Source organism: Cupressus sempervirens, chromosome 10, assembly GCF_028749045.1.
Source record: "Cupressus sempervirens isolate cs-2001-9-10 chromosome 10, ASM2874904v1, whole genome shotgun sequence".
Lineage (NCBI taxonomy): Eukaryota > Viridiplantae > Streptophyta > Pinopsida > Cupressales > Cupressaceae > Cupressus > Cupressus sempervirens.
In genome coordinates, this window is record NC_143127.1 from 98,420,514 (window position 1) to 98,708,871 (window position 288,358).

The following is a 288,358-nucleotide window of genomic DNA, read 5'->3' on the forward strand; positions in this document are numbered from 1 at the left end:
AAGACTTTGTGTTCTAGTTTGCATATTTTAAGCCCAAAAATGATATTCCTAGATTGTTTTGATGCTTGAAAAAACTAAGAAACATTCAAGATTTTTCAACAAGACATTTGTTTGGAACAAATAACAAAGCTTTTAGGACAATTTTTGGCAACCATTTAGGACTCTTAGTTTTCATGAGATTTTTAAAAGAACTTTAAAATATTTGCAAATGAGATTCATTTTATCCTTAATTGATGCTTTGAGTTTGATTTAGATTTTAATGTGCACTTAGTGTTGATTTTGAACCTTTTGAAATGGAAACTTGAAGTTCTTTTTAAATTCCCAAAAATTAAGTGTTCCTAACTTTGCATGAATGCATCTAAAACCTTGATGTTGCAAGGATGCAAATGATTGGATTGGTTTAGTTTCACTTGTTAAAAGATTTTTTCTTTTTCGCAAATTTTTAATTTTTTAATGGATTTAAGTATGATTTGGGGGTTCATTTTAAGCACTAAAAAGAAGTGTGTATGATTTTGCTTCCTTAAAAAAAAAATGGCCAAGATCTCCCACAAGAAGAAGAAGAAGAAGTAGATGGAATAAGAAGAATATAGACAAGAAGAGGAAGAAGAATTCCAAGTTCTTTGTCCACCTATAAGCTTGAAAAATCTGCAAACACTTTGAGATATACTATGAGTTCCTTTGTCTTCTTCATGCTCATGTGGACCCACAAAACCAATTTATACAATCCTACCAATCACAAAAATAAGCAAAATTAGCCAAAATCAGCAAATTATATACAAAACTTGACTAAAAAAGCTAATGAAGATGACCCATGCGGTGTCCCACCGGGCATGCCAAAATGTATATGAGCAATGTTAGTATGCTAATAGAAACCAAATTTAAATAAAACTTTTACAAACTAAACAAAATTCATAAACTTCAAGATAGACTAAGATGAGCTCTCAATTAAGAATATGAGCCATTAATGGGCTCTCTCAATGAGAAGCTCTCTTGTTGACTAGCTTTGTCTAAATAGATAGGATGTATGCTCAAGCTTTATGCTTCAAAAAGGGTTTCAAATGGAGTTGGAATTTGGGTGTGAGTGTATGGTTTTGATGTAGAATGGCTTCTCAAAATGGCATTATGACTTTACTTCATGGATTGTGTTATTTTGAAAAGGGGAAGGATCCAATTTATAGGCAAGAGGCTTGAGGGATTGAGGGCTAAGATGCAAGGATGGGAAAAAGCTCATGGAGGGCTCAGATTGCATGAGAGGAGAGCACATAGATTGTGCTTCCTTACAGCCAATCAAGGAGTGACACATGTCACATGGTGAGAGGATGGAGGAAAGGGGAAGGATGAGTCAACAAAGGAGGCTCAAGGGATAAAATCTTCATAAAGACCCTCATAATGGCTTGTAAGAGCAATAAAAGGGCTTGGAAGAGTCATTTATGGCCTAGTGGACTTCATAAAGTTTTATGGTTGAGATATTTTGAGGGAGATGAGAGCAATTTCGACTTGGGCTTGATTAGGAGGGTTTTAAGCTTGCTTAGGCTTGTGCAAATGATTAGGGGATGGATTAGGATGGTTTAGGATTAGCTTAAGGATAGGCAAGTGGATGGCATTTAATGAGGGTGGGTGAAGGAGGAGATATTTGTTAACTTTGGATTGGGTTAGTAAGTCTTAACCCATTTTTAGGGAATGTGACAAGGTTAGGAGGGGATTAGGATTAGGTTTAAAGACATCTTCTAGAAGAGTCTAGACTTTGGATGAGGATAAAGACTTTCTAGAATAGTCTAGAATTTCCTAGGATGAGGATGAAGACTTTCTAGAAGAGTCTAGAACTTTTTAAGATGAGGATAAATTAGATTTTTAGGAAATAAATAAAGTTTTATTTATTTCAAGGGTTTGGGTTGAGGAGATATTTATTAAAAAAAATTTAATAAACATGAGGATTAATATTTAATCTTAATTAAATATTTTGAGTTGGGATTAGGGGTAGGAAATGATGGGATTAGCCTTTAATTAAAATTAAAGAAGGATTAGAAGATTTTGGAAGAGGTTAGTGGTCTTAAGAAAATTGGCCAAGTTTTGGGCAAAAAATAATTTTTTTATTTATTTTGGGTTTTTTGGTCAATTTATTAATTAAATAATTAATAAATAAAGAAATAATGTTTAAATAAGATTTAAACATTTTTGGGAGGGATTCCTTAATTAAATATTTTTAATTAAGATAAAAGGATTTAATGGCATAAAAATAAATTAATTAATTAATAAATGATGATGTCATCAGGACTTTTTCAAAAAATAAAAATACTTTATTTTCTAAAGGTTTTTAGGTGTCTACACTTGTAATGTGTTTTCAATTGCCTCTCTCTCTCACTTTGATATAATCAAGAAATTATTCGATTAGATGTTGCTTTTTGAACTTAGGTTTAGATCATTTTAACATGGAGAATCAACTTTTTAGATTTTCCTGGTATAACAACTTTCAAATCAGGTAGTGATTGTGGTAAGTATACCTTAGCTTTCGTTCAATAACCACTTTCTCGAAAACAAATTCTAGGGTTATTGCAAATGGACTGGCTAACAACCTTTCAGTGCTTAATGATAAAGATCTCAATAACAAGGTGCATGATGTGTGATGAGGATAAAAGGAATCATGATGGTTGATGGATGAATGGTCAATAAGTTTGTGGTTTACTCCTTTCCTAAAGATTAAATTGTTGACTTTGTTATCCCACTCAGTTTGTAATGTTGTTTTGACTCCTTTCTCAATTTGTAGCTCCTTCACAAGTCTAGGATTGGAGGGTGCTAGTTTTCAATGTGACGACTCTCTTTCTCTATATGCTAAGGATGCTTCAAGCTTGACCTTTGTAAACTTGGGCTTTGGTTGGTCAAACATGAGCACTTAACTTCTCTATTCACAAATAAATAATTGCAATAATAAATAGGTTAGTTAATCTTTCAAAAAGATAAAGCAATGATAAGATTTTATAATTTCAACCAAAATAATCCTAAGCTTATTGTGAATGAACTTGTTAACAACATGTCAGTACCCAAAGATAGATTTCTTAACAATAAATAAGATTCGTTAACAAATTGTCTCTCAAAGGATATATTAGCAACTTTGAGAGAGACAAGTACACAATCTTTTATGAAAAAAGAGTTTGGAAAATAGGACCAAGAACTATATATGTTCAACAAATGTTTTCATGAGGTCAAATCACAAAACAAGCACTTCAGAAACACATTATCCCTAAGGTCAAATTGGCTTTTTAGAATATGGATAAAAAGGTAGCTATTAAGTTGGTTCGTAATTAGATTCATGGAGTCCTCCCAAATGATGGTTACATGTGTGACCTATTTAAGAGTCTATTCTGACCATGCTAAAATTGTAGAAAAGTTTTCCTACCATCAGAAATGCATCGTCCAAACTTGCATGGATATAAAGAAATAATTTTTCTAACACTTTTTTTCTGTATCAACTGGGGAATTTTTTAGTATGAGGTCTTTCTCCGATGGGGTGATGCTTCCCAATGGACAAGCCTCTCTAGAAGTGCTCCCAGGGTGGTTGAGGGTGATCTTGCTAACAACCTTTCACTACACACATCACTTAATTTACCAAATTCTAAAATGAAAGAAATAAAATGATCCCACAAAAGTGTTGTAGTAGAAACATTCCTAGAAATACACCAAGAATTTTGTTCTTTACAAATTGAAGATTTTAAGTTGGCTATCTATGACAGAAGACACATGTGATTAAAATGCAATGTTCATCTTTTCAACTTGAAAATGCACGTGTTCAACTTAGTAAATTGATCATCAACTTAATAAATCATTTGAAGGGATCAACTTAATAAATCAAATCATGAAAGGTGGAAAGAGAAGGGAATAAGAGCATGTTAACCTTTGTCATTGAAGAATTATGCATTTGAGATTGTATGACTTCATTTTAGACCCAAATTGAAAATTTCATTGTTTGGTTCATTCTCTTAATCATTCAAGATTGTGTGTATGTGAGAGCGCATTATTCTTTTCAGTACCCAAAATGAAATGTGAGTTAAATTTTAAGATTAAAAAATCTAACCCACAAAGATTTGTTTAGATCTGATTTTTTTATTGTAGCCTCCTAACAGCATCTCCAACCTGCAAAAAAAAATCATCATGCAATGTCTTTAGCTCCCAAAAGATTTTTTATGAAAAATCATGAAAAAATTATAAATTGTGAATATTGGTCCAACAATCTAATTATTTTACTATAGGTTGCTGACATCGACATCAACTTGTAAAAAAAAATTATCAACTCATTCTTTAATTTTCTCGCAAAACATTTTTTTAATAAAAATTAAATATTGATAGAAATTGATTTTTAAACTCTAATTTTTTCACTATAGGCTACCGACATTGGTATCAACCTACAAAATAAATATCATTATCCAATTTTTTTTTTGCTTCAAAAAAAAAAATTATGAAAACTCAAGCAAAAAATATAAAACATTGCAAATTGCTCAAAAAAATTTGAATTTTATACTGTAGCTTGCATGCATCAACAACAACCTACAAAAAACATTTCATCACCTAATTCTTTTATTTTCTCCCAAAATAATATTTTGATAAAAAAAAATAATGAAAAAAATATAATTATTGCAAATTAATACCAAATTTCCATATTTTTTACTCTAGGTTGCGAACATCAACAACCTACAAAAAAATTCATTGTCCAATTCATTAATTTTCTAACAAAATAATTAAATCATGAAAAAATAATAGGTTATCAAAAATTCATCAAAAAATTCTAAAATTTTTACCATAGGCCACACACATCAACAACAACTTGCAAAAAAGCTTTCATCATTTAATTGTTTTATTTGCTTCCAAAATGATTTTTTATGAAAAAAATATTTTAAAAAATATAAATTGGTGAAAATTGATTCAGAAACTCTAGATTTTTATCGTAGGCTCCTGATATCAACCTTGACCGATGAAACCCAAGAAACCATATATGAGAACCACAAAAGCATAAAAATGTTAGATAATTCATTAGTCTTTTAACAAAGAAAAATGAATCTTGGATAACAAAATGACCCACTTGTGGGATCCCACCGGGCATGCCAAAATGTATGTGCTAAAATTAGTGTGCTAAGAATACAAAGAATAAACTAAGCATTCATAGACTAATAACAAAGCAAACAATAGATTGATGAAAAATGAAACCAAATAATAGAACATGCAAATCTTGTATCTCTGCAGCTTCCTTGATGTGTAGATTTGGTCGTGATTATGGATGTGTGCTCAATTGTATGCTTGATGCTTCAACAATGAATGATCATGGATGGATGCATTAAAATTTGAATATCACCAAATAATGCTTTGAAAGTAATTAGCTCTCAAAATGGTATAATAATTCTACTCAGAAGGTGGATGATTTATGAGGAGCAAATGGTTTAATTTATAATCAATCGGGCGAGGAGGAGATAAGAGTTCTTGATGGATAGTTAACTGAGTGAGGTGTGAGATAGGCTTCATCTGACTAAGATAGGTGGAGGAGATGGACTTATGCTTTTAGAGATGGATGAAGGAGATGTGGGATGAGAGTGGACTTGAGCTTGAGTTAGAGGGAATAAATTGTGTCTTAATTTATGCAAATGATTGGAGAGGGATTTTAGACATGGAAGAGGAGGTGATGTGTTTTAGTTAAGGTGTGTGAGGTGAATAAATTAACTGGAGAATGTGGGAGGTGGATAGATTTGTCAGAAAAAAGGTTGATAGGTGAACTTAATTAAATAAATGAATTATTAAATTAAAAGAGGAATTATTAGTACATGAGATTTAATTAAATAAATGAATTATTTAATTAAAAAAGGAATATTTGGTACATAAGGTTTAATTAAATAAATGAATTATTTAATCAAAAGATGAATTGTTGGTGCATGAGATTTAATTAAATAAATAAAAGAGAAATTATTGGAGCATGAGATTTAATTAGACTAGCTTATATATATATTATATATATATATATATAATAAACTGAGAGATATCCTTCTCGAGGCGTCTATTTTCATAATCCCATAATTTTCATCATCGCATATATATGTGAGCCTAAGAGGCGTGAGGAAATGATTCAAGACTCTTGATCTACCTCATTTTTACTTCCATTTCCTCTCTACAATTTTCACGATTTTAATTATAATTATATTTAGTCTATTTATATTTTGTTTTTTTGACATGTAAATGAACTTTAATTTTTTTTCAAAATGAAAAATGTTTACATTGAAGATTGTTGCCACTGTAGAAATCGGCTTAATAAATGAATTATTTAATTAAAAGAGACTTTATCTATTTTATTTATCATTATGAAAATTAAAATAAACAATAATATTGTATGAAATAATCGCAGAGTAGATAAAATTAATTGTATAAAACTTAAAACTTATGTGTTTTTTGCATATTATCAAGAGATTTTTGTTGGGGCATAAGAATATAGACTTTCTCATGATGCAAGAGCTTAAGGCTATTAATTTTCTTCTTAGCTCTTCTCTGGACTTTATCAGGAGGGATGCTATTAAAATTTTCACCAATCATTCCAAGGGGAAAGGTGGTGCTGCTCTATTAATCAATCCTTATTGGGGAAAGTATATTAATTCCTTTGGTAGCTCCCCTTGCAATCGTGTAGCTTGGGCCATAATTGATTTCAATGGCTCCTCTTTTGGGGTGTGCTCTATCTACGCTCCTAATGAGGTTAAAGATAGAATTATTCTTTGGAATTGGCTTTGTAACTTATCCAACATTCCTTGGATCTTGGCTGGAGATTTTAACATGGTCGAGAATCAAGAGGATAAACTTGGTGGTCTTCCCTTTGCCTGGAAGCATCAAGAGAAAATTTACTGGGACCAATGTAGACATAAACTTAATTTGTTTGATCCTTTGGAGGGACAAAGAAATGTTACCCCTAGCCTCTGGTTTACCTGGTGCAACTTTCAGCAAGGGCATAATAGGATTTATTCCAGGCTTGATAGGTTCTGTGTTAATTCTGATTTTTTCTCATTTTCTCCCAATCATCAGCAATCCCCTGTTTTTGCTTCATCTTCTACCCTTTCTGATCATCTTCCTATTATTGCCCTCATCAATGTTAGGAATGCTCTTCCTCCTAGCACCCATCATAATGATAAATTTATTCTTAACACTTCCTTACTTAATGATCAGGACACCATTATTGCTGTTAAGATGGTTAGAATGTTCAATCTTGTTAATAACTTCGCTTCCCATGTGGACCGTTGGAATAGGAATGTCTCCTCTTAGAGAGTTATATTCCAAACTTTAGGCCAACAAAAGGTTAAAAATTATAGGAGAGTTGAAAATGATTTGAATGCCCGCTTGCAATCTGATGAATTGGATGCTCAAGCTAATCCCACTTCAATCCCTATTGTTAAATGTGTCTCAGCTATCAGGGACTCCCTGAGGAGACATCAGCATGTTAAAACCATTGGAGCTGCTATTAGAGGGCGTCAACAATGGTTAAAATTTGGGGACAAGGGCTCTAAATTCTTTTTTAATTATCTCAAACTTAAACAGAGTAAGGAGAAAATTGATAGAATTGTCATTGATAATCAAGAACTCAATGACATCAATGACATTGTTGCTGCCTTTGAAAACTTTTATAAAAATTTATTTAGGTTTGAGGATAGTAGCATTGCCAAGGAGCTTAGGAATAAATGCAAGGCGCTTATTCCTAAAAAAAATTCTGAAAATGATGTTGCCACTCTTAGGGCTAGGATTTCTCTCCAGGAGATTATTGATGCTATATCTGCTCTTAAGAAGGATAAGGCTCCTAGGCCAGATGGTTTGCCTGCTAAATTTTATAAATCTAATATTGAATGGATTGCTAAGGATTTGCTTGAGCTTTACTCTGAGGCTTATGATCACGGCACTCTTGGTAGCTCTATTAATATGGGGATTATTAAACTTGTCCCCAAAGATGGAGATAAATCTCTCATCAAGAATTGGAGGCCTATAACTCTGATCAATGTTTCTTACAAAATTCTTGCCAAAGCCTTGGCCTCTAGGCTTGTCAGTGTTCTTCCTAATTTTATCTGCCCCACCCAAACTGGCTTCATCAAGGGGAGATATATTCTTGAAAATCTTGTTACTAGTTGGGAATCTATGGAGTGGGCTAAGTCATCTAATCAAAATGCTGCTATGTTTCTCCTTGATTTTGAGAAAGCTTATGATCGTATTGAGTGGGATTTCATCCTTTCTATTCTTCAGGCCTTTGGCTTTCCTGCTGAATTTGTTAGATTTGTTCAAGTTCTCCTTAAGGACTCCTCTGCTAGAATTGAAATCAATGGTCTTTTATCCAACCCTATTCCCCTGTCCCGATCTATCAGGCAAGGCTATCCTCTTGTTCCTGCTCTCTTTGTTATTGCCTCTGATGCTTTGTTCTATATTCTTAGAGATAATACTATTTCCCCCAAGGTTAATGGGATTTTTCTTCCTAACAATTCTGAGAGTCTTAACATCCAATTCGCAGATGATACCTCTCTTTTCCTTGAGTTATCTTGTATTAACATTCAACATCTTAATCAAAAGCTTGAACTCTTTGAGGCCATTTCTGATGCTCGCATATCTAAATCCAAATCTGTTATGCTTGATTGGAAAGAGAAACCTCCTGATTGGCTCCTTCAGTTTGGATATTCTTGGGGGGGGACCTAACAAGATTGTTAGATATTTGGGGGTTCCCTTTTCCATCTCCCCTTCACTCAAAGACATGTGGATTTGGGTTAAGGAAAGAATTTTCAAAAAGTTGTACAAATGGGATAACAGGGTTCTTTCCCTCGCCGATAGAGTGCAAGTTTGTCAAAAAATTCTATCTTCTTATAGTATTTATTATTCCTCAGTTTGGATGTTTAGCAGTTATCAAATTTTTGAAATTCAGAAGGCCATTAGGAGGTTCTTATGGTCTGATGGTAAAGGAAATAAGAAAAAACATGATGTTAGATGGAGCTGGTGTCACATTGATAAGAGGTTAGGAGGGCTAGGCCTCATAAACCTTAGGATTCAAGGGGTCTCTCTTGCAGCTAAATGGATATTTCAAGCTCTTCATGGGCAAGAACCTTGGAAAATTCTTTTGAGACATAATATTCAATCTGGTTTTCCTAAGCAGGCCAAGTATTGGAAGAATCTTCCTTTTGTTGATCTCGTTGCTGGGACGTTCTCTGTCTCTGTTCAAGGTTCTCTAGTTTTTAAGTCTATCTAGAAGGCTTGGGAACTAGTTAGAGGTTTCATTTATAATTCTAACTCTGACAATAATAATACCATTCATGGTGAACATTCCATCTGGTGGAATTTGAAGCACAAAGACAAGCCTCTCACCCTGACTCAAGGGTGTTCTGCTAAGCTATGGAATAGCCTTGGTATTAAATGTTTCATTGATATCCTTGAGAATGATAATCTTGCTAGTTGGCAGGATATCAAGCTTAAGTTTAATCTTCCTGATTCCCACAAACGTACTTATAATCTAATTTCTAATGCTTGCAATTCATTCAATCTTCCTTGTAGGTGTGATGTAGACTCTCACAAATTCTTATCCTTTCATTGGGATGATGGTTCTCTCTTGCATAAACTCAAGGCTAAGGATATTTATAAAGTCCTTAATAAAGATAATTCCATTCTCTCACATCTGAATTCTATTTGGTATATGAATCTTGATTTTTTTGAATGGCAAAAAATTCTTGATAGGTTCTGGAAATCTCATATTCCTCCCAAAATATTGCATTTCAAGTGGCAGCTTCTTCTTGATAGACTTCCTATTAAAGATCAATTTGGCATTACTAACTCTTGCTCTGTTTGCAGGACTCCTGAGAACTTAAGACATATTTTTCTTACTTGTCAGTTTGCTAAGATTATATGGAAATTTTTTGGAATTATTATTACAGATCATGTGTCTGTTATGGATATTATTCTTGGCAATATTACTGGTTTGAGAAAGGATGCTAATTTCTTTTGGAATATTCTATCCTCTCATATTCTTTGGTTTATCTGGAAAATTAGAAATGAGGACAAGTTCCAAGACATTGGTAGATCCCTTACTTTGTTTCAATTGAAACTCATACGATTTAAGATTGTTTCGTAGGTGTGTTGTATCATGAAGCTTGAGGAAAATAAATTGAAAAGATTCCTACATGATGGCCATGGGCTGGAACGGGCTAGAATTGTAGATGATCAGGCAACTTTCGAGACTGCCCTTAAGCATCTGCTGAAGGAAATTAGAGACACCAGAGGCCCTTCTGTTGATAGGCTGGATTTCTTTGCGCATATCTGTGAGAGCAAGAAAATAGCTTGGATGGAAGGAGAGCAAGGTTGGACTGCTTGGATTGAAGACCATGATCACATTCTGGATTAATTCTCATCTTTTTCTTTTGTATTCTCAAAAAAACTGATTCATATTGTGCGAGTTAGCTATTTTTTGGATCTCAATTGAACTAGATGGTTGAGCTTGGTGGTTGAGGCTTGCCTCCCCTACTCTGATTTTGTACTCATTTCTTTTTGGATGTTCGATTATTTAATTTTTTTTTTAAAAAACTTATGTTTGTTTGGGAAAAAAAGTTATGTATTAATAAAATAAAGTATTAAACTTACAAAATTTTATAATGGTAAAAAAAATCTCATTCTAATTAAAATAATATCCTTGAACAAAAAGTAGGAAAAAAAAGAATATTTTTATAATTAAAAAAATAAATTATAGTAATATTTGAAAAACTTTATAAACTAAGTTTAAGATTACTTTTTATATGAAATAAATAGTTTTTCAATATGTTACTTTTATAAAAAATAGCTATCATTTATTTAATTAATTTTTTAAAAAAAGATTTTTTATATTTAAAATTAAATAAATATGTTCTAATTTTTTCTCAATATATAAATTTTTTTCTCTATTTGTTAATAAATAAAATAATCAAAATAAAGTATTTTTTTTATTAAATGAAAATATCAAAATTAAAATAGACAATAATAAGACATCTAAATCTCTACAATACTAAATAAAATAGTTTTGTATGAAATAAAATAAATTTGTATTAATTGAAAAAATATTTTTAATTTTAATTTTGGTAATAAATTTTTTAAAATTTATCTTTTTTAATAATTAAAATAATGACTATAAATTATCAATTTTATTAAATAAAATTATAAAAATTAGAATAAATAATATAAGACTCGTAAATCTCTTTAAAATAATAAATAAAACAAAATATCATTTTTTTTTAAAAAAAAAATTTCCTAAAAACAATGCATAAATCTTGTCATGTGTTGAACTTCTATCTATAAATATAGGGTCAAAGTATTTCAAATAACCACAAATTGAAGAAGACTCACACACTAAAAGGTATTTGACATATTTATATGAATGAAGTTCAAATTGAATTTTCAATTGTCTATATGTTGGTAGTTGTCTATTTTGTATAGTGTTAAATATCAATTGTCCATTCAATATACTAATTACTATTGAAATGGAACAATTGTGCAAGCACTGGTATTCAGGGTTTGTGAGTTTGTGTTTCAAGACCCTTTGAATAGACCCAAGATATTTTGTCAAAGACAACTTGTCACCTTGTCATATCTACATGTGTTTTATATTGTAATATTTTTTGGGTTTACTGTGTGGTATGATTTTAGGTTCAAATTAGTCCTCTGATGAATCTTACAATTGTTTTGAATTCAAAATTAATAAGTAATTATTTTTTGGTTTACTGTGTGGTATGATTTTTGGTTCAAATTAGTCCTGTAATGAATCTTGCAATTTTTTTGAATAATAAGTAATTATTACATGGATGGTTTTTTGTTTTGGGTGTACTAACCTTTACTTTACTTTCTTTTCGAACCTACTGATCGTGATTTCATGGCTTTGCGTACAAAATGTTTCATTAGCATCTCTATGATTGATATCAAAAGTAGTATGTGATAGACACTTGGTTTATTTGAGCTATCTTCAATATGAATTATTTTCCTCCAAATGGGAGCTTTTAAGCATTATTACTTTGATTTTCTCTTCTTATTACATCTTCAAATTTGCAATTATGTGAAGAGATTCTAGTAATTGGCCATAAAAAAAAAAATCATACCTCCTTTGGGATGAATGGGAGTTCTATGTTCAAGATTGGATAGTAACATGTGGGAAGGGTTCACTCAACAATTCTCATAATATTAAACCATCAAGAAAGCAACTACAAAACATGAAAGGACACTTAGGGTTATGCTCTAATTTTTTTTGAACCCAATAGTTTGTCACTTCCAATCATCGGGTGTACTATTAACAAAGTAAAGAGTGTTGATGCTTTAAAAGGAAAATCACTATTGCCTCAATACAACCATGATAAATGGCAAGGGAGACAAGAAGGTTTTGTCTTAGAGGCATCCTTCAATGTCACAATGAAGGAGAATGGACTTGATGCTCCTTCTAAATTTGAGAAGCAAGATAGTGTATGTATGTTGGTCTTCCCTAAAAAATTTACTAGTCAAGTAGGTTGAGACACCTTTCCTTTTCCTGTTTCTTGAGTTATTGAGCCCATCTACCATGACAAGAATTTGTGGCAAGATAACCTATCCATTGGGAAACTTTGTTTTTCATACCATGACTACATGAGCCAAGAAAGCTATTTTATTGGGGCAAATGATGCATGTAATAGGAATTGCCTAGATAATCTATTAAATTTTACACAATTGGGCATATAAATAACTAAGTTAAAGCATGTACAAAATTTCTTATCAACTAGTCCCAAAAACTCAGAAACCCTCCAAGGTGAAGGTAAAATTGGGGTGGGGATGACGCCTACAAATCTTCACTAGTACAACAATAAAGTGTGGCCAATTATGGTTACAAATTTTTGATCACAAACTATGATCTACCCTATGAAAGGTCTACTATGTTAAAGGCTTACAAGACTATTAGGTCTTACCTTGATTAAAGGATTTAAACTCACAACTAAGAAAGCACTTTGTTAGGAGATTTATAAAAGTTTGTTAGAAGTTTGTTAGGACTACTCTAATAAGAGATTTTCCCCATATCACCTATCAAAATGATTCAATACCTGATCCTTTGGTTAGCACCCTTCTGATAGATATCAGATCTCCTCTTTACTGGTTATATCTTGATCCTATTGATCAAATCTCTCTTCTTTGACCCTTTACTGCTTTTCTTCTCAACTAGTTATGTTCTCATCAACTGGTTCTGCAATGTTGATCCTTCAGTTAAGCATCTACTTCATGCCTCCTTTTGCACATGATACTCCTCTTCATATTCATATCTCTATCATCGCTAAACTACCCCTTGGGGTTTACCTCTTTAAATAGGCACTTGGAGACAATCTTAGGTAATAATCAATGACTCTAGTTGATTATTATTGCCACTTAAGGCTTCCCTTTTTCTTATTGGTTACATGGGTTACCTTGGGATGTGTGATATGACTTTTTTCTTATCTCACAATATCACTAATAAAAAATTATGTCGAAAAAAAATGGTTTACCTAAAAGTTTGTGCCATTACAAACTTGTATGTCAATGACTAGTTCACTCAACTTCAATAGGCTTTTGATGCTTGGCCTAAACTGTGCTCTTTCTTGTTTGCTTGGCTCCTGAATTCCTTAGCTCTTAAATCACTCGGCATGTACTGATTGCTCAACATACACTATTTTCTCGACACCTGAGTGACTTAACACATACTGCTTGTCATATCACTTGACATGTACTATCTGAACACTTATGCTTGGCATATACTATTCCTTCGACTTGAGTAATAGCTCGATCACAATGATGACTGACTAACTTTGTTAGATAATGACTAAGTGTCTTGTCACTACTTTGTCAAAACCTCAATGAGATTAACAATCTCCGCCTTTGACATGAGTGACAAAAACACTTTGTCATGGCATATATTATCTTGTAGCATAAGTTAGACAATCTATACATTTTTGCTTGATCTCTATACAGAATTTCAAAATCTTCAAAATTTGCAAAAAATGTTCTCTCATTACCTTGTTATTCCTTCAGAGTAAATACTTCATCTAGTTTTGTAATGTTTGCTTCAAAAATATATTGTCCCTTCTATTTGCCTTGACAAAATCCTCAAAATTCACTGAATCCCCCTTTTTTGACACTTATGTCATTTTGGCAGTACACTTAAAGTGTATTTATCCAAAAATGGTTTGTGTATTTGCATAATGATTCTTAAAACAAAATGCTGATTATCTCTAGTTGCATCTAGAGATTGGATCTTAATTTCTAAATTTGTTGCCATGTCCACTAGGCCTTCTTGTGTAGAAAGATATGAATCTTTCTTCATCAATGTCTCTACAAAGGCTAGTACTTTTTGAAAAACTTCCATGTATGGGGTTAACATGGACTGTATGTTGATCAAAGTTGATCTAATGTTGGCATCCTTAGCTTACAACTCAACAAGCCTTCCTTGTGTTAGCAATAATCTCTGAAAATGTAATTGAGTGGTACCAAGAGATGACTTCAGTGAATTTCCAATAGACTTAAGATCTCCTTGCAACCTATCAATAATTTCCTAACTTTCTTGAGTAAAGAAATCAACATTGCATAATTTACTATATATAGAGTAAATGTTATTTAAAACTTTCTTCACACTATCCATCTTAGTTGATGAATCAACTTATCTTAGTTCAATAGCACTAGATATCTTATCCATGACCTTAGTGTGAAACCTCTTCTTAGACCATTCCAATAACTTTAAATTAGTCTTTATATCCTCATCTTTTATCCTATCAACTATATGTACAAGTTGTTCTATGATAAGCTTATTGGACAATGAATCTGAAATATCAAAAGCATCTACAAGAGTATCTTCAATCTCATGCAAAATTTGTTTTTTCTTATGCTCTCTACTGAGCTTTTCTTGCCTTGACTTCCTTTGTAGAGCTTCTTGAAGAACTTCCATCTATTCAAGAGTTATTTTTGTAGGATTGAACTGTGGCAACATAATCACTTCATCCAGACTAACATCCTCAAATGATGTAGTGTCAGAACTCTTGCATGTGTTGGTACTCAGTATTGATATTTGCAATGGAGTTGCTTGAGTACTTGGTCCTTGAAGAGTATAGCTGTTGAGAGGTGATGTAGTCACTGGCAAGGTAACCAGTGTCTGTATTTCTACTTGCTCCTCTGTCTCAGCAATCTTCTTATCCTCTTCTGCTTGTTCATCATCCTTTTGATTTTCAATAGATTTTGGTGAGGTGGGTTTAGGACTATCTTCCTTACCCTTATTTTCTTTACTTCCCTCTTTATCAATTACCACAATTGCTGGTATACCTGAGCCTTGTAAATTTGGCAGTGATATAGCTAATGTATCTGCCTCTTTCTCTTTCCTCTCAATGACATATGTTGGTATTGCAAATGGTACATTAGTAAGCTCATCTTTCTTCTCCAAAATTTTATCCTGACCTGTTGATTGTACTAGTGATTATTTTTCCTTATCTTCTGCAACAAGTAGGGGCACAATAGATGTATCTTGTTGTACTTGTTTCTTAGTGCATACAATCTCAACCTTATGAGATTCATCAATCCTAACCAATATAGGATTGGTGCATGGTATAATTGTATTCTTGTTGCAAATTATTTATGTCATCATCACTGAGTAGATTTACATTCTCTATGTTATTGTTAGTGATGTCCTCTATAGTTATAAAGTCTTGTTGACTCTCTTTCTCTCCCTGTGGAGGACTAGTGTTCGACACATTAACATCTATAGTCTCTTGAGTGTCACCCTTTTATGTTTCTTCCTTCTCTTCCACAACCTTTATGGTCAACCCATATATTTCTTTCCAAAGTAGTGTACTTTGGGTTACCACCTCTTCAACTTAATTCCTTAGAGAATGAAAAAGCTCTATATTTAGGAGAAAAACTCCCTTTGTACTTCTCTACAACCTTTTTAATCATCTACTTATCAAGAGCAGACATAACTTGAGCTAAAGTAGCCTCTCCAATCTATTTTTTAGTCATTATATTGAACTTCCATTTTTGCTCAACTCTATCATACAAACTTTTAGGTAATGAGTTAGCAATCTCTAAAGGAGTGGTTTTTAAAGTAGCCATCATATCATAAGTAACTTCTTCAATGTTATTCTTGTCTTCTTTATCTAACTTATCAAAATCAATATGTGGAAATCTTGACAAATCTGCATTATTCTTTACATTCTACCATAGATTATCTATATCAGATGAGGGATTGTGGCTTACCACTTTGAATTAGCTTATGTCATCTGATTTTGTCCTCTCTTCATTTGATTCATCTTGAGGTTTGTATTGCCTCCTTGGTTTCTTTGCAAGCTAGCTTGGATATGTAGTATCACTCTTCCTTTTGACTTTTGATTGTGTCTCTTTTGCTATTGCAGTGGTTTCTCTAGTGCTTGACCTTGTCAAAGGTGCAACAAGCTTCTATTCTTTCTTCTTTGTTGTCTTCTTGGGCATCTTCACTTTCTATTGTCTCTTTCTTTTCTTTCTAGTTTCCTTTGTCTCTTCCTTGGATTCCCCATCATTTCAACCTTGATCCTCGCCTAACCTTTGTGTCAACTGTAAAGGTCCTTGACCTTCTTCTTCTTCTTCTTCTTCTTCTTCATCATCACCAAATTGTTCCTTAAGTTTCTTTATCAATTTGTTCATCTTTCTATCAATGGTGGCAATTTACAAGTTGATACTAATCCTTGCCTTTGTCTCTTCATAACTGCCAAATGCCTTAGCATTCTTATAAATGTCCTCTGCAAACAATGCAGTGATGGTTGCAGATGCTTCATCAATATTCACCTCATAAGATAAATCTTTCAGCCATCTGACCCTTGGAATAACTGCTTGAACATATATATAGTCATCATCTACTAGGAAAAAAACATCATTATAATGTTTCTCCACTAGAGATACATGTATTCTTGGTCTCTTCTTCATTGACTTTTTGTAATCTTCAAAGGAACTAGTCATAACTAAATCAAAGTTCTCTCCTAGTTGATCAATGTATTCCCCTATCTGTTGAGTAATAGACTGGTTGGTCTTCCATACTACCTTTCCAAATGTAGGAAATGTTTTTTGTACATAGAAGAATATGAAACAATGAGTGAACCAAACTTACATGAAGAATTATTTGTTTTCCTGGTTGCTTCAAGGTTTTTTGATAGTTGTTGAAGTTGTAGCTCGGTTAGGTCATAATTATGATCCCTTTTAACAATCGTGTAACTGAGGTCTACTACAATACAGAACATATTGTTGAGTCGACTTGATTGAAAGATGTTAGAGTAAATAATTAATTAATTATTTATTATTTATTCTATTACTTAAGCTTACTTAGGTAAATGCATTTATTTAATATTTTGTATTTAATGCATGTAGTGGTTAGTTGTTGACAACACGAGAGTCTGTTCCCTTCTAGCATGTTCCACCTTTTGTGAATGTGTGTTGAGTTGTCATCCTTATCTTCTACCACCTTCCAGCTTGTTCTACAAGCTTCCTTGAAGTCTTTATAAGCGACCTCTCTCTCATTGTATAATATCACAACATCACATCACTTTTCATTGTAAATACATTTTCATTGTGTTTCAATATCTTGTGGTCTGTCATGTCCGTTTAGGATTTTTCCCTTGCTCCATGCTCTTCTCTCCTTGGCTTCTCTTTGACAAGTTTTCGCATGCAGGTGATCTTAGGCATCTTCAGAGTTGACTTTCATCAACTCCAACATGGTATCAGAGCCTTCCTATTGTAGCTTCGTTGAAAGATTTTTTAAGCTGTGATTTGAAGTCACAAACCCTAGTTTGTTTATGCATTTTTTCTTCATATTAGGAGATCAACAAATTTTTGGAGCACTTTTAGCCCAAATGGACATCACCATTGGATCTGGAATGTCGTTTGCAGTCAAGATTCATATAAAGCTTTTTGATTTTGGTGATAGAGCTGCACGCGGCAAATTTCTTTTTTACTCGTAGGGCTTCCGTACGGATGTATGGACGATTTCGATATTAAAAAATTTTAAAATATATATTTTCAAGCATTCTGCCATGGCCATCACAGGGCTGCCCGTGCTCAGCCAGAGCGCCACCTGCTCTCCATCTCCACCGGCGCATCTCCTAGTCCGCCGCTCAAACTCTGCGTTGCCCGCACGCCGCTCCTTCCAGCGGCGCCTCCAGACTGCACCACCTCCGCCTATTTTCGACTGCCACCAGGGAACTCCACTCCATCGCCTGTTGCAGCACCTCTGCTTCCACCAGATTTCGTCGCCCCTGCGCAGCTCCGCACTGCCAGCTCTGCGTTCCAGTCAACGTTTGCTGCGAGTGTCAGCAAGTGACACATGGCAGGGCTACCACATGGCACTTCGCCACGTGGCGCTTGCCATGTCAGCTGCCTACCATGTGGCATCCACATGGCACTACCACGTGGCATCTTTTTTACTACGACGGCTGACAGGCTGTCAATTTTAATGCACTGATTTGCTGACATCAGCATGATGTCAACGTTGCATCATCAAGCCTCTTGCACATCTCCTAGGGTCACTTTTGACCTACCTTCAATTTTTTGGCCATAACTTGAGCATATGAGGTATTTTTTCGATCTAAAAGAAGTGCCAGAAAGCTGGTTCCGAGACGAAGACATTAGTGCAGGTATTTTTAAGTTTTGATGCTTTTTTATTATCTTTTTTTTTGTCAAAATACTGAAGTTCCTTTTTTTTACTCTGGCAAGCATATCTTTTGTGTCCCATGCCCGGTTTTTGAAAACTTTATACTTTTGGAAAGCTGGTTCTATCACCTTTTCAGAAATGTAGTCCATTTTTTAGTTTTTGGCCTATGCTCTTTCTATCATAGTTTTGGCATTTTTACTATATGGTGGATATTTTGAGTATTTTAGGTTCGAGGATCATTTTCCTAGCATGGTTTCTCTTGTTTTAGGCTGTACTTTATTTTGTATCAACTTATTTTTAGTTTTGATCATTATAGCTATCATTTTGAAGCACTTTTATGTATCGCACTGAGATAAAGTGCCACTTTTGTATTTCGGGGGTCATGAACGTTGTTTTGAGTCAGTTGTACATGCACTATTTTTATAAAGCACCATGGGGGGATAGTTGTTTTCTATTTCAGGCCTTCTCCCTTTGTCAAGTGAGTGTCCCTTCCATGACATTAGCCCCATGCAGAGTAAGTTTGACTGTGTCTTTATAGGTGTATGTACCTCTCTTCCTCTTTCGTCGTTCTTGGTTTGTCTGCAGGAGACTTTGGCCCACCTTCTCAGTTGTCTGTCATCACGCCCCGTCTACATTAAGGGGGGGTTATGTTGTTGTTTAAATGCATCCATGGTTCGATGGTTCAATAGTGTGAACTATGTATTCAGTGGTTGATCCTATATACAAGGCAATTGCAGTGGTTGGCTACCTGTGCATTTCGGTGAGATGGATCATCTACCATATAGACATGCTCGATTCGTGCCTTCTTCTTCCATCGAGGTTTTTCAGATCAACAGTTTGACAGATTTGCAGCTCTTCATGCTTCAGTGATGCTTCTTTATGATCACTGCTTGTTCCTGTTTTAGGGGACATTTCCCTAGTTGGAGGCTTCTTCAGTTCTTCACTAGGTTACCTCTTTTTGGTGGAGGGTTTTTTCCACGTGATTTTCTCTCTTTCCCTGCTTTCAAAGGTTGCATTTTCTTGCATTGTACTTGGGTACCTAACATGGCCTCGTTGTCGGGACCCATTCTGCATTCATCTTAGTTTTGTGAGCTTAAGGCATTTCCCTAAGTTGCACTTAAGGGGGGGTGTTAGAGTAAATAATTAATGATTTATTCTATTACTTAAACTTACTTAGGTAAATGCATTTATTTAATATTTTGTATTTAATGCATGTAGTGGTTAGTTGTTGACAACACGGGAGTCTGTTCCCTTCTAGCATGTTCCATCTTTTGTGGATGTGTGCTGAGTTGTCATCCTTATCTTATACCACCTTCCAGCTTGTTCTACAAGCTTCCTTGAGGTCTTTATAAGTGACCTCTCTCTCATTGTATAATATTACAACATCACATCACTTCTCATTGTAAATACATTTTCATTGTGTTTCAATAACTTGTGGTCTCTCATGTCCATTTAGGGTTTTTTCCTTGCTCCATGCTCTTCTCTCCTTGGCTTCTCTTTGACAGGTTTTTGCATGCAGGTGATCTTGGGTGTCTTCAGAGTTGGCTTTCATCAACTCCAACAAAAGAGCTTGTGTGCAATCACATGTACTACAAATGCAATAATAGGGTCTTTTATTATGTCTAAGGACATTCCCCTATTGTTCTAGGTAGCTCTCGTAGCCTTTTTAATTGCTTCCTTAGCGTCGCTCCTCATGGTCTTGTGTCTGTCTAGGGTAGGATACCTTGTTACCCTACGTATGATTCTCTTTGTGATTTTGACAGTACCATCTTCCAACCACAAATGGTTATCATGGATTTAGATCAAAATTGTCTTAATCCATTCTGTTTTGAAAACCTATGGAAAATCTAGGGCACGAGTTAACCCTTTATGCTCAACAATCTTATTTTCCTCCTTCAAAAATCCATTATCTATTAGTTTGTGGTGACTGATCAGGGAAGTACTATACATACTCCATAAATTATTTGGGTTTCGAGCCATGGCTGACATTATGGCCGACATATAGCCAACATGTTGTAACCCTAAAGTGGCATAAAATACTTATATAAGAGTGCTTAGGGTTAGGGATTATTTTAAAGAGGTGTTGCAAAATTAGTTCTTGTGGTGGTATTGAGCTATAAGGGATTATGGATTGTAATCAGGTTGTAATCACTAGATTGTAAAATATTAGACTTGCTATTTGGTGGACTTAGCCTAGAGTTTGGGTAAACCATATTAAATCTTGGTGTCTTGTGTTCTTTTCTGTGTGATCTATTATTTTCTATTATTGGATATATTTGCATATAATTGTTATTTCTATTTGAGGTTTAATCCTAACAAGTGGTATTAGAGTGAAGTTATTTTTTAGTTATCCTCTGTAGGAAAGTCTTATGGTTGGGGGGAGTCTCACGGTCGAGTGGGAGCAATGGCAGATGAGGGTAAGCTGAGGGTTGACAGGTTTAATGGACAAAACTTTCAGTCATGGAAGATGCAAATGAAGACTACCTTTATTATTGTAGACACCTAAAAATCTTTTAGAAAATAAAGTATTTTTATTTTTTGAAAAAAAAAAAAATCCCTGAAGACATCATCATTTATTAATTTATTTATTTATTTATTTTTATGCCATTAAATCCCTTTATCTTAATTAAAAATATCTAATTAAGGAATTCATCCTAAAAATGTTTAAATCTTATTTAAACATTATTTTCTTATTTATTAATTATTTAATAAATAAATTGCACAAAAATTCTAAAATAAATAATTTATTTATTTTTTGCCCAAAATTTGGCCAATTTCCTTAAGACCGCTAACCTCTTCCAAAATCTTCTAATCCTTCTTTAATTTCGATTAAAGGTTAATCTCATCATTTCCTAACCCTAATCCCAACTCAAAATATTTAATTAAGATTAAATATTATTCCTCATGTTTATTAAAAATATTTTAATAAATATCTCCTCAACTCAAACCCTTGAAATAAATAAAACTTTATTTATTTCCTAAAAACCTTATTTATCCTCATCCTAGAAGCCTAGACTCTTCTAGAAGATGTCAATCCTTATCCTAATCCCCCCTCTAACCTTGTCGCATTCCTTAAACAAGGTTAGCCAACTCCTAAGCTAATCCTAATCCCTTTTCTAATCATGTGCACAATTTAAGCAAGGGTTAAGACTTGCTAACCCAAGCCAAAGTCAACAATCTCATCCTCTTCCCAACCATTTCTATTTATAACCCAAGCCAAAGTCAACAATCTCATCCTCCTCCCAACCATCTCTATTTATGACCCAACCATCTCTATTTGACCCAACCATCCCCATTTATGGCTCAACCTCCCTCATTATTCCTTTGACCAACCCATATCCTACCCTCTCACATCCAATCACCCTGTGACATGTGTCACCTCTTAATTGGCTTCAAACAAGCACAATCCATGTGCTTCCCTTTGAGTGCATCTTGACCCTCCCTCACCATCTTTCCATCCTTGCATCCTGATCATTCATCCTTCCACCCCTTGGCCTATAAATAGAAGCCTCTCCCTTCACTAAAATAATCCACTTTTGAAGCAAACTTATAATGCTATTTTAAGAGCCTAAAAACTACCAAAATACTATTATAATGTTGAAAACCCTCCATACCTTCATTGTTGAATCATTCATCCACATCATATTTGATTATCACTCATCCATTTGGAGCTTGAGCACATCGTGAGCATACATCTGCTATCCATTAGGGACATAGTTTCGTCATCATGAGAAGCACTTGAGGAGTTTACCATCTTTGGTCTACTTTCGTCAATTTTGTCTTCTTTGGTCCTATCTTAAGTATTAGATTGTTTAGTATTGTTAATGCTTTCATTTAATATTTAGTGTTCATTTTACTCTACTAAAATAGGTGATACATTTTGGCACACCCGGTGGGACCCACTTCACGAGTTTTTTGCAAACATGCTAATGCGATTTAGAGTGTTTTCAGATTTTTCAAGCTTATAGGTGGATGGAGCACTTTGAATTCTTCTTCCTCTTCTCGTCTATATTCTTCTTCTATTCCGTCTACTTCTTCTTGTGGGATCTTGGCCATTTTATTTATTTTTTAAAAATAAAAATTAAATTAAAAAAATCTCATCTTCTCTCTTCTTCAAATTTTTTAAATTAAAAAAAAAAAAAAAAACAAATTGGGTACACCTTTTTTTGTGAAAGTTTGGTAAAAATATGCATATTCATATATATGTGTTGTAATAAAAAAAGAAAAAAAAGTATAAAATACGTGCTTGTCTTTTTGGAGTGGCACAGATTTTGGCCCCCAAAATTTTTCAAATTTCTTGCAAGTACCATCTAAACCCATCCAGACTGACTTGGCAGCCACCACAATGCCATTTCTAGTCATAGCCCACGGCCTTTGAAGACCACCAACACCGTTGCTCTCATTCATTGGGTTCTAGCCATTGTAGTAAAGCATCATCATATTAAATCACTATATAATCATGCATAGTCCACGCCCATTGGATCTGCCATGTTAGCAAGTCTATTTTTTTATTTTATTTTATGCCTATGACAGCCATATGGCCATGAAATTTAAACTTGCACTTTTATGATGTCAGCATGACATCATTTCTACATGCCCTTTTAAACCTTGAGAAGCAACATTTGGTGTTTTGCTCATAACTTGAGCATCCGGACTCCCTTTTTAGAAAATGAAATACCGTCGAAAAGTTGGTTTCGAGCCCGTCATGCTGGTATTGGTTTTTATCATATTTTGCAACTTTTTAGATACATATTTTCACTATCAATGACTGAACTTTGATGATTTTTATAGGGATATTTGCTAACTCATGCATTATCGGTTGAAGACTTCTATGAAACCACTAATCATGTTTCTTGCAGGTTCTCCTTACATGGTTTAATGCTCTTGAAAAATGAACTTGAATATTTAAACACTTGTCTTTGAATACATGTTGCTCAAATCAAATCTTGAATGCCATGGATTAAAATATAACATTTTTATTGAAATGCATGATCAACACAATCTTGGATGCTAAAGGTTAAAAAGAATGAATGCGATGAACAATTTATTTTAAGGTGCAAATGAGCATTATGTTGGATACAATTGTTAATTGTGTATTGTCTTTGATGTTACAACAAATGTCATATCAGTCATTAGACAGAGTCTACCGAACTCAGATGATCTGCAAAGAAATTTACAGTGTCTACCGAACGTTTCTGAACATAACAAAGAAAAGCTAATGTTTACCGAGCTAACTCGGTTATCAAAGGAAAATTGGCAGAAAGTTAGCTTCTACCGAGCTCTCGAGGTTCACAAAGAAAAGCCAATGTTTACCGAGCTCACTCGGTTATCAAAGGAAAAGTGGCAGAGAGTTAGCTTCTACCAAGCTCCCAAAGTTAACAAAAAAAAGCTAATGTTTACCGAGCTCACTCAATTATCAAAGGATAGTTAATATCTACCGAGCTCGCAAGGTGAAAAAAGGAAAGTTAATGTTTACCAAGCTCCCAAGGTGAACAAAGAAAAGTTAATGTCTACCGAGCTCACAAGGTTAGCAAAGGAAAATTAGTGTTAACCGAGTTCACTCGATCTCAAAACGATTTTTGCAGGGTTTGCAGTGTTTACCGAGCTTCACTTGGTTAACAGTAGAAAACCATGTTGGAGCAGTTGTTACCAAGTTCGGTCGGCCAGTGAAAGATTTTATTATTTTAATATTAAGTTCAATTGTTCCATGCAGCTGACTAATGTAATGATTTTTTAGTTATTGTAACCTATATTTAAGCTAACTTGATAATCTGAAAGGTATATATATAGATGTTCAATTTGTGAATTGGTGTGAGAGTGAATATATGGATAAGGATGGAATAAGCGAATTGAGCAAATTCTGATGAAGGATTAGATATCCTGGAGGAGATGCAAAGTTATATTCGATCAGCTAGGATGCAATAAAAGCATAACAGAGATCTGTAATTAGCAAAAGATAAGTTGCATATCATTCAGGTCATCGCATTGTTGCTTTCTAATCATAGTAATAGTGAATCTAGAATCTCTTAACAGAGTTGATTTAATAGCCATTTTGTAAATCCTCTAACAAGGTGGCAGTTCAGTTGAATTGTTCTCAAGACCTCTAACCAGGCCACTCCTAACAGGGTGATTAAATCTTCTAAAAAGGTCACACATAACAGTGTGTTTTGTAACCTTTAACAGGGTTGGCTCCTAACAGGGCTCACTTCAGAAGAGTGAAAATTAGTGACTAGTTACTTGGTGGTTTTTCCCATATTGGGTTTCCACGTTAAATCTGGTGTCTCTTGTATTTATTTATTTTAATCTTTGCAAGCATATTAATGACTATGAATGCTAGATAATCAATAATTAGTTAATCTACCGAGTTACAGTATCCCTGCATTGTTTACCGAGTATCAGCAGAAAGTAAAGACATCTAAAGCATTTATTTTTGGAATTGAATTTTGTGGTAACGAATTCACCCCTCCCCTCTCAGTTACTTCATCTATATTTCCAACAATTGGTATCAGAGCTTTTGGTGCTTGCAAGACAAGATTTCAAAGATCTAAGCCAAAGATCAGGATGTCTTATAAAAAAAAAATTCCAAGACTTAATAGGGACAATTTCTCAGCATGGCAAGGGTTGATGAGACTTCATCTAGCTTCTATTGGAGATACTGGACTAAAATACCTTGATGAAAAATATGCAGAACCAACTGGTACACTATCCGTCAATGATATTGCTGAAAAGAACACCCACAACATTATGATGATAGATATAGCATCTACTCTGAGTTATGAAGAATTTGATGACATTAAGAACAACAAATCTACCTTTGAAATGTGGGAGAAGCTAAAAGAAATCTATCAAGGAGATGATAATGTAAGAAGAGCCAAAGTAGAAAGTCTGAGAGGACAATTTGATCAAATGAGAATGAGAGAGGATGAAAACATTGCAAAATATGTTGAAAGAGTCAAAGCATGTGTCAGTGCAATCAAAGCATCTGTAGGAGATATCAAGGAGGAGGAAGTAATAAGCAAAGTTCTTATAACTCTACTTCCTATTTATGCAATCAGAGTTTCTACAATTCAAGAAAGAAGATGTGAAGCAAATCACAAGATAAATCTAGAGGCCATAGTTGGAAGATTGACTGCATTTGAACTAGACAACTTTGACAACTATGTTCTAGCTTCAAAAAATATTGAATCAGCATTTAAAGCTAAGCTTTCACTTAAGGAGAAAAGCAAAAAGAAAAAGGAATCTCAGTCAGGAAGTGAAGATGAATCAGACCAAAGTTCAGACAGTGATCTTGAAGTGATTGAAGCTCTACTAGCAAGGAAATATTCTAGAGGCAGAGGTAAATTTAAAGGTAAACTTCCTCTAATCTGCTTTTCATGTGAAGAAGTTGGTCATATTGCTGCTAGGTGCCCAAACAAGCAGAACAAAGATGACAAGAAAGGTTACAAGTACAATGGCAAGAAAGACTTCAAATCATTCAAAGATAAATGTAAGGAAACATGTTTTATGGCTAAAGATTCTAATGATTCTAATGATGATGAAGAAGATGAAATTGTCTACATTACTGTGAAAGATGAATCTGATAATGATGAGGAAATGGCACTCATTTCTCATATGAGCAAAAATGATACATGGATCCTAGATAGTGATTGTTCTCATCACATGGCTGGTGATAAAACTTTCTCATATGAACAAAAATGATACATGGATCATAGATAGTGATTGTTCTCATCACATGGCTGGTGATAAAACTTTCTCATATGAGCAAAAATGATACATGGATCATAGATAGTGATTGTTCTCATCACATGGCTGGTGATAAAACTAAGTTTGAATACTTTGAAAATTATGATGGTGGCAGTGTAAGCTTTGGTAACAATGAACCTTGTTGTATAAAAAGAAGAGGAAGAATCTCTCTAACCAAAGAACTTATATGTGATAATACCTATTGGGTAGAAGGACTAAAGCATAATTTGTTGAGTGTGGCACAGCTACTCAATAATATATTCAAAGTAGATGTCATACATGGAAAAGCAAGACTGCTAGATGGCAAAGAAAAATTGATTGGATCAGGCGCTCAAACAAAAGGTAACTTATTTTATCTTGAACTTGGTGAATGTTCGTGTTTTATTGCTCAAGTTGAAGAAAGTTGGTTATGGCATAAAAGGTTGTGTCATGTAAATTTTGATAACTTGGTAAAAATAAGCAAATTCAAGAAAGTGAGAGGCATTCCTAACATAAAAAAACCTTAGGTCGGTCTATGTAAGAATTGTCAGATTGGTAAAATGGGAAAGACTAGTTTTAAAAGTAAAAACTATCAGTCTGAAGATATATTAGAAATTGTGCATACTGATTTATGTGGACCCATTGGAATTGAAAGCTATACTGGAGAAAAAAATTTCATTCTTTATGTCGATGATTAATCAAGAATGATGACTGTCATGTATCTAAGGAACAAATCCGAAGCATTTGAGAAATTCAAATGGTATTTGGCCAGAGTAGAAAAGGAAAAAGAAAAAATATTGAAATGCTTGAGGTCAGACAGAGGAGGAGAATTCATTTCACATGAGTTCAATAACTTTTGCATTGAAAGAGGAATCAAAAGACAGGTATCAGCCCCTGGAACTCTGAACAAAATGGAATAGCTGAAAGGAAGAACAGATCTATCATGGATTGTGCAAGAACCCTAATGATTGAAAAGAACATTGCTATCAAATACTGGAAGGAAGCTATCAGCACTGCAGTTCATACCTTGAATCGGGTACAGCTTAAAAAGGACTCATTCAAAACTCTCTATGAGATATCCTATGGCTACAAACCTAATGTAAGTTATCTAAAAGTATTTGGAAGTAAATGTTACATTTTGAAAGAATCTAGAAAAGGCAAATTTGATGTAAAAGGTGATGAAGGAATATTTTTGGGATACTCTTGCAAAAGTAAAGCATGTAGATGTTTGAACCTGTCTACTTACAAAGTCATAGAAAGTACACATGTGAAAGTTGATGAGTTTGTAGAAAGGACTGAAGAAGAAAGCAAAAGGGAACTAGAAAATTATAGAAGGTTTATTTTCACTGAACCTAATATAGTACCAGTCAATCATGAATCTTCTACTCCTGAGTCATCAATAACCGAGTTACAAGAAGTTCAAACCAAGCTACATCAACCCGAGTTACATTCAGATGCTATCGAGCAAGTGTCTATCAAGTCTGAAGGACCCGATCCAATATCTACCAACCCAAAACAGCCAGAAGCTGAAGTTGAAATGTAAGAAGATAAGAATGAAATTCTTTCAAAAGGCAAGGAACCTGTATTAGAAAAATATGTCAGGAGACATCATTCAGCATATAAGATCATTGGAGACAAATCTGAAGGAACCATGATAAGAAGTAAGTTGAAAGGTACTTGTTTACTTGTTGATTTTGAACTTAGAAATATCAATGATGCATTGGAAAATGATAGTTGGATTGAGGCTATGAATGAAGAAATAGAACAGATAGAGAAAAACAAGACATGGACTTTTGTACTTAGGCCTAAAGATAAAAATGTGATTGGAACTAAGTCGGTATTCAGAAACAAGTTGGATGAAGAAGGTAAGTTATCAAGAAACAAAGCAAGACTAGTATGCAAAGGTTATGCTCAAGAAGAAGGAATTGACTATGGAGAAACTTTTGCTCCTGTTGCAAGATTGGAAGGAGTTAGAACCTTACTTGCATATGCTGCTCACGAAAGATTCAAAGTTTATCAAATGGATATCAAGTCAGCATTCCTCAATGGTATGCTAGATGAAGAGGTCTACATTGAACAACCTAAAGGTTTTGTTGATCTAGATAAAAGGAACATGGTCTGCAAATTACACAAGGCATTGTATGGTCTAAAACAAGCCCCTAGAGCATGGTATGAAAGATTGCATAACTATCTTATTTAGATTGGTTTTCCAAGAACTAATGATAATAGTAGCTTGTATATAAAGGAAGGACCAGATAATAAGATTGTTTTGACAGAAATATTTGTAGATGATACTATTTTCATAGGGAATGATGATCTCTGCAAAGAATTTTCAGAGAAAATGAACAAGGAATTTGAAATGTCTATATTTGGTGAAATTAAATTGTTTGTTGGTCTTCAAATTCAGCAGAATAAAAATGGTATCTACATCACTCAATCAAAATACATCAAAGAGATATTGAAAAAGTTTGGTATGGAAGATTATAAATCAGTTGGGACTCCTACGTGTACTGGATTAAACTTACCAAGCAAGATGAATCAAAAGAAGTAGATCAAACATTGTACAGATCTATGATTGGAAAGTTGCAGTATGTAGTTCATACTAGGCCAGATATTGCCCTTGCAGTTGGTATTGTAGCAAGATTTTCAACAAAATCAAGAGAAAATCGCATGATGGCAATCAAAAGAATAATGAGATATTTGAAAAGAATTGAAGATTATGGTTTATGGTACAAACTTGGAGGCAATCTGGATTTGAAAGTGTTTATTGATGTTGATTGGGCAAGAAACTGTGACGACAAAAAAAGTACAAGTAGAGGAGCATTCTTTCTTGGAAAAATGTTGGTTTCTTAGACAAGTAAAAAGTAGAATTGTACATCTCAATCTACAACAGAGAGAGAGTATGTTGCTGCAGCAGTAAACTGTTCTAATATTGTTTCGTTTAAACAGTTGTTGGGAGGCATGAAGGTAGAAATCAAAGAACCAGTTGTTATGTTCTGTGATAATACAAGTGCAATCAACATATCTAAGAATCCAGTAATGCATTCCAAAACCAAGCACATTGCAATAAAATATCATTTTGTCAAAGAATTGGTGCAAGACAAGGAGATTAGATTGGAATATATTCATACAAAAGAGCAAATTGCTGACATATTCACAAAGCCATTACCTAAGGATGCATTCTTGTATCTAAGAGGTAAGTTAGGGGTCACTCTCCTATCTGAAGTTCACTAAAATGAAATTTTAGTAATGGATCAACGTATGCCAAGTTGAAGATCTATCAGTTGATGTAACATAATTAGGTAATATTGCATATGAATTAGTACTAAAGGTACATTCAAATCCATTTGACCTGTGTTGTCTTTGGCATGTGTTGTCAAAGAGGGAGAGTTTTACCGTCATATCTTTCTGAAACTTGTTTGAAAGGAAAAAGTTTGCTTTGAGAAGAATATGTTTTTCCTCACAAAAGGAGATTACTAAAAGAGGGAGATTTTTCTATCTAATAAAGAAAGTTGTTCTAACAGAAAAAGGCTTGTTACACTTGTTTTCAATTTTATTCTGCTATGACATGTTGTGTTGCCACCAATGCCAAAGAGGGAGATTGTTGGATACAATTGTTAATTGTGTATTGTCTTTGATGTTACAACAAATGTCATATTAGTCATTAGACAGAGTCTACCGAGCTTAGATGATCTGCAAAGTAATTTATAGTGTCTACCAAACATTCCTCAACATAACAAAGAAAAGCTAATGTTTACCGAGCTCACTCGGTTATCAAAGGAAAAGTGGTAGAAAGTTAGCTTCTACCGAGCTCCCAAGGTTAACAAAGAAAAGCTAATATTTACCGAGCTCACTTGGTTATCAAAAGAAAAGTGGCAGAGAGTTAGCTTCTACCGAGCTCCCAAGGTTAACAAAGAAAAGATAATGTTTACCGAGCTCGTTCGATTATCAAAGGACAGTTAATATCTACCGAGCTCGCAAGGTGAACAACGAAAAGGTAATGTTTACCGAGCTCCCAAGGTGAACAAAGGAAAGTTAATGTCTACCGAGCTCACAAGGTAAACAAAGGAAGATCAGTGCTAACTGAGTTCACTCGGTCTCTAAAGAATTTTTGCAGGGTTTGTAGTGTTTACTGAGCTTCACTTGGTTAACATAAGAAAACCATGCTAGAGCAGTGGTTATCGAGCTGGGTCGGCCAACGAAAGATTTTATTGATTTAATATTAAGTTCAATTGTTCCATGCAGCCGACTGATGTAATGATTTTTTAGTTATTGTAACTTATATTTAAGATGACTTGCTAATTTGAAAGGTATATATATAGATGTTTAAGTTGTGAATTGGTGTGAGAGTGAATATATGGATAAGGATGGAATAAGTGAATTGAGTGAATTCTGATGAAGGATTAGATATCCTAAAGAAGATGAAAAGTTGTATTCGATCAGCTAGGATCCTGTAAAAGTAGAATAGAGATCTGTAATCAGCAAAAGATAAGTTTCATATCATTTAGGTCATCTCATTGTTGCTTTCTAACCATAGTAACAGTGAATCTAGAATCTCTTAACAGAGTTGGTTTAACAGCCATTTTGTAAATCCTCTAATAAGGTGGCAGTTCAGTTGAATTGTTCTCAAGACCTCTAATTAGGCCACTCCTAACAGGGTGATTAAATCCTCTAAAAAGGTCACACTTAACAGTGTGTTTTGTAACCTTTAACAGGGTTGGCTCCTAACAGGGCTCACTTCAGAAGAGTGAAAATTGGTGACTAGTTACTTGGTGGTTTTTCCCATATTGGGTTTCCACGTTAAATATGGTGTCTCTTGTGTTCATTTATTTTAATCTTTGCAAGCATATTAATGATTATGAATGCTAGATAATCAGTAATTAGTTAATCTACCGAGTTACAGTATTCCCGCACTGTTTATCGAGTATCAGCAGAAAGTAAAGACATCTAAGGGATTTATTTTTGGAATTGAATTTTGTGGTAACTGCTTCACCCCTCCCCTCTAAGTTACTTCATCTATATTTTCAACAATTGGTATCAGAGCTTTTGGTGCTTGCAGGACAAGATTTCAAGGATCTAACCCAAAGATCAGGATGTCTTATAAGAGGGAAATTCAAAGACTTAACAGAGACAATTTCTCAGCATGGCAAGGGTTGATGAGAATTCATCTAGCTTCTATTGGAGATACAAGACTAAAATACCTTGATAAAAAATATGCAGAACCAATTGATACACTATCCATCAATGATATTGCTGAAAAGAAGATCCACAACATTATGATGATAGATATAGCATATGCTCTAAGTGATGAAGTATTTGATGACATTAAGGACTGCAAATTTTCCTTTGAAATGTGGGAGAAGTTAAAAGAAATCTATCAAGGAGATGATAATGTAAGAAGGGCCAAAGCAGAAAGTCTAAGAGGACAATTTGATCAAATGAGGATGAGAGAGGATGAAAACATTGCAAAATATGTTGAACGAGTCAAAGCATGTGTCAGTGCAATCAAAGCATTTGGAGGAGATATCAAGGAGGAGACAGTAATAAGTAAAGTTCTTAGAACTCTACTTCCCATTTATGCATTCAGAGTTTTTACAATTCAAGAAAGAAGATGTGAAGAAAATCACAAGATAAATCTAGAGGTCATAGTTGGAAGATTGACTGCATTTGTACTAGACAACTTTAACAACTATGTTCTAGCTTCCAAGAACATTGAATCAGCATTTGAAGCCAACCTTTCACTTAAGGAGAAAAGAAAAAAGAAAAAGGAATCTCAGTCAGGAAGTGAAGATGAATCAGACCAAAGTTCAGACAGTAATCTTGAAGTGATTGAAGCTCTACTAGCAAGGAAATATTCTAGAGGCAGAGGTAAATTTAAAGGTAAAGTTCCTCTAATCTACTTTTCATCTGAAGAAGTTGGTCATATTGTTGCTAGGTGCCCAAATAAGCAAAGCAAAGATGACAAGAAAGGTTACAAATACAATGGCAAGAAAGGTTACAAATACAATGGCAAGAAAGACTTCAAATCATTCAAAGATAAATGTAAGAAAACATGTTTTATGGCTAAAGATTCTAATGATTCTAATGATGAAGAAGAAGATGAAATTGTCTACATTGTTGTGAAAGATGAATTTGATAATGATGAGGAAATGGCACTCATTTCTCATATGAGCAAAAATGATACATGGATCATAGATAGTGGTTGTTCTCATCACATGATTGGTGATAAAACTAAGTTTGAATACTTTGAAAACTATGATGGTGGCAGTGTAAGCTTTGGTAACAATGAACCTTGTTGTATATAAAGAAGAGGAAGAATCTCTCTAACCAAAGAATTTATATGTGATAATGCCTATTGGGTAGAAGGACTAAAGCATAATTTGTTGAGTGTGGCACAGCTACTCAATAATAGATTCAAAGTAGAATTCATACATGGAAAAGCAAGACTGTTGGATGGCAAAGGAAAACTGATTGGATCAGGCACTCAAACAAAAGGTAACTTATTTTATCTTGAACTTGGTGAATGTTCGTGTTTTATTGCTCAAGTTGAAGAAAGTTGTTTATGGCATAAAAGGTTGTGTCATGTAAATTTTGATAACTTGGTAAAAGTAAGCAAATTCAAGAAAGTGAGAGGCATTCCTAACATAAAGAAACCTTAGGTCGGTCTATGTAAGAATTGTCAGATTGGTAAAATGGGAAAGACTAGTTTTAAAAGTAAAAACTATCAATCTGAAGATATATTAGAAATTGTGCATACTGATTTATGTAGACCCATTAGAATTGAAAGCTATACTGGAGAAAAATTCTTTATTCTTTATGTCAATGATTACTCAAGAATGATGACTGTCGTGTATCTAAGGAACAAATCCGAAGCATTTGAGAAATTCAAATGGTATTTGGCCAGAGTAGAAAAGGAAAAAGGAAAAAGATTGAAATGCTTGAGGTCAGACAGAGGAGGAGAATTCATTTCACATGAGTTCAATAACTTTTGCATTGAAAGAGGAATCAAAAGACAGGTATCAGCCCCTGGAACTCTGAACAAAATGGAATAGCTGAAAGGAGGAACAGATCTATCATGGATTGTGCAAGAACCCTAATTGTTGAAAAGAACATTGCTATCAAATATTGGAAGGAAGCTATCAGCACTGCAGTTCATACCTTGAATCGGGTACAGCTTAAAAAGGACTCATTCAAAACTCCCTATGAGCTATGGTATGGCTACAAACCTAATGTAAGTTATCTAAAACTATTTGGAAGTAAATGTTACATTTTGAAAGAATCTAGAAAAGACAAATTTGATGTAAAAGGTGATGAAGGAATATTTTTGGGATACTCTTGCAAAAGTAAAGCATGTAGATGTTTGAACCTGTCTACTTACAAAGTCATAGAAAGTACACATGTGAAAGTTGATGAGTTTGTAGAAAGGACTGAAGAAGAAAGCAAAAGGGAACCAGAAGATTATAGAAGGTTTGTTTTCACTGAACCTGATATAGTACCAGTCAATCATGAATCTTCTACTCCCGAGTCATCAATAACCAAGTTACAGGAAGTTCAAACCAAGCTACATCAACCCGAGTTACATTCAGATGCTATCGAGCAAGTGTCTATCAAGTCTGAAGGACCCGATCCAATATCTACCAACCCAAAATAGCCAAAAGCTGAAGTTGAAATGTAAGAAGATAAGAATGAAATTCTTTCAAAAGGCAAGGAACCTGTATTAGAAAAATATGTCAGGAGACATCATTCAACAGATCAGATCATTGGAGACAAATCTGAAGGAACCATGACAAGAAGTAAGTTGAAAGGTACTTGTTTACTTGCTGATTTTGAACTTAGAAATATCAATGATGCATTGGAAAATGATAATTGGATTGATGCTATGAATGAAGAAATAGAATAGATAGAGAAAAACAAGACATGGACTCTTATACCCAGGCCTAAAGATAAAAATGTGATTGGAACTAAGTGGGTATTCATAAACAAGTTGGATGAAGATGGTAAGGTATCAAGAAACAAAGCAAGACTAGTATGCAAAGGTTATGCTCAAGAAGAAAGAATAGACTATGGAGAAACTTTTTCTCCTGTTGCAAGATTGGAAGGAGTCAGAACCTTACTTGCATATGCTACTCATAAAGGATTCAAAGTTTATCAAATGGATGTCAAGTCAGCATTCCTCAATGGTATATTGAATGAAGAGGTCTACATTGAACAACCTAAAGGTTTTGTTGATCCAGATAAAAGGAACATGGTCTGCAAATTACACAAGGCATTGTATGGTCTGAAACAAGCCCCTAGAGCATGGTATGAAAGATTGCATAACTATCTTATTCATATTTGTTTTCAAAGAACTAATGATAACAGTAGCTTGTATATAAAGGAAGGACCAGATAATAAGATTGTTTTGACAGAAATATTTGTAGATGATACTATTTTCATAGGGAATGATGATCTATGCAAAGAATTTTCAGAGCAAATGAACAAGGAATTTGAAATGTCTATATTTGGTGAAATCAAATTTTTTGTTGGTCTTCAAATTCCGCTGAATAAAAATGGTATCTACATCACTTAATCAAAATACATCAAGGAGATATTGAAAAAGTTTGGTATGGAAGATTGTAAACAAATTGGGACTCCTGTGTGTATTGGATTAAAACTTACCAAGGAAGATGAATCAAAAGAAGTAGATCAAACATTGTACAGATCTATGATTGGTAAGTTGTAGTATGTAGTTCATACTAGGCCAGATATTGCCTTTGCAGTTGGTATTGTAGCAAGATTTTCAGCAAAACCAAGAGAAAATCACATGATGGCAATCAAAAGAATAATGAGATATTTGAAAGGAACTGAAGATTATGGTTTATTGTACAAACTTGGAGGCAATCTGGATTTGTAAGTGTTTACTGATGTTGATTGGGTAGGAAACCTTGACGACAGAAAAAGTACAAGTGGAGGAGCATTCTTTCTTGGAAAAATGTTGGTTTCTTGGACAAGCAAAAAGCAGAATTGTACATCTCAATCTACAGCAGAGGTAGAGTATGTTGCTGCAGCAATAAACTGTTCTAATATTGTTTGGTTTAAACAGTTGTTGGGAGGCATGAAGGTAGAAATCAAAGAACCAATTGTTATGTTCTGTGATAATACAAGTGCAATCAACATATCTAAGAATCTAGTGATGCATTCCAAAACCAAGCACATTGCAATAAAATATCATTTTGTCAGAGAATTGGTGCAAGACAAGGAGATCAGATTGGAATACATTCATACAAAAGAAGAAATTGCTGACATATTCACAAAGCCATTACCTAAGGATGCATTCTTGTATCTAAGAGGTAAGTTAGGGGTCACTCCCCTATCTTAAGTTCACTAAAATGAAGTTTTAGTGATGCATCAATGCATGCCAAGTTGAAGATCTATCAGTTGATGTAACATAATCAGGTAATATTGCATATGAATCAGTACTAAAGGTACATTCAAATCCATTTGACCTGTGTTGTCTTTAGCATGTGTTGTCAAAGAGGGAGATTTTTACTGTCATATCTTTCTGAAATTTGTTTGAAAGGAAGAAGTTTGCTTTGAGAAGAATATGTTTTTCCTCACAAAAGGAGATTACTGAGAGAGGGAGAGTTTTCTATCTAATAAAGAAAGTTGTTCTAATAGAAAAAGGCTTGTTAAACTTGTTTTCAATTTCATTCTGCTATGACATGTTGTGTTGCCATCAATGCCAAAGAGGGAGATTGTTGGATACAATTGTTAATTGTGTATTGTCTTTGATGTTACAAAAAATGTCATATCAGTCATTAGACAGAGTCTACCAAGCTCAGATGATCTGCAAAGCAATTTACAGTGTCTACCAAACGTTCCTGAACATAACAAAGAAAAGCTAATGTTTACTGAGATCACTTGGTTATCAAAGGAAAAGTGGCAAAAAGTTAGCTTCTACCGAGCTCCCAAGGTTAACAAAGAAAAGCTAATGTTTACTGAGCTCACTCGGTTATCAAAGGAAAAGTGGTAGAGAGTTAGCTTCTACCGAGCTCCCAAGGTTAACAAAGAAAAGCTAATGTTTACCGAGCTCACTTGGTTATCAAAGGAAAGTTAATATCTACCAAGGTCGCAAGGTGAACAAAGGAAAGTTAATGTTTACCGAGCTCCCAAGGTGAACAAAGGAAAGTTAATGTCTACCGAGCTCACAAGGTCAGTAAAGGAAGATCGGTGTTAATCGAGTTCACTCGATCTCCAAAGGATTTTTGCAGGGTTTGTAGTGTTTACCGAGCTTCACTTGGTTAACACTAGAAAACCATGCTGGAGCAGTGGTTACCAAGCTGGGTCGACTAGCGAAGGATTTTATTGTTTTAATATTAAGTTCAATTGTTCCATGCAGCCGACTGATGTAATGATTTTTTAGTTATTGTAACCTATATTTAAGCCGACTTGATAATTTGAAAGGTATATATATAGATGTTTAACTTGTGAATTGGTGTGAGAGTGAATATATGGATAAGGATGGAATAAGCGAATTGAGCGAATTCTGATGAAGGATTAGATATCTTTGAGGAGATGCAAAGTTGTATTCAATTAGCTAGGATCCAATAAAAGCATAACAGAGATATGTAATCAGCAAAAGATAAGTTGCATATTATTCAGGTCATCTCATTGTTGCTTTCTAACCATAGTAACAATGAATCTAGAATCTCTTAACAGTGTTGGTTTAACAACCATTTTGTAAATCCTCTAACAAGGTGGCAGTTCAATTGAATTATTCTCAAGACCTCTAACTAGGCCACTCCTAACAAGGTGATTAAATCCTCTAACAAGGTCACACCTAACAGTGTGTTTTGTAACCTTTAACAGGGTTGGCTCCTAATAGGGTTCACTTCAAAAGAGTGAAAATTGGTGACTAGTTACTTGGTGATTTTTCTCATATTAGGTTTCCACGTTAAATCTGGTGTCTCTTGTGTTCATTTATTTTAATCTTTGCAAGCATATTAATGACTATGAATGCTAGATAATTAGTAATTAGTTAATCTACCAAGTTACAGTATTCCTACATTGTTTACCGAGTATTAGCAGAAAGTAAAGACATCTAAGGGATTTATTTTTGGAATTGAATTTTGTGGTAACTGATTCACCCCTCCCCTCTCAGTTACTTCATCTATATTTCCAACACATTATATGCAAACACTTCTATTTTGGGGCTTAAAATAAATTCATCAAATCTCGAATGCTCTAAAGTGAAATGATCTTATTCCCTCCTTTTTAAAAGCTTTCATGAGCGCGATTTACTTATGTTGACGATCTCTCGATTTCCATTATGTTGACGATGCTTTCAAGTTGGAATGAACATTGTATGCCATAATCACAAGTGTCTTCAATCATAGCTTACAAAATCTAAATCATCAATTGGAATGAACGTGTGTCTTTTAAACCCAAGATCACGTATGTGGTCTTGTTTTATAGTTTTTAGGAGGCCTGCTTGGGGATTTCATCACCCCTTGGGACAACCTCAACTCTAGCATTCTGGTGGAGTATAAAAATTGGGAGGTGAATCAAAAGACACCTTTCTTGGAAACATAATCTTGTCACTCTTGGCTAAGCCCCAAAGAACTTTATACTTTTGGAAAGTGAAGGTGGAGATTTAGGTTACCGTCTCCTCCCGGTTGAGTGGCATTATTTTCTTTCATCTACAGATTTGGGCCTCATGTACCTTGCGTATATCGAGGACACCCCTAACTAATTTTGTATATCCTAACAAATATATTATAGGGCTATTGGTGTGTTTGATATGCTTGAATGTTCAAAATCCTCCCAATATTTCAAAAATAATCAAGACCATTTGCTAAAGAGATCACTTATACACCATTCGCAACGGTTGTTAGCAAGTTCATTTGCAACAACCCAACCATTGGTCAATCATTCAACCCAAATGAAGGGCATACTTAGCATAGTCACTGCCTCATCCAAGATTTAATCAAGCTTCCAAGCCTTCCTCTAGTACCATCATTCCTGAGGTCTTCCATAGAGTCTTCCTCTTCTCTCTGTGTCTTAAATAGTAACATCCCACCCCTATCCAACTCATCATCCAAATCCAAATCTGAGCTTCCCAACTTATCCTAATTTACATTTTCGTATTCATCCTTCATCCCCAAAACATCATGTCACAATCCTATTATGATGAGTTTTTTCATTCCACCTTTTCTCCCACCTCATCCTATTCCAATGATGATGATGATCTTGTTGACTATGATGGGTATATTGAAAGCCTTAGAGATATTCCTCCAAACATCCCCCAAAATCCAAACATTCCTCCAAACTGCTCCATCCTTCCTCCATGTATACCCATTAGTACTCCCTACCATACCTTTGACAAGGGAAATCCATTACTATCCTCATCTTTACAACCTTCCTATATTGTGCCCACATATTCCTCTTATACATCAGTCATATCTCCATCTTCCTCTACCTTCATCTCTCAGTCTCCGCCATTCCAAAACAATTCTAGTAGCTCCATCCCTAGTCCAAATCCACCATCCCAATATCCTTCAAACCCCTTTCCAAATCCTCCAATCAATCCTAGTCCTACGATGCATCACCCCAATCCCCTTACTCCTCCTAGTCCAACACACTTGTCTCCAAGGAATTTTACAAGGAAACCCAAAGCAAATCCATCTCCCACACCCATCAGTCCTCTTACATCATCCTATCACTACCATCCCTATCGCATCCACCCCACTTATCAAACCCCTTCCATCTCCTACCTCCCATCCATCGAATCCCTCCAAATCCTATCCACATCACCTCCTCCTAGAATTACCCAAATCCCATGTAACAAACCTACTAAGTCCATTCCCCATCAACCCATCTCCACTGAAGAACCTCCCACCCATCCATCTACCTCACTTAAAGAAACCATCCATACTTCTCCTATCATACCATCCACTCTCATCCATCCCTGTCAGGATCTTGTCCAAAAGCATGTTGAAATATCCTACAACACAAAAGAAGATCCCACCATCCCACTTATTCCCCTACATGATCCACCTTTACCATTTACTCCATCCAATGAGCAATCACCATCCCTTCCATATCCAAATCCTACCATCATACCTAATCCATCTCAAGATCCATTTCCATCCACTGATCCAAATCAAGATCCTCTCCTTCCATCCCCTTTGCTTCATGATTATACATCTCCTATACTTCCTGGTGATAGATCTGCAAAAGAAACACTTGCTATCATACCTAAAGCTTTGACTCCTTCAGCTAGTAATGGACTCACATCTTGTGTTCCAAATAATGAACATCATATTGAAGAAAGAAATATAGATGTTGGTATCCCTCCTACCCCTTCATTGTCACAAGTCCTTCCACCTTTACCCCAAAGTTCTCCTCCACCTTGTTCTTATCCTACTACTTCTTTTCAACCCTCCATTTTGGGTCCATATATCCCTTATCTAAATCCCCCAACCTTTCCATCCATTTTGGGTCCTTATATACCTAATATGAATCCTTTATCTCCTCCATCTATTTTGGGACCTACACCTTCCCCGTTTCCATCTACTTTGGGCCCATATCCTTCATTCCCTCCATCCATCTTGGGCAATTATATCCATCCATATCCTATGTTCCAACCTATCCTTTCATCCCCTCAAATCCACTAGCTAGATCATCAAAGGCACTCATCCTTGAATCCCTTCCAACCTTCAACCTCTATCTTTCCATCCACAATTCCTCCATCTCCTCCATGCTCTTGTTCCCATCCCATGGCTAATAGAAGCATATTGGATGCCAAAATAAAAAAGTATAAATCCAAAAATCCACAACAATCCAAGTCTCGACATGTCCCTTCTAAAATACATGTTCAAGAAGAGAAACATTTGATACAAATCAAAGAAAAAGTCAAGAGGCCACAAAGGCCCAAGCTGCAAAAGTCAAAAATCATGTGGATACCTAAGATGCTCATAAAAGAATTACATCTCAAAGAAAAATCTCAATTGACATCCATTCATGCTACTCAAAAAGCCTCATCCATTCATCCTTTATCCAAATCTCCATATAAACATCCTTCATCCCCCCAATCCACTCTTAGTCCATATGCTTCTTATCCTAAAATTCCCATCCTCCATCTTCTGACTCTACTTTTAGTCCTTATCTTTCTCTTCCTCCATTTTCTCCTCAACCTCGCTCAATACCATCTTTCCCACTATTTCATCACCTTTCAAGGTGTGTACCGATGATGATCTTTCCATTTTCCTCATTCATTCACCCACAAGCCTCATGTCTTTCCATCCCTTACCGGCCAACTGTCAACTATTGTTCTACTTGTATAATCCAATCCTTTTCAACTCCCTCCTTTCCTACCAACATCTATGAGTCAAAATGCAACAAAAAAGTCAAAAAAGTCAAAAAAGTCAAAAATAAAAAATAAAAATCATCCACTGGTGAAAACTTGGCAATTCAAGCACCATGGATAAGTACCATGATGAAAACTTGGCGAACAAGTGTCATGTGTAATCCCTTTATCCAAATGCTCTATACACTTGGGGGCATGTTCCATCACCCACCATACCCATCTCATCCCACCATACCCACCACATCTTATCCATTTCACCCACCATCCTCCTTCGGATCTTGATAAAAATAAAGTCTACCACTAGATACATGCTTTTGGTCATCCTTTTGACATCCATTCCCCATTGAAGTTTGTCTCCACCTATCCTTTCTCCACTTCCCCTTTCATCCATATAAATCCTCCCTCATCCTCATCCACTGAATATTATTATCCCCTATCTTCCTTGCTCCTTCACCTTTTCTATCCTAGCTTCCCTCTACACCATCCACCCCTCTATCCTATCACACCCCTCATAAAAAATTCCTCCTAGCTTCCATATATCTCCCTTATCCTCTTATTGACCAATCTTCCATCCTATCACTTCCCTCATAAACCCTCCCCTTGAATCATATAGACTGGAGGCACTATATTCCTTGGAGATCATGTCATCTTCATCCTTCTTTTCCCCCCATCCTATCCCTATTTTTTCTCTTGTCATTCCCAAAACCACTCGTTCCCTTTTCTTCTATCCTTGCACTTCTCACCATCTCTTCATCTTTCCCTCGCTTGGTACATCCCTTGTCATTGGTATCTAGCTCTCAGCTATCCCCATATACTCCAATGTCATCCATAAACTCCCTTCATTACCTCTTTAGGTACCTCACATGGTCTTGGTTACCTTCGTATTCCACCAAATCTCACTCACATCCTCCGTTTCACCCCCACAAACCCAAAAATCACTCAAAAATACCAAAAAAAAAAAAAATTGCCAAAAAAATAATCATAAACCTTCATAAATCATCCAAAAGAAAGAAAAGAAATAAAAAGGGGCTTCCTTCTCTCACAAACCCTTTCACACACGCCTTACTTTCCACAATAAAGGCCTTGACATGAGATAAAAACCTTTCACAGACCCTACACAACGAGAAACCAATAGAATTACAACCCTTTCACATAGACCTCTCAAAGAGAATCTTTTGGAGTTGTAACCGTTTGCAAGGCCCATGCCAGTTTCCTCACACCACAAAAGGAGAACCAACCCCATCACTCCTCTCCTGACCATCGAAACATCTAGAAAATGAAGCCAAACTCGCTCTTCAATGTCCTCCATTGGATCACTAGAGGATTATGCACAAACCACCCCAAAATCAAACCCATAAGGATGGAGGGAAAGACAACGTTGATAGCCGACACAGCTACCCAAACTACCGAAAAATACCAAAAATTTTCAAAAATAACCAAAAAATACCAAAAAAAATTCAAAAATCACCCAACAATACCAAAAAAATTCAAAAATCATCCAACAATACCAAAAAAATTCATAAACTACCCAAAAATACCAAAAAAAATCAAAACTTGCCCAAACAATATCAAAAAAATACAATAAAACTCCAAAACATTCAAAAAGGGGTCATAAATACCAAATATGGCCATAAAAGTTTGAAACATTAAAATACCACCCCCCATTTCCTCTCAAATTCTGATATTAAGAAATTGATATTAAGAAGAAGCGTGGTAATGTCCTAAAACATAATTCCAAGCTTAGGAAAATCCAGCACAACTCAGATAGCAAAAGAGATGTTGCAAAGCCGATTGTCGCCTTCTTTCCATGCAACCATTATTAATGTGAATCAAGAAGGATTTTTAGTCTTATTTAAGTTGCAGTGGCCACGTTTAGTCTACCCAATTTCAACAGATATATCAATACTGTCTCAAAAGCCCAAGTGTCCTTTTTGGACCATTCTAGCGCTTTTTTAGGCTTTTAATAATTTTTCAAAGCCCAAGTGTCCTTTTTGGACCATTCTAGCACCTTTTTAGGCCTTAAATAAATTTTCAAAGCCCAAGTGTCCTTTTTGGACCATTCTAGCGCCTTTTTCAAAGGCCCTATTTTGACCTTTCCAGGCTCCCGAAGTGCCTATATAGGCCCAAGCGCCCTTTTTCAGGCCCCCGAAATGCCTTTTTAGGCTCAAAGCGCCTTTTCCAAGGCCCTATTTTGGCCTTTTCAAGCCCCAAAAATGTCTTTATAGGCCCAAGCGCCTTTTTTAGGCCCCTGAACTACCTTTTTTAAGGCCCCATTTTGATCCTTTTACGCCTCCGAGACGCCTTTTTAGGCTTAGGCGCATTTTTCAAGCTCCTGAGACAAGTTTTTTTTGGCCCACATGCCTTTTTCAAAGTCCTCCTGTGGCCTGTTCAAGACCCTATTTGAACTCTTTTGGCCATCACAAGCCTTACATAGGTCCCAATGCCTTTTCCACGCCTCATAAACATCTGTCTCATTAACGCACCTAGAGAAATGTCCCCACATTTTTATCTTATTATTGTCTATCATACTTGCTAAATCTACACAGACATTCTTGCCTACGAGTCATGGTTACCCTTACTCTATAGATTGTATTGTTCCCACATTTCCAAGAGTCAAGTTATTTCATTTTTTATCCCAAAAACACAAAAATATTCAAATATATATCAAACATCCCAAAAACATTTAAATATTTGACAAAAAAACACAAAAACATCCATATATCTTCCATAAAATCCCAACAACAAAACATGATATTGCCTTACAAACAACATCTATTATCTCTTTGATTGCCACAACAAGCACAAACTTTCTATTCTCCTACGACAGCAACAACAACATTCCATTTAACTAATAATGTTTGGCAAATTTTTTATTCTAGCCTCCCTGGGGGAGGTGGCAAGATAGGGTGTCCAATCAATGGCATTCCTTCAGACCTAGTCCCAGATGATGATGCCCCTGGAGTCATCCTCACACCTGCCCAAAGTGTATCCATTGGGATCGAGATGTTACCACGCCTCAAGAGGTGTTTATCTGCTCCATAAAATGTTTCGTAGAGTATACAACTCCTCTCCTTTGCTCCAAAGGGACCGCTTGGTGATATAATCCCATCTAGTATGCCACCTCTCGTGCAACCCTCACTAATTGCTCCATGACATCTTTCATTTATGCCCGTAGTCTTTCTGCTCCTGGAATAGTTGTTGTCCTCTATGCAATATCGCGTTCTCTTTCATATCTATTCGCTAGCATTTTCATTGACTCCCTCTCATGTTTCACTGTATTCAACTGATTCTGGTACCATATAATGCGTGCATTACTTGCATTCAGCTACTCTTGTGCCCTCCGTGCTAAACTATTGGTCTGCACTGTTGACTCCCTAAATGCTTCTACTTGTGACTGCAAGAGCACTAATTCATTTTCACATCTCTCCATCGCTGCTCTCTCAGCTGCCAAAGTCGCCTCCACAGTCTCCACTCTTGTTTTCTCCATCGTTAACATCATCCCTAGGCACTCAGCTTCCGTTCGTGCACCATCCTCTCGCGCTCTTTCAATCAGGCCTTGAAAGAAATTTGCATCTTTCTTCGCCTAGTCAACCTATTCTTTTTCCATTGCCAATGCTTTCTCCATCACCACCACTACATCATGAGCTTCTTATATTGCAATATCAGATTGCAATGCTTGAAATGGCTAAAATGCAGACAACACTGGGTCACCCTTTTGTTCCCCAGAGCTCTGCATCATATCCCCTAAATTACTTTTTCCCTTCTTCCATTCGAGTGCTGTTGGTTGCGTCACGGATCTCTGTTCCCCTTCTAGAAGAGTCTCTTCTACAGATGGCTGATCTTCTACACTTGCTCCCTCTAACAACACTCCCACACTTGGTAAGTTTGTCTCCTCCTCTTTTTCCCTCACCTCTGTTTGTTGCATTGCACCTTCTGCTAATAGTTGTAGCAAGGTCGGATCTTCTTCTTCTTTTGGCTGATTTTGAGCTAGATTAATTTTGCTAGCCTCCACCACTCCCCGATCACAATGGTGTACACTTCGACGTGTCAAGGTTTCTCTTCCTTCTTGTTGGCTCCACTTCTGCCCCTGCAACCATTTCCTTTCTCCTTGGCTTTCATTTTCCTCTTCACTCCATCACCCCATTCCTCCTTCTCTCACCTCTAGCATTTTTTGCCTCTGCTCTTGTGAATCAGCCATGGGTATTCCACTCACAGCTTAATTCTTCGCTCACACTTTTCTTCTACTGTAGCTAACACTTCTTGTTGTTGGGCTTTCATCAAAATCACTCACCTTTTATAGAACCAACAACATTCTCCATCGCTTCCATTACACGTTATCCATATCTTCAGTAACAAGCTTCAATACTTGCCACCATAATAGTCAAGTCGACAACTACTTCCATCCTTTCCACACCTCAGCTCCCCTATCATAATAGTATGCTATATCCTATCTCTTTCCACTAGCTTCTCATCCCACACTTCTCATCGCACTATCTACTAATCTTCTCATCTTCATCTTTCTTGCCACTATCCTATCATGTTGAACTTTTGTATGGTAATCCCTTGTAAATACTCTGGTTTTTCCACTGTACCATCCTTTCATGTCAGTCCTTCACTTGGTATCCTTGTATATCTCTCCTCTCTTCGTGTTAGTTCATGCTTGATCATAACTTGTAGTTCTCTTGGTTAGGTGCTTTAGCAAATCCTCGTCTGAGATCCCTTGTCATCAAAATGTTGTCCTCAATAGTTCTGATTTCCCATTTTGATCCTAGTCCTCAATATTACCGATAGATCCTTGTAGGATGCATCCTTCCTCTCGTTTGATCTTGGACCCTCAGTATCCAGTCCTACCAATCTCTTTGGCAAAAGGTTACTTTTTCACGGATTTACATTTTCTTTCGATTTATTTTCTTTTTAGGATTTCACATTTGGTTCTTAAAGTATCTCTTCCAAGTGATTTGGGTTGTTCCCTCCTCATGGTCACCACGATCTTTTATATCATGGTGTGCTGTGAATGGAGCAAGTCAAGAGCAAGGTTTTGATCAGGTCTTTTTCTTTTTCTTTTCTGCTTGTGAGTCAGTCGGATATGACCCTTGCATAGTCCAAACATGTGATCACTTGTGGTTACATGGTGCACTTGGAAAATGTTTTTTGTTTGTGGGTTACCTAGTATCATTTCCACTCTGATTCTTTCGGGATTCATGTGTGATGCTGGGGCAATCCTTGCATGTTTGTTTCGTGTCAGTCCTATGTAATATTGGTAAAACAACCTTGATGTTCTTAGTAACCTTGGCATATTCCCAATATTCCTATATCAAAATAAGTGCTCAACTACATGGTGGTGCTCCCCTTTGGAAAACCCACATGCTCAAGCTTCAATGGATTACTTAATACTGCCATTTTATCAAAACATCCCATCCTATCCAAGCATCCCATCCAATTCGTCTTACAATTCTGATCTAACAGTTTTATCCATAGCCCAATCATATTTCCTATCAATCCCATGGTATCTAATCATGTATCAATCATAATCATACCTCCTCTATCCATCATAATCATAGCTCTTTCATCAATCATAATCTTCACTGCTTCATCAATCATAATCTTAGCTGCTTCATCAATCATAATCTTAGCTCCTTCATCAATCGTAATCTTAGGTGCTTCATCAAACATAATCTTAGCTCCTTCATCAATCATAATCATAGCTCCTACATCAATCATCATCATAGCTCCTGCATCAATCGTAATCTTAGTCATCACCAATCATAAATCCTTGAATCATAATCTCCCCAAATCTCCCATCTTCCAAATCACTTCCCTGGGTTCAATTTAGAAAACCAATCACCCTCTCCCCTCTCCCTCAAGCCTGTATTCTTACCCATTGGTTATCCTTGTGCACAAGGTTTTCCTTTGTATCATTCCCCCATAGATTCCTTGAAACACCTCTCTTAGCTACCCTCAATCCTCCTGCTCACCCTAGATTCTTGTACCTTTCAAGAAGCTATCGGGCCTCACCTTCTCTCCCTGCCATCTTCTTGAGGGGGCATCACACAGTCCACTCTCTTCATCACCACAGTCCACTCTCTCTTCTTCTATTCAAGACTGGGGCAATCATGTTGCTTTCAAAGTTTCCTTCGCGTCGTCTATCTTCAAACTTCTTTGAAATAGTATTGTTCCAAAACTATCTCAAAGAGGGGCAAAATGTAGACACCTAAAAATCCTTTAGAAAATAAAATATTTTTATTTTCTGAAAAAAAAAAATCCCTGATGACATCATCATTTATTAATTAATTAATTATTTAATTTATTTTTATGCCATTAAATCCCCTTATCTTAATTAAAAATATTTAGTTAAGGAATCCCTCCCAAAAATGTTTTAAATCTTATTTAAACATTATTTCTTTATTTATTAATTATTTAATTAATAAATTGACCAAAAATCCCAAAATAAATTATTTATTTATTTTTTGCCCAAAACTTGGCCAATTTCCTTAAGACCACTAAACTCTTCCAGAATCTTCTAATCCTTCTTTAATTTTGATTAAAGGCTAATCCCATCATTTCCTAACCCTAATCCCAACTCAAAATATTTAATTAAGATTAAATATTATTCCTCGTGTTTATTAAAAATATTTTAATAAATATCTCCTCAACTCAAACCCTTGAAATAAATAAAACTTTATTTATTTCCTAAAAACCTTATTTATCCTCATCCTAGAAGCCTAGACTCTTCTGGAAGATGTCAATCCTTATCCTAATCCCCCCTCTAACCTTGTCACATTCCCTAAACAAGGTTATCCAACTCCTAAGCTAATCCTAATCCCTCTTCTAATCATGTGCACAACTTAAGCAAGGGTTAAGACTTGCTAACCCAAGCCAAAGTCAACAATCTCATCCTCTTCCCAACCATCTCTATGTATAACCCAAGCCAAAGTCAACAATCTCATCCTCCTCCCAACCATCTCTATTTATGACCCAACCATCTCTATTTGACCCAACCATCCCCATTTATGGCTAAACCTTCCTCATTACTCCTTTGACCAACCCATATCCTACCCTCTCACATCTAATCACCCTGTGACATGTGTCACCTCCTAACTGGCTTCGAACAAACACAATCCATGTGCTTCCCTTTGAGTGCATCTTGACCCTCCCTCACCACCTTGCCATCCTTGCATCCTGACCATTCATCCTTCCACCCCTTGGCCTATAAATAGAAGCCTCTCCCTTCACTAAAATAATCCACTTTTGAAGCAAACTTATAATGCTATTTTGAGGGCCTAAAAACTACCAAAATACTATTATAACGCTGAAAACCCTCCATACCTTCATTGTTGAATCATTCATCCACAATCATATTTGATTATCACTCATCCATTTGGAGTTTGAGCACATTGTGAGCATACATCTGCTATCGATCAGGGACATAGCTTCGTCATCATGAGAAACACTTGAGGAGTTTACCATCTTTGGTCTACTTTCCTCAATTTTCTCTTCTTTGGTCCTATCTTAAGTGTTAGCTTACTTAGTATTGTTAATGCTTTCATTTAATAGTTAGTGTTCATTTTACTCTACTAAAATAGGTGATACAATTAGAAAGATTTATGGAAGCCATTGGAAGGCAAAACCAAGAATCAAGGATCTATGTCAAATGACAAATGGGATCTTTTAAACAAAAAGGCACTTGAAAGCATTCGATTATGCTTGGCACCATCGATGGCATTTAATATTACAAAAGTGAAGACAACAGAAGAGTTGATAAAAACCCTAGCAACACTGTATGAAAAGCCCTCTGCTTCAAACAAGGTATTTCTCATGAAGCATTTATTTAATATGAAAATGGCAAAAGGTGGATCTGTTGTAGATCATTTAAATGAGTTTAATACTATTACTAGTCAGTTATCTTCTATGGGTATCAATTTTGATGAAGAAATTAGGGCTCTCTTGATTTTGTGTTCTTTGCTTGAAAGCTGGAATGGCTTGGTAATGGCTGCGAGTAATTATGTTCCTAGATCTAGTACCCTAAAATATGATGATGTGATCAGTGTTATTTTGAGTGAGGAAACTTGTAGGAAATCCTCAGGTGGATCTACGTCTGGAAGTGCTTTGAATGCACAAAATTGAGGCCAAATGACTAAGAGAGGAAGTAATTCCAAAAATCATGGGAAATCAAGAGGAAAGTCAAAAGGAGGAGGTCTCAATTGAGAGAACTAAATAATTACTGGTATTGTGGGAAACCAAGGCATAAAAAGAAAGATTGTTGGAATCCAAAGAAAATTGAAGGAGATAAACTAGATGGAGACAAGGAGGCAAATATGGTTAGTAACAAATCCAAAGAGGATGCTTTGCTTTTATCTTAAGAAAATCTTAATGATTCATGGGTGTTAGATTATGGCGCTTCATTTCATGCTACACCTCATAGAGGTTATTTTATTGATTATGTCCAAGGGGATTTTGGGCTTGTTTATTTGGGGGATAATGAACCATGTTAGATTATTGGAAAGGGAAAAGTTAAGATTAAGTTGTAAAATGGGAATCATTGGCTACTACATGAGGTAAGACATGTTCCAAGGCAGAGTAGGAATTTAATTTCAAGAGGGCAACTCGATGATGAGGGTTGTGTAGTTACTTTTAATGATAAAAATTAGAAGGTTACAAAAGGTTCCCTTGTAGTAGCAAAAGGTGTGAAAGTAGGCACCTTATATCTTTGTACAGGTCATATTGTTCCTTCTAATTTAATTGTTTCTAAGAAAAATGAATGTTCGGGAATAGTTGTTGTAGTTGCGCAGGCAGAACAAATACCTGCTATAAATTCTGATATAGCGTTGTGGCATAACAGACTTGGGCACATGAGTGAGAAAGGTATGAAATTAATTCATTCAAAGAAAGTTCTACTAGGTCTGAAATGTGTTAATATGGATTTTTGTGAAAGTTGTGTGTATGACAGACAAAAGAGAGTGAGTTTTGTGAAGACTAGGAAGGAAAATAAAAAGAAGAAATTAGAGCTTGTGCATACCGATGTATGGGACTGGCTCAGGTATCTTCCCTTGGAGGCTCTCATTATTATGTTACATTTATTGATGATGCAACTAGAAAGGTATGGATTTATTTCTTTAGACATAAATCTGATGTATTTCAAACTTTTAAGAAATAGAAATGCTTGGTTGAAAATGAGACTAGTAAGAAATTAAAATATCTCAGATTTGATAATGGTGGTGAGTATTGCAGTCATGAATTTGAAGATTATTGCTCCACTAATGGCATTCATAAATAGAAAACTGTTCCAAGAACTCCATAGGAAAATAGAGTGTCTGAACGCATGAACGAGACTATAATGGAGCGTGCAAGGAGCATGAGGTTGCATGTTGGGTTGCCCTTAGGCATGTGGGTAAAGACTGTCAATATTATTATATATTTGATTAATAAAGGTCCCTCTGCTTCTTTGGGTTGTGGTATTCCAGAGGAAGCATGGACTAGTAAGAAGGTGAGTTATTTTTTTCTCAAAACCTTTGACTGTGAAGCATTTGCTCACATAGATTTTGAAAATAGAACCAAGCTGGAAGCTAAGTCAAAGAAATGTGTTGGATATGGTATTAATGAATTTGGTTATAAGCTTTGAAATTTTGAAAATCATATAATTGTAAGAAACAGGGATGTCATATTCAATGAGAAAGTGTTGTACAAAGATCTGTTGCAACAACATGAGAAGAAAGAAGATGATTATGTAGTGTTGGATGATACTCCAAAAGATGATGTTCCAACCATTCCTCATGATTTACAACAACAACAACAACAAATACCACACACGCCAGTGAATGTTAGATGGTTAACAAGGAAAACTAGACCTCCAGAAAGATTTTCTCCCTCTTTGTAATCTATTTTATTAATAAATGTTGGTGAAACTAATGGTATGATAAAGTTGTGCATGTGGATACTAAGATTCAGCGAGAGTCTGCAATGAAAGACGAAATGGACTCCTTGCTGAAGAATAAGACATGGAATCTATGCAAGTTGCCCGCAAGTAAAAGAGCTTTACAGAATAAGTGGGTTTATAGGTTAAAAGAAGAGGATGGAGGTAAGAAAAGATTTAAAGTTAGGTTAGTTGTAAAAGGATTTGCAAAGAAAAAATGAATTGATTTTGATGAGATATTTTCTCCTATTGTTAAGATGACTTCTATCTATATTTTTTTAAGTATTGTGGCTGCTGAAGATTTGCATTTGGAGCAGCTTGATGTTAAAACATCCTTCCTTCATGGTGATTTGGATGAAGAGATATATATTGCTCAACCATAGGGATTTGAGATCAAAGGTAAGGAGAACTTAGTGTACAAATTGAAGAAAAGTTTATATGGCTTGAAGCAAGCACCTTCGCAATGGTATCTAAAATTTGACAATTTTGTGCATGAGCATGGATACAATAAGTGTCATTCAGATCATTGTGTTTATTTTAAGAGGTTGGATGATGACAACTACATTATTTTATGTTTATATGTTGATGATATGCTTGTAGCTAGGTCTAACATGGATCATATTAAGGGGTTGAAACACCAGTTAGCACATATATTTGTTATGAAAGAGTTGGGGGCAACAAAACAAACCCTTGGTATGAAGATTTGTAAAGATAGGAAGAATAAGAAATTGTCCCTATCTCAGGCTAATTATGTTGAGAAGGTGTTGCAATGTTTCTCTGTGGAGAATGCTAAAGCTGTCAGCACACCTTTACCTAGTCATTTGAAGTTAACTAAAGAAATGTGTCCCAAGACACAAGAAGAGGAGGCTAAGATGTCAAAGGTACCCTATGCTTCAGCTCTAGGAAGCTTGATGTATGTTATGGTATGTAGAAGGCCAAATATTGCACATGCAGTGGGAGTCATTAGCAGGTATATGAGTCATCCAGAAATTGAGCATTGGAATGTAGTCAAATGGATTCTCAAATATTTGAGAGGAACATCCAATAAGTGTTTACACTTTAGGGGCTCTACTACTAATTTACAAGGCTATGTTGACTCAAATTTAGTAGGGGATGTTGATACCAAGAAGAGTACTACAAGTTATGTCTTTACTGTTGGTGGGGCAGCCGTGAGCTAGGTTTCTAGGTTACAGAAGGTTAATGCTTTATCCACTACAGAGGCAGAGTATGTTGTTGCTACAGAGGCAACCAAGGAAATGATATGGCTTCATTTCTTCTTAGAAGAATTGGGACATCCTTAGAAGGATAATTATTTTTTTTACAGATAGCTAGAGTGCCATTCATCTTGCCAAGAATTCAGCTTTGCATTCAAATATAAAACACATCCAGTTGTGGTACCATTTCATTCAATTCATTTTGGAGGATGGATATTTAAAGCTGGACAAGATACATACAGATGACAATCCAACATATATGTTTACAAAGGTAGTAACAAGGGAGAAGTTGAACTCCTCTTTGGCTTTGGTTGGTCTTCTAGATTGAACATGAATAAAAGAATTGTAGAGTCCAGGGTGGTTTGATCTAGTGGGAGCCCCATGTGGTAGCGGTATTGCTACAAGATCAGTCTCTAAGTGGGAGACTGTTGTCTAGTGTGGAGTTTGATCAGTCCCCAAGTGGGAGATTGTTAGTTTGTGGTGACTGATCAGGGAAGTATTGTACATACATCACCCCCAAAAACAAATTTGGGTCGTGGCCAACATATGGTCAACATGTTGTAACCCTAAAGTGGCATAAAATACTTGTATAAAAGGGCTCAAGGTTGGGGATTATTTTAAAGAGGTGATGCAAAATTGGTTCTTGTGATGGTATTGAGCTGTAAGGGATTACAAATTGTAATCACTGGATCGTAAAATATTGGACTTGTTATTTCGTGGACATAGCCCAGGGTTTGGGTGAATCACGTTAAATCTTGGTGTCTTGTGTTCTTTTCTGTGTGATCTATTATTTTATATTATTGGTTATGTTTGCATGTAATTGTTATTTATGTCTGAGGGCTTAGGGTTAGGGATTGTTTAAAAGAGGTGATGCGAAATTGGTTCTTGCGGCGGTATTGAGTTGTAAGGGATTATTGATTATAATTAAGTTGTAATCATTGGATTGTAAAAATATTGGACTTGCTATTTGGTGGACCTAGCCCAGGGTTTGGGTGAACCACATTAAATCTTGGTGCCTTGTGTTCTTTTCTATGTGATCTATTATTTTCTGTTATTGGTTATATTTGCATGTAATTGTTATTTTTGTCTGAGGTTTAATCCTAACATTATCACATAACTTTTCATATGTCTCTCTAATCTCTAGGTCTCCAACCTCTCCTAACTTGCACATGTAGAAAAATCTTACGTCATGCATCATTAAAACTTTTGTTAGAATTATTGACAGTGCCCCTAATGGATCTCTCTTATATGCTATCTCAAGTATGGCTCAAAATTTAGGAAGTTCTTGCACATTATTTCTAATCAGTTGAACATTAGTAACCTCTTTGCCTTCCTTCCTTTCTGCCATTTTGACTTGCTCAAGTGTTTGAAAATCGTGAAACAATGTAACTTGACACAAGTTAAATACCTTTTAATTTGATGAAAATTGTTGTGTAGCAGTTGAATCATCTTTGCACTTGTTGGGATCTTCTTTCACAAATTGCCTTCTTGCTCTTTGATCATATGGTAAGTGAAAATGACACAAAAATTTGACTATATAGCCTTAAAAACCTTGCAATTAATGCTTGGTGCATATATAATTGTAAGCTTGGTCACTATAAGTCTTTACAATGTGCTTGATCTATATATCTAACTAGACAACCATAGCAATTCCTTCCAATACTCAATAGTAACATAGAATATCTAATAATGATAAAATATCTCAACCTTCTAATCACTTCATTATATTGTAATTTATGCTAATAAATTATTTTCATACCTTAAATGCTTGGAAATGATGTTAAATATTTAATTTCAAATGTTAGTTCCATAAATACCTTTGATTGCCTAGTTGGGGGTGATGTGATCACTTGATCCATTGGATAAAGTTACCTCATCTTGGCTTGATGTGTTGCAATCTTCTTTCTTTCTCCATGTTCTATTCATCTAGATCTTTACCTTTTCAACACCTACCTTTCCTTTACCTTTGTTGAATTCATTACTTGGTGCAGGTGATTGAGTTGGGTAGTTTCTGCTTACACGATCAACCTTAAAACAACTAAAGCATACAATCTCTCCATTTAACCACTTTTTGTAATTGTCTCTAAAGTGAGTCCTTATGCAATTCACAACAACATGACCATATTCTCTACAATAGTGACAACTATACCTTATATTATAATCCCAATTGCAATAATTTCCATGATGATGCACCTTTCTTTGTTTATTTGATGTCCACTTTGGTTTGGATCTGCATCCATATGCTTTGTGTCCATACTTCTAACAATTGTAACAATATCCTTCAAATTTTTGAATGTTGATGGTTTTTGTCTAGCATTCATGTGCCTGATGTCCTTGCTTCTTGCAGTTATGGTAGTGTGCCTCGTATTTATGCTTAGGGTTCTAATTACTAGTGTTACTTTTGTAGACAAATTTGTTGTATGACCTAATTTCCCACAATTATGACAAGTGGGTTTGTTGGTCTTTCCCTTATTAGTCCTTTGTTCACCACTTTTAGATTATTCTCCTTTCTTAGTAGTAGAATAACCTAATCCAACAGTATAACCATTTGTTCTTGGTGTTTTCATCAGTTCTTCAAAGAACTTTATAACTCCACTAGGCCTATTAAACCTTTCAATGAATTCCTTCTTTATTTTCAATTCATTCTACAGTAGGTCATTCTATGATTTCAAAGTTGTAATCTCAATGTCTTTCTTATTCAATGCTTAATTTGCAAGCATTAGTTGATTCATTGTGTCTAGTTGCATGTTTGATGACTTCTCCTCAAGTATGTTTACTAGTAATCTTTTATCTTCTTCAATCATAACTTTATCTTCCTTAGCTTTCTTTTCCAATTTAGATATCTCACACAACATTACCAATTTAGCTTCTTGTTCCCTTTTCAAATTCTCGACTTCTTCATTTATGATGTTATTCTTTTCCATCTAATCTACAATTGCTACATCAAATCCTCTGGAGTTCTTTTCCTCAAACATTCATGTATTGTCTCTTCTTGATATTGAGTGGCATTTTGTTGAATGACCATATCCTTTCTTCTCTTTAATGATTGTTGCAGTTCATCTCTTGCCTCCTTTAGTTGATGTAGGGCAAGTTATATTTCAATCTTATGGTTCTCAATAGTCTTTCCCAATTTGTAGACTTCCATCTTCAAGATCTTTCCTCTCAAATTGTCAAACATTACTTTCTAGAGAACAAGGATTTGATACCAATCGTTGGAAATATAAATGGGAAAGTAAGTTACGAGAGGGTGGGGGGGTGAATTAGTACTTAAAACTTTTACCATAAAACATCTCACCATCATCCATCTCATAACTTAACATATAAACTAAAATATGTAAGCATACATCACATCCATAACATAATGTAAATCAACACATAACACACAAGATTTTGGTTATCTAGAAACCCTCCAAGGTGAAGGTAAAACTGGGGTGGGGATGACACCCACAAATCTTCATCACTACAACAATAAGTGTGGCCAATTATGGCTGCAAAGTTTAGATCATAAATTATGATCTACCCTATGAAAGGTATGCTTTGTTAAAGGCTTACAAGACTGTTAGATCTTACCTTGATTAAAGGATTTAAACTCACAACTAAGTAAGCACCCTATTAGGAGATTTAAAAAAGTATGCTAGGACTACTTTGTTAAGAGATTTACCCTATATCACCTATCAAAATGATTCAGTACTCGATCCTTTGGTTGGCACCCTTCTGCTAGATATTAGATCTTCCCTTTATTTATTATATCTTGATATTATTGATCAAATCTCTCTTCTTTGACCCTTCAGTACTTGTCTTCTCAATTGGTTGTGTTCTCACTGATTGATTTTGCAATGTTGATCATTTAGTTAAGCATCTTCTCCATGCCTCCTTTCACACATGATACTCCTCTTCATATCTCTATCATTGTTATACTCCCCCTTAGGGTTTACCTCTTTGAATAGGCACTTGGAGATTATCTGAGGTAATAATCAATGACTTTGGTTGATTAATATTGCGGCTTAAAGCTTTCCTTTTTTTTATTGGTTGCATGGGTTACCTTGGGATGTGTGACATGACTTTGTTCTTATTTCACAATATCACAAATAAAAGATTATGTTGGCCAAAAATGGTTTATATAAATGTTTGCGCCATTACAAACTTGTATGTCATGTTGAAAATTGTTGAAGTATATAAATGAGGGAGATTGTTGAAACCTATTATGAGAACAATCATTAATTTTTCATTGATGTCAAACTTGCTACTTGCTGGTAAGACAATTGCTAACTTTGGTCTAAATACTATCATTTGATTAATTGATGAAGAGGATTTGAAAATGAAGGATAATACAAGTACGTAGAGAAAGGTTGAGTTATATGGTGTATAAAAGTAGCACTAAGACCAAGTAAGACTTTGATGATATAATGTATTATTTATCTACTTAAGGCTACAATGAAAGGATATTTGAGCAAAGACAAGAAGATGACTAAGCAAAGAAATGTGTCTACCAAGCCTGATCAAGTAAACAGTAGAGGCCGAGCAATTTAGTTTAGGTTGAGCAAAAAGTTAGTTCTAGTTAAGCAAAGTGAAATTCAACATGTGTCTAGCAAAGGAAACTTAGAATGTACTAAGCATAAGAGAATGACAGTAATGACCGAGTGAAGACTTAGTTCATTCCAAGCAATCTAGTGTTGACCGGGCATCAGAAGATAGTTATTGCCGAGCAAATAACATGTTATTGCTGAGTGACAGTATAAAGAGTTTAACAAAGATTTGACAAATTTGAGCCAACAAAGTTAATTTCTTGAATTATGTGAAACGTGTTGAAGATAAGCTTGATGGGTTGGTGGTAAATAATTCAAGATAAACCGCTTTGAGATGAATTTGAAGAGGATTGTAAGAGAAGTTTCTAGAAGGAACATAATGAAAAAGAGTGAGGATTCGATGAATCTAACCTAACCCTAAGATGGACAATTGTGATGAAGTGGAAAAGATCAAAATTCTCTATATAAGGAGATAATATGCCAGAAGCAAAATGTCAGAGTGTGAACCAGAGATAGATAAGGAAGTCTTGAGGTGTTGCTTCATATGGTGGTCGAAGGAATGAACCTGCAATTGGCATACTAAGCATGAAAGCTTAAGAAGGTGAAGGCTTGAAGGGTGAACAAGAAATCACAGATGAAGGGGAATGAATGCCAAGCACAATGGAGAGCTAAATAAGAGATCTGTAATCTACAAGTATTATTAGACCAAGTCCTGCTATTGCTTTCTAGCAATTGTATCAGTCTGGATAAATCCTTTAGATTAAGGTTGACCTAAAAGTCATGAGTAAATCCTTTAACCATGTGACATTCTAATGGAATGTTCCAAAGTCCTCTAACAAGGCTCACTTTTAATAGGGTGATTGAAATCCTTTAATCAAGGTTACATTTAACAATGTACATTGTAACCTTTAACAGGGTTGGCTCCTCACAGGGCTCACTTCAAAAGAGTGAAAATTGGTAGCATGTTACTGGTGGTTTTTACCAGATTGGGTTTCCACATTAAATCCCTGCATCAAATTGTGTGATTGAATTTGTTGTATTTCATTTTTACATTTCTGCAAAGTTCATTTAACCTAGGACAATAATATACTAAGGTTTGAGATATTAGATGATCTAATCAATGCATGCACATGTATTTGATAAGTATTGAAAAGCTTTATTTATGCATTTGGACCTTGGATAACTGATTCAATGCCTCTTTCAGTTATTCTAAATGATTCCAACATGTCAATGATCGATTTACTCGACATCAATAAGCTTCTAATGCTTGGCCTAAATTGTGCTCTCTACTGTTTGCTCAACTCTTAAATGGCTCAGCACATACTGTTTGCTCAACTCCTGAATCACTCGACACATATTGACTAATAAGCAAGAGATAATTTCCATAGCAAGTCAAATTGTGATATTGCTATTAGGATTTAGTTGTGTGATTTTGAGTCAAACTCATTGACCCATGTTTCATGAGTAGTGAGTCAACATGAATCCATCTCTCATGAGAATAAATGGAACACTTAGCACTCATTGGATCTAGGTGATGCTCATAGGGGTGAAGCACCGAGGCTTTCGAGAGGTCACGTATTGACTGCTCGACATACATTGTCTACTTGACATCTGAGTGACTCGACACATACTGCCTGTCATATCACTCAGAATGTATTGTTTGAATGCTTATGCTCGAGATATACTATTCACTTGGCCCAAGTAGTGGCTTGATCACAGTGATGATCAACTAACTTTGATAGATAATGACTAAGTGTTTTATCACTACTTTGTCAAAACCTCAATGAGATTAATAGGACTAAGATACACAATTCTATTTCTTACTACCCCATGCAACCAATTTATGACCTAAAATGATTGTACCTCTAGTTGTGTTCTTTCTATCATCCATATTTCCTACCCAATCAACACTATTATAGGCACATAAACTAAAGTCATCATCTTTGTTATACCATAGACCAACATTTGTCGTCTCTTTAAGATATTTGAATATCTTCTTCACAAATACTTCATATGACTCCTTTTGTCCAACTTTAAATCTTGCTACCAATCGCACGACATTCATTATATCAAGCCTTGTACGAGTCAAATGCAATAAGCCATTAATAAAATATTTGGTATAATCTTTAACTTAAACCACTAGATTCTTCTACCAAAACCTAATAACCTTTTATCAAATCCAACTCATGCTTTGAATGTTTACACTAAAAATGTGGCTTGTGTTAAGTCCCCAATGTATTGGCATGCCAAAAAATGGTAGGTGTATTTTGCACGAGTCAACAACTTCTAAATATTTCACATGAGTCAATAACTTCTAAATATGATCAACTAGATATGGGTTGACCTCTGAACCTCCTTAATCGAGGATACACTATTTTTGGCTTGTTTAGAAGAGATTGTAAAGCCTTGATTAATCTCCAACAATAGCAAGACATAAATGCCTATTTGAAAGTGTGCCTTGAGTTCAGAACATATGTTGGGAGTATGATTAGAGATAAGAGCACTTTTGTTGAAGTATTTGTGGAACAAAGTAGCTTCATGAAATGGTGAAAATAATACAATCAAATTCAACTTCAATCCCGATAGTGGAGATGAAGCCCTTCCTTGTTCATCTTTGTGGTGAACAGGGTTGGAAATATAAGTTTTAGAAGGGATTTTGCTTCACCTAACAACATCATGGAGTCTGTCAAATTACTACACATCTGTTTGATAATATATTGGGGTTTAGTTTGCTCGATAGAACTTAGACATGTAACTTTTGTTCTATATATATTGTTCCTCAAATGCTTTTATTTCTACAAACTGTGCATAGTTGCTTTGATTTAATAAAAAAGGCTATCATTAATATTCTTTTGGATCTTTAGAATTGTAGTTTAATTGAATGAAAAAATTAATTTTTTTTAGATTTCAACTTTTGTTTATTATTATTTTTATATATGATTTTTTAAGCAATGGTTTCCTTCAACTTCAGTTCAAATATGAGTTAGAGGCGAAGGTATGTGGAGTAGTACTAAGATAAGTGATCTCATGGAAGTCTCACCTTTGTGAGCATCAATTATGCAACGAGTGCTAAGTGTTTCATTTATTCTCAAGAGAGATGGGTTCTTGTGAACCCTATAAGCACGGGTTAATGAGTTTGACTCAAAAAATACAAAGTTGAACCATGATAGCAATATTTTCAAATGTAGTCACAAAATAAACATCAAAAGTAAAATTTCTTCTATATGAAATAAAGATTAAATTAATAATTATATTCTCTATTTTAATTTTTCAAACACGTGATAAAATTATATATTTACTAGAATATTTATAAATTTATTTTAATAGAATGATTTGACAAAATTTTATAAAGTGGTATATTTGTATGTTAAATTTTGTTTCTTTTTCAAATTTCGATTTTTAACTTATTAATATTTTCATACATTTTCATAAATTTAAATATTTTTTAACATATTTTTCAACCTATATTCATACATTTAATTAGTTTAAGATTATAACTATAATTGATTTGTAATTCTTTATTCTTTCGACCTATCTCCTCTCCATGTCACCATGTTTTTCCGCACTTTCTCCTTTTTATTTTTATTTTTGTAAAATTATGCCTCTTATACTTCTGCTCTCATATTTACAATTATATCTATTATATATAATGCAAACCTTTTAAATTAAAAAATAAAGATAAGTTTGAAGTACACCAACGATATTCTATCGTCCGAATAAAACAGATAAAATCACTGGCTTATACATAAACAAAATTTAACGTTACAAAGCGATGTTTCTATGGTCCGAACAGGGTAGACGACGATCAAAGAGCAAGGGTTCACTCTGCAAACATACTGAGAAATAAAAGGGATATCTGCGTCACCCATGGCTACACTTGGCCTTTCAGTTGGATTCACATGCCAGAACAACTTCATTGGAAGAAAATCAGTTTTTTCACGTGAAATTTATGGCAAGAGATCATTCTTTGGCTACGAGCGGAAGAAGGTCACTAAAACCAGTGGAGTCAAAGCTATTTATGATTACATTCCAAAGCAGTTTAGAGAGGAAAACCTGAAAGACGGAGGTAACTATTAGGGTAGACTACACTTTTGCTTTAGAGTTTCGTTTTGTTTGAGTACCATTAGTTTCATACCAAATTGTTTGCGGCGACGTTTTTGTTCAATTTCTCGTGTATTCGAGGTTCAGTGATGTTTTAGTGGACGCAAGCACTGGGACTAGGGCATGTATAGGAAGTTGATTGGGTAGCTCAAATTTTCCACCAAGCTTTAGCTCGAGGTCAAAATTCAGCATTTATGAACGATGCACAAGATGAATGGAAAAACCAACTCCTAGCGGGTCTCCCACAGGAAGTTATCAGCCAGCAAGTTGGAAACATGAAGCTATACATAAATTGTAAACCCTGAGAGTCAGCCTAGAGATAGTGGAGTGTTTTTCGATGGAGGGTTCAGACCTGCAAGGCAACCCAGTGAAGGCCAGCGGCTTGCGAAAAATCATTGGGCACAATCCCAGCTTCATCCCTATGATGTCAGAGCCTTGCACTCAGTAATACTTGATCTCTGTTGGGCTCTTTGTGAGCCATTCAACTTCACTACAAGACCAAGGGCCCATTGACAAATAGTGGAATTTTGAAAAATATCCGAATTATAAAAAAAGATGGCATGTGTCCTAGTTTGACCACGGCAGGGACTTGCCTTAGGCTTAGATTCATGACTTGAGGTTTTCTGTCCTCATAAATTAAGTGGGGTATGTAACTGAACTTTTCCATGAAGATAGTCTTTTTGGGATTTGAATCAGGGCCTTCACAATGAAATCCCATTGAACTATGGCTTTCGCTCCTCATGGTTGATATTAGATTACTTTATTCAGTTCTGATTTCTAAAGTTATAAACTGTGCCCCTTACGTTACCTGTTAAATTTAAAGGATTTGTGACCTCTACATTGAGGTATGATGCTGCTCTTATTGGATGTGGGATGTTAGCTCAATTTTACGCACCACATGTCTGTCAGGTATCCAAACCTGGGTCTTTGCCATGACAGGCTGTTAAGATTCTGCTCAAGCCTGTCTCAAATAACATTGGATTATTTTTCTTTGGTATTATTAGAGAAGTACTCTTGTGTTCATTGTTCCATGTAACTTGTTTTTCTGTTCTTTGAAATGAGGAAATAAATTCTACTTTATTTTCAACCTAAATGAGTGAGTAGTCTTTGAAAGTTGCACTAGCACATTTCCAACGTTAATATGTTTTTTTTTAAGAGTCTTGAAGAAATGCAAGTTCTGAGGGATGTTGCTGTTTTGAAAATGATTTGCAGTGATGAAGTACTTCAAAAATGTCCCAGAAGAGCTTTTTGATCTCCCTTCCAAACATATGGAAAGGCTTACGGTTGGGGATGCTTCCGCTACAAGTCAGGATGAGCAAGCTTTTGCGGTTTGTGTCTTCCTGCAAGATTTTGCTTTACTAATTTTTATTTTGAAAGAATACATAAATGTAAAAATTTATGTGTCGATATTATATAGATAGTAGCTTTGTGACCCTTCCAGCCTTTGATTGCCTTATCCCATGGATTGTAGTCATATTACATCTATGTTTATACAATTAGTAAGTACATAATTTCATTATTTTACAAGTTTCCCTTTAACCATTGGTAGAGAAAGGGTCCAGGATTTTAAGAACTCATCTGTCCATGAAACACTTTTATTAGCAAGCTTTCTACTGGATGAAGTATTCCGTTACTTTCTTGTCCCAAAGTATCAATGTCAAAAAGACTTTTGAGTTCCAAAATACCGTTAGTTCTTTATCTCATATCAATTGTCTGGTCTGGCTTGGGTAGTGTATTCCAAAATTCCTTTTTAATATATGATCAATTTGTCTGATGGCACTTATATTTTCAGATTTACCTATGAGGGACAAGGGAAAAGGAAGGATTTCCCCGTTTTTATTTTTCTGATTGAGGAGAAACATTCAGGCATAAATATTTTCCTTCATTTTTTGACCTATGCTTAGATTCTAGAATCTAGCATGCATCAACAACTAATGACAGCACTAACCTCCGGTACAGCGGATGGGAAATGACATGATCCAACAGCCACCATGGCCAAAATTTTACGAAAAAATTAACTATCTTACCAGCGCTCTTTGTAAGAGCTCAGGTATGATGCTGTCATCAATGGCAATGCTGGCACTTGAGTTTTACTTTCACCCCCTCAGGACATCCTTGTTGCTCAGCATGGGCACTTGAGGCCGCATTTACATCCATTAACAAACTTTCTTCTGGTCCATAAGCCCTCAATAAGCAGTATGGTTTTGAATGTTACAAACCAAAATATGAAGAAGTGTAAGCAAATACTGAAGTATGAATTGAAAATGTATGAAGCAAAAATCTGATTTTTGTTTTTTGGTGAAGAATTAGAACCACAGCATTCAGGAAGCTTGTGTTTGACCAAACGAGAAAAACATAAGAATAAGGCTAGATTTTAACTAAATGACTTTTAAACTCTAAATATTTGCTAAGGAAGCAAAGGTGCATTCCAATAGCAGTGTGTGCTTTCCTTGGTCACGAGCAGTCTCTTTTCTGCTCACATATCTATTCAATTAGAAAACACTTCCACTTTAGTCATATTAGCCTTTTATATATCCTGTAGACTCATAAGTCTTGTCATGAGGTTTTCACACCATCGCCTTATCACACAGATGGGGACCCCTTCTTTTCGCTTTAGGTCTAGGAGTAGGTGGTTTCGAGAGTCTTTGGAAGTAAAAATTCAAGGTAAGGGATCTTTAAGTTGTCGAACGTAATATCTTTAAATTGTCGAATGTAAGGATGGGTGTCTCAGTTTGTAGGTTTTATAATGAATTGAGTTGATGGTCGAACAAAAAATGTTAAAAGTCCCCATGTAGGAGCTGGATCTGCATGTTGCATAAGATTCATCCTAAGACTATTTCTATTCATCGTCAAAATCCCAAAGCCTTCATGAAATCTGCTTTACCTTATGGGGTTCGTGGAGTTTAATGTCTTTTGGATCCAAGTACGGATGAGACATGAAGGATTGGGTGCCAATCTAGTGGTGTTAGAAGTCGAGGGTGATGACGATAATTGTAACAAAAATTATCCTTTGTGGAGGGTGGGTTTTGCTCTCCTAGGAGGATTTTCTCTTCTGAAGATGCCAAGTGCCGCCCCTAAATATGACCTGCTCAATGGCATGATCGCCAGTATTGAAAGGGGAAAATTTAAATATTTGGCATCCTTGGAGACCTCTAGTTTTTGCCATGAGGTTGCATTGTTCAAGGTTGATTCCAAACATCGATACGAGATCATGAAAGTGATAACAAGAATGAGATAGATGAAATCCTCTTCCCAGGTGAATTCTGCCTTATCAAGATGATTAAAACACTAATTGGGCCTCTCATTTCACAAGGAGATGGACAATTAAGTCTCAACCAAATTCTACCAAGAACTAGTATAGATCTGAGTTATATGGGGCAAGGATTGAAAATCCTTAAGCGATCTTGAATTCCACTTTGAGGGTGATGCGGCTCTAAGTTTATCGAGGAGTTCTCCAATCTTAGTACAACATGAAGTAGGGGAGCGATGAGTTGCAAATTTCATTGAAGAAGCAAAATCTATAAGTGCCTCTAAGTTTTGCCTCGCTTTGTGAAAACTAGGGGATCAACCTTTTAGCCTCATATGCAAGAAATAAAACAAAGAGATGAGGGGCTGTAAAAAGTAATCCTCTTTTATGGGTAGATTTCGCCAGGGTAGGACGATTTGATAATCCTCTCCTCCTGTAAGATCCCACCCAACACTATGAACAAAATCCTCAAGGCACTTTGATCTCTGCCTTAGCTTTGTACCTCCCCTAGCAATGATCCAATTTCTAAAACATTATTACTACCATGGAAAAGGGGTGAGTATGGTCCTTAAGCGAACAAAGATAGAAAACAATCAAGGTAAATTTGAAATTGGGAAGGTGGTGAACATGCAAGTACAACAAAGTTGTCCTATGTGGAGTGCAAATTTTGCCCCCTTAGAGGTTTTAATCCTCAAATATACCTCACTTCCACTAGTCTATAGATACATTATCTTGTACAATAAAATCCTGCCAAACTTGCAAACTTGCATGCCTAATCTTTATCTCCTTAGTTTTGTTGTGGTATTTCAACATCTAAATATGAATCTGATGAAGGCTATGATGAATTTGATTGAAGACACAAAGAGAATCCTCTTTACAGCCAAAATTCTGTCCTTCTTTAGGAACTCGATCTTTATGCATTAATATACAATTACATTATAGGGATAAACAAATGTTTAAAAGTCATTAAAATCTCCTTTAAGAAGTTAACCTAAAGGGCCAAAATGGTGAATCAAATGAATCCTTATCGACTTTTGAAGTCCAAGGTAAGCCCCAATTCCTAGACTCAATTAACAAATCTATTTATTTTAAATAGAAGACCAAAGTCGGCATAATTGGAGAGGTGCCTACTGAACTGAGACACTGCATTGGTATAGGAGGCCTAGTAGATGCATTTGAGCACCAAGTCAAAACATTTGGTCCTTTGCACTAAATAACGATCTACCATCTAGGAGGCCAACCAAGTCTAGCAACAAGATACTCTTAAATGGCAACAACTCCTACCTTTTAAAGCACAATGTAAATTTTACCATCTTTTGGGGTTTAAATCCTACCTTGAAAACTTAATTGGGAAGTTTGGCCAATGGTAAATCTTAATTAAAAAATAGGATTATATTAACCTGATTACCAAGGATTTATGTTGGAGTTCTTTTTAAATTTTTTTAATTAGAGAAAATAATCAGCTTTTCGAATTCCACAAACTTAATGAGTTTCTCCTCTTGTTCTGCAAGGTCATTCTTGAAGGAGAAGGGCTTGGCAAGAGGAAGATGATGGTAAAGTGACAATCGAAAACTTCAAGGCTTTGAGTGTTTGCAAAGGCTGACTTCAAGATGAAGGCATTGAGGGTGAGGGCGTAAATTCAACACCAAGGGTTCAAGTTTGAAGTTCCAAGTGAGAAGGGAGACTAGCATCTAGAACATCAAAATGCAAGTTGATTTTGAAGTCAAGGTGAGGTTCAGGAAGGCAAGTCCAACCACATGAAGATATCACCAAGATCACAAGAGCAATCCAATTTGAGATAAAAAATACAAATCCATGCCAAGCCCATGATGAAGGGTCTAGAAGATAAAAAAAGATAAAAGAGAGAACAATTTGGAAATATGGGCCATCACAATCATCCTCAAAGAAGTTGACAGCTTTGGAAGAGTTAATTAAAGTTAGAAATGTTGAGTATCAAGAGATATTTTCTCTTCATAAAAGGATTAAATAGATCTGCAAAATGAGGTGGTGAGGTGGCATCCAATTGTTGGTGTAGGAGCACCCAAAGCAAGGAAAGAAGACTAGGAATCCAAAGATGAACTTGAGGAGTCTAAATAACACAAACATCCTTACGTGTTAGTAAGACCCAATATTGCAAGGCATTGTTATGGTTTGCATACAACAAGCAACCATGGACAAATGGTCATATTGGTCAATGGGATGATAGGTAGGAGTTGTTTGTAGCTGTACGAGTCCTAATAGGACCATTGGAGTCATAAAAGTTAATAGGTTGAGCGCCCAACCTATCAAATGTCAAATGTGCACCTTTTTGACAACATTTTGAAATGTCGCCAATGCAAAAAGTGCAACATTTTGAGTCTAATTGAAGAAATTACTCACCAACGGTCAGGAGGTTTGAAAAAAAGTTGAAAAAGATTGGGGAAGGTATAAAACACCCTGTATGATTGATTGGAAGGTGCGGGGATGTTTTTTTAATGATTTGGCATTGTGAAGCTATGTTCCCCTTGGATGTATCCCCCCAAAAAAAGCCAGTGTTTCAGGGACAGGGACTTCATTGGGGACTTTCATCTGTCCCCAATTTTTTAACACAAAAAATAAAAATAAAAAACAAAAATGTCACTTTTGCTATCCCTCCAGTCACCAAAATCGGCAAATTTTTTTGCCGTCCTAGAAACTCGTCCCATTGTCCCCTACCATCTTCATCTCGGAAACTCGGGGGAACATAGTTGTGAAGTAAGAAAGAATTCAAAGTTTTTCTGCATTTTCTTTGTTCATTCTATTGGCATGTGTGTGTACGGATTCAAAATGAGTTGAAACTTGTTGGATGTGTTAGAAGAGTCATTTAGCTTTCCATTGCATAAAGTTTGAGGTCCTAACTCGTCCTATGAAGGGAGAATACTGAATTTTAGTGTAGACAGCCTGTAAATCCTTATTTTGTGAGTTTTTTGCATTAAAATGACCACAACTGGCATTTTCACCGGTGGAAATTAATGACCTTTGGTGGAATGATAGTTGGAGATGTGTACAATAAGACTATGAAGGAATTTTGCAGAGATTCTTCAAGAGGAGTTAGAAAAGCTTTGCCCTAGGTGGGCAACACCATGTGGCCTCTTGTGCAAGTTATGCAAACAAGTGGATGGAAAGGGATAGAAGTGGGACCAAGTCCTGAAATTGGATATTTGTGACTAAATTGACATTCCAAACTTGAAGGAAGTGGTAGTTTGTGGAACAGAATGCATTTGCATATACTTGTTTTGGAAATCTGGCCTAATTGGCACAATTAGGTCTGTTAGCACAACATTGTCTAGGACCCTCAGGTGTGGGATCCATCTAAACCCTCTTGAGGATTGGTGTAACTTCGAAAAATCTATTTTGTTCCCTGGGTTCTTTGTTAAGTTTGAAAGAGAAATTGGAAAAACAGTCTACCAAGGGCTAGTAGGAAATAGGCTTGTTATTAAGCAACTCACCTTTGGAAAGTTGGGTGTCAAGAAGTAATGCTTGGAACCCCTTAACCCTACCCTGTTTGTTGTTCCTGGTAGTCCCTTTGACCCTTTTTGTGGCCTCTTGTGAGATGTTAATAAATTTATCTTTATCTTATCTCATATAAGGAGTATTCATCTCCTTTGTTAAGAAAAATTAATTATCATTCCATGGTATTAGAGCATCGCTTCTTCTTTTGACAAATTTGTTATAAAAAATTCTTGGCCCATTTACATAGAAGTTTTTGATTCATTAAAATTGTAAAAACAAAGTGTACGATTTTCTGGTGGAACTTTTAATAAAATTCATGGTTTTTTCCTGAATTTTTCACAAGAAATTTTCAGAAGAGTTTTTGATGAACTTTTAATAAAAAAGGTATGTATTTTATCGTAGAAAATTGTGGTTATTTCTAGAAATGTTCAACGGTTTTTTGTTGCAAAATAATGCATTTTTAGATCTTCAAGGTTTCTTTGATTCTGTTATCGAGGATAATGCATTTTTAGATCTTCAAGGGTTCTTTGATTTTGTTATCGAGGGATTTTTCTTTTCTCAAGGATTATTTATAAAATTGTGGTTTCTTGCAACATGAGTGGTGTTCTTCTGCAAAAGTTTTACACCTTTTTTTAAATGGAGGGTTTTTGCTCTTGCTTTTTAGATGATTTTTACTGAAAACATGGTTTTCCAGAATTGTGAAAGTTTCAAATGATTTTCTAGAAATTTGTGGGCCTTCAAAAATCTTGCACGTGTTTTACAAAATAACCTAAGTTACTGGTTCGGGTTTGGTTCCAAGTTTGAAGTTCGAGAACCAGTTTGCAAGTTCGTCAAAATTTTAGAAAGGGGTTTGGGTTTGTTGGTACAAAAGCATGTAAAAATGATTATATATATATACATATATACATATTTATGAAGCATGAGTTAAATTTAGAATGTAGCACAGTAGCATAAACACATTTAAACAACAAAAACACGGAAAAATTGTAATCATAGTGATCATACCATCATATAGTTCAACATCAAAGATTCAAAACATAAAAAATAAATCATAGCATCGAGCTCAAGTATCATTGTTTCACGTTCATTGTTCAACTAATTGAATAAAAATCTATTAATATTCTAAGTTCTTCAATATTCATCTTCTTCATCTTCTTCATCATCATCTTCTTCTTCTCCAGCATTAGTTGAGCTAAGGCCAATGAGATCAAAAGCAGCAGCAACATTAGTTGTGGATGCCAAAATATCATTAAATTTGCAAAAAAACCTGATTTTCTCTGTCCACGGGGCCCAGCAAACAGGCAGGTTTGAACTTGGTTCGATTTTTCCAGCTTGGTCCGCCTGGGTTCGAACCCAATTGAACTCGCAGTAAAAAAACAGCAGCCTGCCCGAACCAGAGTTTGAACTGGACCAGAACTTCGAACCAGTTCAAACTTCTGCTGGTCCCAGGAGGTGGGAGCGATGAACCATGGTAACTTAGAAAATAACAAATCGCGAGTTTCATTTTTTTGCCATTTTTTAATTTAAAATAATTTAAGGTATTTGAGATTCTGATGGCTTTGTATCTTGTTTCTAATGTATCTGAATAGCACAAGGGATGGCTTTGTTACTCCACATCATGTTGGAAGGCAACTAATGCATCCTGATCATTTTCAAGTCTTAAGATCTTGCAGTGGGTGCAAAGAGTTCATCAATCAGTTTTTCTGCACAACTTTGCAAAATTTTGGGACAAACTTGGTGTAGTTAGTAGAATGACCATTGGGATATTCTTGAAGTATTATTGTAATATGTAGCTTATGATGATAATTTAAGTTGTTTACTTAGATTTTTGTAACTTTCTATCATGTAAGCCATTTTTAATATTAGTTGTTATTATTTTATTTTGTCTTTAGTTCTTGACTATTTCCATCATAGAAACATATTCTGTAATCTCTTATAAAGCAGCATTCCTCTCCTTTGTCTAAAACAATTGTTTATCATTTCATAGAATCATGACACACATCTATGACCTTAATTTGGTTGTTTTCTTGAATGCTTGCCTTGGTTTCACAAAGTCTAGCAGTTCATTTTTGAGCTTTATTTGAGATGATGACTATAGTAATTTATCTTGCACGTGTTCTGATTGCACACAAATGTTCTAAATATAATATTTGTTTTGAGGACTTTAAGTCCTGATTCAGCCCAATCCCCAAATGAGGTCTACAAACCCCTATAAGTCGTGGGATGCTTGCAAGAGACTAAAAGGAGCATTGAGGGAATATTTATTTAGAACATTGGAAACCAATTCTATTGATAGCAATTTGCATTTCAGATAGTTCTATATTACTTTATTTTCATTTTTGCAGGAGAGCGTTTTGTTGGACCGCCCACGATGGAGAATTCATAGCAATTGTTGGAGTGAGTTGTTTGCAACTCCCTTGGCCTTGACGGCTTCTCACCTTTGTTTAAAAAAATCACTTCATATTCATTTCCTCATGGGCCACTGACAGTAATTTTGCTTGAGTGCACCTTTTAAGTCTGACTAGCATATAAAGTCAAATGAGTGCCTACAATTCGAATTACTTCAAACCTAAGTTTATTCATATTTTGGGCCTTATTATTGAAGCCTTGATATGCTAGGGGCATATTTAAGTAACTAAATTCTAATCTGACGCGAGCTTGGGTTTGTACACGCAGAGAAGTTTGACTGCGGTAATCCACGAGCACCTTGTAATCTTGTTGCATGACAAGATACCTTTGATGTGGTATCCTTTCAATGATGCCATTTGATGTGGTATCTTTCCATTGATGCCATGCTTCTAAAGGTTGCTTAAATCTGACTTCTATATATAGAAGCTTGGATTTTTTTAATGCTGCAATTATGAAATCTGTTTCTGCTTGTCTAAGCTAGTGATAATAATAAATGGTCGGGCGTTAGGCTCCCCTATGACATGCTGAATATGATTGACTTGTACATGCTATATCCTTGTGAAGCTTGTTGGTAAACATATTTGTTGCTGCAAATTAACCTCTAAAACTGACCCTGGTTGCCCTATGAGCAGTGACAATTGTGCCAACAGTTGGAAAAATTATGATTAGTTCACCATCAGATCGCAATCTTCCTCTGCATTTGAGCGGGGCAGCTCCCTCATATGATGGGGGTATATGTATTTTCTGTATACTTTTCACCTCAAAGTACAAAAAGGGTATGATAGGAAACTAAAGGAAATGGATAACAAGAATCTTACTGGTAGACATATGAATGCCAAGTAAGACATCACAATTAATGACAACTATAAAGGGGTTTAAGCACAAGAGTAATTTGGATATGTAATAACAATGAAAGAAAAGAAACAAATTTTCACATATGAGAAAGCAAGTAGCCTCAACTCTTTTTGATCAAGATACCCCGGCATGAATGTGTTCCATTATTTAGACAATCATAAGTACTATCAATTTAATATACAAGAAATTGATAACAATATCTAGAAAATAAATTTAAGACATATGAATCAAATGCATACTTGGGTATCGCTTTAATAGTATACAGGCTCAAAACCCTTAAGTACAAGTTATACACATAAAAGGTATCCAAACGTTCCTCTACACATTTCTGCAAGGTTCCTCCCCTTTGCTATAAATTCCCCCGTTTTTACATCACAAATGGCCTTGTATTTATAGGCTATTGTAGTGCCCATTGGATAGCCATTACCTTGGTTGCTAGCATCCTTACCTGTCCCAGCTTCCCTTCGCTCGGTTCCAAATCCATTAGTCCATATTGATTGAGATAAAGACTTAGAAGTCCAAGTAGCAACCCCACCCTGCTGCCTCTGTTCTTGGTGGGGTCACCTCATTGCTCTCGATCCCAATCTCTAGCTCTCTAACCACTAGATATGGGTTCTACTGATTTATGCTAGGCTAAAGAACGCCTAAATGGTCATCAACTAAGGTTCTAGAAGAATGAGCTAAATTTGGCAAGAACTTAGGTTACCAAAAATATTCTAATACCTTCCCTTAATGGTCATTCTATCAACTACTTTGTAGAAGACAATATTGTTAATGTTTCTCCTAGATGTAAATCTGGTCTTGTATTTCACAAGTTTTCTTAATCAATCTTGCTGGTACATATAATTGGCAGTTAGATATAAGAGACATATATACAACATCTCTCTCTTTAATGAAAGGTTTTGTTAGTTTATATTCATTCCAAAAAGAATAATTTTTATCTTCTTAAAAATGGAACTCAAAGCCTTTAGAATTTGCGATGATGACAACTTAGATCAAGAGTTGACCCATCTTCGACAGGTCTTCTCCTTAAATGGATATTAGCATAAGCAAATTTCCAAAGCTCTTAACCAAGGCAAGTCCTTACTTTTTTTTCCAGCTCCAGTCTGTAATGTCCCCTCTTGGATACAGTCTTAGTTTACTTCTATTTCCCAATTTAGGGTTTGCAAAGATCCTATTTGTACAAATATTATAGATATCTAATGCGAATTACAATTATTTGTTGCTATTGGAAATATGCAAGTTTATTACTTTGCACAATATGTTTACTCAAAACTCATTCAAATTCTTGAATAGTATTTATAAAAGAAATAATAATTTCTTTTATAAGCTTGAACATTTGCACTATTATACTCTTCCCACCATGATGAATTTATAGCTTTGGTCCCGATATATATATTTTTTCAACTTCAATGCTTATTAGTTTCTTATTATATGTCTTAGTGGTAGAGTTCCTTATGTTTAAACCATAACCAACATAAATAGGTAAGTGTCTCCTTTCATCTTCTAATATAAATGTCCAAGGAATAATTCCTTTGATTCTTCTCACTAATTTGGTGGCACCTACGTTGGACTATTAGTTCCTATTCAATTTTATTCGATCTTCCTTACAAATTGCCGTCTTAACTTGTCTTTTGCTCGATTTTTGCCAGGTTTGATTGGTGTTTATGTTTTAATCCCTACAATATAGGAACTCGTCTCCTGTTTTTGAGTTCTCCCTTGTTGTATCCTCTTTTCGTTTTTCTGTCTCCTTATTAAATACTCATCTTAGGATCCCACCTAGCGTTGTAACCTGAAACATGCCTTATCATCTCAAGCGGTCGACGCTTTATCGGGGGGTCACATGTTTCGGACTGATCTTTGCCCATTGGTATTATTGATCCCATAACAAGTGATTATTTGATTTGATTTCCTTATTATGTGCTCAGTGATTAATTATTATGATTCATTTTATTACTTATATGATATTTATATATCATTTTACTTTATTATTATTGATAAGTGTTCATTTATTTATCCAAATGTTTTTTTAAGATGAATATGAATATTTTAGTTGATTATTAATTTATAAATGAATTTTATTCTAAGTGATTAACTATGTTCATGATAGAATGTAATGTCCCTCCCAAGCATATGCATGAAATTTTATTACTATTTGTTTGTTGAATCCTTATTAATGATGGGGACATCGCATAGGCCTAAACCTATTCTGAACCTCCCTCCTTTGCATGCTTCCCTTTCATTTGTGGATGACATCTCCCAAAGACTGCCAAAATCTTAACCAGAAAGGGCCTTTGTATTGCCTTCAAACCCTTTTTCATGTTAACTAGGTCCCCCAACTCAAGGACTCCAAAGATTCCTTTCTAGACTCGGGTATAAAATTGATTGCTCCTGTGGGACCCCCTATATGGGTGAAGGGTTGTGCTTTCTGTGCTAGAATTTGTGAGTATAGTGTTGACATCAAGCAAGATAGAGTTTACAATCTACTTTACCAGAGCACTCCTCTACCAAACATCATATTAGTTTGGAGAAGACCCAAATCCTATTCAAGGAGGACAACTATTTCAAGAGGACGCTCAAAGAGGCCATTGAAATCAATTACAATCCCATCAACCTCAATCGAGATGATGGGTGGTCCTTGAGCCTCTCTTGGCAACCTTTTTTAGGCACATTCGACAACCACCATCATCCTTGATGTTGCCCTGCCCTGTTTGTTTCCCTTGGTTCTCTTTCTTGGCTGTTTGTGCTTAGTTTAGGTGGTATCTTTTGGTCCTTGGTTTTCTTCCCCCTTTCTTTCTCTGTCTTGCCCCCTCCTCTCCTTAGCTTTGGTATTTTCTTGCTTCCACCCCACCACCCAACATTTTCCTTGTTTTCCTTTCCTTCTCTCTTTTCTCTTAGTCTAGTTGTTGGTTTTTGTGTTGTTGCTCCCTTCTTTTCTTTCTCTTTTGCTGTCTTTTGAGGTTTCGTCAATATTTTTTTGTTGTGCTATGTTGTTGTCTTTTGCTTAGTATCTGGTATTTTTTTTGCTTAACACACACATACGTATATATTTATATCTATACATACATACATATATAAATAGATTTATATTCATGTACTTACATATTTGTTATATTTTTATTTAGGCATTAATGTATTATATATGTACTATATAATTCTATATATGTATAAGCACTTTATATATATATATATATATATATATATATATATATATATAACAATAAATTTTTTATATGAAGTTGTAGATCATTTTTATTTTTCTAGTTGTATAGGTGTATGTGGGTGGATTTATATTTGTTTTATTACATACTATTATATACTTCTTTTTCTTGTTGTCTAGTTCGTTATAGATATATTTGTTATTGAGTTGTATATATATATATATATATATTTAATAATTTATAACCCTATAGATTATTTCATATATATATTTCTTCACTTTTTGGATCTCTCTCTCTCTCTCTCTCTCTCTCTCTCTCTCTCCATCCATATATATATATAATTAATAATGCATTCAAGTTTTTGTTTTTGTTTGTATAGGTTCTTATTATATGTTTAGAGTATATAGTTCTATTATACACTATTTATATTTTTACACATTTTAGTATGAATTGTACAAAAATCTATAAAAGTATAAGTATACATGCATCTGAACCATATAGTCCTTATATATAGTTATAGTTCTATACATTTCTATATATATATATATGTGTGTATATATATATATATATATTTAGTTCCTTTTCTTTCTTCTTTATTAGTGCTCACTATTGTATCTATTGTTTGTCCTTAGGGTCATATTGATTAGGTAACTATATTCTTATATATATCTTCCTCTTCTCTAAATATATACATGTGCTTCTATATAAGAAATATGAGTTCTTTTCCTATAATAATCTATATATCCAATTACCACCATATAGTTCTTTTTAAATTTTTAGATGTAAATATATATGAACAGTCCATTTTTTCTCGATCATAAGATTTATTTTATTCATGAAGTAAGGATTAATACATTAAGGAGTCCTCAAATAATAAAATTTCATGAGACACATGATTAAAACATCACGATACTTTCTATACCCCAACAACCAAAAAATGAAATATGGTAAATTATCGAGTCCTGTACCACCCGGTTGCCATTCTTGAATAGCTCGCTATGAGCTTCTTTCCAAACTTGTCAAAATTGGCGAAGCTAGAACAAGAGCACTAGCTACATTCTGAAAAAACTAACCTCCCCGAGTTAAGCAATCCAAAAAGCTTGAACTTTAAACATGCACAACCAACTCTACCATTGTGCTTCTGTACATTAGAATGCCCTTCACAGCCCTAAATGAGTAACCATGAAGGCAATGGTAGACTTGAACTAGAAACTTCTATACTCCGTTACTTGCTCAGTTATATGTACATACTATCCACTGGACCAATGAAGAAAAACCAAAGGAAATTTATCAGCAAACCACCTCCAGAAAGAAATCATCAATTTGGGGCCAAAAAACCAGATATTTGGCAATGCCTTGTTGTGAAAGCAAGCACGTCAACACCTCCAAAACAGGGCATCATTTGCTTGCTAATTATCAAACATTAAAACTTAAAACAATTATCAGAAAGCAACAAAAACCACAAACATCCGTCCACCCACACACCATACACCATCCCCTCTGAAGGGTTGACCAAAAGTATTCATGCTTCATCTTAGGGCTCTCAGAACAAAGCCCTCAACTCTTTCTTGCAACATGGCATTTAGCTTAGCCTCAGACTAGTAGTTGACTTCTTGGTTTCCTTAGTTGGCCACTTTCCGCTCTTGCATTCGTTCTTCAAGTTTGGTCTCATCCTCTTCAGTCCATCCTGCCTTGGCCTACATTTGCTCTATGTCCCGATCAATAATGTGCTGCATGACTACCAATTTTAGGGCAAACCAGCACTTCCTGGCATGCCTAAACTGCTTATGTCTTTGGCTCTCTACAAATCTCCACATGCAAGTGGTGAGTATAGTACTAGGAATTTTCTCAACGCCAGTTTCTTTTTCTCCCAAATTGATTCCCCAACAAAGTTGGCAAGAGTTTCCTCTAATCCTAGTAGGGCTTGTTCCGGCACTAGCTGTTGGATCACATAGCGCACAATGTCTTTAGATTTGCCCACTTGGAGAGCCCACACCATGATCATTGAGTACGCATCTGTGTTTATGCGGTGTCGATTATCCACTAGAAAGAACATTTCCCCTAGAAGCAACTCCACAACACTAGTGACTCTAGGGTGAACAAATTTGAACATGTTGTCCATCCTTGCTTTCCCACTTACACCATGGAAAGGATTGTTTACTGCGTAAGTTAATTAAGAAATGCACACAGATAATGAACATGAACAACAGAACTCCTTAGATTATTCGCATATGCCAAAACATTACATTATTGGTGATGAGATGATTTACAATGACCCAAGAGGGTGTATAAATACTTTCCGCTGAACCTTCCGAAAGAGGTCCGTCGGCTAGAAAACAATCCTAATCTACCTGTCGGCTACGAAATACACAATTTCCGACGCATAACCTAGTCGGCTACAAAATACAAAATCTGCCGACGACATCATCCCCCCCCCAAAAAAGAAAATCCGTCTCCTGACAAATGACAAAATAGGAGACAACCCACATACAACAAAACAAAAAATACTAGAGAGAAGGTGGTGTCCCTCAATTGAGATGTTTCTGCTTGCGATGCCTTTTCAATCTCCGCCCGTGCTTTCCCAAATTTCTTCTTTTCTTTCGCCGGGTCCGGGTACTCTTTTGCTTGCCTCCGTGTAATCGCCAACACCTCTTCTTCAGCTGTCCTGACAGTGATTAAGTTGACTCCAGATTTTGGACATTTGGCATCATCATGGTCGCCAGGTCCGCACCATTTGCATGATAGTTGAGGGGTATTTGCAGTTGGACATTCCCAGGCAAAGTGCCCCCACAAGTTACATGTGCGACATTATACGATCGGCCGTCCGTTCGCATCATACTGGATTCGGCTTCTGCTGGTATTGTTAGTGTTATTGCTTGCATTGTTATTATTATTTTGCTCGCGTCTATTATTCCTGTATCCTCTCAACGTAGCACCAACATTATTGGTATTTCCGCTACTGCCTGACGGGGACGCCTCCTGTGTAAGAAGTACTTGCGGAGATCCTCTGGTGTTCATGTTAAAGGGACATTCTTTTGTGGAATGTCCCATGATCTGACATATGTCGAATAATTGGTTCTTTGGATAGGATCCTTTAGTATGACCGTTGGTCTTACACTCCGTGCACCATAGCTCACTACCCTTTGTCTCCTTCTGCATATTTTTAAACTCCTTCATCATGCAGATCATGTCCTTCTGTAGGGCATGGACTTTCTTGCTGCTGCCTTCATCGTCGCTACTATCTTCTCCGGAAGGCTCGTCGCTATCAGAATCAGAGGAGCTAGTCTTCTTCTTCTTCTTTGTCTTTTGCTCACTTTTGAGGTTCAATGCTCTGTTATAAGCTTCTGTGTATGACGACGGTGGCACAATTTTCATTTTCTTTCGCAAGTTCGGGCGTAGACCTTCCACAAACCATCTTTTTTGAAGTTCGTTCGCCGGCTTATTTTCCATTTTGTTTATCAAGTCTTTTAATTTCCTGGCGTAGACACAGACAGTTTCATTCTTCCCCTGCTTAGTATTGAAGATCTCTGCTACAATTTCATTATCATTGCGCAACAGTTGAAATTTGGCCAGAAACTCCTTTTTAATGTTATTCCAACTGTCTAGCTTTTGTGGGTCTGTACTAGTAAACCAGTCAATTGCCACGCCCCGCAAGGTGTCCAGAAATTGCCTCATCCAGTCGTCTTCATTAGTTATCCCATTTGCCTTCCAGATCGTTTCACATGTTTTGCAGTGTCGAATGGGATCGACGGTACCATTGCTATCGAACTTCAGCAGTTTTTCTTTTGGTCCCCCATCACAATTGGTTTTTGTAAATAGGTGTTGCTCGGTCCTGCAACACTGGTGCTATTCACTCCCACACCGGTGATCTGCAATCCCACATCGGCAGACTGTTCTCCCACACTGGCGAACTGCACTCCTACATCGGCGGTCTGCACTCCCACATCGGCTGACTGTTCTCCCACACTGGCAGACTGCACTCGCACACCGACAGTCTGCTCTCCCATGCCAGTGGACTGTTCTCTCGCGGTCTCAAGAGCTGCGAATGTTGGTGAAGAAGAATCTTCTGAAGTTGTCCCCTGCAGAAGTGTATTTTGGACGAAGAGTTCACTCCACGCTCGTGCTCCCTCGGTAGTTCGAGCCGTGCGAGTTGATGCTCTCCCGTCTGGATTCTCTTTCCTGGGCGAACACAAATTAAAAAACTCCTCCCATGCTTCTTCCACCAATTCCACCTGTTGCTGAGTTTCCTCCAACAATTCTTCTGTGGTTCGGTTTCTGTCGGCAATCTTCTGAAATCTCCTTCGGCGTTCGGCTTGCTGTGCCAGATTCAAATTCTCTTGCACAGTACGGATTCCATCTTTTCCTTTGACCTTATTGCGATCCTTGTTAAGCTGATTTGGCATTAATCTTCATTCCTCCCACCTCCCAGTTTCATAGGGCAACAACGCGAAATGTTTACCGCATAAGTTAATTAAGAAATGCCCATAGATAATGAACACGAATAGCATAACTCCTTAGATTATTTGTATATGCCAGGACATTACATTATTGGTGATGAGATGATTTACAATGACCCAAGAGGGTGTATAAATACTTTCCGCCGAACCTTCCAGAAGAGGTCCGTCGGCTAGAAAACAATCCTAATCTACCCGTCAGCTACTAAATACACAATCTCTGACGCATAACCTAGTCGGCCACAAAATACAAAATCTGCCGACGACAAGGATTTTGTTTCCTTATGCACTTTAGAGTAAAGGCTGACTCCATTGTTACACCCTGCAATTGCCCTCAACTGTATTGGAAAAAACCTCAAGAATGCCGACTTAGAGAGAGGTTAAAAAGCTGCAGCTAGTGTGGCGAGTTGTATTGCAATAAATGCCTATCACATCCACCTTTTCTTTCTTGAATGTGGCACGCTAAACAATAAACTTTACTACATGGTCATTTATGAGTTTTGAAAATTCTATCTGCTTCAATGTTGCCTGCTCTTTTAATTTGCGTTATTCTGAAATCCTCTAGGGTGGCCAATTCTTGGTTAAATTTGATAATGTAATTTTGTCAGTATCTGAAATAGGATTGAATAAAAATCAATAAATAAATGAACAAATGAAAAATAATAATATAATATTAATATGTTAGGATAATGATATAGTATATTTTTAATACAATAGTATATTATCAATACAATAAAATTCAAATGATAGTGATAATAATAATATATTATTGACAATAAATAACTATATTAATATAATAATTTAAATATAAATATAAATCAGTAAATATAATTAATTATTAATACTAATAATATAATAACATGGATAAAAAATATTGCATTAAAAATTTAAATTCCTCTAATAAAATTAAACAAATTCTATTAATTAATAAGGTAAACATTGGATTCAAAGTGCCATTCCTTTCTCAGTCCGCCTAGGCATCCAAATCAGCATCTCTAAAAAGAATGATTAATATTGAAGGGGGTCAACAGGAATGGTGTGCTTTTGACAGTCAAATCGGCATGGGCAAATTCTTCAATGGGAGTCGATGTGGGGAAGGATCATCATCGGTGACCACTAAATTATGAAACGGCATTGATAACAAATAGAATATTATTACTGACGCTAAGTACCCCATCAACGGGCACTAGATATAAGCCACGCCTTATATATATCCAACCCAGGGCTTTATCAGAGGCATATACAGGGAGGACGGCATAGAAAACAGAGAGAATAGAATTAAACAGTGATTCAGCATCGATTAATAGATAGGAATACAGATATAAACAGAAATCAGAAGGAAGAAATTGTAGCCAGCATCATTGAGAGAAATATATGTGATCAATATATAAAAGGATCGCTGCATACACAATAGCTGCAGAAGATATAAACAAGAACAATCAATGAAGTCAAACAAAGGGCATCGAATCTCTAAGGTGGGTACTAGCTAGAGACAAAAATACAATAGTTAAGAGACAAAAATAATAATCAACAAAATATACTCAGCACTACAGACAGTGAATCAACTAAGAACATATCCTACCAATTGGGGAGCACATTCAGAAACGAATCAGTGATATAGCATCGGGAGTACAGCAACAGGAATAATATCTAACAAACATATAAGATAGAGACACCCTTATAGGAGGGAATATTTCTTACTTGTTCACATATAAGAAATGGATATAAAAGAGGTACAAGTAAACAGGAGATAAAAGATAAACAGCAGATATACAAACTAGGGTGTATAAAAGATATCTGCAAATATACAAATCCATAAATATAAAAAGTAAATATAGAAACTCAGTACATAAAGATTTGGAAGGGGTACTATAAATTCTATATCTTGCAAATTCTAGTCAAACAATTTCGTAACTTAAAGAACTACAAAACAATATTACACTTGGTCACAACAGTATCATTGGTCTCATCTGTACAAACACCGTAACAGCATTTCTAAATGCATAGGCATTTCATTCATACAGTTGTAGATCGTTATCCATCTCTTTGTAGTTGCAGGACAAATGATCAAATGAATATTATCAATTTGACGGCATAGCCCATGTACATTTTTTTAATCTAAATCCTCAGAATTTATACAACAGATAATACTATTTTAAATACAAAATTGTTGCTAATATTGATTGAGTAGTTGTATCAAAGATTGTTTTCTGCAAATTTAATAACACTACCATTGTTATTGGTGTGTTCCAAATGTAGATTTGAATACTTATAAATATGAGAGGAGAAGACATGTCTCATGAAGAGACATGTCTCTATGGTTAATCATCATTAGATAATAATAATATATTAACAATAATATAAATGACCTATATATATATATATATATATATATATATATATATATATATATATATATATATATATATCTAAAAGAATATTTGTCTAAATGATGATTTACCATCAACAATGTATCTCATGATCGAATCAATCCAACTGAAGTTACAAACTTAACACTCCCTCTTAGCCAGGGAGGAATGTTATAGAGCACATTATGTTCTCAAGTATATGAAGAGATATCATCTCAGTATGATATTTCTGGAATGACATATTTAACGATAACATATATCCATCAACTTAGATGTTATCTTTCAATATAATCCGAAGTATGTTTCAACAAGAAATATCAATTGTATGATATTCATCATACTTATGTATTTTTGGTATGTGCACTGGCATCACATCGTTGATGCCTACTAGAAGAATATGTTATATCCTAGTGGGATATGAGTTGTCTGATTCTTGGCACTCCGGACAACAACTTAATGAAGTCAATCAGATAACTAGTAATCAACATGCCATGAACTCTATCATGACCAGTATCGTGATCTCTGGCACTCCAAGACAACAAGTTAATGTAGTATGATCATGATACGTTCGTTATCATGACTACTGACACTCCGGGACAACAACTTAATATAGTTTGTTATTTTTTCATGATAATAGGTCAAGCTATGATAAGATCATCACCTTACAATAGCAACCCTACAAATATATGTGTGTGTGTGTGTGTCAATGAAAGATCATCACCTTTCATGACATAATCCACATATGCAAAATAGTATCCACTATGAACCAAGTCAGAGGGTGGAACAAGGGCTTTCACCTCAACTTCTCTCTCATAGAGAAGAATGTATTACAAGGAATTTCACTTAAAACTTTTCTTTCATAGAGAAGATAGCATTCACAAGGGATTGCATCTTAGAATTCTCCCGTTGACCAACAATCCTAGGAGGTCAAGTCTTGTAGTTACTCCCGTAGAAGCTCTCTTCGCCCAAGGATGCTTGTTGGACTCCCTCTGAATCTGATATTGATCTTATGATTTTCTAGTGATAAGTCATTACTTCGTCATGTTGTACATAGGAGTAGGCCCATCAAAATCATGCAGTCACACATGTATTTCTAGACTCCCTTTGAGTATCAATCTTCAAAGCTCTTGCATTGCCTTTGAAGAAGTGTCATACTCCCTCTTAATGTAGAAGGATACTCATAATTTCAATCATCAAAGATATTTGCTTCAAGATGACTAATGAATTTTAGATCACAACTTCTTTAGAGCTGCTGCCATAAGATTGAGTCCACAATATTTGGTAAATTACCAACCTTCTTTTCCTACAAGAGCATCCTTAGACATTAAGGAAAATGTTAGGGCAATCTAACTCTTATAGTATGTATAGAACTACAAATAAGAGAGAGAGAGAGAGACTATAATAAGTAGATAAATGTAATACTCAAGGATAATGAATACTTATTTGTACATCCATGATACGGGTTGATTTAATGAAGGTTCATTATATTAGAAATTTCCTTCTTAGAGTATTTGAGAATGAAACATCTCCCCTCTGAAGATGGTTCAAGTGGGAATTGAAAATTGAATATTGGTGATGTATTGGTTGTCTATCATCAATTTCTTTGATACTGATCCCTGATCTTCTTATGATGCATCTTGTTAGGAACCCATTTATATTCTCATTGAAACTTCTGCCTTACTCTTTTCTTTGATACCTGTGTCCATTGATGTTATATCTTTATATGCTCCCTTGCTCTCTGGCAGCAACCCTTAGCTTGCTATTATGTCCCAACTCCTGCAACATCTCCCAACTCTGGTGGTCATAGTAACGTAATTATCTACTGCTGTGAATATATGACAAGTAATCCCTATGTGTTTTCCCTCTTTTTATCATGTCATTGTGCATATGTATCTAACATTGATCATTCCCCATACTCTCTTCATTCTCACGTTCTTTCTGAGTCGATTGGAAATGGTTTTATCAGTTCTGAATGTTGTTCCTACAGGTTGTAACTTTTGTAATCTAATTCACCTTCTCGGGTAGAGAATCCGACAATTATGATTGGTATTATGAAAATATTTGACGGCTTCATATGTTCTGAACAATATTATAAAAGTGATATAATACTTATTATGGTTCATTGTCTTTGGGGCTCCATGATCACTGTATCATTTGCAATAGCTCCACCAATAATACATATGTAGCATCATTTCTATGATAAATTATTTGATTAATAAAATTGATTCTCCTCTAATAATTCACTGTTGACTGGTCTTTGTTCTGTGCGTGATTGTAATCTTCTTATCAAATGCTTGCCATCTGGTTTGTATATTCAGTGTTGATACATATTCTTTTTGTTGACGATACATATTCTTTTCTCTACGATGTGGTTTTATAATTTTATCTGCACTATTGAATCTTTCTCGGAGTTTCTTACTAATCCATTTTTACATTTGCACTCTGGCTATGATACCATGTTGAAGTAGCTTAGATTGTTTTCTACAAATGTAATTATTAGAGTAATAAAGTATTTTCTTATTTATTAAATCATATAATTATTAAATCACTTATTAGCTCTAGTTTACTTAAGCTAAACTTGGGGCATATAATAATTAATTCTTTTATTAATTATTATCATGCAACCTAGGTTAGTTACCTGCTAGGGTTTTGATCTCCTGTATAAGGATTGATCTCTTTGTAATTATTATTTTCATTCATTCAATATAATTGCAATTTCATTTTTGCACATCAAGAATGTCTCATCTATTTATCTGAGAATTCTAGCCTCCATAGTTTTTGCTTCTCTCATTTTGTGATAGGTGTTTGTATGGAGGTGATTCTTGGGAGTTGTGGGGTTGATCTTTCATCAACTTTAACATGGTATCAGAGCTCCAGATCTTCATGCCCTTGTTCTATTTATGAGAGGTTTGGCTTGAGAGCATTTCATTTTTCAGAGTTCTTTTGTATTGGATTTGGGGGGTGACATTTTTTCGATGCACTTTGAGTCCAAACGGACCTCCAAACGGACCTCACCATTGAGCTCAGAGCGCCCAAAAGTCCTTATTTTCATATAGAATTTGTCCAATTTGGACATAGTTGGAATCTGAGGCAAAAAAATATTGCTCTCAGATTAGGCATGTTTCTTGAGGCAGTATTTTCAGCACAAAATTAAAAGTTTTTTTGGCATGGAAATCAAAACATTTTTCTCAAAAATTGAATTTTTTTAGCACAAAAGATTGAGAATTCTAGAATTTTTGCACATCAAGAATGTCTCATCTATTTATCTGAGAATTCTAGCCTCCATAGTTTTTGCTTCTCTCATTTTGTGATAGGTGTTTGTATGGAGGTGATTCTTGGGAGTTGTGGGGTTGATCTTTCATCAACTTTAACATGGTATCAGAGCTCCAGATCTTCATGCCCTTGTTCTATTTATGAGAGGTTTGGCTTGACTTTCAGATTTGTGTTTTTTCTTTGAGAGCATTTCATTTTTCAGAGTTCTTTTGTATTGGATTTGGGGGGTGACATTTTTTCGATGCACTTTGAGTCCAAACGGACCTCCAAATGGACCTCACCATTGAGCTCAGAGCGCCCAAAAGTCCTTATTTTCATATAGAATTTGTCCAATTTGGACATAGTTGGAATCTGAGGCAAAAAAATATTGCTCTCAGATTAGGCATGTTTCTCGAGGCAGTATTTTCAGCACAAAAGTAAAAGTTTTTTTGGCATGGAAATCAAAACATTTTTCTCAAAAATTGAATTTTTTTAGCACAAAAGATTGAGATTTATTGGTGCGGAAATTAAGGTTTTGCGACATAGAAATTGAGATTTTTTGGCACGAAAATTGAGTATTTTGTCACAAAAACCAAAAATTTTGGCACAAAAATCAATATTTTTGTTATACAAATTGACATTTTGTTACGGAAACCAATGCGGTTTGGGACAAATCCCGAGGTAATTGTTGGTACTAGTGGGCACACTTCTTGAGACATTTTGGCACGGATCTTGAAGCAATGCTTTTTTATTTTGCCCTTCTAGCTCTTTTTTGACCTCCCTATGGATTTTTGGCTGTAACTTGCTCATACAGACTCAGTTTTTCGCAAACGAGATATCATCCGAAAGCTGATTCCAAGCCCATCGTGATGGTGCAGTTTATTTGAACTTTTGATGTTGCTTGGTTGCTAGTTTCTACAGTTAAAGTCAAAGGTTCTATTTTGTAATTCGAGAGATATCTTGAGACATGCTATTTTCTAGATTTTGCTTCAGGCACATTCCATTCAGTTTTTTGTTTTTTTAATATTTGGTGGATATCTTGGTTGTTTCAGGTCTAAGGATCAATTTTGTTGTTTCAGATGATTTGTCATGGTTTTTCCATCTCTTGTATCGGCCTTATGTCTCTTTTGGTCTATTTAGACATCATTTGTATGCATTCTTGCAAATGCACTGAGATAAAGTGCCATATTGCATTTGTATTTTCGTTTCAATTGTTTTATCTTGTTTTGTCTTATGAGTTGAGCAGTGTCATTTGAGGACACTCATGCAGATTACTGTATTCTTGGGATTTGCAATATCTTGTGCCTTATTGTACATGCACTACTTTGATTAAATTGCCATGGGGGGTTTGATGTTTTGCCTTTGTTTGCCATCTTCCTTTGTCTAGTGAGTTTCCCTTCTGTGACATTAGCCACATGGCGTGTCTAAGATTGATCACTTTAGTACACACATATGCATTCTTTTGTGCATCTTGATCGTGGTTCCTTGATATAAGGTTCTCTTGGCCCACTTTTCTAGTTGCTTGTCACCTCACCCATGTCTGCACAAGGGGGGGTTCTTCTATTGTTTCTCATGTTTCCTTGGTTTGATGGAGTGAGGTATGTATTCAATATTTGTTTCTATGTAATTGGTGGATGTAGTGGCTGGGTAGCTATGCATTTCGGTGGGATGGATCCTCTAACATATAGACATTCTTCTATTTGTTTCTACTTTGGTTGCAAGCTTTCATGTTTGATTGATCAACTCTTCTAGCTTTGGTGTTTTATGCCATTTGTATCTTCGAGTTCAGTTCTTTGCTTTTGTGTGACCCCTAATTTGAGTAGTGTGTTCTGAGAGCACTTATACAAGTTATAGTCTTCTCTACCTGGTCAGGTTTTTAGTTTAGTGGAGGTTCTTCAAATTAGTAGTTACTTTTGACAGAGCTTTGCAACTTCTACATGCTTCAGGGGTGTTCTTCATGATCATCTTTTGTTCCTATCTTTTGGGACATTCCCTAGTTTGGAGGCTTCTTCAGTCCTTCACTAGTTCTTTTCAGCATTATTTCCATCTCTTTTTGGAGTAGGGTTTTTCCCATGTGGTTTTTTTATTTCTCTTATTTTTTAGAGATTTGGTTGTGCTTGGGTACCTCGTTAAGCCTTGTTACCGGGACCCAAATTTACTTTTAGTACTAGTTTCTAGGTTTTTAGCTACTCCTTAAGATTATCTTAAATGGGGTTTTTAGAGTAATAAAGTATTTTCTTATTACTTAAATCATATTTATTTAATTATTAAGTCATTTATTATCTCTAGTTTACTTAAGCTAAACTTTGGGCATATAATAATTAATTCGTTTATTAATTATTATCATGCAACCTTGGTTAGTTACATGTTAGGGTTTAATCTCCTTTATAAGGATTGATTTCTTTGTAATTATTATTTTCATTCATTCAATATAATTGCAATTTCTTTTTTGAACATCAAGAATGTCTCATTTGTGGGTCTGAGAATTCTAGCCTTCATAGCTTTTGCTTCTCTCTTTCTGTGACAAGTGTTTGCATGTAGGTGATTCTTGGGAGTTGTGGGGTTGATCTTTCATCAACTTTAACATTATTAACACTACTATTGATATTGGTGTGTTTCAAATGCAAATTTGAATACTTATAAATACGAGAGGAAATATGTCTCATCATCTATGGTTAATCATCATTAGATAATAATAATATATTAACAATAATATAAATAGCCATATATATAATATTATAAATGATGATTTACTATCAAAAATGTATCTCATGATTGAATCAATCCGACTGAACCTACAAACTTAACAAGTTACTCTATCAAACCCTTCGTATGAGATTATATCACTAAAGGATAGGCCTTTAAATATTTCAAATTAATTTTAAGATCAATTAATTAAATTATGTACAAATTTGGATAGAAAGAAGTCTTTTGCGATTGAATCAGTCCCTGACACCAAAGATTGAACAAGGGATATTACAACATTATACATTTTTGAAGACTTCAATAACTACTTCAGACATATTGAGATTCAACGCCTACTTTGACAATCTATTTCAATGTTGCCTGCTCTTTTAATTTGCATGATTCTTAAATCCTCTAGGGTGGTCAATTCGTGGTTAATGTCGATGGTGTAATTTTGTAAATTCTAGGCCTCCATGGTACCTTTGATGATGACATTGATAATGGTGAGTGAGACACCTTCCACATGTAACTTGGTAAATCCCAGTTTCTTTGAAGTTCTAATTGCCAACAAGGCTGCTTTTGCTTCTGCAACAGTATTGGCCCCATTCTCAAGTCTTTTTTCTCCTAATGCAATGAGGTCTCTATTTTCATCTTTGATGATAAAGCCCGCTATTGAGGGTCTTGGATTGCTTTTAGAAGCTCCATTAGAGTTGCATTTCCACCATCCATCCTGTGGTTTTCCCAAATAACTGAAGCTACAAGAGAAGAGGGGTTGAGGTTAACCTCACTGGATCTATTCACGGGTATATACGAACAATCTTTACGTATATAAAGTTTGTTCGTGTATATTTGCATATATAAATTTATATTTATATCTTTTTGTGTATATTATTATACTATTATATATATATGTATATATATATACCAATTATAATTAATTATGCGCTATCTTTTCTTTTTCTTATCTCTTAAATATGTATATATAGTTTTATTTATATTAGAATTTGAATTCATTCTTTTATATATGTTTGCATGTGTTTTTTTTTTTTTTTTTTTGTTTATTAGTTATTCTTTTTGTTTGTGGATTTTGGCTTAGTTCTTATTCTTGGTGGTCATTTAAATGTATTGGTTTGTTTATTCTATTTCCCTTTCATATCTTCTTTGTGTTTTGTGTTGCTCTTTCTCCTTTGATCTTCTTATATCGCCTTAGAGAGGCTAGTTTGCATATTTTTCTTTCTCTATATATCCTTCTCTCTCATCGCAATGATGGATCGCAGAGTGTGATCCGAATGTTGATGCCAAAGAAATACACAATCAAATCCAGAATCAAATTTATTGCGTTAATAACGAACTCTTTCCTGCAAAATGAAATGAAGTTATCAACCTTATAAACCTTGCACAAAATGAGTCAACTACCTAACTTTGACCAAAAGTGAAAAGTCACTATGGACAAAAATGTAACTTGAAACCTATACCTTTTAATAAGAGGTTGTAGAATTGATCTTGATGAAGTAGGCACTGAGTCTTCTCTTGATCTGCTAGTTATTCATTTTGCCAAGAACTTTAGCTTTAAACATATACATTGCACTTTTGTTAGGCAACCATCATTTTCTTTGAGTGATAAGGAAGAAAAACTCGAGTGCCAAGTCCACAAATACAATATTCCCCTTTAATAGGGCCACTGTGCCAATACTTGAAGATGTGAAGAGATATATCGGATGACCTGAAATTTAGACTCTCTCAAGTACAAGCATAAAATGTTGTCCATATCCACCATAGTTTTCAAACTTGGACTTAGAGAGTACTCAGCAAGCCCCAAACTTTGAACTTGGCATAAACTCCGCCAATACTCCGTTTTTTTTTGGCAACTTAGGAAGTACTGAAAGATAAAACCTCTTGAAGAAACACATTTCCTTTTGTTAAATTCAATTACGAAACATATTAAATAAAAATTGACTTCATGCAAGAGAAAATGCATGTTCTCATAGTAAAAGTGACATGACTAACACATTTTAACCAACATTTTACCTGCATTGACATTTTTTACCCATGGTTTTTTGTGACCGTAAAATCTCGAGTTGAACTTTTGAAAACTCCCCCAGTGAAAAAAATAGAGCACTCAACAACTCAAAGAGTACTTGAATAGTTTGCAAACTATGATATCCACTACTCATCTCGATCTAAGAGCATTTTGTAGAGAGGGCCAATTGCATCTTTCCTGCCTATATTTCTCCTCATTCAATTTACTTAACAAAGGTTCGTTCATAGATAAGAACATTACCATTCAAGTCCAAATGCTCTAATAAGTGAAAATTAGACACTTTTTTTGACATTCAAGAATACAGCGATAGTGAATCCATATTAACCAATATCAACTGTTTTATGAAGACAATTCCAATTCTTATTGTTGGCATTATTTGGGAATTGTGCATGTATCTCTTTTATGCACCTTTTTAAGCATAATATCCCACACAAATTCAAGGCAAAGGTTGTAGAATCAGCTTTAGCCTTCTCACAAGCATTTGTTTGAAAGTTTCTAAGCCATTTGTTCAAAGAACCTAAATTCATATTGCAGCTTGCATTTGTTTTCACATAACTTCCTGCATTTATTATATCCAATTTAGGCATTCTATCAAATATATCATACACTTACCTGTGCTTTTACATTTTGCATGAATGTCGACCAGTGCAATTGCTGCTATGTCTGACAAAACTCCTCATATTCTATGCTTTGATGGTTGCTTATATGTCTGAGAATTTTGTTGAATGTGGCTTTATATCCTACCAGACGCATTTGTTTTAAATTTTTGGAAGTCTTTTTCAACATGTATTTTGGTGTGCTACTTGCGATTACTTCAATTGATTCCTTGAAATGACATCTCTTTGGAGCATTTATGAGACACTATATTTTTGAAAATGCATTGTTAATTAGCTTGAATGTGTTGTTTATTCCAATCTTATACAGGCTGAAATCATTTTATTTCATTCTTGAGAAAATCTCTCCTTGAGGTGTATGGTCAAACAAATTGAGTGCACTGTGTTTGTCTGCACATTTTCTATCATAAGCACCAGCAACAGTGGCAAATATACCACTTGATATAATCCACTTTTTAAGAAATGCTTATAAGCTGAGTTACCAAATTGGTACTGGCTGGAGCAATGCTGGCAAACATAATGGCATTTGGTTTTACAGCTACTAATTGCATTTTCTTGCATGTCTTCATGACTTTTCCAACTGGCCCATCTTGTGCATATCCTGCAATTATGGCTGTCCATGCAATTGTATCTCATTGAGGCATTGTGTCAAACAGTTTTCGCGCCTCTTTAACTCTTCCACCTTTTGCATACATGTCTACTAGAGCATTTTAATTACAATTGTCCTACATTGTTCAAAACCTCTGCATCAATATAGACAAGGGGTGGGCATCTGCTCAATATGTTTTTGGAGCCTCTTCACAAATTCATGTCATACCTGTCCCAAAGTTTCCATCTTAGCACGAACACGAAGGATAATGGTAGAGGTTGTTGAACAACATTTAATGCTTGCAAATTTATTTTTTAGAAATTTTCTTATCTTTCCTTAATAAATATTTTTCTGATAACCTTGCGACATTGATATTGCTTTGAGGCATTCTGTCAATCACTGTGCATGCTTGCCTATGTTTTTACATTCAGCATGCTTGAGCATTAACAACTGAAATATTGAACAAAATTCCTGTATCCTTGTAATGCTTGGACAGAAGTTCTTAATCTATTTCAATTCTTATACTTGGCATGGGCATGGAGAATTTGGAATTGCTAGATGCATTTGCTTGAACTTCTGATACACCTTTCTTTTAATATAAATATGTTATGCATACATTGCAATCTTCCCAAAAAGTTATTGAAGTCTTTTCAACGAATAGATTTCTGCCTTTCTTGTGTTCATTGATTCCATAGGGATAACATCTTTTAGGCATTCTGTCAAACATTTCACGTGCTCTCTTTGCCACACTTCACATACATTTCTACAAAAGGAACTTAAAACTGCAACACCTTGTCAAAACCCTATTCAGTAATAGTCTGATGGATCTCTATACACTTGCAAGGATCCCAGAATGGTGAGCTAGGTGCCTTATGTGCCATTGCATGTAAAACCGTTTCAACAAATCTATTTGATTATATCCTGTAATCATTACCTTCTCATCCCTTGAGATGACATTTCTATGAGAAATTTGGTTAAACAATTTTCCGCCATCGTCTGTGCTTTCCCATATTTAACATGCCAACTATGCTTTCATGGTTGTAAAAGATCTTCTAATAAAAGTTTCTAAAGCTTTTGAATAAATTTATTTCCAGCAGATTCTGGAATTATTGCAGCACATGCAACTGCATTTCAGTGGACATTTTACCAAAGAATTTACATGCCTTCTCTGTGTTTCCTGTTTCACCACGGTATCATGCAAACGATTCACATTCTATTTGCAATTCCACATTTCATATACATGTATAATCCATATGTCTTGTCTATTCTTCCACATTTTATGTACTTGTAGGTCTGAAAGTCCTCTTTCAACAAAATCATTTTGTTACATACTCTGTAATTATCATAGAAACCTCTTCAATACACTCTGTTAATCAATTCTTTTGTGTGGTCTAAGACTCCAAATTTCGCATGCATGTCTACCCTAGCAACTGTAATTACAGCATCAAATGGAATTCCTCCTATCCTATGTGTGGACTGGAAGAACACTGACAAATGTTTAGGGTGAGGTATCATGCCTGCCAGTAGCATTAACTTAAAAAAGCACCAGGGTCTGTGCAGTGCGCCCATTTTGAAGATATTTAATTGTCACAGTAGAGTATGAGATAATATTTGTTTCAGGAATTTCAATAAACAATTTATGTTGCCCAAGGGGTTTAGTTAGTTGAAGCAATGAGTTCTCATTGTGAAGACCTTGGTTCAAATCCCGAGAGGTGTTAATTCTATGTAACTTCGACAACATACTGATCTGAACAGCAGATCGTACATGATCAGATAAAGCATGGACATCCTCATGTAGGATTTGCCTGTTTATAACCCTTTATGAATTACCTTATTGGGTCTCATTTAGGAGCATTAAATAATGTTTAGTTTGCATAGTTGATAAACTTTGTTTGCTATCTAATTTGATCTTCTAATAGACGCTGATCTTGGAGGATAATTATGTGTTTATTATAAGGGCCGACCTAGAAGAGTCATGTCCTTTGTAACGACATGCCTCTTGGGTTCGATATAAATATAGGGTAAGTATGAGGATAGAGAACACACAATATAAAAATAAAGTTTTGATGGGAAAGAACACTTCGTTGCTTGGAAATTCAAAATTATGATTACTCTTGAAGACAATAATGTGAAACAGTTTGTCGATTCAGCATTCAAGCAACCTACTGTTGAACGTAATAAAACTATCTGGAGTAAAGGAAATAGGAAAGCCATGCATATCATATTAGATGGAGTGAAAAATGAAATAGTACCTATGCCAATGAAACATCAAACAACATTTCATATGATGAATGCATTATTAAATGCATATGAAGTTAACAATGTGACTTGCACTAAAAAGACAATGAAATTATATAGAGATAAAGAAGGGAGAATCTATGAACTCTTACTTCCTAAGGGTGGCTAGTCTAAGAGATGAACTTGCAAGTATAGGGACCATAATTGAAGACAAGGAACTAACACTTATGGCTATAGATGGGTTACCAGATTCATGGGAAGCATTCTCACCAGGAGTAAGTGCTAGAGACAATCTTCTAGACTTTAATAGACATAAAGGAGATTACTTGTGTTGTCCGACAAAATAGTTAGATAGTTATTGGTACGGACACAGTTGTGTTGTTTCATTGGCACCGTTTTGGACATTATAAATGTCGTGAACACTTATGTATTTTGGCATCATTATCATTGTATGAAATATCATTGTTGTGTACGAAAAGTATTTGATAAATGAATGGTATTTTGCATTGATTATATGTTTCTTTACTATTCACCGACGGGCTGAACATTTGGTGCCATTGCTAGTTCGAATTCAGAAGTAGCATGGAAGGATGAAAATAAATGAGAAGAACAGTACAAGACAACTAGAAGACAAATGAGGACGGTGAAACAATTTTTTTTGAAGGAGAGCACGAAGCAACACAGAACTTTCACATCTTGTATTGCGTAGGCCTTGAAACTTTTGTATGGAGAGAAGCCACGGAGAACGAGGTTATGACAGACAATGTGTCGATGCTATGCACGTAAGCCCAACCATGAACAAATTTTTAGAGCAACTCTCTCGTCTGATCGCACAAGCCTAGGTGACACATAAGAGATACCGAGAGGAATTAGAACGTGAGGAATGTCGTCAGGAGATCCTCAAGAAATTCTGAGGAGAGAGACGCACGGCGTCAAAAAATTGAACCATGAGCTGTTGCACTGTGGTGTCAAGAGCACTCAGAAAGCTGTAATTGTTGTCGCATAAATTGACACATTGTGTATACAGAGTAAATAAATAAAAGAGTGTTTTGTTTTGTTTTATAATGGTTTATGTCAAATGCCCAATCTTTTAAATAAGAATAGGAATTTGAGGGAAGAAATCGACGAATTACAAACTGTGCATGGCGAAGCCGAACGACGGAGAAGAATAAGACAACTTGTCAGGGAACGCCCTGAGGGGCAGCCGGAGGAATCACTTAGTGTTGTGGTCGTAGCGGGGTTCATAGGAACCAAGGAAGGGTGCCACAGTTTTCCATTCATCACGTACACTACTACGAGAGGGAACCTGTGAAGAAGTATGAGAGGAGGCGAGGCCAACAAAAGACACTAGGGTAAAAGGAAGTGCCGGAGCGGCACTGCACGGTGGTCAGAGTAACCCGCTGGGACCAACTTAGAATAGTTCAGTGACACGATGTAGTGGTAATCAAGAGGCAAGAAGCACAATGTCTCAAAAGGAAAAACTCCCGAAGTGCACGAGCAACGGGAAGGAAGATCCCATACGGCATTGCCATACGTGTGAAGCGATATGGACCACCAACTCGGTCATGGATGCAGATGAATGGTTGAACCAGTTTCTAGCCAGCCTATGGGGAGTGGTAGCGGGTTGGTTCCCCGACATGGTCAAGGCAAAGATCTCTACATGGGATGATCTGAAGAAAGAATTCCAAGCAGAATTCCGACTGCTCTGGGACGACAACGAGGTTGTAGCGGAAATCTACAATTGTAAATAGGGGAAGAAGGGCATTGTTCGAGTCTACAATTGAAGGCTCAAAGATCTTCTTAGCCGGATGGTTACTCAACTTGCGGATGAACTAAAGAAGGTCTTTGCGGGGCATTGAGAAGGAAAATGAAGATAGTTCCGCCCATATCATACACAGATGCATATGACTGTGCCTTAAATCTAGAAAGTGAGAGCAAAACAACAAAGAAGAAGAAGAAGAGAAGTAAATCTTCATCCTCTTCCGAGAGTGATGAATCCTCTGATGAGGAAAGTAGTGCAAACAACGAGGAGGAGCCCAGCAAGAAAGTACAAGCACTCCAAAAAGACTTAGAGAAGATGAGAAAGAAATTCAAATCCATGATGGGAACCAGTGGTGGCATGGAGAAAGGAGAAATTTGGTGTACAAATTGCAAAAAAAAGGTCATTCAAAGGGAGCGCGCCCTAAAAAGGCAATGTGTGAAATTTGCTAGGTCGTAGGTCATTCTACAAAGGAATGCCCGTTCAACATGAAGACTAGAAGCCAACAGATACTGTGCACACAGGAACAACCATCCACTTCTGGCACAAACAATGAGGCCCAGGGCAACAGTAATACCATGTAATGGCCCTCCTCAAATCTGGTCTCAAAAAATGCTGATGAAAGCTCAAGGAATTTCATCAAACAATTCACATGCAAGGGACGTATGACTCATATAGTATTTCAGCTGGCTTTAAATGACTCTTTTTTCAATTTGCATCAATGAGAATCTTGTGCTAGAAGACTCCAAATGGACTACACAATGACCTAATGTGAGTGTATTACTAATTTTGTCAATATTCAGTGCATATATAATCTAAGCATGAGAAATGAACACCTACAGCCAACTGGCATTTTTACAAACGGTTGGTATGCAAACTAACTAGCTGATAAATAATGATATTGAATTGCTTAAATGACACCAACAACTATTATCTTCTTAATTTGCAATGAAATTTCTAATACAATGCTCATGAAATATGGCCAAGACTTTTGGCATTTACATGGATTACAAAATGATAATGCTGGTATAATGCACACTTATAGCTGAAACTTATAACACCCTAAAAAACAATACTAACAAAGGAACCTGGTTGTAGATGGCTGTAATAATTTCCTTCAATGCTGCCCCTTATGCTTTGCTTTTTCAATTTGCTTTTTTGACTGCTTTTTCGGATCCGCTTTTTGAACTGCTTTTACGGATTGCTTTTTCCGCCTGCTTTTTCGGTTCCGCTTTTTTGGGCTTCTTTTTCGTATCTGCTTTTTGAGACTGCTATCATGTTGAATCTCAAGACCATATCTTTCAATGGCATCAAGATTTTCAGTTTGAAGGGATTTCATCCTTCAAACTATTGAGACATAATCTCCAGAAAATTTTCCAATTTCTTTGATATTTCCAAGCATACTAAAAAGAAGCTCTTCCCTTTCTTTTATAGTGTTCTCACAAGAGCTCAATCCTTCATTTTCTCCATATGGGATAAAACATCACTCCCTTTATGTAACTTATGTCTCCAATGTGTTATAAAATAAAGGGGACTCTTTTAATTTAAATATTTCCCACAAACTATAGTCTATGCATTAATAAAGTTAAATATTTAAATTTAACTTTATAAAATAGCTTTATCAATGCATAACAAATCTTATCAATGATAAACAAGTCTTCTTGTCGATTTTAAACAATTACCATCGACATACCGCTGCCACTGGATGTCCGACCATATCCAAGATGACTTACTATAAATAGTAAGTATGCCCAAAGTTGTCTCAAAACCCCTCAGAAAGACCTGCAATTGAAACTATCAAGGCCAAATGGCCTCTAAGTCCCTTTAATGTCCTGGTTAGCCTATGGGACCGTGGGGAAATAGGCTAACGACAACATCATGCTATGAATGCTAAAAAAGGGGACATTACATGCCACATCCGGCGGCTACTGAAACAACCGTCGATGAGGACAGGTCGGGAATAACAATAGGAATAAGATATAACATGATTCTAAGAGAAGGCCCATAATCCATTGTTGGGCATGTAACCACTGGGGCCACTTTGCCAGAGAGGGTTCGAAGAACAACACTCAGAAATTATGTCGATGGTGTGGTCCAGGGAACCACAAAGATGCTAACTGCCCGAAACAAGTAAACCTCATTAACATTGATGAGGAAAAAGTTTTGGTTGTTACCTGCAACCAAGCTAAGCAGGCCACCTATCTTGACCCTAAAACGGAGAAGCAAAGGCTGCAGGAGGCATGGGAAGACATAGAAAGAGCAGTGAAGGCTACAAAGTATATGAAAGATGCTATTCCTCGGTGATTGGAGGGAGAGAACAACTTGGTCAATCAGATCTTGGAAATGGAGGTGTCCGTTAGAGTTCAAGAACTATTACAAGCGGTACCGCAACTAAGGACGACATTATTGAATGCCCATGCAAACCCGTCGGAGACGAAGGAACAACCAACGGTACCAGGAGGGTTGGCGACAAATCCCATGTTGTTGACAGTAAGCAATGACCGTCATCCGACGGTGGTTGAGATGGGAATCCTCGGAACCATCCTAATAGACACCATCGTGGATGGTGAGTCCAGGGTGAATGTTCTTCCTGAGAAGACATGGAAGAAATTGAGAAAGCCTACCTTGTCGCTGTCTACATTCAACCTACTCGGCGCCGACCAATAGGGGATAAAGCCCCTAGGGACCTTGTTGGCTCAACAAGTAACTATCAGGACGCAACCATTTATGCTGGATTTTGTAGTAATTCCCTTGAAGAAAAACGGATATGATGCCATTCTTGGAAGAGGATGGCTGGTGGCCGCGAAAGTAAATCACAACTAGAAGAAGAATATCTTGACAATGGAAAGTGGAGGGTGGAAGTTTGCGATTGTTCTTTGAACTCAAATATAAGTGAAGAAATGACATTGTCGTTGGAGTCTGAGTTAGACGGAGAGCATTAGACAGATGAGGGAAGAATGGATCGAAACGACGAAGGCATTTTAGAATTAGAGGAGTGTTCAGGAGATGAGACCAATTCACTGAATGGGCTTTTCTATTGGTAGATGGAAGACTATAAACTCTTCCATACGTACATGCATGGCGTTGAGGAACTCGAAGATGAGGAGGTATTCCCATAGTTCGTGGAATATAGAGAAGGAAATACGAAGATCAACGAGAGTCCCATCAATAGAGGCTACTAATTTGGGTGACGCAAAGAGTCCAAGGAATGTAATAACCCCAATAGGTTATAACTTCTTCAAACACCAAAAATCTTTATACTTCAGTTGTTTGACATTTCGTCAAACACTTTGCAAGCAAGCTCTGATACCACTGTAATAACCCTCCTAAAATTTGCTCTCAAAAAATGCTGATGAAAGCTCAAGGAATTTCATCAAACAATTCACATGCAAGGGACGTATGACTGATATAGTATTTTAGCTGGCTTCAAATGACTTTTTCTTCAATTCGCATCAATGAGAATCTTGTGCTAGAAGACTACAATGGACTACACAATGACCTAACATGAGTGTGCTACTAATTTTGACAATATTCAGTGCATATATATGATATAAGCATGAGAAATGAACACTTACAGCCAACTGACATTTTTACAAATAGTTGGTATGCAAACTAACTAGCTGATGAATAATGATATTAAATTGCTTAAATGACACCAGCAACTATTATCTTCTTAATTGCAATGAAAATTACAATGCTCATGAAATATGGCCAAGACTTTGGCATTTACATGGATTACAAAATGATAATGCTGGTATAATGCACACTTACAGCTGAAAGCTTATAACATCCTAAAAAACAATACTAACAAAAGAACTTGGTTGTAGATCGCTGTAATAATTTCCTTCAATGCTGCCCTTTCTGCTTTGCTTTTTTTGAATTGCTTTTTTCGGCCTGTTTTTTCGGTTCTGCTTTTTCGGACTGCTTTTTCGTACTTGCTTTTTCAGCTTGCTTTTTCGGTTCCGCTTTTTTGGACTGCTTTTTTGTATCCGCTTTTTCGGATTGCTACTATGTTGAATCTCAAGACCATATCTTTCAATGGCATCAAGATTTTCAGCTTGAAGGGATTTCGTCCTTCAAACTATTGAGATATAATCTCCAAAAAATTTTCCAATTTCTTTGATATTTCCAAGCATACTTAAAAGAAGCTTTTCCATTTCTTTTATAGTGTTCTCACAAGGGCTCCATCCTTCGTTTTCTCAATGTGGGATAAAACATAACTCCCTTTATGTAACTTATGTCTCCAATGTGTTATAAAATAAAGGGGACTCTTTTAATTTAAATATTTTTCACAAACTATAGTCTATGCATTAATAAAGTTAAATATTTAAATTTAACTTTATAAAATAGCTTTATCAATGTATAACAAATCTTATCAGTGATAAACAAGCCTTCTTGTCGATTTTAAACAATTACCATCGACATACCCTTGCCACTGGATGTCCGCCCATGCCCAAGATGACTTACTATCCCTTTAATGTCTTGGTTAGCCTATGGGAGCATAGGGAAATAGGCTAACGACAACATCATGCTATGAATGCTAAAAAGGGGACATTACAAGGAACATACTCGTTGGAGACGATTAGAACCTGGTACTAAAGGTTGTGGCATTCAAAATCTTTTTGGAGTACAAAGATGTATTTGTGTGGACTTATAAGGATTTAAAAGGAGTCCTGCCGAAGATGTGTCCACTGCATACAGTTGGTAACTGGAGCCATACCTGTGCGGAAGTGCCCGTATAGAATGAACAAAAACTACGCAGCCTGCATAGATGAGGAAATACAATGAATGCATAATATTTAAAGTTCAAACAAGTGAGTGGATGTCACCAATTATGATATCGATAAAAGACAGGATCCAAATTTGGATATGTGTAGACTTCCGGTACCTCAACACGGTCACAATAAAAGATCCCTTCCCAATTTCGTTCACCGACATGATTTTGGAAGAAGTGGCCAGACATGAGATGTATTCCTTCATGGATGGATTCTTTGGCTATAATCAGATCTCCATTGCTGAAGAAGACAAACTGAAAACTACTTTTGTGGTGGAGGATGGAGTGTATGCTTACAATTGAATGCCCTTCGGATTGTGTAACGCACTTGCCACGTTTAAGAGGATCATTTTGCACATATTTGACAAATGTTGGTAGGCAACTACCGCGCGTTTTTGGATGATTGGTCCATTTTCAGTGGACATGACAACCACTTGAAGGCATTTCAGGAATGTATGGAGAGGTGTCGATGGGCAGGGCTGGCATTGAATCCAAAGAAATGTCGATTGATGGTTCTTCAAGGAAAACTACTTGGGCACATTGTTTGCAAGATAGGATTAAAGACCGACCTTGATAAAGTAAGGGTGATAGTGGAAATGGAAGCCTCGACGGAGGTATCTGGAGTCAAGTCTTTTCTTGGGCACATTGAATACTATAGATGGTTTATAAAGAACTATGCCCAAATTGCTGTGCCCTTGGACAAGTTGACATGGAAAGGAGAACCATACATTTGGACTTTTGAGCAGGAGATCGCCTTTACAAAACTGAAGAATAGATTGTTGGGGGTGCCCATATTGGCATATCCAAACTTGGATAGGGAGTTCCACGTTTACATGGACGCATCAAACTTCACCATAGGTGCAATGTTGGTGTAGACTGGTGACCATGGCCTCGATCACTCGGTGGATTTCGCAAGTCAGCTATTGTCAAAAGCCTAGAGGAATTATAGCATCATTGAAAGGGAGGCTCTTGGGATGGTGTACTCGGTACAAAAGTTTAGACATTACCTATTGGCTACAACATTTACCTTTTACATGGATAACCAGGCGTTAATGTACTTGGTGAACAAATCAATCATCCAAGGCAAAATTAGTAGATGGTTGTTGTTACCACAGGAATTCATCTTCACCATCATTGTGCGACCTAGAAAGTTATGTCATTGCTGACCAGCTCTCCCGAATTAGGTTCGGGGAGCCGTTGGAAGGGATCAATGATGATTTTCCGGTGTAATGACCCGTACCAATAGGCCACTAAACAAAACCCTAAATTTAATACACTGCTAAAATATATTGCTGAAATAAAAGAAATAATAGTGCTAATGTATTCATTCAATGAAAACCAAATGTTTTTACAAATGATATGGCAAATTTCAGCACCAAAACATTATGACATAGCACATTACAGAGAAACCCTAACTGGCTGTATACAATTGAGAACTTGTTTCAACTACAGATTGAAATGAAGAACTTGGATTGATCAAATATTGGAGACTGATTGCTGAAGATTATATGGTGAAAGTGCAACTCCATTAGAAACTCCAAACCAGCAATTAAGCACAAGTGAAAGGACTGAAATATCCTTCCCATAGTTGCAATAATTCAGGTGATCTTTAACACCCCCAAAATTGCGTACCAATTGAGAGTTTTCATTCTTAATGGCCAATTGTGACTACTTGCAGAAACCCTAGGCTCCACAACGCACATTAAAAAAAATTCAATAATAACACTTGATGATAGGCAATGAGCCCTCAATGCCTTTTTTTTTTTTTTTCTCGATAGGTGGGCCTCCTTTTTATTTATTCATCGCTTCTTCCAGTGACCTCTAGAAGATTGTTTTATTTAATGATTTTATAAAATATCATTTTATTGAGTTAATTAAATATAAAGTTATCTTGTAATATATTTTTATTGATAACTTTATAAATAATTTAACTCCTCCAAAAAACGGGGACATTACAGGTCCGCCCCTCCTAAAATTGCTTGGCCTCAAGCAATCTTAATGCTGGATGCTGCAAAATCACTTCTCCCTCCCAAGTAGCATCTTCAACAGGTAAATCTTTCCACTTAACTAGATACTCTTTGATTACTCTCCTGCAAAGCTGCTTCTCTCTACTATCCAAAATGGATTCTGGCACTAAGATTAGTTTCCCCTCATCATCCAAGGGAGGTAATATAGCAGAAGGCATCACATTCTGACCCAACGCTTTTTTGAGGCGTGATACATGAAACACATTGTGCACTCTACTGTTTATGGGAAGCTCCAACTCATAAGCCGCCTCACCAACTCGTTTGATGATCCTAAATGGTCCATAATAGCGTGGCTTGAGTTTTTCTACACCACTCTTCTTGAGAGTGGATTGCTTATATGGCTGCAACATGAGGTAAACCATATAATTTACCTCAAAACTACGCTCAATCCTCTTCTTGTCTGCATACTGCTTTTGCTGGTTCTGAGCTCTAGCAATGTTGTCTCTGAGAGTAGCAACTATATCCTTACTTTCTTGTAATAGTTCACCTGCACGGGGTACTCGACTGTCTCCCAACAACAAATCTAAGAAACTAGGTGCCTCATAACCGTAAAGTGCCATGAAGGGTGTCATTTGTATAGTCATATGATATGTAGTATTTTAACAATACTCACAGAGATATATCCATCTGACCCAAGCTCGCTGTTGATCTGCCACATAATTCCTCAAATACCCTTCCACCCATTTGTTTACAATCTCTGTTTGATCATCAGTCTGTGGGTGATAACTGGTACTAGGTGTAAGCTTAGTGCCACACAACCGAAATATCTCCTGCCAAAAGTGACTCATGAAGCGGCTGTCCCTGTCACGCATAATGCTCCGAGGCAAACCGTGTAATCAAAAAATCTCCTTGAAGAAGACCTCTGCCACCTGAGTTGCTGAGTATGTAGTAGCGATAGGGAAGAAGTGAGCATATTTTGTTAGCTTATCCAACACCACATAGATACAATCACGCCCCTGGGCCCTGGGCAAGCCCGTAATAAAATCCATAGAGATGCACTCCCACTTCCTGTTAGGAATAGAAAATGGTTGTAGGAGCCCTGTTGGATAAGTGTGCTCTTGTTTGTTCTACTGGCAAACATGACACGCACATACTGCAAAACATCAGCCTTAAGTCCCTTCCAAGTGAACCATTCCCGTACTAACCTGTAAGTCTTGAAATACCCAGGATGGCCTGCTGTAGGTGAATTATGGAATGCTCTCAAAATCAACTGCTTCACTTTCGATCCTGGGACTAAGTAAATCCTGTTCTTGTAAATGATCAAATCATCTATGAGAGTGTATCTGGTGTCGATTGTTGTCCCCTCCACTATAGCAGAGGCCCACGTGTCTTTGGCATATTCTGCTACAATCAAGTGTTGCCAATCCTCTGATATCTGAATCATAGAAGTGAGGTGTGGCCTATGGGATAAAGCATCTGCAACAATATTTTGTGTCCCCTTAACATATGTGATATCAAAATCATATGCTTGTAACTTACTCACCACTTCTGCTGACGATCATTCAGGTCCCACTGTCCCAAAAAGTGCTTCAAACTATTATGATTAGTTTTAATACAAAATTTGCTGCCCACAAGATACTGTTTGAATTTGGCCAAGGCATGCATGATGGCCAACATCTCCTTATCATATATGTTGAATGATCTCTTAGCCCCTCTAAGTTTTCTACTCTCATAAGCTATAGGATGCTTCTCCTGCATGAGTACAACACCAACTCCCTCTCTAGAAGCATCACATTGAAGCTCAAATGGCTTTGTGAAATTAGGTAATGCTAATACTGGGCATATAGTCATTATTTCATTGAACCGCATAAAACACTCCTGTGCCTCCTGAGTCCACACAAATGCCCCTTTCTTCAGCAAATCTGTCATGGGCGCTGCATGTCGTGAGTAGCCACTAACAAACCTGTGATAGAATCCACATAGACCAAGGAACCCTCTTAACTGTGTAAGGTTCTATGGTTGTGGCCAATCAACAATAGCATGGATCTTTTTAAGATCCATTCGCACTCCTTCCGCACTAATGATGTGTCCAAGATACAACAATTCTGTCATCTCCAAATCACATTTGGATTCCTTGGCATACAAGGACTCGCTCTGTAAAATGCTTAACACTGTCTCCAAGTGCTCTAAATGTTCCTGCCATGTCCTGCTATAGATCAAAATATCATTAAAGAACACTAGCACAAATTTCCTCAACTGATGGTGGAAGACCTTGTTCATAGTGAATTGAAAAGTGGTAGGTGCATTAGTCAAACCAAAAGGCATGGCTACAAACTCGAAATGCCCGTAATGACATCTAAAAGCAGTTTTTTCAATATCCCGCTCTCGAACTCTGATTTGGTGATAGCCTAATCTCAAATCAATTTTTGTGAAATAACAAGCCCCATGCAATTCGTCTATTAGCTCATCGATGCGTGGGATGGGATACTTGTTCTTTATAGTTCTCTTATTCAACACTCTGTAATCAATACACATTCGTAGAGTACCATCCTTCTTTTTTACCAAAACAACAGAAGATGCAAAGGGTGACTTACTTGGTCTGATGTGTCCCATTGCTAGCAACTCGTTGATGGTCCTCTCGATCTCATCTTTGAGTCGTTTTGGGTGCCGGTATGGTGTAATCATGACAAGCTTAGCACCTTCCTCCAACTCGATAATGTGCTCAATACCTCTGTCTGGTGGCCTGCCTGGTGGAATCTCACTGAATACCTTCCCATACTTGATTCTCAATTTCTGAATATTTGGATGATATTCAGTCTTATGTTGCCCCTCGTGGGTAGGCATCAAAGCGCATATTGCCGCCCACTTTATATTATTATGTTTGGCTAATCTCTCCAACCGCCTAAATGAGATAGTCCTGACATCACCATTACGGATAGCCTTCAACACATGAGTCCTGACATCCACCACGAATCGTATCTCCATATCCTCCAATCTCAGGGTAACCTCCTTCAAAGAATGTAGCCATTGCATCCCAAGTACTATGTCCATGTCACCCATGTTGACCACATGATAGTCTGCTTTAAACTCATAGTTGTTCAGGCGCTAAGGTAGATCTCGCACCATCCTATCACAACGAAGAGTATATCCATCAGCTACCTTAACTCTCAGTCCCTCGAACTCCCAAGTAATGAGTCCACGCCTCTCCACAAATCGTGCATCAATGAAATTATGCGTGGCACCTGTATCCAACAGAGTAATAATCTTTTGTCCCGCCAAGACTCCCCGAAATCTGAAAGATCCCTCTCTTTGAATACTAGACAGACGTGCCTCTTGTAAATGTATCTCTGGAGCCTCTTTTTTCTCAGCTCTATCTACCTCTTGTTCACCCTTTGCCTCATCAGGATCCTCATCATGGTGCTCTGAGATGTCTGAATCTGAACCTTCGTAATAAGCCCACATCACTCGATTAGCCTTCCCCTTAGGCTTCATAGGACAATCATGACCAAACTCATAGGGACCTTTGCAAAAGAAGCATAGCTTCTTCCTACACAGGTCATTAAGTGTTTCCTTATCCCAAGGTGCAGCTAGCTTGTCTTTTGAGTCACTAACCTTCTCTTTACCCTTGCTAAATTCCCTTTTGTTATCTCTAAATGATGAAAAACTCTTTGAACTAAATCGGTTTGCTGGAGCTGCAAGTTCCATACTGTGGGCTTTCTTCATGGCTTCCTGTAATGTAGGAGGATCAAAGGCCTTTACCCACCCCTTGAGTGGTTCAGTTAATCCCTCTGTGAATAAAATGACTAGCCTCCTTTCTGAAATGTTAGGCACCATCACTGCAACCTTCTAGAAGTCATTGATAAATTGTTCTAAGCCTCCTGACTATCTCAACTGGGCTAACTCCCGGAAATAAACTTCAGGATTTTTTTTTATCAAACCTTTCTATCAATCTATCCACAAACTCTTGATAAGTGGTTACCTGATTGTGTTGCAATGTGATCATGCCATGTGTCCACCAATCATGTGCTGCCCCATCTAAGTGTAAAGTGGCATACTTGAGAGCTTCAATTTCTGTCATAGTCTTCAGAGATAGGAAAGTATCCACTTTATGAATCCAAGCACGAGCAGTTATTTTTCCACTGCCATCAAATGTGGGTAATACCAACTTGTTGGTGACCTATTGCAACTCACTGTGTTTATCTACTTGCTTTTGCTTGGCAGCTCTATAGTTCAGGTACCTGTCAAATGTCCATCCATCCTGTACATATTCTGGTAATGAATCCCACTCATTCCTCGTTTGTCAGAGTTCATCTACAATATCTGTTACCATAGCATCAGGTGTAGGTGCTGGAGTTTCTTCTCTGAATGTAGGATGTGTGGGTCTGTCAGTTGTTCCAGACTGTGTCCTATGTTGTGATCCTGCTATGCTCCTATCATCTTGGTCATTATTATGATTATTCCTCCTATTTTCCCCAATCAAATGTTGCATCATAACCATCATTGCCTGTGTACTTGCCTCTATTGACTGTAGAAGCCTCTCCTGTTGCTGTAAAGTCTCATCATCTCGCACACTTCTGGATGGGCTTTGAGAATGTCTCTCAGCCATATTCTCAGTTATGTTGGTTCTTTTGTAAACTAAATTAAATGGTGGCTGGGTAACCCTATCAGGCTGGCAGGAAACCGCTCTGATACCACTGTAATGACCTGTACCAATAGGCCACTAAACAAAACCCTAAATTTAATACACTGCTAAAATATATTGCTGAAATAAAAGAAATAATAATGCCAATGTATTCATTCAATGAAAACCAAATGTTTTTATAAATGATATGGCAAATTTCAGCACCAAAACATTATGACATAGCACATTACAGAGAAACCCTAATTGGCTGTATACAATTGAGAACTTGTTGCAACTGTAGATTGAAATGAAGAACCTGGATTGATCAAATACTGGAGACTGATTGCTGAAGATGATATGGTGAAAGTGCAACTCCACTGGAAACTCCAAACCAACAATTAAGCACAAGTGAAAGGACTGAAATATCCTTCCCACAGTTGCAATAATTCAGGTGATCTTTCACACCCTCAAAATTGCGTACAAATTGAGAGTTTTCATTCTCAATGGCCAATTGTGACTACTTGCAGAAACCCTAGGCTCCACAACGCACATCAGAAAAAATTCAATAATAAAACTTGATGATAGGCAATGAGCCCTCAATGCCTATTTATTTATTTTTTCTCGATAGGTTGGTCTCCTTTTTATTTATTCATCACTTCTTCCAGCAACCTCTAGAAGATTGTTTTATTTAATGATTTTATAAAATATCACTTTATTGAGTTAATTAAATATAAAGTTATCTTGTAATATATTTTTATTGATAACTTTATAAATAATTTAACTCCTCCAAAAAACGGGGACATTACATCTGGATGCACACTTATTCAGAATCGCCTTTCTTCCAGGATGGTACAAGTCTATAGGGGAGTATCTATCAACGTCTCAATTTTCGAGAGAGATGCCACTAGGCGAACAACAAAAGCTAGTATTAAGGAGCTAGACTTTTCAACTAATAAATGTTCTCTATAAGATGGGTTCTGATCAAGTACTACGACGATGTGTAATGGAAGAAGAAGTGCAAAGTGTTCTAAGGGAAGCACATGAAGGTTCGACAGGGTGGCCACATGGGACCTGACAAAACAACACGGAAGGTTTTGATTGCCGGGTTATGATGGCCCACACTTTACAATGATGCACGGGAATGGGTGTTGAGCTGCAATACATGCTAGAGAGCCGACAAATCACTCAAGAGGGACTTCATGCCATTAAACCTATCCCATGCCCAGGAGTTGTTTGAACGTTGGGGATTAGACTTCGTCGGTCCACTAAAGGCGAGTAGGGCCCGACGCTGTCGATACATAGTGGTAGCTATGGAGTATTTAACAAAGTGGGTAGAGGCAGGAGCACTACTCGATAATTCTGCAATCAGTACGACTAAGTTCTTGTATGAACAAATCATCACATGGTATGGCATACCTATTCAATTGACAAGTGACAAAGGGGGTCGCTTTGTCAACCACGTGATCAAATTATTGACAACGGAATTCAAGATTTTTGATTCGTTGTCAAGTCTCTAGTACCCATGAGCCAATGGCTAGGCGGAGGCCACAAATAAAATTCTGGTGGCCATCATATACAAATCATGTGGTGTCAAACAAGCAGACTAGGAGGAAAAGTTGCCTTTGGCATTGTGGGCCTACCGTACCACATTCAAAGTTACAATGGGACAGACGCCGTTCCAGTTGATGTTTGGCCAACAAACTATGGAACTAGCCAAATTTATGGTCTCATGTTTGCGAATTGCAATTAACAATAGACTCAGAGATATGGAGAGTTTACGAGAATGCCTATATCAATTGAACAAACTGAATGAGTGTAGATTAATTGTGCAATGGGCAACAGAGCTGGCGCACACCTATCGAAAGGCGTGGCACGACAAACATTTGAAAAGAACAAGGTTTCAGCCAGGGCAACTCGTGTTTCATTACAATAGCTGCAATTAGATAAAATCAGGGAAATTCAAGTTTGAATGGCTTGGACCGTATAAAGTGAGAAATTCGCGACAATGGATCCATAAAACTATGGGCACTTAACGAGTGAGAAATCCCTGATGCCATCAATGGGTCTAAGCTTAAAATTTATTGCCAATGACAACAAGGTGAAATGGGTTGTAATACTAGACGGGAAGAATTAAGAAAAAAATGCGGATTGTCTCGTAGGCACTAAGAGTCCTACAGAAACAAGTGTTTCGTAGACATGTGTGGCCACGAAGATGTGTGCCCGTTGATAGAAGTGTCCTGCGAGTTGAGATTAAATGTATTTCGCGGAGGTTGCTATACATATATGCCGCTGATAGGTTTTTTTAATTTGCCAAGGTTAATCAACAACACGAAGTAAAACTGCGGGGAGGTACAAAGAAGTCTACGTTGAGGAGAGACAGGCAGTTTGCAGAAGCAGTGCTAGTGTCAATATATAGGAAGAGCATCTGCACGAAGTCATAAGAAGAGTATTTGCTGAAGGAGAAAAGAAAGAGGCCACATTCCGAGGGAGTGGAAACATATTTCAAAGCATAGCATCCCTAGGAAAAAGAAGAATATCCATAGTGAAGTGAAAGACAACAAAGGCATTCAGTGTAGGAACCATTGCCATCGGAGACACATTGCCGCGGAAGACAAAAGAGAGAGAGAGAAAACCCTAATCGTTTCTTTCGGTTACATTAAAAGACAAAACAAGAGACCATTACTATGGAGTCCGTAGGGAAAAGAAAGCAATGGAAAAATCAGTTGAAGGCAAATATGGAAAAGAATACGATAGTGTTGGCTTCCGGAGTCCGAGTTGCAGGGTCAACAACATCCAACTTCAAGAAACAGAAGGTGAAGGCTGACCTGTCACACCTCATAGTTAACTTTGAAGGGTTGAATGGCAGTGAGTGTCGGAAATGGTGGCAAGAGACTATAGATACAGATTTAATCAAACAAATTCTGATACGAGCACAAGTACATTGGGCAATACAACTTCTGGTATTTTCCATTCGATTGTTTGAATAGATCTTAAGAACTATGATAGAAATGTACAATAAGAACAACAAAACAAGTACATTTTTTTACAAGAAGCACTGTACGACAATGTCTTTTAAATTGCGATATTTAGTAGGGTTTTTGGTATTCCTGGCCAAGGAGGTCGCAAAGTGGAGACCAAGAATCACAAGTTGCCGCAAGAATGTAAGGAATATTGGGTAAAATTGGTGGGCCCCGATCTCACACCGGAGGAAATGGAGTCGTTGCTGAATGGTGCCAAGAGTCGAGAACTACGGAGAGATTTCATTCGAGAGGGCCATTAGAGATGCATTATGGATGTAATTAAAAGCAGGTTGATGGGGGCTGGTAGGGCCTCAGATATCGCCTTGCCTCAGATTACATTCATGAACGACATCATGAATGGTACTGTGTATGATTGGGCCACGGTCTTCGCCAACAGGATGGAGGAGTTTATGACATTACAACATCAGACATTTTTCATGCCACATCATGCCATCGGCTTGTGTTTGGAAGTACCCTTCATCAAGTTCCGGTAGACTACTTTGAAGTTCCATGGAGGGGAAACTTGGCGCTAGGAGAACCTCCAGTATTCTACTGGAGACATTTAGATACAGGTGGAACCGCGGTCAATCAGAAGAAAGTATTGCAGGGATTGGAGGCATACAGGGACATGGACAATGGAAAAGAGGAAACCATAGAGAGCAGTGGAGTTGATTCCGAGGAAGAGAGTACCTCGGTAGAAGTTGGGAGCAACGCGGCGGTTGGAGGGTCCACATTTTTCACCCCTCTCCAGTTGCCAACTTTGGCACACTTGACAGCCGCTACCCCGCTTATTCCTCTGTTAGGCCAGAGGCATGTGCTAGTTATCATGATTCCATTGATGGCCACGACGGATTTTATGACTCCATAGAATGCTTCACCAAATCCAGTTGCACTAGTAGCAGAGATAGTAGAGATGCACGTGCCAGAGCTTGAACCTCAGGTTCAACTAGATGTGATTGGCTTTGATACTATGGTCACCATATCTTCCTCTTTGTTGGTCGAGGCCGAGCCAGCATAGGCAGTCCAGAGCATTGAGACGACAAAGGCAATGCTACTTGAGAAGATTGAGGTGATGGACAAAGCCAGTGCATTTCTGCGACAGCAGTTCCGACTCATTCCTACAGAGGTTGGTCCCTCCATTCAATCCCTGAGGCATAGAGAGGTATCCCTAGAAGCAGCTGCCATATTAGAGCTATAGGAGGTGGGAGTACCACAGTCCGAGGATGCGACTGGAGAGGAGGCGGCACCGGATGTGGACGTGGCTACCGCAGGAGAGGCAGAGATGGATAGTGATAGGGAGTGGAATATCCATGATGTGGGAAAAGAGGATTATGGGTCGGATGAGGATAGATGCAAAGCATACATCAGAGCTATGGAGTTTGTGATGGAGAGAGGATGCATCATTGCATATCAGGCTTTGACTCATAGGAAGGAGTTACATTTGATTCGAGCTTATATTCGTGGGGTCTGTCCTGAGTGTTTTCGCTTCTGTTTTGAGGCCAGGGGATGGCCAATCGTGGAAACAACGGAGATGTTGGGTGATTGGGCTACAGAGCCTGAGTTGGGACTGTGCAACACTCTTATGGAGAAGCTGTCACACGAGATAGTGGGGGCATACAAAGGCGTCTACTATGCTCATAGGTGTGCAGAGGCGGATAGGGCATCAGAGAGGATTGCAGCTGAGAGGTCTATGACAGTTGAGAGGGAAACTAGAGAGAAGTTAGTTGTTGAATTGGTTAGCTAGCAGACAACATGGGCAGCTAAGCATGCAACACTATTATGAGATAAGGAGAAGGTTGAACAAAGATTACAAGCGGCCGAACAAGAATTGCAGACAACTAAGGCTTAAGCCATGGACACAACACTTCTCTTGAAGGAGGCAATGGAGATTAATACATTGACGCAGAAGGATTTACGCATTCGCACTGATCAAGTGATGAGTTGCGTTGACAACAGAGCACTTCAGGAACGCAACTTCCTCCCTAGTCTATATTGTTGTATGTTTGTATGTTGTCTTCTAATTTTGTTAGTTTTTGAGTTGCCAGGAGATGACTTTTCTTTTTGGAGGGGATGATGTTGTTTGGCAAAATGGGTATTTAGACAGTTATCGATGCGCATATGGTTGTGTCGTTTCATTGGCACTGTTTCAAACATTATAAATGTCATGAACACTTATGTATTTTGGCATCATTATCATTGTATGAAATATCATTGTTGTGTATGGAAAGTATTTGATAAATGAATAGTATTTTGCATTGATTATATGTTTATTTCTTGTTCACTGACGGGCTGAACAACTGTTAGTGAACAGATTGTCCTCCAAGAAAATGTGTGCGAATATAACCTTGAATGCCCAAGTAAGAGGACTGATCAGCACCAATAGTTGCACAGGTTATCATTGGATTGATAACTTTCCTCTGAATTTTATCGGGTATAGCTCCCTGTGCAAGATATACAATAAATTAATTATGGATGCTTTTAACTAGAAAGCACAAAAGGATTTCAAACATCTACCTATAAACACAAGGTAGACGCGGAAAAACTAAACTACTACAAGAAAATAAATGGTAAATGACACAAAGTCCATTCACCCCAACATGCTACAAAGGACGAAATCAAGAAATGCGTTTTCCATCTTCTTGAGAAAGTGCAGAAACAGAGCTATGAAGATGTCTTGCAATTTGAATATATATAAGAAACAACGATAGTAAAAGCACATTTAGAGAAAACTAAAGTGACACAAAGATCACGATTAGTGGAAAGAGGATTGCACAAACTCGTTTTGATATACAATCAACTTTCAAGTCTCCCTTCCCTAAAGCATAAAAGATGGAAAGACCTTATTATGCATTTGCAATTACAATCACTATTACAGAAAGCTGAAACTCCTCCACTGCATTACATAAACAAATCACAACTCTCCTACTTTCTAACACACAGTCTAGAAAGAGAAAAGAAACCCTGGCTCTGTTCCTTATAACTTACACAAGAAAAATGGTAAAGTTCATGAAAATTTCTCTCTTTGTTGTAGCCCCCAGTCTGCAGTCCCTGAGAGAAAAGATGGAACCCCCTCTTATGTTTTTCTTCTTCCTTTTGTAGAATTCTGGAAATCTTCTTTCAATCCTTGTAACCTTCCTTTTTCCGATGACATTTGTCAGTTCAAATAATTGATTCTTGGATGATGGTTGATCTTCCTTTACCTTTTATCTCTTGACAAATAAATAATGTCTCGACTTCTAATAATCTTGAAACATTATGTGCTTGGGATAAGGATATCATAAAATGATTAATTTTCCCCCTTTATAGTTTAGTTGCCAGAATGTTTTAAAATTTTGTGACCACTTGGCATTTCTTGAGACCTTGGCATATATTAAAAGTCCTGTTGTCTTAGCAATATCACGGATCCGAGATAAACTTTTGAGAAGAATTTTGGATTGCTTCACCGCCTTAAGAGTTTCATTTACTTGCTCCAATATATGGGTTCACACCTCATAATTTTGATTGATGAGCATGTCACAGGATGCCACAAACTATGACTTCAGATTTGTCTTTTTATTTGTGCATTCAGCCAACTGAATCCATACTTAAATTTGATTGTATCATTTGAGTGGGTTCGCAGCCTAGCATGCTTCTCAGGTGTCTTTCTCTTTATATGATATCTATCAAGGGCGTTTCATGACTTGGGTTTGGTGATGAACCGCAAATATTTTGCAAACATTCTATGAGCATCCTCTTATAAATGAAATCCAAATAGAAAATTTCTATCTACTTGGTATATGTACAAGCATCCATTCAATGTACATGTGTAACCGGATATGAGAAAACACATGAATATGCTTCCCAACTGACTTCCGCAAAACAATTTCAGATTTTCCAGGGGCAATAACAACCCCTTATGAGCCTTCCAGGTACTGATCCATGGCAGCTTGTAGTTGAATAACGCTGAGACTTGATTCACTAACCAGGACAGAAGGAAATTCCCATAGGCCCGCAAGCAATTCTTTCTTTGGTCGTTTCACAAGAAGAAATGAATTTCCATCATTGTTTATCTCGTGAGTACTTTCTGTTACATATTTGGAAGACATTTCGACAACACAAACAGCTGCGAACTCCAAGGTATAGCATCGTTCACCAAAGATGCGATTAATGCTTCCTTCCTTTTCTTAATCGGGTATAACTGTAGTATGTGTTTTCACCAAATCAGATGCGTTTGATGGTTGTAGGCAGTTTAGGGTTTGCAGAGATAGCTTTCAGTGTATAAATTACCCGAATTACATTTCCATCAACTACTGGTACACCCAGCTTGAAAGCAATTGAAGCAATGGCTCCAACTATATAATCACCGATACCAAGAACTTTTTTTTTTAAACCTTCCAGTGTGCAGGGGAATACACGTTTCCTTTTATTTTGGAAGCGTCCAAAGGCTCTGGATTGCATTGTTGCTTGTATCATTCATAGGACTAGAATCGTTACCAACGCTTTTCCAATCCGTAAGGGGGTGCATGTTTAATTGAGAAAGATTCGAAAAGTTTATACTTACACCCTAGATCCTCTTGCCATTGCACAAACTTATGCATAGAACACTTGTGTTGGAACCAAGAGCATTCAATGCATGCGTAGGTATGAGAGACATTTCCCTTCTCTCGATTTTGATGAAAGCTGTTCATTCATTCTAGACGTGGCTTGCAACTTATCCACCATTGGTGTCGAGCCATTATGCGGGGTTGTGAGGGACTGCAGGTGGAATTCTTGACATTGGCATCTATAATGTCCAATTGGAAAGTCGTATCTTCCCTTTCGGGTTTCAGGCATTATGCCGAACAGTTGGCACTTAATTCTATCTACTCGGGTGATCATCGGTTTTGGGATCATGAAGGTCCTCATATGCACAGCAGGTGGGATAAGCATCCAATGGAAATTTGTATCTCTTGGGCCGCAACATCTTCTTAAGCAACTCACATGGACCTTTGACGATAATTTGAACTTCTTGATGTCATTACAATATATGGAAGTCGCTTATTGATTGCTGGGATTATTTCGTGTTCGACTAAAGATGGGATAGACTGTTGGTGACGACAACTATGCCTTCACCCTTGGTCGTTAACAACGGCCGCGAGCCTTCAAGCTTCCACAAGCAAGAGAGTGATGTGTAGACATATCTCTCATGCATCGGGTTCAATTAATATGTTGTGTCCATCAATGAAATTCATCTATAATTCATTAGGACCCGATAGGAGGATTTGTGAGTTTGGTAAAATCTTCAAAATGCTTGCGACATGTGAATTGCTTTATTTCATCTCTCATTATTTTGGTATATCCCGAGCCTTCACAATATTCCTTTTTACTAACCCGCCCACATTCAAAGTGTCATGCTCAAGTTCAATCTTTAGTGCTGCCTTAGAACATTATTCTATCGAACATTTTGCATGTATTCCATATATGAGAATCCACTTTAGCGGAATTCACATCCTTCTCTTATGTGCATTGTGAGCCCTACTAATCTCGTACAAAATTATAATCGAGTCATTAGTGATTTGTGAAGTGGTGTATGCCCATCATAGCTACTATTATATCCTGATCTGAACTTATTTGATCATGGAATAAATGGTGCGATTATATTATATTTCCATCTATCATCAAACATACCAAGTCAATTTTCTTTCTCGGCATGTCCTCAACTCATGTATTAATAGTCCCGAATGATGTTTAGAAATGCATCACATGTCAAGAATTGAATCTTCACATTCCAATTTCTCAATTCAATGCACCCTTCTTCATTTTTTCACGTTGGGCATACATGATGACCCTTTCTCGAACATGGACTCTCTATGCTCCAATTGCTATTTCTAATGGATCTCTATCGGACATTGGCATGTGTTGTCCTGAACCTGGAATCTGGACCATTAAATTTGTATTTTGAATCACTGCACTATATTGAACCATTGAATTTGTAACCCAAGACTTGAACTTTGGAACTTCGATCTTTGAACTATTGAGCTTCTGAACTTTGCTTGTCTTGAACCTGCAGGGTGGATCATTTGAACCACTGAACCATTTCAAACTACTGAAATCAAGCCACTGAATCTTTGAATGAACCTCTCAGAATAGGTCATTAAACCTGCATGAGCAAATTGAATTGTTTTGAACCATTTTGAACTACTTTGAACTTCAGTTCGAAGTGGTTCAAAAACTCTGCACTTGAAGTTTTAAAATCGTATGCATATTAGGTACTAACAACAGCCTATAAGAAGAATCTAGGAAACTTAAGAAAGGAGGAAGATTGAAAATTGACAATGAAGAACTTCATGTTCTCAATATAAATTCCTATCAAGGTAAGAAGAAGCACTTCAAGAAGAAGAAGGTTAATAAAGGAAATGACAAACCTAAGAAGGATCTATCCAAAATAAAATACTTCAAATGTGAAAAATTTGGACACTAGATCTAATTGCTTGGAGAATACAAAACAACAAGTAAACTATACAAACATTACTAGGAAAGAAAATAACTATGATCTTGAGAATCCTGTATTGTATTCGACACCATCAAGTGAAGTATCAAGCAAAGCATGGGTAATTGATAGCGGATCATCTCGACACATTACATGATACAAAGAAGCACTAGACTCTATATATGAAGAAGTTGTTGGCGAAGTTACCATCGGTGATAATTCTGCTCATTCAGTCAAAGGAATTGGGAATTGCACCTTGAAACTGAAGTTGGATAGTTCTCTACATCTCAAAAGTACTCTATGTACCAAGAATAAAAAGGAATCTAATCTCAGTTACAACACTTGAAGATGATGGACATAATGTTGCATTCGTGGATGGTAAAGTAATGGCCCGGTCTAAGAACTCTTCATTTAAGAAATCAAAGTTGATTGATCAAAGAAAGGGTTACTTGTATGAATTAAATACAGAACCTTGTCAACCTATTCAAGCCTTAAGTTATGAAGTTGCTGATATAAACGAAATTTGGCACATAAGGTTAGGACATCCAAATTTCAAAACCTTATCAACTATGGAGAAGATGGTAACTGGTTTACCTAAGTTGAATAAAGATCACTCAAGCATGTGTAAAGGATTCGCTCTGGGTAAGAACACCAAAAGTCCATTTCATGATAGCACTAGAAAAACTAACAATGTTTTGGAATTAATCCACTTAGATTTACATGGACCTATGTTCCTTCTCTTGGAAGATTCTGGTACTATATACTTTTTATAGATGACTTCTCTAGGAAAACTTGGATTAATTTCTTAAAGTGTAAAGAATCAGAAGAAATCCTTAAGAGAGTTAAAGAATTCAAAACCTTAACTGAAAACTTATCAGGACACAAAATTAAAACTCTTAGGATTGATAATGGAAGGAAATATGCTTCAGATTTGTTTAAAGAATTTATTAAAGAAGCAAGAATTAAGAGGGAGTATACTATTCCTTATAAACCACAACGAAACGGGGTAGCAGAAAGGAAGAATAGAACAATTATAGAAGCAACAAGAACTATGATATTTGATGAAAATTTTAGAATATTATCTTTGGGAATAAGCCTTTTGTACTACTGTCTATATTCAAAATAGGAGTCCTCACTCCTACCTTAAAGATAAAACTCCTAAAGAAGTCTTTACTAAGGTTAAACTTAATATATCATCGTAGGATTTTTGGGTGCCCAGTATATATACATGTTCCAAAAGAAAAGAGAACTAATTTATAACCCTCCGGGAGGAAAAGTATTTTTGTCGAGTATAGTGAAACATCTAAAGCATATAGGATTTTCATACCTAGTGAGGAAAGCATTGAACTTAGTAGGGATGTAATACTTGAAAAAGATTTAGCATTCGAAAGAGACCTAAGTTCTGGAGAATCCTTTCCCTTACCTAGTTTTGAACAAAATATTGAATCTGAGTTTTAGAGGGAGAACATTGAAAAAATTGAAGATGAAATTCAAAATCTTAATCTTGACGAAATTCAAAATCCAAAGCAAAGATCACTTTGGGCCATTATGACAGTAGAGGAAGCACAAGACTTCGCCGAACCTTCTGGAACCTTTAGAGAAAGCAAAAGACCCAAAAGATTTTCTAGTTATGCAACAAGCATGAGTGATTTATCTAAATCAGAACCAACCAATGTTTCAAACGCTATTAAGCATACAACTTGGAAGGATGCTATAACGGAAGAATACCAATCCATCATTAAGAATGATGTTTGGGAAATTGTTCCAAGACTTGAAGGAAACTCCATTGTTTCTTCTAAGTGGATATTTAAAATCAAGCATGTTGCTGACGTTAGCATTGAAAAATATAAAGCTAGATTTGTAGCCAGGGGATCCTCTCAAAAAGAGGGAATTGATTATGAAGAATCCTATGCTCCTGTTGCCAGGTACACCTCTGTAAGAGCAGTCCTAGCTATTACAATATTGAAGGGATGTAAAGTATATCAGATGGATGTAAAAACAACATTTTTGAATGGAAAGATTACAAAAGAGGAATATTTGGAGCAACCTAAAGGATTTGAAACTCATAAACCTAAAGTTTTTGTTTGTAGTCTCAAGAAAGTTCTCTATGGGCTTAAACAAGCTCTAAGGGCATGGTATGAAAGAATTGATAAGTATCTCACCAGCTTAGGATTCTCCAAGAATGAAGCTAATCCAAATCTATATTATAAAAGGGATAAAAATGATATGGTAATTTTGGTACTGTGTGTTGATGATTCACTAATAACAGGTGATGATCATCTTATAGATCAATATAAGAAAGATTTAATCAGAGAATTTGAGATCAAAGATTTAGGACTCCTTCATTACTTCCTAGGGCTAGAAGTATGGCAGAATTCTGACAGCATCATACTTAATCAAGAAAAGTATACATTAGACATCTTGAAGAGATTTGGAATGTGAAACTACAGTTCTATGTCTTCTCCAATGGAGACTAATCTACACAAACTTAAGGAAGCTTCAACAAAATCACCTTCCATAGATTCTACTCTTTACAGACAGATGATTGGGTCACTTATGTACTTGGTAAATACAAGACCTAATATTTGCTATGCTGTTAATGCCTTAAGTTAGTCTATGTGTGAGCCAAAGGAGATTCACCTAGTTATAGTCAAACACATCTTGAGATACTTACAAGGCACTCTTAATCTTGGGCTCAAGTATGAGAAAGTTGACTTGGATTTACATTGGTACACTGAAATGTCTCTTTACTGATTTTTATGATATTTCCAGCCTCAAATCAGAACTTTAAAATCAAACAACCAATATTACAAAGATCTGCCAATTTCCCAATAAAACCCAAATCGGGTATGTCCAAATTAGTGCCAAAAACTTCACAACTTCACAAATTATTAATAAATCTGAAAATGGACATTTTTACAGAAATTTCAGCAGCATAACAGCCTACAAAATGACATTTCCAGATTTGTATAGCCTTTACACAACAGCTCCAAATGTAGGGCAAAACTATGCTCAATCGGGCTCCCGAAATTAACACAAAAATGCCCGGAAACACCACAAAACACTCATAAACTATCTCAGAAGTTTAATCACGACCCAATACATATATTCAGCTCTATTTTAACATCATAAAGTCTGAAATACAGCAGCAAACCAAACTGATATGAAACACTCAACTGAAAACCCAAACTCAAACCAAAAACAACCCCGAAAACACCCAAATCGGCACTATTCAGCACAAAGGCAAACTCTGTATGAGCATGCACATGGAATGGCTTCAAACTCCCGTCCTTAGCCTTCCTGGAAACCTGCAAACTCCCGTTCTTGGGTCTCCTTCTCCACAGGTTTGGCAGCCTCTGAAGAACAACAAGAAAATTAGCAAGAATCAAGATGTAGAATGAGCCCAAAATGCCTCCAAACCCCTTTTAAAGAGGGCATAACCCTAACTCACGTCCAAGAGGGGTTAATAAAATATAATTTAATAATAATTTTTATTTATTAGTCCATTAGTTTCCAAAGATTAGCCCCTTTTTCCGAAATTTCACCTTTTGGGAGCCTGCCTGCCTTAACAAAGTTTATTTATTTTTTAATTATTTGAATAGGGGACATGACATACATAGACTCAGATTGGGCTGGAAGTGTTATTAATAGGAAAAACACTTCAAGATGTTGTTTCAGTTTGGGCTCAACGATGATATCTTGGATATGCAGAAAGCAGACATCAATAACACAGAGTTCCACAAAAGTTGAATACATTGCCGCAACAAGGCTCAGAAAGTTACTTGTGGTATTATTTGGTCAACCCATGAATCTTACTATTAATCACTGTAATAATAAGAGTTCCATCAAGCTTTCTGTGAATCTAGTTTTTCATGACAGGTCTAAGCATATTGAAATTCCTTACCATTATGTAAGAGATATGGTAGATAGGAATACTGTAAAATTATAATACATTTGTACTACAGATTAGACAACGGATATTCTTACCAAACCTCTCTCTCGAGTGAAGATAGATCACTTCAGGAAAAGACTTGGTATGGTTGAATTGTAATACATTTGTATTCTTTAATTATTAATAATTTTTAATTAAAATTATTATTGTTAGGCTATTGACTGTAATGGGCTTCACCAGTTGTATTCATTATTTAAGAGGTGACAATCATTGAGATAATGAACACGTGTAAAAGACATTATGAGAGATGACGATCTCTTTAGATAATGTGCTGAACAGTAGAGGACTACTGTCAGATTTAGATGAGTTTAAGATCATTTTGTAATTTAGACATTTCTATGTCTACGAGTTACAGCTTGGATAAAGGAAGAATTTAATCATTTTCTGGATTTTATCTTGTGTTCTAGTAGATCTTAACTTAGGATCATGTTTTGATATAGGATTGCTAGTACCTATGAGTCACAACTTGGATAAATGAAGAATTTAATCATTTTTCGGATTTTATCTTGTATGTTGCATTTCATGCAATACTGTTATTATTAGTATGAGTGATAAGTCATATAATAAGATGTTAATATGACATAGTATCATGTGTTCAATGATACCGCATGCTTAGAAGATTCAAATAAATATAGAGTATCAATCTATATGCTTATTCATCTTGATTGATGTTGCTAGATATTTTATCTCTCAGTATGATTATCAAGTTAAGAGGGAGTGTTAATTCTATGTAACTTCGACAACATACTGATCTGAACAATAGATGGTACATGATCAGATAAAGCATAGACATCCTCATGTAGGATTTGCCTATTTATAACTTGTTATGAATTACCTTATCGGTGTCTCATTTAGGAGCATTGAGTAAAGTTTAGTTTGCATAGTTGTTAAACTTTGTTTGCTATCTAATTTGATCTTCTAATAGAAGCCGATCGTGGAGGATAATTATGTGTTTATCATAAGGGCTGACCTAGAAGAATCATGTCCTTTGTAAGGACATGTCTCTTGGGTTCAATATAAATATAGGGTAAGTATGAGGGTAGAGAGCACACAATATAAAAATAAAGTCTGCTCCTCGACATTATTGTAGAGTAAGAACATTTCCAAAATAGTATTTATACTATTGATAAACACTTAAAAGTCTAAACTAAAGAAGATCATCTTCAGCGAGCAAGAAGAAGTTATTATCTTAGTCTGATTTAGAGAGCAGAATTTGCATTTAATTGACAAGAGGGACATCTTTGTGGAATTTTAAGTTGTGACTCTTGGTCTTCCAATTAGAATAAACTTGTAGGTCTTATGAAGTTGAACTCATTGTGAAGACCTTGGTTCAAATCCTAAGAGGGACATCTTTGTGGAATTCGAAGTGACTCTTGGTCTTCCAATTAGAGTAAACTTGCAAGTCTCATGAAGTTGCTCGAATGAGCACAAAAGTTGTAAACAATCTTCAATATAAAATAAACAATTTATGTTGTTAGTGCTGCCATATTTTGCCTACATGTTGTTGGAGACTGTAGTCGCGATAGAGATCCTTATTTCCGGGGATTCATACCGTTATGGTCACCTTCATTAGAAAATGACATTTATGATATATTGTTATTTTAAATATAATGACGTGTCACACAGCATGCATTGATGCATGGAAATACAAAGAGTTGTATTTGAAAATAAAGAGTCATGTTTTGGGAAATTGAAGAAACCTTCGGTTGTAATGTGAAGAGTCTCTCTATGTGTTATATATATCGCATCAAGTGAAAGACATTGTACACTTGAATATTTTATTATCAATAAAGTGATCCTTTGTTGTGTGGCTGGGTTATTCTCTTAATTCTGTAAGTTTTTTTTTTAGGGTAATACCTAGTGTTTATTATATCCGTTTTAGTTTTTCTTTATTGCTGTTTATCTCCATTTTTTGGGCATATATCAATATGGTATTAGAGCCAAATATACCAACAAAGAAATGCATCTAAAGCTAAATGTGATTGTTATTATAGCTGTGAAAAAATTTAATGTATGTGAGTACTCCATTTGTGATTTCTCTTGATCTCACAGATTGTTATGATTTGTCTTTCTGTCTCAATCATCACTGCCGAATGAATCGACAATGAACGAGCCTTTAAAGGCCACATTTCTTTTCGTTATTTTGCATTGCTTGAAGTTAATATTTAAACTGTTCTTCTATCAGACCATGGATCACATCTTCACTTTACGGGCTATTATTGAGGAGGCTAGGCACAGATCAAAGAATGTTTACTGTTGCTTTGTTGATTTTCGCAAGGCTTTTGATTTCGTTCTTAGGATGACTCTTTTTGAGAGGCTTCGTGAGATTGGGATTTTTGAGATGTTACTTACTGCTATTATGAGATTATATGAGATTGTGATGGTAGATTTAGAACCCCTGAGGGTTTCACAGAGCCGATCCATAGAACCATTGGGGTCAAGCAGGGATGTCCTCTCTCTCCTACTTTGTTTGGGTTATATATTGATGAGCTCGAGGACTTCCTTCTGAAGTCTTCACTCTCAGGTGATGGTTGCTATCTACTCCAGGTCTTGATCTCCATTCTTCTATTTGCGAATGATGTGGTTCTTCTTGCTTCCTTTGTAGATAGTTTACAGAGGCTTCTTGATGGCTTGGCTTCCTTTTATGACTAGCGACAACTTGTGGTTAACCTGGGTAAGACTTGGGTCATGATCTTTAACTGCTTGAAGACTACCCATCTTCACTTTTTTCTTCAGGGATAGGAGATTGAGATCACTTCGTCTTATACATATCTGGGGGTTAAGTTTTCTAGACCACGTTTCAGTATGAGATTGATGATTCAGCCTCGGGTCAACAAGGATATGGACTCTCTTGCTATGCTTGAGAAACAATGCTTTAGACATCACTTTCAGGATACCTCGTCCAAGTTATCCCTCTTGGACTTCCTTGTGTTGCTTATAGTTCTTTATGGGTCTGTGGTTTGGGGCTCGTCTCTCCTTGGTTCTGATTGGGCATTGATCGAGCGGGTTCAGACATTGCTTTTGCGGTGCATCATTAGGTGTCACAGGTTCACTCCTCATGGTATAATTCTTGCTGAGTTCGATACTCATCCTTCCAATCTCGCAACCATTTTTGATCTGATTTGGTTCTTGCATTGTCTATGTGGTTTTGCAGATTTGGTTGGTGACTGTGATTGGTACTCCTACTTGACTTACCATTCTTCGGTTACTACTGTGAGTTCTGATTCCGATTCTTGAGCTCGCTGTTGGTATGCATAGATTTCTTCTTTGCTGGGATCGATTGGGATGGATATTGACCGCCTCCCCCCTTACCAGTTTTCGCTGAATGCCCTGGCTCATCTTCTCCCCTCATGACAAGAGTTAAATGGACATGTCAGACTTGACATTTATAGATAGTACATTGCCACTACCTTGATTAACTCGCTTGCTTTGATACGTCCGAGAATGTCCTTTTATGCGGAGCACTTTTTGGAGATCTTTGATGGGATTATTGTTCGTCCTAGCTACCTTTCTTGGCTGTGGTCTCACGCCTTGCGTATCTCCCTGGGGTCCTTCAAAGTTGGTTCTCACCGTCTTTGGGCTTAGACCGACCAGCATATTGACAGCGGAGAGTGGATCCGTAAGCTGTGTACTTTGGATGAGACAGAGAGACACTTTCTTTTCCATTGCCCTATCTACTATGAGATCAGAGGGAGATTTTTCTGTTTGTTCTAGGAGTGTTTCTCTCTTTGTGATTTCTACAATTACTATGATTAGCGGTGTCTTGCACTTTATCTTTTGGAGGCCACTATGCTTCGTGATAGCGCTCTAGAGTCACTACTTCCTCACCGACATACTTCTACTGAACTCATTACTGCCTTTTTCACACCATTATCTCCTTTGAGTGGCGTGAAAAGGTCGTCTAGCTCCACTAGCTCCTCTAGTCATTCCGGATCTGGCAGATTCGTACTGGCTATTTGCAGCAGCGACACTCCTCTATGAGTTCTCAGAGACAGAGCAGAGCTTCTACCCATTGGCAGGCTTATCCTTCTATGATTGATTTCTTTCTGCCTAGAAAGGACTCCTAGTCTTTTGTCTTGGCCTCCTTTTGTTTCTTTTATTGTTCTTGTTTTGTTGTATGCTTTTGTTTTTGGACACCCTTGGGTGCTTTTGCTATTGCTAGCCTCATTGCTGTAACCCTCCAATCCCATAGACCTTTTGGTGGTCTTTTGTTGGACATTAATACTACGTTACTGGATTTAGACTCTGGAGCTTGGGTTCGGGTCTGGGTCCGGGTTCATTCAGGTCCAGATTTGAGCCTGAGTCCACTGTGGGTCTGGGCAGGGTTTGTGTTTGGGCCAAGCGCGGACCTGGGCAGACCCACAAGCCCAAACATGGACCCTGCCTAGACCTGCTGTGGACCCGAGCGAATCCGGGAGGACCCACGGCATTTGGGGCCATAAAGTGGCCATAAAAACAGTAACAAATGAGTTTTTTTTTTTTTTTTTTGCAAACCCTAAAGTAAGGCATATTAGATACTTTTAATTCATCTAATCTCATTTGCTTTCTCATTTGACTCTCTCATTTTGGTGTGGCCATTTTGCAAGTTTCAAGAGAAGGTTGTAGAGATTGTTTGTGGAGTCTCAAATCCTTTAAATAATCAGTGCTGAGTGTTCCAAGTATGCATTTGATCCTTCCTTTTGCTTTTTTCATAGTTTGTTTTTATAATATTTATTGTTCTAATTTTTTAATATTTATCGAGTTTTGTATAAGTTCTGAAATATTATTAAATTTTTTTTTTCTATAGATTCCAAGAATCATAGAATGAGTAGTCAGGGTTCAGTGGGTGGGGTGGGATCCCAAAGATTTAAAATTGATAAAATCTCTCCTTTGTGGAAGTATACAATAAGAATTGAGCAATGTGTTGGAGGGGGAGGGTATATATGGAAATGCAATTTTTGTCAAAACTAATATAGAAGCTCATATTACCGGGTTAAACACCATTTGATAGGCCCACTAGGTCAAGGGATTAGCATGTGTAAGGGGCCTCCAGAGGGAGGTAAAAAGGAGTTGCCGACTCCTCAAATAGCAGGCATGTTAAAAGAACAAGAAGTGGCTGATAGGTTAGTGTCAAATGCGAAAAAAGATAATCAAAGCAAAAACTACCAACACCACCCTTTCAAACAACCACTAGACCACACCCCTTCCTACCTACCCCATCTGTGGATGAAGATGAAATAGAAACACCCCCATCCCACAAGAGAGGCCCATTAGATAAGGCATTTGAAAATGAAAAGAGAGAAAGTGTTGACATAAAGATTGGGCGTTGCCTCATTATGAATGGTGTTTCATTCAACCTAGTGAGATCACCTTATTGGAGAGAGATGGTGCAAGCAATAAATGGAGCACCTCGTGGTTATTGAGCCCCTGGATATGAAAAGTTGAGAACCACCATATTGCATAATGAGAGGAAAAATGTAGAAAATCACCTCAAACCAATAAGAGATTCGTGGATCCAAACGGGGTTGAGCATTGTCTCTGATGGATGGAAAGATTCCAAAAACTGTCCATTAATAAATGTGATTGTTGTTTGCCCCAAGGGGGCAATGTTTTTGAGGGCAGTTGATTGTGAAGGGCAGGTAAATGATGCAAATTTTATTGCCGAACTTCTCATTGAATCCATAGAGTCTGTGGGAGTTGACAATGTTGTCCAAATAATAACGGACAATGCTAAAGTTTGTAAGGCTGCAGGTGCTTTGGTAGAAGCACGATATGAGCATATGTTTTGAACACCATGCACTGTCCACTCCTTGAACTTGGTGATGAAAGCAGTTGGCACCCAAATTGAATGGGTGAAAAAAGTGTATGAGGAGGGTGAGCAGATCCAAATGTTTGTGACAAACCACTATATGTCACAAACAATTTTCAGAACTTTCTCCCGCTTGGAATTATTGAAGGTAAATTTTAAACTTTATTTAACTTCATTTATCATTTTAATTTTTGTCTCACACTTTACATAATTTAATACATATTTTAAATTTTTGTGTTTACATATTTGATATTTGAAATGTGTTATTATATTAACTTGCAATTTGAATTAACATGGTAAGAGGTTGCTGAAGCAAGGTTTGCTTCACATACAATTGTCCTTAGACGACTTGTGAGGGTGAAAGAAGCATTTTGTCAAATGGTTATTAGCAACAAATGGGGTGGATGGAAGCAAGCCGATACAGAAAGGGCTAAATTGTAAAGGATTTGATCTTGAGTGATGATTTTTGGAATAGGGTGGAATATGCATTAGAACTCACCAAGCCCATCATGTCTATGCTTCGGTATGCCGACACTGATGAGCCTTGTTTGGGGGACATAAATGATGCCATAGACTCCGTGCTAGAAAGAATGAAATCAGTAAGTTTAAATTTTTATACAATACTTTATCCTTGTTTATTGAGAGATTTTTATTTTATATTTTAATTAAGTTATTAACACTACATCAAGATAACTTACATGTACATATTTGACATCCCAGGTTATTCAGAGGAGAGAGAAGGATCTTGAGGATACCTTGTACAATAAGGTGAATAAAATTGTTCTACATTGCTGGAACAAGATAACTACACCTTTACACCTCCTGGCATATGCACTTTCTCCCAGATATTATAGTGGTGAGATATTTTCTATTCCTTGTAGAGTTGTACCATCCAAAGATCTTGAAGTTTCTAATGGGTATAAGAGGGCATTTAGCAAGCTCTTTAGTGATCCTGATGTGGGTTGAATGTTAGGAGAGAGTTCGTAGAGTTTGTCTCAGGCAAAAATGCAGGCGTTGATGCAATCAATGACCAAAGTAGAATGGATGCCATTGGATGGTGGTACTTACATGGACAAAGTTACATGTACCTCCAACCTCTTTCCATTAAGATCTTGTCATAGGTATGTATTTAAGTTTTTTTTCCTTTTCTTATGGCCACTTAGCTTGTCGAATTAGCACTCTTAAATTCCTATTGTATTGGAAAATTACAATTTCTAATTTTTTAAAATTGTGTTGGTTGTCTTTCCAGGTCGCGAGCTCTTTTGCTGTTGAGTGGAATTGGAGTACATACTCCTTTATCCACTTAGTGAAGCATAACTGGTTAGGTTTGAAGAAAGCAAAGGACTTGGTATTTATTCACAACAACTGGTGCCTACTATCACGAAAGGATCTAGGATATAAGAAGGGACCAGAGAAGTTGTGGGATGTACTACTCGAGACTTCTGACTTGGATATGACTGTCCAGGATATATCTAGAATTGCGTTGCTAGAGGTTGAAGAGGAGGAGGAGGAGGATGTGGTTGCATCTGTGGCTAGTGGAATCGGTTTGGGTTCCAATGATGAGAAAAATGATATAGATGAGGATGAAGCCATTGATCCCTCATATTTTGATGACCCATTTGACCCTTCAAGGGCTTGCATCTTTGATAAACTATGTTTAAACATTTGTCATTGACTCATTTATGATTTATCACCATGTTTCAAACTTTATTAAATTATAATTTATTATTTATCAATTTGATGAAGTAGTCTGTGTTTTAAAATTCCATTTTGCATTTTAGTAATTCAATGTATGATTTTAATTTTTATTTACAACATTAACATCGATTAATGAGTGAGTATTTAATGTTTATCTTTGACATTTGACATTGATCAGTAATCAAGTAACATTGATATATTCCTACTATGAAATGACTTAGTAAGTTAGTTTTACAACTATGCGAGTTTTTTTCCTTTTTTTGCATATATATATATATATATATATATGTATATACACTCACGAACCCACCCACGAACCCAAATAGGGAAAAAAATTTGCCCGAATCCACGAACTCGAACCCTCAACTTGAATCTATGTCGAACCTGAATCGGCAACTTAGCATTAATATTATTATCTTATCTTATCCGTGTAAATTGTTTTTATATTCTTTTGATCATTAACTGACAATATTGCCTTGATAGTTCTGGGTTGTTTATGTGATTTGTATCACTGTGGTTTATGCATTTTTTTTTTCCTTGGAAAAGGGTTATTATAGTTTAGAACCATATATCTTTTTAGTTAATATCTTTATCTTTCGTCTATGATCGAGAATTTTCTGGTATCGACATAATTCAAAGTCATTTAATCTTAGTTCAAGAAGGTCGAGATTGTTAGTAGCGTGTTTTCTTTTGGTTTTACATTGTTATGAGCATCTAAAACTGGATATTCCCAAAATGTCAAGCTGATAGAAATTATTTGACGAGTTCTTTTATTGTTCGTGCGTTATGTGACATGATGAGACAAAGGCTTCATGTGTAGAAGGCATCGTGTTACCTATATTTGTGCATCTTGGCATCATTATCCTAGTCATCATGATCACAATGCATTGACTTCGGTGCGATGTTGATTATTCATGCTGTCTGTTTACAATTTGTATGTGATGTTTATATTTGAAGTGTAACGGGCATTGCTTGGACTTTGTTTTCATCTCTTCTTTGCTGAGAGGAGGTTATGGTTATCAAATAACTTTAGTGTCAATGTCTTTCTCTTCAATTCATTGTTGTTCATCTTCTTGGTTTGTGGGGTTCCAATTTATTTTTGTTCCTATTAGTTTCTTTTCTGTCATTGGAAATCCGTCCACAATGAAACTTCTTCCCTGTATTTTATTTATCCTTGGTGGATCTACATTGGCATTTGCATTTTGTGTAATTATTTTTGGGTCTTATTTCTTACGTGGCTGAGTCTGTTTTCACAGAGAAATAAGGCTATATTTGACGTTCTCTTGGCCTCGGCTTACCAAAGATCATTTGCCGCATGTTTGTGAATTCATAATGTTGCGAATTTAAATAAGGCTATATTTGACATTCTCTTGGGCTCAGCTTACCAAAGATCATTTGCCGCATGTTTGTGAATTCATAATGTTGCGAATTTATAGAAAATATAAGCTGTAAAAGGAGAATTTTGGGTATCGGTTTAGGAATTTTGGTAAAAAAGGAAGAAATAATTCTTTTGAAGTAATTGAATTTTGAAAGGATATCTTAAGGATTATTGGAAGCTACTAGTATAGTAGCTTAGTTTATTGTGAGTTGACCGCCTATATGTGTGTTGGAAAGTTACGTGTATGCGTGTCAAAAATTGTCTGTGTTATGTGTATCAAGCTTTGATGTTATTGTGTATATTCATTTAAGACTCTGATTCAAGAATTGTTAATTTGTGTATTTGATCAGTCTATGATCAAGATCCTTATTAGTCATACTCATTGAGAGAAGTATTTGTTAGATATTTTTAATCTACATATTTAGCACACTGTTAGAAAAGGCTTATTGATTGACTACTGAGAGTCATCGTTTGTCAGCATAAAGATCACATTTTGCCTAAGAGATTCATAGGAGAATCATCCTATAAACCCAAGCTATGAATATTCAACACAAACGGTTTGTCTATGTGAAAGAGATAAGTATTCTATTTTTGTTATTTAACTAGAAATGATGAGGGCTTTAACATTAATCTCTATATTAATCTCTCTTGCTAATCCCTCTTGGTTACAAGATGCAACAAGATATAATGAGATGAGGATGTTGCCTTGATGATACATGTTCAGAGGAAGATGCTTAGCTCCACAGTGAGGTTACATCAACCATTGTGGTGATCATAGTTATCTTGGTTGAGAGGGAGTCATTATTAAATCCCCATCATTTTTATATATGACATTGTAGGTTTTGAGACTCTTGTTGGAAAAGAGTTTCCTGTTTGTTGGATTTTGACACTCTTGATGGAAAAGAGTTTTCAGCTATGATTTCCTTTATTGTAGATTTTGAGACTCTTGTTGGAAAAGAGTTTCAACTGTGATTTTATGTGTCATTATTCACATAAATTTAATAATAAGTTGTAAGGACAACCCGATAACTCTTTCACTTATGAGAGATTCATAGTGACAATCATGTAGAGAGTCCATGATGTCATCACATCGAGAGATTCTGTGGTGGGAGTTGAAAGTCATGTTGAGAGAGTCCATGACTGTGTCATGTTGAGAGAGTCTGTGATAAAATGCTAGTTGTAAACCTAACTAACTTGTAATGTTGAGAGAATCCATGACAACATCATGCTGAGTGAGTCCGTGGTAAAAGTTGATTATGATTTTTGCAAGTTTGTCATGTTGAGAGATTCATTGACAACATCATGTTGAGTGAGTCCGTGATGATAGTTGAATGTGATTTTTGCATGTTTTTCATGTTGAGTGATTCCATGATTATTAACAATAAGTAAATTCCATCACAACATCATGTTGAGAGAGTTTGTGATGAATGTTGGTTGTGTTTCTTGCAGGGTTTCATGTTAACTGATTCCATAAATTTTATAGGATTAATGTGATTAGATTTTATCTTGACATTTTGGCTGAAACCTTGTGTAACTGTTCAGCTAAAGATCTCTCTCTCTCTCTCTCGCGTGCGCGCTAGGAGGAAGTGTTGGAGATTGTAGTTGCGATAGAGATCTTTATCTCTGGGCGTTAATATCGTTATGGTCACCTTCAACTGAAAAGGACATTTACGATAAATTGTAATATTTAATAAAAAGACACGTGTCACACAACATGCGTTGAGGCATGGAAATATGAAGAGTTGTATTTTAAAATAAAGAGTCATGTTTTGGGAAATTGGAGGGACTTTCAGTTGTAATGTGAAGAGTCTCTGTATGTATTATAAATATCACATCAAGTGTAAGACATTGTACACTTGAATATTTTATTATCAATAAACTGATCTTTTGTTGTGTGGCTAGGTTTTTTCCTTCATTTTGGAAAGGTTTTCTCAGGGTAATTTCTGGTGTTTACTGTATCTGTTTTAGTTCTTCCTTATTGCTGTTTATCTCTATTTTTTGGACAAATCCCAACACATGTATATAATCTTTCATAAATATCCTTAAACATTTTGAATACTTTTTACTCTGCCTCCACATTGTGCACACATTATCAACAACTTCACATTTTGTATGTATGTTTAGTAGAGCATTTTTAACTTCAAATTTCGATGAAGTTCGTCATGCCCTAAATGTATGTGTATGCCCTATTCCAAAGCATCCATTTTGGTATAGGTAGACAAGATGTTGGCAAGGGTTGTAGCTGTTGGTAATACATCTAGTGATTGAATTTTCTTGAAAGTTATTAAAGTCTTTTCAAAAAAAATCTGTTCTCTGTAATTACATTCACAACTTTCTTTACAAGTGGTTATTACAAGTTCTTGAAATGATTTTTGGTCATGAGGTTAGGAGCGCTTGAATATTTAGCTTGCTTAACTAAAGAAGTTAGAAATGCTCACTTTTTGAGCATTCATAACCTTTTGGTTTTGAGTGCTTAGTTTTTGAGCATTCGAAACCCTTTGGTTGTATGTGCTCAATTTTTGAGCATTTTTAACCCAAGATGTTGGAATTTTCACCTGTATGAGCATTTTGAGTGGGAGGAAATAACTCGAGGGATTTATAATCAATTTTCCTCCAAAATATATGTTTAACCAGAAATTATTATCGAATATATGTGAAAAATATTAATTTTGAAAAATAATGTTAATTATTTCTCATTAAAAACAATTAAGCTCAATCAAATTCAGTTCAAGGGAAATCTAAAATGGATCAAAGAACCTATTCCAGAGTTCACAATGGAGGACTTCAGGCTGGGAATATATGTGCACACATCACAAAGGCTTTAAAAAACCAAACTTTAAATTTGACATGAAAAATTTAAATTTTGGGTTAACAAAAGTGCAGTCAACAAAGCTGTACGTGTCAATCCTCATTTGGATTATAAGATAATTGTCTAATATTTCCTTTTGACATTCGAATTCAAAGGTTTTGGATTTTATGGTTGGTAAGATTTCACTTGCTTTAGCACCAATTACAGACATTTGGTATACCTTTTTTGGCCATGCCATTGTGATTGCATACGTCAAAATTACTTTATAGGCTTATATTGATGTATAGATAAATCTAGGTGGTAGTTAACATTAAATGCAGTCATGGTCAATTCTGTTTAGCATACCGTGCTCATGGATAGACGGGAATCAATTTTAGAAGACATCAGGCAGTTATCTTTAGATGAAAGACTGATCCTTCAGTTGAATTTTATGTTGTTAGTTGAACTCATGTTTTGAATCCCACTTCTGATTAAGAAGTGGGGTATATCAACATTTGTAGTAATAACGCATATTGGTATCCTTGGGCTTTCTTTTTGTTCAATTATTTTCTTGTTACTCGGTGTCAATCTTAATTCTGTCTTGTAGCTCATTCTTGTCCCCATGAGCTAGTAAGGGTGATTGCAAGGGGACCCTTTTTGTGGCACATCCTTGGTGCTACACTTAAAGCAGCCTTAAATTTCAATTTATAACTTGGCACATCTTTTTTCTTGACCACCTAGAACAAATATGTCTATTGTTACTCAAAAAGAGGGGTCCCCATTTGCAATGGAGTAATGGTGTGAGAACTTCACAATAGATACAAAGAGAAAATATTCAATTAGGTTTGAAAGATTGCAAAGGATATGTAGCGTTCTTTGAGTTGCAACCTTAGTGATTTGAATTCTTGGAAATAGTCCTCCAAGTTGTCAAAGCCTATTTGATTTCTGAAGAGTTCATTTTGCACTCATGACTCCTTGATTCATCAAGCTTCTCAAAGAGTTGTCCAAGGGTCAGTCACACTTCATTGAGTGTTTTTGATGAAGTTCGGATAGCTGCAATAGAGATTATTTGTTCATTTAATGGTGTTCTATATTCATTGTTCCAACTTGAAGGGAAAAACCCAACCACACCAGCAACATATATCTTTATTGATACTAAAAATGTTCAAGTACAAAGTTTTCACATGATTGCCTTACAATACACTAAGCAGTCACATAAATAGATTGGATTGAGACTCTTCATATTACACATGAAGGTCTCTTCAAATTCGAAATACAAGACCCTTCATATTTCCAAATATTCAACACTCGTATTTCTGTATGCACAACTCTTTGCATGAGGCATGACACATGTCTCGTTAAATAATATTATTTCAAAAATTATTACAGATGTCTTCTTCAGCTGAAGATGATCATAACGGTAGTAGTTTTCATATTTCTAGATTATAAAATCAAAGATAAAGATCTCTATTGCAGCTACAATCTTCAGCACTCCCTCTTAGCAAGAGAGAAATCTTTAGTATGGCAGGCACAAGCCGCAAATAAAAATTGTAGGAATCATGTTATCTTAGCATAACATAATTCATCATAGCAGCATAAGATTATCATCATGGAGTTGCACACATGATTTCCACCATGCCTAGTCGCAAATGGTGGTCCACCATACCTACTCCCAGTGGGTGGAATGAGAGCTTTCACCTCAGACTTCTCCTAGAAAAGAATGTGTTCCACCATGCCTACCCGCAGAGGGTGGTCCACCACACCTACTCACAGAGGGTTGAACAAGGGCTTTCACCTCAGACTTCTTTTAGAGAAGAATGTATTTCCACAATGCTTACTCACAAAGGGTGGTCCACCATACCTACTCGTAGTGGGTGGAACAAGGGCTTTCACCTCAAACTTCTCCCAAAGAAGAATGCATTTCCGACATGTAAGAATGGTTGAGATTCTTTCTTAATAGAGACTCCCTCTTAGTGGGGACAGTTTTGATCACCACAATTAGATATCGCAAATCCTTAATTGCCAAACCATCATCTTCATGAAGATCAAGCACAAAATCATCAACCACTTCTAACTCTAGGATATTCTTGTGTAGGCCTAGAAGTTTGACAGACTTGACAATACTAATCTCCTTCAGGTACAACCCTCCCAAGGCCAACACAATATGTGTAATAAGCTGAATCATAGGGATCGGATAATAAAAGAAGCTTTTCATCACCAACCTCAAGACATTATAAGAAAACTATATCTACATATGGATCAAGAAAACATTTAACTTCTTTTGGCGGTTGATAGACCTCGTCTTGAACAAGAACTTTAATTATAGTTCCATGTAAATCTTTTCCTGATATTCTAGACTTTGATATCGTACTTAGCTGTTTACACATTGGACATAGAGCTTCTACTTTGGCCTATTTAATTATCAAGTTTCCTCGAGCAGTTGTTTAATTTCTCTCTACGTGGGCAAGGCCGTCCCATCTTTGCACTTTGGGAAGACTTCCCTTGATATATGGTTCTCCTACTTGGTGCAACTACAAAATCTCTAAACATGGCATCAAAAACAATAGCCGTCCCAAGTGAATATACAATCTCTGAAAAGAAATACTATTTTACTCTGCACTGATGGTTCCCACAAAAAAACTTTTCATTTACTTTGTCATTTCAAAGGTGTCTTGCTGAAGATAAACGTTCTCAAGAATTAATCGGGTCATCAAAAATCACTAAATATCATCGAAAATAGAAGAACTTGAGAGGAAAAAAAAATGAAATGCCAAGAAATCTTAAATAGTGACAAGGTGTCTACATTAGATATGAGAATATTGACAACAAAGCAAATACAAGAAGCTAACTTCAGCTATGTTAAGATTGTTAACATATACTGGATTTGAAACATGAAGAAGATATGTTGCAAGAATGGACATATAATAATCTGCCTTCACTCAAAAAATGAAAGGCAGGGTTTCTTCGCCACTAAAGATGCACGATAATCTTTCCAATTGAATACACATGGACCAAATGACTACAAGGATTGCCCTAAAGAAAATGTAGAGAGTAGCATGGGAACCAATCTTACCATGGGATCAAGGCCCACAAGATACGTCGTGTTTCAAAACCCATTCTTCATAGTGGAAATGCATCATGGCATTCAAACCACAGGCACATATACACAGACAGAGCTTCTCCTGGCACCTCGTAGCCGCAAGAGCTTTAATTAAGAGGACGACTGATTGTGGCCTGACGTGCCTGAATAACAAACTTCCTCGAATGTAAAGGCACCGGTGGTGAATGTGATAGAACCAAACTGAGCATGCATTTAGTGCTGCATAACTTCCAATTATTCTAACTGTTGCCCAGACTCTTTGATTTTGACACTCAAAATTGACCTTGTTCACATTCTGAGTATACTCTGTTATAACAGAGTTTCAGGGGATCATATCTCCCTTAAGAACTCTAATTATACCAAGCAAATAACCTTGCTCTGATGTCATGTTAAAGTTTTGCGCATAAATAATTGATAAACAACAATAAAGAAGAATAGAAATAAGAGCAAGAGAACATGACATTTATCTTGGGAAACCCTTCCACTTGAGGGGAAAACCCAGCTACATGAGCAAAATATATCCGTACTGATAGTAAAAATGTTCAAGTATAGAGTTTTCACTTGATTGCCTTACAATACACTAAGCAATCACATAAATAGATTGGATTAAGACTTCATTTTACACACAAATTCCTACAAAAGAAAGAAGAAACACTTTAAGAAGAAGGCCCCTCAAGGCAATAAAAAATTCAAGAGGGACATATCTAAAGTCAAATGCTTCAAATGTGAGAGACTTGGACATTATAAGTCAGACTGCCCCCGAGAATACAAAACAAGTAAATTTCATAGAGGTAACCAAGACAAGAAGACTATGATGTTGAAAATTATGTATTGTATTCAACATTATCAAATGATGTATCTAGCAAACTCAACTCTTGGGTAATTGATAGTGGATCATCCAGAGACATTATGGGGCATAAAGAAGTATTGGATTCAATTGTGGAGGAAACCGATGAAGTCACCATAGGTGACGGTTCTGCACATCTAGTCAAAGTAGTTGGAAGCTGCACCTTAAAACCAAAATCAGGCATCTCCTTACACCTCAAAAGAGTATTATATGTACCCAGAATCAAGAGGAACCTAATTTCTTTTACAACACTTGAGGATGATGGATGCGAAGTAGTATTTATGGATGGAAAGGTAATGACATGGCCTAAAAAATTGATATGGTCAAAGGAAGGGATACTTGTACGAACTATGTTTAGAACTTATTCAAGCCTTAGTTCATGAAGCTGCAGCTATAAACGAAGTATGGCATAGAAGGTTAGGGCACCTAAACTTCAAAGCCTTATCAATTATGGAGAAGATGGTTACTAGTTTACCTAAGTTGAACAAAGACCATTCAAGCATATGCAAAGGATGTGCAATAGGTAAGAACACCAAAAGTCCATTTCAAAATAGCACTAGAAAAACTAACAATGTTTTAGAATTAGTCCACTCAGATTTATGTGGACCTATGCCTATTCCTTATCTTGAAAGATTTTTGTAGTATGTACTCTTTATGGATGATTTCTCTAGGAAGACATGGATTTAATCAGAAGAAATTCTTAAAAGATTTAAAGAATTCAAATCCTTGACTGAAAATCTATCAGGAACAAAATTAAAAATCTTAGGACTGATAATGGAGGGGAACATACTTAAGATTTGTTTAAGGATTTTTGTAAAGAAGTAGGGATTAAGAGGGAGTGTACTGTTCCTTACAATCCTCAACAAAATGGGATAGCAGAAAGAAAGAATAGGACAATTGTGGAAGCTACAAGAGCTATGCTACTTGACCAAAATTTAGGATCCTATCTTTGGGTAGAAGCCACATGTATTGCTGTCTATATTCAAAACAGATGCCCTCACTCCCACCTCGGAGATAAAATTCCTGAGGAAGTCTTCTCTAATTCTAAACCAAATATCAGTCATCTTAGAATATTTGGTTGTCATGTTTATGTTCATATTCCTAAAGAGAAAAGAATTGAACTTGAACCTTCAAGCAGTAGAGGTTTTTTTGTTGGATACAGTAAATCATCCAAAGCATATACAGTTTACATACCTGGTCAGAGAAACATTGAATTTAGTAGAGATGTAATATTTGAAGAAGATTTAGCATTCAAAAGAGCCCTAAGTTTTAAAGATCCTTCACACATTCCTAGTTCTGAAGAAAATCACGAACCCGAATTTCAGAGGGAGAACATTGAAGAAATTGAAGATGAAATTCAAAATCTTAAAATTGAGGAAACTCAAAATCCTAAGAAAAGATCACTTTGGGCCTCTAAGACTATAGAAGAAGCACAAGACTTCTCTGCACTAGAAGGAACCTTCAGTGAAAGAAAAAGACCCAAAAGATTCTCTAGCTATGCTACAATATGAGTGATTTATATAAATTAGAACCAACCAATGTTTTAGATGTTATTAAACATACAACTTGGAAGGATGCTATGACAGAAGAATACCAATCCATTATTAAGAATGATGTTTTGGAAATTGTTCCAAGGCCTGAGGGAAAATCTATTGTTTCTTCTAAGTGAATATTTAAAATCAAGCACGCTGCTGTCAGTAGCATTGAAAAAATATAAGGCCAGATTCGTAGCCAGAGGATTCTCTCAGAAGGAGGGAATTGATTATAAAGAAACCTTTGCTCTAGTCGCCAGATAAACCTCTGTAAGAGCAATCCTATTTATTGCAGCATTGAAGGGATGGAAAGTACATTAGATGGATGTGAAAACAACATTTCTGAATGGAAAGATTGCTAAAGAGGTATATTTGAAACAACTTGAAGGATTTGAAGCTCATAACTCTAAAGTCTTTGTTTGCAAGCTCAAGAAAGCTCTCTATGGGCTTAAATAGGCTCCAAGGGCATGGTATGAAAGAATCGATAAGTATCTCACCAGTGTAGGATTCTCCAAGAATAAAGTTGATCCAAATCTCTATTAAAAAAAAATTAAAGTAAAAAAATTAAAGATGATATGATAATTTTGATAATATATTTTGATGATTTACTAATAATAGGTGATGATCATTTTATAGATCAATGCAAAAAAGATCTAATTAGAGAATTCAATATGAAAGATTTAGGACTCCTTCATTACTTCCTAGGATAGGAAGTATGACAAAACTCTGACAACGTCATACTTAATCAAGGAAAGTATACTTTAGACATCTTGAAGAGATTTGGAATGTGGAATTGCAAACCTATGTCTTCTTCAATGGAGACTAACCTACACAAACTTAAGGAAGCAGCGACAGAATCACCCTCCATAGATTCTACTCTTTATAGATAGATGATTGGGTCTCTCATGTACTAGGTAAATACAAGACCTAATATTTGCTATGTAGTTAATGCCTTAAGTCAGTTTATGTGTGAACCAAAGGAGATTCATCTGGTTGTAGTCAAACACATTATGAGATACTTACAAGGCACTCTTAACCTTGGGCTCAAGTATGAGAAAGTTAACTTGGACTTAAATGGATTCACAGACTCAATTTGGGCTGGAAGTGTTACTGATAGGAAAAACACTTCAGGATGCTGTTTCAGTTTAGGCTCAGCGATGATATCGTGGATATGCAAAAAGCAGACATCAATAGCACAGAGTTCCACAGAAGCTGAATATATTGCAGCTACAATGGCTTCTCGGGAAGCAGTTTGGCTTAGAAAGTTACTTGTGGGATTATTTGGTCAACCCATGAATCCCATTGTCATTCATTGTGATAATCAGAGTTGCATTAAGCTTTCTCTGAATCCAGTTTTTCATGATAGATCCAAGCATATTAAAATTCCTTACCATTATGTAAGAGATATGGTAGACAGGAATATTGTCAAGATACATTTGTACTACAGATCAGACAACATATATTCTTACCAAACCTCTCTCTTGGGTGAAGATAAATCACTTAAGAACAGGACTTGGTATGGTTGAATTATAACTCATTTGTATTCTTTGATTATTAATAAAATAATTTTGTGTTAAATTATTATTGTCAGGCTATTGATTGTTATGGGCTTCACCATTTGTGTTTATTATCGAAAGAGGTGACGATCTCTGTGATAATGAATAGACATTATATGAGATGACAATCTCTGAGATAATGTTCTAAAACAATAGGGAACTATTGGCAGATCTGGATGAATTAAAGATCATATTGTGTTATAGACATTTTAATGCCTTTGAGTCACAATTTGGATAAAGGAAGTATTTAATCATTCTCTGGATTTTACTCTGTGTACTGACAGATCTTAATTCAGGATCATATAGTGATATAGGCTTGTCAGTGCCCATGAGTCATAATTTGGATAAAGGAAGAATTTTATCATTCTCCGGATTTTATCTTGTGTATTGTATTACATGTTATACTGTTATAACAAGTACTAGTGATAATTCATATTACAGGTTTAGTAATATGACAAAGTATCATGTGTACCATGATACTACATGCATGGAAGAATCAGATAGATATAGAGTACAAATCTATGCTGAACAATGTTGCCAGATCTGTTTCTTTCATTTAAATTATCAAGTTAAGAGGAAGTTATAAATCCTGATAACGTGATTAGTAATGCTCTGAATTTTCAGATTAGACAGATCTTAAATGCATGAAATTTCCTTTATATATGGCCTCATGATAAATACATCTCCCTATAACAGATCTATGATTTGCTAGGCATATTTATATGCCTTGTATTTGACTATTGTAGTTAATGAATAATTAACTATTAGAGTGCCAATTTATAGAGGAGTAAGTTGTTTCATTGAGGGCCGACTTAGAAGGGTTTGTGTCTTATATGTGGATAGAAGACACACAATACAATATTAAGCCTGCTCTTCTAGCAATCTGCTCCTTGGCGATTTAGTACAGAAATAAAATGCAATTTCCAGAATTTATTGCAGATTTCCAGAACAATAACATTCAGTCCAGAATTATAGTAGATCTATTTGCAGCAAGGTATTAATTCCCCATCATTATTATATCTTCAGAATTTGCAGAAAACTTACAAGTTCGGATAGCTGCAATAGAGATTATTTGCTCATCTGATAGTTCCATGTCTTGCATTGGCTTCCTTATCGTGATTAAGATGTTTCTCTTCTGTATTCTATTTCTTTGGTTTACGAATCCTCCTCAGCACTGGAAATGGTTGATATGGCATCATGAATGATCTATATTTGTGCATGTGCAGCTTTGGCTGTACGGTAGGTTTGTCTAAGACGTATGTTTGCAATGTGAGATAAGTAAGGACCGTTTGTGCCTATGTATGCTGCTGTTGGCTTTTGGTTTCTTTTTCGTAAATGCCTTAATAACATTGGTTTCAATATAATGTTTGTATTTTTGTGCGTACATGAGGAGACTCTTTGAATTTTTGAAGAGTTGCATTCAAGATGTGCAGCTGAACCTGTAATCTATTCGACAGCATATTTAGCAGCATTTTTTTAAGTCCTTTGACATTATGTCTTCTATACTGATTTTATTGTATTCATTTTATCAGTGAGAAAAGTGAGTTCTGAGATTGGATTGCAGAGGTCAGTTCATTGTTGTCAAGTATTGCAAGCCGATGTCTCTGAGAAGCATCTGGCATCTTTGTGTATAAGTGTGTTATTTTTGTGTTTGGAGAATAAGCCTGGTGCTGTAATAATTATATTATTTTTGCTACAGTTTGTATCTTGCTTATAATTTGTGATCAAGATATTGTAGCGTGTTTTATCTTGATGATTAACAAAAGCAGTTTTGTATATTATATATTGTGGAGTGTGAAAGGACATTCTTCTGGTGTTTGCTAAATAAAAGGGTGAAGAAGTTCTCCTCTGATAAAAGATTGTGAAGTTACTCTTTTGATAAAAAGCTTGTGAGCTCTGTATCAAATCTTTTGATTATTAAATAAAGGATCTATCTTTTTTGTGGCTGGGTTTTTCACCCTCAAGTGGAAGTTTTTCCCAGGGTAAATCTGTGTCTGGTTTTCTTGTGCATTGATGTGAAAGGTTCCATTTATTGCATTACATTTATAATGTTCTGGTTCAAAACATTAAGAGTCTTCAAGGCCTCTAAATGGAATAGTTGTACAGACAAATTTACACATAGTACGTCAAATACTTGATCACATTTGTCAAATTACTATGTCTTTTGCTGCAATGTGTGCTTTTTTCTACCTGAAGTTAATTCTATATAATCCACGATTCTTCAAAATAAGGGAAATAGGCAGTTTCCATTCATGATAATTGAAGGATGTTAGTGGTTTAATGATTTTGTTGAAGTCCATGCTTAGTAGATTTGGTTGCAAAACTTAGTGTAAAAAAAGAAATGTTGAAAGAGAAATGTGAAAGCGTTCAAAGACATGATTCATGGACATGCACAGTGATACAACTCATGACACCTCTTGATGCAATTTTTGGTGATCCCCCAATTTTTTTGGCACTTTATAGCTTAGCGTATTTTACAATTTGAATAGGTCTAACGTATAGAGACTAGAAAATTATTAGCTTTTGCAAAAATTGGCACTCAATTTCAAGCCACTGATCAAAAGTTATTACATAAACAATTTCCCATAATATAGCCTATTCTTAATACTAATAGAGTTGCACTGAATTCAGGAAAAACATGCCTAAGATGAGAGCGGACATAGTTGTCAACTACTCCTTCGAATTGGTGCAAAATTTGCTTTCCAATGACTACTAACTTTTTAAAAACCAACTTCCTTTTTGCAAGGTATGCAGAAAAAGAGAATGCACCCTTTCTCACAAACACTTCAATTAAACTGACATTCAGCTAAGTACGATAGAAAATATGTTAAACTCATCATGAGTTAACATCTATTGTTTCAGGTAGAAAAGTAGAATGCCAATTGTGAGATTCTGACCAAGTAAAATGAACAATGTCAGTTGTTCAAGACATTAGTTTGAGATGTAAGGTGTTGGAAGTGAACATGTACTGTAAAGGTACAAGTAAGGCAGGACGTGTGTAAGGCAGGCAACATAGGCCATGTAAGAGCTTTGTTGACTGGATCCTGGGAAAAAATGTAGTGAAAGTGCAGAGGCTGTTCAGGAAATGCTGCTAAAATAGGATTTATTGTAGCATGGATGGAAGCTGGTAACTGAAGCTGTCCTGTGCACTAGTAAATGTGGCACGATCTGCTGATCCAAATAAATGGGTGCAGCTGATGATAGAGTGGTGAGTGCTTGAAACTCGGGAAGATTAGGGCATGCGATACATCTTATATCAACACTAAAGAATGCTGATTATGAGGAGTATAATGCAGCACCAGAATATCGACAAAATATGCAGCTCTGCACGAATAGAATCCATAACTAAAACCAACAAAGGCCATGATAACTGCTACAGGTTCGCCAAAGAGAGAGAATAAGGCACTGAAAATAGTAACTAAACCTGTAAATAGTAACCTTAACTCACTGTTGCCACCTACTTTGAGGTAAGAGCTGTTTGAAGGTTGAATATGAAGCTGGAAGAAACATCTGTAATAATGCAAATCTAAAGACTTTTACATGTGAGAGGCATCTCACAAAATGAATGCACATGTCCGAACAACATGAGGTGAGACAAATCTATAAACAGTCACTAAGTAAAACTTGAGCTAATGTGAATAGGAAGTATTTAACTACTAACTAGTTACGTTATATCACTATTTTCACTAGCACAAACTGCCTGGCTTCCATCAACATGATATATAAAAAACATTAATTAATAATTATATTTTTTATAATATTAAATTTATTTAAGTTAGATTCTAATTTTGAAATCTGTTTAAATTTTAATATAATAAAACTTTGAGATTTTTACAATTTATTTAATTTTTAATATTAACATGAGAAAATTAGTTGTAAAAGATTAATACTATTAAAAATAAAATTCAGTTTGATTTTATTTGAATCTAATCATAATTTTTTCCTTAAACTTTATTGGTTGACAAACTTGTTTCCAGTTTCTTTCCTCGTTGATGTTAAACATGAGCCTGTGGTATAGTAAATAATCAATGAAGATTTGCCTTTTATTTCTAACGTATGTATATTTTGACTCAAAGGCAGCATCATGCCATTGTCAAAAGCAATAGGTCTTGCCTCAATATTAGTAATTTATTAGCATCAGATGTGCATGATACATAGGCTTTGATAATGAACCTTTATTATACTAAGGAGCTTGGTTGCATCAGCAAACTGAAATTCTTCATTAAAACCTCATTAAACTTTATCTTTAATACTCTTTAAAGGTATCCTTCTCATCTATGTTTTGTGAGAATGACGGGTGTGAACCCCATTTGTGGGGGATAATTGTAATGGACATGATTAGTTTTTTTTAACAAAAACCAAGTAAAAAACCTTGTTCCTGAAAGAACTTACAAAACTTCATGCATGGGAGATTTGCTGTGAACTTTCCTGATGGTGAAGAAAGATACTTTTTGTTGGTCCCTCATCTTTGCTTGTCAGTTTTTGGTTTGCATTTAGTTATGTAAGTTTTAAGAACATACCCTCATTATATCTTAGGAGGTTGCTTTCATCAACAAGCTAAAATTCTTCATTAAAACCTCATCAAATTTTAGGTTGCTACTCACACTATTTAAATGTATCCTTCTAGTCTATGTCCTACAAGAATGATGGGTGTGAACCTCAATTCTTGGGTTTAATTTTTAAGTACATGATCGCCCATATAACAAGTCTATTGTTTTAAAAACCAACACTGTAAAAAAGTAAATTTTTTTCTTGAAAAAATTTACAAAACTTTATGCATGGGATTTGCTCTGTGAACTTTCCTGATGGTGGAAAATAATAATTTTTGTTGGCTCCTCGTTTTTGTTTGTCAGAATTCTTCTCAGTTCTTGTTTTGCATTTAGTTGTATATAGTTAATAACTTCATAGCTTGTATGGAGCCTGTTTATGGCTTCCTCTTTCTATTGCCTATACTTTTATTTTCAAGTCTTATTGATTTACTTTGGCCATTTGTTAACAATAATATAATTTTAAAAACTTTTGATGTATTCTATGTCATTAGCTGTTGAATTCCTTAAATAGCACCTTTTTCAAATTAATTTCTAACATTTTACTAGTTTTGATTGATTTAACATGTTTGCTATGATTGCATTTTAACTATATAACTTGATGCATTCCATTGTTTTAATTTATTATATAGAGTTTTATGGATAAGTTGATGTGTTTTCTTTCACAAATGTTTCTTTATTTTTTGATTTGCAGGAATCCTTATCAATGTCAAGATTTTGTAACAGTTCTTTTTGGAGTAAGCAGCATACGGTGAATTCTGGGATTAATATGAGGGCTGCTGGCGCTTATGGGGGAGAATCCTATGGAAGAAATAGGAGGCAGGAGAGTCGTCCACCAGATTTGCCTTCTCTGCTTTTAGCTAATCGAGTTATTTACCTAAATGTGCCTGTAAGTATGACTGATATGAGAAGTGTATGAATGGTTCAAGCATTATTGTTAGTTAATGGGCTTGCCCTTCAATTATTGTATAAAGCTAAGTAAATTAGTAGTATATTGCAGTCGATCAAGAGAGTCATTGTTCTTGCGTACTCATGGTTTCTCTATTACCCAGCTATATGACGAAATAACAGAACTCGTTTTGGCTGAACTTTTGTGGCTGGGCATGTATGAATATGAAAAACCAATCTTCTTGTACATAGACTCGACAGGAACACAGGTGAATCATAATTTTGTCTTAAGAGAAAATAACTTATATTCTGACATTTTATAGAGTATCATTTCATTCAAATTACAAACTATATCTGATTTAAGATGGCTAACATTGTTTTTGCCGATTTTTAACTGCAATCATTCATTGCAGAATGAAGCTGGCGAGGCTGTTACATTGGAATATGATGCATATGCCATTGGAGATATGATAAATGTAAGCAAGAAGATATTTATATATTAAGTAAATTTGAGCTGCAAAATAAAATTCTTCAAGAGTGAAATTTAGCCTTGTGGTAGATCCATTTTTCCCTGGAGTTACTTTGGGAGATAGTTTATCTACTACATTTAGATGTAGATCTTCCAAATAAAATCCTCTCAAACTATGAAATGAATCCGTTTTTCCTCCATCTGCTTTGAATTTTGAATAATCTATAATATATCCCCTTCTTGCTTCATATCTTCAGCACCTTAAATTGGCATTCCTAGTACTTGAACATCAGACCTGTCTGTCAAGGAACCTGTCAGTCACTGTGCATTAGAGAAAAATTGTATTTGTTCAGGTTTCTGTCTTTTATCTTTTATTTAAATTTTATAATAAGAGACAATGAAATATTAGATTCATTGTCATATTTGTTATATGTTACCGTCATGGGACTGTCTACACACCAGAATGGTAGAAGTGATCTGAACATCAATGCTCCTTATTTGAGGCGTGAGTGGTAGGAAACATTTTAGAGTGCGGATTGTGAAGATGATTCAAGACTGTAACTTGGTTCCTTAATGATTTTGATTGTCTTAACTTATTTGTGAATTTATTAATTCATAATTGCGGAGACTGTAAATGTATATTTCTTGAAATTCAATGCTCCAATCAAGCTTGTCTTTTGTGTTCCATTTGTTAAGACATTGCTATATTGCATAATTAAATTGGGATGGTCATAGGCTATAGCTACTCCATTATGATATCCTAAGTTGCTGGGTGTGATGTCTAAGGGCCTGGATTCAGGTTCTGATGCGTTGGGGCACAGATCCTGGTGCACATTGCGGATTGGTGCACCCAGGATGTGCATCGCAGCACACTCACAGGGAGCAAAAGTGCTCACCTGTGTGTCCCCATGGGCACCTGGATGCACCTGGACACACCAACCAATTTTTTTTTTTTTTTTTTTTTGCAAAAAACTTTTAAAAAATGAAAAAAAACATGTGCTAATAAGAGTTTTTATTTTTTATTTTTTTTCCCATTAAACCTTAAATCTCGAACATAGTCATATATGATGTCTTATTTGAATGTATTTACTGTAAAAATTAATGATGAATTTTGCTTTGGCCTAAAAATAAGTTTTGGTGAACTACCCATTTATTAAATTATTAGCCACGAGACATCCCTACTAGGTAACATTTGTAGCCTAAAGGTATGCTTTATGCTTTACTAGAATTTCAGATAATTAAGAAAGATCTAAGCCAAAGCATGTCAAACTTAACATGTTTGCCTTTGTTTTCAAGGGTTTTACCAGATAGCAGCACAAGGCTGAAATTTGGAAGGGTTTGCAATTTTTTGGGAACATTGAGTTAACAACCTTCTAATGTCCACTAAAATATTGTTAACTAGCATCTTTTGTCTAGTTCTAATAAATTTAATAACCATACTACAACCTTATTGTCCCTCTTTGAGTATTCATGCATGAATTGGAGAGTAGGAATTGTGTTTATTGGGAGGACAATTTCTTGAGTGTACACTAGGTGATAAGGGATGTTCTGTTAAAAACTTTCTTTCATGTTCTATTTGAACATAAGAAATATTTAGTGGGTAATGCCAATTTTTTGGGTTTGTTTTCTAAATTTCCTTTTTATTACATCTAGGATCGTCTTGTTATGAAATGGAAATGCTCCATGTCCTTGCAAATAAAAATCAGATAAGGATCACCTTGTTACCAAAAACCCATTTAATAAAAGTGTAAAGAGGAAAATGCAGGGGTTATTATCCCATACCAAAGAATAGGACATTCTGAATTTGGTGATAATGAGTATTTCTAATAACTTAATTGTTGTCTAGTTCTAATGTATTCAATAATCATACTACAACCTTATTATAACTCTTAGGTATTTATGAATGAATTGGAGAGAAGTTTATTGGGAGGGCAATTTCTTGGCCATACACTACGTGATAAGGGATGTTCCGTCCATGTTCTATTTAAACACAAGGGTAATTTAGTGGACAATGCTATTTTCTTGGGTTTTTGTCTAAATTTCCTTTCTATGACATCTAGGATTGTCTTGTTAGGAGATTTAAACACTCCGTTTCCTTGCAAATAAAAATTAAATGACTTAAGGATCACCTCGTTACCAAAGGCCTATTTATTAAAAGTGTGAAGAGGAAAAAGTACGGGTTATTATCACTTGCCCAAGAATTAGACATATTGAACTTGGTGATAATATGTATTTTTGAGAACTTAATTTTTGTTTAGCTCTAATGAATTCAATAATCATACTACAACCTTATCATTACTCTTTAGGTATTCATGCATGGATTGTGAAGATTTTAGATTTAATGGGAAGATCATGTTTTAGCCATACACTAGGTGACAAGGGGATTTTTTTAAAGCAACTTAAGCACTTGTTCTAATTGATCATAAGAGACATCTAGTGGGTTATCCCAATCTCTTTAGCTTTTTGTCTAAGTTTCCTTTTATATCATCTAGGATATTCTTGTTAGTAGATTTAAACACTTCATTTCCTTGCAAATAGAAAATAGACAACTTAAGGATTGGCTTGTTATCAAAAACCCATTCAATAAAATGTAGACAAGAAAAAGTAGGGTATTAATCATATACCAAACCATAAAATATTACAAACTTGGTGATAATGTGTTTTAAAAGCATGCTTATTAATTAGTTGTTGTAGTTTTCAAGGCTTGAGTTTTTGTCCGTTGGGTCTAGTAATCCATGGCAAGAAGAATACATTTATTTCGAGATGATGAAATTAGTATGATTGCTTAGAAATCCCATCCCCATTTTGCAAACATTAGTTTCAATAATTGGCTAGAGGGGCATATTTGGGCGATGTTTATGTTGAGCCACAAATTGACATGTATGAAAGTGTGTACACGCTTATCTATATCTTTGAAGTGTAATGTCAACAATATTCAACTTATGATGTTTGATATGGAGTCGAGTTACTTTGACCATGTCAAATATCAAATGTGTTATGAAATACCTTTTACAGCTCTACTTCCTCTTATTTGTTTAAGCATCTCAAATAGACCCCTTTATTATTTGTCAATTCTAGAGTGCTTTATTTGATTGTGAAGTTAACACACCTCATCCACAAAGCTCTAATCTTTGTTGATTTCATTTGGCGAGGACACCTTTCATTTGACAAGTAGGACACAATGTCCATGTCTTGGTCATTTGTAGCGATTTACTATGCTAGTATGTTCTTGGCATATTACATAAGGGTTCATCTTGACGATGCTTTGGTCAATCCTTCTCCTTTCGACTATTTCAACCAATTGAATCTCAAGATCAAACTCTTGCAACTTGCATATCCATTTCCTCCCTCCTTTCTCGTAGATTGTTTTGTGTTAATGTATGTATCTCAAATAGATCCCTTTATGATTTGTCAATTTTAGAGTGCTTTATTTAATTGTGAAGTCAACACACCTCATCCACAAAGCTCTACTCTTTGTTGATTTCATATGGCGAGGACACTGTTGATTTGACAAGTAGGACACAATGTCCATGTCTTGGTCATTTGTAGTGATTTACTATGCTAGTATGTTTTTGGCATATTACATAAGGGTTCATCTTGACTATGCTTTGCTCAATCCTTCTCCTTTCGACTACTTTTACTGATTGAATCTCAAGATCAAACTCTTGCAACTTGCATAACCATTTCCCCCCTTCTTTCTTGTAGATTGTTTTGTGTTAATGTATGTATCTCAAATAGATCCCTTTATTATTTGTCAAGTCTAGAGTGCTTTATTTGATTGTGAAGTTAACACACCTCATCCACAAAGCTCTACTCTTTGTTGATTTTATATGGTGAGGACACCTTTGATTTGACAAGTAGGATGCAATGTCCATGTCTTGGTCATTTGTAGCGATTTACTATGCTAGTATGTTCTTGGCGTGTTACATAAGGGATCATCTTGATTATGCTTTGCTCAATCCTTCTCCTTTTGACTACTTTCACTGATTGAATCTCAAGATCAAAACTCTTACAACTTGCATATCCATTTCCCCCCTCCTTTCTTCTAGATTGTTTTGTGTTAATGTATGTTTTATAGCTAGGTACAAATTTGTTGATGGACTATACCAAAGGAAATGCTTATTTATCAATCATATGTGTCCTAAAATTGTACCTTGTATAATTTACTATTGCATGATGCTCCTACCTCAGCCGGAAAACAAAATTCTATGCAATCAACCACATCCCTTCATCCCTTTTGTCCTTTTATTGTCCATTTTCTTGACTGTGCGGCCTATTTAGTTCAGGTTGTGTGCGTGCAATAGAGACGTTTGCGTGACACACATTCATCCTGTAAATCTGCAAACATGCAGTCAGGTGTTGACTTGTACTAGTTAAGATGTTGTGCATAGCTTGGGCTGATAAATACAACAAAATGAGCAATAGTTGTCTTGAATTTTTGAAAGGCATTATCTACATTAGGGGACCATTTTAGTTTGATATCTTTTTTCAATATAGCATTCAAAGGTCTCACTTTATTGGGGGAACCAAATATAAACTTTTTTTTTTTTGACGAAATTGATTTTCTTGAGGAATGATAATAACTCCTTTTTTCTTTTGAATAGGGATCTCCAAGTAGTTTCAACTCTTTCAAGGTCAGTAGATATTCCACAACATAAGTTGACATGACTGATTAATTTTTGTTTTGTAACCCCAATATACACTTTCTGGGGTTTGGGAAGATTCCATGTTCCCTATGTCTTTCCAACACTCCCCTCAGGTCTTCAATATGGTGACCTCTTATCTTTTGAGAGCCAGAGCAATTGCCCATTTAAATGATAATACTTCGACACATCAAATTTTTGAATTCAATATCCTTAACCTTCTGAATGTTGTACCTACATTATTTAATCCAAACGACATCCTTCATCAAGCAAATGTGCTCATTTTTGTTGTAAAAGCAGTTTTGAGTCAATCACAGAGATTAAATACAGTGAAATCTAAGAGTTTTTTGGTTGTGTTCAGTAGAAATTAGATTTTCTTTATTTTTAAAAAAGAATTGGAGGTCTTTGATATTGAAATTGGTATATTTGAAAGGAAATGACTCCTTTTCTCTATAATAACCATTTTCATCTCCATATCCCTGTCTTCTGCAGCTCATGAGCAGAAAATAATTTTTGTGTAAAGACCCACTCCTTCCTCGCTAAATTCCGACTGTCTTGCTCACAGCTTACTTGCAGAGGTTTCAGTTTATACTTTACTGAGCTTATTGCATATGGCGGGCATTTTGTTTAATGTCTCAATGTGTCCATTTTTCAGTGTTACTGCAGTGAAAGTAATAGAAAAGATAGTGCTGAGGTTTGCAACAGAATGACAGTAAAAAGAAACAATTAACAATACCATTCATTATTCCAAACAAGCTCCATTGTCATTCCAGGAATTCGCAGTCACTGTATATACCAATTACAAACAAGAACCAACCTGTGTCACTCCGAGCAGAATTGTATATTTGTGGCAACACCTGAGAGTTCACCATAGGCTGTATGGGGTTGTTCCAACCTTCCTGTGCCTATTCAAGGGGTGCAGAGACTCTAGTATAAATGCCAGCCATATTTATGAATGTGGATAGCTTCAGACGCCTGACGTAAACACTAAGCACCACCTTTAGCAAGCCTTCGATAGTTGGAATTTTGCTTTGCCAGTGTGTGGACTCATTCCCTTAGCCGAGCACAGTTATGAGTGATGCAGCCCCCAAAAAGCTTCAACGTCTACAAGCTGTGACCCAAACACACTCCTGTCACTTCAAAAACACACTTTGATATTCCTAATGTCTTCTGCTGCATGCTACATTCTTCCCTGGCACTTCTCTGTACTTCTCGACTCCTATAGCTGTCCCAATCCTTGAAACAAATCTGTTCAAATGTCACTGTTATTGCAAGATTAACAACTCACCTAGACCTGAGACCATTCAGGAAATGATGTCAATCGTGATAGCAGAAGGGGATTTCATCCCTTTTGCCCAAGTAGTTTTCTTCACCTATGAACTTTGTAAATCCTGTTCCTCTTTTTTCTGTCTTACATATCCTCCTATGAGTCATTTGTTTTTCTCCAAATACCCTTTGCTGTCCTCCTACCATAACTCCTGACTTTTTGCCTTCCATCGTCACACAGTCCGTGTACCTTTGGAGGGAATTTGGAAATGAATCTTAAAGCACATGTAGACACCATATCAGCTTGCTCAAGACTAAAAGGTTGAAAAGTTGTTCAAGCTTGAAGTGATCCCCAGTGCATACAAACGAACTCGGTTATAATTTCACAACCTGGTCACTTTATTAGTATTAATATTATCTCCAGTAATCACCATGACCCCCATTACATTTAATATTAGCCCTCAGGCCCGTAAATAAATACAGGATAATGACTAATTTTCTAATGTTATATATGTGGGGGACATTACAATCCACCCATTGAAATTGTCCTTAAGCAATCTCAAATCCTGAATGCTGCAAGATGGCCTCATTTTCCCATGTCACATCCTTGCTTGGAAGATGTTTCCATTGCACCAAATATTCTCTGATAGCTCACATGCAAGGCATATGCTTTCTAGTGTCCAAAATTACCTCTGGAACTAATACCAATTTCCTGTCATCATTTAGAGGAGGCAACTTTGTTGAAGGTATCACATTATGTCTCAGTGCTTTCTTGAGGCGTGACACGTGGAACATGTTATGTATCCTACTATTCATTGGTAGTTCCAACTTGTATGCTACTTCTCCAATCCGCTTGTTCACCCTAAAAGGCCCACAAAATTGGGGCTTTAACTTTCTGCACCACTCCTCTTAAGGGGGACTGTCTATAAGGTTGTAACATGGGTAGAACATATCCCCTATCCAGTCTGCGCTGGTCTTCATATTGCTTTTGGTGGTTTTGAACCTTCTGTATATTCTCTTTCAATGATCTCGTGGTGTCCTTGTTATCCTGTACTAAGTCTCTAGCCCTGGACACTGTGTTATCACTGAAAAGAAAATCTAAGTAGTTCAGAGCATCATACCCATAAAGAGCCTTCAACTGTGTCGTCTGGTTGGACATGTGGTATGTAGTGTTATAGAGATACTTACCAAGGTGCAACCACTTCATCATGCCTTGTGCTGCTAAATTACATAACTGTGTAAATACGCCTCTATCCATTTATTCACTATCTTAGTTTGATCATCAGTTTGAGGGTGATAGCTAGTGCTCAAGGTGAGCTCAGACCCGCATGATCTGAGGAGCTTGTGCCAAAAAGAAGGCTCATGAACCTGCTGTCCTGATCACTAACAATTGTCCCTGGTAACCCATGGAATCTGAATATCTCCTTGAAGAATAACCCAGCCACTTATATTGATGTTTGTGTAGATGCAATGGTAAAGGAGTGTGTAAACTTCTTCAAATGTTCCACTGCTACATAAATGCAATCCTTGCCATGGACCTTAGGCCACCCTGTGATAAAACCCATTGATACACTGTCTCATTTCCTCTTAGGATTGGGCAAAGTCTGCAAAAATCCACTCAGAAAAGAGTATTCATGTTTATTCTATTGGCAAACTGTGCATTGCCTCACTTGTTGTAGCAGATTTGTTGTGAGGCCCTTCCATGTGAAGCGCTTTCTCACCTGCCTGCAAGTGGCGACCTGTCATAGGTGAATCATGGAATGCTCTCAAGACCACCTGCTTAATATTAGATCCAGTACTAACCAGATCCGATCCTTATACATGATCAAATCATTTATCAATGAATACCCCTCATTCTGTGTAGTACCATCAATGATGCTCTCAGCCCATTTGTCCTTTGCATATTTTGCTGAAATCAGCTCTCTTTAATCATCTGATATTGCTCCCAAAGTGCTTAAGTGAGATCTTCGAGACAAAGCATCATCAACTATGTTTTCTTTCCCTTTAAAGACTATGTTAAAGTCATATAATTGTAGTTTGCTCATTCAATTCCTTCTCACCAAGGAAATGTTTAAGGATATTATGATCTGTTTTAACTTTTAACAGTGAATTTTCTGCACTCCAAATATTGTCTGGATTTAGCCAATTAGCATCTCCTTTTCATAAATGTTGTAACCCTTCTTAGTGTCTGTCAGTTTGCTACTCTTAAAAGCGATAGGGTGCTTATCTTGCATCAAAACTGCTTAAACTCCTCCAAAAGCATCACAAGTAGCTCAAAAGGTTTGTTGAAATCAGGGGTAGCTGAAATGGGACAATAGCTCATCAATTCCTTAAATCTATCAAACCACTACTGTGATCTATCCATCCACTTGAAAGCATCCTTCTACATCAAATCTGTAAGAGGAGCTATTGACTGTGGATACCCCTTCACAAAGCGGCAGTAGAAACCACATAAACCCATGAATCCCCTGAGGTGTGAAAGATTCTTAGGTGGTGGTCAATCCATAATAGCTTAGATCTTCTTTGGATCCACACGAACAACCTTAACACTAATGGTGTGCCCCAAATATAATAATTCTGTCATTTCAAATTCACACTTGGACATTTTAGCATATAAGGATTCCTGCTCTAAGATGCTTAACACAATGTCAATATGTTACAGGTGCTCCTCTCAAGACCTGCTATATATTAGTATATCATCAAAAAAATCAACACAAATCTCCTCAACTGATCCTTAAATATCATGTTCATGCATGACTTAAAGGTAGCTGGCACGTTAGTCAAACCAAAACGCATGACCAAGAACTCAAAATGCCCATAATGGTACCTGAAAGTTGACTTCTCTATATCATCCTCCCTGACACGAATTCGATGATAGCCTGATCTCAAATCTATCTTCAAAAAGTCGCATGACCCATTTAATTAATCAATCAACTCATTTACAAGGGGAATCGTGTACCTATTTTTAATTGTCCTTTTATTCAATACTTTGTAATCTATGCACATCTGGAAAGTCCCATCCTTCTTAACTAAAACAACTATAGAAGTAAATGGTCTCTTGGTAGCTCCTTAGTTACCTTTTCAATTTCATTCTTGTACCTCTTTGGATGCCTATAAGGAGTAATAATCACCAGTTTACCTCAAGCTCTATTACATGCTCCATACCCTTATCCGGTGGCCTACCTGATGGTATATCTTCAAACAATTAAGAGCATTTGGTCAAAAGCTCCTGAATCTATGCGGGATAATCATTCTTCTACTGCACACTCTCTTCTGGCGTCATCATAATCCCTGTTTCCCACTGTACTTGGTCATGTTGAATCAACCTCTCCATCTGTCTAAGTGACGCCACCTTAAGGCCTCTATCTGAAAGTGCTCTAATCACCACCTTTTGACCTTGATGTTCAAACTTCAAATCCATTCTATCAAGGTTGAAAGTGAACTCATGTAGTGATTTTATCCAAGTCATGCGAAGAATATGATCATAATCCTCCATGTCAACAACAGAAAACCTCCCAATCATGTCAGACTCCCCCATCTGTAAGTGCATGTCAGTAATAACACGAGTGCTATGCAATGTATGGCCACTAGCTACAATCACCTTAAAGCCCTTGTGTCCTTTTGCTTGAAGTTCTGTCCTCTTAGCTAACTTCTCTGATACAGAATTATGTGTAGCATCTGTATCAACTAAGGTAATCACTCGCTGCCCTTGTATTACACGTCTCACCCTAAATGTTATCATTTGGTCATCACCAAAGGGCCATGCAATTGTTTTCTCATCACTTAATTCATCACTTGTAGCCTTTGCTTCCTTGCTGTCCTCTAAATTAGATCATATATCCTCACTTCCGATATTGATTCCCTGCTAAAAAATGCTCTATTTGTGCAGCCTTGGTCATCATATGATATTTGTGAGATAAATCCCATGGTTCTCTACATTGGAAGAATAATTTCTCCCTCAATTCATCCAGTTGGTCATTATCCAACCTTTTTGATTCATTCCGAGGAGGATCTTTCTGGATTTTTTTTGTATCCTCTATTTGAAGTAGATCCCTTAGACTGTAATTTATTTCTAGAAGATGAAGGCTCCATCTCTAGCCTTCTATAGGCTTCCTGCAAGGTGGGAGGATTTAATCCCTTAATCCATCCCTTGAGAGGCTCTGCAAGACCATCCATGAATAACATTAACAATATCCTTTGAGAAATATCTATAACCAAAACCGAGTCTCTAAAGTTCCTCAATATAAGTGTCGACTGAACCCCGTTATTTGAGCTGAGCCAATTTTTAAAGTGTAGTTGAGGTTCTTTATTGTCAAACACTCAATCAACATCTCGATGAAGTCAATATAAGAGGAAATTTGGTCATGGCCTAAGGTAACCATGCCATGGTGCCACTACTCGTGCAAGACCATCCGAATGTGGTCTCTTCTTTCGACACTGGATTCAGCTGAAACTACATATCCACTTTTTGCATCCATGCTCTGGCTGTCATCTTATCGGAACCATCAAAATATGGTAATGAAAGTTTACTTTCTTTTGAAAATCAAAATGTTGTCTTCTACCCCCTGTCCGAGGCATTGTTTCAGCGTCACATCCATGTATTCTCTAAAGGTAATGGCTGCCATAAACTGTAAAGTTTCTACAAATTCTGTTATAAATCAGACTTAGATTATACCTTCTAGTTTTATGTTTGCTGCAGATGATCTTCAATATACAGACTTGAGTGAATTAATAAATATAATTCTGGAAATGTTTTATTTTCTGCAAGTCGTCTTAGGGCAGTATTGATCAAGGAGCAGACTTGTTATTTTTGTGTGTCCTTAAACTTCAACCACACTCTATATAAATACATCAACCAAAGGGCAAGTTCCTCTAAGGGACATGATCCTTCCTAGGTTGATCCACTTTGCAGTCTCATAATCGGCGATCTAAGAAGGTTTGAGACAAACTTAACTAAGATTTAGTTAAGATAATACTTAAACATAGTTATCTTAAGAACCTGCCGATCATGTCTAGACAAGGAGCAATAGGCCTTCATAAGGCATTTCATGAATGATAAGCTCTGTGCGATCTGCACAGCCAGATCAGTATGGTGATCAGTGTTATGTAACATAAACTCTTCTCCACCACTTTCCTAATCTCTTGTAAATTGAGCCTGTAACTCAGTAATTTGAGGTTCCCGTCCTTGCTGAACAGGAAATCAGGGTGGAATGGTAGATATAATGGATCTCGAACATATTGTTCTTGCTGGTCTAGGTACATGCTCAAAATTATCCCCAACATGTGCTTCTCCACCATTCTATCCATTAGGCATTCTGTTATTTTCCCCATTATGTCTTTCAGTATTCCCACCATTATTTCCTCCATCGTTCATGCCATTATTTCCTCCATTATTCCCTCCATTTCCTATGCTATTCTGACCTACATTCACATTTATGCCCATCTGTCTAGCTGTCATTTGTATGACATCCATTTGCTAATTATGTTCTTGTGCTCTTTGTTCAGCTAATCGTTGTCCCTATGCTATTGGAGCAGAGCCCCAACTATATTCAAATTTGTCACTTAGAGGTTCACTATACCACTTTTCCCAATACAATCTAGGGCTCTGACAATAGTTCCCAAAACCTGCAATAACTAGGCTAGTTCTTCTTCCTAGTCATACAACACCTTTATGGCATGTTAGGGCACAATCTAAGACCAAATGTTTCAGGGATGAAATAGTACTTCTATCAACACTAAGACACAAATCTCAAATGTTGGCAAACACAAGATTCCACTAGAATGGTTCTAATACACCCAAATCTCTATATAGGGCTACAAGGAGAAATCATGGATTATTGAAGGCAACTTACATGGAACTCCTCCACAGAATGTCTTGACCACCTCCAAAGTCTTGAATCCACTAATCAACAACCCATTCGAAGTTAGGACTTCTGACCAATCCCCTAACTCTAGTTGTCTTCAATTCTCTCCTAGGCCTAATAGGGCTATTAGGTCACTTTTCCAAAGCAAGTACTAGAATTTCAAATCACCTTCCAATCAAACCAATAGGTACGCTTGAGAAATCTCACAAAACATCTAAATCCAAGGATTCAGATTTCTATTCCACCCCTGAGCTGAGTTGTGCCTCAAAAACCCAATTCTGGACAGTCACAGTTAGATGCCTGTCCAGAGGGTTTAAAGTTTTCTCCTCCCATCTTACGCCTCCTGATCTGAAACCCCAAAAATGTTAAAATACATCCTCCCCCCTTTCTTTCCACCTAGGCTCAGAATTTTCCCATGGTGGAGTCTCTGGGAAAAAGGAATTTTGTCTTGAAGCACTAGTTAGGGCCTTCCTGCGACCAGCAACCACACAAAAATGGATACCTTCTGTTCTATCTACCTTCAGCACTCCAAATCACCTGCAAAACTCTCATAAGACACTAGGCCAACTTTTCTAATCCTTTAGTGATGCAGAGACAACCATACAATTCTGTACAACTTGTTTTCCAGGCAGATTCTATAGGAAAACAGTTGAATTTTATTGACTTAAGTTAAAATGCTTTACAATGGGTTTCCTCCTCTGTTGGAGAAAGGTTTCTCAACCTTATTTAACCAATTCCCAAGCAGTTCCAATCGATTAAGATTGTTGTGAACATTGGGATTCAAATCTTGCGTTTTTTTTGCAAAAGTTGCATTATGCAACATTGACAACTTTGACAACTCAAATGTTTAACAAAACTATAAAACTCATAGCCTAGACTCCACTTAGGATCTTAGAAAGGTTAGACAACATTTCAACCTTTATTTAGCCTCCTTGATTACTTTACCCCATTCTAATTTAAAAATTGTCCAAAAGTGGCTAAGGTAGACAACTAGGTTTATAACACACCTATTGTCACCTTGCCTTACAAATAGGACATTATTTCTAATATTGGATTCAAGATCCAATTACTACCCTAACCCTTTGTCTTTGATCCATCTGATGTGCTTGCAATGGATGAATTTGAGGGTGCTCCTGCAACATACTCACGGGGTGCATTGATCTCAAGTCCTCTTGAGATGAGGTCTTGCAAAGTTAAGCCATGCTTCTGGATTTCCTATTCATCCATCCATATAGATTCTTCTTCAGGACTCCCTTGCCGCTGAACTACATATTTCTTGTACACATTCTTCCTAGTTTGTTTGATGATCTTTGTGTCCAAGATCTTGTCAAGCTTCCTTGGCTCATGAGCTGGTATCCTTGCAAAAACTTCTTCAAACTCTTCAAGCTGCACCTCTGAACTTGCATTCACATCACCTTTGTATGGGGTTAGATCACAAATGTAATATGGGAGAGCTACCAAGGTGCGAGGGCAATTCTATCTCATAAGCATTCATTCCATGCTTTCTCAATATATGACAAGTTCCTACTTTCTTCATAAGTAGCTTAGTATACTTGCCCTTAGGCAATCTCTCCTTCCACAAATATACCCAGACCAAGTCTCCAACTTGCAACTGGACATCTCTTCTATGCTTGTCTTTTGCCTGCTTATATTTTTCTGCACTCTTCTTAAGTGCCAACCTTATTGAGTCATGAATCTCCTTCATAGTCTCTGCAAACTCCCCTCCATGGGCACTGATTTGGAGTGTTTGATGGTTGTCATAGCATCATGTTTGATGGTTTGAATCTCTTTCATACTCTCTCAATCTGTCATAGCATCCCCCAATCGTCGTATTATTTTTGCCCAAAAGGATGGCAAGATTCACAACTCTAATACCACTCCAAAAACCCACACTTTCCTTACTAAATTTTGACTATCTTGCGCACAACTTTATTCTAGAGGTTTCAGTTTATACTTTATTGATTTTATTGCAAATGTTGAGTGTTTTCTTTGATGTCTCAATGTGCTTTTTTCTTCTTCTTATTATTACAATAGAAGTAATAGAGAAGATAGTACTTAGTTTTGCAATAGAATGACAATAAAAGGAAACAAATAACAAGACCATTCATTGTTCTGAACAAGCTCCATTATCATTCCAGAAATTTAGTGTTATCGCATAAACCAATTACACGCAAGAACCAACCTGTGTCACTACGAGCAAACCTTAATATTCGTGACAATGCATGAGAGTTCACCATCAACTTTATGGGGTTGTTCTAACCTTCCCATGCCTATTTATGGGGTGCATAGTCTCTAGTAATAGACACACCATATTAATGAGCATGGATACCTTCAGACACTTGACATTTACACTAAGCACCACCTTTAGCAACCCATTGATCACAATAGGTGGAATCTTGCTTTGCCAGTGTGTGTACTGATTCCCCTTATTTTCTAGAAACTCTCAAAAGCTGCTCTCTCAAATGGAAACTTTTCATTCGAACTGAACTCAGTCAATCTCCACCATTCATCTGATTTGATCTTGACTGTTGATTGGTTATGGGTTTCTATAAATTGGGAATTTCTGTCTCTCATTGAGAGGATGTATTTTATGAGTAGCGAAACTCTGCCAGTTTGAGCAATCGATACTCTTGCATTCAAAGTGACTTCATTGCTAGTGTTTTACTTGCCTTCATAGTTTTAATTTGCTTATTCTAGATTACAATGCATACATCCTGGCTTAATCTTTTCTTACTTGTTCTTAGATTAGCTTGCACACTCATATAGCTTAATTTCATCTACTTCGCAGAAGAACACGCATAAAAATCTAGATTAATCTTGCATTCCCTCTAGTTAAATCCTTCATTCTTAGTTGGTCTCAGGTCACCAAACTCTCGATTTTGCGAGCACACATTCAAAGCCCAATGAGATAGAAGGCAACAGGTCAACATGGTTAGGTCTTTTGGGATGAACAATTTGTGTTCATTCTCTGATGAATCCATCATGGAAGGACAATGTTGAAGTGTGTTGCTGAGGTCTGAGGCCACATTTATTCTCATCTCCTATAATTTTATTCTCTAAATGATTTCTATATACATACCTTGTGGTTTTAGACTTTAGTTGTAGATGTCGGAGTCTGCTTTATCTCTTCTTCTTTCCTTGCCTCCTTGTCTTTTATCCTCTATGTCAAATTCAAATCTAATTATGTTTTAGGAGTTTTTTGAATATTTTCATCAACCTTCACATTTGCACTTTTAACTGTCTTGGTAAGTCTTTTTTTTTGTAACCTTGGTACACTTTGCATGTAGAATTTTTTTGAAGTGTTTCACTGTAAGAACCCTTCCAGCCATAGCTTATATGATTTCTTGCCATATTGCTTTTGTTAAATAACTCTATTGAGTGTATACACTATAGTATGTATTAAAAAGCTTCAGTAAACCTGCTTCTTTGATCATTGTCCTTGCTGTAACCTGCACTATTTGATTCGTCCTTTCCGCTACACCATTTTCTTGTGGTGTTCTAGGGGCTGATAATTGTCATTTAATGCTAGTGTGATATTGCTATCAGGTTTTAACTATGTATTTTGAGTCAAACTCATTGACCCATGTTCCCTGAGTAGTGATTCAACATGAATCCATCTCTCATGAGAACAAATGGAACACTTAGCACTCGTTGGATCTAGGAGATGCTCATAGAGGTGAAGCACCAGGACTTCCTAGGAAGTCACCCATGCCAGCATTTTAGAGCTACCTTATTTAGACAGTCAGATTTGGTCCAAAAGAACCCTAGGTAAGCTTTGGATATGTTGAAGAATGGCCAAATGGGTATCCAAAAAGCCATAGAGTTGAGCTAGTGCTTTGGAAAAGTTGGGAGTAAAACAAGCATCTTTATTGCTGGAGGCCTAATTGGGGCTACTAGGCCTAAAAGGAAAATTGAAGAGTTTAGAAGGGTTGGGGAGTTGAAACTAGTTTGAAACCTCAAGAATCCTTAAATCCAAGTCATAACCATCAAAATATGTTAACCCTAGCATTTAGAACATTTGGGAGGAGGTCTTGTTAGGTTTTGAAGGTATTTGTGTGCTTAAGGCGTTGGGAAATGCTAGGAAACTTGCACAAATTGGTAAATGTGTAGTTGGGCCATCCATACACCACCCTTGCCTCTACATCAATCATCTAGATCCAATGAGTGCTAAAGTGTTCCATTTATTCTCATGAGAGATGGATTCATGTTGAATCATTACTCATGAAACATGGGTCAATGAGTTTGACTCAAAACTACACAGTTAAATCCTGAAAGCAATATCACAATTTGACTTGCTGTGAAAATATCTCCTACTTATCAATTGATGAGCTAAGGCACAACACTTGGTGAAGGTTTTGCAAATGGAGTTGTGAGCAGAGTGGGTTTAACCATGGAGGAAACTCCGTAGTTAAGCGTGCTCAAGTTGGAGTAGTATTGACATGAGTGACCTCCTAGGAAGTTCCGATGCTTCACCTTTGTTAGCATCTTAGTGTTCCATTTATTGTCATGAGAGATGGACTCATGTTGAATCACTACTCATGAAACATGGGTCAATGAGTTCGACTCAAAACTACACAGTTAAATCCTGATAGCAATATCACAATTTTACTTGCTTTTGAGAATATCTCCTACTTATCAATTGATGAGCTTAAGGGGCTTTCCAATAAATGGTTCATAAGGCACTGATGCAGGAGCATCTTGGGTTGCCTTGTTATCCTGCTCATTTTGTTTCTTTCTGCATGTTGATGCCAAGTTACTGTAGCTCCAGTGTATGCCAAGTGACTCTTCATTTGCCAAGTTACTCAGTGTATGCCAAATGACTCTTCATGTGCCAAGTTACCTAGTGTATGCCAAGTGACTCTTCATGTGCCGAGTTACCCAGTGTATGCCAAGTGACTCTTCATGTGCCGAGTTACCCAGTGTATGCCAAGTGATTCTTTATTTGCCAAGTTACCCAATGTATGCCAAGTGACTCTTCATGTGCCGGGTTACCCAGTGTATGCCAAGTGACTCTTCATGTGCCGAGTTACTTAGTGTATGTCAAGTGTCAGCATTTGGATGTCATTTCTACGAGCCGACTTGTGGGATTTATTTTGATTGCGACATTTATGTTAAAATCTTTTCTGGGGATGTGTCCAAATCGTTGTTGGGTCGGCCTTCCTCTTATGTAATGTTCTAGAATAATTTGTAAGCCATTTTGGCAAGTATATATAGAGTGTTTAGGCTTAGAGTTAGGTAAGTTTTTGGGAGGAAGATTAGAGAGTAGAACTGAAAGTGCAAATTTGTAGTTAGATCTTTGAATGTGAATGTATTTGTAATTGGCCGTAACCCAGAAGGCCTTGCAGCTGGGCATGTATGAAGATATTTTGATGAATCAATAAAAGTATTTCACTCTTCTTCCTCCATTGGCTGCTGTTCTTTGTGTTTGCTTCCGTTGTGTTAACTCTTGCAAGGTGGTTTGGATAGCTGGGTGAGCCTTGGCCCTAGTTATTCATCCTTTGCTTGCGTCAGGCACAACACTTGGTGAACGTTTTGCAAATGGGGCTGCAAGCAGAGTGGGTTTAACCATGGAGGAAACTCCGTAGTTAAGCGCACTCAAGCTGGAGTAGTACTGGGATAGCTGACCTCTCGGGAAGTCCTGGTGCTTCACCTCTGTGAGCATCACTTGAGAAGTCTTGGTGCTTCACCTAGATCCAATTAGTGCTAAGTTTTCTATTTATTCTCATGAGAGATGGATTCAAGTTGAATCACTACTCATGAAACATGGGTCAATTAGTTTGACTCAAAACTACATAGTTAAATCCTGATAGAAATATCACAATTTGACTTGTAGTGAAAATATCTCCTACTTATCAATTTAATGCCATATTACTCACATAAATTGTTAAATTCATCAGAAGAAAACTCTCCTCTATGAGATCTCACACATTTAATCTTCTTATCAACTTCATTCTCAACTCTTTCTTTAAGTATCTTGAATTTCACAAATGCTTTTGATTTCTCTTTTAAAAATATAACCCAAGATAATCTGAAATAATTATTAATAAAAAGTATAATCTTTCACCATGTAAGCTTTTTGTTTTACTAGGATCACATAGGTCAGTGTGCACAAGATCCAATAGTTTGGTAGATGAATTATCAAATCATATGACTTGCATGTATTTGCATGCACTTTTTGAGGGTTGCATGTACTTGCATGTTGTTTGCATATGCTGCTTTACCTCAAAAATCATGGTGGGTTTTGATTGATTTTTCATCACAAAAATCATGTTGGGTTTTGATTGATTTTTCACCTCAATAATCATGGCTTTTTGCAGTTTGTTTTGGAGCATTATGCTCATTTGCAAAGTTTTGGTGTACGATCAACGGTCTTCTTAGTAGACATCCTTTTCTCCAGATTCAGAAGGCTTCTGGAAGAAAAACATTCAATGCAACTATTGCCACAAGTTTGGGCACATGAAGGTTGAATGTCAAAAGCGCTTAGCTGCCCTATCTAAGCAATTTGGTTCGCAACCAACAGTGAAAAATGCAAAGCACCTTAAGCAGACATAATCTGCCTTCTATGCTTTTTGACAGCTTTGTGCTCTGGATGGATTAACCATTAAGGGAGGGTATTACAATAATAGATAGTTTCTATTATCTCTATTTAGTACCTAATGTTTATCCATTGTAATCTTTTGTAAATATTAGAATGTTTCTAATATTTAGTTTTCTATTTCTAGAATAGAATACTTCTATTCTTCAGTTAGTTGTAGATAACTGTAAACTTTCACTTTTCTCTTAGCCAGAATAGAAGGTTTCTATTCTTTACGATTGCTTCTTAAGGAAACATCGTTCAATCTCTTGTTTGAATTGATCTCTTGATCATTGTTAATAACAAGCAAATATTTTCCAATTACTTTGTAATGATATCAAATATAGACTTTTCCTATTCTGCCAAAAATAAACAATTTTCCTAATCTGATTCTTCAATATGCTAGCATCTTCATTTATATAATAGGCCTTCCTATTGAACTTCTTAAACTTATGTCTTGTTCTTTTTTCTGGACACCTAGTTGCTAAATGACCAATTTTTTTACATCTAAAACATTTAAGTGGTAACATACCATTGTATTTGCCAATACCTTTCTTCAACTTCCTTGCAAAGTTTGGTTCCATTTCATCTGAACTGTCATCATTTGGATTTTCCTTTGTCTTTGTAGCTTTAAAGGTTGTTTTAGATTTTTTCTTTTCTTTTTCAAATTTCCTCAAATGTGGTCAAGGTGCCAAACAATTGTTCTATGGTAAACTTCTTTGGATCATAAATTTCTTCAATAGTCGAGATCTTGTCATTGTAGCTCTCCAGTAAGGTCATCAGAATCTTTTCCATAACATCTTCATTAGCTATAGTGCCACCTTGATTCTTGGCTTCATTTACTGCACTATCAACCATCTGAAAGTAACTTGCAATAAATTCACCATTATGAGGTTCTCATATTGATGCTTAGCCGTTAGCTTCTTAGATGACTATCTTTTTCTTCATAGATCTCTTTAAACTTTTCTCAAACTTCATGAACAGTCTTCAATGTAATAACCCTAGTCAACTCAGTTTTGATAAAGCACTAAAAATCGCATACTTTGCTTTCTTATTCTCCTCATAGGCTGAAATCTCCTCTTTAGTAGTAGGGCCATTCTAAGGAGCAACATACTTCGTCTCAATGGCTTTCTACGCTAACTGATAGAAATCATGTAACCTCTCATGTGCACTTTTGTGTAACTATAATCGGATCAATCAAACATAGGAATAGTTATTTTATGTGCTATCAGACCTACCTCAAGTAGTTAAGCTCTTCTTTTCCAAGAAACCAAAGCCTTGATACCAATTGTTGCACAGGCTGAATACCTAGGAAGTGAGGTGTTGACCCATAGTCGGTATTGATCACAAAGACTGTTAACAGTATTGTGTAAATTTATTTCTATAGTTTGCAAATTCACATCTTTCAAAACAGGTGTAAAAAACAATATCACTGGACATATTATGTGAACTACATATGCACAGGAGATTGATTGAATGAACTGTATTGAAGTGAATTAAGTATGACTGGCAATAAAGATTTCAGACGAAATAAATGATTTAATACATTGGTTGCACACAGAAAGATGTCAATCTAAAAATACCAAACTTCATGCGCACATAGCTTGCTTATTGGTTTGTGGTACTTTTCACATTCTCTATGGCAATCATGGCCCATACAATATCTCTTATAACCATTCTAATTTAGTGTATTTGGCAGCGGAGATTAATTTGGGTCTTAACAATGATATGAATACAAGCCATGATGAATGGGTTCTATTTCACGTACAAATAATACATTCCTTGTAGTTATCAGGCTATATGAAATAAATTATGTTGCTGAAGCCCGATGTAGATTGTGCTGTCTGTGTTTATGCTTTGAAAAGTCTTTTGTTTTATCTAAGCAAGCTACTTGCCTGTCAGCCCAAAACAAAAAAAAGGTTTATATTTATATTAGTATAGTGAATAACCAAAAGAAAGTGGTTAAAAGATTTAACGACTTAGTAAGACAAAGCCGACTATTATTGGGTTTTGTAACACAGATATGTGGTCATGTGAAGTTCGTCAGACCGTCGGGGTTGAATATGTATACACTGTGTCATCAGAAAGTGGTCCAATAAGAGGTTAGAGCCTGCCACGCCAAATTAAGTGCCAACTTGAATTTCTTAAAAACGATAACAGAATATCAAGGACAAACTTCTTTAAACAAATACATTTTTTTTTACAAGTTTGGTGGCTTAGTTGTAAGAGCAACATTGACAACAGTAATTAAAGTTGGAGAACTAGCATAATTCACTATGTAAGATTTTTTAAAGATTTGTTATCAGCTATCAGTTGAATAAGCAGTTTGTGATTGGTTACCAACTGTTTTGCAACCAACTCGTATCGTATTCTTATAAAAATGTCATGATATTTGGAAGTAAAAGTGGGGATTAAGAAAAAGATGACGCTTGACTGAGGATAAAAATGTTAGAAATAGATTATACTGTCATGATATTTAGAAGCAAAAGTGGGGATTAAGAAAAAGATGATGCTCGACTGAGGATGTCATGCCCAAAAATTATAGGCAAAAAGCACACAATTTTTTTTGAATTAATTAAGATAATAAGGTCGACAAAGGTGCAGGTGAAAATCTAGAATGGAACTAATTGTTCAAGTATTTGAAAGTCTGATAACCAAAGGTACTAGGAGATAGAAGCAAGTTCGCATAATTTTAGAGCGGTGACATCTCGATAAGGAACAATAAAGTAGATATATATATAAAATTTTGGATAATAATTTTAATAGTACGAGTCTAATTAAAAAGAAAATTTCTTAACCGAGTACCATCCCTAAGAGATATCACATCTAGACATACACATAATTATACTTAATTCCAATGAATTTCATTAAAATCTAAGTTAACTACATACTTAATACTAATAAGTCATAACTAACTAAATCTAACTTTACTTACCAACTAAATAAATTCAAGTTTAAGATCTATTCCAATTTAACAATCACATCCATAATATCTAAATTTAATAAATCAAAAAAATCAAAACTAACTTTCATCATTTAAACTTTACTAACCTAATCTAAAAACACTAATTATATTGCATAATTTGAAACCTTTCAAAACAAATATCAATTTAACTAATCATTAATTTTCTAATACTCAAGATTAAGCAAATCTTATACTAATTTAGGCTGCAACTAAATCTAAACAAACTTACATTGAAAATTATTTTAATACTAAACTAAAATAACAAACTTTAAACAAGACTAATCTAACTTAAACCCATACTACTTCTTAGATAACATCAAACAACTACTGATCTACTAATAAATTTAATACTACTCTAAGCTGAAATATTAACAAGTCTATACTAACCCAACAACTATAAAACAAGAAATATTACTAATAACTACACTACACAATTTAGCAATCTAATATCAATAAAAATTAACCCTACACTAACCTAGACTGCAAACTAATCATCACCCTAAGCTAACCCACATCAAACAAGTCTATAAATACCCCTAGCCTTAGGCCTACCCTCCCTCCCATGTCACATAACAAGTGGGCCTGCCCCCTAAGTACGGTGCGCTGCCCAATGGGACCAGCTCGCTGACATAGGACTGTCAGCGCAGGTCTACCCTCGTTCCACGCATGAGTGGAGGTTGGGAGAGTCAGCGCTAGGGGAGAGGGAGTGTGGGTATTAAGGGGATTGTGTCACCCTTAATAAAGTTAGATTCCCCTTTGTGTTTTTTTTTTTGTATGGCATGGAACGAATTTCATTGCCTCCCTAACGTGGGTGGAGGAACATCCGTACCTGCCCATGATGCGTGAGGGATGGGGGTAGACCAATGCCAACGCATGGTAAGAAATATGGGTGGGTGGGTTAAAGTTTAGGCAAAGATTGGTGTTTAATGCTCTTCCTTCTTGCACCCCATATTGACATGACCACTGTACTGCGCGTAGGTGGCAAGGGGGGGGTGTGTTAGTAAATGCATAAAGTTTTATAGTTGAGATATGGAATTTAAAAGCATTAACATATATATATTTAGATGTTTTATACTCAATCTTATTTAAGTTATATTATTTAATGAATTAACAATGATTTTTAATTTGCAATTCAAAGAAGAATATCTCATGGAATATTCTCTGTGACATGGGGAATTTTAAGACTTCTCCATACATTTTCCAGAGAGGGTTTTGTTGTCACTTAGGTTTGCACCCTTGTCCAAGGCCTATGCGCGAGGACAACTTAGTGAAACATGGAAACAACCTCCAAGCTGTGGGACTTGAACTGCGAGGTTGAGTCTCCGGAGAAGGCCGGATTCCTCTTACTATCAGGGCGCACCTAACTACTCTTGGAGAGGAAAAGGGAGAAGGAGAGCACGAAAGCAAATCTACCTAGTTCTAATCTAAGGAGGTGATGCACCAAAATAGAGTGTTCGGACCAATCTCTGCTCATACATGCGCTACTGAACCAGAATGAAACTAAGGATATACACATTTAGACTTGCTTTAATCAAATAACCACATACAGATTAGAAAACCAAGATGAATGACACAAGGAAGAAGTTCACTTATATATCATTCACAAGCCAGCAGAGATACAGTCATGCAGATTACAGATTTCCACAAAGCAATAGCACAGGCAAAGAATTCTTGCACTTTAATACCAATGGCTGAAGGAGATACGTGGAGAATCAGACAGTTCAGAGGCACAGGGGAATTTTCACTAGAATTGCAGAGCAATGGCAGAGGAAAATTAGAGAGAAGGTCCCCTCACAGAAACTACAAAATCTGCCTTTATAGTTCAGGCATAACTGAGATCTTTTCCTGCTGAAATGACTTCGCAGCTACCTGCCATTAAGTCTTGCGGAGGAAAATCATGGGGATCTGAAGAAAATTTGATCTTGCTGCCAAATAATGCCCTGAGAAGACAGAAACGGCGCCATAACTGCACTCTGACCAGGTAGATGGATTGACTGAGACGGTGGAGTGTCTCTCTATATTTCGCATTCATTCCGGGTAGGTCAGGATCGATCATGAAGACCAGATCGCACAACAAAATAGATCACCTTCGTTTTTTTGGTTCATGAACCAAGGGGGGCAGAAAGTCAACTGGGCCATGCGGCCCAATCGCTTCTTTTCGTTCTGCCACCTGGGAAGTCCTCTGCGGTTGACCTCCTTTTATTAAACTAACCGCGCCACCCTCGAACTGTTATCATTAACTGTGACGATCACAAACCTGACCGCGACACTAACTGCTAGCCGTTAACCGTCAACCTTGGCCGAGCCAGCGAGACACGTGTCAACAAGACGCTATGTCGCCATGGTATCCACCGTGCAGCTTTCGATGGCGAGATAGCGCCAATCGTTGATCGGCCTTAAATCTGACAATCGTGAAGACTCGTCGTACCACTATAATGTTCTTACCCCGGGCCCATCATACCTGGCGCCACCTCAGCAACCGCACCACACTCGAATGACACCTGGCAATACTTGACAGACGTACCTTGGCGAGACCTGGCCCCGCTGATCCATGTGGCGAAAGAGCGCTATGTCGCTATGGTAAAGATCGCGCAACTTCACCATAGCGAGATGGCGCCATCCGTTGATCCGACTTAATCTGACGATCGTGAAGACTCGTCGTACTTCGCACTTTGCTCCTCCGCTTCTGGACTCGCGAAACGCTGTCAGCACACCTGGCATCACCCCTGAGGTTTATGAGATAACATGGCCCCACCTGACACGTGTCGATAGGGCGCGATGTCGCTATGCTATCCGCTGTGCAACTTCTGAAAAGCGACATAGCGCTAATCGTCGATTTCCTCAGATCTGACGATGGAGAACTTGTGGGCCGCAGAAACCATGTTATAAGGCTTGATCTCTTAGGCATTAAAATAATTTAACTCTGGGAATTAGCCGTTGGACGGGCTGGACGTTTGAAATTCGAATCTTGGCAGGACGAAAAAATGATAACAGGTTTTTAGACCTGAAGATGCACAATTTTGAAAGCCAATTTATTTTTGCCAAGTGCTGGCATGTTTTCTTGCTAAAGTTCTTGTTATGCAAGATGAGTTTAAAGATTTCTAGAGGCAATATGGAGTTCCCATGAACAAGCACACTAATACAAAAGTATGCAAAGGATTATAATCCTCTTTTCTCCTATAGCTCATGTTAATTCAATCATCTTAAGACAAGGATGTATGTTTTATATAGTCATCATATAACATGGTATGTGTTCTATTTTTTTTTTTGAATTCAAAGAAATTCAAAACCTCTTAATCAAATTGATTTTGTTCTTTATGAAACTTAACAAGGAATTATGATCCTATATTCAGAATTCAAAAAGGTGATGAATAATTCTTATCAAATTTAATTGTATTACTAATGAAGCTTAACAATGAATGTGATAACTTGGTGATCACAATGTAGGATTATTATTATATGTTAATATTCAAAACATCGAATTGAAAACTTCAACACATCAATTGTCTTTCATTAACATAATTGAAACTTAGAATTTCTCAATTCAAGACATTATCTATCATTCTAATTTCTCACATACATATGCCAAAATTTGGAACCACATGAGAGCATTGCAGGGAGAATTTCATAATCTTTTTTTTTTCTCTATTATTCATCCTGGTTCAAGGCTCCATCGGGAAAGAACCGGTAAGAAAACCCGATGTCTTTGCCACTACATCAAATTCAATTACAACTTACATAATATTACAATTCAATGAGTTTTCTTCAAGGCTTTCACAAGAGAACTTTTATCAAATGTCTACATTGCATCAAGGGAAACATGGAAAAGACAAGAACCAACATGGAGGTAAACAACACAAGGAGATAAGCAATTTAAGCATGCATTCCCAACCCGGTTGCACAATAGGTCCAACAATGAACCAATATAGGGGGAAGGTGGATTTTCTCAATAGGAGAAGTCAATCACCATACCATCACATAGCCCTTTCGGGGCTAAAACTTCAAGAACTTCCATTCTTTTATAAGGCCCTTTCGAGGCTATATCCATAAGGATTTTCATTCTTTTCCACATTCAAGAATTCTCAATAACAACAAGGTATGAGATGACAAGTAGGGGCCCATACACCCTACCCTTTTTCCCTCCTCTCACTATGAGAGGAGACTCTACACTATTGAGGTCCAACTAAGGCCCTTTTTCCGAACATGGCCACTTCTTCCCTATCCAAGGGTGAGTGTTGCCAAAACCATCCCCATGAAAACCTCTCAAAAACAAACAAAACATCAAGAAAGCATATGAATAACATCAAAAGAAAACAAGATAAAATTCCTCCCAAATCCACCCCCAACACACAAGCAAGAAATGCATAACTACACAATGTCTCAAACATGATTCAAGCAAGATTCAAAACATGAACACACATAAAGAACCATTCAAGGAGTGAAGAACTCCTACCTTCATAGAAGAGTTATGGCAATGGTGGTTTGAGAAGAGCTTCCCTTTCCTCCTTCAATCTTCAAACTTCCTCCAAAACTAGAGGATTGGGTGACAAAAAACCAAAAACCACCCAAAAATGCTTCTAAGTATGATCCTTAACTCAACTAGACTTCTAGTAAACTCAAGATGGAGGTTTGGTTTCACTAACTCAAGTAAAGAACAATCCATTTTCGAAATCAACCTAAAATAGGGTTTTTGAGTGACCCTAAAAGTCAACTAAGGAGGCTAAAGGGTTGGAAAGTACTCCCCACCCATACCCTTACCCATAGGGTACTTAAATTTAATGTTTTTAGGCCTTTAAAGACTTATTAGGAACAATTAAAAGCTAGGAGAATAGTAAGACCAATTTACAACCTTTAAGAATTACAATACAAGGTTAGCACAAAATTAACAAGTAATTTAGCGCCGCCTTTCCATCGAGTTTTCTCGGCTAATTTTCCTGCACACTCATTTCACACATCAGTAGATCCAGAAACCACATTCATAATGTAAATTACGTATTAGAGGAATCATTTAACTTAAAGCATCCATTTTCTAATAATCAATTATTTATCTAATTCTACTCATATTTCTAGCCATTTGACTTGCATACTCAAAAATGTTAGTTTTGCATACATTTACTTCATCATTATACATGTTTATAAGCATTAAATGACGAAATCAAATAACTGAAGTAAAGCATCACACATCATAAAATAGCATAATAATGTTCCGTATATCAAATAATGTTTTGACATATCGAGGCATGAGTATCAAAATAATAATGTATCATCGGTGCTAGGATGGGTCGGGGTGAGGCCTCACAGAGGATAAAAATGTTAGAAATAGATTATATTGAGGTGGGGGGGAGGGGGGTGTGGGGGAATCAGTATTCTACAAACTTACAACTAGATATTATTAATTATTTTGCAACATGCATATGAAAGTAAACGAATAATGCTGAACAATAAATAAAGCCATACACAAAGAGAACTCATAACACCATATTTTGTTAACTAGGGAAACCTTGGCCAACGGAAAACCCTGGTGGGGATGGCACCCACAAAATGATCCATTAAACAAAAGAGTCCTGTTAAGGATATTGACTCTGTTAGTAGTCTATGAGTTACATATAGTGTCTCGATCCTTGTCAGAGGACTAGGCCCTGTTAGGAGTTGCCTCAACCCTGTTAAGAGTTGCTTCAACCTAGTTAGGAGTTGGTAATACAATTACAACTTTATGCAAGAAGAGCCCACTGCCCTAACATACAATTATGCAATATATTGCCTTTATACAAAATGGAATAGACACAAAAATCTCTTTATTGCTGACTGCTGTGCTTCGCATAGCTCTGATTTGACATCAGAATTCACATCACAGATCTCTCATATAAGTTTGAATGTCATATACATAGTTCGCATACTCATCATATACTTCGCATTTGCATATATCACACTTCTCATATTCTGCATGTAATAACTCTTTACCTATACTCTTTTCTTTCACAAATATCTTGTGCAATCACACATTATACTTAGGGTAAACATCTAGGATGTCGTCCCTAAATAAGTAAGTAATTATTTCGTGACAAATAATCCCTAACACTTTATTCTTCTGTTTCTGTTGTGCTCTGTTCTGCTATGCATATTGTCTTTACTAGTATTTGACTTGCAACTTTGTTCGCAGTGATTTGCACACTTAGGTATGTCATCATGCCACTCTGTTCTACCTTCCCTTAACTTCGCATGTGCCAAATTTCTCTGTAGCCTTCACAATACCAGAAACTGTCTTTGCATTGCTAGAGAAATTGTCCAACACTTAGACAATTTTCTTCTCTGACTGTAGAATCTTCGACAGTATAACTTGCCATCTCATCCTGAGATATATGTTGTCATAAATGGCAACCCTAACTCATCCTACCTAGCCATATTGCCAACAATCTCCCCCTTTGGTATTGATGGCAACATATGGGAAAATTTGCTAAGTCCCAAAATGTTATACAAACAACTTTTCAAAACTGGCCTTCAAAACTTTACCAAATTTCAAAATTACAGAATTTTGTGAATCATTACACTTATAACCATCTTCTTTATATCTCCTAATACAATATAATACTAAGTAACATTGCTCCCCCTTACTATATAACTGTTTACTCTCTATACAATTTTCTTTCTTCTTCCCATTTGACATCAATGACAAAGGTGTCAAAATTTATTTACATGTCAAAATTGTGTTTCATTACCTCTGCTGAGGCTGATAAGCAAGAAACACAATCGTCAAAACTGAGTGCAAGACTCTTCATATTCTTCTCCCACGAGTCCTTGACTCCTGAAATGTTGAGAAGAGCGCATAATCCATAGGATGCTATCTCCACTGCATTCTGATCTGATTACACAAAATTGTCAGAAGATGTCTTGACTGACAGACATTCCTCCAACTGACACTTAGTTGTGCTTAACTTCACAAATTGGTGTTCTCTTAGGACTAAGAACCTCTTTGTTATCCTTGTCTTTCCATCTTCCAGCAGACTTGTGTCATCATAAGTCTTGCTAACCTGTGCTTCAACTGCTTCAATATGCACACCAGGTTGACTCAACTTATTGGTGGCAATGCTTCCAGCTCTGTGCATTTTCCTTTAAGCTTATTGTCAATGTCTTTTGTGAAGCTAAAAGACATCACACACTTTGCATATAGAGCTTTGCCTTCAAGCTTGCATTTTCTTAATGTCTTGATGCATACATCAAGAGTCAATAAGTTATTTTGGATGTTATGATAGACAGTGTCAAACATCTACGCATCATGCTTGGTTTGAGCTTGTGCTGCTTCTGCTGCTGACAAACTTGTGAATTCAACATTAAATGCTTGAATCAAAGCTTTGCTCTGTCCTCAGGGTTAGGATCAAGTGACTTCACAGTGATGACTCCTTGCAACTTGTCAGTTACCTCCATTAGAGTTTTCTGCAAACTCTTGATCTACTTGTTCTTGCTGATTATCTTACTGAGGGATGATATCAATTTTGATTGATCATCATCATCTGAACCAGTAAGTGCAACTAAGGTGAGAGATGTGCTGGATGCACTTGGCTTCTCATCTTTTTCTATTTTCTTCTTCCTTTGTTCTCTTTTCCTCATCCTCTTTCTTTTTCTCATCTTCCTTTCTTCTGATCTCTTCATCCTTTTTCCTCTTTTCTTCTTCTTGTCTTCTTCTTCCTTCTTTTTCTTTTCTTCCTCTAGCTTCTTTCTCTCGTCTTCTCCTTTCTGTTTCTTTTCATCTTTTGCTCTTTACTTCCTCTTTCTTTCTTCTTCTCTCTTTTAATATGCTTTTCTCTTCTTTTCTTTTGCTTCATTCTTTCTCTTCTCCTCTTCCTCATCTAAGCTGGAGTAATCAATGATATTGCCAATAATGTGTGGCCCAAGATCCTTAAAAGGATCTTCTGCAACGTTTACTGTCACACTTGTAGTGCCAACTTGCATAGCATTTGTTCCAATGGAGATCTGTGGAGATAGATTTGCCATTTGAGTGTCCTTAGCTTCTATTGCTGTTGTTGCTGGAGTACTCTACTCAACAGATATAGGGATTGCTCTCCTTGACTTTGCGCACTTCTTTGGGTACAGAAGTCATTTACTTAACAATGGCTTCTTCTGTTTCTTTGTTTACCTCTTCATAATTACCTCCCATCAAAATAATGCGTCTTCTTTTATTTCTCAACATGGGCTCAATTCCCTTTATTATATCATGCAAGTCTTCATCACTATTTAATTTGCAAAGCTTCTTGATCACGTTTTCTCTTTTTTTCTTATCTTCACCAATAACTCTTCTCCTATTAAATAGGTCCTCTGGTATATGTCTTTGAACATCTTCAAATCTTTTATTCTTTAGGATCATATTCCTTACTATTGCATTTTCTAAGTGAATTCTATGCATATTGCTGTATATGCTATAAAATTTATTTAACTGAATGAAATTATTGTCGTTAATGATTTGCATGTTCAACTTTTCTACCTTTGGCAGGCTTCTTTCCAGTGGCTGTCCTTGCTTCTCCAACTACCTGTTCAGTAGGTCTATCCTCTTCATCTTCAGATTCATCAAACTCATCTGATTCAACTATCTTCAATGTCTTTCTTCTCTTTCCAGGGCCACTTGATAGTTGCTGGGTCCTTTTCTTGCTAGGTGACTCAGCCTCTTGGTTCACGTTGGTGAGTCTCTCTGATTTCCTCTTGGTTGGAGGAGTAGATGATTTATTTTCTACTATTTGTACCTCCTCTTCATCAAATTTCTTCTATGGTTGTACAATAGTGGGTTGCACTTGGGCTACTGTGGGATAGGGAATAGTAGGTATCTGTGAAGTAGATCCTGCTACTGTTACTCCCTCCGAAGGTCCTGCTATGGAAATAGGAGTAGCTGCCAATACCTTAGTTTTCCCACTAGCCTTCATCTCTAAGGCTATACCCTTTATCTCATTGAAATCTTCTCCGGTGATTCGTTATTCTTTGAGAATTGATTCAATCTTCTTCTCAACATTCTGCTTTGTTTCCTTACTATAGAGCTTGCTCTCTACTTCTCTAAGTTTCTCTGTACAAGTTCCCCATCTAGGATGTCCTTGTCCTCTTTAGACTCAATTATGATCTTCGCATGCCCTTCAATTATTTCTTCACTTAACTCATAGCCAATGGGGTCTATGAACTTAACTCTCGACACAACTGCCTCTATGCATGTTACATCTATTTCAACCATGAAACATATGTCTTCTTTGTACTTCTCCATCAGTGAGGGTGGTATCCTGTATCTCCGCTTCATCTCAGTTTGAAAACCTTTCATCATTCTGCTGATGTCTTCAATAATCTTCTCCTCAGATTGTCTTTGTAATGATAGGTTACCAAGCTCATGGTGCACTAATTCTTGTTGTCCCATTAGCTATTAGGCATACCAGGGAATTGCCTCATCACTTGGAAGAATAGTTGTATTAGTAATGACTCAAACTTGAACACCACACTTCTTGTTTTCTTGAGTTTCTCTATGTTGTCCAGCAATTGATGTCTCAAAATATCACACATATTTAGCTTTTCTATCTCTGTTGTCATCACGTAAGTTGCATGTAGGAACTCTATAGGAACAGAGTTCAGTCTTGAACTATGATTCATCCTGTAGCCAATGATCTTGCTGATCACTCTCACATCTGTCTGCTTTATGAGGCGAATCCTCATATTCCTACTGTTTGATTTGGTCTTCAGATTGGTCTTCACCATATTCTTCACATTCTTTTCATTAATTGGGTTTCTTCCCTCATTGCATAAACCAGTTAACCTATGTACCATGTCATTGTCAATCATGACAGGCACATCTCCAACCCAAAAGATTCCTTCGTGAATACGTCTCAAAATGATTATGCTCTATTCATGGTTGTCGAAGTCTGTATAAAACATATGGTTCACAGTGTTTAGTTCCTTTAGGTGTGTGAACCAAAGTAGCAAGAATAGGAATCGGCAAGGCCAAATTGAATTGTGAATTGGCCATGAATCAAAATTGAATCGACCATTAATTGGCAAATTGGTCTTCACCATATTCTTCACATTCTTTTCATTAATTGGGTTTCTTCCCTCATTGCATAAACCAGTTAACCTATGTACCATGTCATTGTCAATCATGATAGGCACATCTCCAACCCAAAAGATTCCTTCGTGAATACGTCTCAAAATGATTATGCTCTATTCATGGTTGTCGAAGTCTGTATAAAACATATGGTTCACAGTGTTTAGTTCCTTTAGGTGTGTGAACCAAAGTAGCAAGAATAGGAATCGGCAAGGCCAAATTGAATTGTGAATTGGCCATGAATCAAAATTGAATCGACCATTAATTGGCAAATTTAAAAATCCTTGAAATTTAGTAACTCATTTCATAAACCCTTTATCGCTGATTCGATTCACCGATTCACAAAAGATCGTTTGGCTTGAATTGAATTGCCGAATCACGTGAATCGCATGAATCGCCGTGATTCTCAGAACTATGGTGCGAACTATTGTTTCAATGACAAGTCTCCTTGGCATGCTAGGTCTAGGTCCTTATGGATGTCATTTTGTCCAATGCTCTCAAATTTACAGTGAATATATGATCTGATATCCTATATGTGAAGAACATTCTTCAGAACTTGCGAAAACATTCCTAAAGGATCATCAACTTGGGGTATGAACGAGTGCTTCTTAAACACATATCTCAGCCTCTCACTAACAACACTGGTTGTAGGATTCATGATTTTAGCTGATTCAAACACTTCAAAAACATCATAAAATACCTAAATTTCGTGAAACTAGGGCTTTTTCCACTTCACACTCTGAACGCTTCAAATCTGCCTCTACTTGCTGTCAAATCACTTTGAATTGCTCCTTAACTCTTCACATGATCAAATGTTACTCAAAATTTTGTTCGCATCCTTTAAATCTTCCAAATCAAACTTTGCATTAATTGCGCATCTACTGAAATTCATGAAACTGTTACTCTTTTAACCAGTAAACTTGTTTGTCGTCGTTCTCCTTCATTTGATCATCAAAATGACTTGCGCTCTTTACTAGAGCTTCCTTATGACCTTTACTACCTCGTGCTAACTCCGCAACTTTCAACTTGACTTCTAACTTCAGATCCATCTTTTTGATGCTCTATTTTTAATAAAAGGTGCTTAATTCAAATAAGATGAATTACACACAACCTTTGACATCAATCTCTCATCAGGTGCATCAAAATACTGTTCTTCTAAAACTGTATCTGAACTTTCTGGATTGTTTGCTTTCAAAAATACTTCCTTGAATTCTTCAACATGTTCTTTAAGTGATTCCTTCTGATTTCTACCATTATCATTTCTTATGTCATTTTTGTTATTGTCCCTTCTATAGTTAGGATTTCTGTTGAAGTTTCTTCTATCCATTCTGCAAAATCTCGCTATGTGTCCAAAGTTATTGCATAGCTGACATACAGGTGCATTCGTTCTTTGATGGTTCCGTTTTGATTATCTGGTGTTCTGCAATTCCTGGCAATGTGTCCAAGGTTATGACATTTATAACATACAATTTGGTTACTCCATTAGGTCTCTCTCCATCATTGGATTTGCTTTGGGATCTCCTTCCTTCATTACTTGCAGGGTTAGTATCCCTAAACATTCTACTATTTCCATTATTACCATCAAACTTAGGTTTCTTACAATCTATTCCTGTAATGTTCCCATTAATAAATGAATTATTTTTATGAAACTATTGTAATAGGCCGATTAATTGAATGTATCTCAAACCTATTTTATTTTTGTTTTTGTTTCTATAGCTGTGTGGTTGTCGGCTATCTTTGTACACCCTTATAAAGTTGTCCCCGACGGGTATTTAAGCACGGCATGTAGGTTGTCTTAGGATATGCTTTTGGATTATTTCCTAAGTACTGTGAATTCTTGTTGGAGTTCTGGATTGTTCACCATTTCGGAAGTGAAAGATCTTCCCTATTTGGCTCTTGTAGTTTCGATGGGATTCAACCCTCACCCTATTCTGTCGCCTGTTGCACTTCGCTCGAATCTGTTCGGAGCACCATCTTTTGGCAAATACTAATTGAAGATTACTTGTGCCTTGACTTTCCCTTGTCGTTTGATTCTATCTGTTAAATTTGGATCTCTAAGTTTAGTTTGCATGATTGAGTTTTTCCACCATCTGCACACCGTTCATCTTTTAGTACTCCAGGAGAATAGTCAAACAAGAGCAATACACCATTGTACGACATCATTGTGTCCGTATGGACTCCTATTACACAAGTGACCGTACAACACTCCTGCTACATAGTGACCGTACGGCCTTCTATTACATGTCCATCCACCACCATACTTCTCCACTTCCCCCCCACTGTACAAGCAAACAACCACTGTACGGCTACCTTGTCTCCACCATACGACTTGTAGGTGCTTTCCGTATGGCCTCCTTGTCTGCCACCGTACGGCCCCTTCGATTGTCATCATACAGTCTCCATCATTGTCCGTACTCTCCCTCCATAACCAGCACTACCGTACAACCCACAAATCCAGTGTATCCATACTTGTTTGTCTCACACACAGAGGTCAGGGACCACACAATTGTTTGTCACATGCACACAGAGGTCGGGAACACTACAATTGCTTTATGTCCAAAACCATGACAATTATAACAATAGAAATTAGTGATAGGTTTAAAAAATTTACCTGTGCAATCTCTCTTCATATGGTCAACTTCATTGCATATAAAACATCTACCTCTGAATTCATATCTAGCCTCCTTAGATGATTCAATTTGCTTTGTTTGTTTTGGTTCATCACATTTCTCAGGTTGATTAACTTGCTCAACTTCTTTATATACTTTTGTAGGTATGCTAGGTTCAATCCTATTCTGATCAATTTCTTTAGGCTTAGAGGTTTCATCAACTGGATTTGATTCCTTCCTAACTTCATTTTTGTTGGCTGATTTTTCTCCAATAAGATATCTAAGACCTATCTTATCGTAAGATCTCTGAAAGAATAGTTGTTCATCAATTTTCTCACTACTGGAATAAAGCTTCTTTAAATGTTGTTTAGCCTGAGTTAAGTCTCCTTTCACAATGGTATTGTACTTTTCTAATTCTACATGCTTTGTTTTGATTGAATCTAATTCAGATGTTACTTGAGTCAGATGGGATCTTAGGTCTGCACTCTTAGATTTGAGATCTAGTTCAATCTTACTATCATCTTTCTTCAGATTCAACTTAAGTTCAACAATTTTCAACTCATGTTTCAAGATCTCATTTTCTTTTTTAAGGGTTACTACTTCATCACTGTCATTAATCTGCTCTTTTGATTCTTTTCTAGATTTTAGAAAATCAATCTTATCTTTCAGATTACCAATGTAACCTTTTGCATCTTCATACCTTTCTTTTAGGTTGTCTCTTCTTATGTAAGAAGATCTATTTAATCTAGGGCTTTTACGAGATTCCTCTTTAACTGTTCCATATCCATAGGTATCTTACTGAAGCTGTTAAGCCTCTTCTGAGTAATTGCGCTCTGGTACCAATTGTTAGAAATAGATAATATGGGGGTGGGGAGGGAATCAGTATTCTACAAACTTTTTCTCACAACTATATATCATAAATTACTTTGTAACATGAATATGAAAGTAAACCAATAATGCTGAACAATAAATAAAACCATAGACAAAGAGAACTCATAACACCATATTTTGTTAACTAGGGAAACCTTGGCAAAGGGAAAACTCCGGTGGGGATGGCATCCACAAAATGATCCACTAAACAAAAGAGTCCTATTAAGGATATTGACCCTATCTGGAGTCTATGAATTACATATAGTGGCTCAGTCCTTATCAGAGGACTAGGCCCTGTTAAAAGCCTCAACCCTATTAGGAGTTGGTAATACAATTACAATTGTATGCAAGAAGAGCCCACTACTCTAACATGCAATTATACAATATATTGCCTTTATACAAAATGAGATAGATACAAAAACCTCTTTATTGTTGACTGCTGTACTTTGCATACCTCTAATCTGACATCATAATTTGCATCACAGATCTCTCATATAAGTTCGCATGTCATATACATTGTTCGCATACTCATCATATACTTCGCATTCGCATATATCACACATATCACACATATATCACACTTCTCATACTTCATATGTAATAAATCTTTACTTATACTCTTTTCTTTCACAAAAACTCTTGTGCAGTCGGCTTGATGCAATCACACGTTATACTAACTTAGGGTAAACATCTAGGATGCTGTCCCTAAATAAGTAATTATTTCGTGACCAAAATAATTCCTTAACACTTTATTCTTTTGTTTCTGTTTTACTTTGTTCTGCTATGCATACTGTCTTTATTGGTATTTGACCTCTAACTTTGTCCATACTCTGTACTGATCTGCACACTTAGGTATGTCATCATGACACTCTGTTGTACCTTCCCTTAATTTCGCACGTGCCAAATATCTCTGTAGCCCCCGCAATACCAAAAATTGTCTCTGCACTGCTAGAGAAACTGTCTAACACATATACAATTTTCTGTCTCTGACTGTAGAGTCTTCAACAATATAACCTGCCATCTCATCCTAAGATATATGTTGCCATAAATGACAACCCTAACTCATCCTACCTAGCCATATTGCCGACAAAAAATTGGTTGCAAATATAATGAAATAATGTGAAAGAACTTACTGTTTGTGTTTGTGAACATTTGGATATACTCTGAAAAGGGTGTGAAGTTCTAATTCATTTGAGCACCTTAGGCAATTAGGAAAGATTCAGTAATTTGAGGCGTTTATGACAGTTTGAGATTGTTTCATTACACATTTTTCAGATTTTCTTTGAAACATTGTACTGATTCCCTATATATTTTTAACTTCATTCTTTATAGTATTCAAGGGGAACTTTAATTATATCAATCTGAAGAAGAATATCTGTCAAATGTTGTAAAGATCAGAGCTGCAATTCAAGTTGGTGTTTAAAAGGAGAATTGATATTCAGATTTGTTAAGTAGCTGTTCAAAGTGTGAAAGAGTTGTTGCTCTTAAATAGGGGTTTGGTTTAGGGTTGGAACGCTAAATAATTGTAATTGGTTTCTGATTTGTGAACCTGGATTAGGACAGTAGATCCTAGCAGCATTTGTCACTGTGGTTTTTCCCTGTTGGGTTTCCACATCATAGTCTTGTGCATAATCTCTTGAACTTACTGTTTTTATATCTTTCATTTGATGCTTTAATTTCACCATGCAATCAGAAGTAATTGTTTGGAAGATTGGAATTGGATTATATATATATATATATATATATATATATATATATATATATATATAGTGGAATCAGTTATTATAAACATAAACACGTGTCTCCATTCTTATGGGCAACACTAACCATTCATTATAATAATAGGCATCAGTCATTTTATGTATCCTGCTATTTTGAAGCGATTCTAATTGATTTTAATTTTTTTTATCAGTGTTCATGCAACTTTTTTATTGGCTTTATGGAGGTTGTTCTTTTTTTTCTGTGTTTTATTGATATGACAGTTCAGCTCTGCATTGGTTGATATCTGCGTGAACCAGAGATCCTGTGAATTCACATCTATAGAGAATGATTGCAGAGAACACAAATATGTAGACCTCATAGCTAGAAGCCTCTGTCTATCTCATGTTCTTGGGCTCGGGAAATAGTCTTCTAGGTCCTGCGCAAAACATCATCTCTAAGCTTCCATCTGTGTATTGAAGATAGAAAGACATGCTGACATAGTGGAATTCCTTGTATATTAGATACTGTGTCATGTCTTCTATTATAATATTTCATAGGACTTAGCATTTTATGTTTATATTCTTGCTTAAAGCTCCAACGAAGTCTATTGCTTTTGAACTAGTTTAAATATGTTATGTGCAGACCCTTGAATGCAAGAAATACACTCTGAATCTTGCACAAGCCTCAGGTCAGGCAGCAATGTTACTATCATTGGGAACAAAAGGTTGCCGTTACACTCAGCCTGGTGGTGTGGGTATGTATTTTGACTTTTATCCTTGTTTGGGTTTGTGGCAATAGTGGGACAAGTCAATTTGTATACATAAAACTTTTATTGACATGGATTTGATTCTTCATCAAAATAAACTTTCAAACTAAGATTTTAGTGTCTGAACATCAAGTATTTCAATTAGAGACTAAGGGATTGTGCACCTACTGACATTTGTGAGTTCATGCCCATATTTTACTAGGCTTGCTTGACATAAATGCTGACTAGCCACACTTTATTGCAGTAAAATTGTTCTTGCCAAAAGCAATTCCCGAGGGTGGTCAATCTACTGACATGTGGATAAGGGTGATTGCCTCACTTTAAGAACTTGTAAACGGATCTGAAAAGAAAATTATATTATATCATGCTAATTCCCTGCATATGATTTATTAAAGAAATTCTTGGTACAGCTTAGGCAATTAATTTGATTTTCATTTCTTATACAGGCAAAAGAATTGGTAAATGAAACAGATGTATTCCTCAAGTTTCTGTCACAAGGAACTGGCAAAACCAAGGAAGAGCTTGCAAATGACCTTGTAAAACAAAAGGTATTTAATGCAGCGGATGCAATTCAATATGGAATTGTTGATAAGATAATGAAACCTGAAAAGGCTCTCGTGGATGGAAAGGTAAGGATTATTAATTCATTTCTTCAAATTTTAGACTTTGCATTGCGCTAATCATCAAATGGAACTTCCGTGGTCAGGATGGTTGTGAACATATGATTCTTCTGTTTGGCTTGCTATTGATATTAAAGAGGCATTGACATTGTGTTTTCTATTTTTTGTTCATGCTCCATGATTTGCAGAAATATGATACGGTTAGTTATGAAGAAAAACTTAGACAGATGAAAGCTCACAGGTGAAAGCGAAAGCGACGGGAAGATCCAGCAATGGCACATTAGTGTAGATGCTAGTTGCGGTAGTTTTTCCAGTTAATGTTTTTTTGTCCAAACATTGTTAGTCCCCAAAATCGTTTGTAAAAAGGATAATATTATAATTCTAGTATTCTTAATTTTAATTGCTTGTTAGCTAGGATGTATCATTTTACTAGTCATCTCATCTACACAAAAGTATTGTGTATTAGCAAAATCTTTATGAATTCCTGCCTAAGGGGTACGAGAAAACGTTCAAGCTTCTATTAGTGTAGTAACACCACACAGCAAGCAATCCTGGTAAATGTTAATTTACAGCTTTTAAAATTTCTCTTTAACAATCAGTGATCATAAATTTCACATTATTACAGAGTATTGGAAGGTAAGGATATCGTGTTTCAAATGCTCTGGTATTTTCAAATATTCGACTTCACATTGTTATTGTCTTCATTAACTACTTGCATTGCAGCAAAGGATATCTTGTTTCAAATGCTCTGGTATTTTCAAATATTCAACTTCACATTGTTATTGTCTTCATTAAGTACTTGCTTTGAAGTGAATCTCTTGTTTTACATGCTTTAGTATTCTGAAATATTAGACTTCACATAGTTATTTTTTTAATGAAATTTCTGTGCATCGCACAACATTCTCTTTTACGCAATTTTCAGATATTGTTATCTTCGTTATTATAATACTCTTGGTAGAAAATCTAACATCACATCCACTTATATCAGGTCACTATCATGTTTATGTAATCTTGTGGCATTTGAAATGAATGAGATGGTGATGAATTTGATCAATATCCAAGAACACATGGACTGATGAACAATTCAAATTTTGTTTGTGATTTCTAATACATATTTTATCTAAGTGACCATATTCTCTCCAGCAACCCTCAAAGTCTGGTTCGATTCTGTACAAAGTCTGGTCCTTGGCATTTGAAATGAATGAGATTGTGATGAATTTGATCAATATCCAAGGACACATGGACTGATGAACAATTCAAATTTTGTTTGTGATTTCTAATACATATTTTATCTAAGTTACCATATTCTCTCCAGCAACCCTCAAAGTCTGGTTTGATTCTGTACGAAGTCTGGTCCTTGTCAAATTCTCCCCATATTCTCTTACAGAGCCACAAATTTGCTGCAAATTGTCAAAAGAACCCGGGCAAAATTTGCAGCGAATTTTGAAGAATTTGCTGCTTAACAGCCGAACCTGGGCTGAAAACATTTTTTTAGACTTTTTAAAGTGTTTTTGTTGCCTAATTAGGTCTATTCTATCCTCCCAACCCTAAAGTGACCACCAAAAAGACCAAAAAAGATGGTCTATATGTCATTTATGCATTTATGAATGAAAATGAACACTTTCTTATAGAGAAAATCCAAATTGACAATAGGTGACACCCAAATTGACGATTCTAGAAGAATTTCTTTTAAAAAGATACGATGTCTTTCAATCTAGGGCTTAAAATTTGAATCTCAACTTTTGATCTAGCATGGTTACAAATCCTCTAACCAATACAAAATGAAAATTATGAGAACTGCACTTAGCTTTTGACAATTCCGTTCATTCTCAGACTATCCCCTTGATATGGAAATATGTTCCATGCATGTGACCAAGCAAGTGTATCATGTTGTATGTATGGCTAAATGATGCAATTAATATCCCATGAACTGAAATATGGATATGGTGGTGTATTTTGCTGAGTTGCTTTACTATTAGCATAGCAGTGTATGAACATTTTGTTGTTGCATATATATACACAACATACATATTTTTTAAAGACATGTGTCTTGTACGGATGAACCCAAAACAAATCTGAACCCAACCCCCAAAATTTGGATGAATTTCGAACCCGAATCTTGAACTCACATCTGTACCGAAATTCGAACCGACAACTTAGTATTTTATAGAAAGATTGTGGCTATTGAAATCTCACAAGTCTTTCCAGTGTGCCCCCTATATTAATGTTTTAGCCCTTTTATTATCCAACACAATTTGAAACTCCAATGACTTAAAAGAAAGTGTGATGTTTCTAATGCAGATGTGCATTTATTCTCATCGAATGATTCCGTCACTTGAGTAAGAATTTAAGAGTCTTGGAGGCTTTATGTTTACATCTAGGATATCCAGTTCAGTCCCCGGGTCTCTGGACCAGCCATGGTACATGGTTCTGGTCTGGTCCGCCCGTGGGTCTGGATAGGGTCTAGCCCACAGGGGGGTTGTTTGAACCAGACCACAACCAACTTGGACCCAGGCAAATTTCTGAGAACCACGGATGAACTTATCTTAGCAAATGGGTGAGAACCAGTCTTCTGCACATATTCAATTATAAATACATTCTAGACATTGAGTGAACTGAAAAATAGACGAATTCGCATGGTAAAGGCATCAAATTGTGAGAAGATGGCTGATTGTTCCAATCAATAGCCCAAGTGGCTTATAGAAAGCAGAGCCAAACACTCCTATTCTACATATGGACCAAGTATTTATCATTGCTTTTCATTATACATCCTAGAGAAGTGCATATCAGATAATACTCTTTCAACTGTCACATGAAGAAAATGGTTCATTCTGTGAATGTTACGAGTTTGCATGCTAAATATTGTTCAACATAAATTTTATTCATTGCCGCGCTGCATTCTCCTGTTGCCTTGCCTTCATCTCTTGCACTTGCCATTGATTTAAATTTTGAACAGCTACATAAATGGTTAACAAGGCACTTTTAAGACCCAAAAGCCACGATTTACGTGAGATCTTTGAAAGATGATTTCTGATCATTGATCAAATGGAATACAAATTGCTTTGGATTCTGTTATCCCATGAAGCCTTTGTTTGGTTTTATTTAAATGTACTTTGAAGCATTGGGAGCATGGTCAATGGCTTACAAGCTTCTTGTTGTTTTTATGATACTACGTGTCATTCAATTTTAACTCATGCTTCTAGGCTGTTTGTGTGTATATATATAATTTTAATATGTTTTTGTACTAATGAACCCAAGCTGGCATCCCATGTTTACATATATTAGTCTAGGTATTTTGTTTGTTAAATTCAAAATGATGGAAAGCAGTGTGGATGGACCAACATATTATCCTCAAGATTCGATCAGCTGCAATTCAACTATTGACATGGCTATTTATGTAGAGCAAAAGAGTCAAGTGAATGAAACAATCTTGCAAGATGCAAACAAAAACAAGCCATGACTGATATCACTTCTGAGCCAACTACCATGCTACTTCTGCATGGAGTTCAAATTAGCCATACAATGAACAACAAACAACAATAGATGATGCCACCAGATGTATCACTAATATACAACATTTGCTGATAGGTATGTCACTCATCTATAATCTCAGCATTTCTTACTGAATAATAAATAGTCTATATATAAAGTTGTATTGTTTACCTTAATGTAATTTTTGCCTCTCCTTGTCCAACTATGATTCAACAAAATGCTTAAGATACAAATGTCTCCATTTCATTTCCTTGCATGATCTTGAGTAGCTTTCTTTTTTCTAACTTGTCTAGTGTGGGTACGTTATTAGTGCATGTTGAGGAAAATCCATGTTTTCCATTGAGTTTAGAGCAACATAAAGCATTATGTTTGTCTTTTACTTGAGTTGAACACAAAATATTAAATCTAAGGGTTTGAAGATGTACTTTATTTTGTTTGGCAAGATTTAGTTTGTCATCGGTGAGTAACACATCTGGGGTCAATTTTCTATGAGAGTTTGTTGAATTTCGATAGGCAATTGTCAAGGCTTCGACAGACGTTGGAAAAGACACTCATCACATTAGAAAGGACACTAATTGATATTTTTTTCATTGGAAGTCATGACAAAGACATACACATCAGAATTTTGACAACATATACATCCCAAAAGATATATATAAAGAGGATTTTTGTTAATCGAAAAAGTGATGATGACTATTATCTTTTGTCAAAAACACGAGTACTAATGAGGTGTACCTACAATACATAGAAATGTTGTAGGTACACCACCTTGTCGGTGCTATGACACGATTCATTGGAATTTCATCAAAGCCAGTTTGTCGGAATTGAGATGAACACCCAACTTTAAAAAATAAAATGATACTTATGATTTTTTATTTGTGTCTACCTTGTTGGCATAGCTTTTCCTAATGAAATTCATTGGCATCACTGATAAGGTAGGAATAGGAATTTTATTTCTATATTGATTCTCTAAAAATACAATTGTTATATAAGCTTTGTTGATGAAGTCAAAGCTTATAACTATAGCATTATCACAAAATTGATATAGAAATAAAATTGCTATATTGATCTTATCATTACATAGATGAATTTCATCGGCATGACTGATAAGGTTTGTATAACAATTTTATTCATATATTGATTCCCCAATAATGCTATGCTATAAGCTTTATTGAAGAAGTCATCGACAAAGCTTACAATGATAGTATTATTGGGGAATCCTTATAGAAATAAAATTGTTATACTGACCTTATTGGTTATGCTGATGAATTTCATCAAGAAAAGCTATGCTATGCTAAGTTGGTTTGTTTTTTGTTTTTGGGTTTTTTTTTATTTATAAAATTTGTTGGATAGGTGTATTGTGAGATTTCGATTCTATGATAGATACATGTACATGGTCCCAAAGTGAATGGGAGATACTAAAATTTTAAAGGGAAAGAAACATGGAAGAGGCATGAAAGTTGAGCGGATAGAAGGTTCCTCAATCCTTTCAAAGGAGACATATTGCACATTTCATTAAAATAAGGCACCAATCAACAACTAATCAATCACTATCGTGGTTAAAACATTATCACTCCATCAATGCGTTAGGATTTTTTCTCTAAGCATTAACTGTTAGAAACTACAATTGGCACAATTGTTATGTTGTCGTTGATGTCAAACCTTCTGGAGAGACATTTATTAACAATGTGGAGTGCCATATTTGTTAATTGATGAAGAAGATTTGAAAAGAGAGAACTAGATGAACTAGTGAAGTTGTTGAGTGAAGAGGAGGAAGTATGATGAAATTACAATGGGCACTTGATCAGTTTGTCTTTGACAAGATAATTTATTGTTCAATCATCATACGAAGTATGAAATTGTTGAGTTAAACACAAGAAAAGTCTAGTGAAATGTGGTCAACTAGATGAACTAGTGAAGTTGTTGAGTGAAGAGGAGCAAATATGATGAAATTACAATAGGCACTTGATCAATTAGTCTTTGACAAAATGTATTGTTCAATCATCATATGAAGTATGAAAGTTTTGAGTTAAACACAAGCAAATTTTAGTGGAATGTGGTCGGTCAATAAAGGAGCTGAAACAAAAGATTAAGAAACTTAAGAGTTAGCTGAGCAAACAATATTAGTTGACTGATAGTAATGGTTGAGCAAGCTGAAGAAGCAAAATATAGTAGCGATCGAGCATTGTGAAGAGTAAGCGAGCCAATGAAGACTAAGCGACACAGAATAATAGATTGACATACACAGTGACGACCGAGCATAAGAGCACAATGATGACCCAATGTCAACACAATTATAGTTTGTGAAATAGTCGAGATTGAGGCTAACATGGTTGAATTTTTGGATTAGTCAAAATGCGTGGATGACAAGGATTGATGAGCTTACATATTTAATGCATGAATTGAGTTTTTTATGCAATCAAATGCAATGATTTAAGGAGAAGTTTCTAGAAGTATCAAGAAAGGATTAGAAGGACAAAATGATGGATACATTCATTGAATCTAACCTAAACCTAAGATCTACGATGATGTTTAAGCGGCAAAAGATCAAAGTTACCTATTTAAGGAGGCATACGAGATGTTTTCATAGGTTGGTTCTTTGTTGATTGGCTTTTTAAAGAACTCGTGAAGAACAGAGTAGTAGAGGAAGAGTGAAGAGATTGGTGAAGTGTGATTGCTTGAGGGGTTGCCAAGTAGATCAACGATGGAGATGATAAAGAAGTCCAACCAATAAATCAACAAATGAGCTGAATGAAGATCTGAATTTGCAAAGTGAGTTGTGCTTTACAAATCAAACCTGATGTTATTTTCTAACCATTGTGGTAGTCAAAATCTTCTAATCAAGGTTGACCTAACAGTAATTTTGTAAATCCTTTAACCAAGGTGACATTCTAGTGGAATGATCCAAAGTCCTCTAAACATGCCACTCCTAACAGGGTGATTGAATCCTCTAATATGGTCAGACCTAACAGTGTATTTTGTAGCCTTTAACATGGTTGGCTCTTAACCAAGCTTACTTCAGAAGAGTGAGAAGTGTTAATATGTTACTTGGTGGTTTTGCCAAATTGGGTTTTTACGTTAGACCTTGGTGTCATATATGTGTGATGCATGATATTACTATTGGTTGACATATACTGAACAAAGAATTAAGTAATGAATAGAATGTTAAATTGTTGATGAGTTGCTACACGGGTTTAAGTTGTTTGAGGTTAGTGAAAGTTGAATTGGTATATCTAAAACCAAGGATAATTGATTCACCCCCTCTCAATTTTTCTAGATATTCTAACAATTGGTATTCAAGCTTTTGGTGCTTGTAAGGAAAGTTTGAAAGACTTAAGTTAAAGATCAAGATGTATAAGATAGAGGCACTTAAGTTGAACAAGGAAAACTTCCCATCATGGCAACGATTGATGAAATTGCATCTATATGGAGTTAGAGACTTTGCATTATATTACCTAGAGAATGAATACATTGAAGTTCCTAGACCCATGATTACTGAACAAATGAAGGAGAAGCATGAGCATAATCAAATTATGATAGATCTTACATCTTCTTAGAGTTATGTTGAATTTGATGATGTGAAGGAATGTACTACTGCAACGCAAATGTGGGACAAGTTAACACAAATTCATGGAGGAGACAAAAATGCATTAAGAGCTAAAGCAGAAAGTTTGAGAAACAAATTTGATGACGTGAGAATGACAAAAGGTGAAATTGTTGCTCAATATTGTGGCCGAATCAAGGAGGTTGTGAATGCTATTAGAGGAGTTGGAGGCATCATATCTGATGAGACTGTGATAAGTAAGTTATTGAAGATTCTACTTCCTATTTATGCAATTAGTGTATTTGCAATTCAAGAACTAAGATGTACACCTGGTAATGAGTTGTCTTTGGATAGTCTAATTGGTGGACTCGTTGCATTTGAGTTGTCAAATTTTGATAATTATTCTCGTGCTAGTGTTGAATGCGCATTCAAGTCTCAACTAACCCTTGATGGATTTAAGAGAGATAATAAAAGTAGACATGTTGACAATGATAGTGAATTACATTATGATCTTGAAGCATTATTGCCAAAAAGACTACCAAGAGGAAAATACAAATACAAAGGTAAACTCCCTGTTATCTATTTTACATGTAACAAAGTTTGGTCATATTGCTGCAAGATATCCTGACAGTAATGAGATGGAAGAAAGGAAGGGTAGCAAATACAAAGGAAGAAGAGAAAACATAGACAATTGAGGTAACAAAGACTACAAAGGCATAGTTAAGAAATCTCATTACATTGTTGAAGAATATGGTTATGATAGTGATACTGATGAAAATGACGACAAAGTTGTTTATGTTGTAATAAAATGTGAATTTGATGAAAATGAGAAAACTACAATGGTTTCACATGTAAACAAGAATGATAGATGGATAGTTGATAGTGGTTGTTCACATCATATGACTGGTGATAGAAGTAAGTTTGAAAAATTGGAACATTACAATGGAAGTAGTGTTAAGTTTGGAAATGATGCACCATGTTATGTGAAAGGTAAATGATCAATTATACTGAATGATAAGATCAAATGAGATAATGCATATTGGGTTGATGGTTTAAAGTATAACTTGTTTAGTGTGGCACAGTTGATCAGTCTAGGCTATCGAGTTGAATTTCAAAATAGGAAGGCAAAGATCTATGATGCTATTGGTGAATTAATTCGAAATGGTGATTAAACAAGAGGTAACTTGTTCTATCTAGACTTATTTGAAGAACTTGTCTATTTGCACAATTTGAAGATATTTGGTTATGGCCTAAGAGGCTATGTCATATGAACATTGATAATTTGGTAAACATTAGTAAGATGATTACCAAGATTGAGAAAACCTAATAAAGTGATGTACGAACAATGTCAAATGAGAAAAATGACAAAGTCTAGTTTCAAGAGAAAGACTTATTATTTCAATGATATTTTGGAATTGGTTCAAACCGATTTAAGTGGTTCTATTGGAGTGTAAAGTTATTATGGTGACAAAATTTTCATTCTATTTGTTGATGACTTTTTTAGAAAGATGACTGTGATATTAATAAAAGAAAAATATGATGCACTTAAATATTTAAGTGGTATTTGGCTAGAGTTGAAAAAGAAAAAGGAAAGAGTCTAAAGTGCTTGAGATCAGATAGAGGAGGTCAGTTCAACATATTCTGCGATGACAAATGAGTCAAGAGACAAATGAGTGCACTAAGGACTCCACCTCAAAATGGGATAGCAGAAAGAAGGAATAGATCAATCATGGACTATGCAAGGACATTGATGATGGAGAAGAATGTTTCACAAAAGTATTGGAGAGAAGCTGTAAGTATTGCAATCTATACTCTAAACCAAGTTCAAGTAAAGAAAGGTACAAACAAAACACCTTTTGAACTTTTTGTGTGGCTATGCACTTAATGTCAATTATTTCTAAGTTTCAGATCTTACATATTGAAAGATGCAAGGAAAGAAAAACTTGGCACAAAAAGTGATGAGGACATATTCCTAAGATATTCCAATAAAAGCAAGGCATGTAAGTGTTTGAATTCTAATACTAACAAAATTGTGGAAAGTGCAAATGTTAGAGTTGATGAATTTGTAGAAAAGAATGAGGAGGAATGGAAGAAAGAACTTGAGGAATACATAAATTTTGTCTACATATATGAAGGTGAGCCTAGCACCTTACTTGAACCATAAAAAGAGGTTGCTGAGCATCAACAACTAGGCACTGCAAATGTTTAGTAGAGGAGCTCTGTTGAGCATTAGGCTTTAGGAGTAAAGTCATAGACAACAAAAGCCGAACGTTAGAGAATAAATCAATCAATAGACAAACCAAGCTGAGTTCCAACAAGAGATACTTGTAGAAGAAGAGTAAGTACAACCAAGTGAAATACATGAAGAAGAAAGAAGATCTAAACCTATCTTAGCAAAGTATTTAAGGAGGAAGCATACACTAAACTAAATCATTAGAAGCAAAGGTTCAAGAGTCATGACAAGAAGTATGTTGAAGAATGGTGTATGTTTACTATGTGAAGTTGAACCTAAATCATTTAAAGATGCTTCGGAGAATGGAGATTGGATTAAGGCAATGAATGAAGAAATTGATCAAATAGAAAAGAACAAGACATGGACAATGTTACCTAGACCAAAGGACAAGAGTGTCATTGGAATCAAGTGGGTATTCAAAAACAAACTGAATGAGAAAGGTGAAGTGACAAGGAACAAGACAATACTAGTTTGCAAGGGATATGCACAAGAGCAATGAATTTATTATGGCAAGACATTATTGTAAGGTTGGAAGGAGCGAGAACTTGGCTTGCATATGCTACTTACAAAGGATTCAAGGTATACCAAATGGATGTCAAATCTGCATTTTAAAATGAAATCTTAGAAGAATACATTTATATTGATCAACTTGAGGGATTCGTTGATCTTAGCAAGAGGAATATGGTATGCAAACTGCACAAAACATTATATGGTTTGAAGCAAGCCTCAAGAGCTTGGTATGAAAGGTCACACACTTATTAGGTGAAAATTGGTTTTGCAAGAACTAATGACAATAACAATCAGTACCTTAAAAGTGATTCTAAAAGCTAGATAGTGCTAGCTGAAATTTTTGGTGATGATATTATATTTGGTGGACATGACATGTTATGTAAGTCATTTTCTAATGAGATGAAGAAAGAAATTGAGATGTAAATGTTTGGAGAGATCAAGTTCTTTGTTGGATTTCAAGTTTATCAGATGAAGAAGGGTATTTACATTACTTAATCAAAGTATATGAAAAAGATATTGAAGACTTTGAAATGGAGGATACAAGATTAGTTGGAACACCTATGGTTACTGGTCATAAACTATCAAAGAGTGATGATTTTGCCAAAGTGAATAAAACATTATACATGTTAATGATTGGAAAACTACAATATGTTGTACATACTAGACATGTTATTGTATTAGTAGTTGGAATTGTTGCTAGATTTTCTACTAATCCTAGAGAAAATCACATGATGGCTGTGAAAAGAATATTGATAAATCTGCAAGGAACAAATGACTATGGATTATGGTACAAAAATAGTGACAAGTTTGAGCTAAAAGTTTATATAGATGCTGATTGGGCTGGAAACATTGATGATAGAAAGAGTACAAGTGGAGGGACTTTTTTTCTAGGCAGAAGACTGATTTCATGGACAAGCAAGAAGCAAAACTATGTTTTTCAATCCACAATAGAGGTTGATTATGTTGCTACAACAGTCGATTGTTCTAACATTGTTTGGATCAAGCAATTGTTGAAAGGTATGAAAGAAGAGATTATTGAATCTGTTGTGATATATTGTGATAACAAAAGTGCTATACACATATCAAGGAATCATGTGATGCATACAAAGAAAAAATATATTGCTATCAAGTATCATTACTTGAGAGAGTTGGTACAAGACAAAGAAGTAAGACTAAAGTATGTGAACACAAAGGAGCAAGTAGTTGATATATTCACTAAGGCATTACCTAAGAATGCTTTTGAGTACTTAAAAGATAAGTTAGAAGTGATTCCCATATTTGAAGCAAGCTGAGAAGAGATGCTGCATTGCATCAAATGTTATGATCAGAATATCTTACACATTGATGGAGGTTACACTTTTAGGAGTTGCCTAAAGATTGTGAAGGTGAACTAAAGCATGAAGCATATGAGACTGTAAGGAGTCAAGGTAAAGATATATTAACATTTCTATATCAGTCAAGCAGTAACTGATTGAAGATGATATGTATGCTGGAGAAAAGATGGAGATATATATTATGGTTGATGTCTTTGACATTGTTTTCAAAGAGGGAGAAGTTATGGAGTTACCATCCTATAGTTGAATGAAAGAGATATAATATATATGAAGTGTTTCTTGTCAGAAGAGGGAGACATATGTCTAGAGGTGTTGCCATCTAGAGATCAAAGTTAGAAGTTGGATCACAAGAAGAGATCTGAAAGAGGGAGCCAATATAGTTGGTATTACAATTGGTGATAGCATTGAAGAAATATACAATTGGTATCATAGAGGGAGAAGTGTAAGTGAGTGCAAGATGAGAATCATAATGAAACCAAGGATTTTAATGAAGATCAAATCACAGAGGGAGTTGTTAATGTTAAATCATGAGCATGCCTTCTGCATTTGCATGGTAACTAGAGGTGTTGCCATCAATACCAAAGAGGGAGATTGTTGAAAATTACAATTAGAACAATTGTTATGTTTTCATTAATGTAAAACCTACTGGAGAGACATTTAATAACACTGTAGAGTGTCATATTTGTTGATTGATGAAGAGCATTTGAAAAGAGAGATAACTAGGTGAACTAATGAAGTTGTTGAGTGAAGAGGAGCAAGTTCAATGGAATTAAAATGAGCCCTTTATCAATTAGTCTTTGACAAGATGATGTATTGTTCAATCATTGTATGAAGTATGGAAGTGTTGAGTTAAACACAAGTAAAGTCTAGTGAGATGTGGTCGGTCAATGAAGGAGTTGAAATAGAAGATTAAATAATTGTAGAGATAGTTGAGCAAACAGTATTAGCCGAGTGATAGTAATGGCCGAGCAAGTTGAAGAAACAAAATATAGTAGTGACCAATGGTAGTCAAGATTGATCAAGCTAGTGAAAGTCGAGTGAGATAAAACAATAGAGACTGAGCTACATAATGACGATCGATCAAAAGAACACAGTGATGACTGAGTCTAAGCACAATTATAGTTTGTGAAAGAATCGAGTTTGAGGTTGACATAGATGAATTTTTGGATTAATTAAAACGTGTGGATGATTAGGATTGATGAGCAGACATATTTAATGTAGGAATTGAGTTTGTATGCAATCAAATGTAAGGATTTAAGAAGTTTCTAGAAGTATTGAGAAAGGAGTAGGACAAAATGATGGATAAACTCATTAAATCTAACCTAACCCTAAGATCTAGGTGATTTTTAAGTGACAAAAGATCAAAATAACCTATTTAAGGAGGCATACAAGATGTTTTCTAAGGTTGGTTCATTGTTGAGTGATGATCTTAAGGAGAACTTGTGAAGAACATAGTAATAAAGGAAGAGTGAAGGGATTGGTGAAGTGTAATTTATTGAAGGGTTGCCAAGAAAATTAGTAATGAAGATGATAATGATTTCTAGTCAATGAACCAACAAATGAGTTGAATGGAGATTTGAATTTGCAAAGTGAGTTGTGCTTTATAGATCAAACTTGTTGTTACTTTCTAACCATTGTGACAGTCAAAGTCCTTTAATCAAGGTTGACCTAATAGTCATTTTGTAATCAAGGTGACATTCTAATGGAATGATCCAAATTCCTCTAACTAGACCACTCCCAATAGGGTGATTACATGCTTTAATAGGGCCACACCTAATAATGTGTTTTATAATCTTTAATAGGGTTGACTACCAAGCTCACTCTAGAAGTGTTAAAAGTGGTAGCATGTTACTTGATGATTTTTTTCTGTTAGAAAGGTTAATCTTTCCTTGGATATATTAATTGGGATATTCCAAGGGTCCCTAAATGTAGTTTTTCCTCTTGTACACATGTGGAGGACATGTCATTGTTTGTCCTTTATTCCACATGTAAGGACAACTCTTGTTTATTTCTTTATTTAGTTTATCCTCCTTAAGAGGATTGTGACACTTTGCACACACCTATTATGAATGTGGCATTCATAGAAATGGGAGTTACAAATGCAACTCCTCTCTCATCTCTATATAAGAGATGCTCCTCCTTCTTTCTTCTACACTCTTAGCACTTGATGTTATTGTATTGAGCTACTTTTGCTCCAACACACTCTCTCTCTCTTCTCTAGGCATTTGCCTTCATTCATAATACTCACAAGGGGTTTTCTTTGCTTTCCCCTTATAAATCCTTGTCTCCATTGTTGAACCATCTTGGTGTATGCTCTTGGAGTTTGCTTATCTTATGGTAATATTGTTTCACACTTAACTTACTTGGATTGCTTCTCGTTCCTTGCTCAATATTATCATTTCTTACATGGTATCAGAGCTTGGCTATCTAATCCTTGTTTTAAGTTTTGTGTTGAAGGTTACCATTCATTGGAGCACACCTTATTTGGAGACATTATTGAGAGAAGAAGTTTGTGTTGTGATTTTAGCTCTTTTTAACAAATTTTGTGTATGCAGGTTTCATTATTTACTAACCCTCTTTGGAAGGCTTTCCGCCAAAGGGTTTTCTTGTAAAGTTTCATATTTTTTTTACTAACCCTCTTTGGAAGGCTTGCCGCCAAAGGGTTTTCTTGTTAAATTTCAATTTTTTTTCTCTCTTGTTTTGGACGGCATGCCACCAAAACAAGAAGTATTATATGAGTAAAGTTTTCAATAAGTCTCTAATTTTCTTACTCCATTTAAAATTTTTTTCCTACTCTTTAAAACAAAAAAAAAATTCCAATATATTGTTTTTTATATCTATTTGTTGTATGCTCTTGAAAATTTCTAACATACAACATAGATGTTTTCATAGGATTTAATCCTTATAAATATATTATCATTTCTTATAAATCTATTATCATTGCATCTTTTTATAAAAATAAAAAATAAAAAAATCTTGCATTTAAATTTGTTTGGGCGGACGCGCCACCCGCGCACCGCCGTGCGACACCAGCGTGCTGCCACGAGCCGTTTGCATCGTCGCACGCCGCCGCGTGCACTCAGCGACGACGCCGATTCTCAACACCGCCACACGCCGCCGTGGGCACTCAGCGCCACCGCGCACTCTCACCACCGCCGCTCGTTCTCAACACTGCCTAAACCCTGCGAATTAATTGTCGGTGTTTGTTTATCCGCTTCCGCCGCCCCCTTCACACCCGGGGTAAACCTTTTGGCGCGGCCCGCGTCCAGGCCACGCGGCAACCGCCGCCTGCGCAGCCACGCCGACATCATTATCCACCTTCATCTGTTTTTTAAACATTTGAAACCCCGCTTTTTTTTTTCCACCGACCTCCACCAACCAACCACCTCTGCCCTTTGGCCACGCGGCAACCGCCGCCAACGCTCCGCTCCACATGCACTGTGTTTTCCTTAATTATATCTCCGCCCAACCTTTTGCTTTTTTTAAAAATAAAAAACTTGTTTTATTTATTAAAACAAAAATTTTATAACATTTTTTTTTTATATCACATTTTTTTTTATTCATTTTTTTTAAACAAATAAAAATTTAAATTTTATTAATTTTTTGTTTTCTTTCAAATCCATAATTCAAAAAAAAAAACAAAAGATATATTCTTAATTTTATATATTAAAAAAAAAAAAAACAATTTTTTTTTCTTCTCATTACCAAAATTTTTTTTCTCAATTGATTTTCAAATTAAGGAATTTTTTTTAACAAAAAAAAAAAAAGAATTTTTTTTTTCCTAATCATGTCAACCTTAATTCCAGAAATAAAACTTAATTATTCTAATTATCATTCTTGGAAAACTCATATCTCATTTATTTTTCGTTTTAAACACCTCTTCGAAATAGCCACTGACCCTTCTCTTGAACCCGGTTCAACGGCTACTCAAGACAAGAAAGATACTTGGAAAGCTAAAAATGAAGAAGCTTTAGGGTTAATTGGTATTTCCATTATTCCAGATTTATATGTGTTAATTGCTCACTGTTCTAAAGCTCATGATGCATGGTCCATCTTGCAAACCAAGTATGACAGTGGAGATGAATACCGCAAAATACAGTTGCAGGATCAACTCGAAGATCTCAGATTGCCTATACAGGTTGTATGAGTGGTAAGATGCATAGGGAGCCCTTTCCAAGTGGAAAATCATGGCGGGCAACTCATAAGTTGCATCTTGTCCATAGTGATCTTTTGGGCCCCATGGAGAATACCTCCATCCAAGGTTCTCGGTATGCACTTATCTTTGTTGATGATTTTTCTAGACGAACTTGGATCTATTTTTTGCATAGCAAGGATCAAGTTCTTGATATATTTATTGAATTTCAGTTATATGTTGAAAGGCAATCTGGGTTTAAACTTAAAATTCTTAGAACTGATAATGGGAAGGAATATGTGAATAATGCTTTTCATTCTTACTTGAAATCATGTGGAATTAAACACGAGCTTACTATTCCTTATACACCACAACAAAATGGTGTGGCGGAAAGAAAGCATCAGACCATTGTTGAAATGGCTAGAAGCATCTTGCATGCTAAGAATCTGCATTATAAATTTTGGGCTGAAGCCATGTTTTGTGCAACTTATATTCTTAATCGGACTCCTACCAAAGCTCTCAAGGCTATCACTCCAGAAGAGGCTTGGTCTGGTAGGAAACCTAATTTACATCATTTACGGATATTTGGTTCTATTGCTTATGTTCATACGCCTAAACAGAAAAGGCATAAATTAGATGCTAAGTCATCTCCTTATATGTTTGTTGGGTATGATGAAAACACTAAGGGTTATCGTGTTTATGATTCCACTACTAACACAGTTCAAGTTGCTAGAGATGTTTGTATTGCAGAAACTGGAGTTCATGATTGCTCTACTACACATGATGAAGAATTCAGTGGCACTAAAATTGTGCTGGTGGAGGACCAACCTCCTTCTCTTAACCCTACTCCTTCTCTTAATCCTTCAAATCAAGTACCACCGATTATTTCTGCTCCTACAACTCATGATACTCAAGTAGATACTAATGACACTTTTATTACTAATGATTCTTCCTCTACTGATAATTCCATCACAACTAAACGTAAACCTAAATGGGCTCAAAACCTAATCAATGAAGCTGATGATTATATTTCTAGATCTGGTGGAATTAAACATAGAAGGATTAATTATTGTAATTATGCTTTGATGACTACTATTATGAATTCTAACGATCCTAAGTCTTTTGATCAAGCTAACTCTCAACCTCATTGGCAGAAAGCCATGCAAGAGGAATATGATTCTTTACTTGCTAATCAAACTTGGGACTTAGTCAAATTACCTCATGGCAAGAATCTAGTTTCATGTAAATGGTTATACAAAACAAAATTGAATACTAATAATGAAATTAGTAAATTCAAGGCTAGACTAGTTGCTAGAGGTTTTTCCCAAATAGAAGGATTAGACTATAATGAAACTTTTGCTCCTGTTGCTAAAATGCCTACTATCAAATTAGTTCTTGCTTTAGCATCTAACCTGAATTGGCCCATTCATCAAATGGATGTTAAAAGTGCCTTCTTAAATGGTGATTTACATGAAGAAATCTATATGGCTCAACCTCCTGGATTTGTTAAGAAAGGTACTGAAAATCTGGTTTGCAAATTGAACAAATCTATTTATGGTCTTAAATAATCACCTAGAGAATGGTATTCTAAAATTAATTCTTTCTTTATTTCTCAAGGTTTTGCTAGAAGTCAGAATGATCCAAATTTGTATATTAAACATACTAACGATAACATTATTATTGTTATTGTTTATGTAGATGATCTAATACTCACTTCTAATTCACACACTTTGATTTTTGATATCAAATTCCAACTTAAACAGAAATTTCAGATGACAGATTTAGGTATCTTACATTATTTCTTAGGTATCTTTGTTTCTAAAAGCAAGTATGCGTATGATCTTTTAGAAAAATTTAAGATGAATGACTCTAACCATGTTTCAATTCCATGTGAATTAGGAACTAAATTAATGAATGATATGAATACTCCTTTTGTTGATGAAACCTTGTATAGACAATTGGTAGGAAGTTTAAATTATTTAGCTCTTACTAGACCTGATATTGCTTATAGTGTTGGTTTAGTTTCTTGATTTATGTCTAAACCTCAACAAACTCATTTTAAAGTTGCTAAACGCATCTTAAGGTACATTAAAGGAACTATTAATATGGGATTATTTTATGATGCAAATTCTGAATTTATTTTACATGGCTATACTGATTTCGATCTAGGTGGAGATCCCAATGATGGGAAATCCACTTGTGGTTATTTTTTCTTTGTTGGATCAAGTCCAATTTCTTGGAAAAGCAAAAAAGAACACTCTATTTCCCTATGCTCAACTGAAGCTAAATACAAAGGTTGTACCAATGCAGCTAAGGAAGCTTTGTGGATTCGAAGACTTCTTGACGATTTGGGTTTACCTCAACAATCACCTACACCTATACATTGTGACAATCAAAGTGCTATTACCTTGGCAAAGAATCCAGTTTATCATGCACGAACCAAACATATTTCACTTCAACATCACTTCATTCGAGAACAAGTTGAAGACAATCAAATTATTCTTCTTTATTGTAAAGGAGAAGATCAAGTGTCTGATATTTTAACCAAACCACTTTCTAAAGAAAGATTTCAGTTCCATTGTAAAAATTTGGGTTTACAACCCGTTGATGTAAACTCCCCAAGTAAAGATTAAGGGGGGGTGTTAGAAAGGTTAATCTTTCCTTGGATATATTAATTGGGATATTCCAAGGGTCCCTAAATGTAGTTTGTCCTCTTGTACACATGTGGAGGACATGTCATTGTTTGTCCTTTATTCCACATGTAAGAACAACTCTTGTTTATTTCCTTTTTTAGTTTATTCTCCTTAAGAGGATTGTGACACTTTGCACACACCTATTATGAATGTGGCATTCATAGAAATGGGAGTTACAAATGCAACTCCTCTCTCATCTCTATATAAGAGATGCTCCTCCTTCTTTCTTCTACACTCTTAGCACTTGATGTTATTATATTGAGCTACTTTTGCTCCAACACACACTCTCTCTCTCTCTCTCTTCTCTAGGCATTTGCCTTCATTCATAATACTCACAAGGGGTTTTCTTTGCTTTCCCCTTATAAATCCTTGTCTCCATTGTTGAACCATCTTGGTGTATGCTCTTGGAGTTTTCTTATCTTATAGTAATATTGTTTCACACTTAACTTACTTGGATTGCTTCTCGTTCCTTGCTCAATATTATCATTTCTTACATTTTCAAATTGAGTTTCCATATTAAATCCTGGTGTGATATATGTATGAATGTTATATGTGTGATGCATGCTATTTACTATTATTTATTTATTGTTGGTCAACATATACTGAACAAAGAATTAAGTAATGAACAAAATGTTAAATTGCTAATGAGTTGCTATATGGACCAAGTGATTTAATGAGATTGTTTAAGTTGTTTGAGGTTAGTGAAAGTAGAATTGGTACATCTAAAATTGAGGATAATTGATTCACCCACCTCTCAGTTATTTTAAATATTCTAACAATTGGTATTAGAGCTTTTGGTGTTTATAAGGAAAGTTTGAAGGACTTAAGCTAAAAATCAAGATGTATAAGAGAGAGATACCTAAGTTGAACAATGAAAACTTCCCAACATGACAACGGTTGATGAATTTGCATCTATATAGAACTGGAGAATCTACATTATACTAACTAGAGAATGAATACATTGAAGTTCCTATATCCATGACTATTGAACAAATGAAGGAGAAGCATGAGCATAATCAAATGACAATAGATTTGACATCTTCTATGAGACATGTTGAATTTGATGATGTGAAGAAACATACTACTCCAAAGAAAATGTGGAGCAAGTTGACGAAAAATGTGTTGAGAGCTAAATCATAAAGCTTGAGAGGCGAATTTACTGACATGAGAATGAAAGAAGGTGAAATTGTTTCTTAGTATTGTGGAAAAATCAAGGAGGTTGTGAATGCTATTAAAGGAGTTGAAGGCATCATATCTGATGAGACTATGATGAGAAAGGTATTGAGGACTCTACTTCTTATTTATGCAATTAGAGATATGCAATTCAAGAACTAAGATGTACACCTGTTAATGATCCAACCTTGGATAGTCTAATTGGTAGACTCACTACATTTGAGTTGTCAAATTTTGATAATTATTCCCCTACTATTGTTGAATATTCTTTCAAGTCTCAACTAACCCTTGATGGAACTAAGAGAAAGAAGAAAAGCAGACATGTGGATAGTGATAGTAAATCATGTGACGATCTTGAGGCATTATTGGCAGGAAGGCTACCAGGTGGAAAAACAAATGCAAGGGTAAACTCCTTGTTATCTATTTTACATGTAACAAAGTTGGTCATATTGTTGCAAGATGTCCTAATAGAGATCAGATGTAAGAAATGAAGGATAAAAAATACATAGGAAGAAGAGAAAGCAGAGACAAATGAGGTAACAAAGATTGCAAAGGAAAAGGTAAGAAATCCTTTTACATTGCTGAAGAAGATGGTTCTGATAGTGATATTGATGAAAGTGACAGAGAAGTTGTTTATGTTGACATGAAAGATGAATTTGATGAAGATGAGAAAAATGCACCAATTTCACATGTTAATAAGAATGATAGATGGATAATTGATAGTGGTTATTCACATCATATGACTGGTGATACAAGTCAGTTTGAAAAGTTAGAACATTATAATGGAAGTAGTGTTAAGTTTGGAAATGGTGCACCATGTTATATGAAAGGTAAATGATCAATTATACTGCATGATAAGATCAAATGTGACAATGCATTTTGGGTTGATGTTTTAAATAGAACTTGTTGAGTATGACACAATTGATCAGTTTAGGCTACTGAGTTAAATTTCAAAACACGAAGGTAAAGATCTATGATGCTATTGGTGAATTAATTGGAAGTAGTGATTAAACAAGAGGTAAATTGTTCTATCTAGACTTATCTAAAGATACTTGTCTATTTGCTCAATTTGAAGATATTTGGTTATGGGATAAGAGGCTATGTCATGTGAACATTGATAATTTGGTAAACATTAGTATGATGAAAAGAGTAATGGGATTACCACGATTGAGCAATCCCAATAAAGTGATGTACAAACAATGTCAAATGAGAAAAATGACAAAGTCTAGTTTCAAGAGCAAGACTTATTGTTCTAATGATACTTTGGAATTGGTTCATACTGATTTATGTGGTCCTATTGGAGTGCAAAGTTACTATGGTGACAAATATTTCTTTTTTTTTGTTGATGACTTTTTTAGAATGATGAATGTGATGTTTCTATAAGAAAAAATTGATGCATGATGTGCACTTGATGGAGACACAACCCAAGAACAGAATGGACACAACAAAAAAGGGAAATTGTATTAACTGAAAAATAAGCTAGTACATTCAGTACAGAGAAAATAAATTTCAAAACATGCCCTAAGGGCTTACAATAGCATAAATGTGGAGATAATTTCTCCTTTCAGTACCTCCTCTCAAACTCCACTCCAAACTCCCTTTTACAATGCCAAAAATCTCCTTAAATAGACCTTGGAGGGTTAAGGACTAGGAGTACATTCTAAAAAGTGCTAGTAGGCATCTATCGACCAAATAGAAGGTTCCAAAAGCTGCGTTAGAAGTCGGTGCAAATCTAGAAGAATCCAGAAACGATAACCGAACTTTCGGGAGGCATAACTTTTGAACCGTAGCTCCGATTGACGAACCGTTTACATTTTTAGAAAGCTCTCAAAGCGCTCTATAGCCCTATGGAAAAGCTTTGCTTGTCTCACATTTTTTACCCTTTTCGAGGTCAGTTAATGCCCCTAACCTGACTTTGAAGCATTCTTAGGAGGTCTCCAAAACTCGAAAAATTGCAATAACTTTCAAACCGTTGGGCCTTTTGACTTGATTCTTTTTCTGGAATGCTCTAAATCACAATTACATTCATTTGGCCAATTCACACCTTCTAGGTTACCAAAATGATGGCCCAATTGCATGCTTCTACTTTTTTGAGATTTTTTAGCACATTGATAGTTGAACTGTGAGAGTTGGAATCTTTATTTGACCCAAATGGGTGTCCAAAAATGAAAACACATGAAACAGAAACTAAGTCTAAGTGTATTTTTTTGGGTGACACAGGATTGCCCTTATACCTCTGGATGCTCCTGCATCAGACACCCAGGGTAGATTAAAAAGTGATCCTGTCACTTTATGAATGGTAGAGGAAATCCCAAATGGGAATTGAAATCCAAGTTGAGTCCTCAATCGGTCATCCTTTCCATTTGACCAAATACTCTTCATACTGCTTGTTTCTGGTACTCCTACCCACACGATGATCTAGAATGTCTTCTATCTCCTCCTTCTTAGAAGTAGGAATCGGACATGGCTCTAACACCAACTCCTCATCTGCACCATCATCATGATACTCTGTTAAATCTGCAATGTTGAAAATGGGAGAAATGTGAATATCATCTGGTAGCTCCACCTCATATGCATTTCCTGAGTCATGTTTCTTCAAAACTTTGCAGGGGCCAAATTTCTTCATTTTCAGCTTGTTGTAAGTACCGGCAAAAAAAATGTGGAAGATTTGCATGTTGGTTTTCTTGTCCCTATTGAGGTGGAAGCTTGTGGTGAAGATGAAGATGGTTGTATATCTTTCTTTTGGCGTCAAAGTGTGGGACACACTTTTCTATCTACCAAGGGAGTCTGATGCAAGAGCATCTTGCATGGGAAAATTAAATTTATAAAAAAAAAAAAAATTGTGGAGGAGAGAGAAAGTGACGAAAATGGAAGGAAAATAATAAAAAATTGAAAATAGGAAAAATGGAGAAAAGAGAAATTTCTATTTTCAAGGTGCATAGGTGGCATAAATAGAAAATAATAAAAATGGCTGTCATTCCATTAATCGAGGTGTATAGGTGGCAATTTAGAAGTTTGTGGAAAGCTCCTTAAATCATGTATTTAATATTTGTTGGGTGCTTAGTTGTATTTGGGTGGAAATTTAATATTTATTTAAAGGTAGTTGTATTTACCTTTTATCCCACATTGGTTGTGTTTGTAATGTCTTGGGTTAGAAGTGCCTATTTAAGCAAGGCTTATTATCATTTGTAATCAAGTTGGAGAAATAGAAGCTTTTCAAGACAAGCTTTTCAAGTAGAAGCTCTTTGTATGTAATATCTTGTAAGGAAGTTCAAGAAATAGAAGTTCTTGAGTTGTAAGCTCTTCAAATGTAATCTCTTCTAATGAATTTCAAGTATTAATGGATGATGCTTTATGAAGCATTTTTGTCATCTCTCTTATCTCCATCTTGTTGCATTTTTGGTTGTGAGTTGGCACGGGTGGTGTGGCCTGTCATCAGTGGTATCAGAGCATACCTTTGTTAGTGGTAGCAGAGCAGTACTACATCAGTGGTATTAGAGCGAGAGTTCCTGAGCATGCAGACAGATCACCAAACGTGAGGCAGTTTGCACCAGGACCTTGAGTTGGGAGAATTTTGTCAAGAAGTTCTTGATTGTGTAGACAGAGCATCGACTATGAGGTAGTTTGCACAAGGTTCTTGTGTTGCATGAGATTTATCTTCTAAAGACTTGATTATGGAGAAGAGAAAGAAAAAGATGACTTTTGTGATTGGATGGATTCTGAAGATTCCTAGACTTGAGAGATTTAGAAGGAGAATGCAAGAAGAAATATTTTTGGATTTGCAGAAGCAAGTGAATGAATTAGAAGTTGAGTTGCGGAAACGAAGAGCGCATCACCAGAAAAGGGATGTTGATAATTCCTTGGATGTGGAAAAGAAAGATGATCTAGTGGAAGAGCAAGATGATATTTGTGAACTTGAAGCAAATGAAGATGACAAGATTTACGAACCTAAAATACATCAAGAAGATTTGAAGATTGCAGCAATGGAGGAGAAGTATAGTGCCTTAGATGGAGAAGTAGTTACATGCATTGTTGATGACATGAAAGAGGCAAGTAAAGATGACTATGTCAATGAGGTAAATTCTTATGAATCATGGGATGTTGTCTTTGATATGAGTTTAAAAGATATTGATGATGGTTTGCATGAGGATCTTGTTAGTCATGTGTGGTATGCAAAGAAAGATTGGTATAGTATTGCTGGGTTGATTACATGTGTGATTAATTCAACAAGATTGGATGAGGATGAGATTTATATTTGGCCAGAGTTCATTGCAAAGGAGAAATTTCAGCAACAGACAGTTGTTCTAGCTAGGTGTTGGAAAAGAAGAAAGAAGGAAATATATCGACATCAGATACTTGTTCTAGCTATATGTTGGAGGAAGAGAAAAAAAAATGTCAACAGTGGCTACTTCATTTTGTGAATCCATATTCACAAAATTTTTCCTACCATGGGTGTCGGATGCAGGAGCATCATGCATCAGCAAAAAAAAATGTGGAAGATTTGTATGTTGGTTTTCTTGTCCCTATTGAGGTGGAAGCTTGTGGTGAAGATGAAGATGGTTGTATATCTTTCTTTTGGCATCAAAGTGTGGGACACACTTTTCTATCTACCAAGGGAGTCTGATGCGGGAGCATCTTGCATGGGAAAATTAAATTTATAAAAAAAGAAAAAAAAAAAAAAAAGAAAAAAAAAAAATTGTGGAGGAGAGAGAAAGTGACGAAAATGGAAGGAAAAAAAAAAAATGAAAATAGGAAAAATGGAGAAAATAGGAATTTCTATTTTCAAGGTGCATGGGTGGCATAAATAGAAAATAATAAAAATAGTTGTCATTCCATTAATCGAGGTGTATAGGTGGCAATTTAGAAGTTTGTGGAAAGCTCCTTAAATCATGTATTTAATATTTGTTGGGTGCTTAGTTGTATTTGGGTGGGAATTTAATATTTATTTAAAGATAGTTGTATTTACCTTTTATTCCACATTGGTTGTGTTTGTAATGTCTTGGGTTAGAAGTGCCTATTTAAGCAAGGCTTATTATCATTTGTAATCAAGTTGGAGAAATAGAAGCTCTTCAAGAAAAGCTCTTCAAGTAGAAGCTCTTTGTATGTAATCTCTTGTAAGGAAGTTCAAGAAATAGAAGTTCTTGAGTTGTAATCTCTTCAAATGTAATCTCTTCTAATGAATTTCAAGTATTAATGGATGATGCTTTATGAAGCATTTTTGTCATCTCTCTTATCTCCATCTTGTTGCATTTTTTGTTGTGATTTGGCACGGGTGGTGTGGCCCGTCATCAGTGGTATCAGAGCATACCTTTGTTAGTGGTAGCAGAGCAGTACTACATCGCAATTATTTAAGTGGTATTTGGCTAGAGTTGAAAAAGAGAAATGTACCTATGAAAACTCCTCACTTCAATGCTATTGTTGGAGGTTGGGTAATATGTCAAAGATGCAAAAGTTACAATATTGCAAAATCTTTCAGTTTGCAATGTGCAAGAAAATGTTGTCAAATAGTTGGTTGGTCAATTAGGGATCCATAACTGTCAATAAACATTATAAAAAAGGTGCATTTGGTGGAATGAACAAAATGGTATCAAGTTAAAGGGTTATTTCTCAACCTTATAAAAAAAACCTCTGACTGTCATCTCTGAAGAGCATATAGACATTTAGAAGTAGATTAGTTTTCACATTTGGATATGTAAGGAATCAACTACTCCATATTGGTAAGGAAGGGGACACCACACAAATGTCATTGTAATGTATTAGGTTGAATGATCAATAAAAGATTTTTTATTTTGAAGTTGAAAACATAAGTAGTTATAGTAACCGTTATGTGTTTCCTTGCTTTCATGCATTTTTTAATATGTTAATCGTGTTGGAGTTGATGAAAGCCAACTTCGAAGATGCTCAAGATCACCTGAATGCGAAAACCTATCAAAGAGAAGCCAAGAAGAGGAAGAGCATGGAGCAAGGGAAAAACCCTAACGAACATGAGAGCAAATATGCAAACACAAGAAGAAAATGTATTTACAATATGCACAATGTGATGTGTTATGAAAATACAAAGAGGGAGCTCGCTTATAAAGAGCTCATGGAAGCTTGTAGAACAAGCTGGAAGGTGGTAGAAGATAAGCTTGACAACTCAGCACACATCCACAAAAGGTGGAACATGCTAGAAGGGAACAAACTCCCGTGTTGTCAACAACTAACCACTACATGCATTAAATACTAAATATTAAATAAATGCATTTACCTAAGTAAGCTTAAGTAAATAGAATAAATAATTAATAATTAATTATTTACTCTAACAAATGGATTGTTTGATGCCATGGATTGATTTGGAACTGTGGACTATTGACTTATGTTTTTCTTGGATCCATCTTTTTCATAGTCATTAAGTATATTGAGAGTTTGATTGAGTTTTGTTAAAATTGCTACAAAACCCTCTGTAAGAGATTACCTAATGAGGGTTTGATGATATCTAGAAAGGTCACCGTCCAAAATTTTCCAAACTCTATTTTTTTAAAGTAGACTCATGTATCTTTCAAATAAACTTGGTCTTGTACTAAAAGTTTGTGGCGCATGAGAGAATAGTGATGCCCTAGTCAACATACCACATGAATTTATAGTTTTTAGACAATATTTGTGGTATTTGATTGATTTAATATTTTGGAAGAGCTCTTAAATGTTATGTAATGGTTGTAAAATGTAACTAAAGATTTTAATCATTCAAAAATGTTTAGAACTAATGATTTTAGAGGAACTATTTTACACCAATCACAAGTGTTCTTGAAAATTTTGTAAATTTTGTCACTAAGAAATCATGGAAACTAAGTATCAAACCTTGTTTGTTGGAAAGTCCTGAGATCAATATGAAGTATAAATAATCACATTTGATCAAAAGGTAAATACCAATCATGTTGATAAGGTCATATGTCATGGTAAGGAGTTTTTGATATTAGTAATAAGACCTTGAACAATGACCATCATGTTTGAAAACTAGTGATTGGCTAGTAAGAGTTGCATTAGGGCATAAGAGTCTAAAGTGTATTATTGGATACGGTAATAATAATATGAGGGGTTGTTGATGTTTTGTGAAATGTGGGAAACTACTAAGTTTCTAGTTATGACAAAGACCTCATGGACAACACTGATTGGATTTCAAGACAATGTGAAGCAAATGATGCATATATTGACTTATTAGTAGAAATGTGAGTGTTTGTAAGCTAAATAGAGTTGAAATATATAAGAAGTCCAACCCAAGACCTAAAATAACTTAATATTACACTCTAAAAGTTACGAATCAAATAAAATGTCTTTAGAATAAGGATAGGGGAATTAAGGACTGATTGGGAAATGTTATGACGAAACATCCTAATACTACGATGAAATGATGTTGTTTTGGCTGATATGGCAATTGAAGGTTGAACCTAAGATAGATATTAGTGATTTGAGGTTGTTATTGGGATGCTGATAGGATCGAGGAACCTATAATGGTCCCATAGGAGATGCTAATAAATTGTGAAGAAAGTTGATTTGAACAAGTTGAAAAGCCTCTAGTATGTTGATTTATGATGTTTTACTGATTCGATCAACAAGATCCTATAAGAAATAGTGTTTTCTTGGATGCTTTATATCACTTGCAATATAGGGTGTAAAGGGAGAAACAATCAATAGAACCTATACATTGAAATTCCATGCTCTAGGCAGTGGTTTTAAAATTCAAGGAACATTTTAGTGAACTAGCTCTTATGATTTAGTTATACCATTGCAACTCCACCCCATATTTGAGATTAAGGTTAAATTTTGAGGGGAATATTAGCTTATTTATAGAATCCAAAGACATAGCTTTACTATCACAAACAATTTAACTATAATCAAATCAAGTAGGTTTAAATTGACCACATATTGATAAGAGAACCAATCAATATCATATTATTTCACATGAATTCTTCAAAAAAGTGTTTCATCGTCAATACTATATTTGGGGTCCTAGTGTTATCACATTCTAACTTAAAGGGTAACTTGTATATTGACCACCACATGGAAAACATGAATACACTTATAGATAAATATACAAGGAATTATTATAACCATCATTCTATTTTTGTATACTATGAATTAACAAGTAATGTTGATCAAATCCTTTGGTACATAGTTGTGGGCTAAAAAGTATTCTTTGAATACCATTCTATAGTATCAAAGACTACTAACAATCTTGAGTTGAATGAGGTTTGTTTGATATGTTACTTCATAGGACCACATTAGGTGAACTAACTTATTCTATTGCTATTAGCATTCACATAAATGGAATACTATGATTTTTTAAAACTAATAGGATTTATCCCAAACATGAGAGAGTAGAGGAGTGTTATGTTATTCTTTTACAAGTATTTCTTGTGTGCACAAGTTTGTTTTCATTGTTTTATGAGTGCTGACAATAACAATTGACATTATAAATTATCAGGGAAATGTTCCTAAGCATTCACAATGTTCCATAGTGTAGAAAAAAGGTTAAAAGGACTCTAAAATAGCATCCTCAATCCCTTATATGATGTTGAATGGTCTAATTGTTCCCTGATTGCAACAAATCATTCCTAAACAATTTGATTAGAGCAGTGATAGAACAAGTTCTTGGTTGGATTTGATCACAAGTTATGTGTTCCTTCTATGAAATTTGTGCATGGTTTTGAACACTCATATTTGTGTCCTTTGCAATCCATACTTGTCTACATACCCTTACCCAATCCTTAAAGGTTTTCCCCCTTGCATGTTAATTATCTATTCTATGATCATAGTTTGATTAGAACTATTTATCTTTGTAAGTTCACTCTTTATTTGTGTTCCTTGAAGCCTCAATCCAAAAGTTTTCAAACCTTGTTTCTAAGGGTGTCTTGTTGATTTTCATGTTTAGGTAGTCATGAAATTGTGACTAATTCATTTGTTTAATTAATAAGGGCATGCTATCATTTATGTACCATGGCATATGAAGATATATTTGGAAAGGGATAAACATTGAGAGTCTTTGACCATTAACTAGTCTTTAAAGGAATACAAATTAGTTATTACTAGTCCACACATATTAAGATTGGTAGGTGTTGTGAGGGATAGGAGAAGTGTGTTGAAGAGTGTAGGGGATATCCAAGGATTAGGAGGGAATCGTGGGTCCAAGGTAAAGCGTAGTCGAGTCTTTATTGTAGAAGTGTAGGAGGATGTCTTAAGTAGGATAGATTTTAGAATGAAATCCTAAAGTGAAAGAACTAAGGTGATCAAAGTATTGATAGCTAGAAGGTTGCATCGACTAAAACCTAGATTATGTGAAGATTAAAACCCCAAGGGTTATGGTTGGGGAAGAAGTTGAAACTGATGAATGGTGTCCATAGGAATAAGATGGTAAAGAATGTGATCATAATTAGGTTTGTGGGATGGAGTAGTGAAGTTGTAAGACTTTGGTGGATTAATAGGCTATGAGGATTCTATAATGGATAAGTAGAAGGGTATGTTGCCACAAACTATTGGAAGAGAATTGCCAAAAAACCAAGGGATACGTCATTTAGTGAATAAAAATAATTGATTATTAAGTTATGAAAAGGGTTTTGAAGTTTTAATATTAGTTATATGAGAAAATAATTTGACATGATCAGAGTTGCTAGATAGACAAAGAACCACTTGACCATTATTAGTTCTTAAAGAAGGGGAAGGTGAAGGTGTTTGTGATCAAGGTAAGGGATATGTGCATTGATAATAGTGAGAAGCATACATGTGAGTGAGAAGGAACAATTTGATGTGAGAAACTGTATTTCATGATCAATTAGATAGTTTTTCCTTATTGATTAGGAAATTGCATGGGAGTGTTTAGTACTTACCATTTTTGGTGCAACTTTTTTGCTTCTTTACAATGTTAACTTTAAATTTCCTGAAAAAAATATTAACATGTATAAATGGGAAAAATAACACCACTTACATCCTTTATGACCTTCCTTAGCACTATTACATTGATTTGACCACCGCACCTAAATAGGACCTATATGAGAAACTTTGACTTTTTTTGAGGGAAGACAACTATGAATCCAAAATCATATTGAATTTGTCTTGAAGTACAAAATAAAAAACGCATCATGTTAATCACACTCTATTACTATCCTCTTAGAAAAAAAATCTCATAAATTTATTACAATCAAAATGTATTTATAAAGAAACTTCCATATGGTGTTCCAAGGAATCAAAGTTGTTATTGAAGATAAATACCTAAATTTGCAAGCACAAGATTTCATAATGCATTTGCAATGCTTTTCTTCAACAAATCTTGAAATCAAGGTTCAATACATATTATTCAATAAGATTAACAATGAAGCATAATGAATTATTGAAAAGTATTTTGCCTTTTTAAAATTCTCTTTGTTCAATAGTATTTTAATATTCTCTACTTAACATGGCCATCCTTGTGAAGGTGGAAGCTCATTTAGCCCCCTCCCCACCAATATCACTCTAAATAACATCTAACATTCATTCATTATTTTATCCATTAATAAAATTAAATATTATTTCATTATCATGTGACAATCATTAACATGTAACATTCATTAACACATATCATTCATTAAATATTCATTAACAGATACTAAGATTATAATCATTTTTTTTGTTTTTTTTTTCTTGAAGCAAGGTAAAAACTAGGTTGAGCACCATTTTCTTCATCATTTCCCCCCTCTTCAATTCTTATGGCATCTTCTCATGATCGTAATCTATGCCTAGTGTTGTACCCATGATGTTGAGGCTGCTGCAAAGGGGCATCCACTGCATCAACAAAGAAATGTGTTAAATTTATAAGATTTCATTATTATTGTTACAAGTATTTCATTTATTAGAATAAAAATATAGGGGTGCGCTTTACCTGATGGTGTCAGATCATCTTCCTGATTATTTTGTCTAGGCCCATCCTTAACATGGTGAACACCCTCCACTAAATCCTTTGGAGTTGAACCACGAAAGGTTACATTAATACATACACAAATTGTAATTAAATTCATTTAAAGGAATAAGAGTAGTCATCTTCAATTGATGGGGGGACATCATATTCCTAATGTTGTCTACACATATTATGCTCAACATGGTCAATGTAATGCCCCGCCAAAGGATCCAAAGAATTAACCTAAAGTTTCACTAAGTTTGGTAGCATTTTTTTTTAAGGGCTTCCAAGAAAAATATTTGTTCTCTAAATTTATCCAATAATTCTTCTTATAGACTTGACCATAAATTTTAACTTAGAATACTTCATTAAAATAAAAACCCTTGTCTAATCAAATCCTTGATTCTATTACAATTCGACCCAAACCCAATTTAAAACTAATTTCTTTCCTAATTGGAACTAGGGTTTATCCTACTTGAGCTCTCTATTGATTTCTTTGCACAAGGAGATAATCAACATGCAAATCTGAATTAAACATTCATCACAAGAATTATTCAAGTAGTCATCTAGCAGACACGATGAAGATAGGAAGAGAAAGTGTGCAAAAAGGGAATATGCAAAAATCACGAGTGCACCTAGATACTGATGCTAATTCCCTTCTCCTTGGAATCCACAGAGCAAGTTCCTTCCTTCTCCCACATTTCTAGTCCTCCAACCATGCTCCAAACGCTCTCCCTAAGCTTCTAAGAGTGCCTCCTTATAAAGAACTCTCAGAAAGCACCTAGAATGTCTCTAGAAACAACCAGAAGGTGTTGACAACTAAGCACGAGCTTTTTCCAACCTTCTAGATGAGTCATAAGGTTGTAGACACAATGTGCTTAGTTTGTGCGCTAACTCCTATGTTGTTGACAACACGTGCATACTTAGAGTGCAAACTCTTGTGTTGTCAACATGACAATTGATGAGAGTTTGCATACTCCTATGTGAATGAATAATGCACATTAATTTATTTAATATTCACTTTACTCTTTTCAATTTAATTTATTAATTTTTTAAATCTTATGTACTCACTTTAATAACTCCACTTGTTTTATCTTAATATATTTATATTTTAATCACATGCACACATCATGCAACCTATAATCTTTTAATAATTTTAATATCTTTTCCACTTTTAAATTCATTTTCAAAACTTAATTGCTAAAATATTTATTAACTTAAATAAATATTATCACATTCCAACTTTAAAATTATAACTTTTATCTTCAAATTTAATTATTTTATTTAATTAATCTCTCAATTAATTAAATAAAATAAATATTAAAATATCATATTAATTTTCCATTAAATTAAACCATTAATTAAATCTTTTAATTAAGCTTAATTAATAGAAAATACACCAAAGACTCATAAAATAAAATATGAAAAACTCACTATAGCAAAACACATACAAAATCAAACCAAAAGGGTTAATATCACGAATTACGTCATCTGACACATTCAGAGGGTACTCAACTCAGATACTTGTCCTAATTTCCAATTAGGACAAATGGCTTAAAGGGTTGGGATTTGGACTTGAGAATTTATCTCCCCTCTCTTACCATTGAGATAATGCAATAGGGTACGCTCATCCTGGCAATTCAGGGAAGTCGATACCTAGTACCTGCATCCTGCATTAAAACCATGCATGTACATATAATATATATATGCTAAGCTAAATAGGCAATGGCAGGAAGTGGTGCATTGTGTAGATCCCGACTAGCAGGTGACTACGACTCCCTTTATTAACCACATCAGAAATGCCACCCAAGAACAAACACACACACCATACACATGCAAGTATGGGGTAAGTATCCATAAGAAAACACATGTGATAATAAACCATCTAACTAATCAATAACTGAAATAATATAATAATCATCACATATCAACTGAATCCATAGCACAATATCTGATAGTCTCAAAACAATGCTGCTAACCATCAACATAAAACTAGCCCTAAAAGAGTTCAACAATGATAACAAAAATGCGACCTAGGGGTAGGCACTATATCCACCCCTCTTAGAATTAGGCTTACTCCTGGAAGCCTGCAAGAATGAAAAAACTAAGATACTCACTATGCGGGTCCATTGAACCCTTTCCCCCTATAGGGGAATATCATTCCACTAGTGACACTACAACACACTTAGAGCAATATGATTTTGGTTTAATGATAAACTGAAAATCATATCAATCCAACATTCATCCTTTTAACAACTACTAAAATAGATCCCCTAATACATTCTAAACAAGATCAACTTAATGCTTGCAAAGATAAACAAAGGCATACTACCTTAAAACATAGATAAAAGATACATGTTTTGAAAATAGAATAAGTTTCAATTTTCAGTTTTTCCCATGTTTAGGATTAAATATAATTTTAGGTTTGAAACCTAAGTGTTGAAGTATGAAAAATATGCAAGTAACATTTTAGGTTCTATTTCAGTTCACCTAGTTTCAAATTTTCAGTTTGAAAGAGATACACATGATAGTTCAAAGTCCTAGTTTGTTTCAAAATACCCAGAGCTCACAATCTACACACTCTAAATAAAGGTTACATTAATTTCTACACCAATTGCAATTAAACATATTTAATTGTATTAATAATTACATAAAAAGAAATTTTTAGCATGTGAATGCCCCTAATACAAGGATCCACATTGCTGATTTGCTTTTGACTATTTTGGAAAACACTGTAAACTTTCCATAAGGTGTCAAACATTTTTGAGTTAACTCACCAAGTATTTTCCAAGGTTAAGTCATCAAGCATGTTTAGGGTTAACTTATTGAGCCAACATAAATTATATAATATTGGCTTAGGGTTAGGGTATAATATATAGCTTCTTACAATGATATTGAGTTGTAAGAGAGATTGTAGATTGTAACATGTTGAAGTTACTAGCTAATAATATTGAATTCTCTATTTGGTGGATGTAGCCCAAGATTGGGTGAATCACATTAAATCTTTGTGTCTTTTGTTCTATTTATATGTGTTTTTTTTCTTCGTATTATTATTTATATTTTCAAGCAACTATTATTTTTCTATCTAAATAATCTTAAGAAGTGGTATCTGAGTTAAGTCGTTTCAGTTATCCTCTATAGGATGTTCTCACGATTTAGTGGAGTAATGGTAGACGAGGGTAAGTTGAAGGTTAAAAAGTTTAATGGGCATAAGTTTTAGTTATAAAAAATGCAAATGGAGGACTGTCTTTATTAGAAGGATTTATGACTTTCATTGGGAGAAAAATCCAAGAAAGACCCAAATATGTCAGACAAGGAGTAGAATATTTTGGATAGAAAGACATTTGGAAGTATTCATTTATGCTTGACATAATCAATGACATCTAATATTAAAAAAGAAAAGACAACTAAAGAGTTGATTGAAACCCTAAAAAAAATGGATGAAAAGTCTTCCACTTCAAATAAGGTATTTCTTATGAAGTATTTATTAATATAAAGATGATGGAAGGTGGTTTTGTTGTTGTTCATTAGAATGAGTTTAATACATTTATCAATCAATTATCTTCTGTAAATATTGATTTTGATGAAGAAATCATGTCTATTTTAATTATGTGTTCTTAGTCTAAAAATTGGAATGACTTGGTAATGGTTGTTAGTAACTCTATTTCTGTTTCAAATACCCTAAAATTTTGATGATGTTGTTGGTGTTATTTTGAATGAGGAAATTTGTAGGAAAATATTAGGTGTATCTACATTAGGCAATATTTTAAATGCAAAAACTAGGGACATAATAACAAAGAGAAAATAATTCTAGAAACCGTGAAAAATCAAGAGGAAAATCAAAGGGAAAGAGGTCTCAATCCAAATGACCAAGAGATTTCTAGTACTGTGGGAAACTAGGCCATAAGAAGAAAGATTCTTAGTATCTTAAAAATTAATGAAAGAGATAAACAAGAAAAAAACAAAGAGAAAAATATGGAAAGTAATAAACCTGAAGAGGATGTTTACTTCTTTCCTCAGAAAATGCATATGATTCATGGGATTTAGAATCAAGGACTTCATTTCATGCTACACCACATATAATTTATGTTGGAAATATAGATGGAGTAACTGAGAGGGGGGTGAATCAGTTACCACAAAATATTTCAGATCCCTTGGATGTTAACAATAAAATTGATTGCTACTGTCATTCGGTAAACACATAGAAAATGCTGTAACTCGATAAAATCAGAGTGTAATTTGCTTCTAACTAATCTTAAACATTCATAGTGACTAACTTGAAAGCATAAAAGAAATAACATGAACACATGAGACACCAGGATTTAATGTGGAACCTAATATGGGAAAAACCACCAATGTAACTAGCTATCGATTTTCACTCTTTTGAAGTGAGCCCTGATAGAAGCTAACCTGGTTAAAGGTTACAAAATACTTTGTTAGGTGTGACCTTGTTAGAGGATTTAATCACCTTTTCAGGAGTGGCCTTGCAAGAGGTCTTAAAAAAATTCAATAGAACTGTCACCATATTAGAGGATTTACAACTGGTTGTTAAACCAACTCTATTAAGAGATTTTGGAATCACTGCTACGATGGTAAGAAAGTAACAATGAAATGACTTGAATAAGATGTAACTGAATTGTTAATTACAAATCTCTATTTCGCTTCATGCTAGATCCTTCCTGATTGAATATTACTTTGCTGCTCCACAAGGATATCTGACCATCCTCCAAGTTCACTTACATACTTTCCTTTTCAATCAATCAATACACTTGCATTTTCTCACATACATTAGAATATTAACTTGACCTTATATTTATATCATTCAAATTATCAAGTCAGCTCAATTAAAAATTACAATGACCAATAATCATTACCATAGTTGGCTGGAATTAATACTTGAAATAATTAAACTTCATATCTCAAATCAACAAAATCTCTCATTGGCCGGCCCTGCTTGATAAACACTGATCCTTAAATTATTTCCTATGTTAACCAACATAAGCTTGGTTAACATTGCGAACTTGCAAAATTGTTTGGCAACCAAGTGAACTCGGTGAACACTTACTCTGATCAACTTTCCTTTGTTAACCATGAGAACTTGGTTAACACAAATTTCTGCCATAATTTCCTTTGACAATCGAGTGAGCTCGGTAGACACTATCTTTGCAGAGTAATATCTAGGAATGCTTAGTAAATAAGGAAAATTGCCTTGCTGATCAAGTGAGCTCGTTAAACACTGATTGAAAACTGATATGACATTTGTGTAACATCAAAGACAAAACACAAGTAGACAATTGTATCCAACAAGTTATATTACTAATTATTCCCTAAAGTATTTTTGTTTAGTCTATGTGGGAGATAATGAACCTTATCAAATTGTTGGAAATGGAAGAATTAAGATAAAGTTGTAGAATGAGAATCATTGACTACTACAAGAGTAAGCCATGTTCTAAGGTTGAGTAGGAATTTAATCTTAGTAGGAAAACTAGGCAATTGTTAGGATTAATGAGCCATAAATAAAAATTAGATGCAAATATAACCAATATTAGAAAATAATAAATTGCACAGAAGAGAACAAAAGACACAAAGATTTAATGTGGTTCACCCAATCCTTGGGCTACAATCTACCAAACAGTGAGTCCAATATTCTTATTATCTAGTGTTCACAACTTGATTACAATTCATAATCCCTTAGAGCTCAATACCACCACAAGAACCTACAATCTTATCATACATCATCAATTCCCTAACCCTATGTTATTTTGTACAAGATTTTGCTGCTTACAAACTTAGGGATATAATAAGATGACCAATAGAAAAATATAACTCATAGTTTCATTTACAATATTAAATTCATTTTTAGCTTCAAGGATGTTTCCCCTTGACCCTACCTTGTATCATGACAAGGACCACAACTAGGGCCACTAATCCCTAAACCCTACAAGGGGCATTGCCACTTAACCCCTAGAGCTTGGGGGCATTGCTCCCAAACCCCCATACTAAAATATGGGAAAGAACAACACCGAATGAAGTGGGGAAAAATAAACCCTAGAGTTTGATTAGGCTCCACATCACAAAAATTTCCCACTTGGAGACTGATCAAACTTCACAACAATAAACTCCCACTTGGAGACTGATCATAACACTGCTAAACTAGTAGCTCTCAATATAATCAACCTGAGATAGTGTTAATTTTCTTTTCTTCCCACCTCTACAAATTTTCATGCCAAGAATTTGTTTTGCTAACCCCAAATCCTTCATAGAAAATGAATGTGCTAACTATTGTTTTAACACCTTAATGTGATCCATGTTAGACCCAACTAAAACTACATTATCAAAATATAAACATAAAATAATGTAGTTGTTATCATCCAACCTCTTCAAATAAACATAATAATCTAAATGACACTTAGTGTATCCATGTTCATGCATAAAACTGCCAAATTTAAGATACCATTGCTGAGGTACTTGCTTCAAGCCATATAAACTTTTCTTCAATCTTCACACTAAATTCTTCTTACTATTGACCTCAAATATTTATAGCTGTTTCATATATATTTCTTCATCCAAATCACCATGAAGAAAAGCTACTTTAACACCAAGCTGCTCCAAATGCAAATCTTCAGTAGCCACAATACTTAAAACAATGCAAATCTTCAGTGGCCACAATACTTAAAACAATGCAAATATAAGTAATTTAACAACATGAGACAATATCTCATCAAAATCAATTCGCCTTTATAGTGCAAATAATTTTAAAACTAACTCGGCTTCAAATATTTTCTTACCTCCATCCTCTTCTTTCAACCTACAGATCCATTTAATCTGTAAATCCCTCTTAACTGCAGGTAAATTAGATAAATTCCAAGTTTGATTTTTGAGCAAAAAATCCATTTCTTCTATCATTCTAGACTCCCACTGAATCTTTCTATCTACCCGCATAACTTCATCATAACATTCAGGTTCACCAACACTAGTTAATAAAAATAGAATACAAAGAGGGATACTATCTTTCTAGAGGTCTACTTAGCCTTGTTGACTGTCTAACATTCACTAGGGTCTATGGTATTTGTTATTGTTGTGGTAGAGTGTAAGGAACTACTGGAAGATCATCTTTGGGAGTATCATCCAATACTACATAATCATTTTATTTCTTCTCAAGTTGCTATAACAGATCTTTGTACACCACTTTCTTATTGAATATGACATCCCTACTTCTTACAATTTTATTACTTTCAAAATATTAAAGCCTATAACCAAATTCATCAATTCCATATCCAACAAATACACATTTCTTTGACTTATCTTCCAACTTGATTCTATTTCCAAAATCTATATGTAAAAATACTTTACACCTAAAGATTTTGAGAAAAGAATAACTCACCTTCTCTCTAGTCCATGTTTCCTCTAGAATACCACAATCCAAAGGAGTAGAGGGACCTCTATTAATCAAATATACCATAGTATTGATATTCTTTTCCCACATGTTTAATGATAGTTTAACATGCAACCTCATGCTCCTTGCATACTCCATTATTGTCCTATTCATGCATTCAACCACTCCATTTTATTGTGGAGTCCTTGCAACAATTTTCTATCTACAAATACCATCAATGGAACAATAGTCTTCAAACTATTTCTGTCTAAGGAAATAAACTCATACTTTTCTAGTTGCATCATCAATAAATGCAACATAATAATGAGAACTACCAAGGGAAGATACCTGAGTTGGTCCCCATACATATGTATGCACAAGTTCTAATTTCTCATCTTTATTTTCCTTCCCACTCTTCACAAAACCAAATCTTTTCTGTTTTCCATAAACAAAATTTTTACAAAAATCTATATTAACAATTTAAAACTTGATAAAACTATCTTTGAATGACATAATTAAATACATTTCTAACTCATGTGCCCAAGTATGTTTTTCCATAGTTTTGTTTTAGAATCTAGAACAACTATTCATTCTCTTTGCTCAATTGTAACAATTATTCATTCATTTTTCTCTGAAAGAATTACAGTACAAGGGAAAATATGACCTATACAAAGATATAAGTTGCCTATTTTCACACTTTTTTTTACTACTAAGGAACCTTTTGAAACTTTCTAATTTTTATCACTAAAAGTAACTGTGCAATCCTCATCACATAGTTGCTTTGAAAAATTAAATTCCTACTCAGCCTTGGAACATGTCTTACCTCTTGTAGTAGCCAATGATTCTGATTCTGTAACTTAATCTCAATTTTTCTATTTTCAACAATCTAACATGGTTCATTACCCCCCACATAAGCAAGCCCAAAATCTCCTTGGACATAATCAAGAAAGCAACCTCTATGGGGAATAACATGAAATAAAGCCCCTAAATCTAAAATCCTTGAACCGTCAAAAATTTCTAAAGAAAGAAGAAAAACATCCTCTTTAGATTTGTTACTAACCAAATTTTCCTCCTTGTTTGTCTGCTTCATTGTTCTTTTGAATCCAACATTATTTCTTCTTGTGCACTGGTTTCCCACAATACTAGTAATCTCTTGGTCCTCTCGATTGAGATCTATTTCCCTTTGATTTTCTTCTTGATTTCTCATGATTTCAAAGCACTTCCTAATGTAGATCCACCTAAGGTTTTTCTATGAGCTTCCTCACTTAGAATAACACCAATCACATCATCAAATTTTAGGGTATTATATCTAGATGCAAAATTACTCATAGCCATTACCAAGCTGTTCCAACTTTTAGACAAAGAAAATAAAATAAAGAGAGCCCTAATTTCTTTATAAAAATTAACATTTACATAATATAATTGATTGGTAACCATATTAAACTCATTTAAATAATCTGCAACAAATCCAACTTTTACCACCATCATATTAAATAAACACTTCATGATAAATACCTTATTTGAAGTGGAAGGCTTTTCATACAATCTTTCTAGTTTTTTCATCAACTCTTCATCCATCTTTTTTTTTGGAATATTAAATGCCACTGATTACACTAGGCATAAATAAATACTTTGAAGTGATTTTTTGTACAAAATATCCCAATCAACATCTATCATAGCTGTCTGTTTCTTGGATTTTCCTTCTAATGACTGCCATACATACTTCTGATGAATATAGCCCTCCATTTACATTTTCCATACCTAAAAGTTCTACCCATTATACTTCTCAACCTTCACTTATCTCGGTCTTCCATTGCCCCTACTCAACTGTGAGACTTCCACTTAACTCTAAGACCTTCCTAGAGAGGATAAATGAAACAACCTTTCTCTAATACCACTTGCTAGGATTAATGAGACAAAGATATCAATTACATTCAAACATAACTAATATCAAAAAATAAAAAATCACACATAAGAGAACACAAGACACAAATATTTAATATGGTTGATCTACTTGCTAGGCTACATCCACCAAACAATGAGTCCAATATCCTTATTATCTAGTAATTAAAACTTGATTATAACTCGTAATCCCTTACAACTCAATACCACTGTAAGAAGCTACAATCTTATCATACATCATCAAATCCTTAACCCTAAGCCCTTTTATACAAGATTTTACCTCTTACAAATTGAGGGCTAGAACAAGTAGACCAATAGAAAAATTCAACTCACAGTGCCTTTTAAAATATAAAATTCATTTTTGTCTTCGAGGGTGCTACCCCTGAATCCACCCTATATATCACAATAAGGAGTTCATCTAGAGCCTCTAACTTCAAGATCCCACAAGGGGTGCCACTCCTTGACCTCGCCTAGGGAACTACCTTAGATACCTGCAAGGGGCATTTTCCGTTGACCCCTATAGCTTTGTGGCATTACCCCAAAACACACATAGTAAAATATAGGAGAAAACCATAGTGAATGAAGTGGGGAAAAATTAATCTCAGAGTTTGATTAGACTCCACATGACAACAATGATGAAAGTTGCACAGTTACTTTTTAAGAATAAAAATTGGAAGGTCTCAAAATGTTCCTTAGTAGTATCAAAAGTTGTTAAAGTAGGCACTTTATACCTTTTTATAGGTCATATTATTCCTTCTACTTTAAATGTTTTAGAGAAAAACCAATGTTCATGAACAATTGTTGTAGTTGAGTAGGAATAACATCAAACAATTGTTATGGATTTAGAGAAAACACTATGGCATAATAGACTTGGACACATAAGTGAAAAATGTATGAACTTACTTCAATCAACAAAAGTTATACCTGGTCTACAATGTGTGAATATGGATTTTTGTGAAAGTGGTGTGTAGATTTATTTTATTATGTTATATTCATTCATGATGCAACTAGAAAAGTATGGGTTTATTTCTTAGACAAATAATATGATATATTTGAAACCTTCTAAAAATGGAAAACCTTGGTTGGGAATGAGACTAGTAAAATACTAAAATATTGTTGTAAGTTTATTGGGAAGGTGGGGGGGTTGAATCAAGATCACAAAAACTTTTATCCTTTGAAATGACTTGACTATATTCACCACTTATCCATCTCATATCTAGATCATGCATAACATAACCTTAAACTTCAAATGTTGAAATAAATTTGACTATGTATCACATCCATCAACATAAAAATGTAAACACATAACACAAGAGATTTTGGTTACCCAAAAACCCTCCAAGGTGAAGGTAAAATTGGGGTGTGGATGTCACCCACAAATCATCATTACTGAAGTAACAAAGTTCACTTGTTAGGGGTACAAATTTTCACTTTTGATGATCTATCTTGTGAGGGGTCTGCCCTATTAAGAGCTTTACAATTTTTTTAGGTCTACCTTGATTAAAGGATTTAAAACTCACAATGAAATAAGCACTCTATTAAGATATTTACATAGACTTGTTAGGACCACTCTATTAAGAGATTTATTGTGATTCACTTGCCAGATTGTTTCAATACCTGATCCTTTGATTTGCACTTACAATAATGATTTCAAACCTTCCATTTACAATATTTGATCTAATATTCTATATGATATATCTTTGCTACGCTCTTCATTGCTTCATGTGGTCATTAAATTTTGTTACTTTAGAACTTTTTTTGTAGCCTCCAAAACACAACTCCTTCACATAAGCATTCGTAGAAATTTGTATCCTTTATATCCTTAAAAAATAGGGTTTGAATTTTCCTTTAAATAAAAATATGTAGAGTCTTCTAGAATAAGATCAATGATTTGGATGTTTCCTTTTTAGCCTCTTCATTTGATTGGTTACCTTCCTAGGGATTGATGATCCATGTGAAAGTGCATAACAACCTCTATAACAAACTATATGATCATTTAATTTTTTTTACATGTCAGCTCAAAATGGTTTACTTCTAAGTTTGTGCCATTTCAGACATTCTTGTTCAACTAGTTTTATTCAGCACATACTGTCTCTAATGTTTGGTCATAACTATTCTTCTTGCTAACACTCAACCTCAACTAGCTCAACACCTTCTATATGAGTCGACATCCTCTTTTGCTTCTTTTCTCGACATTAATTAAACTTAGCTTCCATAGGAATACTCGACACCCGTAGACTTGCTTGGCTCCTATAGATCTCAACATACAAGATTATTTACAACTCTTAACAAATACATAAGTTGGCCTATATAGAGTGACTCAGTAGCAATGATGATTGATCAACTCTACCTTCTATATGACTAAGTGTTTGACACCAATATACAACAAAACTAGAGATATCAATCTCTCCCTTTTATATTTGTGACAAAAACACTTTGTCATGATTACATCATTAAAATATAATTAAAAAATGATAGTACTTCCCCTATGCCTATGACTCAGTCCATATAGGACTACAAAATATTTGCATCATACTCATGTATACAATGCATATATTACATGATTCAAATAGTCTAATGTTGCTCGTCATACCTTTGTTCTATCTTCTAAATGTGTATCATTTTTCTATCCATTCTTCTTCCGTCCTCCTTGATATTGTCATTCATGTCTACTATTAGGGTTGAGAGGATAGAATGAAACCATATCCATCAATGAATGGCGTATGAGTTTGGATGATCATGACAAGAGTATGATCCCATGTGGTTCAAACTAATTCCATAACTTGAATCTTGATCTCCAAATTTGCAACTATGTTGATGAAGCTATCAATAGTAGAAATATTATGATTTGATTGCACTAGATACTTTTTTGAATCTTACTCGTATTACATTACCTCTAGATGAGGTATTAAAATGGATTGTATGGAGATAAGTTTGGCCCTCATTTGGCTATCTATTGTGCATAGCTTGATTAGCCTCCCTTGTGCAAACACAAGTATATTGTAATGCATTAAACATGATCCAACTAATTGAGAGATAGAACTCCTTGAAGATTTCAGCTTAGCCTCAACCTTATGAATACTAGCTTGAAATTCATTGGTGAATCTAGGCACATCACAGAGAATATTGTACAAATCTTTTATTTTCTTCACAAGTTCTTTGAGATTCTATACAAGTACTGACAGTTCAACTTTTATCAATGCAATCATAGCAAAAACCTTTTCAAGTATATTTTTCTTGAATTTCTTCTCCAACCATGCCATCCGTTTTTGATTTGTTTCTATGTCCTTAGTATTTACTTTTTCAATAATTTGCATTGCCAAAGACATAATATGGTCTTGTTCATCAATATGATGATTGCCAAATGCATCAACAAAAATGTCTTTAATATCATGCAACACTTGCCATTGTTGTTTCTCTCTTCACATTTCCTCTTGTCTCTTCTTTCTTTCCGAGATATCTTGAAAGATTACTATTTGCTCAAATGTGAGATTCTTCAAATTCCAAATTGGAAACTCAATAATTTTATCCAAGGTAACAAATTTACCTAGAAATATTATCTTCTTCTTTTCCCCTTTTCCCATTTTAGGAGTGCTACTACTCAACACAACTAAGGCTAAAGTGGGTGAAGGGGTTTCACCACCTAGTCTATCTTGTGCATCAGTACTAGAGGAAGCAATAGTAGTACTTGGCATAACTTGTACTATAGGGGATTACACCTATTGTGCTGATGTTGAATCTAAAATAGTTGGGATGGAGTGTGAACTATCATACTCAACTCTGTCTTTGAAACTTGATTTTCATTTTCTTCCTTCTCTTTTTCTTTTAGCTCCATCTCCTTGTTTCCCTCTAATAGAGGTCATGCAACTTATTTTCCTTTATGACCTATGGTAGATGGATCTATCTTTGATTTTCTGTCTTTCTCTTTCTACTCATCTGAAGCCTTAATTACTTCTTTGTCTTTTACTGGCTCGTCAACACCTATTTGGATTTGAGTAGTAGGGTTCACAACTGGAACTTGTGTTTTTCCCATTTTAAGATGATTCCTTATTTGTTTTATTTTAGGAGTTTTAGATGCGGTTGTATGAGTAGGGGATATATTACCCTATTCCCGTGAGCTTGACACACTTGTGTCTTCTTCATTTGTATGAACATCTTTAATTTTTACAATGTCTTTTTCACTCTCCTTAACCATTTCCCTGATGGCTTCTTCAAGTGTATATAGGTCATTGTATACATCCTATACATTATCTAGTTCTACATCTCCAACACTCTTACCCTTATCAATATCACCCTTTCTAATTTCTTTACTAGTGGTGAGTCCAAAGATACATTTCCACAACAATTCACTTTGGTTTACAACATCTTAAACTTTATATTGCAAGAACATAAAATCTCTATATTTAGGAATAAATATATTCCTATACTTCTCCAATTTTTTTTGTAAATTTCTTATTTGTTAGCTCAAGTATAATATTTGCTAATGCTTGTTCTCTAATCCGCCTCTTGGTCTTTATCGCATGTTGCCACTGTGCATCAATTCTATTGTACAACTCATTTTGAATATTATTTCCTATCTCTATAGTCGTTGTCTTAAACTTTAGCACTATATCTAACATGGCTTCTTCTACCTTAGATTTATCAACTTCACTTAGTGTTCCAAACTTTATGAATTTAAAGCTTGATAAGTATGAAATTTTTTTAATGTTGTTACATAACTTGTCAATTGATTTTGACTTTGTATGCACAACTACTCAATAGTGACTTGGTTCATCAAATTAAATTTTCTCTACATCTTCCTTACCATCATCTTTTTGTCTGATTGATTGTCTTCTCCTTTGTTGAACTTTTGTGACAGGTAATTTTCTCTTTGCTACACTAGAACCACTGGAACCTTCACTTGGTTTGATAATTCTTGCAACACCCTTTCTCAATGGTGACTTGGCATTAGCTGCAGTAGATGCCCTAGTTCTTGGTTTGAGTGGTGTAGGAGGAGAGAAGGGCTTAGATATTACCTTTACAAACTTCTTTACCTTAGCCTCTATGAATTTGACTATCTTAGCCTTCTTTCCTAGTGGTGGAACAAGAGCTAGGTCTCTACCCTTCTTTTTTGCACTTTCTTCCTCTTCCTCTACATCATCATCACTTTCTTGATCTTCTTCAAGACCTTGAGTAATCATTAAAAGGTCCTTCACCTTCAAACTGTATGCCTAATTTATTTTATAGGTCTTTAATCATCTTCTTTCTTTTTTTGCTAGTTGAAGCAATCTTGATATCTACTATTATTTTTACTTTTTCTTCTTCATATTTTCCAAAGGGCTCAACCTTTGCATCAAGTTCCTTAGTAAGAAATGTCATTGTTGTTGTTCTCACATCATTAATGTCAATATCATACCCAAATGGTTTAAGCTAGGCTACCCTAGGCTTAATTGCCTATGCATGTGTAATCAATATTAACTAGAAAACACCCATCATTATAGTATTTCTCTACCAAAGATGTAGGAATCCTTGTTCTTCTCCTCATTTTCTATTTAAATTAAATAAAGTATCCATCTAGCACATTCTCAAAACTATCTCCCAGATTTGCAATATACTCACTTATCTACCTAGTAGCAGGTTTTCTTTGCTCCCATACAACATTACCAATAACATGAAAGTAACTTTGAATGTAAAAGAATATGCACATTATCAATGATCTAAACTTACACATTGAATTCTTGGCCTTCTTGATTGATAAAAGGTTCTCAGCCAATTAAAACCATTGGAGCTCTAAAAGATCATATTCATGGTCTTTCATCACAAATTTTTAAGCTTGATCCACTACCATACATGGCACATTGATCATTTGGCTTGATTGGTAAAATTTATGTGAAATCACTCTCACAAAAAAGTCTATGAATGGATCTATAATGTTTGAAATTGACATGCCACATCCATTCCACTCGACCTTGGTATTTTCCTTGATTGCGTATTTGATATGGCATCTCATGGTTTTCTTATTGATAAATTTTGGATACCCTATTACAACATGAATAATCTTCTTCATAATTCTTACCATCCCATTCTCCAACCATAACTGCATATCATGAATTAGACTCAACACTTTTTTAATCCATTTAATATTGAAATTTCTCAAAAAATCTAGGGCTTATGTCAACCCTTTCCTCTCTATAATCTTAAACCCATCCTTCAATACTACTTCATCTTACAATTTTTGATATGCCAATCAAATTTCATAGTCTCCCACTTCACTAAGCTTACACATGTAACAACTTCATACATCATGAATCATAATAACCCTAGGTTACCATCATTGAAAACACACCCATTGAGTCTCCTTTCATAGCAATTCAAGAATAACACAATATTTAGGTAGAGGAAAAGTGCCACTCTTCACCAATTGAACATTGCTAACCTCTTTTCCTTGATTCCTCGCTATAGACAATGAACTAGATCCCATTCTCACATTTAGGGTTTTTAAATTTGCTTCTTGAGTAACTCGACACAATTGAAAATTAATACTCAATCACTTTTCAACAAAACATTTGCTTGCTATTGCCTTTAAAATCAATTTACAAATTTCTCAAATTACTCAAGCTTTCAAATCTAAAATACAAGGTGTGTAAAATGCTTCCAAATTTTCATTATATACCTTCATTCATTCAAATTAGGGCACACATAAATTCTATGTATTTTGTTAGGCGGAATCTAATTGTCTCGATCAATATTACATCTTTCAACTCAGTCTCTACTATAACATTTAGTTTGGCCAACATATCAGCTTAGTCATTGTAGGCATTCAATCCATATTGAAATTATTGGTCAATATAAACAATATCACTGATGCTTGAAACCCAACAATATAATTGATTCTATTACTCAGTTCTTTCCACAAACCTATTCTAATGCATCTTATCTTATGAAAATATAAAATTTGGCATAATTCATATTAGGAACTAATGTAAGATATGTCATTTTAAATATGCAATTCCTTACATACCTTACTTGATCAATTTGAGGTGGTTTGATCACCTTCTCTATTGGATCAGGTGATCTCAACTTCACTTGTTCCATTCCTTTCAGGTTCTACTTTCTTCTTCTAGCTTTAACTCATCTCCTTTGTTTTTTCTACATCCACTTTTCCTTTCCGCATGACATGTTCATTATTTGGTCTTGATTCTCATGTCATGTAGTTCATGCTCACATGATGAGTCTTGTGACAACTAAAACAAATTATGCTTCCATTCAACCATTTCTTGTAATTTCCTCTGAGATGTGTTCTCATGCAATTTAATAGAATGTGACCATATTCTCCATAATAATGACAACTATACCATGTATTGTAATCCTAATCCTATTTGTAAAAATTACATTTCTTAGGTACATTTTCTTTCTTTTTGGTTGTCTAGTCAAATTTTTCCTGTAATATGTATTCATATGCTTTATGTCCATACTTTTGACAATTGTAGCAATATCCCTCAAATGTAGGTGTAGTAGGTGAATTTCTAACCTTTGATTTACATTCATGTTCTTGTTGTCACAAAATTTTGCACCATTGCCTAAAGTCTTACCTAAAGGAAACCTTGTGAAAAGTGGAAATAATATCCAAGTTGTGGGACTTGAACTATGAGATTGAGTCTTTAGAGAAGGCCAACTTCCTTACTATCAGGGTGCATCTAACTACTTCTTGAGAGGAAAAGGTAGAAGGAATACATGGAAGAAAACTATCTAATCTAATATAAAGGGGTGATATACCAAAATAGTTTGTACAGTCATATCTCTACCTAACAATGCACTATTCATCAATATAACCTCAAAAATACACTAATTCAACCTTTTCTCTAATTCAACAACCACATATAGATCAAAAACCCAATGAGATGTTACAAGGAAGGAACTTCACTCTATAATATTCAAGGAAAAGTAGATATTGTCATAAAGATTGAAGAATGAAAAATAAAACATTAACAAAGGTAAGAAGGTTTTGGAATTATATTCATAGGGAAATAAGGTACAAGAGAGAAATATATTCATTCAAATGCATAGTAGAAACACATAGAATACAATGTTATAGAATCAAAGAAAAAATGACCGACCCTTGGAAGAGTCACAAACATACTTTTATAGTTCAAGTAACTAAGATAGCTTCTACCCCAATGCAAAGCTCAACCACTACCATTAAGGTTGTAGAGAACAATCACTACAAATCTAGGGAGGATATGATCTTATACACATCTAGATGTAGGAAAATCATATCATTCATTAAATGGAGTCTTGAGAAGATAGAAACAATGACCATTAATGCATAACCAGATAAATTGATAACCATAGAGCAATGATTGAAATTCCTTTATGTTAAATAGGCATGGAGAATGATGAAAGTGGTTGCAGATGGTTCTTCGTTAAAGAGATGATTTTCTCCATTTTTTAGTGTGCCAAATCAGATATATCAACAAATCAAACAAATTCCACCCTTTCCTTTATCAGATATATCAACAACTCAAACAAATTCCACATTTTCCTTTAACACGTGGCCTAATGACATCAAAATATTCAACCACCTCACCAGTCCTTCCATTTGATATTCATTGGTTGACTGCCCACTATTTACAACTTCGCAACCTTGGCCCTCAAATATGTCAACATGTCATTATGTTGCTATGACTAAAGATCTAACAATTTTTTATAGTGACATAACAATAACCCTTGATCTGTCTTCAATCTGATAGTAGAGAAAATACAATACCTTATGAACTATGATGGGCTCATCGAGACACATGTTGCATCATCTCTATCTCACTATGTATATTCATCATGCAAATTTCTATAGTGAAGAAGTGATTATCATTGATCTTGGAAAGATCAAATGATTGAGAAGATGTGGGCCCGTCTAGGTGTTTATAACATGAAACAATTTGAAGACTTAGGATATAATGCATATGAAAAAAGTTTTAGATATATCTTTTTCACACATCCAATTTTTGAAATTTCAAATATTTGACTATTGGACATGATTGCCACCCAAAACTTTAAATTTTGGTAGGAGGGGCAAAATGGCTAACAATCTTGGTGACTTAGAGGGGATACTAGCTTACTAAGCATGGAGTAGTGGCCTTAAGCATCCATTGGGCTATAAAGTCACAAAAAATGAGGTCTTATGGATTGTGAAACCAACAAAAATTGCAACCTCTGTCTTCTCTGCAACTGCAAAAACTTCAAAATTTGCTATCTCCCATAGAGAAAAGCATGTGGTTGTGCCCTTTTTGGAAAATGGAAAACTACTATAATATATACAGGAAGCCCAAACCCTCTCTAGAAGTAGGGCTTGAGGTGAATTCCATAAAAGTGTTTACCTCTTTACAACTAATGATAATATAAGGACCACTCCACATAGCATCAAATTCAGAGTGCCTACTTGGTTTAGATCTATCTGCATCCCACTTGAGAATAAGGTCTTCCTCCTTGAAATCCCTAGCTTTAGCTATCTTGTTAAAACTTCTTTTGACCTGCTATTGATGTGCCTCAAGTATTTTCATAGCCTGTTGTCTCTTTTCTTCTAACTCCATCAATTCTACCATCTTGAATGCCATGACATCATCTTTAATTAGCTCCAATTGATGAGCTAATTCAAGAGAGGGGAACTCAAGGGAAATAGGAAGCCTGGATTTCCTTACATATACTAGCATGAAAGGTGAATTACCTATTGCTTTCTTAGGTGTGATTCTGTTAGCCCAAAGGGATGTCCTTAGTTTCGAATGCCAACACCTTTGGTTATCCTCAATTTTCCTCTTCATGATTTTGATTAGATTCTTATTGGAGGCCTCAACCAACCCATTGCCTTAGGGGTAGTAATTTGTGGAGGTGCTCAAATTGATACCATGGTCAACTGCCCAAGAACATATATGAGTCCCAACAAAGGACTTGGCATTGTCTGATATTATTGTTGAAGGGACACCAAACCTAGTAAAAATTCCATTAAGGAATTCCACTACTGAGGCCTCTATGGCATCCTTCAATACTATTTCATCTATCCACCTCATAAAATAATTTTTTGTAGACAAGATCCACTTGTGACTAGATCTAGAAGGTGGATTTATTAAACCAATAAAATCTAGCCCCAACTGGGCAAATGATTGATCAACTTCAATAGGATGGAGAGGAAGAGCTGCTAACCTTTGTGTATCTAAGAAAAAGGTACACTTCTCACATTTCCTTATATGTTTATAAATTGAATAGAGTTAGCCAATAATAACCAACTCTTATGATCTTCATAGCTTTTTGTTCTAGCTGAGAAGTGGCCACCATCAAGACTATCATGAAATTCTTTAATCATCCTATCTGTCTGATTAGGGTTGACAGATCTTAATAAGGATCCATTGAGATCTTCCTAAAAATATGTTGGAGTTGATGAAATCCAACTCCAAAGATTCCCAAGATCACCTGCATGCGGAAACCTGTCAAAGGGAAGCCAAGGAGAGAAGATCATGGAGCAAGGGAAAAACCCTAAACGGACATGAGAGACAACAAGTATGCAAACACAAGAAAATATATATTTACAATATGCATTGATGGCTTGATGTTATATTAATATAATGATGGAGCCTGAATATAAAGAGCTCCAGGAATCTTCTAGAATGAGCTAGCAGATGCTAGGAGATAAGTGTGACAACTAAGCATACATCCACATAAGGTGAAAAGTCCTTGAACAATGTGAGAGGATAAGTATGACTTAGGAGAGAACAAACTCCCGTAATGTCAACAACTTATAACTAACTCCTAGATTAATATGCATTAACCTAAGTAAGCTTAAGTAAAATAGAATAAATAATTAGTAAATTAATTATTTACTCTAACACCTCCCCTTAAGTGCAACTTAGGGAAATTCCTTAAGCTCACAAAACTAAGAAATGCATAATGCAGAATGGGTCCCAACAATGAGGCCATGTTAGGTACCCATGAACAAAACAAAAAGATGCAACCTCTAAAAATGGGGAAAGAGAGAAAACCATGTGGGAAAAATCCTCCCCCAAAAAGAGGTAAGAACCTAGTGAAGAATAGAAGAAGCCTCCAACTAGGGAATGTTCCCTAAAATAGGAACAAGGAGTGATCATGAAGAGCATCACTAAAGCATGAAGAAGCCCCAAAAACTGCCATCAAGAAAAAAATTGGTGATCTGAAGAACCTCCATGGAAGAAGAAGGCATGAATTGAGCATGTCTATATGGTAGATGATCCATCTCACCGAAATGCATAGGTAGCTAGCCACTGCAATCGCCACTGCAATCGCCTTGTATATAGGATCAACCACTGAATACATAGCTCACACTATCGAACCATCAAACCAAGGATGCATTAGAACAATAACATAACCCCCCTTAATGTAGATAGGGTGTGATGACATGCAACTGAGAAGGTGGGCCGAAGTCTCCTATAGACGAACCAAGAACGACGAGAGAGGGAAAGAGGTACAGACACCTATAAAGACACGATCAAATTGACTCTGCATGGGGCTAATGTCACAGAAGGGACACTCACTTGACAAAGGGAGAATGTTTAAATTAGCAAAAAACTATCCCCCCCATGGTGCTTTATAAAAATAGTGCATGTACAACTGACTCAAAAACAACGTTCATGACCCCAAAATGCAAAAGTGGCACTTTATCTTAGTGTGATACATAAAAGTGCTTCAAAATGATAGCTACAATGATCAGAACAAAGAAAAAGCTGACACAAAAGATATGACAACCTAAAATAAAGGAAACCATGCCATTGGATCTGAAAGGCCGTTTGCAGTCAGGATTCATATAAAACTTGTTATTTTTGGAGACAGGGCTCTGGGAGGAATTTTTTTTTTTGTTGCAAGGCTTCTGTACGGATCGTACATAATTTAGGCAAAAAAATAATAAAAAATAATTCAAGGCGCATTGCCGCTGCTCCACTGCGGGGCCGCCACCGCGCCACCTACGTACAGCCCACAATGGCAGTAGCAAGATGCTCTACCCTAATCTCCACCCAACCTCGACTGAGCGCCCACTTGAAGATGTGCCACCAATTTGCTGCCATAGTTCACCACCTCTGCCGCAATGCCACTCTAGTTGGTAGCCTCTGTCGATACTCTCAGCCTCATCACCACTCCTACATCATCTGCTGCATGGATAGCTCAAGCCTCGTTAGCAGCTCCTGTCAGTTCATGTGGATTCTGAGTCCTATGTCAGTGCCTGTACACTCATCAGCACTAATACGATGTTGGAGTTGATGAAATCCAACTCTGAAGATGCTCAAGATCACTTGCATGCAAAAACTTGTCAAAGGGAAGCCAAGGAGAGAAGAGTGTGGAGCAAGGGAAAAACCCTAAATGGACATGAGAGACAATGAGTATGAAAACACAAGAAAACATGTATTTACAATATGCATTGATGTCTTGATGTTATATTGATATAATGAGGGAGCTCGAATATAAAGAGCTCTAGGAATCTTCCAGAACGAGCTAGAAGATGCTAGGAGAAAAGTGTGACAACTAAGAATACATCCACATAAGTTGAAAAGTCCTTGAACAATGTGAGAGGATAAGTATGACTTAGGAGAGAACAAACTCTTGTAATGTCAAAAACTTATAACTAACTCCTAGACTACTATGCATTAACCTAAGTAAGCTTAAGTAAAATAGAATAAATAATTAGTAAATTAATTATTCACTCTAACAAAATAATCCCATCCACTAGGGAAAAAGGTATAGACTTTAATCTAAATTGTCTTCTTTTGGCTCTGCTCAACCCTTGTGGATATCCTTCTCCCAACAAGAAGGTTGTCATGCCATGCCTCCAACTGTTCAAGTTTTCATCCCCTACTAATTCTACATTTTCTATAACTAGAGAAACCTCCTTGTTGTCTCCTAGGATAAAATCATTTGTTCACATAGTCCTTTACCTCTTACAAGCTTGGTGATCTTGATATCAACATCATACTTGATAACCTTGGTGCTCCATCCAACTCTTTTTTCATTGACATCCCTTTTTAGGAGGAAGTTCTTAACACTTGCGTGAGGGACTATGAGTTGGACCTTGTTGTGAGGCAAAAGATGCCTGAATTTATTTAGAGCTCTTATTACTGCAAGAGATTTCTTTTTAACATAGTTTTATTCTTATCTTCATAATCCTTTAGCCCTTCACTAAAAAAGGCTATACATTGTTCTTCATTTGTATCATTTAGCTATGTCAAGAAAATTGAGATGCTTGACTCACCCCCTAGGGTGTAGAGAATGAAGTCCTTATCAAGGTTGGAATTGATAAGGGTGGGGGATGATGGTATTGCTTCTTTAATTTCTTCAAAACTAGCTCTCCCCTTCCTTGTCTAGTTGAACATCATATTCTTCTTCAACATAGTTGTGAGAGGCTTCACCATGGAGGAAAGGTCATGAATGAACTTTATCATAAGGTTGATTATACCAAAGAAGATCTACAACCATTTCTTATGAATAGGAAGTGGGAGCGAAAGGATTTCCTCTACCCTCTCTAGATCTATGATTAGCCCATCTCTTGACACAATGTGTCCTAAGAGCTTTCCTTTATTAGTGGAAAACACACACTTCTTGGGATTTAGGGACACACCATATTCCCTACATTTGATGAACACTTGCCTCAGATGACCAAAGTGATTTGCCACATTTTTTGAGTAGACTATTATGTCATCAAGGTAAACCAGAACAAACTTCTCAATCATATTCTTGAAGGCAATCTCCATTTCCTTTTGAAAAGTAGCACCCACATTAGTTAGTCCAAAATGCATCTATCTACAGGCATAAGTGCCCCATTTAGTAGTGGATGAAGTCTTGTATCTATCAGACTATTGGAATAACACCTATGTATACCTTGAAAACCCATTTAAGAAAGAAAACCTGAACCATTGACTTTGGACAAAATGTGTTCCATGGAAGGGAGGGGATGGTGATCTTTAAGAGATGCCCTATTTAGATCTCTAAAATCTACACATGGTCTAATTTCTCCTCTTTTCTTCCTAACATGAACAAGATTGGCTACCCAAGAGGAATGCTTAATAGGAAAAATTATGTTGGCTTCTATAAGTTTGGACATCTCCTTTTTCATTAATGGTTCAACCCTAGGTTTAACTAGTCTTTTCTTCTACCTAAAAAGTTTTGCATCACTACTCAAATCTATGGTATGTTGAAAAAAACTTGGGTTAAAACCTTTTAAATCATGATATGTCCATGCAAATATATCATTAAATTCTTGATATAATTGAACAAAAATTCCTTATTCAATTTTGGTACACACCTTTCCCAAACTAAGAGTCTTCCCATCAACAAGAGTGAAAGGTGTGTAGTCATCTTTCTTTGCAGTTAGATTTGAGCCTTTTTTCCTTACTTGATCATCAGAATTGAATATGTCTTCTAAAGTGACTAGACCTTTAGGCAATCTATTGGTTTTGAAATTCATCATCTAGTCTCCACAATGACTTTGGAGCTTAAATTGTTTTTTTGCAGAGGATTTTGCCTCATTTTACAAGAAATTGACAATTTGCTCATCAAAATCAAACACTTTCCAATTTGTGCAATTGTTAGCAATATCGGGCCTTACAAAATTTTTGATCTGTTTCTCTATTTTTTATCAGCAACATGCTCTAGTATATCACAGTTAGTACCAATGGATAAAAGCTTGCTAACATGTTTGTTCTTGTTCCTAGGAATACTCTAAATACTAAATGCTTGAAAACTTTCAAGCAAATCCCAAACTCTATGTTTGTATTCTTTGAGCAGATTGTTCTTAGTGATGTTCTAATTCCTAATTTGATTAAAAACCAACTCACTATCTCCATAAACCATCAAGAACCTAATGCCTCTCCTTTGTGCAAGTTGGAGACCTTGGATTAGAGCTTCATACTCTACTACATTATTAGTGTAGCTGAATTGGAGCCTATAAGAGAAATAGTATTTCTCTAATTAAAGGGAAATGAGCATGATGCAAGCCTCTAAGCCATTTTTATTCATTGAGCCATCAAAGAACATGCTCCACAATCCATTAATACCTTCTTCCTTCTTTATGAGATTATAGGAGCATCTTTTTCTAATATACAATATGTTCCAAGGCCTGTCTCTAGGGTTTCTTGTACTAGATCAAACTAATAAATAGTGGCCCACTCATCCAAGAGATAATTGAGCACCTATGCCAAAGAAGTAATAGGCTCTTGTGCTATATCTTTATCATCTATTTCATAAATAGTGCAATTCATGTCTATGGGGCTAGGAGTATAGGTCTCTATATGATTAAGGGTTAGAGGCTCTACTCTTATGGAAGCTTTTTTCGCATACCTTGTTTGGAAAAAAATGTAAGACTAGTTAGATGAAATATAGCCACCTATTTGTGTAGTAAAGTCTCTGGAAAGATAGATGAAAAAATTTGGTTCAACCTTAGCTACTGATATATCTTGAATTATAGTACACCCAGGACATGCATGCAAGGCTATTTCCACATTTTTAAGGATCCCTATAGTCTTGATAGATCTACCATCTAATAAAAGGACATCCCTCACAATTGGTTCATACTTAATACCAAGAAGGTCAGCTATATATTTAGGCATTACAGAGCTGCTGGCCCCTGAATCAATCATGCAGTTATGGACTAGTTTATTTCCTAAGATCAAAGAAACAAAAAAAGAAGGAGGTCTATTTTTCCTACTTGTTTCTCCTTTTTATGGCTACACCAGGCTTATTGCATCATCTTCTCTAGGTGGTTGATCTTTCACCTCCATGCTCTCTAACTCTTGTTGTAGCAACTTCTTCTAAAATATAGCAACTTTACTATAGCAAGTATTCTATCCCATGTCTTCTAAAATATGTAATTAAAATTAGTCATATATTTATGGGGTGCTCTTTTGATAGCTGTTAGCTTCTCTAAAAGTGATAGGTGATCACTCTTATCTTCAAAGTATTTGCAAAGTCCTACTCCTAACCCATCCTAATTAGTAATGGAGTTGTGTGGTAAACCTGTTTACCACTGCAAAGCTTTTCCCTTCAAAGATGAAGCTAAGAGTCTAACAAAAATATCATCCTCTGTAATATCATGTATATTACAAACCTTTGAAACTTCTTGAATATGTTCTAAGGGAGAAATGGAAGTTTCACTAGTAAATTCAGGTATGCTTTTAAGTACAACTACCAGGATATCATGTCTTTGAGCTATAAGGAGAGGAATACCACCATTGAAAGTAAAAAAAGCATGGGCTCTAGGTTGTGCCATATGGAAAAATGATCTATGTATATGGGAAGATGGCACCTAGGCTATGACCTATTAGCATGAGGAGTGGAAAGAGATCTTGCAAGTGTATGTGTTACTACTACACTCCTAACTAGTGATAGAGATAGTCTACTCTTCCTTCTTATAGGATTTGAAAATAAAATTTCAATATATTGAAATGTACCTCCAAAAGATGCCCTTGTGTGAGCTTTGGACATGAATCACAAAAACTTTGGTCCAGAAACTAAGATCTATAGAATAGAATAGAGTCACCAAGTTCTTGAATGTGAGCTTCTTAAAAGCCTTAGACACTAAGAGAAACACTATCTCATTAGCATGATTTTAAATTCTTCTCTTTGACACCAATGAACTAGTAGACTTTGAATACTTCAATATGAACATCCCATGAAGCATATCAAAAATTGTTGTCACAAAAGTTTGCACCATTGCCTAAAGTCTTACCTAAAGGAAACCTTCTAAAATATGGAAACAATCTCTAAGTTGTGGACTTGAACTATGAGGTTGAGTCTCCAAAGAAGGTCAAATTCTTTACTATCAGGGTGCATCTAACTACTTCTTGAGAGAAAAAGGGAGGAGGAATACATGGAAGAAAACTACCTAATCTAATCTAAAGGGTTGATACACCAAAATAGTTTGTTTAGTCATATCTCTTCCTAATAATGCATAATACATAAGTATAACCTAAAAATAATTTGATTCAACCTTTTCTTGAATTCAGCAATCACATACAGATCAAAAACCCAATGAGATGTTACAAGGAAGGAGCTTCACTATATAATATTCAAGGAAAAGTAGATATTTCCATATAGATTAAAGAATGAGAAACAAAACATTAACAAAGGAAAGAAGGTTTTACACTTATATTAATGGGGAAATAAGGTACAATAGAGAAATATATTCATTCATGGGAAAAAGGAAATTATAGTAGCAACACATAGAATACAATGCTATAGAATTAGAGAAAAAATGAACGACCCTTAAAAGAGTCACACAACTTTTTTTTATAGTTCAAGCATAACTGAGATAGATTCTGCCCTAATGCAAAGCTCAACCACTACCATTAAGGTTGTAGAGAACAATCACTATAAATCTAGGGAGGATCTGATCTTGGTATACATCTAGATGTAGTAAAATCATATCATTCATAAAATGGATCCCTAAGAAGATAGAAACAATGACCATTAATGCATAACTAGATAAATGGATAACCATAGAGCAATGTTTTAATGTCCTTTACATAAAACAGGCATGGAGAATGATGAAAGTGGTTGTAGATAATCAAAAGGTTGATTCACCATTAACAATCTTCTTTTCTCCATGTTTTTAGTGTGCCAAATCAAATATATCAACAAGTCAAACAAATTCTACCTTTGCCTTTAACATGTGGCCCAATGATATCAAAATATTTTGCCACCTTGTCAGTACTCCCATTTGACCAGTTGACTACCTACTGTTTGTGACTTTTCCACCTTGGCCCATAAGGAAACATGTCAATCTATCATTATGTTTCTATGATTAAAGATCTAGCATTTTTTTATAGCCACATAATGAAAACCCTTGATCTATCTTCAATTTGACAGTCGAGAAAATACAACACCTTATGAACTATGATGGGCCTGTTGAGACATGTGTTGCATCATCACTATCTCGCTATGTATATTCACCGTCCAACTTTCCATAGCAATAAAGTGACAATCAATGAACTTGGAAAGATTGGATGACTGAGAAGATGCAAGCCTGCCAAGGTGTTTATAATGTGAAACAATTTGAAGACTTAGAATAATGTGCATTTGACCAAAGTTTTATATATACCTTTTTCACACATCCAATATTTGAAATTTCAAAGATCTGACCATTGGACATGACTGTCACCCAAAAAATTGAATTTTGGTGGGAGGGGCAAAATGGCTAATAGTTCTTGATTACCTTGTTTCTTGCAATTAAAGCAATTACCAATAAACTTAGGTTTAGTGTTTTTCTTACCAATCTTGCTTGTGCAAATGATTGCTGTGTATCCCAACTTACCAAAATGATGATATGTAGGTTTTCTTTTTTGGTTTTGCATTTATTTTCTCTCTACTCATGGATGGTTATCCTTCTTTAGTAGATGAGTACTTCTCGATAAGTCCTAATCTAGAGGTATCACTAGATGGCCTTGGTGATGTCATAAGTTCTTCAAATTATGTTCTAGCTTCACTAGGTTTGTTCATCCTCTCCAAGTGGACCTTCTTAGATCTTAACTCATTCCTTAGTTGGTCACTTTGTGATCTCATATTTCTAATCTTCATGTCTTTTTTGTTCAGTTCTTGGTTTGCAAGCAACAATTGATTCATCATGTTTAGTTGAGTGTTTGTAATATTTTTCACATCTAATGACCTTTCTTTGAGCCTGATAGCCATTTGTCTTTTGTCTTTTTTAGCCACAACTTTTTATTCTTCAAATTTATTCTTTTATTTAGTCACTTCACACAACCTTACTGATTGGATTTCATGTTCTCTCTTGAATCCTTTGACTTCTTCATTCAGAATACTATTCTTTTCCAATATATCTGGTATAGCTACATCACTTTCACTAGGAGTTCCATTGTCAAACATTCCCTTAGTATCTATTTCTTTATAAAGTGTTTCATTCTATTGGATAACCATTTGCCTTATTTTCCTTAAGGATTTCCTTAGTTCCTCTCTTACTACTTCAAGTTACCGCAGTATGAGTTGGATGTCAATAATTTGATTTTCAATAGTCTTTCCCAATTTGCATGCTTCCATCTCTAAGATCTCAACTCTCAAGTAGTAAAACATATTCTAAGAGAACACAAATCTCAAACCAATTATTGGAAGTTTATTAGGAAGGTTAGATACTAAGTGGATGGGGGTGAGGAGGTGAATCATGATCACTAAAACTTTTATCCTTGAAACAAATTAATTGCATTCACCACTTAATCCATATCATATCTAGATCATGCATATCATAGCCATAAAGTTAAAATTCTGAAATAAATCTAACTATGTATCACATCCATCAACATGAAAATGTAAACACATAACACAAGAAATTTTGGTTACCTAAGAAACCCTCCAAGGTGAAGGTAAAAGTGGGATGGGGATGGTACCCACATATATTCGCTACTGAGTAAATTTTTTTTTCTATTAGGGCTACAAATTTTGGTCACTTCTGATGATCTAGCCTATGAGGGATTTGTCTTGTTAAGAGCTTTATAAGACTATTAGGTCTATCTTGATTGAAGGATTTAAAACTCACAATAAAGTAAGCAATTTGTTAAGGGATTTACATAGGCCTATTAGGACCACTCTGTACCTAATCATTCAGTTTGAATTTACAATGCTGATTATGGATCTTCTCTTTATAATCTCTGATTTGATCTCCTATTCAACATATATTTTCTCTTGACTGCTTCATTTGGTCACTAAACTCTATTACTTCACAACTTCACTTGTAACCTCCAAAATGAAACTCCTTCACGTAAGCATTCACACCACTTCATATCCTTCATATCCTTATGAAATAGGGTTTCAATCTTCTTTTAGATATAAATCTATAGAGTCTTCTAGAATAAGATCAATGATTTAGATGTTTCCTTTTTATCCTCTTCATTTGATTGGTTATCTTTCCTTCATAGGGATTGATGATCCATGTCAAAAAACATAATAACTCCTGTAACAAAATATATGATCATTAATTTTTTTTCATGTCATTGTTAGAATTCTTTTAGAATAACTAAGAGGGGGGTGAATCAATTATTCAAGGTCCAATAATGTCCAATACAATTTTTTTTTAATAAAATGGGGGTGAATCAGAAGTACTAGCCTTTTTACTTTCTTGTCATATCCTTAATGCCATATAATTGAAATTATCATGCATGCAATTAAACATTAAACAATCATGAAAAGTAAACATGCATCACACCATAACACAAAGGATTTTGGTGACCTAGAAACCTGCCAGGAATAAGAAGGTAAAACTAGGGTGGGGATGACACCCACAAAATTACTATGCAATTGATTTCAACCACTTCTGATGGTTTGCCCTATTAAAGGCTTTACACACTGTCAAATGTGACCTTGTTAAAGGATTTCTATGCCCTATTAGGAGTGTGCCTTGTTAGAGGACTTAAGAACATTCAACTTAGAATGCCACCCTGTCAAATGATTTACATAGAGCTGTTAGGCCCACCCAAGTCCATTGGATTTATAATCACCTTCTCAAAAGAATCTTTTATCCCTCTATAAGGATCTCCTATCCTTCTCCTGAGGATCTCTTATCCTTCTCCTGGGGATCTTCTATCCATTTCTTGAGGCTTATCCACCTAGCTGTTAAGCTAACCTAGCAATGTAGGATTTCAATGTCTAATACAATGGTAAGAAAGTATTAGAAAGGTTTTGACTTGATAAAGATTGCAACTCTAACCTTGCAGATTTTAGATCACTCTTCAATTCTTTTCTTTGCTTGGCTTTTCTTCCTTGCAGTGGTGATAGCTTGTCCACCCTTCAAGATCTGTCTCCTTGAGTTCTTCCACTTGTTATGCCAATGCACTCTATGGTCACTTGATCAACTCAGATTCTTGATGCTCTGTGCTTACTCCTCACTTTGTCCTCTTCTTGACACTTCACACTAGCCTTCTCTTGGCTTCTTCACACAACCACACTTATGACCAACTCACTCTCTCTATCTTGATCTCTGACCTGTAACTCCTTATAAATAAGTTCTATTCTTCATTTCTCGCTCATGTCTTCCCACTTATCAATTTGAATTGATTTTTAAAATTGTTTTCCCTCCAAACTGTTTCTTCTAGAAAATCCATCAGTATTCGCCTTGAATTGGTTTGCATGGTTTACATAAAATTCTGTGACATCTACTCATCATCCTTATCATCCAACTGATTCACAAAATTTAATGTAACAAACTTATCATTACTGATCTTTCAATTCTTTTGACTTAACAAATAATGCAGCAACTCGGCATCATTGGTTTACTAATGCTCGACATTAATTGGGTTACTAGGATTCTACTACTATTTACTAATGCTCAACACTATCTAGTTCTGGATTTCTTGGAATCCTCTGTAGTTTTTGCTTTACTCGGAACCTAAAGCTTTCTTGTATTTCTCAACTTCTACTATTTTCTTGAATCACTCAGCTTCTATTTACTCCATAGTGCTTGAATCCTGTTGGATCCTAAGTTACTCAGCACATGTTGAATTTTGTATAGCTTGGTGTATGAACATCTCTGTTACTCGGCATATAAAATTTTCTAGATCACTCAGTACCTGAATGATTCTTGATTTGGTTGGCATCCACTACCTTTTTCTGATGCTTGGCACCTGAAGGATTGCTCAACACTCACAAATGAACTTAGTCAGTCTTTGCAAATGGTTTAGTCAATCCTTGCATTTTGTAGTGTCCATTCCCTGTGTCTTAAAGTATGTCATTAATACATGATTTCATCATTGTCTTAGCTGATCCTTATACTTCATTACAACATTATAACTTCAACCTTTCTCTAGGTATTCTAGTTACATCTTGTTGATTAACTCCTCCTTGTCAATCAACTAAGTGATAGTATTTGGATCACTTAAGAAATTGTCATTCCTGTAGTTAACAAGTTTGACATCAATGAAAAAACAATGATTGAAAGCATTCTTTACCAGTTCCATCATTCTTAATTCAAAGATTTTTCAATCATTTCCAAAAGTCATCTCAAAAATAATTTACCTCAAAGTTTGTGTCATTTTGAACATTATTGTTCAAATAGTGTTCCTCAACACATACTGTCTCTAATGCTCAGCCATAATTGTTCTTCTTCCTGACAATCAACCTCAACTAGCTTGGTAACTTTTGTATGACTCGACATCCTCTTGCTCTTCTTTTCTCAGCATTAATTGAACTCAACTTCCATAGAAATACTCAATGACCATAGACTTTCTTGGCCCCTATAGAGTTTGACATTTACAAAATTATTTAAAAGTCTTAACAAATACATGACTTAAACTATATAGAGTGACCCAGTCATAGTGATGACCAACCAACTCTGCCTTCTACATGAATAAGTGTTTGACACTAATAAAAAAAAAAAATACAGAGATCAAAAAATGTTTTAGATAAGATAATGGTGGTTAGTATTCCAAAAAAATTATGAATATTATTGTTACACTAATGGTATTCATATATAAAAAACATTTCTAAGGACTGCACAATAAAATGGAGTGGCTAGATGCATAAACACGATAATAACAAATTGTGCAAGAAGTTTGAGCTTACATGTTGGGATGACCTTAAACATGTGAGAAGAGGCTGAAAATATGATTATTTATTTAATTAATAGGGGTCCATCTACTCCTTTGAGTTGTGGTATTCCAAAGGAAGCATGGACATGCAATAAAGGAATTTATTCTTTTCTTAGAACTTTCAAGTGTGAACCTTTTGCAAATGTAGATTCTAAAAATAAGACCAAGCTAGAATCTAAGTTAAAGAAATATATATTTGTTGGATATGGAATTGATGAATTTGGATATAAACTTTAGGATTATAAAAATCATAAAATTGTAAGAAGTGGGGATGCCATATTCAATGAGAAATTATTGTATAAATATCTATTGTAGTAGAATGAGAGGAAAGAAAATGACTATGTAGTACTGAATGATTATCCAAAAGATGATATTTTAGTGGTCCCTCATGCTCCACAACAACAATAAAAATAACAAAATCAACAAATTCCAATTTTTTTAGTTAATATTGGGCTATTAACAAAGCTAAGTAGGCCTCCTAAAAGATTGTCTCTCTCTTTGTACTCCATTTTACTAACATATATTGGTAAACTAGAAGGATATTATGAAGCAGTGTTGGTGGTATTTAACAAAAGTATATAACGAAAAAAGAAATGCACTCCTTGTTGAAAAATCAGACTTGGGCATATGTAAGTTACTTGCAAGTAAAAGGGATTTAAAAAATAAATACATTTATATGATGAAAGTGGATGGAGGCAAGAAAAGATTTAAAATCATGTTATCTGTAAAAGGATTTATACATAGAAATGGTATTGACTTTGATAAGACCTTTTTTCCATTTGTTAAGAGGACTTCTATTTGTACCTTTTTAAATATTGTGACTACTAAAGATTTTTATATAGAACAACTTGATGTTAAATTTTTTTCTTCATGGTGATTTAGAAGAAGAAATATATATAAAACAAGCACAAGGATTTAAGGTCAAAGACAAGGAAAATTCAATGTGTAAATTAAAGAAATGTTTATATGCCTTGAAGAAAACACCTTGATAATGATATATTAAATTTGATAGTTTAATGACTAAGCATGGATACATGTAGTGTCATTCGAACCATTATATTTATTTTAAGAGGTTGGATGATGATAAGTACATTACTTTGTGTTTATACATTGATGATATGCTTGTTGCAGGGCCTATCATGAATTATATTAAGGGGTTGAAATTATAGGTAGACAATTCTTTAGCGATGAAGGATTTGGGATGAGTGAAATAAATCGTTAGTATGAAAATATGTAGATATAGGAAGTATAGGAAATTGACTCTATCTCAAGCTAATTACGTTGAAAAAAAGTTGCAGATATTTTAGATGGAGAATGTCAAAGATGTCAAGAAACCTTTGCTTAGTCATTTGAAAATTGACTAAGGAGAAGTCTCCAAAGACACATGAAGAGGAGGATAACAAATCCAAAGTAGCTTATGCTTCAGTAGTAGTTAGTTTAATGTATCTCATGGTATGCACTAGATAAAATATTGTACATGTTGTGGGAGTCGTTAGTCAATATATGATTCATCTTGGAATGAAATATTGAAATGTAGTCAAATGGATTCTCAAATACTTGAGAGGTACATCCAAAAAAGTTTACATTGTGGATGCTCTAATACTAATTTATAAGGCCATGTCGACTCATATTTGATAGACTATTTAAATACCAAACATAGTATTAAAGGATATATATTTATTGTTGATGAGATAACAATGAGTTAGATTTCTCGATTGTAGAAGGAGGTTGCTATTAGAAATATAAGGCATGCTAGGTTATTGAGAAGAGAGGGTTGAATCAGGAACTGATAAAACTTTCAACTTACTTCTCTAATTAATCCTTTATATATTATTTTGATCTAATTGCATGCATGAAATAATGAAAGCAATAAAACATTCATAACACTTTGACACAAGATATGGTGACCCATAAACCTTCAAATTAGAAAGTAAAACTAGGGTGGGAATGATGCCTACAAGCTTTAGTACTGTAGTATAAAGTTGGCCTATTAAGGCTTACAATTGATCACTTTTGGTGATCTTCCTTGTTAGGAGCAATAAGGATTGCTAGTGTAATACCCCAAAATTGGCTCATTGCTATGATACCAATTCTGGCCTATTTTGATCATTGCTAAAGTCTTATTTCATTAGACACATTCTTGATCTAACTCGCTACTTGACTTAATTGTCAAATGCAGAAGACCCTAATATGCATTCATCACATTTCTTATTTAATTCCTATAGTACGTACTCATATTAGTCGCATTAAACCTACTTGATTTAATTATAATTTAATTTAAAAGTATTTATACTTTATTAAATTAAATTATCTCCTAAGACTAATGTTATATGGGATTAAATTTATTTAATTTAATAAATACACCTATCTTGATTAATTAAATGTAATTATTTAATTAAATGGGAAAGGTATTTCTAATTAATTAAAGAAAATTATTTAATTAAATGGAAGGCTATTCTTTAATTAATTAAACAAAGTTATTTAATTAAATAGGAGTAATTCCTAATTAATTAAATATAGTTATTTAATTAAATAAGAAAGTGTCTCTAATTAATTAAATAAAATTATTTAATTAAATAGGAAATATATTTATGAGAGCATATCTCATTTTATTAAATTAAATATCTCTCCAAAATCCTTCTTCAGTTCAAAAAGGGAAATTCCCAGTTCACTGTTGATACAAAAAGGAATTAAATTAGTTAACTCCTTATTCTACTCAAATTAAATCAATTAACTCCTTATTCTACTCAAATTAAATCAGTAAACTCCCTTTAATTTGGAAATATTCCTTTATGACTGAACTTCACCTTTAATCCTGACCATTGATTGAAATCGATCTCAACCATTGATGGATTCTAGGAAAGTCTATTTAAGAGACCCTCATCTCTTCATTTTGGGAGAGGGTGAATTTGAAATTTGCATCAAATTGCTGCTGGAATTCATACTTACATTTGCTCACATTTGCTCATATTTTACATACATTTGCATCCTTAGCTTAATTTCATTTAGCATAATATGCATATGATTAATCTAGTTTCCTTTACTTGTTCTTATATTAGAATGCATTTCTCATTCTAGATTAATCTGCATAATCATATAGATTAATTTCATTTCTTAAATCCTTCATTCTTAGAGGGTCTGGTTGCTTAACACCTCAAGTTTGAGGATATCTAACAAGAAAAATCCCTTTAGATAGAAGGCAATAGGTCACCTTGTCGGCTGATTTTTAGATGAACAATCCAATGTTCATTCCATGATGAATCCGCAAATAAAGACCGTGTTGAAGTGTGTGTGTTAGCAGAGGCCGCATATTCAGGCATACATTTATGGCACCCACCGTGGGGCTGAGAAATCAATTTTCTGGCCTCATTCTTTTTGTTTTGCATTTTAGTTTTTTATTTATATATTGTTTTGTAGGTTTGTCTTGTTGCAGGTTTGAAGACACTTCGAGAAGGCATCCAACAATGATGAAAAATGAGCATTTGAGAAACCTCTTCCTCTTCTCCTCTTAATCTTCTTCTATTTCTCTTATTCTTCTTCTTTTTCTTCCTTCTCATGTTCTAAAGTTAAAAAAAAAAAAAAAAAAAAAAAAAAAAATTGATCAAAATTCTTTTTTTTATCCTTTTTATGATTTTTCATAAAAATCATAAAATGTAGACCAACTTGATGAATTTTGGTCTGAAATTTTTAGTGAATGTTTTAGACAATAGGGAAAAATCACATACAAAATTTCAGATTTTTCTAATTAAATCTTTATTTTATATTTTTTTAAATAATTTTGTCATATGCAAATTATTTGAGCTAGTAAAATAACACATTTTGATCTGATTTTTTTTTTTTGTAAATTTGTGACAATGTTTGGCATGTACAGTAGAAATTGCAGAATTTTTGGATCAAAATTGGATTTTTAGTAATTCATTAATGGTTTTTTCATTGAAAAATTAATTTACACAGAAAATCATCGAATTAAAAACTATTTTTTTTATTGAAATTTTAAGATTATGTCCAAATATCGTAATAAAAAATTCAAAGTTTTTAAATTTAAAATATATTTTTATTAATTCTTTTATGGTTTTCCATAAAAAAATTAATTTATCAGATAAATCTCAACATTTTGATCTGAAAATTTTATTACCAATTTGGGAAACTTTCTGTAGACTACAGTAAAAATTTTAGATTTTTTGGATCATAATTCTATTTTTAATAATTTTTTAATGTGTTTTCATAAAAAAAAAAAAATTAACTCATGATGCAAATCTTGGAATTTTAATCAATAATTTTTATTGTAGGTTTTTTTTTGAAAAATAGCAAGGAAGAAAGAAAGGCCATCCAAATATGACAAAAGAAAGCAAAAAAATAAATAAAAATGCATCTCGCTTTTGCTAGCTTCAAAAACAACACAAGAATTGTTAAAAATCAGGTAAAATCTACTAAGCGCATTGCGAGGATCACCAGGTAACCTTCCTCAGTTGATAATAATTCATTTGGATGTTAAAAAAACATCTCTCATGTCAAGCTTGTGTGTGTTTCCTTTCATGTTTTCATTTTACAGCACATGCATAATTTGATACTAGGGTGTGATCTCTGTTAGTATTCATTTAGCAGGCTTAGGTACTAGTGATAGATTTAGATAGCTATTTTGGGTTATTAGACTCGCTAAATCTGTCGGCCCCTTGTTTCACCCTGTGATTGCAAGATCAACACCACATTAAAGAGGAGGGGTCTACAGGAAAGAAGCGTTAAATGCTCCACTAGTCAACCATTTTGTGCTTTCTAGAACTCACTAGTTTCTGAGTTGTGAACTCGTTTTGGCTTGTGTGAGGGGTTAAATGTTCCACATATTTGGACTCACCTCACATTAGTTAAAGCGTTAAGTGTACCACCTTGTTCTCTTTGACTACTTTTGGATAGATTTGCTTTCGGGAATTAACATCTGTACACACATAGTCATTAGGCCCCATGAACACTATTCATGGATCTTGAGAGAGTGGGCTCCTAGTGAAACTTCTCTCTACGACGGATTCCTTGTAGGTGGGGAGGATACTTTGAGCATCTCATAGATAGATGAATCTTCAACTTTTTGATTGAGGCATCCTTTCTCCAGAGAGGTTGATAGATCACTGGGAGTTGATATCATAGATCTTTAAGAGATACTCTTAGTTTAGCATGTCAGATTAATCTGTCTGCTTTGATTGGGCTAAAAGTGAAAAGGTGTCAAGACCTTGAATCTGGAAGCTAAGTCCCCTTGTGGTATACTATTGTGAGTTGGTCACCTTTAGAGAGGGTTAACTGTAGCAGACAATCCCTCTACAGGGCAAACTGCATTGACGGAACCTCAAGCGGTAATAGCCATTTTTGACGTGGTAGTGACAATCACTATATAAATGTCCTTGTGGAAGAAATCTCCATGGGTGTGGTTCATTTTGGGTTGTCAGATCTCCCCAACAACTCTTGAAGATTAAGTTCTCGGTCTGTGTTGAAACCTCAGTGCACCGGGATTGGAGGTCACCCTTGTGAGTCATAAAAGTTATAGAGTCAAAACATTACTAAAAACCTTAGAGAGGCCAACTTTTATTTTCTAGGGATGTATGCATGATTGCAAAATTTTTTGAAAACATACACAATTAGCTCTCTTAGGAATCAGTGCATACTAAGTCACTTGATTGTTCATGCGCAAGGTTGCTTTTGCCCTTGCTCATTGTTTTCAGACATGCTTGATATCACTTGCTTGCTGTTCTACGTGCCTATTTTGTTGGGTGATGCGACGCGCTCCCCTACCCACAGGTGGTTAATTATGTGGTGTTCCATGTTCACTTATAGTCATGGCTTTTGGTGCAACAATAAATGGGCCCAACAATTGGTATCAGAGCCTGGTTTTGGCCTGGTCATGGGTTCAAATCTCTCCGGTGCCTTTCTGACCCACGTAAGCACCTGGTATGCGGGTCGAGGGGGAGATTGTTGGGTGATGCAATGCGCTTCCTTGCCCACAGGTGGTTAATTATGTGGTGTTCCATGTTCACTAATAGTCATGGCTTTTGGTGCAACGGTAAATGGGCCCTACATGTTTATCTACTTGCTTACTAAAACAATCTAAAAAGTCTAGAAACATTGTCAAAATTAGTTACTATTGTAAAACTGGTCTACCTTCTCATGCAAAATCATCTGGTCCTCACGCGAAATCATTTTGTTCTTGCGCAAAATTAAACCTCTGTCGTCAGTCTTCGTGTGATCCTTTGAACTTCTTTGCACAAAATTAAAACACTATTATTGACTTTTGCATGATTTAGGAAACTTCTTCGCATGACCTGTAAAGGTTTCTTGCGCGAGACTTTGTGTCAGCATTACCAATTTGGGTTTATTTTAGCTATCTGCAGCTTGCACAGTGTCCTTTTTTGCGTCTATTTATCGCTCTTTGTCTGCAAATAGTCCTGAAACAATGACACTTTGCTTAGCTGAAGACTTGTGTCTTGCACCTTGACTAGTCTCGTCTCATAAGTAATTTTTGGTCCTTGTCTTAATGCTTGTCATACTTTGTGTTGCATTGGTCATAATCTCTGCTGTTCTAGCCTTTAAATTAGACCATTTGTGCCTTAGTGAACAACATTCTTACTATTATCTTGTCCTTTTTGAGACTCAGTCTTAGTGTAGTCCTTGTACAGGTTCTAGCTTCTTGTCCTTGTCTATGACTGTCACAACCAGAAGTGGCAACGTATTTTATCCCTATAACCTTAGATTTGGTCATGCTAGGGGTCATAATCATGACAGAGGTTGCTTACCTTTTGTTACGCAATCTGTATCTAGTTTGGCTAGTGAGGCATCTTCATGATCTCCCTCACTTGCCAGGTCATCTTGAGTTCAACAAACATCTTTCATAAATTTGCAACAAATTAAGAATCCTTTTTACCAAGAGGATAGTGAGACAGGTAGAGGTCTTGCATTCCCAAACACGATGTATGATCCTTTCTCCAGAGACACTTTTGAAACAAAACATATGAAAACTAAACACATTCCTATAATGGCTAATCATGAACCTAAACATGGTAGTCATAGTCGATACCAAGAACCACCTAGGAATGAAAAAGAGAAAGAGAAAGACTATGACACCGACGAGGAACAGAAAGAGGTGGAAATACTCCCTGAACACATAGCAAAATGTTAAAGAGACAAAAACTTCCAAAAGGTCATGGGAATCCTAATCAACGAAGAGAAAGAAAATTACTTTCTCAAAATTTCCCAAGAGGGAGCAAAGTTACCTTCTCATTTCAATGTGGAAATCATTGTCACACCTGAAGAAGAAATTGAGACTTCCAAACTCTAAAAAAAATTAAAAATTATGCAAGATCAATTGGCTCAAATGATGCACAAGAAAGAGAAACCCACAAAGACATACACATTGGATGCTCTTTGTTCATTTCCATTTGACAAAAGTATAAACATGCCGCCTTTCCTATGAGGCGTAGAGCTACCCAAATATGATAAGTACTTTGGTACTACTGATCCCCAAGATCACTTGTGAGAATTTCATGCTTTTTCTATGGAGTTTATACATGATCAAACCTACCTCATGCGTTTATTCCCTAGAAGCCTAGGTGGTCATCCTTTGGAGTGGTTCTCAAATTTACCTCCTGGTATCAAGACATTTGACAAAATTGCCAATTCATTTGTTCAACAATATTCTCATAACATACAACACCCTGTCAATATTCGAGATCTATGCAACCTTAAACAAAAAGTTGGTGAGCCTTTTCTCCCTTTCCTCCAAAGGTGGAGACAACTATACACTAAGTATTCCCATAAAATCCCAAAAATGGAGAAGCTTGACATTTTCATTGATAACCTCTTACCTGATTTCGGGTATAGAGTCCAACTACAAGGTCCACATACCTTTGAAGACATGATTACACAAGCTATCCGTATCAAAGAATTTATGGTCAAGAAAGGTGAACTCACTCTTCAAAGAGATGCAAAACAAGGTTCCACTTCCAACAGGGATAAAAACCAAACATATCAACAAGAACTGATAAATTGTACATGATGGAGTTGTTGACAATGTCACATCCAAACCGGCTAAAGCAGCATTTAATCTCACAGACTACCTCAAAGCAACCAAAAATGTTGAGAAATCTCCCCCTGACAATAAGACATCTGGGAACAAATCGAGAAACTCATGGAAAACATGCCTTAAGCAAGAGTATACACCTTTAAGAGAACCTTTGGATGTGGTTTACAAAAAATTGCTAAAACACAAGCTTATTTCACCAATGGATAACCCTCGTCCCTCTGATCCACAACCACATCCACCATGGTGGAATGAGACCTCATTTTGTGAGTATCACCAAAACAAGGGACACAAAGCCAACAACTGTATAAAATTGCGTCATAAAGTCCAAGACATGATTGATGCTGGTGATCTTATGGTAGATGGACATAACAAAAACTCAGACCACAAGGCATTCAAAGAACCTTTCCTAGCTTATGAAAAATGAGAGACTTCAAAACCAAATCCCTACAATAAGGTCAACTATACATATTCCAATGATGGCAATGTCATTCACATGGTTGAACCTGTAGATTCTAATACTATGACATTATTACTATAAAGGGGAAGCAAGATAATGACAAACCCAAGACATCATTTATCTTGAGGGGCCCTACTTCCAATGAAATGGATATGCGTCTTTGCAACACTGTGCTAACATTGTTACTCGCTCTCATGCCAAGTTGGTGCTTAAAGGCCCTGTGCCTCCTACTTCAAATCTTGAACAACACAAAGACAAAGCCCTTGTTGGTCCATTCGGTAAAGGTGCAAAACCCACAACGAACTTGATCACAACCAGTTATAGTGTTCTTGATCAGTTAAAATGAACTAATGATCAGATTTCCATATTTGAGCTACTTAAAATCTCACCTGCTCACAAGAATATTTTGGACAAAGCCCTCACTGAGGCAAATGTTCCTCAAGATCTTGATCTTGAGTGATTTCAATCCATGGTTGGTCACCTGACCTTAACTTATCTTATGACCTTCTCTAAGGAGGATGACAACTTGCCGAATCACCCACACAATCAACCTCTGCACATTGAGGTTATGATCCACCAGACACGTGTTCGTCAGGTACTCATTGACAATGGCACTAGCTTAAATATTGTCTCTGCTACTCTTCTCAGACAATTGGATTATTCTAAGGACTTTTTTGATCCCTGACGAAAGATCACTATTAAAGCATATGATGAAGTGGAATGAAAGTCACTAGGTCTTGTGGTTTTACCAATTTACGTCGGTCCTGTCAAAAGGGATGTCACTTGTCAGGTGCTTGACATTCCCTTGGCCTACAAAATTCTCTTGGGATGACCATGGATACATGAGATGTGCACTGTGCCATCCACATACCACCAATGCATCAAATTCCCATTTCATGGCTCTAAAGTTACTATTCTTGCCACTACTAGCTACACTTGCAATATGCTCAAAGCTACTGAAACTTTCATCCCTGCTAACCGTGAGTCTACTGATTGTCACAAAAATAAGCTAAAACAAATTGAGAAGTCATTCAAATTGAAAGAAACTAGTATGGGAGAGTACCACATTGAACCAGTGCTATCATTAACATCTCTCCTAGAGTCCCCTTGACATTTTGGGAGAACCTTAGAGGTGAAGAAGCTGTTTGTGCTGACACCTCAGACCAAGTATAATGGCACTTTTGTTAAGGCTACAGTTCCCTTAGAAGATGAAAGTGAAAATAGAGCCATTGCTACATGGCTTTACAGAGAAGAAGCTCCAGTGGACCTAACAGAACAAGGTCAAGAAATCACTCCTAAGAAATATGGACCTGGTCTTAGGCTTATGAAGCATTTTGGTTATAGGGGAATTGGCCCTATTGGGTGCAATAACAATGGCCTAATTGATCTTATGAAAGCAAGAGCTTGAAGAAACCATGATACAACTGGCCTAGGGTTTAAGAAGGTCCCTTTCCATTTGGGATCAAATCAATTCATCCCCAAACCTGAGAGTTCATTTGAAAATGAGTCACAAGCTGAGTCAGATACTCAAGAGGAAGAATCTGATGATGAGGATTCCTATCCTCATCCTATTCCTTATGATCTCGCTAAATTCTTTGTTGAGCCAGATGACTTTGTGCCATGTGTTGGCACTATGGATGATACTAGTGATTCTTCTGAGGACAATACTAAGCAACTCAAATATCATTCAGAAAAGGGAGAATCTAATCAATCATCCCGTATTGAGTATTTGTGTAAGAATCCAGAGGCTGAAGGAGAGTATGCCCCTATCACTGTTGGGGAGTTCTATAGTCTCTCACCATGTAGCATCAATTCTCATGAATATGAGTTTGACAACCTTTCAGATGCTACTACTAATAAAGAAATTGACCAAGTGCATCTCTATGAAAATCAAATCGAAGTGGGTGAAATGCCTAGGGTTAGGTCATGTGGGTTTGATCCAACTAGTGTCCTAGAGTCATCAATTCCTGACATTAGTATTTCAAGGTGTTTGAACACACCTATGGATGAGATCACCGTAGGTCTCAAATTGCTGGTCCATGCACTTAATGGAACACAATTGAACTAGCCACTACTCTCTCACTCACACATCCTGAGCTTATAGACTAGAACCCCAATGCATCTAATGAAGTCCCCACATTCCAGAATGACTATGCTCTTGCCTGTTACCTAAATGCTATCAAACCTATAACATCTTCCACCAATGAGCAGAGCGTCAACATGACTGAGGCTATCATTAAATATCTCAGTCACACAATTAAAAGAAAAAATGCAAAAGATTCGATGGTGAAAACCACATTGTGGCAGTGTTAGATCCCAAAAAAGTAAAAACAAAAGACGTATCCAAGGGTGAAAACCTCTCTGAGGCACTCGCAGATGAGATATTTGATGTCCTTCCTAGTCACTTTCAAGAGAGATCATCAATATTAATAGAGCTGACACAGCCAATTAACCTGGGCATAGAAGAACATCCTCATATGATACATCTAGTGCAGTCACTACCACCTGAAGAGAAGGAACAATTCATTTCCTTTTTTAAGGAAAAGAAAATAAATTTTGCGTGGACATACTCTGACATGCTAGGATTGGATCCTAATCTTATCATGCATCATTTTTCCATAGCACCCGGCATTAAACCAGTTAAATAGAAGCTTCAAAAAATGCACCCTCACATTGCATTGCTTCTCAAAATAGAATTGGAGAAACTCCTAAAAGCTAGTTTCATCCGTGCAATTGATTATGCTAAATGGATATCCAACATTATTCTAGTTTCCAAGCATGATAAATCTATCAGAGTTTGTACAGACTTTCGTGATCTTAACTTGGCATGTCCTAAAGATGACTTTCTACTCCCTAATATTGATATGATCATGGACATGACAACTGGCTATGAGATGTATTCACTTATGGATGGTTTTTTTGAATACAATCAGATAAAAATTGCACCAGAAGACAGGAGAAAATGACTTTCACACGTGCATGGGGAGCCTTTTGTTGGAATGTGATGCCATTTGGTTTGAAGAATGCCGGTGCTACATACCAGTGGGCTGTTACTATAATTTTTCATGACATGATACATAGAACCATGGAGGACTACATCGATGATACTTTAGTTAAAAGCACTAAATGCAATACTCATTTGAAAAATTTGGGACCCATCCTAGATCGTATGGAAAAATTCAATCTTCGACTCAATCCAAAGAAATGCGCATTTGGTGTCACATCAGGGAAGTTGCTGGGATACATTTTTTCTGCAAAAGGAATTGAAGTAGATCCAGAGAAGGTACAAGAAATAATGGATATGCCACCACCTCGGAACATCAATCAGATGAGAGGACTACAGGGAAGGCTTCAATCTATTCACATGTTTATTTCACAATCGGTGGATAGATCACAACCCTTCACAAAGACCTTATATAAGGGTGTGAAATTCAATTGGAGCCAGGATTGTGAACAAAGCTTAACACAGATCAAACAATATCTTGTCAATCCACCAATCTTGATGCCTCCTATGCATGGGAAGCCTTTTCTTTTATACATTTCAGCCACTGAAACATCTCTAGGCATCCTATTGGCCTAGGAAGATAATGGCAAAAAAGAAAGGGCTATTTATTACTTGAGCCACACATTGGTCTCTTATTAGAAGAACTATAGCATTATTGAGAAAGCTTGTTTGACAGTTGTCTTTGCTTCTCAGAAGTTGAGACACTACATGCTTACCCACACTACATGGCTCATGGCTAAAATAGACCCATTAAAATACTTACTTAGTAAGGCAGCTCTCACAGGGAGATTGGCTAAATGGGTTATGATACTCAGTGAGTTTGACATCCAATATGTTAAATGCAAGGCAATTAAGGGACAGGCAATTGCAGACCAGCTGGGTGAGGCACCCTTATAGAGTCTTCTACCAATGAACATTGATTTCCTAGATGAGTCAATTATGACACTCATGCACCATACATGGGTTATGTTCTTCGATGGGTCCTTCACACAATAAGGATCAGGTGCTGGATTACTCTTTATTAAACCACAGAGATAATCATTGCCCAAAATGTACAAGATTTTGTTTCCTTGTACAAATAACATTTTTTAATATGAGGCTTTGATCAATGGCATGAAAATTGTAGCTAAATGGAGAGTGGATCAGTTAGACATCTTTGGTGACTCTCAACTTGTTATCAACTAGTTAAATGATGTGTATCAAACAAAGGATGAGAAACTAATTCCTTACAAGTGCATGGTTGATGACTTGAAGAATTATTTTGCACACATCACCTTCCAAAAAGTTCCATGAGTAGATGATAAAGCGGCTGATGCCATGGCCACTCTAGCCTCCCTGCTACAAATGCCAAAAAATGATCTTCGACATGAGTTCTTGGTGGAAGTGTTACACTACCTAGCCTATGACACCCTTGATTCTAAGATGATCTATTCCATTATAGGACAAGAATCATCTCGCTACCACCACATTTATTCCTACCTTCATAATCAAAAAATTTTGGAAGGTTTGACCCGGAATGAGAAATGTTACCTAATCTGTAATGCTTCACATTATGTCATTATTGTTGACAATCTGTATAGGAGAGGTCTCGACAGAACACTCCTTAGGTGTTTAGAAATCAAAGAGTCCAAACATACACTAATTGATGTTCATGAGGGCATTTGCGAATCTCATTCTAATGGCCTCACACTAGCTCGCAAACTCCTTCGTGCTGGTTACTACTGGCCCAAAATGGAGCAAGAAGCTATCAAGTATGCTAGGTCCTGCAAACAGTGTTAGTTACATGGGAATCTCATCCACGCTTCAGCTAGAGAACTGATTCCCTCTACTACAACATGACCATTTCAACAATGGGCCTTTGACTTGGTGGGACAAATCCACCCAATCTCCTCTAATGGACATAAGTTTATTATCATGGTTATAGATTATTTCATGAAGTGGGTAGAGGTAGTACCTCTCACAGTTGCTGATGGAAAAAATGTAGCACTTTTCATCACAAACTACATCATCTATAGATATGGTGTACCATCCTCAATCATTACTGACAATGGAGGAAAATTCAAAAATAAAGGCCTCAAGGAACTGGAAAAAAATTCAAGATTATACAACATTGGTCTTCCATTTATTACCCCTAGGGTAATGGCCAGGCAGAGGCATCCAATAAGGCGATCCTCAAAATTATTCATCGCACAGTTTGTAAGTCAGGGAGAGATTGGCATCTCCAGATCAACCTATCCTTGTGGGCATATAGAACAAGTATCAAAACTCCAATGGGCACAACTCCCTTTCCTTTGGTGTATTGAGTGGATGCCATGCTTCCAATAGAGGTTGAGATTCCTACCTTGAGAATCTCTATGAAAGGCCTTATCACTGATGATGACTATAGGATAGCTCGGCTTCAAGAGATTGTATTACTGGATGAATGATGACAAGTGGCATGTGATCATCTATGAGCATACCAACAAAGAATGGCCCAAAGCTACAATTAGAAGGTCAAGCCACGTAATTTCTAGCTGGGTGATCTCGTCCTGAGAGAGAACCCCAAGAATCAATAATAACGAGTACAAAAGGGAAAGTTTGAACCAAACTGGCTCGGTCCATACATCATCACTACAGTATAAGGATCTGGTGCTTATCAACTTTCTACAACCAAAGGGGAAGTGCTTAAAGAACTTGTCAACACTCTCCACCTGAAGCGATTTTATAGTTGATCTGATATCAGTAAGCTCTTTCTACATATCTATATGTCCTAAAAAAGATCTAAAAATCAGAAAAAGTCCTGAAAAAAATTGTTACCCTGGTGAAAACCTAGCAATAGGCACCTTGGTAACACAAAAAAAAAAAAAAAAGAAAAATACAAAAAAATTGAAAAAGCACAAAAAAGTGCCATTGGTGAAAACCTAGAAATAGGTATCATGGTAGCAAAAAAAGGAAATCTTGCCAAGAAGGTAAAAACCTGGTAAATAGGCACCTCTTGTTCCTAATGCTCCATCTTGTAGTGCATCTTCTGGCTAATCTGTACAGTTGCTTTCATGCTTTTGCTTTCCTGCTTTTCCTACTTTCTGCTCATGTATCCATGGATTGAGTCTTGTCATAGCTCAGGGGCATTCCCCCTTTAGTGTCACTATTTTTGAGATTCTCCTCATAGAATCTCCTTTGTAATAGTCACTAGTGCTTCTCACTACATCTGCCTACAGTGTCACTATTTTTGAGATTCTCCTCATAGAATCTCCTTCATGACAGTTACTAGTGGTTCTCACTGTGTCTGCCTACTATTTCTAGTGTCACTATTTTTGAGATTCTCCTCATAAAATCTCCTTCGCAACAGTCACTAGTGGTTCTCACTGCATCTGCCTACTGTCAATAGTGTCACTATTTTTGAGATTCTCCTCATAGAATCTCCTTCATGACAGTCACTAGTGGTTCTCACTGTGTCTGCCTACTGTCGTTAGTGTGACTATTTTTGAGATTCTCCTCATAGAATCTCCTTCACGACAATCATCGGTGGTTCTCACTACATTTTCCTACTATCACTAGTGTCACTATTTTTGAGATTCTCCTTAGAGAATCTCCTTTGTGATAGTCACTAGTGGTCCTCACTGCATCTGTCTACTGTTGCCAGTGACACTCTCTTCAAGATTCTCCTCATAGAATATCTTCCACAAAAATCACTAGTTGTTTCAACTGTGTTTGCCTACTGTTGCTAAGTTCATGTCTCCAGATTCCTTTATGGAAGATCTCTTTTGCATCAGTCACTAGTCATCCTGGCTGTGTTTGTCTATTGTTGCTCAATCCTTCTTAGGTTCTTCATCATGAAGATTCCTCTTTGACCTCAATCACCAGTTGTTCTAGCTGCATCTGCCTACTATCATCACCCTACTGAAGAGATTTCTTTCAAACATGTTCTAGACATTGACACTTGACATCAATCCAAAAAAATGAACTCAAAAATGATATACTTGTTAATGACTGGGGGCATGATCTTTTCTTTGCTTTCTATTTGTGGTTTAGTTCCAATAAGTTTATTTATTCTTATAAGAGGGGTGTCCACTATAAGATCCTCCATCTCATATTGGATGGCCGTGTGTACCTCGACTCCTTTTATATGAATATGCCAATAATGTTGGTTCTTCTCCTTATTTGTTGGAGTAAACTCTTCATGCTACAGTAAATACTAATACTCATCCTACTAAGTGAACGTACGGGTCACTGTGAGTATATCTAGCACACTTCTGTCTCAGGTTACGAATGCAAGGGTCATTGCGGATAGAATGAATACTGAACACTTAGCATAAAAGGGATCTCCCATGTGTTTGGTGTGCCTGTTATGCAAGCAACATTCAGGTCATCCTAGCATTTATGCTCTGATGCTTATGTTAACTTGCTACATTAAAAGGGACAAATGTTCTGGTCATTCTGGCTTCTTGTGCCTTGAATGCTTACATTTAATCTCGACAAACCAATAATGTATGTTATATTCATATTTCCATGATTGCAATGTTTGTGGGAATTGTATAACATACAAGCTTTATTTTATATCTGGTGATGATTAAATATCGAGGCTTGGTAACCAGATCTAGGGTTGCATTTAACATAGTCTTGCATAACATACTTCACTTGCATAAGCATGTGATTCAATTGCAAATCTACTTTCACCTTCTCTGATGAGGGATTGTTGATCTCTTCAAAGTATCATGTTCTTTCATGAACTGCACAAATGATTGATTAATCACCCTCTTGGCTACTTTGTTTGCTTTGAACCCTTTTTTTGGGATCGAATTCAAAATCTGACACACTTAAGTGGCTCAAAATGCATTTAAATTTTTTTTGTGCAATCCAAATCTTTTTGATACTTTTCAATTCTTGGAATCTTTTCAACTCAAACTTGGTCTTTTGGATCTTGAAATCACTTCGGATCAACCTCCAAATTTCTTTTGATCATTTTGATCTCTTCATATTTCTTTAGATCATTTTGATCTCTTTATATTTCTTCAGATCGTTCTGATCTCTTCATATTTCTTCAGATCATTCTGATCTCTCCAAATTTCTTCAGATCGTTTTGATCTCTTCATATTTCTTCAAGATCATTCTGATCTCTTTATATTTCTTCTAATCATTCTAATCTCTTTATATTTCTTTTGATCATTCTAATCTCTTCTATATTCTACTAAACCTTGAATTTCTTCTATATCTTTCATCACTCTCCTTACATCATACTTCTAGTGTGTCATCTTTCGATTTCACTCCCGAGGGGGCAAGATGATTACATCATTGAACTAAATTTCAACTCATTTTGAGTCTCATTGCTTGGGGTTTCTGGTTCCCATTTTATGTCCTTCTCACTTGGTGCATCTCATTACTTAGGGAATCTTGTCCTCCTCTTTTTGGCATCCTTGTCATCTACTTCATCTTTTCATCATTTGATCACATCTTATAACATTTCTGATCTGAGTCTGATGGACAGGTATTGGGACAGTCTAAACCCCAACTTTTGAGGATCAAGCCTCATTCTGGGGATGATTCTGTGACTCATAATTAGATCTTATCAACTTAGGTATCTAGGTGTTCTACCTGGATCCCTTAGGATTAAGCTTCGTGCTAGAGATGATCCTTAAAAGCTTATCTATTTTGACTTAGGTATCTAGGTGTTCTACCTGGATTCCTTAGGATTAAGCTTTGTGTTGGAGATGATCCTTAAAATCTTATCTATTTCAATTCAAGTATCTAGGTATTCTGCTTGGATTCGTTGGGATTAAGCTCTGTTCTAGAGATAGTCCTTAAAAGCTCATCAATTGGTCTTCGTAGAATCAATTTCAAAACCAATCTCTTTTTTTTTTATTTACGCATCATACTTTCTGATTTTCTTTGAATTGAACGTGCTGCTTGCACATTCATTCAAAGAGGGACAAAATGTAATACCCCAAAATTGGCTTATTGCCATGATACCAATTCTGGTCTATTTTGATCATTGCTAAAGTCCTATTTCATTAGACACATTCTTGATCTAACTCGCTACTTGACTTAATTGTTAGATGTAGAAGACCCTAATCTGCATTCATCACATTTCTTATTTAATTCCTATAGTACATACTCATATTAGTCGCATTAAACCTACTTGATTTAATTATAATTTAATTTAAAAGTATTTATACTTTATTAAATTAAATTATCTCCTAAGACTAATGTACTATGGGATTAAATTTATTTAATTTAATAAATACACCTATCTTGATTAATTAAATGTAATTATTTAATTAAATGGGAAAGGTATTTCTAATTAATTAAAGAAAATTATTTAATTAAATGGAAGGCTATTCTTTAATTAATTAAACAAAGTTATTTAATTAAATAGGAGTAATTCCTAATTAATTAAATATAGTTATTTAATTAAATAAGAAAGTGTCTCTAATTAATTAAATAAAATTATTTAATTAAATAGGAAATATATTTATGAGAGCATATCTCATTTTATTAAATTAAATATCTTTCCAAAATCTTTCTTCAGTTCAAAAAGGGAAATTCCCCAGTTCACTGTTGATAAAAAAGGAATTAAATCAGTTAACTCCTTATTCTACTCAAATTAAATCAGTTAACTCCCTTTAATTTGGGAATCTTCCTTTATAACTGAACTTCACCTTTAATCCTAACCGTTGGTTGAAATCAATCTCAATCGTTGATGGATTCCAGGAAAGTCTATTTAAGAGACCCTCATCTCTTCATTTTGGGAGAGGACGAATTTGGAATTTGCATCAAATTGCTGCTGGAATTCATACTCACATTTTCTCACATTTGCTCATATTTTACATACATTTGCATCCTTAGCTTAATTTCATTTAGCATAATATGCATATGATTAATCTAGTTTCCTTTACTTGTTCTTAGATTAGAATGCATTTCTCATTCTCGATTGATCTGCATAATCGTATAGATTAATTTCATTTCTTAAATCCTTCATTCTTAGAGGGTCTAGTTGCTTAACACCTCAAATCTGAGGATATCTAACAAAAAATATCCCTTTAGATAGAAGGCAATAGGTTGCCTTGCCAGCTGATTTTTAGATGAACAATCCAATGTTCATTCTGGGATGAATTCGCAAATAAAGATAGGTCCTTGTTAGAAGAGGCTGCATATTCACGCATATAGATAGGTCCACCTTGTTAAAAGATTTACAAACATACAATGAAGTATGCACTCTATTAGGAGATTTAGCAAAAGATTGTTAAGACTACTTGGTTAAAGGATTTGACTAATACACCTGTTAGAATGAATCAGTAGCTGATCTCTGATATGCAACTTTGATTTGTTGAGTGAGATTTCTTGAATTGAAATGATCACCTAATTGTGATAGATAAGTCTTTGCTTTACCATATAGTACTTGTAGCCTTCTTCAATTTGCAGACATATGCTCTTATTCTTCACATACTGATACTCAATTTTATATGGATATAATACAATAAATTATATGTAGGATTTGAGCAAAAGCACATAACAAATCCATGAAGCCCAAAAAAACCTACATGCAAAAAACCTGTCATGGAGAAGAAAAAGACAAGAAGAGGCAAGGGTTTGATCTAAAAAACTCAGATGAAGAAAAAATATATTACTCAATGGATTCTTGAATTTACAAATAGGTCAATCCTTATAAAGGAGATCGAAACCCGAAAAGGGTAACCTAAAGCCTAAAAAAACTAGGGTTGCACATTATAATTAATAAAATATTAATTATATGCACCTACGAGATAGCTTAAGAAAACTAGAGTAATAGGAAACTTATTTAATTAAATCAAAGTGATTTAATTAATAAGTGAAAACAAATAATTACTCTGACACCCCCCTTAAGTGAAGCTCAAGAGGTAAGCTAACCTAGCATAGCTATGAAAGTAGAAAAATGAGTCCCAACAACAAGGCCTAATCAGGTACCCAATACAACAAAATCTCTATGAAATGGAGAAATAGAGAAAACCACATGGGAAAAACCCTACTCCAAAAAGAGATAGCAAAGAATGTTCCAGAAGAAGGAACAAAGAGAGATCATGAAGAGAACCACTAAAGCATGAAAAGCCACAAAACTCTGTCAAAAGGTGCTAATCTATAGAACCTCCATAGAAATAGAAGGTATGAACCAATCATGTCTATATGGTAGATGATCCATCTCACCAAAATGCATAGGTAGCCAGTCACTGCAATCACCTAGTATGTAGGATCAAGTACTAAATATATAGCTCACACTAACGAACCATCAAATCAAGGAAGCATTATAACCAACAATATAACCCTCCCTTAATGCAAAAAGGGTGAGGTGATAGGCAACTGAAAAGATGGGCCAACAATCTCCTAAAACATAGGAACCAAACAGATCAAGAGTGATGTGCAAACACCTACAAAGGCATGTGTCACCGACATTGCATGAGGCAAAAGAGAAAGAGGGCACAAAATGGCAAACAACTATCCCCCCATGGAACTTTATAAAATAGTGCGAGTACAATGAATCACAATGATGAAAAGGATCCTGAAATGCAAGAGTGGCACTTTATCTCAGTGCATTTGCATAAAGATGCTTACAATAAATATCAATAATGATTAAAAAAAGTATAAGGCTGATACAACAAAAGGTACAGCCCAAAACAAAGCGTCTGAAGCAACAAAATTGATCCCCGGACTTGAAACAACCAGGATATCCACCAGAATGCAAAAATACATAAGATTGAATAAAAGGTCCCTAGAGCAAAATCTAGAACAACAAGCAACATCACTAGAAAGAGCATGGAAACAACTTTCCAATGACATAAAGAAGTCCAAAATTGGAGATCGAATGCTCAAAATACGCCTCTTAGAGTGCAAAATAGAACATCTAAGTTTGACTGCCAAACTAGGCAACCAAACTACATAAAAACTCAAAAACACCTATACAAATATATCCATCTCAAAACTAGCTTTCTGGTGCATTTTTTGGATTGAAAAAATACGTCTGTATGCTCAAGTTATGGAAGAAAAACTGACGGGCTCTTTGAAAATGCATGAAAAATTATTATTTTTAATTAAAAAAAATTAAAAAAATTAAAATCCTGCACCACCCCTGCACCATTGGCAGAGCAGCCACCAGGTGGTGGTTGGGTGGAGGGAGGGTGGAGCTGTGGTGGATGCTAGCAGTAGATCTGCTAGTGGATTGCCAGTGGTGATCGCTAGCAGCTCTGCTATGGGTTACTAATTGCCGTGGTTAAAACCACATGAAAAATTATTATTTTTTGAGATTTTTTTGTAAAATTCTACCTTGGAGTGCATGTAGAGGTCATATGGCCCTGCCTAACAAATTTTTTTTTGCCTCCCAGATCAATGTTGTCCAAATCAGACAAATTTTATATCAAAACGGGGGTTTTGACACCGTCTAAATCCATCTGTGATGTCTATTTGGCCTCAAATTGCTTTGAAAATCACTAACCACCCTGTTTTCTTAGAAAAAACTTGAAAAAATACCAGATCTGATCTGTCAAACCCTTGTTCTCCCTTTTTCTTGAAACACCAAACAAGCTACAACAGATTTGGCTCTGATACCATGACCTACATGTAGAAAACCTATCACAGAGAATAAAAAGACAAGAAGAGGCAAGGGTTTGATCTAAAAAACTCAGACGAAGAAGAAAAATATTATTTAATAGATTCTTGAATTTACAAAGAGATCAATCCTTATAAAGGAGATCGAAACCTGAAAAGGGTAACCTAAAGCCTAAAAAGCTAGGGTTGCACATTATAATTAATAAAATATTAATTATATACACCTACGAGATAGCTTAAGCAAACTAGAGTAATAGGAAACTTATTTAATTAAATCAAAGTGATTTAATTAATAAGTGAAACCAACTAATTAATCTAACATTATACATATATCAATCCAATTATCTACTTACTGGAGTCAGCTACAATACCAAATTTTATCATAATTCACAAATTTGGCTTATTTCTATAATGCGGGTTCAAAAGACAAACTCGATGATCTTCTGACACTTGATAAGCACTGTCAATTCTTAGCATACTCTAGCACTTGATTGACATTCAAGCTTGGTCCATACTAATCATTTCGAGTAGCATAAACTCCGTTAGCATTGTATGACTTGGTGAACACTGAGAAAATGGATAGATATTGAATCACTTAGTTCACACCCCATGACTTGGTCAATATTGGATTCACTTCATTAACACTACAAGCTTGGTAGACACTATAGAACTTGGTTAACACTACAAAGATCAGTTAACACTAAGATCTTCATTACTTCTACTAGATAGCTCGATAGACTTTGTTATGCTCATGCTATACTATAAACTATCTCAGATGCTCAGTAGACACTATGAAGCTTGGCATGAACTATATTCTGACTACTTAGCTTAGTAGCAACTAAAAAATTTGGTTAACACTACTAGATGATTGATAATCTCCCCCTTTGGCATTAGTGACAAAAATACTTGTCATACCAAAAATTTGAATTCTTAGAATTGCAAGTCAAGAACTTTCTTTATCAACATTCTATGTCTTCAACTCAATTTTGACTTACTATTGTTGTAGCTCAATAAATTAATCTATTTTACTAATTTTTCAAAATATCTTTTGTAAACATATTTACTACTTAGTTTTCCATATATCTACATATTACTACTCCTCCATACATATATCTATCCTCTATACATATATCTGGAGTATGATAATATTTTCTATACAAATGATATTCTTCTCTCCCCTTATTGTTAATAAACATATCTTCTCCCACTTTTTGACATAAATTCCAAAGGTGTATAATATCTACAAGTTAATATCAAAATTTGTTAAGAAATTAGTGTGTACCTTCAAAATGATTGACATAGTCTTGTCCCAATTCTCTTGCAATACCTTACTTGCATTCAAAGGTACCTATACCTCTTCTAATTGTTCCATCATGTGGTTAGATATGGAGAAGTTGTTGTCATAGATTAGTATCTTTGTATGTGCAATGTTCTTTTGCAATGCATCCATTTTGGAAGAATTATGCCCTATATTTTTGCAAGTGTGGCCCTAATTTTGGATTCTTCCCTCAACAATTCTGCTTAGAGATTTGTTAAGTATCTGATCTTTAAAAAGTGTGCAAAACTACAATTAGGATCAAGAGATAGCTGATGTGAACTTGCCTTCATATCCTCATCTATCTTGGATAATTTATCCTTAATCTCCTTTATAAAGATAGACATGTCACTTGACAAATAAAGAAACAACATTATTGACAGATGTTTCCATTGTAGCAAGAGTATTAGAAAGTTCTACTTGATCAATAGAAATCTTCTATGCTACCTTAAAAAATTTCTTTTCAAAATTTCTCTCAGATCTTTGCAACAATTTTTCTTGTCCATTGAGTTCTTCATTGTACTTGTGGACAATTTCAGCTAATTGATCCAGATTATGTTGTTTCCCATCAACCTTAATATTTAGAGCATCAAAAAATATGCTATTGATGTCCTCAAGGACTTGATTAAATTTTTCTCCTCTCTTCTCTAAGATTCTTTTGCTTAGCCCTTTTCTTCCAAAGTTCTCCAATGGTATCCATCTCTTTAGGAATAAGGTTAGAGGCATCCTAATTTGGAATAACAATGTCCTCATCTAGATCAATTTCTTCCTCTTTATCCTTGTCCTTATTACTAATAGATGTAACAATTTATTTTCTCTTATTTAAAAATTTAGTGCTTGGTTGAGACTAAGTCTCAACTTTCATTGCACTAGCCATGGTGGAAATAATAGTTGAAAAAGTAGGAATATCACCAAATGTACTAACAATAGAAATAACATTAACAATAGGAATACCTTATTGTTTCTTGGAAAAGAATGATGTTGAAAAAAATTACTTCTTGGTAGATAAAGTGCTAGGCACATCAGTCATTGAAATACTCAATAAATAAATTTTAGAGATTGGTTATGTGCTTGGTGTTGTAGATTTGACTTCAACCAACTTGCTAGAAGTCTTCTCTAGGCATGATTACACTAAGGATTTTCTTAGAGAGTGAGAAAAGAAAGTCATAACTTTTGCTACAATATTTTCTACATCAATTTCCTTAATTATCTATATATTTAGAAGACTTCCTCTAATGGCTTCTTTCTCTTCTTAATCATCAAGATCAACATTGTCTATCTCATCATCTCTAATTTCTATTTCTTCTTCTGCATCATCTTCTTCACCATCTTTTTCATTAGCATGCACAAAAAAGTCACTAGGTTTGTGCAACCCATAGATGTTTTTCCATGTGGTAGTAGTGGACTTAACCATAGATACAATGTCCTTTAGCAATATTAGACATATATTGAATTTGAGTGTTAGCTTCTTCTCATTTGATTGCAATGCTTCCTTCACCTCTTTCTCACTAAGACTCGACATAAGCTATCTCAAAGTTTGTTCACTGATGTCCTTAAAAACTTTTATTGCATTATCCCATTGATGTTTGACTACTTTCAAAAGTACATCACAAAATTGATGTATTAGCTCATCAAGTGAATACTTCCACTTACCCAATATTGTCACAATGGTGTTCTCAATTTAATTTTTCTCCTCTTTGTTCCTAGTATCATACATAAGAGACTTGAAACATGTCATACCTATTCCTTGTTCCATCTTCTTCAATTTTTCTTGAAGGGTAAGGGTAGATGTCTGAAAGATAATTTTCCCAACTTTAGAGGATTTGGCAGATCTTCGTATAAACATATCAAGGGAAGACTTGACAAGTTTCGTTATTATTACCTTCCCTTTCTTCTTGGGAGGTTTCTCTTCCTTAGGTTATGCTTCCTTTGCATCTTCTCTTCATCTTCATTGGTTATATCATCTACATTACCCTTGGTAAGCATGAGAGGACAACTTGATTACTTAGTGTTCTTCATTATTTTTCTAATCCTTTTCCTTCCTCTACTTATTGCTTGGAGTAACTTGATCTCAAGCTCAATTTTTCCCTTAGCCTCTTCATAAGTGCCAAAGTATGTTGCCTTAGGATCCACAGGTTCATTCAGTAGAGCCTCAATGATATCTTTGATGTAATCTATGTTAACCTCATATTTCAGAGGTTTAACCCATGCCACTCTAGGCCTGATTGCTTGAATGTAAACCAAATTAAACTCAACAATGAAACAAATATCTTTCTCATAATCTCCTACTTATTTCCTAGGTATCCTAAATATGCTTTGCATCTTCTCCTTGAATGTAGCAAAATAATTGTCCATAATATTGTCGAAGTTTATCCCATCTCTGCTATAAATTCTTTGATTTGATATAGTACTGGAGTATCTTTCTTCCATACTATAGCTCATTTAGAAGGGAAACAGTTTTGAACATATAAAAATAAACATCTCAAGAGAGAATCAAACTTACAAAGATTATTCTTTGATATGCAGATACTATCCATGTTCTTGCTTAATTGATTTAGCAAAAAATTGGCAAGGTTAAAGAACAAATTGTTCTTTACCACCTTGTACGCAAGGTCAACTACTTCACATGACACGTTGTTCAACTAGATTGAGTTGTAGATTTTGTGTACAATCACATGGAGGCCAAACTTTAATTCCATGCCAGTTACACCACTTAGTTTCATGCCTCTTCTATCCCATTTGACAAGATTTCTTTTCACCAATTCAACCCAACCTAGGGTTTTAGTTGTCTTTACTTTATTCAACATGGGCAATCCAAGAATCTTGTGTACCATTTTCTTGGTTATCAAAATAGGATGATCCAACCATGACTATATGTTATGAACATGGTTCAAGATGAATCTAATCCACTTCACTTGAAAGTCCCTCAGTAAATGTAAAATATGCATTAAACTCTTTGTTTCCAAATGTTTGTGGTAAGGTTTTAGAACACCATCCACACATAGTTAATTATATGCCTCATTCATCTCTAGGGCTCCAAGATCTTGAATAGAATAGTGATAAAATGATCAGATGTCATGAACCAAAAGTACCTTAGGTGGAATTTGGGATTGTGCTCCAATTTGGTCAAGTTCCTCTACAATTTCCAGACTCAATTTGCATGCGGAAGCCTTGCAATCAACTTCATGAACCAACATTTTAAAATCTTTCTTAACCTTGCTGCTAGAAGATGCCATTGCTTGATAGGGTTTTGAACATGGGAGAAATCTTCAACAACTACTACTTAAATCACTTAGAGGCTTTGAATTCTCTCTTTTCTCTATGTGCTAAAAAATATAGTGAAATAATACATTTGATTTCCTCCTTTTAGAAAATTTTAGTCTTTATGATCACCATTAATCATTTGTACAGATATCTACTCGATGACAAGTTATCCTCCCCATGGTTTGGTTAAAGATATGCAACCTGACCTTTCTCGATAAGGTCTTGAACTTCTATCATCACTCAATGATCCTCATTCATCCTGAATGCTGCTATGGATCTTTTTGCTTGTTGGCTAGAATTGATGTTTGATGAATTATTTTGAATCTCAATTCTAGTGATCTCCTTGGGGAACTAAGTTGAGGTGATTGTACCACCCAACTCATTGACTTGGGTGTCAATAACTTGAGGACTTTATCTTGCATTCTCTGGAAATTTCTACACCCGTTTTTGCCTTATTTATTTTCTAATATTGTCAGCTTTGGCTTTCTTTTCATCTTCTACTCTACTTGTGTCAATACAGTTCTTGGAAAGATGTCCAAGTTCAAATGAAACATCTCTTTGTAGCATCTCTTTTCCTCATGTGATATTTTACACAATTATCTCCAATGCTTCCAAACTCACCACAATAATGAAATCTATACCATGTGTTTTAATCCCAACCAAATATTGCTTTCACAATTTTCTTTGTTGGGTTTCACTTCTTAGTTTTTTACTCTAAAGATTTGTATCCTTGCTTGTCGCAATTGTGACACTTTCCTTAAAACTTGGGTTTCTCTATGCATTCACTTGCTCTATGACGATGATTATTGAAATTGTAACATCTTCTATTAAATTTTTCTTTACCATTGCTCCAACACTTATTTGATGTATGACCTATCTTACCACAATGATTACAAGTAGGTTTTTTGTTCTCTTGAGCTCCTTGTTGAGATGATTCACCTTCATATGTATAACCTAATCCAAATTTGAATTTGTGTCTATATTGAGTTTTCTCATTCAACTAATTCATGATTTCTTGAGATTCCATCATTCTCTCATTGGTTTTGTTTTCAATACTGAGATCATTCTATAGTCTTTCATTCTCTATCCTTAGATTGGTAAGCTCTTGATTTGTATCATTGAGTTGATCAATAAAGTTTGTTTGCTGAAGGGATAGTTGTTGAATCTCATTTTTCCTTTTCTTCTATCTCTTCTTTGGCCTTGTCCTTTTGTTTCATGACTTCACATAATCTGACTGATTCAATTTATTGCTCTCTTTTCAGCTTTCTGGCTTCTTCTTGAAGATTGAAATTCTTATCAAGTAGGTCTTTGATTACTACATCAACTTCACTTAATTTCTTTCTAGACATAAGTCTTTAATTCTTTCTTTGATGTAGAGATTGTCATCCATTTGTTCTACAAGATCTTTCCTTCTTTGTAATGATTGAGAGAGTTAGTCCTTTACTTTCTTAAGTTTTCTAATAGCTAATTCTAGATCCATCTTTTCATTCTCAATAGCCTTTTCTAGCCTGTATACCCCCATTACCTCTGGTCTTATCTCAAGATGTTAAAATTCTTCTATAAGAACCAAGTGCTATGATACCAATTGTTGGAAATATAAAGTAGGCTAGGTTACTAAGAGGGGAGAGGTGAATTAGGAACCAATAAAACTTTCAACTTACTTCTTGAATTAATACTTCACATATTATTTTAATCCAATTGCATGCATGAAAGAATGAAAGAAATAAAAAATTCATAACACTTTGACACAATATATGGTGACCAAAAAACCTTGTAATTAAAAGTAAAACGATGATAACCACAAGCTTTAGTACTGTAGTATAAAGTTGTCATGTTAAGCCTTACAATTGACCACTTTTGGTGATCTAACCTATTAGGAGCAATAAGGATTGTTAGGTCCACCTTGTTAAAGAATTTACAAACATATAGTGAAGTATGCACTCTATTAGGAGATTTAGAAAAAGACTATGAAATCTACTCGATTAAAGGATTTGACTAATGCACTTGTTAGAATGAGTTAGTGGTTGATCCATGATCTGCAACTTTGATTTTTTGAGTGAGATTTCTTGAATTGTAATGATCACCTGACTATAATAGATAAATCTCTACTTTAACATATATTTCTTGTAACCGACTTCAATTTGCATGCATTTTTCACAATCATACTCAATTCTATTTGGATATGATACAATAAATTACTCATATATCAATCCAATTATCTACTTACTAGAGTCAACTATAATACCACATTCATCATAATTCACAAAGTCAACCCAATGCTGTAACTTAGGTTTAGAAGGAAAACTTAGTGATGTTCTAACACTCGACAAACACTGTCGATTCTCATCAGACTCTGGCACTCAGTTGATGTTGAAGCTCATTCCATATTGATCACTTTGAGTAGCATGAACTCAGTTAGCACTAGACAAATTAGTGAAAACTAAGAAACTCAGTAGCTACTCAATCACTCAGTTAATACTATATGACTCAGTCAATACTAGATTCATTTTGTTAACACTACGAGCTTGGTAGACATTGTAGAAATTGGTTAACACTACAGAGCTTGGTTTATACTAAGATCTTCATTACTTCTACTAGATAGCTTAGTAGAATCTGCTATGCTCAGGCTATACTATAAACTATCTTAGATGCTCAATAGACATTATGAAGCGCAACATGAACTACATTCTGACTACTTAGATCAATATCAACTAAAACACTTTGATAATACTACTAGATGAATGATAAGCTCGGTAGCAACTATAGAGCTTAGTAGCAATGCAACTAATTGACTAAGTGTTAAGTCATGAATATATAAGTTGACCTTAATGTCAACAATTGCTTTATCCACCATTGAGGTAGAGTATGTCACTGCTACAAAAGCATCCAAGGAAATGATATGGCTACAATCTTTCATGGAAGAGTTGGGACACTCATAGACTAGAAATTATCTATATAAAAATAGCTACAATATCATTCATCTTGTTGAGAATTGTTCTTTACATTCAAATATAAAACACAAATGGTTGTCCATTTCATCTAGTCATTTTTGAATGATGGAAATTTAAAGCTGAAAAAAAGCATACAAATGGCAATCCAACATACATCTCTACAAAGAGGGTTCCAAGAGAGAATTTGAACTCCTCTTTAGCTTTTGTTGGTCTTCTATCTTGAGAATAATAAAAGAACAATAGAGTCTAGGGTGTATCAATCTAGTCAAAGATTCATGGGGAGCACTATGGATATAAGAAACATCTTCAAGTGGGAGATGGATCAATGTGGAGACCAATCAATTTACAAGTGGGATATTTTTGATTTGTGATGACTGATCAGACCAAGGTTGACTCAAAAAGTATGTTTATGGTTAACTTGTTAAGATGACATAATTCATGTACTATTGGCTTAGGGATAGAGTCTTCTAAATAGAATATATAGCTTTTTTGAGTGGTATTGAGTTGTAAGGGAGATTGTAGATTGTAACGGGATAAAATCACTAGATAATAATATGCAACTTTCTATTTGGATAACATAGCCCAAGATTGAGTGAACCGAGTTAAACATTTGCATCTTTTGTTCCATTTATGTGTGTTTTATTCCTTTGTGATATTTCTTATATTTGTATGCAATATTTTTTCTTCTTCTAAATATTCCTTACACACACTACAACATTCATCATGTGCAAGTTGTGTTCCACCCATAGAAGACTGCATTTCAATGTCGTTTTCATTTTTATCATTGCTTGATTATTTAAAAGATATATAGTCACTTAGTTATGTTGAAAATTAATATCGAATAGATTATTTCTCAAGAATTCAATTTTAAATAATCCCGATTTAGCTTATTTATCGGGTTGATAGATGCACCAAAATTTTGTGTTTCCATAAATTAGTCCTTTTAGGTGTTCAACTATGACTCCATATTCTTCTTGGAAGGCAACTTTCATGTCATCTACTATGGGTGTTCAATTAAAATCAAAGCCATACATTTTTATTAATATCATGAATTTTTCTTATATTTCTTAATAATTAAAAAACTTGTTTTCAATTTATTAATTCAATGTGATATTTCATTTATTGATGCTTACAATTTATGTGGCAACTTTCATTTAACCATCAAAGTTGAGTTTGTGTTTCTCGTGCTTTTCTAATCTTGCCTTAATTTACTTTGATGTGTCAAGAAGTTTACGAAAATTTTAAAATATGTTTAGATTATATAAATTTAAAGAGTAATTAGTACATAATCATATCATTAATAGTATCACATACCTTCTTTTTCCTAGTGATGTATGTCCTTTTTTCCTTTTAGCTTTCTCCTTTGCATCCAAAATTAGGTCCTTTCATTCCCTCTTGGGAATCATGGGGGGCACTCATACTTTTTCTTCTTCTTGTAATGTGTCCTATATTATCCCCTCACATACTTTAGATATGTGTCATCTTTTTAATAGATCTAACTTTTTTCGAATGTGTCATTTTTGAACAATACAACCAAATAGTTTATGAGTTTTTCTTTTAACTTTTAATCTTTCTCATTTTAAAATTTATGCATGGTAGATCTAAAGATCTCCAATAATATTTCATTTATATTTTTATAAAACATATTATTGCCTATGCAAAATTATGGGAGCATTAGTCTGAAATGAGTGATCAATAAGTGAATTACAATCAGACTATATATAATAATAATTTTAAAGTACTTAGAACCTTCTCTATCTTTATGGGAAGAAAATATTAGGTTCACCACAAATGTGACTGACAACATTCCCATACTACTAGTATGGGAAGATCCAAGAAATGATATTGTGACCAATAGTAGCCTCGACATTCTCAACACATGTCCTACTCAAGAAAATGTTTCCACTATGAAATGCCCCCAAGAAAGAATTCTTCAAGGGAAATAAAAACATACAAAATAGAGAGAACATGAGCGATCTATTAACTCTAGGGTTAGTATGACATGCAAAATTTGATGTCTACATGTTACGTGTTGACAATCCTATAATTGATAATATAGGTGGATGATGTAGGAGCATCTAGTGGTGTAAGAGAAATCCTATATCACCCAAAAAATATGCTTAGTGTTAGTTTCTATTTAATGTGTCTTTATTTATGGATACCCATTTGGGTCAAATAGAGATTTCAACTCTCATAGGTCCACAATTGGTTTTTTGGGTTAGAATTTTTTAGCACCTTGGGATACGTGTCAATGTAGAAAATATGTTATTTTATAATTGAGACATAATTATGATGAGTTAGAGAGCGTAAGTTTGAGGGATGATTATACTTGTGATTTAAACCACTCCAAAAAAAAAAATCAAGTCAAAGGGCTTCATGGTTTGAAAGTTATTGTAGTTTTAAGTTGCTTGGAGACCTCTTAAGAATACTTTCAAGTCAGGTTTGAGGCACTAAATGGCCTCGTACAAGACCAAAAAATGAGGGACAAGAAAAGCTTGTCCATAAGGCTATAGAGTGCTTGGAGAGATTTTTGGAAATATAAATAGTTCATCAATTGAAATCTCAGATCAAAAGTTATGCCTCCTGAAAGTTGGACTACCATTTTTGGATTCTTCTAATTTTACATCGAATTCTAACATGTTTTATAGAACCTTCTATTTTGGTGGTGGATGCTAAGTGGAATATTCTAAAATGTATTCCTAACCCTAAACCTAATTTGAGTTACTTAATATCATTTCTAGCATTGTAAACATAGTTTTTTGTGGAGTTTTGCGAGAAGGTACTATGAAAAAGTTTTTCTCCAAAATCTGATAACATTGTAATCCATAGGGCATGTCATTGAGTCTATTTTCATTGTACTAAATGTAATAGAATATAACTTATAATAATTATATTCCCATTTTCTTATCATGTTAATTTTTTCTTGGGTTGTGTTCTCATCAAGTGGTATCAGAGCACATTTTTTTGAGTGCGTAGATAGAGTGCCGACTATGAGGTAGTTTGCACCAAGATTGTGTGGTTGTGAGTTTTGATATAGTGAGAAGATGCCTCCATGAAAGGAGTGTGGTGGAAGGGCTAGAGTTGTTCCTTCTAAATTTAGAGCCCTCTAGAGACAAGTTAAGGCATTACAAGAGGAGATCCATAGAGGGATGAATATTGCCATAGGCAATGGAAGTGAGGAGGAAAATGAAGAAGAAGGAAATCTTGTGTAGGAAGGGTAAGGAGATGGAGAAGTCCTAAACTAGGTGGAGGAAATTTTTTTTAGGGCCATTGTCAAACTAGGAAAAAGACCTAAAATTGACATTGACATGTTTTCGAGAAATCTAAACCTAGATGAGTTGATTGACTGGATCAATGAGCTATAGGAATATTTTGAGTATGAGGATATTAGGGACATTGATAGGGTTAAATTTGTGAAGGAAAAAATGAAAGACCATGCCAAGATATGGTGGCAAGAGATTTAGTTGGAAAGAAATAGAAGAGGAAAGGAGAAAATCACAAGATGGGATTGCATGGTGGACAAACTAAAGAAGTAGTTCATTCCTGTTGATTACAAAGTTTATTTTCTCAAGAAGATGCAAGGGTTAAATAAAGTAGGAAAATATATCCAAGAATACATAGAGGATTTTTATCGAGTCCTTATTAGGGTAGGTCATGTAGAAGTAAACAAGAAGAAGGTTGCCCATTACCTTAATGGGTTAAGGCCTAGCATTCAAGAGTAGTTAAGTCTAGTTAGAATGACTAACATTGAAGAGGCATACCAATTTTCCTTGCGAGTTGAGGAGAAGTTAAACAAAAATTTTTATGGAAGGAAAAGAGGGTGTAGTTAAGGAGGAAGGAGTAGTGGTAGGTCATTTGGAGGTTGAAATGAGAATGAGAAGAAAAATGAAGATGTGGGTACCAACCGAAACCAGAGGAGTAAGGGTTTCAACTACTCCCATGATCAAAAATTTGGAGATTAGAGAGGAAGCGGTAGAGGAAATGGAAAAGGTTTAGGAAGAGGAGGCTTCTGTGGTACCTATTTTCATTGTAATGAAGAAGGTGATCATGCCTATGAATTCCCTCAATGCTAAGGAAGGACAGATAGAAGAGCTAATGGTCAAGCAAGGGTTGTTCATGTAGATGATGATGCATAGTCATCAAATTTAGAGGATGAAGGAAGAGGTGAGGTTTTTGTTAATGAAAGGGTCTTTTGAAGTGGTTAGAGTAAACCTAGACAAAGAAGGAGTTTGTTTTGTACTAGGTGCAAGTGTGAGGGTAAATGTTGTGATGTGATTGTTGATGGTGGGAGCACTGAAAACTTGGTGTTAGAGGAGATGGTATCAAAGTTAAAGATTATTAGGGAGAAACAACCCCATCCCTATTGGATTTTTTGGGTTTAGGATGATCATAAGGTCCTAGTTAGTGAGCAATGTTTGGTAAAGTTCAAGATTAGGAGTTACCATGACGAGGCTCTCTATGACACCATCCCAATGGATGTCTACCATTTATTGTTGGGAAGGCTATGGTAGTTTGATAGGCATGGTATACATGATGGTCATGCAAATACATACTCTGTAAGTAGTGCTAGGGTATGTCTTTTTGATGGAAGAAAATTTCTAGATGACATGAAACATCAACATATGTGTTATGCTTTAATTCCTAGAAAGGATAAGGAAGGTAGTAGTGAAGTTCCACTTGAAGTTTCAAGTCTATTAAATGAGTATGGATATGTCATCTCTAATAATGTTCTAGAAGGGTTACTACTAATAAGGCAAATTAGTCATTGAATATATTTAGTCCTTGGAGCTAGTTTTCCTAACAAGGTTGCTAATAGGATGACTCCTACTGAGATTGAGGAGCTAAACAGACAAGTTTAGGAGCTATTGAGGAAATATTTGATTTGAGAGAGCCTGACTCCATGTGCAATACCTATAGTGCTAGCACCAAAGAAGGATGAAGAGTGGAGAATGTGTACAAACTCTTGGGCTATAAATAAAATAACCATCAAGTACTGGTTTCCTTTGCCAAGAATGGATGATCTTATGGATTTCTTGAGTGGAGCTCAATACTTCACAAAGATAGATCTCAAGAGTGGCTATCACTAGATACAAATATGTGAGGGAGATGAGTGGAAAACTATATTCAAGACCAACAAGGGTCTATATGAGTGGTTAGTCATGCCCTTTGGACTGACCAATGCACTAAGCACCTTCATACAGTTTATGAATGAGGTTTTAAAGATATTTTTGAGAAAATTTGTTATTGTCTATTTGGATGATATTTTGATTTTTAGAAAGTCTTTGGAGGAAAATTTATTGCACATTTGTAGCATCCTTGAAAGGTTGAGGGAAGAGAAATTGTTGATTAATTTGAAGAGGTGTAGCTTTTTCAAATAGACCCAAAGAAGGTGAAGGTCATTATGGAATGACCTATTCCAAGGTTTGCCACTGAGGTGAGGTCATTCCATGGTCTAGCTACTTTTTATAGGAAGTTCATTAGGAATTTCAATAGTATATGTGCACCCCTAAATAAAATAATGAGGGGGGATAGAAAACAATTCAAGTGGACTACAGGAGCTATAAGGAGTTTTGAATTCTTGAAGAAGAAGGTGATAGAGCAACCCGTGTTGGCACTTCTTGATTTTGACAAAGTGTTTTAGGTGGATTGCGATGCTAGTGGCAGTGCTATTATGGATATTTTGAGCCAAGGAGGTAAGACTATTGCCTATTTTAGTGAAAAATTGAATGATGCATGGAAGAAGTATTTTGTTTATGATGAGGAGTTCTATGCAATAGTTCAATCCTTAAATCAATGAAGGCATTATTTTTTTCCAAAATAATTTTTTTTTTATACTAATCATCAGACATTGCAGTACCTAAATAGCCAAGGTAATTTAAATTAGAGATATTTGAAATGGGTAGAGTTCGTGCAAAGCTATATATTTGTATTGAAACATAGAAGCGAAAGGTCTAATAGGGTTGTAGATGCATTAAGTAGGAGACAATTATTACTGAAAGTGATGCAGGTTGAAGTGGTTGGGTTTGATGAACTCAAGAATTTGTACCTTGAGGATCTTGAATTTGTAGAGTCTTGGAAGGCTTGTAGAACCTAATACTCTAGATAGGAACAAGTGGCTAGATTACATGATTCAAGATGGTATGTTGTTCAAGTGAAGTCAATTGTGTATTCCAAGGAGTTTCATGAGGGAGAACTTGATCAAGGAGAAACATAGTGGAGGGATGACAGGACACTTTGGTCAAGATAAGACCATTACCATTATTATTGAACATTATTTTGGCCTCAATTGTCATAAGATGTAAAAAAGTTTGTGCAGAGTTGTCAAGTACGTCAAACAACCAAATGATTTATTCATAATACTTGACTCTATCAACCATTGCCTATTCCATCAAAGCCTTGGGAGGACATCAGTATGGATTTTGTTCTTGGATTGTCGAGGGGTAATGAATCAATACTTGTGGTGCTTGATAGGTTCTCTAAGATGGTACATTTCATTCCATGCCACAAGACTCATGATGTAGTGCATATTGCAGATTTTTTTTTAGAGAGGTGGTGAGGCTACATGATCTCCCAAAAAGTATTATTTTTGATAGAGATACTAAATTTTTTGGGTATTTCTGGAGGACTTTATGGAGGACTTTGAAGATAGAATTGAAGTTGACTTTTGTACATCATCCATAGACTGATGGAAAAAAAAGAGTAGTGAATAGAAGTATGGGCAATTTACTGAGATGTTTAGTAGGAGATAAGCCCAAGGGATGGGATTTGATTCTACCACAAGAAAAATTTGCATACAATAATTTTGTCAATATGAGTATTGGAAGATCACCATTCCAAATTGTGTATGGGAGTAGTCCAAGAATTGCACCAGAGCTAAGGAAGATGGAGGAAGGAGAGAGGACAGGTGCAAATGCTAAAGTCTTTGCTAAACATGTCAAGAACATACATGAGGAGGTATGTGTACATATTACCATGATGAATTTTTAGTATAAGGGTAGAGTAGATCAGAAGAGAAGACCTAAGGAGTTCCAAGTTGGGGATCTATTAATGGTATACTTGAGGAAGGAATGATTTCCAGTGGGTACCTACAACAAGATGAAGATGAAGAAATTTGGCCCTTGCAAAATTTTGAAGAAACATGATTCAAGAAATGCATATGAGGTGGAGTTGCCAGATAGGATTCACATTTCTCCTATTTTCAATATTGTAGACTTAACAAAATATCATGATGATGGTGCAGAGGAGGATTTGATACTGGAGCCATGTCCAATTCCTACTTATAAGAAGGAAGAGATTGAAGAAATTCTAGATAGTCATGTGGACTGGAGTACCATAAATAGGTAGCATAAAGAATACCTAGTGAAGTGGAAAGGAAGACTAGTTGAAGATTCAAATTGGGTATTTGCAATAGAGGTTTCCCATTTAAGTTTTCCTCTACTAGCTATAAAGTGACAGGGTCACTTTTCAATCTACCCTAGGTGTCTAATGCAGGAGCATCCAATAGTGTAAGGGAAATCCTATATCACTTAAAAAAATATGCTTAGTGTTAGTTTTTGTTTAATGTGTCTTTATTTCTGGATACCCATTCGGGTCAAATAGAGATTCCAAATCTCATAGTTTCACTATTGGTTTTCTAGGTTAGAGTTTTTTGGCACCTTGAGATACATGCCAATGTAGAAAATAGGTTATTTTGTAATTGATCTATAATTATGATGAATTAGAGGCTGTAAGTTGGAGGGATGATTATACTTATAATTTAAAACACTCTAGAAAAAGAATCAGGTCAAAAGGCTTTATGGTTTGCAAGTTATTGTAGTTTTGAGTTGCCTGGAGACCTCCCAAGAATGCTTCAAAGTCAGGTTCAAGGCTCTAAATAGCCTCTTATAGGTCCAAAAAATGGGAGATGAGAAAATATCTTCTATATAGCTATAGAGCACTTGGAGAGCTTTCTAGAAATGTAAACGATTTGTCAATCAGAGCCCCAGATCAAAAGTTATGCCTCACAGAAGTTGGACTACCATTTTTGGATTCTTCTAATTTTACACCAACTTTTGACATGTTTTCTAGAATGTTTTTTTTGGTGGTGGATGCCAAGTGGCATTTTATAAAATATATTCCTAACCCTAAACCTAATTCAGGTTACTTAAGATCATTTCTGGCATTGTAAATATAGTTTTTGGTGGAGTTTTGGGAGAAGATACTATGAGAAAGGTTTTTCTCTAGAATCTAATAACATTTTAAGCCATAGGGCATGTCATTGAGTCTATTTTCATTGTACTTAATGTAATAGAATATCACTTTTGATAATAATATTCCCTTTTTCTTGTTGTGTTCATTTTGTCTTGGGTAGTGTCCTCATCATTAAAGATGATAAGATTAGATGAGGTGACATCTACACTAGAACATGGACAAAATCTAGAGAATAATATAGCAAATATATAATACATTAAATAAATGATATATACACATTTTGGGGGTCATGAAAATCTAAAAATATGATTTGTTGTATACATAGAATATGGTTATCACTTGAACTACATGCAATATCCTAGTCATGGCCACGACAAGCTTCATGAGGATGAAAAAAGTCTTGTAAAAATAACACATACACGTTTTAGTTCATGACATAAAAAGAGTACAAAACATAAACCATTAATGAACTTATATTATAGTCAAAGATTTCATAGCTACTTAGAAATTTTCTACCCTTTGCACCAATTGTTTCACCCTCTCTTTAATTTCATTAGTTTGAAGAAAATTATGAATGCCAAAGAAATAATTTCTTTATTAATTTGTTTGCATCTTTCCTATCATTACACTAGGGTTTGTGGAATATGTGATGTCATCATTGCATTAGAGTGTTCCCACCTCTATATTGATGGACTTAGGTACTGTAAATGCCTTTCCCCAAACATCCTTTTGTGAAAAAAATATTAGTAACATTCTCATTATTAATCCAAATCCCTAAAGAAAAGAACATAATAATATAACATTTTTCTTCCATCTAATTTTTACAATTACAATGAGGTTTACCTATTGCGTAGAAAGGCCTGAAGCTACATCCCTATTTGTGCTACGTGTTGGATCCATGTCACATTCTAACAAAAAATAAACATAACTTTTCAATGAAATAAAACCAATAGACTTACCAAAATAAGATGGTATATTGGAGTCATTGATTTGAGGTTGGTTTTGTAGACACCAAAATTTGTCCAAAACCCGTTCTTAGCCAATTAAATAAATACTCATTATTTATTTAATTCCCCTACCTTAATTAACTAAATTTTACATTTATTTAATTATGTTTTCCTTACCTTGATTTAAATAAACTAAGGTTTATTTAAATCTTAACCTATTCCCCTTGCATCCTAACCCATTCCCTTTAATTAAGTATGTCATTTACTTAATTAATTCCCTCCTAATCCCACTAGGAATTAAATATTGCATTTAATCCTATTTGAGCACATGGCTCCTACCTTTAACCCTCACCTAACCTCACTTCCCTAACCTAACCCATCCTCCTAACCTAGGTCAATCCACTTTCCCATTAATTAAACCTAGTTTCCCATCTAATCACATCATTAATCATTTGCACAATCCTAATCAAAATATTAACAAACCCTAGTCACATGTGACATGTGACTCTTACAACCTTGTCCCCCTTCACATGTGAACCAAGGTGTCTCACACATGTGTGAGAAACCTTGAGCCTCCAAACCTCTTACACATATCATTGACCCATCACTTTCAAATGTGTCTCACACATGTGTGAGGAAACATGATCTTACACACCTCTTACACTTGTCATTGACATGTCACATCAAAGGTTGCTCACACATGTGTGAGCATCTTGCCCCCTTTGAATGGTCAAAACCCTAATCCACATGGAGTCTACTTGGCCTCCATCTCATGGACACCTCATTGATCCTCAGAGATCCTAGCCATCCATCTTGCATTCAATCTTAGCCGTCCATTGCATCCATTTTCCTATAAAAGGAGAGCCCTCTCCTCATTTTCAAAAAAAAACTATCTACCTTATTGTTATGCTGCTGGACTTGTGAGCAACCACATCCCACAACAATGTGAAATCATCAATCACTTGATGGTTTCATGAGGTTTGTATAGTGTTATTTTGTTGTTAATTTATATGTATTTTTTCATATTTTGAGGTTTTGCATGATAATGTAGGAATGTGCATTAGTTGCTTAATGTGTTTTCCTTTAGTTACATTTTTATGCAACACAGGTTTAAATAATATATAATATGTACAACTCCCATGAGAGTAAGTTTGAATGTATTAATGTGAATCAAATTGTAATCAATTCAATATGTAATTCATTTATCTTATGATAAATTACATTATATGGAGGTCAATCATAATTGGATTTACATTACTCACATGACACACATTCTAAAAATTACATTGTAGATATCATGACCATAATTATTTGTTCTTGCAATATACATTCTTCATAATCATTGTATATTTTAAATCCCTTAACTTTCCTTTATCTAGATTGTGTAGGATCCTCAACAAAAGGGTTTAGGATGTCTATACTCAATTACTTGGTTCCACCAAGGATCAAAAAATAACACAAAATATATACATGTAAACAACACCAACAATTGAGATAAGCATTACATTTGTAATTTGATTAACAATGCATTAAATATACACGTAATAACATATGCATCATAAATCACATATGCATAATCATAAACATATTGTAATCCATCACATGTCTATCATCATAAACATGTAATCCATCACATATGTACAATAAATCACCATCCATCACACAACTAATAAACAATGTACATTCCACAAATAAACACAAAGTTTAGAAAATGTCATACAAAATGAGGGCTAGCAAAGCTTCTCTTTGTCTCCATCTCCTAGAGGTGGCATGGTGGTACTATTAGGACATGATAGAGGTGGAACATGACTTCAAAATATTATAAAGTACATAATGAATTAATTATGTAATAATATTAGAATTTAAAATATGAGGATTTAATGTAGTAACTATATGAGTCAAATAAAATTCTATCAAGAAATCAATGAAAAAAAAGATAAAAGACTAGTCACATACCTCATAAATTTTATTGATATTATTCTTCATCCAACTCATCATCACCACCATCACCATAATCATCATCACCACCATCACAAACTAAAAAAGTCAATGTTGCAAGTACTGAAATATTCTTGCAAGTGGCTATATAAATTTGAAATATTAGTTATGAAATGCAATATAATATACCAAATTTTAATACTTAAACATCAAAAAATTTCTAAATGAACCAAAACCATTAAACATTAAACATAGTAACATAGTACTCAGGTACTCCAAGAACCCAGTTGATGCAGGAGAACCTATGGGTTAAGGCATACCATGGGTTTGTGAGTCATAATATGAATGATTTAATTTTTTTTTATGTATCAAGATCTATTCTAGTATTATTGATGTATTTGACAAAGCAATGTAATGGTTTGAGAATTTTTTTCCCTTAGTTATCAACTAGATCTTGACAAGGTCTATGATAACAAAATAATGAAAATTTATCTTGAGGGTACACATATGATGTAAAAGGGGTCCTTTACTCTATACTAAGGTGTTAGAAGGGTCAATGTGAAGTTTTGAAGTTATTTTGTGTGAGATGAAAACATTGATCAAAAAGTTGCACCTTTGAAAAATCTTACATTTTGTAAGTTTCATTCAAAAGTTGTAAAGTGAGTTAGTTGGTCAATCTATGGTGATTGGTCAAGTTGAAAGCTATCAAGAATATTATAAAATAATTATTTTGTTGAATGAATCCATGGTGTCAGATTAGAGGACAATTTGGAGACATTGTGTTAAAGGAATTCTATTAGTTCCTCTAGCAATCACCCTTGCTACAATATTAAGGTGATAGTCAGGAAAATCCTTGGCATTAAACAAGTTAGAAATCCTTAAAGAAAGATTGGAAGGGATGGAGTAACACCACCATAAAGGTTTTGTAATGTATTATACTAAAGGATGAATAAAAAAACTTGATAAGAGAATGGAATGGATAATGTCTGAAAACAATCTAAAATTCTCATAAACCAAGACAACCCATTTCTAGGTACATTAATACAAGATAGACAAATGAATTGATATTTTCATCAAGAAATAAAATGTTTTTCTTTTTAATACATTGAATCAATGGTAGGGACAATAATAGAGTAATTATCGTGTGTTTGATTTTGAATATCCAAGTGTTTACAATAGTATTTCCTTATTAAGAAAAAATAAATTAGTGCTAAAAAATTAGGACCATGTAAAGATCTATGTTGTGATACAATGATGCATTAAGAGGGTAGTATGACCACCCTATATCTTGAAGAAATATTTGTGATCATGCATTACTATGAGGAAAACTAAGTGTTTGAAGATTGAATAGTTTTTCAAGGGACTTGCAAGGGTGGAATATGATTTTTGATAATTTTTTGTGAAGACAATGGTGTTCTTGTGAAGGATAATGTATCTTTCATTTCAAGGATTAGGTTTATGAAAATTATGGAAACCAATTCCTAGAACAACTTTCCTTGTTGAACTATTGAGGTACATGCTATCAACCAATACAACAAGTCTTTCAGAACAATATGTTGAATGTTGAAACCCACTTGTAATCTTGGACATTAGTGTCATTAGGATGATTTGAGTCAAAATGCATGTTCATATGATTAAATTACATATGTAGGCATATGTTGCCTAATAGGGTAACTATAGGGATTTTGGGGTTTTAATGATGAAGTATATTATAAGGTCATCAATTGGCCATCTCAATATGTAATGAGAATAAAATAAAATTTAAGTAACCATTAAGTTATCAAGTTGACAATCTTGTGACAAAAAAAATGATGTGATAAGACTAATGAAAAAGGGTGGTTATAGTTGGTTCTTGAGTAGTTAGGAGTTAGTTGTCACCTTGAAAGTAAGATACAAGTTTAATGGTTCAAACAAAAGACAAGCCAAGAATGGAATGTAAAGTCTCAAACCCTTGTTTAGGGTAACCCATGATTGTTCAAAAAGTGACAAATCTAACATTCAAGTGTGTTTAATCCCCATATTTAGCACGGATATGGGAGAAAATCTTCATTAGATGTCTCTTGTGTTGCAAAGAGCCATACACTTAGATTTATGTGCATTATTACAATAAAATCTAACTAGGGTAATCTCTATGACAAGAATACATAGGTAAAAATAAAAATAAAACTTTATCTATATAATAAGTTAGGAGATTTTTATTAGATGCATTTAGAGGAAGGTGTGTTCTAGTCCAAGAAATACCTAACACCCTAAATAGTGGTGGAGAGTTTGAGAAAGGCTAGCAAAGTGACAAGTTTCAAATATATCTAAGGAGTGTAAAAATAGATAATGAAAATATTGAGTAGGAGTACATGTTTAAAGGATTGAGCTTACCTAAGGAAAATTAAGCTAAACTAGGTGGGGTAGGCAAAAATATTTGAAGGTTAGGAACCTAAGCGTGATTGTTGGACTAGGAGAACAAGTTAGAGTGAGATACCCCAAGGGTAAGATGATGATCAAAATTAGGAATGTTGAATTTTTTTGGGAAGTGTCAAATATTTGATAGGATCAAGTAGGGTGTGAGGATCCTAAGATGAAAAAGTATAAGAGTCAATTGATAGAGTGGATAATGTATGTTTCCACATGGAGTTAAGGGTATTTTATGAAATCAACAAATGAAAAATTGACTAGTTAATGTGAGCAAAGTTGTTGGGAACTTGAGAGGATTAGATATTGGAATTCTCTGACAATTAAGAGGTTTTGAGAAGGAATAAGGAATTGTTTATGATTAGTGTTGTAGACACCTAAAATTGTCCAAATCCTGTTTCCTAGCCAATTAAATAGATATTTATTATTTATTTAATTCCCCTACCTTTAATTAAATAAATTTTACATTTATTTAATTATGTTTGCCTTTCCTTTATTCAAATAAACTAAGGTTTATTTAAATCCTAACCCATTCACTTTAATTAAGTACTTCATTTACTTGATTAATCCTTTGCCTAATCCCACTTGGAATTAAATATTACATTTAATCCTATTTGAGCACATGGCTCCTACCTTTAACCCTCACCTAACCTCACTTTCCTAACCTAACCCATCCTTCTAACCTAGGTCAATCCACTTATCCACTAATTAATCCTAGTTTCCCATCTAATTAAATCACTAATAATTTGCACAATCCTAATCAAAGGATTAGCAAACCCTAGTCACATGTGACATGTGACTCTTACACACTTACAACTTTTTCCCCTTCACATGTGTACCAAAGGTGTCTCACACATGTGTGAGAAACCTTGAGCCTCCAACCCTCTTACACCTATCATAGAAATGTCACATCAAAGGTTTCTCACACATGTGTGAGAATCTTTCCCCCTTTGAATGGTCAAAACCCTAATCCACATGGAGTCTACTTGGCCTCCACCTCATAGACACCTCATTGATCCTAAGAGATCCTAGCCCTTCATCTTGCATTCAATCTCAATCGTCCATTTCATCTCTTTTCCTATAAAAGGAGAGCCCTCTCCTCATTTTCAAGAAGCACCATCTACCTCATTGTTATGCTGCAGGAATTGTGAGCAGCCACATCCCACAACAATGTGAAGTCATCAATCACTTGGTGATTTCATGAGGTTTGCATATGTGCTATTTTGAATAGTTTACACTCTTTTTATTTCATGTTATCTGTGTTTACATGTTATCTTGCATATTTTGAGGTTTGCATAATCATGTAGGAGTATGCATTAGTTGATTAGTGTTTATTCCTCTTATTACATTTTTATTCAATACAAGTGTATTGGATCTAAAAATTGATCCAAATTTATGATTTGATTTATGTTTGAGAGAGGTCATTTTGATGTGAGAAGTTGTATCTCACAATGGGTTGTAAGAGTTATCCTTACTAATTAAGACATTGTGAATAAGTTTAAGATGATTACCATCAAGGTAGCTAGGGTTAAAGAAACATCAATTTCTGCTTGGACTTATTAAAATTGACCTAAATAGGTCAAATTATTTTCTAAAGAAAGGTCATACCTTCTACATGGAAAGATAAATTGAAGTTCAACAATGTTTCCAAATATTGGTGACTGATTAGAAGTTCCACCATGTTTCAAAAAGGTAACAAGGGTGACCAAGACTTCTACATAAGTTCATAAAAAATGACTTGAATGGAGAAATATTTCAACCAAAGAGGTACAAGTGACATAAAATCAAGCCTAAAAGTGGCAAGAGGGATGAAGTTCTACTTATAAATTTGTGTCTTTTATTTATAGTTAAAAAAAGATTATTATCATGTTTCCCCTTGGTAAACATGTTCACTATTACAAAATTTTAGCTAGTTTGAAATGATAATTTGCTAGTTAATGTGCATATCTTGCAATCATTTCATTATAGGAGACATCTCTTTTTGACATTCTGCCAAAAATTTCCCACGTTCTATCTATGCTTCCACATCTTTCATACATGTTTTCCTAGGGTTGTTTCAACTACAACATTTGAAAAAATTCATGTATCTTTTATGCTTCAATCTATACCTATATCGCATTCCAAAGCTTCTAACTCGACACTTAAAAAGAGAATGCTAGAAAAGGTTGAGCAATCTAGTTTTACACTTGCCAATTAAAATTTCTTGAAATTTTCTAAAGCCCTTTTAAAAAATCCCTATTGTAGTAATTTAATAATCATGGTAGCGAATGAGACCACTTTTCTTTGAGGCATTTTGTCAAATAGTTTATGTTCCTTATCTATGTTTTCATACTTTTCATTCATGTTTAGAATGGTAGTTGTAACTACAACTTATGACAAAATCCTCTATGTATTATGCTTTGATGGATACCAATACTATCCCAAATATCCTATGCTAGTACATTTGAGAGGTTGATTTTATACATTTCTATTGCATTCACTTGAATGATTCTATATCCTTTACATCAAATGCATTTTGTATATTTCCTTAAAATTTACATTCCTCTTGAACATATTTAGATGTATATACATGACCTATGCATTTCTATGAACATGTGTATATAATGTTCACTTTATATTTTCTAGATCATAGCACTAAAACCACTTATCACTAAAATGAGATTTAGAAATATAGAGAAAGTGATCATTGGGTACATTTAGGGAAAACATTGCTTAACAAATTTTAATGTTCTTACATCTTGGTGTTATGTTCTCACTTTCCATATTGCTTGCAAATTTTTGCAGGGATATTTTCTCACTAACCATTGCTTGCAAATTTTTGCTTTAATTTTTTTTCGGGAATGAACTTGTATGCTTAAACACTTGTCTTTGCATGCATGGTTAAATGTTAAACACTCAATCTTGAATGCATAGTTAATTGAACACTTTTTCTTTGGAATGAATGATAACACAATCTTGCATGTATAAGGATCAATGAACATTGCACTCACATTTCAATTTGGTGCTTAAAATGAGCAATCAATCAATCTTGAATGCATAATGGAAGTGGTTCTTTCCTTGTCAAATTTTCTTATGCACACGCTTGATTTACTTTATTGTTGATGAATCCATGCTTTTCATTTATTTTGACAACAATTTCAAGTTGGAAAGAACATTGTATGTTATAAACACATGTGTTTTTAGAGTAAATTACAAAACCTAAAGCTTCATTGGAAAAGAACGTGTGTCTTTTGAGCCCCGAGGCCACTTACATATTCTCTCCCTTCGTGCCTTCGGGTGATCTTGGGTGCACAAAAAATAAGTGGTCTTTTTTTTCTTTTTTTTAGGAGGCCTTCTTGGGGATTTCATCACCCCTTGGGATGACCTCAACTCCAGCATTCTGGTGGAGTATAAAAATTGGGAGGTGAATCAAAAGACACCTCTCTTGGAAGCAAAATATTCTCACTCTTGGCTAAGCCCCAAAGAACTTTATACCTTTGGGAA

The 288,358-nt window shown here is 35.3% G+C and overlaps 1 protein-coding gene across 1 annotated transcript; it reads left to right on the forward strand.

The window, feature by feature from the left end:
* Nucleotides 1-60,139: 60,139 nt before the first annotated feature.
* On the forward strand, nt 60,140-181,584 carry LOC149532762 (ATP-dependent Clp protease proteolytic subunit-related protein 1, chloroplastic-like). The gene is made up of 9 exons (XM_089805363.1): nt 60,140-60,434; nt 61,682-61,797; nt 142,324-142,518; nt 142,682-142,786; nt 142,931-142,993; nt 180,184-180,295; nt 180,552-180,613; nt 180,754-180,936; nt 181,116-181,584. Exons 1-9 carry the CDS (start codon nt 60,236-60,238, stop codon nt 181,170-181,172), a joined length of 1,092 nt encoding a protein of 363 aa, XP_089661489.1. The 5' UTR covers nt 60,140-60,235; the 3' UTR covers nt 181,173-181,584.
* Nucleotides 181,585-288,358: the final 106,774 nt, after the last annotated feature.

Coding starts and splice junctions, on each gene's coding strand:
- LOC149532762 (XM_089805363.1), top strand. CDS start 60,236: ATGGCTACACTTGGCCTTTCAGTTGGATTCACATGCCAGAACAACTTC. Junction 142,787..142,930: donor TAGACTCGACAGGAACACAG/GTGAATCATAAT, acceptor CATTCATTGCAG/AATGAAGCTGGCGAGGCTGT. Junction 180,937..181,115: donor AGGCTCTCGTGGATGGAAAG/GTAAGGATTATT, acceptor CATGATTTGCAG/AAATATGATACGGTTAGTTA.